Raw genomic sequence first — 288,358 nt, forward strand, 5'->3', positions numbered from 1 at the left:
ACACACCAGATACTTACGCTCTGCAAACGAACATCATCTTGTGGTGCCGTCCCAAAAAGGTAAACTATCTCTCTCACATACCTTCTGTGGATCGGTTCCAGATGTGAGGAATGATCTGCCCGCTGCTAAATAATCAGTAGATTCTGTAGCCATCTTTAAGAATCGTCTGAAAACACACCTCTTCTGTCAACACCTGAACGATCAGTTCTGACTTCCATCTCTTTTTATAAAAGAAAAAACAACCTTATCTCTGTATACTGTGGTAGGCTATATGAGACCAGTTGTATAGCATTTATGCGTTTTGTTGAGATTGTTGTTCCAATTGCTTCCATTGTTTACCTAATTTGTAAGTTGCTTTGGATAAAAGGGTCTGCAAAATGACTAAATGTAAATGTCATGTAGGAATGCCTTTGAATTTACAGGATATTATAATGTGCACAGTGTAACTTCTGCTAACAATAAACAAATCATTGCTTGCATTCTAAAGGAACGCCTTTTTCTTTTTGGAAATATAAAGTTACACAACATGGTCAGCAATTATAGCATTCCAATCGCATTGTATGTATCCATGCTTATTACATATATACCCCAGTTAATTGCTAACTTGAAAAGCAAAAAAGTAATTGGTCGAAATATCTTATTAGCTCATTTCCAACACCAGAAATCATTCCTGGTATACGGAAGGTCAACCAGAGTTAATGGTAAAAGTGTTTTTTTACAACCAGTGTAAACTGCATTCTCTATAACTTGTGCTCATGCGGTCATTGCTACAGGCAGTTGGTGTTAGCTTACTGGTTTGCTCTGTTGACTTGCAATCGCATGTTGGTTCATTTACTGGTTCAATCCCGCTTGGACCACTGGCTGATTTTTACAATTGTTGGTCTTATTATGTTTATCTGTATCCCAGGGTATTTTGTTAATGTAAACGGTGACAAATTTTCATTTAGGGTGAACTATCCCTTTAACTTTAAAACGTAACTTTTCCACCTGCAGAGCTTGTTGATAAGTTTGTAAAAAATATTATTTTAAACCAATTTCATTTATCTGTTTACAGTTTATTTACATATTTTAATGCAAATATACATAAAGGCATATAAAGTATATCATATACATACAGGAATATACAGAAACATTCATTTTCTTTTCTGTACTGTACAAAGACCATACATCTCTGTAATAATAAGTGAAACATTAAAAGAGTTTGCCCATTTTTCATTTCAATATAAAAGTTCAGCTATAAAAGTTGGGACAAGTCATTGAAATCTCACAAAGGCTGAGTATGCAGACACATGTTTCTATTTATTGAATCTCTTCAGCTACGTTTCTCAGCTACGATTTTTAAACAGCTACGTTTCTCATGAACTCTTAAAACTTTGTAATTATTACAAATGATTTGGCTTCATTGTAATAAGACATAAAGACAGATTCTGTATGAATACATAAATGCAACACCTCGACCTCAGGTGTGGTGTCTCTCACGCCTGTTCTCTTATGTTCTTTTACAGAGACCAAACTTCTATATTCATGTAGTAGATAATTTATAGGTGCGGTGCGTCATATATGTTTGTTATAAAAGGCAGGCGGCATGTCTCATTGACATCATCAGTTGCGTCTTGTGAAACTAAATTGGATCAATATTAGTTAGTTTCCATCAGATACTTTTTACTCAAACAATAACTGGTACTGCTTGAGAAATAATTTTTTTGAAATACTGGAATGTTTTCAGTTTTTGACACTTATTCTACCCGAAACAAACCAGACTGATGGGTTTTTATGTAGCCTACCATGCAACATTGCATGACTAAAGGTAGGCTACGCAGTATTTTATCAAAAAGGTGGGCATGACCAAATTCCATGTGAATCCATTGTTCAGAATAATAAAGGGCTATGAATAAAATATTTCCCTACCATTCATGTTCATGGTTTATTTCATCATCAAGTCTGCACCACACCCAAACCTTTGAAACAATGTACCCGTTTTCCGGCATGAAAAGATATAAAAGCTAACTAGTAGTCATGGTTTTTCATTTGGTTCTTACAAGAGAGGATAACATCTACAGAATATCTTGTATTTCAATGACAAGTATGTAAGTTTTATTGATTTTATCATTTTATAGCTCTACATTCAATAAAGTTGATATGTTTATTTCCATGCATTAATACAGTTCTGTCATATTTAATTTTATTAGAAATATTACAATAGCCTAAGAACATGAACATTTCTTTCTCCTTACAGAATGAGAAGATTGCGTCTTCAATGCATGCTGAAAAAGGTTATACGCTCCGTTTTTGCCCTGATGCTTTTTTTATTTGTCTTTACAATACTTTTTTCAAGAGTCAATAAAGGCAGTTTCTTTCCTAATACCTTGGGATCAAGTAGACAGCGACTGACAGTAAAATATGACATTAATTGCTCAGGAATATACGAAATGGAACCTGTTGAAGTCGGAAAATCATTAGTTGTTCGGAACAAAAAAGATGCAGGGCCTTCTGACATGAACATTGTGAACGCCGCCTCTGACTGTGATCGATTTGTTGTATCAGAGGGTTATGATTCGGTACAAGGCTCTGAGTTTGAGCGTGAGTTTCCTCTTGCTTACTCTTTGGTTGTTCACAAGAATGCTGATCTAGTGGAGAGGTTACTGAGGGCCATTTATATGCCACATAATGTTTATTGCATACATTATGACCTGAAGTCTTCAGATGACTTTAAATCAGCGATGCAAGGACTGGCCCGCTGCCTCCCTAACGTCTTCATCGCCTCAAAACTGGAGAGAGTGCAGTATGCAGGCATCTCACGCCTCAAAGCGGATCTCAATTGCCTGTCTGATCTCCTGGAGTCTGAGGTCAAGTGGAAGTATGTCATCAACCTGTGTGGTCAGGACTTTCCTCTGCGGACGAACGGTGAGCTGGTGTCAGATCTAAAGATGCTTAAAGGCAAGAACATGGTGGAGAGCAAAAGACCTGGAGGAAAGGAATGGCGCTGGAGTTATCACCACATCCTAAAAAATTCCTTGACTGAATATTATGAGTCACCTGTAACCAGCTTTGAGGAGAAACTTCCTCCACCTCATAACATAGAAATGTTTGTGGGCAGTGCGTACTTTACCATCTCACGAGAATTTGCACTTTTTGTTCAGCGGAGTTCTCTTGCCAGAGATTTCTTGGTTTGGTCTGAGGACACATACTCACCCGATGAACATTTTTGGGCAACTCTGGTTCGTGTGTCAGGAGTACCAGGAGAGGTGCGGAGACATAAACCTGACATCTCAGAACTAGAGAGTAAAACCCGTCTGGTGAAGTGGTGGTATTTGGAAGAAAACAACATTTACCCACCATGCACTGGTGAGCATGTACGAGCTGTGTGTGTGTATGGTGCTGCTGAGCTCAGATGGCTTCTAAACTATGGTCACTGGTTTGCTAATAAAGTGGACCCGAATGTAGATCCTATCATTATTGAATGTTTAGAGGAGACGCTTTTAGAAAGATACTATCAAATCGACAGTAAAATATTTTTTTAGTGACTGTAAAAGTTCCTTAAACTGCGAAACAAACTCTTGGACTTCATGATATCTCATCAAGGTCTCAGTTAAAATGTATCTTTTAATTTATGCATTCTCTTAACCTGGATGCTATTTTGAATTATTTAAATGGTCCATTGGTGTTCATTGTGTACATTTTGTGGTGTTTCTTTTCATTTAAAGAAAGTTAAATTAAAATGCATGCAGCAATATTATAGTCATTATTGGAATAAAATATTTTAGTAAGCCCAAGTAATAATTTTTTTTTGGGTTCAAGCCACAGGGGCCCAGCTGGCTTTTCATCTGCATGGGTGTATAGTTAAAAATCTATTTATAAATACGTATTTTTATTCATTTTTGTCATTGCTTTATGTACAATATTTTGATTATTTTTAGATGTGATAATGCATATTACCCTTCAATGATGACATTACTGTTTTAAGCTGTGAATTTTTGTTGAGAAAAGTTCTAGTAGCAGATATTTATAATGTTTAAATTATTCATTTGTGTCTTTTAAACAGTGTTGTTTAGATTACATGATAAAAGCACACACAAAAAAATTACATTTTATTCAGAAATTGTTTTATAGTTTTTGGAAACTAAATAAATTGTAAATACATTTATGCTTATCACACGATCAAGTAGTGGTCCTATAGATTTATTGTTAAAAACTGACTCCGTACAGTTACACTTTGCAAATTCATGATCAATTTCAATTGAAATTTAGCCTTTTACTCAGTTTGCTGCACTGCATTATGGGATTCTGTATTTATACAGGAATTTTCAGGAACAGCTATTTCACCTGCATTGCGCATTTGCACTGTAATGCATTGTGTTTTAGGGAATGTTTTGACCTGGCAGGACTTTTTTCTTTTTTTACAGTTCGTTAAAACGGTTGATTGATTGATTTTATTTGACCATTTTGTTTAAAATACGATACATCTTTGCATCATACATTAAAATAAACAAAACAAAGTAAGGATAACACAATAAAGCCTGTGTTTGCGTGTTGATTTAACGTTTTCCTTTTGGAGAAACAAATCAAAAGAAGATAAGTTGTTCTAAATAATGTATTATAAGAGACTTACTTGTCACTCTTTTCAAGCTTCTGCATGCATTGTGTCATGTAAATGTGATCTTATCTGGATTGGAGGACTATGAAGGTAAATCAGTAGCAAAACTTGAGAGCATGTAGATTTTAATTTGTGAACTTGTAAAGTAAGTATTTGTACCTGTACACTAAAATGTACACTCACAGCCCCATTGTGAACACTTGTAAAATAAAAAACTGAAATTCATTTTTGAGATTTGTACTTGTTGACAAAACAAGTACAAATAACTGCAGTTTCAAATCCTCCTGCCTTGGCTTTTGATACTACTTTCATGATAAACCTGATGTGAAATTAACTTGTGGACTTGAAGGCTCAGATGCGAGAGAAAGAATGCCATTTGATGACGTCATGCAGCTGAGCCACACCGCCCCCTAACTGCAGGAAAATCACAATGAAAGGATAATAGTTAAAAAAATGCTTAAATAATTTTGTTTTCAACTAAATGAAACCATCACACTTATGTATAGTATCATGTATAACTATTCCATGAATTATACTATCTTGTATAGATAACAATTCTTAATGTAATGACATCACAATACTATAGATATTCCCTGGTGTACATGATTTGTTTGAAAATATAATGCCAGGCTGACTACAATGCCACCATAAAAAAGTGTAACATGGAGTCGGAGACGTTCGGATCCATATGCAGTTTTTTCTTATAAAGAATGGTCAAACAAGCAGAGATCAGAGAACAGTGTCAGGTATGTCAGGCTATATCCAAAATCAGAAACAGTAACAAGCAGAGGTCGGGGCAGGCAGCAGAAAATCACAGTAAATATAAAATAAATCCAAGAAAATACACGGAAGGCACAAACACATGGAAACACATGGAAACACATGGAAACACATGGAAACACATGGAAACACATGGAAACACATGGAAACACATGGAAACACATGGAAACACATGGAAACACATGGAAACACATGGAAACATCAGACAGGCTAAACAAGACTTTCGCAATCATTGAGAGTCCAAACAGTATATAAAGGGGAGTGGTAATGGGAAACACCTGGTGGTGATTATCACCAAGCATGGGATTATGGGAAATGGAGTTGTAAATGGAATGATTACAAATGCCGGAGTCGTGAGTGGAGTGCCCTCTACTGGAGTTCATGGGGACAATTGTGACAAAAAGTATTGGGTTTTTTTTCTCATGGAAGGTTTGGATTTTTACAGATGAGCTTAAAAATATTGCGTCAATATTTAGTGTTCAATTATTTACTCATGTGGTAATACTAGCCACAGGATAATGCATCCAGTCGGTTGTTATCGCAGAATAAACCCTTTCATTGAGATACAAAAAGAACTGATCCTTCTGATATAGGAGAATTACAAACAATGACAGGCTGACTGTACGTTTTCTGTTATTTATTATAATCATTTTCATCAGCGAACTTGCTTCAGATAAATTAGATTGTTAATTAGGTTGCTTTCTCTCACGTATGAGCTTTCAAGTTAGTTTTGCAACGGGTTAATTGCGAAAGTAGTATAAAAAGTCAAGGTGGTAAGATTTGAAACTGCAGTGACAGGTTGAGAGGTTGTAGATGCCTTTTTGTGGTTGCAATTCAAATCTGAATCTAGGAAAGTATAAATGTGTGCAATGCATTTGTATCTGCCAATGTATTTTGTAATTGCTAGTTTACACATTTGTGACTATTATTCTGCAACTTCAAATTCAGAAGACCACGAGTGTAAATCTCAACATTCAACTTAAGTTTTTTTACAAGTGTTCACAATGGGGCTGTGAGTGTACATTTTAGTGTACAGTTACAAATACTTACTTTACAAGTTCACAATTTAAAATCTACATGCTCTCAAGTTTTGCTACTGATTTACATTCATAGAGGACTATTCACATGCATTAACACACGGCATTTGCCAGCACTTTTATGCAAAGCAAATGTTCACATTTGTTTATAAGTGTTTCCTGAGAACCAAACCACAGACAATTTTTTTTGCAATACACTATGACCTACAGAATAACAGTTATACTTTTTGTCTAATATCTGGGCATTAATCCTCTTACAAGCAAGCTTCTATTGTTAAGACTGCCCTGTCACAACGATGCATACTTTAGACACTTCTTTGAAGGGTGGGTGTGTTGCATTTTACTGTGAGGTAAGGTGAGCCAGACGTTGGTCAAAGACGTCAGTCGCTGAGCATTATTCTACAATGACAAATATGGGTGTGGTCACGTGGGTCACATTTTCTTGTTTGTTGTGTGATGTCAGCACGGCAGGTAAACTAAGAATGTGCATCGAAAAAACAGACTTGTGTTGTAGTGTGGGCTGTCAACTCTTTATGGAATGATCAAAATCTCTGTGCTCTTGCATGACAGCGATGTAAAACGTAAAGTAAGTAAAGTTCTAATGCTATGATACTATACTATTTTAATAAAATTAGAGTTTATACATTTGTTAATAGAATGTTAGGATTACCCAACATTATACAACATTAATGCAAATACAGTTTAAAAAGTCTTCCTGAAATGTAGATTTATTTGTTCAGAGGGATAAATCTCAATATGGCTTTTGATATATTGTTGAATTTGTGGAGCACATAGAACTGCTCACTTTAGATGTTAGGTTAAAACATATCTGAACAAGCTACAAAGAAACAATCTTTTTTTCTCAAATCTTCAATAGTCCAACATTCCATAACTTGTCAGGCAGGACATACAACACACCCTAAATCATCTTTTGAACACATTTTGAATACAAGAAGGAAGTGACATGAATTTTACTAGCTAACATGCGTTTCTATTTCTCATCACAGAATGAGAAGATTGCGGCTTCGAATCAACCTGCTAAAGGTCATATTCTTCTTTTTAGCACTGATACTATTTATTTTTGTCTTTGTGCCAGTAAAAGTCTCTGAGAGGCCTCGGTTCATAGTAGAATTTGGCATTAATTGCTCCGCAATATATGACATGGACCCTGTTGAAGTAGGAAAATGTTTGGTCACCCGAAAAAAACGCTACATAGGGCCAACTGACAAGAATGTTTTGAACGCAAATTTTGATTGCGATCGATTTGTCGCATTAAAGGGTTTTGATGCAGTACAAGGCTCTGAGTTTGAGCGTGAGTTTCCTCTTGCTTATTCTTTGGTTGTTCATAAGAATGCTGATCTAGTGGAGAGGTTACTGAGGGCCATTTATATGCCACACAATGTTTATTGCATACATTATGACCTGAAGTCTTCAGATGACTTTAAATCAGCAATGCAAGGACTGGCCCACTGCCTCCCTAACGTCTTCATCGCCTCAAAACTGGAGAGAGTGCAGTATGCAGGCATCTCACGCCTCAAAGCGGATCTCAATTGCCTGTCTGATCTCCTGGAGTCTGAGGTCAAGTGGAAATATGTCATCAACCTGTGTGGTCAGGACTTTCCTCTGCGGACGAACGCTGAGCTGGTGTCAGATCTAAAGATGCTTAAAGGCGGGAACATGGTGGAGAGCAAGAGACCTGGAGGAAAGGAATGGCGCTGGAGATTTCACCATGTCTTAAAAAATGAAATAACTGAATATTATGAGTCACCTGTGAGCACTTCTGAGGAGAAATCTCCACCACCTCACAGCATTGAAATGTTTGTTGGCAGTGCGTACTTTACAGTCTCACGAGAATTTGTACTTTTTGTTCAGTGGAGTTCTCTCGTCAGAGATTTCTTGGTTTGGTCTGAGGACACATACTCACCCGATGAACATTTTTGGGCAACTCTGGTTCGTGTGCCGGGAGTACCAGGGGAGGTGCCGAGATCTGACCCCGACATCACAGAACTGCATTGTAAAACTCGTCTGGTGAAGTGGTTGTATTTTGAAGAAAACAAACTTTACCCACCATGCACTGGGAAGCATGTACGGTCTGTGTGTGTTTATGGTGTTGGTGAGCTCAGATGGCTTCTAAACTATGGTCACTGGTTTGCTAATAAAGTGGATCCGAACGTTGATCCTATACTTATTGAATGTTTAGAGGAGAAGCTTTTTGGGAATAAGGTGGCTTCAAACAAAACAATACAGTGATCTTATTTTCTTTACTGTTTGTGACAAATCTTCCTCCATAAAAAAGGACTGAGTATATAATTATTTTATAATAAACAGGTTGCAAAAGACTGATGGGTCATATTCTTTTTGTGACAGGATCATGACAACCACACGTGTTTATTGTGGAGAGTTACATGGCATTGTTTGTTTTGGCGTGCCATGCGCTCTCTACGGTCTCATCTTGACCCCGCCCCCTCATTTCCTCGTTTAGCACTGAGACTTAGGAATCAAGCCTCAGTGTTTGATTCCTGTCACCTCCCCGTCACATGCCCCATGTAATCTCCTTGTTAGTGTTTCATCCCCCTCACCTGCTAAGTGTTATTTCCCCTCATTAGTCTCCCCATTTAAGGCCCTGGGGCCCGTTTCAATCGTGAGGTTCAACCAACACTGAGTTGATTTACTCAGAGAATCGCTACGCTGAGTTTTCTGTTTCAGAATAGCAGATTTCAATTAGTTCAATCCACTCTGAGTAAATTCCCACTAGGTTACGCGCGTGCACCGCGGCTTTAAAAATGTCAATGCGAAAGTTAAATTGTCAATCACTTTTATATTCATTTTGTTGATACCGTCAAAATGTGAATATCTCTCTATATATATATTTATACTCTATATATAAAATCCACATTAATGCTGTGGATGGACTTCTTATTGACTTAATCGGCCTCATTTTGGGATGGAGCGATGATGGGAATATGGGTGCCATCAATGCACTTAATAAACCATGTACACCATTCTCCTGCAATCCTGTGAAACTCCTTTTTTGATGGCTCTCACAGGTTTGTGGCCAGTAAATTTAACAAATATTTACAAAAAGTGCTTGAGAGCGAGGCACACTTTTCTTACCGCTCAGTTAAGCGTTGCCTTGTTAAAGTGTTCTGCATCCCAGGTGTTATATAGAAAGCTACCATTAGCAAAGAAACATAAGGCCAAACAAAGAATCTGCTCAGATTTTAGAAATCTCAGGATTATATAACATTTGAGTGGAAAAAAGCTCTTGGAAAAATATCCGATTTGTATCAAGTCAGTACTAATATTGCATTTTCAGTGTGGTTTGCAATTCACCCAAATCTTTGTTAGGTATCTATGTTTGTTCTCTATGTTTTTTTTGCTGTATGTTTGCAATACGAAAAGTTCATGAATAAATAATGAACAAAACAGGTAAGCATTTAATACTGAAGTCTGTCTGTGTTTTCTTTATCGCCCCCTGCTGTGAACCGGGACCCGTTTCAGAAAGCAGGGTAAGTGCAAACTCAGTGTAAGTTAACCCCAGAAAACAGGATACTCTTGGTTTAGAGTTTCAGAACGCGAGGTATATCAAACCCGTGACCGCGGGGTAAGTCAAGCCCGTTTCAGAAATCAAGGTATATTATACTTAGAGTGAGTAACCATAGTAACCTACTCTGTGAACCTAACCTGGTCGGCAGCAGGTTTTATTCCACTAACCCGAGGTTTGTTACAATCTCCGCCCCTTTTAAAAAGCGCGAGCGGTGTTGAAATTGCCTTCGCCGTTTGTTTTTTCATTCGTTTTCCTTAATCGCACAAGTTCGTAACACAGACATTTAAATGGCATGTCCGTTTATTCAGGAACCCGTAGATGAGGAAGCTGCATTCATTCGGAGAGAGTTAAATTTACGTCGGGAGAGAATATGGTGAAGCCCCATTTGGCTGTTTTTTCATATCCGGAGGATTCTTTATTTGAGCGTTACCGTTTTTCTTTACAGTCCATTAAATATATTCACAATCTGCTTCATCCTTACATCACAAACCTCACTCGTCGAGGTCGCGCTCTTACATCTGAGCAGATTCTTTGTATGGCCTCACGTTTCTTTGCTAATGGAAGCTTTCTATATAACACCGGGGATGCAGAACACGTTAGCAAGGCAACTGTGTGAAGAGTAAGTTAACTCTTGCATCGCTCTCAAGCACTTTTATCGCTCTCAAGCACTTTTATCGCTCTCAAGCACTTTTTATACATTTTTGTTAAGTTTCCTGTGAGAGCCATCAAAGAGGAGTTTCATAGGACTGCAGGTGAATGGTGAACGTCTTTCTGAATTAGGCTGATCAAATATATGTGGTCTTGCTGCCACCTCTAATAATTCAAATACCCTTTAGGATTTCCCATTCTGATTGGGTGCACATTTAAAAGGTCCAACTCGCCCCGTTCTGCGCGGGCTTCGAACTGCCGTCGGTCCGAAGGAGAGACGGGCACTCTAACGAGGAGGCTAAAGACCGCAGTCTCTATAGCTTCTGTCGCTAGTGCGTCTCTGTTGGTCGGGGAGTGAGGCTTACACACTGCACAGCTCTTCACTAGCTGGCCTCCGTTACACATAACTGGAGCAGGGGCAAGCATGGCCAGTTTTCTGTCTTCTACAGCCACAGTGCTCGGTTCTCATGTCCTCACAACTTTCAAGGCCAGTTTATTAAATATATCAAACATTTCCCATCCTATTAGCAAGAGCATTTAAACTCACCGGACTGAAGGATGTTTTTATATTTCATTTTCAGCTGCTGCCATGTTCTTTTTATTGCAGAAGGATTGCACCTACATGACAAAAAATCGTAGGTATATATGTGTATATATACATATATATATATAGTGCCTCCAATTCGACTGGCGAGAAATAAACGGAGCGCTTTTTGTCACGTGGCGTTGCCATGGTGAATCGTGTTATCTTCGCTCAATTGATGATGGCTTTTTAAAGCCGCGGTGATCACGCGTAACCTAGAGTGAAGTTACTCAGAGTGGATTGAACTCATTGAAACCAGCTGTTCTGAAACAGAAAACTCAGAGTAGCGATTATCTGAGTAAATCAACTCAGAGTTCATATTTTAACTCAGTGTTGCTTGAACCTCCTTATTGAAACGGGTCCCCGATCTTCTGAAAAGTCTGAAGATCTTTAAATGTAATTTCTAAAAGAAACTTCAAATGTACGTTTATAATATAGCCCATATTTATATTTTTTCAACACACATTTTATATTTTTGGTTTACAATTTATAACACAGAATAGCTTTACATTGGAATAGCCTATACAGCAGCGATTCTCATACATTAAGCACATTTTTTTTATGAGGGACCTGGAAAATGGATAGAGGGCGCTGGCCCAAAAAAGGTTGAGAACCACTAGCTTACAGTATACAAACTATAACTGCATTTCTTAACCCCACTTGTATAAACATGTGAGATGGAAAAACACCATATGTTACATATTTAACCTTTTATTTATACAGCGAGGGAAAAATTATTTGATCCCATGCTGATTTTGTAAGTCTCCTGCTTACAGAGAAACTAAGTTTCTATTATTTTTATGTTAGGTTTATTTTAACTGATAGAAACCGAATATCAACCCAAAATTCTGGGTAAAAATGTATATAAAAGGTTATAAATTGATTTGCATTTCAGTCAGTGAAATACGTATATGATACCCTACCAATCAGCTTGTTATGTATATTAAAGATGCCTGCCAACAGACTCCGTATGGTCAAGACCAAATAGGTTTCAAAGGATGTCAGGAAGAAGATTGTAGACCTGCACAAACCTCGAATAGGCTAGAAGCTTGGACTACCCAGAACTACACAGAAAGAAGCTTGTTAATGATTTCAAGTTGGGACCACAGTTAGCAAGCCAACCATTGGTAACACGCTATGCCACAATAGATTGAAATCTGACTGAAACACCCTCAAGGTCCTCCTGCCCAAGAAGGCCCGCCTGAAGTTTGACAATTAACATCAAAAAGATTCAGAAACGGCTTTGGAGAAAGTGCTGTGAGACCAAAATTGACTCCTGTTTTTGGATTGAGAGAAATTCTGACTATGACCCTAGAACACCATCCCTACTGACAAGCACAGTGTTGGAAACATTAGGCTTTAGGGCTTTTTCTGTGCTACGGGTACAGGATGAGTTTACTGCATTGAGGGGCTGAGGGACAGGTCCATGTACCGTAAAATCTTGAACGAGAACCTCCTCCCCTTATCTAGATGACTGAAGATGGGTCGTGGATGTGCCTTTAAGATAACAAAGAATTTTGATATTCTGTCTCTATAATTAACCTACCATAAACATTATAGACCCTTCATTTCTTTGTAAGCAGGCAAACTTACAAAATCAGCAGGGAATCAAATCATTATTTCCCTCACTGTATAAAAGCTATGTTTATCTACAGTTTTTTTTTACATTACTGTACATTGACTTTGGGCGAAGATCCTCTCACTTGTTATAAGCCATTTCTTAATCCCTTTGTTAACACTAACATCATATTGTATCTTGACTACACAAATATAATACAATCAACAAACTAAACAAGCAAAATCGGATCCTGTCAGCATCCTAATTTTTATAAGATTTTCATCTTTGAATGTTAACACTTTACCTTTAAGGTTTCAACTCCTCCACGGACAAAACATAAACTCTGCTCATAATGCAAACGCTGTGGCTGTCAGACTGTGGCTACAACTGAATAAAATTTTCATCTCAAGAGTACTGAGTTTAAGCGTGAGATGGATACTGTATGTGTTAAATATGTTTAATGGTTGGCACATCCTATCAGGAAATGTCTTGCAATCATGGATTTGTTTTATGGACTTGTTGCCTACAAGGGGGCCTCAGAATGTCTAATTATTTACATTTAGTCATTTAGCAGACGCTTTTATCCAAAGCGACTTACACAATTCAGGGAGCAATAAGCGATATGTCATAAAAGAGCAATAGTACGATAGGTGCTAATACAAAGTTACTGGTTTTAACAAAAGCTAGACCACTACATGTTGAGAGAAGAGAGAGGGTTAGTGTGTTTTTTTTTCATGTGTCTGTCAAGTATTCACAGAACAGATGGGTTTTAAGTAGTGTTTTGAAGGTTTATTTAAAATTGAGCATTAAACACAATGAAATAAAATAACTAAAAACCAAGATTTATCTTGTTATCCGTCCATTTTTCTATTGCATAAGCACTTTTCCAGCTAATAAGAAGCTCTGAATTGTATTTTTCTGAGTGGGAGGGGGCCTTTGAATATTGTTGATTACAGTGGGGGTCCTTGGAGTCAAAACTTGGAATACATGTAGCACTCTGTACATCTATAATGGGCTCTGGATTCTTCTTCTCTTCACTTTTTTATTTTAGTTAACGTTCTTTCATTATCGGGACAAAACAAAGCCCATATTTCTTTCACTTTCCCTCTTGAACTGCTGAACCTCAAGCTCCGCCCTGGAGCACATTCAGCCAATCCCGACTTTCAGCGTGAGGTAAGCATAAAGATTTGCATTGTCGTTTACCGTATAATAAACTTACATAGTACATAATATATACAATACAGGAAAAGAACAATACAAATGCAAAATAAATTACAAATAAATAAATCAATATATTTCACACAGGGCTACATACAGACATGTGACATGTGTATCCGGGGATTTTTTCCCACAAAATGAGAAGATTGTGGCTTCATCACAAACCAAAAAAATCAGATTTTTCTTTATAAAACTAATTGCCCATATATATATGATTCGGGAATCATATTTTCAAGAGTATAACATGGAACCTGTCGAATTGGAAAAAACTAAAATTTTCTGTAAAAATAAAAGCTACGTTGCTTTTTGACATGAATTTTGTGAATGGCACTGCTGACTGTGTTCGGTATCGGTATTCGTTGTATCAGAAGCTTTTGATCTGCTGAGCTCAGATGGCTTTTTAACTAGGTCACTGGTTTGCTAATAAAGTGGACTCAAACACATATGCTATTCTAACTGAATGTTATAGAAGAAAGGCTTTAAGGAAAACGGTGAAGGTTGAAATGACATTAAAAAAAAATTTTTATTGTGTCCTTTGGAAATGCATTTGCACAGTTGTTAATTCAAGTGTTAGTTCTGTTACTGTAATATTTAAATTATAACATAAACAGTGGTGTAATGTGTAAACATGCTTAACATTGCATGTAAACATTGTATCCAAACATTGTATCCCACACATAACATGTTACAAATGTTTCTGTATGTGTCGAGTCAAGCAGACTTTTATTTGTATGTTTTTTTTCTGAAGTACAAACATTTTAACAACTTGAAGTTCTTTTTTCAGTGAATGTTGTGTTCAACATTATAAAATAATAACATTTAATGTAACGCTGAATGTTTGGTGCCAAAAAGGTGTAAAGTGTAAAAAATGGTGTAGTTTGGGACTATTTAATAATATGGGGTGCCAACTTCACGGTGGATATATGCGCCTCTAAAATAAACATTCTCAATCCCCATGGCCAGAGGGAAAAGCTGAATCCTATTTTACCCCTCCCCCAGCAAACTTATCATCTTCTTATGTCACAAGCCACACATGATAGGAGGCAAGCCAATGTTTCCAAAAATACAATTATTATTACTTTTGCGCTGCTGCCATACCCCATTTTAACTTTATTCTTTTCAATTGGATTTTTTGGATATGATGAAAGTTATATGAATAGGCTAATAGTATTTTTCCTATCATGGTGTAAAAAATAATAATACTAATTCTAATGGCTTCTATTACAAATACATATGATGAACATCAGCTGTTTACCATGAAAATGCGCATTTTTGGTCCTAACTCCAGTAAGGTTTTAATGGTGTTTTATTGGGTTCATCCACCCTGATAACATCCCCAGTTAGAGACATTTTATAGGTACTATTTAAACAATCCAATTCTCATTCGACGTATTAAATAATACAATTTCTGTGATGGTCTCTAAAAAAATAATTGTATTCTTATATTTCAGCAGGGATTTAACTTGTAAACATATAACTTAAACACAGGACAACAATGTCACAGGAGAATAATTATTTTAAATACTTCACGTGGACACGTTTGAGACCTCTCACATTCCGTAGATCCGGCAGCTCCGCGGTGCGTGCGTAGCGTTGAGCGCGTCCCCGAGACCCCGACCTGACGCTATTAACAACAAGCAAGGGTTCCGCTCTTACGGGGGATTTTGCTTAAACAAACCACGCAAAAGAAAATACAAAGCACACAAAATCATTTCGAAAGCAGGGAGAAGGTAAGTCCGCTGTTTACTTCCAATGACACGCATGCGCGATGGTTTATTCTCGCTTGTAAGTGTTGTGAAAGCGAATCGGACTGGCACGGCCCAGCGCATTTATATCTGTTTCGATATCAGATATTAAATAACGATAAAGATGTTACCGCGTTCGTCTGCTGTTAGGAGCGGTGGCATGTGCAGAAATATTGCATTATGGAGACAATTTGTTAAATCTAGAAGCAGTTAAAATGTGCACAAAGATTGGGTGAGTGAGCGTGCGCACTCAGTAATGCAGCTTCACGAAACTTTCTTATTTCTGGACCTTACGTTTCTGTAAGAGACCCGGTGCTCATGGACGTGAACGTTACTTATTTACACTGGTTATACTTTGAATTTGATCCATTAGTAGGTGTCTTTCAATACTGTGTACTTGCATACGGATAAAGCATGATACATTGTACTTCTGTGCACATAGTTCCTCGAGGGTAGAATCGGTTTGGAATAGCAGACCAATATGTTCAAACCCCCCATGTAAATGAAAACGTTTGCCCTCTATTTTTACAAGATTATTATATAATAGTGCAGTTTATTATAGTGATAGCAGGGGAATGTTCACGTTTTCTGACACACCCCCTCGGTCTGAAACTCCCTGCACTCTTTAACCTTAAGAAACAACGCGTATTGTTTTTGACATTGCTCCTTTTCTACTTAGAAACCTCTGGGTTTAATAACTTTTCATTAAAAGTAACACAGTCAGTGTAGTTTGTGAGTTTAGAGCCTACGGTGATCAGAATACCTCCCCCATACAAGGAGAACATGTTGTTCCCATGAACAAAATGTGAATGAGAACAAAGAGAGGGAGAGGACTGGAGTCCCATAAAAGTTTGAGACTTTAGAGTTGTCAAATTCAGACTTTGAACTTTATATGAAATGGCATGTTGAGATGGAAATTCATAGCTTTTGTTGTCAAGTCAAACTTGGGAATACCAGCCACAGCATAGTTTATCGAAGGAGAAACTTAGCTGGTGGTAGTCAGGTATGTTTAGATTCTCTGTACATAAAGATTTGTGACCCATGTGCAATTTTTCACAATTCATTGAAATACGGGTTAGTTCAAATAAAAAAGATGAGCTAAATATTTTAATAAAGTTGAATTCTCAAATAACATTATGATTGCATTCAGGTTGTGTATCGTTGTCCAAACCAGTTCAATCCAGCACTAAAATAAAAACCCACCTCCTTTCCAGAACATAATTCTTTAAACACGGCCCTTTAAATTGTTTAGTGAATGAGTGTCTCTGCATTGCCTGCCATATAGTAGCCCTAAGAGCGACAACTTATACTCTCCTTTGAATTGCTAAATTTCACCTTACATTTTATTTTGTAATTTAAATGAAATTAAAGATTTGGAAGCTAATACTGTTTTAATGCAGATCTGAGAATTTAGATATGATCTAATGCATCCTATACCCCTTGTGAAAACAACCTTAAGAGAAATTTGGCTATATAAGTCAAATTGCATGCAAGTACTTGTGAAATATATGTTACATTGATTGCCTTTGTTTAGTGTAGATCATCCTTAACAGAAGTTCAACTGTCATGTTTCAGGATGGTCATTTTTTGCTTGACTGATAATTCTAGTGGACATCTAGCACGGCATTGAATTGACTCGCTGTTATATAAGGAGAGTTGTGTATGTGGTCCAAACCTGTATGACTTTCTTCTGTAGAGCACAAAAGGGTTTTGAATAACATTGGTAACACCAAATAACATTGACTTCTATTGTACAGACACAAAACCACTGAGACATTTCTCAAAATATATTTTGTGTTCCACAGAAGAAAGAGTCATAAACAGGTTTTGAACAACACGAGGGTGAATAAATCATGAGAGGATTTTATATTTTGATCTCTTTAAGGGAATAGTAAATAGAGCATAGGAATTGGTTACGTACTATAGATCTGAGTTGTATAGCAGAATCATTTTAACAGAATCTTTGAATGAATCTTTTTTATTTGTTTTGCATATACAATTTATCTGAGACTCCGGTCAACCTGACTTCACATTCACGTGCACTAAGAACATTGCCTCCAGATGCATGAGGATAATTGGCTTTCTTATCTACTTTGCTTGTGTGGTTTTACACCGGTGACAGGAATAGATTCAAATGACCCCCGTGAACCATGACTGCCTGGAGAACCAGGATAGTAGTTAATCTTGGAGGGCTGGTTTCACATTAAATGGGGTTGCATTTATTTTGAACATGAGGAGAACACTGGTGTTTTGGAATGCTGGGCTCCATGTGTTCATTCTTAGATTTAAAAATGTCCTGCGTATGCATGTGTTCATGCATTTGTGTCTAACGGACAAAGACCTCTCTGTGTTTGCCTGATAGTATTTCCTCATTTGCTGAGCATGTTCTATACGTTCTATATGACATGACAGTAAAGAGTATGTGCTCTGTGTCCAGGGCCATTTAGCTTTTCCTGTTGACAGATGTTATGCAACATTCTGTGTAATGCTTTTCTTGCCTATTGCTAATTGCTAAGAACAAAGTTTCTTGTTCTCGTAGCATTAGATGTGCTGTGTGTAATATTTTGGACATAAACGCATAGTTATGTATAATATACATAACTATGTTTTCAGAGGTGTATTAAGATCTTACATAATGAGGCGTTACGTGTTTTTTACCTTAGATAGCCCCTTGCTATTCGCCATGTTGTTTCTACAGTAGCCCTAAATGGACAAACTGCTCTACAGAGCACGTTTCGTAAATCTCCTTTGGCATAGCAGCGAAAACGCAAAGACATAATTGAATTGCGCTACCTCACTCCTAGATTGCGCTAACAACTCACATTGTACCTTTAAAGGGGTAAATTGTGTGGAATTTTGAGTTCATATGAGAGGTGTTTTTCTCAGTAGATTGTCAACGTCAAACATTTTAATGCCAGTTGATATCGCTATATTTTATTCAGTGGACCTTTAAATCAAAGAAGTAAAGGCATTTCATATTGTTGGACCTTGTTATAAACCTACACTACTCCCTTACTGTTAGGAAAACACATAGTATAGCATCAAAATCACATCATGGTTATCCCAGAAGTTGACGTGTCATACCCGGTCGGAGTGAACGAACAATCACGGCAATGTTTGGAAAACCACTACCCCATCAGGCACGGCTGGGGGCCCTTCTGGATACCTGCATTCCACTGAAGGAATGCCAAATGTGATGGGGGGGATGGTTGGATTTTTGAGGACCAAGACTCTTCTGTGTGACTGTGAATTCTGTTTTTATGGAAAAACTAACAATATATAAAATAATTGTGTAAGTCTAAGTTTCATGATAGTTTTTTACTTTTTTGTTTCTTTAAATCATATAATTTGTGTTTTTATCTGACTTGTGTGCCTTTTAAGACTGAACAGACCAAATTGTTTTTATTAACAGTGTGCAGCGTGTATGTGTATGTGCACGCTACTGTTCGGTCTGATTGTGAGCATGACACTGATAGGGGTTGACTGTAGTGGATTCATTGAGGCCAGCTAAAGTTGGACAGCAGCCCGATGTCTCCGACAGCAGAATAGTGTTCGCACTGTTGAACAGTGAATGTGAATATATACGTCACGGTTGTTTTGTTTTAATAAAATGTATCTGTATATTGTTCTATTTCTTTAATTCATTCTTTAAAAGTCAGAAATGCAATATAATATAAACAACTGTAGAGTCTTCAGAGGTGTTTAAAGACCTTACATAGTTATTATGTTTTTATAACCTTATGATCTATTTCTGTCTACATACATACACCATGGGTCCCCTTGCATGGAATTCACCATGTTGTTTCTACAGTAGCCCTAAATGGACAAACTGCTCTACAGAGCGAGTTTTGTAAATATATTAGCTAGTTTGGCAAAGCAGCGAAAACGTGACGGAGTTCTTAGTTCTGTTTTTAGTCCTGTGTCAACCAACGTAGTGCGTCAAAAGTGAAGGGGTGGAGTGAGCTGGCAATTCACAACCTCACCGCTAGATGTCGCCAATGTCTCCACACTGCACCTTTAAAGGGTAGAATTTGCATGTGTAAAGGGAATTTGGAGTTCACGTGAGAGGTGTTTTAATTAAACAAAACCTTGACTTCAATATTCCACTTTGTAGAAACATAAAGCCATGAACACATACAGACCCACGTAAACAGCTCATAACCTGTTGACTTTTGCTATACACAGACTAAACGTCGTTTTTCATTTAAACCAAACAAAGCTTAATTATCTGGAATTATACCTCTGTGAAGTGTTACCACATTGTGCTGTTTCCTTCTTTTGTCCAATGTTACAATGTTAATTTTTCTAACCTTGAGGGCACTGATATGGGTTGACTTTGTAATCGGGCACTATGGAAGGTCATGTGTGACCGAAATGTTGCTAATCGACAGTAACCCTCACAACTGTATTTATTTTGTAAAACAGCATTCTGTAAATACTGATAATGACATGTGACATTTTTGTAACCTCTGACCCCTGTAGGGATGGAGTTCCCTGTAGATGTGTTGGTGTCCGGGAGACATGAGGACTTGGAAAGTTCAGCCCAGAGCTACATGAACAAACTGCTCTACAGCAACCCAGATCACACACAATACCTTACCCTGCCCAGCGCAAGACAGGTAAAGACAATAGATAAGACTGACTATATTGCAGCAAGACAACTTTGTCACTCAAACAATACAAAGTAATTCATATTAGTAGAGATCACTGACACACACACACACACACACACACACACACACACACACACACACACACAACAAGCCTGTTGAATTCCCTACGTGTTGTAAAAAGAAACAAGTTTGCAAAGGGTGCACATTAACTGGTGATGTAAGTCTGTAACTCTATAAAAATCTTTTTTGTTCTGGGTCTTGTAGATCCAGATCAGCCCTGCCAATGTTGGCTTTGTTCCTCTCTATGGAGCAAACCTCAAACACAAGGTCCTGGCACTGTTTGCTCCCGAGGAACAGTTCACAGGTAACTCTTTCTCTTTCCTCTGTCTAAAACTACAGCTCAAATATCATTTTATTTCACTGTTCTGATTGATTTACTGGCCCGTTTATTTTTGTTCACTCTTTCATAGCTGTGGCGTTCTTTTTGGCTGATCAGTGGTACACGGTGGAAGATGTTCTCAGAACTTCGGATCCCGCAAGAGAAGGCCTTATAAAGGTGATTTAAGCATTTTTTATATATCAGAGGTTTACATATTTTTGCATTTGGCAGATGGTTTATCTGAAGTGATTCACAGTGCATGGATTGATCAGATTGCTCTTCCGGTTGAGCTGGTCAAATTCTTAAAAAAAGTAGAGTTTTGACATTTTCTTATAGTCTGTGCAAGCACACTGACAAAATTACAATTTTGTAAATGCAATATTGTTGTGAAAGAGTTTTATGAGGAGCTTTGGCTAAAGAAAGAGCAGAAGTTTTGTGTTTTATCAGCAGCGTCTTTGTCTCGAGCTCCCTGATTTGAACACATACTGCTTTCATAATGCACCAGAACAAGGTCATGACATTTTCATAGCATAGCAAACATGTCTGTTTTTCCTCTTCTTTTCATGCTTAAGAACACGCAATGCTGTTTTTTGATCTTTGTGAAAACTGCAAAGGCAGATCTGGTTTATTCTGCTGCAGGCTGCATGTGTTGTAATATCCTGTGGAACGGACTGGATTTTCTCTACAGGAATGTTATTTTTCTATAATGCTGGATTGCAATGCACATTGGGGCACTCCTAGAAATGAATGAAGACCACTATAATACAGTTTATAAGTGTGTTTTGAGCTACACACAAATGACAAAACATTGCCAAGACAGCCGGCAAGCGAACCTAACATCGCCAATACAGATTTGACAACATCGATTTTCTTTTGTGGACCATTTTATACATGTGCTGTTGTTTGGGCAGGTGAGATCTGTGGGTGAGAGGATTGTGTTATATGTCCTGAACCGCATCATTTACCGGACAGGGGAGATGGCTTTAAACGAGGTGCCGTTCCTGTGCCATGCAGAAGACGACTATGCCAAAATCCTCTGGAAGAATGGAGAGGCGGTGGGCTTCCACTCGGTCAAATCTAAAGGTATGTCATCCTTTAAGGGAAATGGACAGATATCTCAGATTATGATACAGTTACGCAGAATGTTCATTTCTGCTGTGTTTGTCTTCATCTGCAGGTAGTTTGTGCAATAGCTTTGTGAGCCAGTGCTACCTACTTCCTGTCATGGATTCAATATTTGTGCGGAAGGATCATCGTGGTAACGGTCATGGATTGCAGATGCTGGAAGATTTTGTGGACTCTTTTAAAGATGATGAACTTGGCTTGAAATACCCCCTGACACAGCCCATGCAAAGAAGTGAGAAACCTGCTTCACCTCATGCATTAAAGTGAAAAATTATTTCTAATTTCTTGGTTGCTGTGATGTGCTGTAGCATGTTACGTAGGAACTGCCGTTTCCCCTGCAGTGTTTTGGCTCTGTCTTCCTTCAGCCCCATTTAAAGGGATAGTTTTAGAGTATTTCCTCATTTGCTGAGCATGTTCTATATGACAGTAAAGAGTATGTGCTCTGTGTCCAGGGGCATTTAGCTTTTCCTGTTGACAGATGTTATGCAACATGTGGAACATTCTGTTTAATGCTTTTCTTGCCTATTGGTAATTGCTAAGAACAAAGTTTCTTGTTCTCATAGCATTAGATGTGCTGTGTGTAATATTTTGGAGGATCTGTGACAGAAATGCAATATAATATACATTACTATGTTTTCAGAGGTGTATTAAGATCTTACATAATGAGGCGTTATGTGTTTTTTACCTTAGAATGAGCCCCTTGCTATTCGCCATGTAGTTTCTACGGTAGCCCTAAATGGACAAACTGCTCTACAGAGCACGTTTCGTTAATACCTTATCTCCTTTGGCATAGCAGCGAAAACGCAACGACATCTTCGTTCTGTGTCTGCCACTGTAGTGTTTCGAAAGGGAGTGAGAGAGGTGGAGTGAGCCGTTGGTTGCATTTCGCTATCTCACCCCTAGATTGCGCTAACAACTCCACGTTTTACCTTTAAAGGGTTCGATTGTGGGGAATTTTGAGTTCATGTGAGAGGTGTTTTTCTCAGTAGATTGTCAAAGTCGAACATTTTAATGCCACTAGATATCGCTATATTTTATTAAGTGGACCTTTAAATCAAAGTAGTAACCATTTAAAGGGATAGTTCAAACCAAAATAAAAATTCTGTCATCATTTTCTCACCTTCGAGTTGTTCCAAATCTCTAGTGGTGACCCAGAATAGTCGAAGATTTGATGCTTTGATAGGAGGAGCCTGATTTGACTAAGGATCTCGCAGTCGAATATTTGCAGAGGTGTTATGCAATGGGGATCATGCCATTTTGGTTATATGGGCAGTGGTGTAGCAGACAGGCACTCACTGTGCCGCTACAAATATTATTTAAAGAAGTAAGATGTAAAGAAGTGGGACGTTTTTTGGGTTGGGTTCCGAAACCCCCGGCCCACATGAGTGCGAGGTCTGGCTATAACCCCACGCTCGATCGCGCCTCTCTGTGTCTTCTGTGCTGTGAGTCTGGTAAAGAGAAGCAGCACGTTTCGCAGGCATCCGCAAATGAATGTGTACACCGTTTTTCAAACATTTGTCACTTACGGAATGTTTGGGAATAGGCCTAGAAATATGAATTAACACTCTGTTTGTAAATGCACGTAGTTCGTTTCGTAGACTGAACTTTGCATGGCATTATGAAAAAAAAAGTAATTACACAAATAACTTGTCATTCTCTGCACTGAAAGCAAGCTTGCGGAGGACGGAAAAAGAGTGTGCAGGAAAAAACGGCGAAAGGGACTTTTTGACTGTTTAAATGGTATTGCTTTCCTCCTTTCCTATTGTACACACGGTAAATAAAGTACCTTTATTGGTAGTTCATTGGTGATGAACGTGCTGTATTCCCAGTTGTAAAAAATAAATCATTATTACCAAGTAGTTTTAAAATAGTTTTGAGTTGAGATCTGGTCTGGGATTGTATGGCACAGCATTGTTACATGATGTTTAAGGAAAATGTCCATTACTTTTACTATTTGTGGCTTGTGTTTTTAATATATGTTCCCCTGCATTTCAGACATTTTACCTAAACACGATTATTTTGCACATTGAGAATTGGATCTGGCTTATTTTTATTCATTATAAAGGTATATTCTGTTCTAAACAAATATTCAGGGGCACAACTGCACATTTTCTGAGGGGTATGCGAGATTAGTTTAGATAAATAACACATCTGAAAACAAATAAAAAAAGTAAAAAGTAGTTACAGTACATAAAGTTTATGCTCAGACATACACAATAAATTACGTGCAACCAACTATTCTTTTGATAATCGAATAATCTGACGATTGTTTTTTTTTCAATTTATCTGATAAACGCCTAAACAATTTTTAATTTGATATTTTGCTACCCACATAAGGGTTTTTATTGTATTCTTTTAAATGATGACTGAATTTTTACTTTTAGGTGAACTATCACTTTAATACAGAGACATTCATCTATCCAAATAATGTTCAGGATCACTATATGTGCATCATATATGTAACGCTTCTGTCCTCAGTATGTAGTCGTTATCTGAGCACATACCCGGCCGACGTGGATCTACTGTGGGAGGTGGAAGGAGTCGGAGGGCCCTACCAGAAAGCCAAAGTGGCGAACAGACTTGCCTCTCTTGCACTAAGACGTAAGCATTTGCACTTCTGCAAACAAACAATGACGCTCTTGGGTTAATGCAAAACCTTCTCTGCTGGGAAGTAAAACACTGTACGATTTATTGTTTGTGTCTCCATAAAGCCAACCACAGCTCATGGGTGGCAGACGACAACAAAAGTGGAGAACTTGTCGTGAATGAGATGGAGATGAATGAGGAGAGCTGCCTAGACATCACGGTACATTTAAAGATAATGGTGTTTTGAAGGAATGCAACTTGGAAAGGGTTTTAGTATCTTTGTCAAATGTGTACCATCTTCATTGTTGCATGTGTACAACTTGTTGAACTTGGCTAGTTAAAATGGATCGTTTTCTTTTTTTCTCAGGAAGATGTGGTCGCAGTCAACAAACATCTCAAAGTAGCAGAAGGTTTGAATTTTGTGTTCTAAAAGCATATGTTTAGAAATTGTAAAATTGGACATTCGGGTCTATTTTCGGTCTTTCTCCCTGTAGAAATAGTCGACTTGCCCGTATCCACACGCACCCGTAGCAGCGGTTGCAAACAGAAGAAACGAGTGCGGGAGGAACCAGACGAGACCACCGGCGAGAACCCACCTGATAAAATCAACAGGTCTTTAAAACTGCTTATATGTGTACAGCAATCAAACAAGTTAATTTTCACTTTTGTGCGTCAATATAAAAATGTACTTCTCAAACCTGTATTTTGGCATCAGATTAGCCAAAGACGAATCTGAGGTGCAACCTGATTCTGTGGAACCTGATTCTATTGTACCTGAAGCTAAAGACGCTGCAGATGGAGAAACTGAAGGAGAACGAGAGGAAGAAACAAGCTCTGTTCAAGCTGATCAGATTATGGCAGAACCTGAAAATCCGGTTAGAGATGGGGTGCTGTTTGATCCCTACTAGACCCTAATTTTTGTTCATTAGACCGTTGCGAAACTGTGAAACAAAAGGGCCCATTAGCAATTTTTTTGTTTTGTTGACACATGCAAATACACATGCACTAACAAATGCAAATATTTATAGCTTTTTCCTTGTAAATGTGTCAAAGGTAAATGGAGAACTGAGTGACAGCCTGGCAGAGAAGGAGGAGGGTTCAACAGACACTGCGGAGGATCTCCAGAGCAGTCCGGTGTTCTCTCTAGAGGCCGAACCTGTCAACCAAAATGGAACTGCTGAGGAAGAAATGATGGAGCAACAGGGAAAGAGGGAATCACAGGAGGCTCCTGTTGAAAAGGTTTGCTGTTTTGTTACAAATTTGTTACAATATAAAATGCATTTTTGCAGTTGCATGTTTGCTCGTTTCATCCATGCTCTCAATGAGAGATCTCATTAATTTGTGATGCAGCACCTTTCAATAAAATTAGTGTACGGTCTAGCCTAGTTCACCCCCATGTTGACTTTTGTTTTTATGCGGAGCACTAAGGAAGATATTTTAATGAGCTTTTATTTTTATATTTAGGTTTTTATGTTAATTTGTACGTTTTAGCAATTTCAGTACATGCTTTTGTCATTCTATAATTTATTTTTTATGTTGCTTTATAATATTATTTCATTTTTATTTTTGTGTTTATCATTATAATTTTAGTGTTTTAAACTTGTTTCATCTTATTGAAGTTTTTCCAATTATTTTATGTGTTTTCAATGAACAGGAATGTTGTGAAAGAATACATTTTTGTAAACTAAAATAACCTTGCAAATACCACTAGAGCATGTTTCAAAATATCTTCTTTTGTGTTTCACAGAAAAAAGAAGAATACCGATAACAGAATTTATTTATTTTTCGATGAAATATATCTTTTATTTGGCTTTTGCAGGAGGCTGTTAGCAATAATCCAGAACAATCTGAGGAGCCAACTGCAGAGGTGGAGCTTGTTTTTGAGGGAAAACAGAAAGCAGATGAGGAGGAACAAGAAGAAGAGGAAGCTTCTTCTGCAGTTGAGGAGAAACCAGAAGAGGATGAAGAACAGCAAAAAGATGTACCTTCTGCAGTTGAAGAGGAACCAGAGGAAGTACCTCACGCACTTGAAGAAGAACCGGAACAAGATGTATCTTCTGCAGTTGAAGAGGAACCAGAGGAAGTACCTCACGCACTTGAAGAAGAACCGGAACAAGATGTATCTTCTGCAGTTGAAGAGGAACCAGAGGAAGTACCTCACGCACTAGAAGAAGAACAGGAACGAGATTTACCTTCTGCAGTTGAAGAGGAACCAGAAGACAAGGTAGCTCCTGCGGTTGAAGAAGCGCAGAAAAAAGTAGTAGCCAAGGATGTAGTTCAGCCCCAGAAGGTTTTTGAGGAGGACATGGAGGAAGGTGAATGTGTGTGTTCTGTGCAAGACAGCGAGACAGAGGATCCATTATCCTCTCAACTAGACAATTCAGTGGAAGAGGCTTCTGCTCCTCCAATTGAAGCAGAGCAGGAAGAGAACGCCATCCTGGAGACGGAGGAGCCAACTGTGAGCCAAAACGAGATGGCCAACTGCGAACTACTTGTGGAAAGCCAGTCTGAGGACACCACAAAAGAAAAGATGAACGACAAAGATGAACAGAACGAAGAGGAGAACACTACCGCCACCACTACAGAAGATGAGAAGGAAGAAGAAAAAAGCTCAGAAGAAACTTCAGATTCTCCTGATGTTCGAGTTCTCAGAGGAGGCAGGAGCAAGCCTGTACCTCCAACTCCAAAACGCACATCCAGCAGACTCAGCAAAGCTGTGGTCATAGAGGAGGTAGAAGAAGAGCTGGAGGAGGAAGAGGAGGAGAAGCTCACTAGTGCAGAAGAGGAGAAGGGCAGCACAGAGGAAGACGAGGCTCCCGAACACAACTCTGAAGAAGAGGAGGAGCCACCGGTGATTGACATGAGGGTGTTGAGGAGGAAAACCAAAGTGATACAGTCCATGCCCAGACCAAAGGCAAAGAGACGCAGCAAAAACTGAGTACACGCATTCTGTTACTCTTCATGGCACTTGATTATACTTCTCTAACTCTCTAAGAGTCTCGATACAAAACGCACCTGTGTTAAGCACTACAAAGTTGGGGATCCAGAGAGGTTTTTATATTTGGGTTAAGGTTTAGAACGGGCAGGGTGAGGATAATGTTGGTTGTCATTTCAATTAGATTTTGTGAGAATAATTTTACTAGTAAAATTTCTGAAAATAAAAAAGTGCAGTATTTTGTATTAATGTGTTGTAAACACCGAGTTTAACTTGCATTAGGGCAATGCTGGCAGATTTCTAAATGTGAATTTTGAATCATTCTTTCTTCTTTTTGAATTACATCTGCGTTTGATACTTCTTGACCGGCTGCATTCACCTAACAGTGAATGTTCTGTCACGCTTTATGTTCTGTCATGTTTTCTGTTTCACAAAAAGGTATTTTAAATATGTATGTATCAGTAATATGGGATCACATCTCCAATAGTTTAAGAAACTACTTTTTTATTCAAAAATTATAATTGGTTATTGGAAGTTATGGGGCACTTTGTTTTTGTCATTTGTATTGGCTACGTGCTTGATTATTATGAACAATTGTTTTTGTTCCACAGAATAAAGTCGAAAGGGCTAAGAATTGTATAAAAGAAGGAAAACAATGACTTAATTTTCATTTTGTTTGGTCAATTACTCTTTTAACACTGCTGTTGAGAAGCTGCTTAGCTTGCAATTTTTACAGCCTGAGTTACAATGTGAAGCTTTTATATTGGATGGGATGTGGATTGAGTTTGACTCAATTTTTTGTGGGACATATTTCACCTCACACAATGTTTTAAAGAAAACATTCCACAAATCACAAAACTACCTTTAATCTTTGAACTGAATCACGTGATGTTGCATCTAAGGAATTATTTTGTTGTGTTAGACCTGTTCTTAAAGTTATTTATTTTCCAATTTCTTACCTTTTTTCATTATACTGTGAATACATATGTATGCAAAAAACACACATACATATGAGTCCTTAAAATGCAGATTTAAAGTTTGCAAATAGCTTTATTACTTCAATATGTTATTACACTAAAATGACCAATTATACTGACAATAAAAAATATTTCATCGAAATGTATGTCTTATTTTAAATTGCTCCAATTCTTTATGGCTGGAGGTTATTTGATGATAGAAAGATGGCTTTAATTGTCTGGTTGGGTTTCTCATCATGTGATTTTATCAACGTTGCCATGAGCGTTGTACTTTTACAAATAACCTCACCCTGCAATGACACATGACTTGTTTTAGGCTATACTTTTCCTTTTGCTAAAACCCTGTACCCATACGGGCTATAATATTACTCATAATGTTACATTCATATTTTTGAATTGTTTTGTTTTAAGCTGTCTCAGTTTGCTGCAATTGTCCGAATGACCACATGAGGGCGTTGTAGGATCTTACAAAATCCATCGCAGATTTTTGAAAAGCGCTGTGTTTGTTTCCTGATTTAGTCACGTTTATTTGGTTTGGGAAGAGTAATGAACGCTTAAAAGTCCTGTGCTTTAAACGTTGTTTAGGCAATAGTTTTTTAAAATAGTTTTCGCAAACTGTGATTTTGTTTGTGAAGTTAATAAATATCGTTATTGCATTTCTTGTGTTGTGTTCAATTTATTTTACAAAGACTTTGCAAACAGAATTATTTAGCATGAAGGTAAAACTAAATATAAAATAAGTATTAATACCAAAGTAATTTCGCCTTTAGAGTTATTTGTCTTACAAACCTTTTTTCTCCCAATTACAATTTGTACCGTTTTTAGCTACATGTAATTATCGTAGTTAAACTATGGTTTATAGCGGCTAATGAGAAAATGGTAAATTTGTGGTTGTGGTTTTAATAAAAGAGCCATTTGTAAACTGTAGAAGCTTTGATTGCACTAAATGGATATTAAGCCATACAGCATTCAAAATATTTTTCTATACTGTTTAGCAATGTAGGTAAAATTACAGAAACTGATCTATCTTGAACATTTCTCTTGACAGACCTGTTTAAACTTTGAAACTATATTTGAGCTGCCAGAACATATACACACATGACAGAAGTATTTTGTAGGGTCAGGGAGGGTTGAACGAATTTTATGGTGCTAATCATTTGATAAGCAAGGTGTGTGAGAGTGTCTGTGCCTCTATTCTTTTGTGTTTTCCAACAAAAGCTGTCTTCCTCCTCTGCCTTCGACCATATGCTTTTATCTATTTTAGCAAATTTCATGTCATTTCCACATCTTTTGAATGAATGGCTATTTCATTAACTATTTTTTATAATCTTCACACTCTTATTAAATTGGTTAAGGGATATTTGAGAGTAACACCGCACCACAGATTTCTGAGAAGTAGCAAATATTTTGAAACAATGAATATATACCGAACAAAATGAAATCCACATCTTTATTTGTATTTCTAAATGCCTATGATTCTAGCTCTCAGGAAAGGAGTGCATTTATGTGTTAGTGTGCATAACCACCTTCTCTGTTTGTGGTGTGTGTGTGTTTTACGGTCCTGGCTGATTAAGCTTGGCACTGTCAGGAGTGGGTTTGTGTGTGTAATTAATGATGTGTCTCCTGCTCTCTCCCATGGTAAAGGCTAATAGGATTTCCCAGCCCCGGGCTACAGTCAGGAGAGGCTAGGCATGTGGAAGTGTGCGAGAGGAGGCAGATTGCAGGTGATAGGAGAGGTGACAACGCAGGAGGTTTGAGCAGGTGGAGGTGAGAGGTTATAGAGGATTCTGGATGGTCTGGCTGGACTTGAGAGAAGAATATGGACATTATAAGGCAACTGTGTAAAAATGGTGAAACCTATAGGGAAAGGAAGAGTTCAACGTTTTTCATGTTTTGTTGAGGCTAACGGGATAGTTCACCCCAAAAAAAGACATTTCTAGCATCATTTACTAACCCCTATGTAATTTAAAACCTGTATAGCTTTCTTTCTTCTGCAGAACACAAAAGAAAATATTTGGAAGAATGCTGGTGAGGAAACTGTTGGTCCCCATTGGTTTTGTGTTCATACAATAAAAGTAATGGGACCCAACTGTTTTTGTTTACCAACAAATCAAAATATCCTCTTTTGGGTTTTCTAGAAAGAAAGAAAAGTCATACAGTAGGGCCTATAGTGGTTTTGTAAATGACCACTTTCTTCAAAACCCTTTCTTTGACGTAACTGATATTATTAAAGAGTTCACTTGTCACCAAGTTGATGTGCTCCTTTCAGAGATGTGTCTCATTACATTGTGCATGTCTGAAGTTATAAAAAATATTTTATATAAAAATAGTTTCCTTGTGCTTGCATGAATTCAGACTTTAAAATCCAATTAGCGTTCTAAACCATTTTGTAAAACAGTAGCACGTATACCACACACTAATACAAAACTATTTAAACCAAATGGAAATCACATAGTAAGCTGAAGTGAAAACCCAATTTTATGACGCCTGCAGGAAAAACCAACAACACATCAATCAATAAAGCAATCCTAGATTGATAGACATTCATTTTCAATCCAAAAACAGACATTCTTGATTGTTCAATTTCGCACGCTGTGCTCAAGTTTCCGCAAACGTTTGAATAAAACCAGACACCATTATGCCGGAACATGTTTGAACATGACCTTTGACTAATCAGCAATCAAAAGAATAAATGGAAATATTGCTGTAATCTCTGCTGTAGAGAAGTTATGTAGAGAAGCAGACAAAGATAATGAAAGACTGATGGAGAAAAGTAGAGTGTCGGAAAGACAGACTTGCTGGGGGGCTTCTGTGCTGCGGAGTTGATTGTGTACTGGGTGGAGAGGTGCATTGTGGGATAGCATGGGACGGAGAATGAGGTGCGAGAATGAGCAGGTGATTTATAACAACAACAGAAGGCATCTCTCCCCTCCGCCTTCTCTTCTCCCCTCTCACTGAAGCAAAACAAGGAAATCCATTACAGAAAAGGCCTGTATGATAATGGACTTTGCTGTGTGTGTGTGCAGAAGCAAGTCAACGGATATATTTGGGTAATAAAACCGTAAAGATTTTTCGAGATATACAAGTGTGCCCGTGAAGCTCTGGTGAAAACGTAAGCGTATGTGTATATAGACACATTTTTAGTCCCAGAGCACCTCACCGCTGTGCCGTTAATGTGGTCTCCTTTCCTTCCGCACCTTCCTGAGATAAAGACCTCAGATCCACCTCGGAGAAAGAAAGATGGTGCTGGCAGGCTCCTGGGAGCAAACAGATACGAGAAAGAGAAGTAAATAATAGAGGGATATGGCAGGCAGTAATGGTATGGTGGTGGTGAGGACCACGTTCTACACCACAGGAGGGGCTGCACACAACATCCAGCCCAGCTCAGAGTCTCCCTCTGGGGGAGGAGATGGGTTGGAGGTACCCGTCCCTGTTCCTCTCACATTACCCTTTATGTTAAAACCAGTCAGGGGGAAAATTGGAGCCTGCGTGGTCCTCCACAGGCCCACCTGAGCCCACAGAGACAAGGAGTGGGAGCGGGGTTGTCTAATATGAGCCATAACCTTGAGAACATGTTAAAGCATATGTATGTAAAATGTTGTTGTGTGACGGTGCGTCTGCGCGGGGGTGAAGTGTTGATGTTGTGGATAATTTTATCAGTTCGTGCACACTTTTGTGATACTATTTTCCAAGAGATATTTATAATTTTGTGTCTTAAAATTATTCACAAAGCAAGCTAGGAATGTATACAAAGTATTTGAATATGTTGTTAAAGATGTATTTAAAAAGTTGTATGCATTTTGGTGTGTAAACTAAAGCTTTGCAGAGGCTTGGCAAAAAGAATACAACACATTCACAAAACTTACTGCAGAGTCAAGGCTCGGGAGAAGTACTGCTATTGTAAAAAACAACAAGGTGCCACAAAAAGCTTTTCACACCATATAACAGCCATTTTTGGTTACTTGAACCATTCACTCAAAGGTTCTTGAACTTTTATAATCTAAATATCTTTTTTTCACTAAAAACATTTTGTGCAACAGAAATAGATTGTTTGGATGGAAAGGTTCTTTATGGAACCATTCAGCCCAAAATGGTTCTATGTCATCGTGAAGCACTTTTTTTAAAAGGTGGATGAACAAAATATTGATACAACAATGTAGGCAAACTCAGTGTTTGTTATTGTGTAGTGGGGTTTTTATCTATTTTGTACATCTGCTATTTTTAAGATAAATACAAAGCAATATATTGTAAAAAAATGCTTTTTGTTTTGCAACGTTGCTCTAAACACAAAATCTTTTTTTCAGAGCTAAATGAAAAGATTTTCTTGTTTAAAAATCAAACATTTGTACTTTATACAATAAAAAGTGCTTAAAGTTTCAAATACTTTATTCATTTCGCAAACTCTCTACACAAAAACTGCCTGCCATGATTCATTTCTACCTCAACGCCGATTTCCTTCAGTCAAAATGTAGTTTGTAATTCCTACAAAATTATGATGCCGCTATTTCCTACGTTAGATTTGCCCTCGCAATTGTCTTTCTTCTTTAGCCCATCAGATGGCGCCTGTTTTCATTCTGGGAGCTGTTCGAGGTGAAGCTGTAAATCACAGATGTTGCCTGTCCGTCCCTTTGTTTCCCCCCATTGAGAAAAGAGACCTCAGCTGTTAAAGGAGAGTCTTCATTATGGCGTCAATGTTCTTTTGAAAATAATTTCCATTAACATTTTTTTCAAAGGAGGGAACTAAAGCGAAGGTTAAATGAAGTTGAACAACGCACAGGCTCGTCTGTGAAGTTCTCAATTGACAGATCACAAGCGCAGGCCTCTCACCAGAAGACTGCATCAGGCTCGAGCTGTGACGGGGGGCGGGGAGGTGCTTTAAGGAGGGCAGATGTCTCAGTGCGTTGAAGGTGTGTGTTTTTGTTTGAAGAAAATATTAAAGAAATGCAATTTTAAGTTAGGAAAATATAAACAGCTGCTGTCAATTTTGTTCTCCAGTATAGAGCATTTCAGTGGCAACGACATGAATGTTATGTGGCCCAAACGTAACTTCCGGCAGACCGCCGCAAAAAATCAATAACTGTCGAGTAGTTTTACATTAATTTAATACAAAAAATATACAATACAATATTAATAGGCTATTAATTCATATTAATTAAATATAAAATAAATTATTCCAAACCAGACCTTCTCTTAGGGCCAGCGCTGTTGCGTGATGATAGGCATAACACGTATTGAACTGATATCATAAATTAGGTCAAAGTAGCCTACAATCTATCTTCACCATTTTACGATTTTATCCTTGGTGCCATATAATAATGAATAATGTATTCCAGCGCGAATAATGTAGCCACATGTAAAAAAAAGATAAAAAATAATTTAGATGTTTACCATGACAAGTCATTGCAATAATTAGTGTTTTAAGTTGGGCCAACATTTAGGCATAATAGACAATCAAATAATATTCTTAAAAAATGAACCTTATTTTAACCTGATTAGTCCTGTCAACTAACAAGTGACTGAAAGGGTTCATTCATTATTCAGTGAACCCATTGTTCACATACTGATTCGACTACGAATGTGACAATGCAATGGGTTTCTAAAAGACAAAGATTTATCCGAACACAGGTATACTTAGTGTTCATCGAAATGTTTAATGAACCAATTCATCAATTAATGAATTAACAAAATATGTTACAAACGGACCAGTTGTAAGACAGAAAGAAACTAAAACAATAAATCTGAACAAACTGAGCATATTGGAAAAGAAAGTAACAAAAGCCAACAATGAAGATGCATTAACTGTAACTTTAAGTATTTGTTCACTTGTGAAAGTAAACTTCACCATCAAACGCATTTAGAATCAAATGCATCAAGAGCATTTATCAACAGTGCAACCATCCAGCGTACTTCTGTTTGGAAGCGGTGCGACAACTTTACTATTCAGTAAGTCAACAGCAGTAGAAAACCCTTGGACGAACATTTGAGCTATTGTTGGTTATGGCACAATCATAATATCAAACTTGGAAACCATAGCAACGGAATCAAACCATTGTGATTGGTCAGGTGACGATACATATCCTTTGACGGTAGAAACTAATTTGAGATAGAGGGTGGCCACTTGTACTTAATGTCTCTTCTTTGTAACGTCCAAATATTGGGTGAACATGTTTTGTTCTGGTCAGAGAGCCATGACCAGCCGAGAAGCCCTCCTTCAGTAAGGTGATGGGAAGAGAGGTTTGGATAGGCTGGAAGGGTGTCCATAGTTCAAAGCCTTATTCCAAACCTCCTCTCTGTCCATAATTCCCAACCCTACCAAACTGTATTCTCCCCCATCTCTTGACCAGGATGAGACATGGGGCCATTGTAACTCGTGTTGTTGGTGAGTGGGAAGGGTGGACTTGGACCTCCTGCGAACCCGCCTTCACCCTGTGGATTGGGATGGAGAGGGCCAGTCATGCCTGGCTCTGGGCTGGGGGTGTCTGCGTGGGAGATCATGTCCGTGAACCTTTGGTCGTCTGAGGGGTGATGAGCAGAGAGCGGGCCGCCCTCCAGGGCCCCAGAACCCACGCTTAAGAGGTAAGGGGACTCGGCTGGAGACTGTGCTTGTGAGGACGGGGGTCCATGTGGGAAGAAATCGTAGTTGACCACTGGACCGTAGTAATCACCCTGGTATTCTGCTGAGAAGAGATGACCAAAATAAAGCCCAGTTAGTAAACTCTTCTTTGAATGTTTTGTTTAACAGACACTGCCCTATAAATAGTTGATCAGTGAACTATAACTATAAATGTAAGGAATGTTACATTTATTTGACAGACAGTTTCAGTGATTTTTAAACTATGTGTTTGGCTAAGATGTAACGAAGATAAAATAGAAAAAGATTGATTTCAGCTCATTTACGAGAAGCTTAACACAAAGCTCTAATGAAAGGGAAGCGAGGACCTAAACAGAAATTGTTGGAAAGCATTTTAACACATGTTTACTCTCATGTCTGGCTTCTCTCGCATACCTACACGAGTTGGCCTATATAATTAGTGCTACAGAAAGTCATTACCAGTCCCCCCTAATTCCATTATTTTTTTCCTGCAATTGTGATACTTTAATGTGGTAATCAATCATCAAACGACATTTTACTATAAAGAAATGCCACTCGCCCACCGAGTGATAGATCGTCAAATCATCAATGCCAGGTTGATCAGTATGTCCATCTTTGTGCGCCTGAATCTTTTTTAAAAGGCACTGCAAATGTCAAATCTTTAATTAATTGATTAATTTCAACAAGGGTTGGTGTCCTTATGATTGTATTGTCTATTCATTGCAAAAATGAAACGATAGCGATTTCTCTACCAAACACCTGTCAGCCCAAGCAAAGAGACCAAGCTGAAATGTAGCACAACAGGTAACATACACACAATTGCAACGTTTATGTTTAACCAATTTCAGCACATTTACGAAAGCGACCCAAGGCACAATTCACAGCTGATCTCAGTGGGATATTGTGTTGTACCGTGCTATATTTATATTTTTTTCTTGTTTTGGTTTTAACACAACAGAAATGCAACAGCATACACAAATATAGTTATTCTTTTAACCTCTGAGGTGGTTGATAAACCGTCTTGATACGAGTGCGAACGTCTTTGTGTGTTCAAGGTAAAATAAAATCCCTGAGGTTCGAGTGTAGGTGTGTGGGGACCGAAGATATTATTGTGTGTAAATAAGTCTTTTGTGAGAAAGAACATTCTTTGTGTTTGCATGTATGGGGGGAGATAGAGAAAGAGGAAGAACGTGTTTCCATACCTCCATAGTAACTGTATCCTCCAGGGCCCAGGATGTCAGGGTCCTCTAGTCTTCCTCCTAGCGGCCTCATTCTGCGTGGTCCCCGGAAGAAGGCATGCCGCCGGGCTCCAAGAGCGCTGAGCTGTTTCATTCTGCGTTCTTTGGACCGTCGGTTCTGAAACCACACCTGCGAGGCAAAGCCACAATTATAAACCTATTTTCACATATTTGTCAACATCACATTTACAAATATTGTAAAAACGATTTTCCATTGTCGTTGAGATGACCTGATATAGGCATTTCATAGAGTATTTACACCAAGAACAATGATTTTACCAGAGCTTTATCATGGCGCCTGTTGGATTTATATCACACAACACTGCAATTCAAAGATTGTAAGAAGACAGACAAGGGTAAACTGTTAATTTAATGATATTTGCAACATCTTCTGAAATTAAATAAAGGGATCACACAAACAACTTAATGAGGTAAATGAACAAAGCAAATGTTACTGGTCAGTGCTCGTCTAAACATCCTTGCTATGTTTTTTAAAGTTAACGAATAACCGTGTCCAAATTAACAATTGCAACAGACCAACGCACTACACCATGATGAATTTTCATTAAAACTACAGACTGTTCAAAACATCTAAACAACGGGCTAGACACAAACAGCATTAGGATAAACATGACAACAACAGAATCACTATTAATGAAGAGAAGCAGCACACAATAATCAGTCTCACATATAAATGTGTACCAAACCAAGTCCAGTGCTCAAAAGCCACTCAACTATAACACAATGTATTCCTGGGATTTATATTCCTGCAGAAATAAATATGCTGTTATGAATTCAGAGTGCACGCATGCACGCACATAATATCTGACATGCTGCAGGGATGACAAGTATCGCTTGATTATGACACAGCCAACTCATTACAAATAGTCTATAGTAGTGTGACTGATGCAATATTACACTCATCATTGTCAAACATGGTTTAAGACCAAAGCAATCTGAAATACCGCGGTGCCAGCCAAACTCAAATACAACCTTTTAGTTAAAAGAATCACACCTGTGTGCTTTAACAAACAGCATGGCACTCTAGTCATAAACTGCTTACACAGGAACAAAGAGCAATTTTTTTTAAATGTCTAACATAAGGTGACATTGTTATGCATGATGCTACAATGTAACACATTCATGCCTGAATCTGCATTGCCACTGCATAATATATGCTAACAACAGTCAGTCTGCTCTGGAGGCAGAATCCTAGCAAGAGAGAGACTATATTGAGTGAGTGTTAGTGAGACAAAACATGTTCTCTACCTAAAACCACTTAAGCATTCCTCTCCATGCACGGCAAAGGCGACACCTGCTTATTGAGAACAATCGGCTAACTGTTTGGTACATTTTTATGGAAATCTTTTGCCTCCTCCTGAGTGAGCGTTGCTTAGGGATTACACACACATGCTGCTGAACCGGCATGGCTCCGGAGGGCTCCCCGCGCAGAGCACAATCCGCATTTAACACATAACAAATGAATGGGGATGCATGGCAAAGGCCGTCTCCATTTTGGCTCAGAGACAAAGCCTTGGTGGCTTCGAGAGAGAGTTGTGATTTCTTGATGATGATTGTGACACATGAAAATGACAAGTGTAATGTGTGTTCACAGACAGACACCTAAGGTACTGTTGGTAATAAGTCATCTAGAAACAAGTTCTATTTTAGATCAGTTTGTTGTCAATATGCTGGTATAGACGGCCGACCAATTTATGTATGTATAAATGGACTACAATGATTTGCCAATGTGGAAATAACAATTTGCATTTGCTGAAACTGATCATTTCTCCAGTCCCCTAGGATTTTCATAAAAATGTTAAATAAATAAACATAAAACATTTGTCAATACTATACTAACTAAATACTTGTTGCTATAGTTAAACTTTTACTCTCACATATTGTGAGAGACCAACTGCCAAACCATATAGTTGACAAACCATGTATTTGCATATGCAAATTGTTCTATAAATAAAATAATGCATAAATACATCTTCTCATGTATTGTGTAGGCCATCTTGACAATATGTCAAAATCAAAGGTAAAAAAAGGTTTTAATGAATATTCTTACCTGTATAACTCGCATATTGAGGCCTGTCTCCTGCGCGAGCTGTTCGCGGATGTGTCGCGTGGGCTTCGGCGTAGCCACGAACGCCGCTTTCAACGTCTCGAGCTGTTTAGCCTTGATGGTTGTGCGCGGTCCCCTTCGTTTCGTGGACGAGTTTTGCTCCTCGTTTTCGTTGTTGTTAGTGTCCTTATCTGAGGATGTGGAATTGTCCGTCTCCTTCGTGTCGTCCTGTGTCGGGTCCGGGAGATCAGGCGATAAACTTCGGTCCGTACATGACGACACTGAAAGAATAAATGAGAGGTCATCAGGCCAGAAAAAATCTTAGGATTTTAATAAGCATTTTCTGCATTTAATCTGTTCTGCAACTAACTGCAAATGTATTTATTTTTTATCCCATACAACATATGCCTCCTTACTATGCACATGCTAATAAATTCCTTATCTATGGTAAACTCAAGACGCCCAAATGCTTGGGCCTTGTTTGGCTCCACAAGGACGGACTTAAACTGGTTCGAATATGAAACAAAAGAGAAAACAAGCTGAGATCTAAACGTGAATCATACCCTCACTTCGGCAAAATATCGGAGGAATTAGGTCTGGATGTCTCTTGGGACAGGCTGCTGTGCTTGATAACAGCTTGTCATTGTCTGAGGAACGGGGATATACGACTAGACGTTTATCTGACAAGAACGCATGGGCTGAGCAAAATGAGTTATGGAGACTTTTTCTTAGGTGGACACAAGATTGCTTAGCTGCAATGCAAGAAAATATGAACTAAATCAAAATAATTTTGAGGCCTATTCAGTTAATTTGACATTAAAACACTCGCAATTTAAGTAATGTTCAGCCAAATGTTTTATAGTAAATTATAAACCTACAATTCATATAATTATAATAATATATTTACATTTATTTATTTTATTTAATCGATATAAAAACGTTATCAAAACACGTATAGTCAAATAAATGTAAAATATTTTTAATAATACACACATGGGGCTTTTGAAATGGACCTCTTTTGAAAAGTTCTTCAAAGGTGGTGTAAAAGAATCTCGCCACCTTAAAAGGGTCGTTTGTTGCATTAATGAATCTAAGTGTTGTCTGTCCCTTCTGAACAAACTGGACGATGGTTTCTATTTAAATTCGTTAATTGAACTAGTTCTGACCCACAAATAGAGGCGATAATGATGTCATCGGTGTGTTGGAAAACAAACGCGCTAAACACACTTGGGTATATAGGACACGAATAAATGGTGAACCAACACACCTCAAAAACAATTTACTCCCCTACATGTAGGCCTTTGTGTCAAACTTGGCATTTACACGGAGTATTTTTCTATTTAGACAAACAGTTTACATTATACAAAGAAGATGACCAACAAACACAATAAATAAACATGTTAATAATGTAAACATTATGCATCATTTTACGTGATTTTAGAGAATGAAAAAATGCTTTTCTAATTCGAAGTTTATTTTATTTCATTTTTAAGCTTCAGGTAATGTTAGCAAAATAATTGGCATAAATAAAAGTAATCGTTATAAGTAATTATTATTTAAAAAGAAAATAATAATTTAAAAATATGTATATAATATATTTATTTACATTTATATTTCTAGTTTTTCCCGGTCACACACGGGAACACGCCTCTCCTAAAACCACACAATGCATTCATGGATTCGGCTCTTACCTGAGTTTAAATTGACCTCTTTGATAGCGCTTGCGCTCATGTAGTCCTCTTTGCACACAAATTTGTTTTCGTCGATGACGTAGAGCTCCTCGCCCGTGGACAGCTGTTTGTTGCACACCATGCACGTGAAGCACTTTAAGTGAAACACCTTGCTGCGCGCTCTTCGCACGAGGTCGTTGGGCGAAATGCCCTGTGAGCATCCCGCACATTTCGTACCAAAACGCCTGCAGGAGACATAAAGATAACATAAATAAATAAATACAAGAATAAAACAATAAGCACAAAAAGCATTGGATTATCTAAATGTAGAAAACACATAGGCTTATAAAAACAATGAAGCAACGATTACGTTCAACGCATCTCAGCAAAATAATAAACCAAGCTTTCAACTCTACATAATTCTGAGGGAATTTGGCAATATGCACATGATAAAGTGAGACACGCTTCCATTTGACTGACATTATAGGATTAGGCAGGACACCAAAGTTAAGACGTTCAAAGCCTAATTCGAGGTGTTTAAACAGATGATCACAATTGACACCCGAATACACAAGTCAGCTCACGTAAATAACAATGTTATTTACCTAAAACGACCATATAAGCTGTCGTTCGTTTTATTGTTCGTTGTAACAAAATGTTTGCGTTCATTCCTTTTCCAACATTTCTAGAATTGTACCCTGGTTTTAGTGTGTTATGCTTTTTTATTCTGTCAATAAAACAAGAGGAAAGCCGCCCATTATTATTTGTTAGTCCGTTTATCTTAATTTGATAAAAAAATTAAGCAGAAGTGACAATAATAAACAGAGTACATACAGTTAACTAAATTCATATTTCAATGGCAATGAGACGAGAAAGACAAAGTGCACAGGCCGGTCGTGACTTTCAGCTCGAAATGTGAGTGAGGCACGTCAACCGCACTCCCTTCTGTTTCTCCCCTCGGGTTTATTTTAACACTAATGTACTAAATCTTCCCCCATTTGTTATGGTATCGAGTCGCTCTCGCGCTTTTCAAATGCATCTCTCCCAGTGAAAGGCCATAACACTACTTACACAACAAATGGACGCATTACGGATGATTACTGTTTCGCCCCACTAATGGCTCCACATTCAAGCACAGAGCTGCATGGGCCCCATAGAACGCGATGGTCAAGGCCGTTTGGGATAACAATGGCACATACGAAAGCTTAAACACTGTATGAAGTTAAATAGCTCAGTAAAATGTAAACTAAAAGAAAACCCGAAAGAACGAATTTACCGATTTAACGATTGATAGAGTAAAACAGACTGTTTGGGCCATTGATGGATATCATAACAGGTATGCAATTTAGGTGTTTTGTTGTTTATTTAATTTTTTTCTTAATACCTAATAAAACAATTTTAAAAGTTATGCGATGTAACTAGCCTTGTGGTTAAATACCTGACTGTGGAGTGGTGTATTCAATATTTTAAAAGAGTAATGATAGTATATTTTATAACATCTTAACATTTTTAGCTTTTACCAATTTTCGTGCGTTTTAAAAGTGCATGAATGTATAGGCATATATATATATATATATATATATATATATATATATATATATATATATATATACTAATACTAAATACTACTTAGCCTACTACTAAATAAATATAAAAAACAAACAGCAAACAAACAGTTTACCCCCGTGGATAATCCAATAACATTTCACGGTTCAAATAACACCTAATAACAATAACTTTATAAACAGATAATTGTCTATTTATTATTTAAATGTTAATGTTTCACAATTTAGAAACAGACACATTTTCCCACGATCAAAAGTAAGAGATCTCAACTGCTTCAAATAGGAATTCTGAAACCGAAATGTGTGAATACAGTAAACGATGAATGGTCATCAATCAAAAGCTATTAATGAATGACGCGACGTTAGGGAGGATCAAAGGTTTTAAAGCACATTACACATTTTAGGCAGGTTAATCCACAAATTGAGACTTATCCACATCGAGGAAAACAAGGTAAATCCTACATGACATTCTTCACATGAGGATTAGTCCAGAAGTTTGACGAGATGAGGCAGCCCAAATGCGAGCCGATTCAGATCTTACCTGAAAAAGTCAATTTTGCAATAGAGCTTTCCGTCCCTGGAGAAGCATTTTTCAGTCAGGTTGCAGTTACACTCGCAGCATTGGACACACTTCGTGTGCCATGCACGGTCGAGAACATTTAAGAGGAACCGATCCAGAATGGGCCTCTCGCACCCCGCGCAGTGCACCATCATTCCGCCCTGAAGGAGACCGAGAGCCGACCTTCCCGAACGGGCACCGCTCCTCGGATTGGGGCCACACGAATCTGTGCGGAGCAACGTCTTGGCTTCTTGGAGAGGGGGGCAACAGCAGAACAAATGCTCCGTCTTGAGGATGAGTTTCCACCACACCTAGAGGTAAACACTCCGGACGTGATTGTTATGCATTATACCTGTCGGCATCCAGAAATCCAGTTTGCTAAAAAAAACTCTGGAAAAACAAATTCGTTGCAAAGCTTTTCTATAGCTATTCCAGGACTCTTTTAACGTCAGTACATTCCAGCTTTCCTCTTATTTTCTACTGTGTGTACGGATTGAGATTTCTATCCACCTGCTTATGTCCACTCACCTCACACCGACACTTTTTGCATCACTGTGTTTCAGTTCGCGGGAGCCTCGAGCATCCGTATTCAGATTTGGTGACGTTTTTTCTTATACTTTCGCTGCGGTGGCCAATCACGGACACGTTGCCATGGTAACGTGTTTAAATATTGGTGCTCTCGGATTCCCTTCAAGGTTTCACAGTGGATTTGGTAAAACGTCTATAAATGTTGATGGAACTAAAGCCGTATTACTATAGTAGCCTAATATTTTTGGCCAAATTTGCGACATCGATTCGATAGAAATATACAAAATGTATTTAGTTATATGTTAAGTATAACGCTCTGCATCATCGGTAAAAACATCTCAGACCAGAAGATGCAGTTTTAATTTCTTTTAAGACTTTTGAGAATGGTTTTCTTAAAATATGACAACAATCCATCGGTCTATTTTTGTGCATGTATTGCAGGAAAAAATGCAGCAGGTAAAACTTGTAGTTGTTGTTAGAACAAAATGCAAACATAATAAAACGCGTAATTTGTATAATATATAGATAAACACTAAAAGGTCACTCTAAAAAATCCTAACAGCCAAGAGTGTATCTTAATTCTGGAGTGATTTGTGTATGCGCGGTGGGGGACTCCGTTCTTTTCTCATGCATAAAGCTATTTACAGGGAAATGCACTGGATTAAGATACTGGCTCGCATCAATAGCTAGTACCGGATCGCCCAGTGGTGTGACAAAGTAGCCACAAATCGAAGGGATTTCAAATATTTACCCAGGTAATCATTTTGTTGGCTGTGGAAAAGCAAACAATATATACCTCTAATTTATTCTAGCGAACATAGGGACTAAATAAAAAAAAAAAATGCACTTAAATGTTTTTTATGTAGAAAAAAATTATACAATGCTTTAAATGCTTTTAATTTTAATTTTATACAGTTCTTCCTGACAGCTTGTTGCTTAGTCAATATGAAGTACACGATTTGTTTACTATTAAAAAAAAGATATACAATTTGGAAAAACTAATTTAATTGTGGATTGTTTGTTTATCCGAATTTCTGCATTATCATAATCTGTGGCGATATTATACCAGCATTTTGTCGGAGTGCTGTATTTTCACGTCTCTGAAAGCCAGAGGCATGTCTGATCACTAGAATAAATCCGGATCAGACCACCCGTGGACTGCCTACCTACTTCTCTCTCTCACTCACTCTCTCTCTCTCTCCCTCTCTCTCTCTCTCTCTCTCTCTCTCTCTCTCTCTCTCTCTATCTCTCTCTCTCTCCCCCTCTATCTCTCTCCATGTAAACAATAGCACATCTATTTATCTATCTATCTATCTATCTATCTATCTATCTATCTATCTATCTATCTATCTATCTATCTATCTATCTATCTATCTATCTATCTATCTATCTATCTATCTATCTATCTATCTATCTATCTATCTATCTATCTATCTATCTATCTATCTATCTATCTATCTATCTATCTATCTATCTATCTATCTATCTATCTATCTATCTATCTATCTATCTATCTATCTATCTATCTATCTATCTATCTATCTATCTATCTATCTATCTATCTATCTATCTATCTATCTATCTATCTATCTATCTATCTATCTATCTATCACTACAGGGTTTAGTGACTATATAATAGCGTTTAGTAATCTTTGGAGTCAGAGCATGCCGGTGGGCTGCGTTGAGAAAAGGAGAGCCGACGGCGAGTTTCGGGACCCCCGCTGCTCTTGGCAGGCAACAACGGCGGCGAGTTTGGCTTCACTTACATTTCTAATCCCTTCGCGATCCACGCTATTTATTTTCACACTAAGTATTGTTTTCTTGACTTCCCATTTAAGAAATCCTCAGTTTCCCCCCTGACGTTATCCTCAGCGAATAAGCAAATGTGAGTGAAATGTACGCCTGGGCTACTTCCAGTCATTTGCATATTTTTAAATAGCTAAATGCTAAAATTAAAGGTGCCATCTGTTTACAATCGCCCTGACAGAAGAGCCATTAACAGGCTGGCCTAACCTTGTCGAGTCTTTTTGGTTAAATAGCGAATCAGTCCACAGCTTGCGCATATGCGCCACGCATAGAACTCGGTATACACTTTCACCGTGAATGTGTAAGTATAGAGAAGCAACAACTCATTAAAGGCCGATTTTTTGACACGTGCATTGAACCTCCCTATTGTCATTTCGCTTTCTAGGATAACCAATACCTTATCATTTCAGTCATGGGAAAGGTAACATTTGGGATGCGAAACTCTCAAGCACGGCTTGTTTGAGAGTCTATTATTCTGTGTCGTGCAATCAATAGTCTACAGTTCTATGAAGTACTAGAAAAATAGGCTGCGGTCTACAATACAAACAAACGGTATAGACGAACACCAAGAGGCACCTGTACAGACTCAGGGAACTGTCCAAGGTGCTGAAGACAGCGGGAGGGATTTGTGGTCCGAGTACCTTTACTTTTACATTTATACATTTGTCATAAGCTTCTCTCCAGAGCGACAAACAGTGCATTTAAGGATTACATTAAATATCATCATGTGTGTTCAATCGGATTCGAACCCCCAACCTTTGCGCTGATAACGCAAAACTCTATCAACTAAGTTTTAGTCATTTGTATTGAATTTAATTAAGAAAATATATAAAATTGTAACATAGGCCTACATCATTTTATTATATTACATAAGTTAACCATAATATCGATTAAATATAACAAATAATCATTTAAAAAAACGCATTTGCTCTCCACTAACCAGCTCTCTTTATGGAATCTGAATCCCGCTTGTTTTCTGTGTTTAAATATACCTCGCTTATTATTTGCACGAAAGAATAGGTAGCCTAATGGACTACTTATTGGGTAATTCACTGATTGGATGGTGGCTATTATACGTACTACTGCCTCTCTTTTTTTTACCATTTTCACCTATATTTTCGCCAAATTGCAATGCAAATTAAAATGACAGTTTCTTAAAATTTTTGCATGTCTTTGCAAATGCATTCGGTATTTCGTTTGACATGCAATTTTGAAAAGCAATTTTATCACAATGTACAAGAAAAACACAATTACAATGAATAAAGCGGTTACATATGCATTTCGCTGGTGAAACACATGAAAAACACCGCAGTGCATTATTATGTCAATACATTTAAATGGTTCTGTTTCTATACACTCCTATACAGTTCGCATACAGGTTAATTCTGAAACCTTTTATAAATTGAGATGAATTATATAGACAGATAAACCACCCGAAGCACTGTGGCAAATGTCCCTACAATAGGCCTGAAAGGCTAGCTTGTCTATTAAAGAAATCATGCAAGTGCGATTTAGTTTTGCCATATTTGCATAAATAACACATGACTACACGCATAAAAGATAAAACAGCTCAGTTCTCCTTGCGTAATTTACCGACAAACTACTGTTTACAAGTGTGGCCCAGTTTGAGTGAGCTTTTTTTAGTGGACATATTCACATATACTCACAAACCATTAGCATTAGCTATTAAAATCACACAAACACGCACACATTAAAAAAAGAGGGGGAGAGATACATACATACATACAAACGCACACACAATGCATTCTATGAGTGTTTTATATCAAGATATGATTGTATTGGTTTTTTATACATTATGAAAATATTTAAGGAAAGGAATCTTTCTATAAACTCACACAGAATGAAATATGTAATGCAAATGGACACAAGAAACATGAACATTAACACTTTGAAATGAGCTCCACTCAAATCATGTTACCCTGGAGACAATACAGTGAGTGGCACACCTCCACTTCTCCTCCACAGACCTCCATTCTCACTGCCAGAATCACCCTGGAGGGGCCAAGCTATCTCAGCATGTTTTCTACCCCATACAACAATCCACCAAGTCTGCCACACACACATACGCACTCACTCCTATAGTCAACAGTGCCATTAGTCTTGAAAGGTAGGAGTGAAGGTAGAAGAGGTGAACAGGCATCTCAAGCATTCCGATTTCTGACCCCCCTCCCTCTAACCACCTTCCATCTCCATCCACCAAAGGGGTACATGACTCCCCAGGGCTGAGGCAGCAGGCTGGGGTAGGCCTGGAGGGGGCCACGAGCCAGGATGCTGTTGTGGGGGTCGGTCAGTGTGATGGATGGTTGATTGGTAGCTGTCCCAGGGGCCTCCCTCTCTCTCACCTCTGGCGCTGGGAATTAAAAGGCAGTTTGTCTCCAGCGAGTCCTCAGCTGCTGAAAGCAGCCCGGCAATTTCACAGAGATCAGAGAGGGCATTACTGCTGCCCGTCAGGGGAGCCGTCACACAGCCGGACATCACGGGGTGGGGCGGTGATAGGGGGCTGCGGTACTTACATGCATGCGTGTGCGTGTTAATTCTCGCACATACAAAAACACGCGAACAACTATGAATAAAGGAAAGCTTGTGTTTATGTGAGTGTAATGTGAGAGACGTCGCTGAAGAGTTGCTCTGTAGTTGCACACTCACACATTCTCACAGGATCTTTTATTGACAGCCCTGTCCATCTCACTTATCTGTTCTAATCAAAGCTCTCTCCATTAACACCCAAACTACCCTCAGAGCACCAATGTGTGACCCTGTCTCGGTGTAAAAATACACGCACACACTCACACTTATAACACTCACCAAAACACCAAGAAACTTATTAGCAGCCAAACAGTTAGACAGGTTGACATCATCTTATCAAAACTCTCAACCTTCAAATAGTTGTCAGTACAGCAGAAATCATTAATTCCCAAATAAACAATAGCTCAAAAATATATTTAATTTGTATTGAAAAGACTGCATAAGATATCATTTTTGGAATATACATTATGGCAGAATTTTAAATTTTGAGTGAACTATCCCTTTAAATCCGGCAGTCACTTGCCACAAAACACAATTCCTACTCAAAGACATATTGTAAAGCTTGGCATAACTAAAAAGATGTACATTCATTACATAACCAAACTAAGAAATATGACTAAATGTAAATATCTTGATTGTTTTTTAAAGCTTATTTTAATGCTCGTTTTGTCTTATTTTAAATGATTTAATCATTTTGAGGCCCCCTTCGAAGCTTGACGTGCCTTCTAGTGGGTCCTGATTTCCTAGTTGAAAAATCATATTACATACTGAAGATAGTATAAAGGAGTGTTGCCTTCCGATGTCTATATGCCACAGTTTTATGCTAACCGTTGAATATGAGCATGCATAAATAAAAATTAATGCAAATTGTATTACTAAAGATTGTTAGTCAATTGATGTACACAAAGCACATCCATATCTAAGCACATTTTAATACTTTTTATTGGTAATATAACTGCAAAGTCCAGTGACAAACATAAAGGACTTGTAAAAATCACGAAATATGTAGATACAAGGTTTCAGAAGGAACAGCGATATACATATTGTGCATCACCCAATTGAAAAGTGGATACACTGTGTGTTAACTGCATGCCTGCAGGATATGTTTGTGTGTGTAGGGTACAGGCCCTGTCACTGAAGCATGATGAGAGAGATTACCTGAAACCCTTGGCCCATCTTAATGAGATAATGAGTGGAGAGGAGGGGGAGCGCTGCCTCTGCCCTCATATACTCCATTAATCAGAGCAGGCTGGGGGGGTCAGAAACCACGGCCAGGGTCTCAACCTTCCCCACCCCCCATAACACACTAATGGACTGGCTGAAGGTGCATTTAGTTAAATGGCCCTGACTGCTTAGCATGATGGAGAGAAACACTGTTGGAAAGAGGAAGATGACAGATGATGAGTGTGGTGATGTGAAAATGAACAAGCAAAAGTCTAACAGCTAACTCTCTAAAAACTAGAGAGTTTACCTTATGATCATGATAGCCTGAAAATATTCTAGAGAGAGATAAGACACACAAAGTAAAAATAAAGCAGTAGGAATGGAAATGTAAACCAGTATTCTTTTATTAAAGGGGTCATATACGTGTTTTTCTATGTCTTTGGTGTGTCGGAAAAACAGATGGATTCTATCTAAACACAAATGCTCACCCAGACCTGCCTGAAACCGCTCGTGTAACCACACCCCCACAAATCTACGTCAGTTCGTAGAATGATTTGACTAAGCCCACACAAATGTATATGCAAGTAAAGTGTGCGTACCTGCCTGTACAATTGCTTTGGAACCTGATGTTCCAAATATGGTGAGAAGCGTTACATTTCCGTCACACGCTTGCAGTATTCAACCAATCACTACGCACTGGTTGACTGGCCAATCATAGGACACCTCGCTTTACAGGTTGATGAGCTTTGTACAAAATCTGTGCGTTTCAGAGAGGGAAGAGGAAACACAAACATGCACGGTGTGTGGAAAATACAGTGTTTTTTAACCTTAAATCGTGTATACACATTGCATTACATCTAACGATAATATTCGTGTCATGTGACCCCTTTAAAACACTTTACACGAAAACATCTGAATATAGATCTTTAACAGTCTGTAGCTAAAGCTTTTTAATTGACATGAAGCGCATCTTCTTGTGGGCGTGAGATCACATGATTAGCAAACTAACCACTTTTTCTAGGTTTCCTTTTTTAACTTTCTGTCATTAAAGAGTATATACCACGAGAGCATGTTAATTACTTTTCATGCAGTATGTAATGTTGCCGTGTGGATGTAAGCAGTCTGCCAAGTTGTAAAGCCGAAGGTGAATGAGTAACAAAGTTATTGTCTTGGAAAAAAGGAAGTCGACTCTGAATCACGTAAGCAAATCGTGCCTTAGTCTGATTGGCGAACCACCGCAGATTTACGTCACTACATAATGTATAAACGAATGTGCGTGTTTGTTCTGGTTGACAGTTTTTTATACTTTTTGAGAATTAATTTATTCAATTAATGTTATATATAGCAGTGTTTTATTATAAAAATATTAAGTACTTTTATTAAAAGTAATGAATGTAATAGTAAATACACATGGTAAACATTTGTTTTGTTCTCTTTATTACGTAAAAACGAATACAAGGTCGATACGAGGTCTTCAGGGAGGACCTGACTCAGCACCTGTACGGGTTTTATATGGTCAACCAGGTGGGGTCCCCAATGTATTATTCTTGGTCCCGGGTACGTACATTGTGTGTACTACCCAAGTCGATCGAAAAACACTGCCGTGATCAGTGTCGGTCAGCACTGTGCATGTGTTTACTAACGTGCATCTCGTAAAATTAGGGCTAGAAAAGTATGAGTCTGGAAATAAGGGAAAAAACACAAGCATCCTCCGTCCTCAGCAGCAAAACTCTGCCACAGAATTACTGCACGCAATGAACTGATGCCTTCATATGAGTGATGTGGGGAAAGTATTGCACTTTTTCCTCATGTTTATAATACATTTTTTCTCCATTGGTTTGGCTCATTTCTCGAAACAGAAATTACATTCTCAAAATTCTAAGATAATTTGGCAAAACAGTCTTACAGTTCAGCACAACACTATAGCTCACTTGCAAAAGCTAACATCTCTCCCAAAACTGTTCATTCATGCTTCAAAACTAAATTCCTTTCTCATTTAAACAGTCAGTGCCACAAATGACAACGAAAATGACAAAGATCCTTCTCAATTGCTTTGGCTCATTTCTTGAAACAGACCAGACGTTCTCAAAACTCAATGCGTTTGCCAAAATAGTGTGGATGGTTCAGCACAACACCATGGTTTACCTGCAAAAGCTCATATCTCTCCCAAAACAGTTCACTCATGTGTCAAAACTAAATTTCTTTCTCATTCAAACAGTCAGTGCCCCCAAAATGCTTCGTCCCTTTGGCATTGTGTAAGCACTGCAAGTCAGAATGTTTAGATGTTTTGTCACTATGGCAGAGGACCATTGAAACATCCCTCATGTCCACCTTTCAGTCTTAGCCCCGTCCTTCATTGACAATGGTTACTGTACTCATATTGTAGGTGAGGCCCTACAAGACCTCTCTCATTTTCAGGGATCAAATCAAAATGAAGGCGGTCCAAGAAAAGAAGGAGCTTCTGTGTATTGTATGGGCCAGGTCTGGGGATGTGAGTGGCCACACCATTCTCAGATATGGCAGCACACATAGTTGTATTGCCCCACTCGCTAGCCTGGGACATCCACCGTGGCCCGGTGGCCAATAATATTACGGCCAAGTCCTCGGCCCTTGGCACTGAGATTCGAACCGGCAACCTTCTGATCACAAGCCCAACACTCTGACCACCAGTCTGACCTTCGAATCTCAGTGCCAGCAGGTCATGACTGAAGTGCCCTTGAGCAAGGCACCTTACCCCTGATTGCTCTGCAGTAATGTGCCACTGTAGAAAAAAAAACTACTTGTAAGTCGCTTTGGATAAAAGCGTCAGACAAGTGAGTAAATGTAATTATTCTCTACAATAGGGGAAAAAAAGAAAACATCAAATCAGTCATACACTACAGTTACAGACAATTACATAGGAATGTTCTATGTTCTCCACTAGATCAATTTTTCTACTGGCCACTACTCCTGTGGTTCCAAACCTGGGGTACATGTACCCCTATGCAGAGGTACTACAGGGGGTATTTGACAGAAAGGGGAGGGGGAAATCATCAATGACTAGGCTTACTGAAATGTAAATCAAATATTTTCATACCTGGATACACAAATCACGTAATACTAAAGCGAAAAAAGTTTGGGAACCACTGCTTTGGATCACCAGTAACTGACTTACATGTACATACTGGTACAGCAGCTCTTTCACTCTATCAGAGTTCCTCTCAAATGGTACCCTGTAAATTTGCTTCATTGTCATCTGATGCTTCTTCAATATACGGTCTATTGTGGAGATGCTTATAAAGTTGACATTTTGGAATATGGCATTGTCTTGTAGGATTGCAGTGTCTCATTGTGATGGCATTATTTGCCATCACCATGTTACAGATCTCTTGTTCATTGAGAAGTTTTTCTCTGCCACCTGTGCAAGGTTGTCGTGGAAAACTGTGTTTTTCCAATGTTTTTCTTGTCATTTTTAGTATCATAACATACCATTGAGGTAAGATATTACTGTAGGCCTATCACACACAAACACACACACACACACACACTGTAGAGCGAGGCACATTAGGCTGAACTCAGCGACCTGCCTCCACCATTGTGAGGCCATGGTTGATGACATGGTCTATAATTGTGGCCCGAATTTCATCCGGGACAGCATGGTTTCTTCGTGCTCCTCTGCCTCTTCCCCCTATTCCATCACCACGCACCCTTACTACTCCTCTTCTTCCTCTTCTTCCTCCACTTCCTCCTCTTCCTCGAGCAGGCAGTTGCCCTTGTTCATTTACTTGGCCAGGTGCCTACATGTTCAGAAATTGTACTGGTCCTGCAAGGTCAAGCTCTTTACATACATGTTTGGCAGCATTTACAGTCATGGACAGCACCTGTCAGGTAACTAAGCATACTGTTTAATTGGTCATCTGAGATGTGTGAAACTCCTCCTTCGTTAGTCAAGTTCTAGTTTCACCTGACTGTCAATTGCTGTAATACATTTATAAAATGTTCCAAGGGATTCATATATGGTATTCATGGTATTATGTTCTTGACTAATTTTGACAATTGAACAGACTATTGTGCATGTGATGACTTATACAATGAAATGACGCTGAAACGTTTTGGAGCGAACAACCATTAGACTGAGAATCGACAATCAGTTTAGATCAACAAGATCAATTCAATTGAAAATTGTGCTAAATGTAGGCTACCTGTACTTAATCATTTGAAAATATGTAGTGAGACATTGAGACATGTACTTAGACATTTGCAATTTGATCAAATGAATGAGAAATTCAATTCTGTTGTAAACAATTGCCAAGTTGTTTGGAGGTTTGTCCATGTTGTATTGAGAATGTAATATCTGTTTCAAGAAATGAGCCAAACCAATGGAGAAAAAATGTAATATGAATTTACCTTCTTGTTATATCTAAAAAGTTTGGTTGGACTGGGCTCAATGAGCACAGAGATGACAGCAAACAAGTCCTCAAGCAGTCATGGATGGCACTAAAAGAGTCATCATTATTTTAGTTCAAACAGTCAAAGTTTTATTTTTCTTGACTAGAGAGAGAAATATAACACAAAAGTACAAAGTCGCTGTCATTCGTTACAGTGACGGCAAGCAGACGTTTGAAGCTGGAATAATGCATGGAATCAAACCTGTTCGTTCAATTGGCGAGAGAAGAATGAAACAAATGAGGATTGCATCACAGAGGGCTTTTCCACCATTGCGCCGAATCGTTCTCGTTGCTGAATCGTACCGTTCCATGCCAGCTGATGGTTTCAGGGTTGATAACAGAAATTTTACGAATGTAAACACAAACACGTCATGCGCTGCCTTGGTAACACAAGAGACTGAGCTATAACGCCTCTGTGCGCATTCATTAGCACGATTCAGCAATTTTCGATTTCAGGTTAGACAACCGTGCTGAAAATTCTGAGCCTAGAACGGTTTGTAATCGTGCCGTGTCGATGCTCAGGCTCATGTGAAAACAACTGTGACCATTTCAGACTGTGCTCAGAACGGTTCGGCGCCATGGTGGAAAAGCGCTCTGTCAGTCAGGGAGGCATAATGCCACTTACAAATAAGTGTTTGCGGACTGAATTTGCTGTACAATTTGTGCCGACCGGGTCGAGTCAGGGCCAGCCGGGATCAGGTCCAGTTTTCCAAAAATATTCGGATCTGCGTCTGGTTCGGGCAGTAAATTTATGATTTTTCTCGATTCTGCACGGGTCCGGGTCGAACTTTAAAAATATTAGACGGGTCCGGGTTGGGTCTCTCCGGTTTTGGACCCGTGAAGACCTCTAAAATAATGTAAAAATGTACTTTACCATTGTACAAAACATCCATAAAGCCACACAGGTGTAAAATAAGCGTTATGACGAATGTCCACGACAGTACTGTCAGACGCAGGATATATTAGGTCAGTGTCAGAAAATATTCACTCATTTTCATTCACTTCTTCACCATATCGACATCATAATCCCTAAACATGACTTGCAAATGCTGTGAAGAGGGTGAATAGTTAAAAATAATAACACATATTTTCCATTGTAGGTCTATTTAAATTTTTTATTTCATCCAACCGTTCTGCTTATATGCCTCAGTATAGAATATCATCACATTTAGAATAGTAAATCCAATAGTTTCCAGTAAAGTAAAAAAAACATCAACTAAACCTTTGGATTTACTTTCCAGCATTACTGTACACACTCAAACTAAGAATCATGTCTTATACTACAATGAAAACAAAAATACCAGACATTCTGAAAATAAGGTAATGGGTAAAGTCTACAAAGATAAGAAGGCACAATGAAAGGACGCATTGCGGATTGATGGGCAGAAGGATGAAAAGTAACAAAACAAAAATTAAAACATTTCATTATATTTAAGTGTGAAAAGGATTCTCCGAGTGTCAAAGAAAGAGAGAGATTCTTCCTTGTGAGGGGAGGAATAATCTGAGCTCTGTATGTGTGGTTGTGCCCTGTTTTCCCCTGGCTAGTCGCCCCAGCAGCCACTTGAATTAGCAGCCGAGGATTATGGGGGAGAGGCTCATTAATGGGGCAGACAAACAGCAGCCAGTGTGAATATTTGCACCCAGAAATTGAAAAGATTAAGTCCTATTTGACAATGACTGGCAGGCTCAGCGCTCGGAGAGAAGCTACTGTTAAATATTCATATGCTGGCCGCGAGCGTAAGTGTATGTCCTTCTCAATACATTCATCGATGTGTGTGTGTGTGTGTGTGTGTGTGTGTGTATAGATATATACATTATATACCCCCCACTGTAATTTTTTTTCGTGAATGTACATCCTTGAAAATTCTGGCGTCAGAAAGGTCAGGGAAATACTCAAGGTCAGCCATTTTCTAGCCTGTGTTATTATGCACCATCATATAAAAACAAGCACCTGTTATTTTCTTTCGTATGCCCTGGGGTTAGTTAACAAGGACAACATTAGACAACACCAACAGGATTCATTCACCATCTTTGGGTACATTAAACATTTCGTGTATTGAACAAAAAAAAGTGGGCTTTATGTACTGCATGTCCTTAGTTCACCTGTTCTTTCCAAACTTTTTAATTCACTTCTGACATGCTTGCTGAAAACAAATTTTTGCCACTGTTACCAAGCTCTGTATTGTTTGCAAAAATGTTGCAAAAATGTGATGCCGTGTAAAAAAGGTTTCTCATACAAAGCGCATTATTCATAATGAACCTACGACAGGACAAAAGTGTCACCTGTGAGACTGGACTATTCCTATGCTTAAAGAATGGGAAATATTTCACCGGAATTAATCAGAATTGTTAGTTTTTAACCAACAACTGGTGGAGAATGCATCAACACTATTAACCCATCCTGGGGTAGTTTCAGATCTATATTCAGACTTTACTTCAAAGAATTCATGCAGACCTTTGAAGGCTTTTGGATTTAGATTTAAAAATGACACAAAAGGGGCACAGCGTCTCAATAACAGTCCAACCAGTTCAGATTATTCCTTTGATATATTATATTTGCAAACTTTCTATATTACATGTGGATTCAGTGACCGGTCTGTGTGCCCACCTACACAGGATTGTGATTAATGACATGCCCTTTAGATTTCTGGTTAATGCCAACCCCCCACTGGCACTTCCCTTTAAATGGCTAACTCCTGACATAAAGAGAGAGCTGATCCGACAACTTAAATTAATCTACTGACTCTTTTTTAAGCCACATTTGACCCAAAAATTCTGTATGTAGTAAATTAAAGGTCCAGTGTATGCAATTTAGCGAGTTTGCGAATTGCAACCAACAGCTCACTCCAACCATCTCTTTGAAGCACTACGGTGGCTGACACAGCACAGCATGTCGTTGTGTTTTCGCTTTTTTGTCGAAAGAAATAACGTATTTACAAAACACTCTCTGTAGAGCAGCTTGTTCGTTTATTGCTACCGTAGAAACTTGGCGAATTCCATGTAAGGGGACCCGCGGTGTATGTAGATAGAAATAGCTCATTCTAAGGTCATACAAACATAACACTTCATTATGTAAGGCCTTTATACACTTCTGAAGATATGGTTTCTGTATAATATTGCTTTTCTGTCAATAGTTCCTTCACAAAATGACACACAGTCCCTTTTAGACAGCAATATTCAGACTTCTTCTGTGAACACTTAAAGAGCATACCAACTGCAAAAAAGCAGAAGGAAAACGCTTTGAGGAACATCAATAACAAAGTTAATTTGTAAATGGAACTGAGAAAGAAAGTACAAACCAAGTTTTGAGCAATAGCCTTATGGTTTGGTAGATGTTGGGTTACCAGCTTTTGATACTTTACTGGTGCTAATGCTAAAGATGATCTGCACAAAAACGGCAAAAAAGCATTTAAGAAAGATGCACAAATCACGTTCCTAAATATATATGGTCAAGCACCCACACAGAAGACGCAGAATTCTGCAATGGACTACAATCTAAGCATTGTGTCAATGCTGTGAGCACACCCGAGCACAGCGTGAGCTCCACTGACACACCCCGTCGATCAGCCTGCTGTGTGACTGCCGAGCTGGAGATCACCTCCAGCAAATGTTCGGCAAATACAGCGGCAATTCATTTCCTTGACGGGACCGGATTCTTCAGAGCTGACAAAGCTATTTACCTAGCGCGCCCCGGTGCTAGCCCGTGCTAGAGCTAATGTTTTCCCTTCCACAGAGGATCAATATCTTTGGAAGTGTACAAACAGCAGTCCCTCGGTGAAACGGACACTGATGTGAGCATCTTACAGACTGGAGGAGATGTCTGACAGCAGCCTGGCACTGAAGAACCAACAGCAGAGTGAAATCAAATCAACAGCACATGCTAATAAGGCCTCAGACTGAATAAACATCGGCGGGCTGTCAGAAACGCTCGGTTCCGCACGTTAATCGAGGCCAAATTAGACAAAATCAACACCGTCCAAGATAACACCAGACTATATCAACATGTTGTGTAAATCCACATGTATGGAGATACAGTCAAATGGGCACCCCAATTTAAAAGCGACTTAATTTACATAAAAAAACAGACTGTAGTGAAATTGCGAAAGAACACCAACAATGGCAAGTAAAATTCATATGAACACAACGTTTGCAAAAAAAAAAACATTGTGTTTGTAAAAGACAAATTAATAAATCTAAAATCCATGCTTCGACTGCTCAGAGGTTGCTCGAGAGATTTGATGGAGTTCTCAGTTGAGTATGAACTTAGTCTCAGATGTTTGTCCAGAAATTGCTAGGAGAAATAAACATAGAAACAAATGAAAGTGTAGAGCTATAAAACGAATGCAGGTTGTATATGTAAAATAATCTGGATCTGCGTACATTTAATGAGAAGTTCATATTGAAATCCTCAATAAAATTAATTGACATTTTATTTTAGAGCTCGATTTGTGACATTGTTAAGACGTTTTTGGAAAATCTAATGGAGACATTTAAGAATCTTTTGTATTTTTCTCGGGAGAAATATCTGAGACTGAGCAAGTGTCAACATGTTACGAATCGGGAGTGAGAATGTGTTGCAAACGGCGCATGTTTGATTAATTTCCATATTTCAAAGCATCTTATTGTCAGTCACCATCATATAGCCAGATGTTAAGTCTATATATCTTTTCTGTATACATAGCCTACAACACATCATGCTACAGCATTTGAGTATGTGACCTGAAGGTCAATGACAACACAACTCCCATTGGACCTTGTGTTAAGAATCACTCTAGTTTGGTAGGATCTTCACTACATCTGTGCTCAAGGATGCTTCGCGGGTATATGACATATCTCTGGGGAAGGTTCAAACTCTAGGTTTGTATATGTCCCTGTAGAAATGAGAAATAACATGAGTTGTCTTCAATATCGCAAATTTTTCCCAGACAGAAATAAGATAGAGAGCAAACAGAGACAAACGGATGATTTATATATTCAGATTCTCAGTTCAATAACTTTTCAGAAATATCGGCTGCTTGTTTTAAAGACTGTAGAAATTAACATGCTTTATTTGAAAAATCCAGTGGTTAGGAAAATCCCAAATGGCATCTCTTTAGTATATCAACTGTTTCTATAGACAGAAATGGGATGAAAGAGTAAATGGAGACTTTGTCAGAGGAAATCTCAGCACACTGTGCTTAGATTTGCTGTTCAGATTTGAAGAAACCAAAACCTACACCCAAACTTCAGTGATTTTAACATACACGAAAATATAAGAATATAAATATCATTAAGATACTTTAAAACTTAATTATTTATTCTTAACAAATAAACTTTGTATCTCTGTACGTTACTAAGTGATTCCTTTGTGTCTGTTTTTAATAATTTTAAGTCATTTTAAACATGTGCAATAAAGTTCAAAATTCTTCAACAAAACATTAATTAAGAACTCCATTAGGTCTCCTCAGCAATGAAAAAGCAACCTAGAGAAAATAAAAATTTCCTCAGAATGATTGCGTGTCTCATTTTATTATATGCAACTAATTGTGCTTGATTGTACTTAAATTTGTTAGGTATTTTTGCATAAATGTGCATGTCGGTATATAAGTATGCGTGCAATAACAAGGCAAGGTGAGCATGTGTGTGTGTGTGTGTGTGTGTGTTTAATCGCCTGTTCTGCTGTGATAATGCTGAAGCCCCTTATCAGGTCCATCTCTGCCTGAGGACCGGCGGATGAAAGCGCACACACACACATGCTCCATTCTGCATATCTCTAGCTTACACAACCCTCTCATGGTGCGGAGAGACCAGGGGGGCCAAGACGACTGCTGTTACCCATAAACCTCTGACACTCGTCCTGTGTCTGTCAGTTTTAGCATTGTGCTCACCTTAGAAAACCAAGAACATTATCAAACCGGCCTTTACTAACATTGTCTTTCTGCATGAAAGGAAAATGATCAGAATCTATTGTACACAACACTCACTTTTAGAAAACATGCTCCCCTTTTGACCAGACGCAACATATGGGCCGTGTTCTGCCTTTTCACACACATTTTCCTGACATTAACATTTATGCATTTAGCAGATGATTTTATCCATTGACATACATACATTTCAATGTGTGTTCCATGGGAATCAAACCCATGACCTTTGCGATGCTTAAACAAGGCTTTACCAATTCAACACACAGTTGGTCATTCCAGTCTTCGTCCCACCCAAAAACATAACAGCATTTGGTTTTGAAATGACAAGAGGGTGAAATATTCATAAAATATTCATTTTAGGTGAACTATACCTTTAAAGCAACGTCTATCTTAAATACATGCCAATGATGAGACGTATTCCACCTTAAGGCTCTTAATAGACAGAACAATAGTCTCAGATCAAATATTCCTGGAATCCACATCTTAAAGCAGGTAGATTTGATTGGTGGCAAGACCGTAGCTAGCATGGGGGTCCAATCTCTCTATTCAACTAATAACCCCCCCCCCACACACACACACACACCAAACGTGTACCCAAACCCCCATTCGGCTAATTATTCGTTTTTTCAAATGCAAAACGGTTGGAGAAAGTGAGATGATTTCTCCTCAGCTGCTTAGTAGGCTAAAGAGTGAAGGAAAGAAAGCCACCCGCAAAAAAAGGAGGAACGAATGAAAGAAATGACTTTCTTCTCCGTACGGCAGAGGTCTTTGATGTCGGACGCGACGGAGGGGCCATCCTGGAGAGGGAGAGCAAAAAAAGGGAAAGATCGTGTTAACGAGATGGCCTCTAAACATGAATTAAATGGTGGGAGAAAAGCAACACGATCAAACCTCTCCTACTTAGGCAGCTTACAAACCCCTTTTCAGTACCCATGAGGTGTTTCAAAGCCTGGATTCCTGGCCATGGCTTCTTAAAGGAACATGGTGTTGAAGAGCCCGTAGGAGAGGGCGAGTTTTAGGGAGGGCGGGTGATAGACTATAGACATACATCATAGGCCCTGAATGGAGAGGTCAGGGACTTAGACGTTGACACCGGGTCAGAAGTGCTAAAGGATTACAAGCACGCTAAGCCCTCAGGATCCCTTGTTTTCACTTCTTCTCACTGTTTGTTGTTTTGTCGCTAAGCAGACGCGGGGAAGAAAGAAAAGAGTGGACCGACGGACGGGAATTAGTGTAAAGGCCTGCGGAGGTGAATAGCATCTCATTCACACCTCTTGTTGGCTGTTTTCGAGGCCCCCCAAAACAGCCCTCCTATCCCTTGTTGCTGTGAAAGCACGTTAGGTTGGCTTTGTGCAGACAAAAGGAGATACCCCTCCCTGCTCTCCGGACCCCGCAGGAGCAACAAGAGGATTTGGCATGCCGTGCTAAACCCCGAGCCGCTCTCACTTTGATTGGCTTCAGTAGGAGAGCTCGTTCTCTCTTTGTTGATTAATCAAGAGATATTTCTCTCTCTCTCTCTCTCTCTCTCTCTCTCTCTCTCTTTTATTTGCTTCCATCAGCTTTCAAGGCATTTGTGTTATGACATCACGTTTAAGGGAATACAAGTTTTAAGAAGTTACACTGCACGTTAGTGGCCATTTTGCGTGTGCGTGAGTGTTTTCATTACGTATAGAATTATTATTGAGGTTTTCGAAATTGCTTTATAAATTATGATTGTTGGAACGACTCCATTTGTGGCGGTTTGGTTTATAAGTCCTGTGGGAAATGGAGGACAGTAGAACGCTAACACATTTAGTGAAGACATTTATCAATTTCCATATTTATTCAAACATAATATGGTAAAGAGATATCTGACTTAACGTATAATGTACAGAGCAGAATTTCATGGTGCATTAAAACTTAATTTCATAAAGAGATACAAACAAAGTCATACATGGGAGTGTGTGTCATTAAAAAGTGCATTATATGCATGTAAATAATTATACGTTAATGAAAACACTGTTTATTTGCTTGTGTAAATCTACAGTATTGTGCCGGAAGCAGTCTTAAATGATCCATAAATGAAAAAAATTAAGAGACAAGCAAAAGTGCAAACTAAAGATTTGAAACTAATGAAGGATCTACGATTAAATTGGTGTAAAAGTATGTCAACTGTGTGCAGAACTTGCTGAGTTTATTAGACATCACAGCATGATCTCAAAGATTGCGTGGTGAAAAGAAGGGTACGAAAAACCATATTAAAGCTATGTTGTCCCTACTTTTTTAATCTACAAAAAACATAGAGAGAGCAGACTCACGCTTTTGAAGAAGAAAGTCAAAGAGGTTTGTTACAAAATAAAAGTCATTAGATAATAACGGAAAACACACTTTTGTGAGCGAACTATACTTTTAATCTGTAGATATCGCACTACATTTGCGTGTGGCTTGCTCTCTGAGCATTTCTCTGGCCATGTGGGTGTTCGAGATGGAAAAAGACAAGAGAGAATCTGCGAGAGAAACGAAGAGATTGAGCGAGAGAGATAAACAGAAAAAAAGGGGCGTGGCCTTCAACAATAAATCAAGTTCCAGACTAATCTATTTAGCATGCTTTCACCATTATCCTGTCAGTGAAACAGCTAATTAATTAACTGATTCTACAATGAAGAGCTTTTGAATGAGCCCATTTAGGCAATTACTACCAAGAGCTGTTTGGGTGCGTCATTTACTGCAGTCGCACGAGCCCGCTGGCAGCTGCAATAAAGTCCCAATTTCGTACAATTAGAAATGTTTAAGATAATATAAGTTATGGATGTGTAGGTGTGAATGTTTGTATTTGGCCAGTGTGAGAGAGTGAGAGACAGAGAAGTTTGAAACGATGAGCTCTAATAAAAGCACTACACCACGTGTCTAATGCAAAGTACCATAGATATACAGATAAAGATACATATACCCACACAGATATATGGTTCACTATACACATACTGTATATGTAGGAAACAATATCTATTGTTACTCATTAAAATGAAACATAAAATTAAATTAAACAATCTCCAAGAAAGAAAAACTACTGATCAAAAACGACACAATATTGGGGTGGTTTCCCGGATCATGCAAGTTCCACATTCTGGCGGATCGAATCATCTTCCACAAGTTGGAGCACCTGCTAACATTTGTGTACAAGTCTCTCTGCGTCAACCTATAATGTTGACTAGATAACTTAAAATATATATATTCAATTTACCCTGAAAATCATATATATTTGACCCAAAAATGAGTAACAATAACCCAGCTTTTGGGGTCGAAAGAAGCCAGCATAGGTTAATTTACAACCCCAAAATGATTGGGTTTGTTCCTTTTTTACCCTTTTGGGTTGAAAATAACAATATGCCTATTCACAATATTCTGATAAATTTGGACGTATTGGGCAGCTCTACTCAAAACTACAATTCCAATATCAACACATAGTTATTGTGAAACTAAAATCTTATGCATTAAGGCAATTCTCAACAGCTGAACTGTTACAAAACCTATTGGAAATAATTCTACACGTCACAAAAGGAATTTCAATGTATCATTTTAAATTATTCCGTCCAAATCCTTAAAATCTATAAACATTTAGTACACAAAGGAATTCTATTCACAGCAGACCCAACAAAAGGTTTCACTATCATGCTATGGGTTCATTACAACACAGAACAGGATCAAGAACATAGACAGGAGGGGTGAGATCAGTGCAGAAGTGCTCAAAGTGTGGGAAAGAACATCATCCAGCGCTGACAATAGTGGCATCAATAAAGGAGAACAACGTGTTGAACAAAAGACCTTAACGAAGATCTTTGCACCTGGCCCGGTGTCCATGGTCAGAGGTTCATCACCTCTGGATTGAAAGAAAAGGCAGAACAAGCCCAACTCATCAGATCAGCCCCTCTTCATCAGTGCGCCTCAATGCAGCATCAATGAAAGGTTACCCGCTATTAATGCCCTTCATTCAGAATGGGCGTCTCTTGGTTGTGCCCGTGGCTTGTCTGTTTGTTTGAGCTCTGGATGTTGCGCTGAAAGGGGACAAGCAAATTAAAGGACGACCAGGAAACCAAGAAGTAGATAAAAAATGAATAATAAGGGAATCAGAGGTCTGTGATTTGAGCTGTGTGGGTTTTTTAATAGTTGCCAGGCATGTGTGATGTGGGTTTATTATTTATTATAGTATCACCATAACCATATCGTGACTATCTGTGAAAACCTTTTTTATGGCAGCATAAAGCCTATATGTTGTAGAATGTGCACTACGTTAAGGAGATGAAAGAAAAACTCACTTTTAATTGAAAGTAATGTGTTTTTAATGAGTAATGCACTACTGGAATGGCCTACATTAAAAAAGCGACATTTCCCAAGCCAGTTGGGTTGTAAAGTCTGAGTGAAAAACTAAAGGAAACGCCACCCTGATTCTATGAATGTCAGTTTTACTAACCGCACCTTCACCTCCCGCTTTGTCTATCCGTTTTACAATACGGGCCACGCTCAATTCCTCTTCAACTCGAACTTCACCGAGAACAGAAGCCCTGCCTCTCATGAATGACCCATTGTCAGGGCCTTTTCTATACCTGCCTTCATTTATTACATTAAAGATTCGGATGGAGAGTACAAAGCAGACAGCTGGAGAGAGAAAGAGATAAAGAAAAAGTATAGTGATCTAAAAACCACATTTAACATTTGATGTATTCAACTGCTACATGTCACATGAACATACGTTGTCAAACATCAGCACATGATCATGCTAAGCCACACAATCACGCTTTCACACACTTTCTTTTCTTCACTATCACCCCACCCCACACATACTGTACTTATTGCACCTTGTGAAGGACACAGGGAGCCATTAATTACCAGAATGGGCAGTTTTAAATCTGGCAGAAGGACGCAGTGTTGTTCCTGCAGAATGGAACGTAATTAAGGGGAAAGGCCACACGTCAGCGCCGAGCAGCCCACGGACAACGCTGATGGGGATTTATTGCTTTAGCTCATAGTGAAGAAAAGAGAGAGAGAAAGCGCACCGGGCAGCAGGCAGGCAGAGCTTTAGATACTCTTGCATGATTGGGTAAAAACACATGTCCAGTCATATACATACTGTACAGTGGGGTCGAAAAATATGACAATACTAATGAAAACATTTATTTTGTATTCTTGACTAACTTAATTGAAAAATATTATAAACTCCACAAGTCTGCTCATTCTATGTTGTGTCACGCAGCTGGATTTGAGAAAGTCTGAAGGACCATCTTGTGGGTTTTAGGAGAAGCAAGGATGTTTTTAGTTAACATGGTCAATGTGACAAATGATTACCAAGAAATGGTGTAGAATGTAAATTTCTCTTTATTTGCTTAACAAAGTAAAGGCGTTGGTTTAATCATTGGTCGGAAATATGGTATTTATATTTAGACATATTTGCCTTCCACCGTTCAAGGTGATAGGATTGTTGGACAAGGAGATCGCTTGCCAGAGACGTTGCAAACATGGCCACCGAGTGGCACAACATCTGTAAACCGACATTTATATGACGTATATGAAATAAACAATGTTACATGTACCTAAACTTTAACATTCACCTCTTTTCAGCGTAATGTCCATTTTCTATTGTCAACAGTTATTTGGTTAGACAACCCCATGCAGACTTTTAACGAAAGTTGAAAAGATCTTCCTTAAATTCCAAAGAGCGCTTGTTGGGCAGGTTTGATGCTTACATCCCAAAGGAAAGCCAGAAAACCGCCTCCTATGTCAACCACCAATAAACCTAAATTAGCAATATTGTTTTGCCCAAAAAGCAGGTCACTTTTTTTCATGTTGCTGCAAAAAAAGATCTACAAACACAGTGGAGGAACTCGAGACAGATATAACCCCACTTTTCTTCCTCTGGTGTTCTTTATATACTGTTAGTTCCCCTGTGAACAAACTCCAGAAGTGAAAGTCATGAATTGGTAAAACAGGCCCACTCGTATGCTTTTTAATTCCCTTTCCTTGCCACCTTCTCCAGTAAAGCGTGTGGAAAGGCAGATGACTCAAATTACACCTAGACTCCACCTGGGCAGGTTTTGTTATATTATACAAGCTAACCAATCATCTATATCAGTGGAAAAGAGAATTCAGAGTAATAGAAGCGCTTATGGATGGAGAGAGGATTTTCACCACCGTCATAATCTCACGTGCACAGACTGATTGTTCGTCTGCACTGAAGCGGAACACCTGAGCGCTCGTGCGAGCCGCAAGACTTTCCAAAGACTTTGTACAGGGTGGAGAGGGACCAGGTGTCCTGAACACAACACATTTAGCAAGAGTGATGATTGTGTCTGAGCTTTGACTGTGCAAAAGCGACGAATTCTACAGACGCAGGCAGTTCTCCCCCATCTGAATATGGACTTTCATTGACAAGAGCTTGTGAGCGCCTCTGCCAATACACCACTGTAAAATGAAGTCCCCGCCATTCTCTCGTTCCCTCCCTCTCGTTCGCCCTCTGAATGGCTTTACCCCTCTACGCTCTGTGTTCCGCCTCCTTCATCGCTCTCCAGCCATTCCTCTCTTTCTGCTATCGCCCCATAAAACACCCTCCCTCCGTCTTCCGCTCTCGCTCGTGAGATTTGCTTAACAATGGGTGGCTCTGCCCAAGGTCAGATAAGAAGCCACAGTCCAAGAAGCCACAGTCACTGTTTCTTTCATCTGTCTTTTCCCCCCTCTCTCTCTCTTCCCTCACAGCTTTCAAATTATCTCCGCAGCACATAATAATAATTACTGAGGACGGCGAGGAGGAGATAAGGGAGAAGCGGTGGACGAGGGAGAGGAGGGGAGGGTGCGTGCGGAGAGAGAGTGTGAAAAATAATGCTGCCACTGAAAGAGAGCTAGAGAGAAAGAGAGAGAGGTTGAAGAATTATTATTGCTAGTATACTGGTGATTGAATTGGGTGGGTGGGGGTGCTCGAAGAGCACAACAGTGCTAATGTGTTTGTAACATGCAGATTTGTATTTTTCTTCGTACAAAAAGTAGTTTTTTCATGTATCAATGCCACAGAAATCAATTATAATATTACATTCATGTAAAATTATATTTTTATTTCCACTAGTTCAGTGACTTCCACCGGTTGAGTTAGTTTTTCATAAAGTTTGTTACAATTGTATACGTTTCCAGGTATCAAACCTCAAGGTGGTTTCATAAAAAAGGTTTAAAAATACTGTTAAAACAAGTATATCTAGAATAAACCACGCATCACTACAGTCACCCTTTATATGAAAAAAACACACAAAACAAATCTAGATCTCTTAATTTCCCAAAAAACTTTGAGTTGAATTCATAAAGTCCTTCATATAAAGAGTTATTAAGATATCAATTATGACAAATTTCAATTGAATCAAAATTTGTCTATAGAAGGTTTACACGCAACAATAATCTCCATTCTGTTGCATTACTAAAATGCAAATCCCTTCCTGTGCACCTTCAACCTCCTTTCTAAATCACAGCCTTTGCACCCCTAACCTCTCTGACCCCCATAATGTTATCGGAAAGCTGGGTAATCCTCCTAATCCCGGTTCTTGTGGTGCCCTCACCCCCCAGAGAAGCTGCTATCTGCCCAGCTGTGGTGCTCTGTGCTGATACTTACGGGATGAGGGGGGGTTTGAAGATGCCTATCAGCCGCTGTACAGCCCCCCCCCACACACACACATCACCCCTGACATGTAGATCGCTGGCTGTCGTAACTATTCTGAGGAAGGACCTTATCTCTAAACTCAGTTTCATTGTCTGGATGACCCATAGTGGACCGATGACAAGGTGGGGTGAGGGAGGGGGTGTCTGTACCCAGACCACTTGCTTCTCATTGGGTCAAGCTTTGTCACCAATCTGTCCCTGCTTTACTGGTGTTTACTGTGATCATGCTGGCCATTAAATGGATCTTGATTTGAAAACTGGGTTGCAACCAAAATGGGTACCATGAACAAAAGAATATAACAATAAAGTAAGTGTGCAGTTTATCAATGCATTTTTATAAACTCTTAAAGGTCCAGTGAATTATATTTAGTGGCATCTAGTGGAGAGGTTGCGAACTGCAACCAATGTCTCAGTCCACCCTTTCTTTCGAAGCATTATGGAGGCTGACACAGGACTAAGATGTCGTCACGTTTACACTTCTTTGCTGAAGAACGTAAAGTATTTACGAAAACGCGCTCTATAGAGAAGGTTGTCCGTTAAGGGTGACTGTAGAAACAACATGGCGAATTCCAAGCAAGGAGACCCACGGTGTAGATAGAAATAGCTCATTCTAAGGTAAAAGCATAACGCTTCATTATGTAAGGTCTTTAAACACCTCTGAAGACATAGTTACGTATTATATTGCATTTCTATCAATAGATGCTAGAAAATATTACACACAGCACCTTTAAGTATTTGATTTTCAACATTAAATACCTGTTGGAAACTGTTGACGAATAATCATTAAGTTATAGATACAAAAATTACTAGTTACCTTCACCAAACTTTCTGGAAGTCATATTGTGCCAATCCCAAAATTCACTGTATTGAATTCCTCCACTGCTTGCCTTAAGCGTGAGGAAAATCTATACAAGTCATAGAAAGATTTCATGTCAAATACTGAAGACAAACATCTACATTCTTTGCCTATTCAGACTTCTTATTAATTTTTCAAAAGGATAGTATTCCACATTATAAAATCTGAGATGCTTGGCCAGTAAGACATTATGAACGCAATGTTCATATTTAAGTTTAAGCTATATATCATCTGTGGCATGCTGTTGATTGTCTTTCATGCCTCAATTTCTAAAAAGCAAAAAGTGTGTAAACTATTGCAAAAGCTTGTTCATCTTTAAAAGCAAAAGATTTGAAGTTTGTTATTAAAGCACGTACAGTATAAAGAAAAAATTTAGATATTTGAGCCAAGAAATTCTTCTTCTTCTTTTGAATGGACTAAATGAATGCTCCTCTTGATAGGTTTAATACATGAAAATATATTAAAAAATCACATGTTGTTGAATATATTAGGTGTGCGGCCACAAGACACAAACCTCCATGACCCCTTGACCAGGGGTTCCCAAAGGAGTGGCAAGGCCGCTAGATGTTCAGAAATATTTTGTTTATTATTAGAAAAAGCGTATATAATCAAGTATAACAAAATATACAAATATTAGTTAAGTTAAAAATAAAACCAGGCTTATAAAAAGCCTTCAGCCTTAGGAATTTCCTCCCCCTCGATTGTGACCCCTGAGGTGATTACGTCACATTAACAAAAGTGGCAACTGCATCAGGGCAAGTCCATTTACAGCACCACGTTAAACAGTCCCGTGTGCACGCAGATTCTTTTTCAGGCGTTAAGTTTAGGATACCTTATTTGTCTAAATGAAACGTTGATTAATATTGACCTAAGACAATGCAGAGAGGCCAGCGGAGGAGGGCGGAGAAGCACCGCAGTCAGAGGGGCCATCGTCCTGAACTACGAAAAAAGGCACATCCATCAGCCCTCAAATCAGTTCGATGAAATTCGACCATCTGTAGTCATTTCTTGTCATTTGTAGACCATTTGCGTGCAGCGTTTGTATACTTTAACCATCTCCGAGGATAGGGGTCTCAAGTCACTGGCACTGAAAAGTTTGGGAACCCCTGAGCTAGAATATCTGAACTTTACTGATGAATATGGAAATATTAACTGTTAATGTTCAATTGTAAATAGAAACACAGCTGAAGTGTCAAAGACTCCAAACCGCTTATAAAACGGACTAAAATATATACACATACTAAATTAAACAGTCCCATTTAAAATTTTGACTCTTGCACATGTATTTCTACATCTGTGCTTATCGCATGATTGTTAAACATTCCTCATTGCCCTGTATTAATTAAAAAAGGAGTGTTTGTTTAATATGCATGAAAGCTTCCAACAGGCCTCTGGAAAAGAGAGATAAAGTGGTCATATCTCTGAGAGTTATGATAAGTGTGTGTATTTGTTTGCACGTGTGTGTGAGCATGTGTGTGTGCCGAGACATATCTCTAAGCAGTATGATAAGACACATCAGCACGTAACAACACGGCAAGGGTGGGGTGTATGGATGGGGACAGAGATTGGAAAAAATGAATGACATAAGGGGGCGTTTTTGTTTCTCTCTCTCCCACACGTCTGTGTTCTGTTGCCTGTCTCGCTCTCTCTCAGTGTGGCTCCTCTGGGAAAGGTCGTGTAGCACAATGCAAACACGTCTGTATGAATGGCTGGATGGGAAGTGGACAGCTGTTTGAGATGACAACGATTGCTGCTAATGCTCAATCTGTCTCCTTCCCCACAGACCTATTCATACACACACACGCTCGCACAATGACCACAATGAGCTGGCCACAAAGCACGGACGTGCTACCACCACGTATACTGTATACACTTACCACTTGTACATGTCAGGCCGTGCTCCTGTGTTTTGCTTTAATGTTCATCGTCACATAAGAGACAGCAAATGCAAATAGTTGGCTATCACATTGAGAGCTTTTTGAGTGTTTAATAGCTGGTTTCATCTGACGTACGTGCCTGGCCTGAAGTTAACTTCAGTCTGTTTGGTCATCGGTCTGGCCAGTGGCTAGTAATATAACAATTTATGATATTTAATTTATACAAACATGAATTTATATTCATATTTTTTATATTAATTTTATCAATATTAAGCTGTTATTGATTCTTTGTGGATTTGTTTGTTGTTGCCGCTAAAACCTTCTATAAACATTACTTAAAATGAAATGGAATATTTATATATATTTCAAAGATTTGATGCCCATTATTTCATGATCATTTCATTCAAAATGTATTGTATAAACGTTCCTGGTACTCTGTAAGCATGTCAAAAAGACGTTTCCAAATCAAAACGCTGTGTGCAACATGCATCAAATGGTTAGTAAAGGACGACTGCCCCACCAGAAGCAAATCAGTGGTTCAGCTTTTTCAAAATAGAATGAACATTGATATTTACCCAGATAAGTAAAAGTGAAGCATATGGCTGTAACAATACTAAACACCCCCACATCAATCATGAGGGGGAGGAGAAGTGAGGAGACCCAATCAAAAGAATAGCAGGAAAATATTTAGGGGTAAAGTTCACCCAAATATTTAAATATAAGATAAATAATTTGCCCACCCCATTGTCATTTAAAGAAATTGCAAAACACACAATAAAAGTATCAAGTCGTCAATACAACTTGTTCTTTGTTCGAAACGCCAACAATTTAGGTTTTGCATAGTCATATGGACCATTCTTTAAATTCTAGTATGGTGGTTTTTCATTCTTGAAGCTGGACAGGTGCAGATCTATTTACTTTTAATGTATGGAAAATGAATTCTGCATAAGGTAAATACACTAAGTCTTATTTCTGGGTCCTATTAACAACCTTTAAGATGATACTAAAGCAAGGAGTAAGAAAACTGCTATGAAGATGGTGCAAGGAAGAAAGTAAAAAATAGAAATGAGAACGAGAAAGAAGGTTGGAAAGAAAGAAGTGCCAAACTAATTAAAGAAAGCCTACAGGCAAAGCTAGGGGGCTGGGAAGAACGTTGAGGAAAGGTGTCACCACACACACACACACACACACACACACACACACACACACACACACACACACACACACACACACACACACACACACACACACATACGTTCCTCTTCTACACTTCAGTATTCTGTAATCCTTCCTTCTCAGGCCTTTGATAAGACAGAGGTGCTAGACTGGGCCTCACCAGCACAGTATATAATCACGGCCGAGCGAGAATGTGTGTGTGTGTTAGGAGAGAGAGAGAGAATGGTTTGTTTGGCTGTTTAAGAAAGTGCTGCTCTTGCTCTTGGCCTTGTTAGTGCTCATTAATAGTCAGTCAGTCTGTGTTTGAGTTGGCTGTATATCTGTTCGCTGACCTGTATTTATGTTTTACTCAGTGTGCGTATCTGTTTAGTAATGTGTGGTGCATTATGGTACATGTCAGTAGGTATGCGCTTTTATTGCAGTTATATTGCGGTCATATGTGCGTGTATAAACTGTACGTGTTAGAGAAATCCTAAGAGAGAGTCCTTTGCTTTTTACCCGTTACATGGTTCTGTGTTTTCCTACTCTTGTTTCCTCGAAACGCGGTCAAATGACTCTGTGGAGCGATGTGCTAACAATGTTCACAGCTGAGAGATAACGGTTGAGCTCTCTACAACCCTCAAATATGCAAGGAATTACATCACAAGTATTTCATTAAAGGGACAGTTCACCCAAAAGTAAACATTCTGTTGTCATTTACTCACTCTTGGTAGAAAAAATACAATGGTAGTCAAAAACTGCCCCGGAACTGTTTGCATTATCTTGTTCAACAAACAAAGCATTTTTTCCTACTGTGGTAGTCAATGTTGGCCAAGAACTGTTTGGTTACTAGTAATGTCTGTGTTCATCAGAACAAAGACATTTATACAGATTTGAAACAACTTGAGGGTGAGTAAATGATGAAGGAATTTACATATGTGGGGGAAATGTTCTTTTAATTGTCTCCTTCATATCTTGGTAATAATTTTATTCCCAATTGTATTTTAACAAAGAAAATTACTAATATAGTGGCTTGATAGAAAAATAACATCTTAAATGGTTAAATGGCTTTGAAAGATTTGTATACTATTGTGGACAATGTGCATAGAATCATAGAATAGAAATACTAGTCAACTTACTGTTCATCAAGTATATTTGGGAATAAAAATATTTGGCTGGCATGCCAAGTTTTGTTTGTTTAATTGCAATTACATTTAATATTACAATTGCAAATCCGACTCGCATCAGAGGACCTACTGTCAGGCTGGAGCTCACACCTCCGCACTCATCTCATTCTCTTGTTTCACATCCTTCACCCCTTCGCTTCTTTAATAAGGAGAAAAAGAGGTTGTGTCATTTCAGAGGGCTGCACAAACAGAGATGATGAATAAGAAGTGAAGCACAGCTTTCTAGAGAAACAGTTATAGACATGATTATTTTGCATTTTGCAGATATTTATATCAATGTGTATGTTCCTATAAGAATTAAACCTCATGTTGCTCAAAACCTGTAAATGACCCTGTCTTCCATGGAACACAAAAAATATATTTTGAGAAATTTGGCTTTGCGTCCATACAATGGAAGTCAATGGGATCTGAAGTTGTTTGGTTATTAACGTTCTTCGAAACATCTTTTGTGTTCTACAGAAGAAAGTCATAAAGGTTTGTAATGACATGAGGGTGAATAAATAATGAACAATAATCATTTCTTTTAAGAGAGAAATATAACAGACAAATATAATGGCATTCCAAAGTTTACAAATATCATCCCTTCCCACATCATATTCACGCCTCTCCATCTTTATCCAACTAAAAGACATGCAAACAGAATCTCTGTGTTAATTTTAAAATCTTCGGACAATGTTATTGTGGTGAGCAGGGCGGGATGAGAGCCGTGAGGGAGAGAGAGGAGCCACAACAGGGAAGGGAGAGAGAAGTCCAGGCCTGGTCCTATCTTGCCCTTCCCAGTTGTCGCTCCTCTTTTTTGCCTCCGGAGCTCCTCCATGAGAGATGCGAGACCGGTGCACGCACAGCTGACGCTCATTATCACTCACATCACTGCTCTCGCGTCGTTCCCTCACGGCTCTCGTCCCGCCCTGCTCACCACAGTTATATTCACCATCCAAACCTCCCTTCTTCTGCGAGGATGTCTAGATAATGGAAAAGAGTGAAATGGAATTTAAATAGTTTCATCCATCGTAGAAAGCAGAGGCCTTTGTACCAGTGTTTATCTGCAACAGTGTGTGCGGGCAAGTATTGATCACAGAGGGTTATTCTCCAGCCAGGGTTTATTAACCTCTGTGATAATGACAGAGCAATTTTGTGCAGAGAGTCCCAAGGGAATTGCGGGATTGTAGAAAACAGAGACCCTTTGGGTACGTTTGGAAGGTCACACTACCAAAGTAATTGTACCTGCTGAATACTTTGCACAGCAAGCAAATATTCAGCATTTGAATAACCAGGGATATTAGGATACATATGTATCCCACAACTCAACATGCCTCTTTCACAGGAAAGAAAAGGCAAGTTGAACACTCTGCGGGATACAGTATTCCACACATTTCATTCTGGAAGCTAATGCAGTAGGTTATCAAAGTAGTCACATGTATAAAGATATTTCACACACTGTGTGTACAATAATAAACTGCATACTCCATATCACCAAAAACAATAGGAAGTAGGCAACATTACCCTATAGTTATGACGCTTTGACTGAAATAGATTTATTCTCCTTATAGCCCCCATTCTCTCCTCCTCCCAAGCTACCCTGAACCAGCTTCCTCTATAATTACCAGTTATTAATTTTAAATGAGTCTGTTAAAGCGTTGCATGGTTTTAATACTGCCTGTTAATATCAGATCAGATGAGATTGGGGGAATGAGAGTGAAATGATGGAACGGATGTCTTCTCTCTGCCTTCATTAGAGAGGGATGACATCCGTCCATCAGTGTACCATTACTCAACACATCATTTAGATTGAAAAAGATGGAACATTCCACCAAAATAAAAATGCGTAAAGTATAGGTTTTTTTCTTAAATCTATTTTTTTCTTAAGATAAGAATAGAAAGACAGCAATAAAGTGGATCAGAGACATGGCCTAGCAGGTTCTGCACAGCACATGCTCAGATAGGTGACCTGAGTTTAAGGGGCTTGGGTCAATTGATGATGTCATTTCACTTCCTCACTACACCGCTTCCTGTATCTTCTCTAATTATCCAATGAATAAAGGAATAAAAGCGTATTAATTAAATAATTTAAACGAGCACCACCGCTCCATGCATCTGTGTCACTATGTTAGGAGTGGGGAGTATGACCCAAATCTTGTATCACGAAATTGTAGTGTATACGTGAAAATACATCATGAATGATCATGTCGTAATGCATGTTTTTGATAATCCAATAAGTCATGTTCTTTACAAATGAAAGGTACCACATTTAATTTCATTACTTTTATAAATATAAACAATACACAACTAGACCTACACAAAATTCTGATGATTCACGCTTTGTTACTTTGTTTCTTTTTGTATAAAATTTAGAGCTGTCAAATGATTAATCGCAATAAAAGTATAAAAGTTTGTGTTAACATAATATATGTCTGTGTACATATTAATTTGTACTTATAAAAACATACACATACGTGCATATACATAAGCAAGAAATATAAAAATGAATAATTATTTAAATATTATAGGTAAACATTAATAAATACATGTAAATATTTCTTATGTATACATGTATGCATTTGTGTTTTTTGCATACAAAATTAATATGCACAGTACACAGACATATATTATGTAAACACAAACCTTTATTCTGGATGCGATTAATCGCAATTAATCATTTGACAGCCCTAATAAAATTGTCTGCCATCTGTAAATAATCAGGTACATTTGTAAAATAACCACCTGTACCACACATGAGTTTTTAGAAACAGAAATAAACATTTTTCTTGTTGATCTGTCATACTGCCCATCCTCACATGGCATCAATGAAAGACACTGTGTGTCACAATATGCAAACTAACCAAAAACAAATAAAACAACAACAGGTTGACAGACGAGATACAACCAATGATCTATATGAAACCCATGTGGTATAAGAGATAAAACCTGGGGAGGGTTGAAGAATGAATGCGTACAACCAGTCCTCATACAGAGAAACTCTCTCGCTTCTCTCACGTCTCTTTTCTTTCGCTGCGTCCCCCTCCCTCACCCTCTCTCTTTGTGTTTTGTATTCCAGGGTCCTTTCAATGCCTAAAGTGGCGCTTGCTGTAGCTGAAGTGTCTGTGCATGTGTGCCCGAGCCTGCAATTCACCAATTTCACTGCTAATTAGCCTACAAAGCCAGCGCCTCACGAGGGGAGGAGTGGAGGGGGTTGGCGCACGCGGGGGGTCCGGGGCCCGGGGCTGAGAGGAGAAGGAGGGGGTGCTGGCACAGCTGACATATACGGCTGGGTACCACAAACCGGGTGAAAGGGGTGAAGGAGACGAGAGAAAAAAGAGAGAAGAGGATGGAAGTGGGTACAGGTTTGAGGTGTTCTTGTAATAGCACATGATACGGAGCGAGAAGCAGGGAGAGACATTACAGAAGGAGGAGAGGAGCAGATGAGGAGAAGGGCCTGGAGCCAGACAGCCTGGCTGAAGAGCGATATTGTAAAGGCTCTTTCACGTGACTTGCATCACGGTTTGATGTGAGCGTCCTGGAAGGGTGATTTTTATGAGATTCTCATAAGAAAGTGGGCAAAGAGATGTTGAGGTCTTTGTGGCTTTCTACAGAAAAAAAAATCTAACTGTTAAATGTGGGAAGTTTTTCTGTCACTTCAATTCTCAGTTCAATTTTAATTTAGGCTCAAAGGCAAAACGAAACAGGCATTTACGATCTCTTAAAGTATGAACTTGGGCTGGTGACCTGGGTTTCAAGTATGTTCTGACAGTGTCAGAAACAGCAGGAAACAACAATGCTGAATAAAATATAATTTCATATACAGTAGCTAGAACAGAAAAATGAACAAGATTATAAACTTCAATGACACAAAAATGTTGACCTGCAGACAGATGTGGTGTGTTTGACACAGGGGTGCCACAAGGGGCGTTGTTGCACAAAGTGGTTGTAGGTAGAGTGTCAGGGGAAAGCTGAGTGGGGATGCCCGGGCTGGTAAGCCTACAACGGGCACAGCTGCACCACAACCAACCCTGGCACCATCCGCATGCCCTGGCAGACATAGTGAGTCCTAGAGCCTAACTAAAACACAGACACACACACACCAGTCTAAAGGCTGCCAACAGCCCTAACACCATCTCTGCCATGCTGGCATCCTACCACCTATCGCTGACGGCGACCGTTTCCACAGAGACCAGAGTCTGGCATAACGCCCAGCAGAGCACTGGAGTATGCCATTGGCAACGTTTGTTTATGCTTAGGATTGTCTGTCTGCCTCTCTCTCACTCTTGCTCTCCTCTCATTCTCTCTCTTTCCGATTTGCTCTTTGTTTGTTGTTTGTCTCCTGACGCTTGTATATTTAAGGCTGTGGATGCGGAGGTGGGGAAAAGGATTATTACAGAGGCACACAGGGGTCACACGCCTCTGGGGTAAAACGACCACCTTGAGCGAGCCGGATCTCCACGGAGTGCGTTGCACTTAAACACTATTACGATGGAATTTACACCCTAACAGCTCCTGTGGCAACATATGCGAGAACATATGGATGTTTACATTATCCCTATAGAATATCATATACGCCAAGCACACTCCATGTAAGTTCACCGAGACTTATCGCACTGCTTAATGCAACAATTACGAAAATCATTTGAGATATTTAAAAGTTAGCTAAAGGGGAAAATACCAACTCAACAGCTGTAAGTAAATGTTCACGCCAAGACATGACAGCCTTGGTCTTAATACCCAGTGGACAAATGACAAATCCCTCTTTAAACATTTTCTTTTTACATTTTGTCAACCAACAATGCCGGCAACCCCATACAGAAGACTTATATGGAAAACTATACTGTGCACCTATACTGCGCAAAACTGACAATTCAAACTGGGTAAAACTGACTTCAATAAAAATTCACTTACAGTACAGATGTCAATTTTATATCACAGAAAATATGTAATGCAATGTGTGTGCAACCATATACAACTTTGTGACAGTTCTTTGAATGTTTGTGCATTGAATTGCAATTTTAACAAATGTTTTATTTTGTAATTATTCTGATCTCTGCATTAATTACATTTTAATTTCTTCCTGTTCTGTTATTTGTTTTGATAAAAGTAGTTTTTTAATGCACCTTTTATTTCAATCCTAATATTAAAAACTATTAAATGCACAAGCATGACAACATTTCAAACAATCATGAATCAAGGTCACAGCCCAAGCATCCACCTCACTCTACCAGCATAACACCGCCCCTCTCTCTCTTTTAGAACACTTACAGATTTCCAAAAATCATGTCAATCCCTTTCTTCTGCCTTCAGACAGGTTCCAAAATGAATGAAACAGCAGATCTATCTGAAACACTCCTCATTTAAATATGCATCCCTCTGACTGCCCCCCCCTCTCTCTCTCTCTCTCTCTCTCTCTCTCTCTCTCTCTCTCTCTGGTCCGCCTTATTTTATTCCTGGGTGCAAGCTGAATTTAATAAATATATGCAAATGTGTGCGGCGGAACATGACGAGTTTAAATCAGTCGGCGCTGCTCTTTGAGCGCTGGTGAGATTGAAGCTGAGAGCTGACCCCAGGTTAATCATTTTTCACTTTCCTATCGCATTCAATTCGGCTGCTGCCGCCGAGCGTACGTGCGCGTGTGCTTTCCGGTGTACGCATGCGTCAGTATAAATGCGCGAGATTGTGTGTATTTGTTTACATATTATTTCACGTTCATGTCATGAAATCTCAAACGGAAAAATTAAGATAAATCTTTTAATTTGTCATATCACCTATTGACAAACAGGTAAAAAAATGTGAAATACCAACTTCTGACCAGTTCTTTTCCTTCAGCTTTTTTCTTCACTTTTCTCCTCATTCAGAAAGCATAAGAAATGTAAAGCCAGTCAGCCTTTTTACGTCTTCTATTTTATTCTGCACTTTGCTCTCTCCATGTTTTTAATTTTCTCATTCCAATGTTTTTATTTTATTTTTATTCATTAGCTGCTGAAGAGAAAAGTCGACCTTTGGCCATTATAGTATAATCATGTATTTGAACATCCTTTTGGTTTGTCTGCTGTTGGTGGGATCGAAGAGCACATTTAAAATCAAAATCTAATTGAAAACTACAAATTATTGAAATTTTAAAAAGTATCCAAGAAACATCATGATGTACAGTGGTAAAGAATCCTTGGATTCTACAGTATTTCTAGATCACTAAGCAAATCTGTGATATTGACCATGTTGTCTGCTTCATTTAAAAAGTCTGATTTCCATTTTCGATTAAAGCACACATTTTCAAATTCTGGGAGAACTTGGTTTACGCCAGATTTACACCAGGTTAACATCAACTTGTGGGGTTTTTAGAACAAAAATAGTAATACATCTATCCAGTGCTAGCATGTTTTATTCGACTTCTTACTCAAAATGTTGGTGAAAATGCCAAATAAAAGGATTTTCATAATCTTGATTGAAACTGTAAACGTAACTGATTCAAACACATTTTACCCAACCTGCTCACCTCAAACATTATTTAACTAAATTATTATACAAAAATAAAAGAACAATTTGTAACATTACATTCTTTAACGCTATAGGTTAGAAAGCTAAAACTCAGCATGACTGTGAAAAGACAAAACAGATCCCTTGGGAAGCATACCTCTCCTTCAGGGAATCTCATGGAAGATTGTTCATTCTAGTGTAACAATGAACCATAAGATATAAAAGAACTGAACCTTGAAAATTCATTTGCATATTCCCCGTCTTTCTACGTTTTACACACTCGCACATTCATTCAGGCCTGTGCACACACGCACACACACACACCTCAGTGAAACCTGGATAGCGCACCCCCCGCCCCATCCTGTCGTCAGGCATGTCTGTACTCGTCTAACTGATCAAAGTTCTAATCAAACATCATTTAGACTGCATCTCACCCCGGTCTCGCGGGAACAACCACCCCAGCGACTGTCGCCAGGCAACCACCCTCTCATTTCTGAAGTGTCAGTTTGCATTATTGTCTTAACGCTCTCTAGTGATACCCTGAGTCTTGCATACTCGCACACACTTTTACGGAACCACATGTGCACCCACCAACATACACGCAAATGTGTTTCATATGCTGCCCAAAATTGTGCTTGAATGAAACATTCTCATTTATATTGATTTGATTCATAAATAACTTACTAGTTTGTATATCTAACTCGTGAGTTGAGATTTTTACACACACGTCCTATAAACTGCTGCCAAAATTGTGGCACATATCTTCTAAAACCAAACAAACCCTCTAAAACCGTGTTCAACGGGCAAAGTAAATATTTAGCAGTAATTTGCTATGTACACTGCATGCTGTCAAAACCAAGTACAAGGCTGAGGGGTTCACAAACGTTAAAGTAACAAAGATAGTGCATAGCTTATGTGACAAATTCAGTACTGCTTGGAAAAGCTAAATAACAAACTTACACTAGCTGGTGGTGGAAATAAAAGTATCATGGATGGGGTGGAAGTTATGAGATGTGTGAATATGAAGACAGAGATGTGTGTCGCACAAAAGAAATAGCTCACTTTTAGCACTTGTATTTAAAACTTATGATATCAACTTCCTCTCACTGTCTCAGCTCTTCTCCGTACATGAAATATTGGTCAATATATTGCTTTAAGTGCATGATTCTTCCTGGATTCTGAGTTTAGCTGTGCCTGTAAGTGTCTTTCTCCACCCATTCCATATTTATTTTCTTCAGCAGCGTGTTAACCAATACCAGACTGCAGCGAGTTTGTCCTTGTAAGATCAACAATACCAGTTTATGCATAAAGACACAGAAATGAACTAAGAATTACATCTCTAAAGTCTTGTGTAGTCAGAATTAAATTTGCCAAAAATATAAAACAACCACGCCACTGTGACTGTTTTTATGTGCCTTTCAAGGGAGGGCTGCTCTCAAGACACCACAAAACCCAAAGTAATCTCTGGAATTACTCATATTAAGGCATGGTTTCACAGACAAGGCTTAGCTTAAGCTAGGATATTTAACAATTTAAGTTGCTTATATACTAATAATAAATCAAATATAAAAAAATATTTAAAAAAGCATTTGAAAACAATATTACTGATGTGCACCTTAAGACCAAACAATGGCACTGATATATTTTAAGATATGTCAGGAAAATATATATTTAGTCAAGACAAATTCATTTTAGTCTGGGACTTGTCTATGAAACCGAGCCTAAAAATATTAAGTAATATTAAAATGTAATAACAATGAAATTTATGAATGATGTATGAAGTAATGAAGTATTTATTAACATTAAAAGAACGCCGTTCCACAATATACAGCTGCTGAAAACATGTTATGTCATTTTAAGTTTTTCTGATTTTACTATTTATAAGTGTGTTTAGGTAAAATTATAATTTTGGTTCAATTGTGTGAACTACTAACACTATTTCTGACAAATAGAAAAATATATATTGTTTCTACTTGCAGAAAATTAAAACTAGAGAAACAGGTGAAAAAAACAGAAAGATGCTCTGCATTTTTTCAGACCTCAAATACAAAGAAAGCAAGTTCATTTTCACTTTTAAGCAATACAACTGAAATATGTCCACATGTATTTAGAAGAAGTTCGAAAATTATTTTATTATGTAATAACCTTGATTTTCTCAAAGCTTCATGCATTTTGTCATGCTGTCGGTCCTTCACGTTGCTTTTGGATGTCTTTATGTCACTCCAGAGGTTTGCATTTTGTTGAAATTGGCCACAATACATCTAGAAATGCGGATTAAATGAAAACTTGGAATGGTTTCTTATTTCTTTCTGCGTTAAGGTGGGAAATATAGTCAATCTGAGCTTTTTCCTGAATGCAGCATAAAAATTACTGCAATATCACTTAAGAAGGAGTGTGATAGTGCTCATATATCAGGATGGCTGTGATTAGGCCAAAGGCATGAGGCCGTAGACAATCACAGCCCCTGATTTTATATTATAAGATACACCAAACCACAAAAGCCTAAACGTCGATTTTTTTTCCGAACGATTGTACAGATAAAAGCAAAATACACAGCCTATCAGAACTGAGCTTATTATATGTGCAACATGCATGAGACCATTAGCGATCAGACTGTTGGTGTGCAGCCTGAGGTTCAGACTACAAACAACCTGAAACTGTATACCACACAGAACGTTAGAAGAAATGAAAACGACCCAATATAACACCCATCTTCTTGAAAATCAACCGTTTCTAGGTGTGATCTTAGAAGGCTAAAGACATACAAGATAAATCCATAATGACACATCGTCTCTGCTTGATTTAACAGTCTAGAGAGCAACCATCTCATAACATCAATATCACATGTGAGGAGACTCGGCGACTGCAGGGGTGACGAAATTCACTCTGAATTGTTCACTAGATTACAAGAGAACATTGCCACTTTGCAACTCGCGGCCTTCGCGCACCTCTAAAGTGTTGACAGATGATACAATCTGTTTTGTCTGTACACATTTCTAGCTATACATTTGTGTACACTTTTATGTTCACGTAATGTCTTTGAGTGTGTGTGTGTGTGTGTGTGTGAATCTGGTGCCAGCTAGGAGAGAGAAGTGAGCTGAATGCATTAGCACCAAGCGAGTAGGGCTGCGAATATTGTCATAGTAAATATGATTCATAAAAAACGTGGTAGCTTAGCAGCCCGCGCTAGGTGGGAACACGTCGAAGCGGCTCGTCCAATTACCACACTCTTAGAGTGAGGCAGCTGTTCATTTTTAGGCCTCTGGAAATGTGTTAGATGTACCACTTAATTTCCTGGCTGTCGATTCCAACCGTGGGATATCGTGTCCCTTTTTTTGCTTGTTTGTTTTATAATTTTCTTTTCTCTCGGCTAGTCAAATATTCAGATGCGCAAGCAAAAAATGACCTTGTTTGGCAAGCAGAGATAATTTAAAGACCAGTCAGTGCGAAGGATCAAAACGGTTAACAGAGAAAAGAAAAACAAATGAATAAAGAACAGCATTTTATTAAGTGCTGAAGATTGTATTGTATTAGACACAAAGGGGCTGCTTTGCTATTTAAACGAATTAAAGCATTTGTGGTAAAGCCATATAAAAACCGCAATACAAAATGCATATAATTAAAGCATTTCTTTACAACAGCAAAATAACTAAAGCATTAAATAAAGCAAAAGCCCAATGGCACTGCAAAAACATGATAGAATTGTAATATTGTCATGATTCTGCCTGCTCTTGTCTTGATTTTCTGGTCTAGGGGCAGAATCATGACAGACCCACGTGTTTTATGTGGAGAGGCACATATTATGGTCAATCAGGACATAATATGCGTTCTCTCCTGTCTCGTCATTTGGCCCTGCCCCTCTCGTTTCTAGTATAACTCTCCTCCTGTGTCGCATTACCCACACCTGCCCTTCGCTAGCTCCTTTGTTAGTCTCCCTATATAATACCCTCTTGTCTATTGTCTTGTGCTTGTTGGTTGTACGTGTTCATGTTTCCTGACAATCCTATTGAGTGTTTGCTAGTCTTGTTGAGTGTTTAGTTTTCAGTTGGTATCTTGTTTAGTAGTGTTTTCCCCATCGAGGGTGTTTGTTTTGTTCCTGTTTTATTAGTTATTAAAGTATTTCGTTAACCCCTTCATCCCTGCTGCCTGCGCTTGGGTTCTTCCTTACCAAACCCTGACAAATATTGTGTTTGTTTATCACATACATACCAAATGTATTTAAACATGCGTGCTTATTGCTTTATGCATATTTTTAACATAGTTTCTTCTATATAATCAGAAAGGAATGAAACTCAATTGAATTAAGCAACATCTACAGGAATGTATTATTTTGCTTGTAGTTCAAAGCTGAAACAATTACAGATTGAACAGCGACAGAGAATTTGTAAGTTCTTGGCCTGTGGTACCCAGAGTTGCTTATTTTAGAAATGAAAAAGATGCTGTGCTTATCCATAAATACTGCACTTTTACTGTCTTCACACTTCTGTTTACCTGTATAGAAAACCGTTCATGCAGAGTTGTGCTGAGATTTAAGTTGTAAACAAACACACACACAAAGACTTACACACAGGGACAAGTGTACAGATGGCAGACAGGGTGAATTGAGAGGGTACAGAAGGTGCAAGCATATGGTGTGTGACAAGAGAGCAAAGTCACCAAAACCTCCAGCGTTAAAAGAGGTTTAAAACCAGTTCTGCGTTTTGATGGCAGGTGAAGATGCTCTGTTCCATCGGGCCAAGTTTCTATAGTTGTTAACGAGTGAATGTGCAATTGGTACGTTATCAAATGTGTACGTTATTGCTTATATAGTTACCGACCAATAGAGGTTTTACAATAAGTGCCAATATGAACAGAACAGGTCGCCAGATGGCCGATGATATATTGTATGACTGTATGCACTTGAGCTGGCCCGAACTCCTAAAGTTTGAGCAAAACTCTGAACACAAATGAATGAATGTTCAGTTTAAACAAAAAAATTTGACTTTTGAGCTGACAAGGTTGGCTCGGTTGGTCGGATGGACCACAGTTATAGGCTCATTTCAAAACTGGTAAATAGCTGCCCAAATCACTTCAATGACATTTGGTATTCAAGAAATATATTTGTTGGGAGGGTGATCTATCAGAATACATCTTATTAAAAATGGTTAAAATAAACTAGGGATGCACGGTATACCGGTGATCCCGCTCAATTTTTTAAAGGTACATCGTAGGTACAGTACCGTAAGTAGCTTTCCATATGCTCATTTACATTCAGTTGAACGCTTACATCTGCCTTTTTGCAGTGTTTTCGCTCCTAAATAAATCTATGTTTTGAACGACTCAGACGAGAATGATTCAGTGAGTCATTCATCAGGACAATTGCTTCTTTCTTTAAAAAATCTGTTATTTTGAATCTTTACTGAAAAAAGTAAGACCAACATTTCCCTTATAAACATTGCTGTATAAATTAAATTTGTCCCAGATTTGAATTGGTCCTCATGTGAAAAATGTTCTACTGTATTTTATTATTTACTACTGTCAACTTTAAAAAAAATTCCTAGACACTAGTGTTTTTGGTCTGTTACCATGGTAAGCATTAAAGTATACTGCAGTATTCAGAATTTGCTACAACTTATCCAATTACGATACTACTAACAAATACCATGGTAAATGTTTCATTTAAATATGTATTGAGGAAATTTGGTTTATTTCGTAGATTTAAATTATGAACGTGGGACAGCATCGTGATACTACTTGGTATCATTATGCTTCCGCTGGTATAGTATACTATATACCGTGACAACCCTAAAATAAACTCCCACAAACATAAATAAACAAAAGCAACATAAAATTCATTGCAATACAGCCATCCCCAAAGGCCCTTCACAGACATCTCAACACCCAGTTACACACTTCTTTTTACTGATGCTGACAAAACATCCACATCTATTGGGAAAAGGCAGTTAAAGATCCCCTCCACAAATCCCCTTGCACTCGACAGGGCTGTCCCAGCCCAAAAGGTTAATATTTGAAGGCGGATGGCCATAAATATGGAGAGAAGGACTTTTAATTAAATAAGCACTTCTTAAATGCTCTCTGGGGCAGCACTGCTTTTGTTTAAAGATGATTGATTGACTGCTATCTCTCTGGGCTATGTCATTTGTTTCCCCACTCTTTCCCTCCTCCCTCCTTCCCTTTTTTCTCTCTCTATCGCTCCATGTCCCATACCTCTCCATCCTACTCTCTCGCTCATTCAGTCATTTACGAGGCCAATATTTCTCCTCACCCGTGACACTGTAATGAGCTCGCTGTGCGCCCAGCAGCCACGCCCCATCCCTTTTCCCAGGGGGCCGCGGGGCAGGGTGCCCCGTTAAACGTGAACTCAATCTAACACCCCTGGCAGTACGGAGTTATTTATTTTTTCGGGAGGCCATAGAGCGGTCAAACGAAGCATTATGATGTTATTGCCCACCACAGACCTGATAAACAGGGTAAACAGACTCCAACCCACGGTCACTTTCTCTCGCCTATCTCTCAAACGCACATTGAACATTATGTCAGAAGTGGTTTATATATATCAATTTCATAAAAAAAAAATTTGGCCACCTAATGGGAGACCTGCAAGAATCATCACTGCCATTTTCCCCTCTTTGTCCTTTCATCCATTCATCTATTTATTAGAATTCTCGTTTCTTTTGTTTGATTTTTGGGGGTTTTCTATAGTCCGACAATCACTGTTGCTCAGAATTACAGGTTTAAATATATATTCAAATATAAAAAAATTGTATGCGCAAGCAATGAATATAATAGCAGTCCCAACCTCAGATGCACTTTAGAATATTTGATGGTTGATTTTATGCCTCATGGCAAGGGTAAATTGTTTATCAGTGGACAGATTCAAAATAAAAAAGCAAAAGTTATGTTTAGAAAGGCATCAAACAAATACAACTTAAGTACTAAAATAATCACTGAATTTGCCAGTTAAGTGGTTTGGTTTGATGCATTTCACAGAAAATGAACTAGCTAATCTAAGCAATACAATTAAAAACTACACAAAATACCCAAAAAGTGTCATCTTAAAAGCATGAAAAACATTTTCTTAAAAATCTAGTTTCGTTTATATTTCCAGAAACAACATAGCTGATATTATTATGTTCAAATGGTCTAAAATGAAAGAGAAGTTTATTTATTTATCAAAAGTTCTTTGCTTGTTGAAATATGCTGCTTAAAAAACAGAGAAAATCATAGTTTAAGGAGTATTTTGGTAACAGTGTTGTAAAAGCAGAAGAAAATTACAACAGCTTTTTAGGTTAGATTAACAGTTAGGTTAGATTAACAGCTTCTTTTCCCGATGCCCTATCCCTCTCTTCCCTCCATCCCTCCAACATTAATCCTTCATCCTGTGCAGTCGCTCGATTCCTTTTCCTCTCCCTCTGCTCATGGTCTTTCTGCTTTGCTCTGTTTTCTCCACCCTCTGTCTCTTTCTCTCTCTCTCTAGTTTCAGGCCGATAAGGTCTGATGATTTCTAGCTACTTTAGTGCCAGCGACAGGGGACTTCCTGCCGGCTAAGGTCTAGGCGCCCAGTGACACCCTGCTGGGGATTGTGGGAGCTCTGATTTTTTCGTGTTTTTTTCTTTCTGTTGGCTTTTCACTATGGGTCTCACTCTTTCTGTGCCGTGTGCGGGTATCTCTAGTAGGAAAAATGGGATTTCATCATAAGTCCTGGGCCCGAATCACACCTCGCTTCATCTTCATCTCCCATCTCTGCTACAGAACTATAGTCAGTCTGGGGCTGTATATCACAGACAAGCTGCCTGCTGCTCCAGTAAGATACAGCTTACTGTTTCAGATCAAATTTATTACTCCTGTCCGATGTTACCACCTCTCTGATCCGATGTAATAGTATGCGATAGGATGGATAGATAGATAGATAGATAGATCGTTGACTTCAAAATGAAGTTTATTCTGGTTTGTCAGGTGGGCAGCTCAGTCAAACTGTGATGGTCACCAGTGCCGAGAGGACACACCTTGATAAAATAGAGAGAGACTGATAGTGGAGACTGAATGAGGACACACACAAACACAAGTTAAGAGAGAGAGCGCAGGCAGGAGAGAGAAGGCACAGGGCTGTCAGGTGGGGAGAGAGGGGGTGTTTGAGTTTGGGGAGAGGACAACCCGGCTGGCAGGCAGGCAGGCCCATTAAAAATTCAGCAGCGGGGAACAGGCCGGGGATTCACAGTAATTAGATGACAAAACGGCAGGCTCGCTGGAGATGAGAGGGAGAAGGGTCACACACAATGCCTCCACCGCGGGGTAATTTGTAAGTGTCAATCACTACCTAGCTATGGAACGAGAGAGAGAGAGAGAGAGAGAGAGGAAGAGCGAGGCAAGAAAAGGGAGGGGAACAGATGCGGCGGAGGGAGAAAAGAGTAAGAGGATGGAGAGCGGGAAAAGACGACAGAAAGGAGGAAACAGGAAGTGGAAAACAGGCAGTATCTATCAGGGCTTGAGTCACCAAGACAATAAAATTGGGGTGATGGTAATGAGAGCAGTTTTCACAGACTGCATTTGCAAATCCCTAAGAGGCGGTCATCGTACTGTGACCAGCAGAAATCCCAAGGCCACCACAAGTGCATGCCATGATTCAGGTTTGGCCTTCAGAATATAGTTTGCTGTGCTGATTTCCTCTCTGTATAGAGATCACAGATGGATGTTCCTCAAGCAAAACACTGCATGCTAAAGCAACCCTTTAATCTCTGATAGCACCAGAGCTTTGTAGAGTCTGTCAGCGCTTCCTTATTAACTGGCTCTGTATGTATGAGAATGTGGAGAACTGCGAGGTGTTTCGGTGAAGGACGGTATAGGTCACAGAGACATGGCTGACTGGCATGTTTCTCACTGCAAAGACAGGAGCTCTATTCATTCATGTTCAAAGAACAGCAACACAAGCACAATGAAACAGACATGTTAGCATATCTCGACTGACAAAGCACCTCGCCATGATAAAGGTGCAGGCATACTATAGGGTTCTGCTTTTTGCATATATCCACAGGGACCGAGACTGAGTCTTGATGCATTATACCTATAAAGCTAAAATACAGACCAAAACAATGAGCTGTTTGATCGACTACAGGTGAGGGCGAGATTTGTTGTCACAGAGAGATTTTATTTTACAGTAAGAATTGCTTTGTTGAATTATACAAATGTGTGTATCTGATTCCATTAGTTAAATATTAATTGCAAAATGTCATATTTCAAAAGAGATTTGCCGTTCATATTTTGATAAAAAGGCCAGGTTCTATTGATAAAATCTACCTCAAATATTGTGACAACATGCCCCAATATCCCCTGCTTAAAAGAATGATTCCATTTTTTATTTTCAGCCACATAACACTTCTAGATCTGCACCTTGGGTTACACAGACAGGACTATGTGTGTAATCTGTATTCAGTAAGTAATGAGTAAAAATGCTTAATTGGATAAATTCAAACTGACAGAGTGCAAATCAGAAACATGGCATAGAAATGTTAAAATATAATCAGGACAAAGACTTGCAATTTCACTCTCAGTATTATAATGCACAGTCTCCAAACACCTTTCATTTATCTTGAATTGCTAAGTGATTGAATTCCCCCGAAAATTAGCAGCCCATGAACTCTCACATTTAACTATTTCGTTATTTTCTTCAACTCTAGGACTTTCTTACGAAATACGAAGTAACTGTACTTACTCATTCTTCTTTACTACAAAAGTAATAGATGCAGACAGACAGCATTACACAGGAACCATTAATAAATATTTGAAGAGTTTTGGTTCCAAAATGAAATAACTCTTTCCTCTTTTTTATTGTGCAGTCCAAGTAATATCAATCAAACTGCAGTTGGTTTGTTTTGATTTGAGCCTTAATAACTCAAACAATACAGCTAACAAACACAATAAAACATGTTAACATTGTTTAAAAAAAATCTAAAATCGTGTTTTTTACTGAGTTATCTCCTTTTGGAACCAAACACTTCATTTAGAGCTGCACAAAACAAAATCCTATCATATATTTCAAATATTATTTTATTGCTGGTCACACTAAGAGTAAACAAAGGGGCAATCTTAAATTCCAGTACATACTAAATTGATATACTCTTAAACAAAAATACAAAACATTTTTACAACACTACAAAATAAAGGTGCTTAAAAGGTTCTTCACAGCTATGCCATAAAAGGCATTTTGATTCCATTCAGTCAAAGTAAGAACCATTTTTTTCTTACCTTTTAATAATTTGATAATCTTTTGTGAAACAGAAAGGTTCTTCATGGAACCATTTAGAAGGAAGAGTTTGGTTCCAAAATGAGATAAATCAAAAATCATATTTTGTATTATGTTATCATGTTTCTATTGTGTTTTATTGTGTTAGTTAGCTGTATTTTTTCAGTTATTATGGCTCAAATCAAAACAAACCCACTGCAGTCTGATCGATATTTATCGGAATGCACAATAAAAAAAACATGAATTTAGATTTTTTTTGTGGTTATTTCATTTTGGAACCAAACTCTTTAAATGTTTAAATGGCACCTTTATTTTTGACCGTTTTATAAAGTCATTTTTTCGCTATCTCTCCAGAATTGAATTGCTTAAATCACTGTTTACTTAAAACAGTGTTGTGGTCTTAATGTAACAATATTTTATCAGACATATCTCTAAAGAGATTCTGAAACCATTTAATCTTCAATTTCTTCCCTTCATTTTTCATTGATTCTAATGCTGGGACTCTTGTGTGAAAGAGAGTGCTGTTAATTGCATGTAATTGCGTAATCTCAATGGATGTAATATCGTGCCTGTCTGTTCATTGACTTTGACATGCAAGAGGACTAGAATTGGAGACGTATTGGATTTCACTAAGTGTGAAGTGATCTGCTAACCTCTGGATCTGCTTTACAGGCAGACGATAGAAACGCTGATTTACGCACTTCTCACATCCCTGCCTCCAAGCTCTCTGACGTCACTCAGCAAATATCATTTAAAGTGAGACTAATTGAAAATCTAAATGTATTGTTTTCTGTGATGGATACTTCGTACGTGTGTCCTGAACACTGTCAGTTGTTTGACACCGCAAAATCAGTTTTCCACTCAGTATGCAAAAAAAAACAGGTAAGATATACTGTATAAAAGTAAATATCTTGAAGATAACATATTTTGAATGAAGTTGTTTATTTGTCTAATAGGCATAATTTACCCTCATGTTGCTTCATAACCATATGACTGAAAGGAGATGTTAAGGAGAATAATAGTGATTGACAGTTGCCAGTCCCTATCTTTATGTTTCTTCAGAAAAAAAGAAAAGCATAAGCTACAGGTTTGGGGTAAACAAAGCCTTTATACAATAACAATTTAATCTAACGTAAGGAATTATTCAATTTTATTACATAAAGCGTAAAACACGCAGTATACGGCAATATCATTATAATCTTGAGTACCTATAGTATTGCATACTTTGTATCTTCGAAGAGTATTTAGTTTGATCACATTTATAAAAGACAGATACAGCTTTGCGATTATTTCCGAAAACAGGCGAGCCCTGAACGCTTTGCGGGGGTCTGAACACGAGCACACAATATACATCATCGCATTATCCCTGCACAACTGTTGGTACAGTGTTATTTCCACCGTTTATATAACATTCCTCACCGAAATGCAGTAAACAATGAAACACAGCTGGACTCACAGCTCTCGCTCTCTTGCTCCAGCATGTTGACGTGTGTGCATGCTCCTTCTCCCGCTCTCCATGGTTGACTATACGTATGCTGGGCGAGTGTATCGAGCACAAAAATACTACGTCATACGTTCAACTAATTATTTTACAGGTTGACCATGTCAAGCATGAGAAGCCAGCACGTTTAACATTGTAGAGAAGTCAGAATGCACAAACAATGTGGCACCACCCCTTTAACAAAATGTAGTAAGATTTGTGGTAAATGTATGAAAGGTTTACCAATAGGGAAAATAACATTTAAATTAATTCAGCTTGTTGAAAGATATTTTTACATTTAAAAAAGACAAAATAATAATTAAGAGAATGATTTGCAGTTTAGAAAAACAAATTAACAACTTACAACAAGTAATTGCTGGTGTGAAATTTAGAAAAAAAGGGAAGCTGATCGAAGGGGGAAGGAAATGATGGAAGGGAAGTAGAGAAGGAAAAAGAGGACAAAATAATAGAATGAGCGAAAGAAGAGCAGGAGAGATGGAGGCGGACTGGCTACACAGTCGAGGCAGTTAATATAAGGTTTTGGAGATAAGGCCTCACAGACAACATTGACAAAATCAGGCATTCCGCCGCAAAGCCGGAGCTGTCAGTCAAACTGAGAGACAGGCCAACAATCAGCACTCGTATTCCGATAAGCACGGCAGAGAGCGCGTGCAGAAACTGCATTTACAGGCGTAGGGTAAGGGAGGGGGTTGCTGAGGGGGCATGGATGGAGAGAGACAGAGACAAAGCTAGTGTACTAAAGTCTACACTGCGCAAGGTAGTAGAAACTGGGAAAAGGGGGGGAATTATTAACTGAGTGTACTTATCAGAGGAAAAAAGAGATTTCCTTCTACCTGAAGAGTTGATGAAAGATGTTCCACTAGAGGTTAAAAATAACTTAATACCTTCGCAAGTTTGTATCAAAGACTGGCAGAAAAAATGTGGGTCTCTCATCAGACCAACTCATACCACATATGCCATGAAGAGAGGGAGGGAGAAAGGTGTGAGATCAAACTAGTAAAAATAGCACTTCCTCTTTTGGCCTCAACACCTGGGGAAATGCCAGGTGGAAAAGGGGGAGAGGGACAGAGAAGAAAAACACAAGGAGATTGAAAAAAAAATACAGACAAAACGGAGAGCATTAAGATTTAAAGGGGTGCAATTTTTTTGCAGGATCTATTGACAGAAATACAATATATGACACATAACTAAAGGTATGTGTTCAGATAAAGACCTTACATACTGAAGCGTTATGTTTTAATCACCTTAGCATGAGCTATTTCTATCTACATACACCACGGCTCCCCTTGCATGAAATTTGGCATGTTGTTTCTATAGCAGCCCTAAACGGACAAATTGCAAAGCACGTTTCATAAATATCTCCTTTAGCAAAAATAGAAGCAAAAACGTGACCACATCTTAGTTCTGTCTCAGCCACCGTAGTGCTCTAAAAGGGAGGGGTGATGGAGCAAGCCGTTGGTTGCCTGGTTGGTTGCCCTGGACCTTTATCCAGGAGCCATCAATAGAGGTGCTGATCTGAGAATCAAGCCATTGGTTTCCCTTTGAATTGTTTGATTTTTAAATGTTTTGCTAATTTAACTGTATCACAAGAGATTCTAATGGAAGTGTGTGATGTTATGGCTAGCTACTCTGATTTGCAAGCATTGTGTTTTTTTACATTCAGTTTTGATCATTAGGATGAGATCAGATCTGTGCTATATATGAATACACTGTTTTAAAAAAAGTGAATTCATTGCAAAAGTGATAAACACAAATCTGAGTGAATTATGAGATATCTATTACCTGTAATCATATTGTAGGGAATACAAGGAGTACTTATGTGTGCTTGTTTGCTCTGAGATACAGCAAGCACCATATTATTTGGACTATTCTGACTGTGAGTGGAGACCAAATGCATTTGTTTAGTAAGGATGGCAGCTAGATAGTGAAGTTTAAAGGGATAGTTCAGGCAAAAATTCTGTCATCATTTACTCACCCTCAAGTTGTTCCAAACCTGTATGCATTTCTTTGTTCTGCTGAACACATAGGAAGATATTGAAGATATTTTTTGCAATTTTCAGCTCTGGGGCTTCATTGACTACAAAGGTGGCCCAGAACTGTTTGCTTTTTAAATTCTTCAAAATGCCTAATTTTGTGTTCAACAGAATAATACTATAAAATATTTTTCCTACTATGATAGTGAATGATGTCACAGAACTGAAAACTGCTAACATTCTTCCAAATATCTTTGTGTTCAACAGGGGAAAAAATTATACAGGTTTGTAGGTGAGTAAATGGTGACAACATTTTCATTTTGAGGTGAACTATTCCTTTAAGTTAGTTTAACTTCTCTGTGTACAGACATACGTTCCTTTGTATCTGGGTAACACTTTGAACACTTGATTTGTTTTGTAAACAGCTTCATTGTGGTTGTTTAACACTTCAATGTAAATCTCGTATAACCAATGTTATAAGTTTAGAATCATGCTGACTTTCTATCTGATATATTCTATGAGACCTCAGACACCAAAAACTCCACAATATACGGCATCTCTGAATAAATTAACACCATCACCAATGGAAGCATACAGCACCATGAATAAACATGTGAATAAACAATGGAAATTACCATAAATCTGCCCTGCTAATGACTAAGGTTAAGTCAAACTCTCAAAAATAGAAACAAACAGTCAAGCAAACAAATATGTTCGCAGCAGTAGGAGCGTGCTGGCTGACGGGTCCTTCCCACCACACGCTGCCAAAGATATTCACACATAGATGCAGGATGCCACAGGCAGGGCATATGTGGAGATGGAAAATGAGGTTCAGCAGCCAACATGGGACGCCGCAGTGGATACACACTGCCCCCTATTGGCTGGGTTGGGAAGCATAGGACTCACTAGTCAAAATGCACCTTTGTTTGGTCAATTTGGAGAGTTGTGGAAAGATTTTAAAGATTTGAAAAGCCAGTAAAACCCAATTTAAGCCAAAAGCACAATGGTTTGAATCTGTCTTAAGTTAACCATGTTATGTTTGTTTTTATAAACTGATGTACGAGTCAAACCTTTAAACAACATCATTCCACAGATTAGTCAATAAATGCACTTTTTATTCATCTTTGTGCAAAACCATAATATCAAAGTTATATCATCTGCACAAATTTACAGGAAGAAAGGTTGATCTACCTGTAGTAAAAGTAAGCTACCCCTCTGCTTCTCCAACAGGGACACACACACACATTTAGGGGTGCGAGTGTGTGAGAGTGTAAAGGGTTAAAGAGGTTTCCTGCTGTGCTCTCTGCTTCTATGTCTCGGCCCATTACACTTGCCGGAGTACAGCAATATGGCGCCATCAATTACAGCCTGGCTGCACTGCCATCAATACAGGGAGCAGGAGAGAGCAGCGCAACAGCCACATAAACACGACAAACGGCCACATTAAAACCTCCAGCTCACCTCTTTCACTTTCTCTCTCTCTCGAGATTTCAACCTCTCTCACACTTGCACACACACCTATTTTCTTTTGCTAGAGCTCCACAAGCACTTCTTTTTTCTTTCCTCCCGAAGTATGTCTTTATCCTCATACCTCTCAGTCTAGCAAACAAAAGCCTTCCTTTCTCTTCCCCTCATGAGCACTCTTCTTTCCTGTACTTATGTCACATCGCCTAAAAGATCCAGGGATCCCATCCTTCAATTGGTATACCTCTCTTTTTGAATAAAATCAACAAATTTGTTCCTACCATGGTATAGCATAAAATATCATGTGCATGTGAAAATGCAGAAATCAATACACAGAATTTGAATGAATTAATATTTGTTCACATCCATAATCTGTGCACGCACAATAGAGCTCTCTAATATGCATTCTACACGCAAAGGTTTGGCATTCAAAACAGGAACATACATAACATAACCTTACATATTGCCTACTATAAGTGAATGCACATATAGACCTCTTCGAAGGACGTAAACAATGCTGGTTCACAAGAACTTCCTGTTCAGTTCTTTAACAATACACAAACGTTTGAACAACCAACAGAATCTTTATAACCGATTTAAAATGTTAAACAAATATCTTTAAGATTAAATTATATATGTGTAAGATTAAAAAATACTAATAATAAATAAATAAAAACTGAAACCAGAGGTGTTTCTAGATCATCTTTAAAGTGGTCTATATGAATCAAAATAATCGAAGAAAAAGAAAATTTGTTTCATTATATTTAGATTTCTGTTTTGGTTTTGCTTTTAAATGCCACTGGGTGTACTGAAAGCGGGCTTTTCGTGACAATTTAGTTTCACAGATGTCCCACATACACTTAAACCACTTACCAGAATAAACCAGAATCATCCACACAAACCCTACAAAAGAAGGTAAGTAAACATGAGTGAAACCTCAATTACTTGAACTTCGTGTAAGTGCCCCTTCAGAGTGACCCATTTCCTAAAACACTAGCTGTATCTCGTTTCGGAAGGCTGCATACTCCAGAGGTCTCATTTGAAGCCTGCCACGTTATGGAGACTGCCTCGTTTCATAAAAGCAGGTAGGACACACCTTATGCACCCTTCTAATGCGACCTACTTTCACGAGAATTCAGAGGACACATGAGGTGTATCCTTCGTTGCACAATTATTTCTTGAGAATCCTCCGTTTACCGCATCCTTTAGAGGATGATACCTCTGGAGGAAACAAGGAAAAAGCCTTACAAAACAAGACACGGCTATGGAAGGCCGTTTTGGCAAATATCTCTTTAACGTGTACGGATAATATAATGCATGGACACGTAATTGCTTGTAGATGCGTAAACCCAAGACTTCCGTTGTCATTTTAATTTTAACAAGGCTTGCCTTGTTTACTCATGATTCACAAGTTCGCCTCGCAGATACGTACGGATGAGGGTGTTTTAGGCCTCGTCTCAAATGGCACACTTCTTGTGGACTTGCGGTCTTGTGGATTTAAATTGCACATGCTCACCAAATCTATGAGTCCGTAGATTGTCTCATTTGTCTGTTTAACAAGTGTGCTTGCGAGCGCCGCCTTTGTGCCCTCTATGCAGTCTTTGGCGAAGCCGGCATTGAAACAGACACCACTGAAGTTACCTACCCAGAAATCCTTGCGAACGACTAATCAGAGAACGGATGGGAGGAATGTCGTGGATGTCAGATATACATAAACATGACAAAGAATTTTTGTTTGGATAGAAACTATTTTAATTATGAGTTCTTTTTCACACTATTGCTTATTTCTTATGAAGCCATCTAAAAACTTTTAATGCAATGGATTTTAATAAGCTTCTGATGGTTTGTTGTAGATTTATATTTAATGGTCTCTGTAAAGCAGAACAAAACAGCTTCTGTATTATATAGAAATGTTAAGTAGCAACATATGTGAATATTAAGAACACATCAAGGTAAATAAATGAATATAGCCACATAAGCAGTTGCATTACAAACATCTACAGATTAATGCTCAGGTGACATGATCACCATATGAAATACAGAACTATGAAAACGGGAATGTCCTCTCCCAGATAACAACAACAGCGTGGGCAACTTCATGCAGCGCTACGCAGACTGATCAGCGAATGACACCCAAGCATTATGCAGTAGAAACTTAAATTTGTAATACAACTGCTTATGCATAGATATTTATTTGTAACCAATACCTAAAGACCATAATGTGTTCTTAATATGCATATATATTATTAGACATTTCTCTATAATACAGCTGTGTTGTTCAGCTTTACAGAGACAACTATAGGCTAAATATAAATCTATATGGCCTGCGATAGTTTATCCATCTTAATGTCCGGAGAAATCTGTAGTTGGTACATTCGTAGGTTAATTTCTCCCCTAAAGATGGCTGTTTTTCATTTATTATTTAAACGACCTTAGCACCGAGCACTAAAATTAGCATGAAGAGCCACTCCCACTCGCAAACAATTTCAGGCGGGTCGATAAATTTGACCAATCAATGTGGAAATGGGAAAGTGGGTGAGTCTGGAAACCTGTTCGGAGATGATCTTTATGTTTGTTACTGCTGCTGTTTGCATAGCTGCATTTTTTTAGCTAGCTGACTTGTGTTTATATTGTAACGAGGAAACATCTCTAATGTATCCTATATAAATACATTTCACCGACCTTGAAAGTCAAAAGACTATCTGCCTTTAACACAGCAGCAATGTACATTACGGAATAAACCGATATGAACTTTTTGTCATGCCTCGTTACATTCAACTGCCATGGAGTAGGGACAGTTGAGGCTTTTATAGTGGGCTGCCGATGTTTTCGAACATCTGAGGTCTTTTAGATATTCCGAACACAATGCGTATCTCTAGTAAAAAAATTGTAGAAGGAATGCTAATACTTTCACTTTGAAACTGAAGTTATTTCTTCAGAAACTGCTTTCATATGCCAGCAGTGCATTACTGACGTTCTTTAACTATTGTACGCGTCTCAAAAGCAAAGAGGATGACCTTGGCCTCGCTCGTTTACCAACGGTAAGGAAAAAGCAGTGTACGAAAACATAAGCACTATCATTGAACTCCATCCCTCTCTCTTTTATATAAAGTACAGATGTTGTGGTTTTTATAGAAGGAAGATCACCTTCTATAAGTGCATATGAAATATGAAGAATTTTAATCAATAGTTCCTTTTGGTCAAAATGAATCAAGTGAGCAGTCATAGTTCTTACAGTGGTTGTAACTTAAGTAGGCTACTTATGTATCATTTTTCAATAAGAAAATCCAACTGGCCAGAGAAACTTGAAAATGGACTGAAAGAAAATATTTTTCCAGGTGAGGAATGCTTTGAGGAAGTATTCCTCACCTGGAAAAATATTGTTTTTATTGAAATATTCTTACAAAAAAATGTAGCACTAGCCATCTTGCCTTCTAATGTCAAAAATTTTATAATTACACAAGAACAGTTTTTGAGTTTCTTTAAAAAAACAAAGTATGCACATAAACATAGAATTAGAAAGTTTGGCATTCTACATACCATTGTTTTGGGGTGAATCGAGGTAACCTTAGTTCTGATCTCACGGGCTCTAGCAACAACACTACTTAAAAGTATGGCATACAAAATTCAAAACATTGCCTTCAGCTATAATCTCTCCAGATGCAAATCTGAAACAAAATAAGTGTTCTTCGAGCAAAAACGAAGGCATACCAAATGGGAACACCTAAAATAATATGTTTTTATTTACAGTGAAATTGTTGGTCCAAAGTCTAAAAGATTACTCATTAACACAACAAAGGAGTATGCATGTGAACATTTATGAACAGAACTTCAGTTGGAGGTGAGCTGAGAAGATGAGCTGCTACTGCCAGAGCTCTTGGCGCTCTTCTGCCCCCTGGTGGCACTAACCTGGCGTGGCACCCGTTGACTAGAACCATCTCTTGCCGTTTTCTCTCCTTGCCCTGAACTTGTTTTACTGCGTACTGAATCACAAATAGACACAAGAAAAAAAAAACAAAGAAGAAGAAATACATTTATATGCTGTGACATGAAAGGTATGTAATATTAAAAACCTTTTATAAAATGCAACAAACAGCAAACCAGTTGCATACCGTGTACATATTAAGTGATGGAATGGCAAAAAGTGAAGGCACAGATGTTCCATGTTCAAGATTTTGACACAGTTAACATGCATGGTTTTTAATGTTGGTGGCAGGCAGTTTTGCAGGATGCTGGTTTAGAAGCGCAATGCATTGGTCACAACTGACGGACAAGCATCTATTGGTGAATGAGGCTCAAAAAGTCCACGAGACACAACAAGTCATGAAACCGCAGCAGGAATTAGTTAGAAAACAGTTGGCACATGTGGAAGGAGACATGTGCTGAAAAGGTTGAACATGAGGGTGAAGAGACAACTTGGGTGAAAAAAGAGAGGAAGAATGCAGGAAAACCTTGAGAGACAGGAGCATTTGTGTCACCAGCACTGTAGACCACAATCTTAGCCCCTCCCCTTGGTGGGCGGGGCGCAGAAGAGGGAGGGGCTGCAGGTTTAGCACTCTTCACAGAGACCACACACTCCTCTTCTACAGGAAGTCATACATCGATTACAATAACAGTTATAAAAATAACTCCACAAAGCACCAGATGAAACAGCAGAAGATGAAGAGAATCAGAAAACTGTAGTATAAAGTTTAAGATCACAATCAGGGTTCCCACACTTTTTGACAAATATAATTCCATGAGTTGCTTCGTGAACATTATATAGATTTAGAATGTTTCACTAATACATGACCAATTAACTAAACGAAACACACCAAAATAAATTAGCTCAAGACATTAAAACTTATGAACAAGACTGATCGAACAAAAATGAAACATTTTTGAGGGATAAATTTACCTCATAAAGACAAAATGTATTATTCTTGCCAATGGAGATGAAAATACATTCTTCTAACACACTTGACAATGCCACCAATTTCCTAATACAAAAAGCTGTGTTGCATACCATGGCTGGGTCTAACTAAAACTCCATGGAACTCACCTCTAGATTCTGAAGGTGCAGTGGTGGTCTGAGATGCTATTGATGCCTCACCAGCAGATGTTTCAGAGACCTTCTGTCCTGCACACATCGACTTAAGGGTCTGATAGACTGCCAGGGGAGCCACGTTCATCTTTAACAAGTCGACTATAATCCTACATAAAACACACATTTTTGAAATCTCCCTCTTTCAATTATCTAGACATTTTCATTCGATTAAACGTGACCTTTAAATGTTTATTTTTAGCGTTATTTGCCACCTTCGTGCACAGCCAAAAGCAAACAAAAAGTGGTTGTGTCACCATCACAGCCGAAACGTACATTAACACTATTCTTTGCAAACACTAAATGCAAAAACATTTGGTGACATGTAGTACTCACTTGAAAACTTCTTGATCGATAACTATGCCCGCGGCCTGTGTGAGCTCAAACAGCTCAGTCTCCTCCGCATTTAAAACCTTTTTCTTCTTGATGCTGTATTTCTGCACATTGCCGCTGACGGTCACGCTGAGTGACGGGGAGTCCGGAGCGGACGGCATCGCGCCTGGCTGCGCTGACTGTGACATGTGTCACCTATCATCCAGAACAAAACACAATCCATCCTTGCGACGTGAACTACTGTACTTTTCTAAGGCAACAGTATATAATTGCATATAACCGTAATACATATGGAATCTTAGTTGGTAAATCATCTATGACTAGAATGTAAACAGACGAGCCATTCAACTGCACATGCGAGTCAGTTCGCAAACCTAGCAACAATACAAATTACTCATATAGAACTTGATAATGCTATTTACACGTTCTCCCAGGGTTTACTTACATTCACTGATATGTTGATCGAGCTCTAAATCAAACAATGAAGTTTAATTTGATACAACAGTTGACTGAAGAAGAAGCTGCCTGCGTCTTCTTCTTCTAGGGTTTAATGGTTGCTGGCTAACCAACTTGAAACGTGCAGTCCCGCCACCTACCGGAAAGGAGTGTGGATCGCTTTATGGAAAGGAAATTCAGAAACTAAAGAAAAGATAGGAAATAACTAGATATTCTAAATCCTGTTTATCAATCAATTTTCCTTTGAATAAATAAATTATTCTCGCTTGATTAGTCGCCTTACAGAATCTGGAGTGATAATTCGTTTATCGTTTTAATGCTTTATGTAACTGAACCTTGCTATTTTAAAAGCTTCACATTTTAAAAGCACAATCCACATTTATCACAATTTCCATGTTTGTATATAAACACTAATTAAAACATCCCCTCTCTTCTCTGAACCAACGTTTTCTTGTATGCATAAAAAGCGCATTTGTTCCTTCGTGTCATTCCTTCTGCCATAATTTATTTATTGCATTCACTATTAACGCCTTTACTTATGATTTACTTAATATAGCACTCAATGCCTGTACTCTCTTATTATAAAGATACTTTCTTATTACTTCGTATAGCATATCTTGTCTTGCTAAAGATGTTGCAGTTGACAAACGGTTTAGTGCTGACAGGGAATCTGTAGACTACATCTGCTGACTGTGTCGGTTGGTTTTCATCTATCCATTGAAGCGCTAGAAGTATTGCTATTGATTCTGCAGTAACTACAGAAATATGATCTGCTGTTCTTCCGATTTTTTTATTTGGAAAAGGGGTAACTTATACTGTTATCGCAGCCTATTGGAGTATCTTCTCCTCCTCCCTCTCCGTTCGGTTTTAATTGAGGACGTCAAGCAGGATCTCTACTGCCGCCACGCGGACGAGAGTGAGAAATGTACGCTGCTGCTGGTAAATGTCTTGACTGGTTCATGGGAATTTTAGCAAACAACTAAAGAATGTTTATTATTGTCTATCAAAATAATATTTTTTGTATGCTTACATAAATTAAAAAATCTCTACCCATCCTCCACAAAAATAACTAACAAATGATTTACTGATCCAGAAAACAATTTAAAATTAAATGATAGAAATGCTAGAAATCACTATACAACAATTCATTTTTGTTCCATTTTGCTTATTACTTTGTGACCATTAACATCTCTGTTAATGTTTATATAACTCATTCTTCACATCCAACATAGATATCAATGAGATGAGTATAATACAGTGTAAATGTGAGATCTCAGATCACATCTGCATGTAACAACAATAACATAAAATAGGCATGGATAAGATCGTTTTTAAAAATATTGGATTCTATAAATGTAAAAATTCAAGCACACCTATATGTTCTTCTGCCCACCCCTGGTAAGGCCAAATCAAGTACTGTATCTAAAAATGTATTTATGACCAAAACATGATTATGAAAAGATCATATATGATCTGCAGATGCATGGCAAGTGTAACATTAATTCATAACAGCACTATGAAAAAAGGAATGAAGGCAGCCAATCTCAGCAGACTCTCTGTACTTTTGTTTCTACAGTCCCTTCTGTGTCACCCACCAAACTGCGTTTCTTAGACAACACAGGAGACAATGACACTTCTTGTTTTGAGCAGCACTCCATGCTGTTCAGTGCAGTGTTTGGCAAATCCATGTCCAAGCTGGGGCTCTCCAAACAAGGCATTGTTTCTGCAGGCAAAAGTTCCAGCTCTGAGGATTTCAATTCCTCTTGTTGCACGGTTTGTAGTTGTAAATCCTCTAGTTCCGTTTCAGAGCCACTGATTGCTTTTGCCTGTTGCTCCTCTGCATCCACACTGAGCTCCAGCGCCACCTTGTGGCCATTGATTGGCATGTGATCTGTCCCCAACAAGATCTCTCTCCTGAGTGAGGCAAGCTGTGCCTGCAGTAGTTCCTTGTGCTGAGCTTCAAGGCTTTCCATCTAATGCAAAATAAAAACAGAACAAAATAACCCAAGCTCACTGCATTTAATGTATTTTTTTCATAAAGCCAACCCTGAGTTACCAAACGTACGTTGAGATCTTTTTGACGATATAACTTTCCTTATTATTATGCTGGGCATATAATAATACTGTTCAGAGAGAGGAATAATAATTAGCAAATATTCAGCAATCTAATTACAGTGGTACGGAGGCACATTGTAAATTAGTGGTTGGTGTGTTGCAAAGGCTTTTCATCCACATAGACTAATAATTACATTCATTACTAAAGCAGCCATCTTCTGGAACCATGTGGAGTTAAGTGCGTCGTTAAACAGCACAATGAGTTAAACAATACATTTCCTTTGCAAAGAACACATATGACATATACATCCAGAATACTTACAAGCTTTGCTATTTTTTGCTGGCTGTGGTCCGGACATTGATATGCTTGCAGTTCCTCAAACATCCTTACATTAGACTGCACAAGGCTTGCAATCTAATAAGATATAAATCAAACAGAGAATTGTACAAAGAGAACTAGTGGACATATATTCTTCTTAAGGCTCGTGCCAAATTAACTCTTGTGTCTAATGTCATTTTATGTTCCTGTCAAAGAGCATACCTGTTCTTTAAGCTGCTTGATCTCACCGCGTAATGTCTTCTCCGTACTCTCCTTTTCCTGACGTATTGCGTCTATCTGCTGGTGAAGATCGAGGAGTCGTTTTTGTAGCAGGCTCTGCTCCAAACCCTCTACCTCCTAAAATCACAATGACAAAGATATAAGACATACCGTCCAGGAGAACTGCATAACTTGAATGTTATCACATAAAACAACTAGCCAGTATTTTAGAAATAGTAATGCTACACGTTGTGGAGTTCATACTTGGTACCTGTTCCGTAAGTATTCCAGTAGCTGTGTCAAAGATCACACTGCTTCCCTGTCCATCAGCATCCATTAGAACAAGGGTCTGTGTCCCATCAGAATTGTGGGAAGAGCCAACCTCCTCCTCAGCCCCCAATGGGATTCCAGTTCTCTCACAGTCTTCCTTCAAACGTAAAGGAGCAGTCAAGAATTAGTTCAAAGTTAAAACGTAAAGCTCAGCAGAAACTCATGCTTGCTAACGTATAACGTAAAAGCTTTGTTCACCTTTGGCTCCACAGTCAAAAGGGTTTCAGTGCCAGTGTTAAGGATGGGCTGGGTTAAGATGGATCCAATGCTAGCACCATCTGGTCCAAGACTCACTGCTAACCCTTCATATGCTTTAGCACGAGCCTCTGAACTTTCACCATAATACTGTCGGCAGTTCACGTTCTGGGTGAACAAACATGCAAAAAATGAGAGAATTTACAACATATTGATGAGGATAAGTATTTGAGAAAAAAAACCAAATGTAATTAAAAAAACGAATGCAGTGTTATCAACCTGTGTGACTTGGATCTGGAACGTGGTGTGAGGATTTCGGAAATGTGTCTTAAAGTGTTTGATGGCCTCATCCCTTCTGTTGAAACCATTTCTACAGCGATAGCAGTGCCAGTGGGCACCCTTGAACCTCTTTTCTCCTTTAATTGTGCCTACAATCTCACAGTGATTACAGCAGCGTAGCACCATCAATCCTACTCATAAAAAGATGTTTTGTTAGAAGCATTAAAAATAACTATACACATCATCTATATGAGTCTACATCCTCAATATGCATCACCTGCAAAGTCAATGCCTTTGTCCACATGTTTAATGCGAAAGTGAGCTCGAAGGATTACAGGATCTTGGTAAGACTCCGTCACAGAGCACAGTGGGCAGTGCATGTGCACTCCTTTCTCTTGCTCTGAACACTTCTCATCCTGACACAATACAGGTGCGTATGTGAGCTCCGTTTCCCTAACACGGACTGAAGGATGGGCCTTGAAAATAAGTGCATAAAAGACATGAATGAATATGCAACCAAACTACAAACGTGAAAAAACACATATTCCTTATTTAAATATTACAGGAACTCTATAAATTGCCTTGGTTTTGGCACAATATGTTAGCTCAAGTAAACCTCAGATATTTTACCCTTTCAGATTGTTTTAATACGTAAGTTCTCTTTAAGAGCCCCTTGTGGTAAATAGCAGTATTGCCACATAAAACCAACGAAACTTGGCCCATGGGCGGCGAGTTTGTCAACAATAAAAAACAGATTAAAAATGTAATAAACCATTCTACCAACCCATTTCATATAGTCAAATAAGATAAAGTTATAGTCATGAATGCAACTGAATTACGTATATTTAGATGAGCATAGGACATCTGACACACCACTAACAAAGTATATACATTTCAACCACAACCTTATAAAATAGGTCATTATGACATAATGTTTGGTTTATAACGAACATCTTGAATATGAATCGCAATAAATCACATTGATCTAAAAAGTTATAAAGGCTTTGTACCTAAGCAAGCTAACAACTTTAGCAAGCTAACACAACACTCATAGCATTGCACGTTTCAACTGTCGCTTACCACAAAGGCTGACATGTTTTTAAACGATATAGAAATATGCTAAAAATCGCCTTTTCTCGTAGTCTTCGGTTTATTAAACATCCCATATCCGCGCGGTTGTGTGTGGTTCGTCATCTGTGTGTACACACACATCCACATGCAACAAGATTTCTGACATAGGACGCAATGTTGATTTGTTCTTGTTGGAAATCACCGTAAAGGAATCTCATTGGCCACTGTCATATACGGTGGAATTGTAAACCAATCAGCGTCGTAATCGATTAACAGCGTAATCGGCTGGTGGCGCTACAACGCCACTGGAGCTATGTTTTATGTTATATGCGCAGACTAAACATGTATAGCCTACATATAGAAGGTCGGCTATAACGTTTTGGTATGGTTTAGATTATGAACGCGCAATTTTTACAACGGAAATATTGTATAAACACATCCGTACACCCTTTTATAATAAAGCCAGTTAAAATCACGTATTTGTTTACAAGGGGATGTAGCTCAGTGGTAGAGCGCATGCTTTGCATGTATGAGGCCCCGGGTTCAATCCCCGGCATCTCCACTTTTCTTTTTAGCAGTTCGGCGTCTTTCTCAACAAAATGATACTTCAAACAATGGTAAATAAATACATAACAACAATGACGTTAAAAACAAATTACCTAAAGGTATAGTTTTATTTAGTGCGATTCTCTTTCTAACCACAAGAGGTTCGAACATTGATAGGATTTGAAGATGAAATAAAGAAGAAAATAGCTGAATAGACACTAGTGATACCAACCAAAGCCTTCTTTAAAACTTCCACAGTCATTTAAAAGTGTTTTGCATGTTAACTGTAATATTCTGTAAATGTATTCTTTTCTCTTGTTTGCTTCAGTCTTCATCTTGCATCTGCCAACAAAGGCTACGGATACAGAAGAAAAAAACGTTTCAACCATTTCTCTGCTCAGTATTTTATACACCGACCCCACACAAAATTCAACTTTATAAAGAGCTACAATATAAATGTAGTTCTTCTTATTATTATTTTTTTAAATTGTGGTATTTTAACACTGGATCATACTCACCCTATTACTTTCTTGCTCAAATTCTGGATTCTTCCATTCCTGATTGAGAATTATTTTTAGCACCACGAACCCAAAAATAAGAACCAAAACACCTAATGAGTTTGCAAACACAGCTTCAGTGGGCAACGCAGTGTATGGTTCTGTATTGCTTCCATTTCTCCCATTTCTGCGGAGACACAATATATTAGAAAGAGTAGTGTCTGGAACAGCTGAACAAATCTGCCATCAATATTAAAAAAAGAGAGTGAATATATTCTCTAATGCAGTGAATATATTAGGGCCAACGTGCATGAACAAATAGAATTGCAATGTCACTCACAATGTAAGAAGTAGTTTCTGATTGATCCCTGACAGGCTGGAGATTAGACTCAAGACAAATATGGCCATGCCCATCCAGGCGTGAATAGGTTTCAGAAAGGCTCTAAATGTCATAGGGCTCCAGGGCAATAAAAAGGCACCCAGACCAACACACCACTATCCATTCAGACAACAAAGGTACAGTAAAAAGAACATCAGCACATTTGTATTTGATGGAGTAGCACTACAGTACTACAGATCTTTACCAATACGAAAAGTTATTGGTTAGCATTATGTGTTGCACCTGGAAAATGAATAGGGTCACAGTTGAGATCCCAGTCCAACTGTGTAGGGAATACAGGTGAGGGATGTTGTTGGCACTGTGAAAATCAAAAGCAGCACTCAGGCCTACCAAAGAGAGCATAATTGCCACCAACAGTAATCCTGCATGGGCCACCTTGCACCACCATCTGCTCCAGGTGAAAGGAACCCGGTACAGTAGTACAGCTAAAAGACAGAAACAAGACAGGATAGTAATTGAAGTAAAGGGTTAATCGTGTTTTTTCTTGTAACGTGATAACACATTAGTATACTAGTGGTTCATTGCACTATTCAAAATAAGAGATTAAGATTAGGATTTTGAATGTTACACAGACGACACACACAGTACAGTCATTATATCGTAATTGTGTTGGCTGTCTCATGAATCAGGGATCGGAATAACCCATGCTTGTCTAATGTTGCGCTCAGCATGAACACTGGTAGGGAGATGCTTTCTATAACGGATTTACTAGGGAAACGTAAATGCTTGGATGTTTATTGTACATAGCCCAGTTAATGTAATACAGTTCTCATTTATGTTTAATTTAAGTTAACTTTACAGGAAGAGACCTCACCGTTTCCGTACAGCACCACCAGACTCGTTACCATCAGCACAGGGTGCCAGTTAAACTGCAAAAAAGAGCCATCCCAGGCAAAACCTCCTCTCCAGGTCCCACTCCAGAGGCACACAAACACCACACACAAAAACCCTAGACACATACTAAGTATGTAGAGCGCATAGAAGGACACCGGCAAAAGCATCTGTATGTGTGTAACAGAGAGGAATTTTTTTTTTAAACAGTGAACGCCTTTAATACAGTATAATATATTTAAGTTATTAAAAACTTATGTAAAAATAACTTAAATGTAAATGTTTGACTACACAATCATACATATAAACATGTTTTCTAGTCTTACCTTGTTTTCTGTTGCAGTCATTCAATGGTGTCTTATCTGTATCTCTCCGCCTCGCTCTTTGATTCTCTTTTAATGTGTGTGACCCTGAAATTCTGAGAGATGTCGTGCAAGTCATGGTCATGCTGTGATCTCAGTCTTCCTGAAATCTTAAAAAAAGAGACATATTTGTTGTCTGACGTCAAGAATTTTCAGCTTCTCTTATGTGTCTGGCAGAGCTTTTGAAATGTGCATTCATATTATTAAAGTAAATATATCATATGAATTATATTACAAATCATTTACACTCTTTCTGAGTAGTTAAACCGCCCATCTGTTGTCTTGGACTAAAGAATCTTTTCGACCAAACAAAGTTTGTCAATAAAACATAAAATTCACTCTAAGTACTGTTTTTCTGCTGTCATGCAAAGACCTTAGTATTTGCTTTGTGAAGCAACTCAGATAGATTTAGGGCTACAATCTCACGCATATGGAGAAGTTTTTATGAAAGTAGATGATATTCAAATACATGATAATGCCAATTCTTAGTGGCTTATTTTAAATTGCCACTAAGAGAAAGTCTTATTAACTAAGCCTTTATCTGAATGGCATGTTTTATCTACGTCGTACAGGAGACGTAGACTAAATGACACAGGTCTCCAGTGAATTCGGATGAAGACTACTGTAATTTAGGTCATCATAAAAGTAGGTGGTTTATTGGACAGTAGTTCACTTTTGCATAGAAGCGACTTGACGAATGAAAATTGGCCATTTACTCCCTTAGCTGTGCAGCTGTGCTGCAGTTAATGTTATTTAATAGAAATACAAGATTTGAAGGGACAGACCCAAAAATAAAAAAGTTCTGTCATCATTTACTGATCCTTGAGGTTGTTTCAAATCTCTTTGTTCTGATGAACACAGGCAAAGATATTTGGAAGAATACTTGTAACCAAACAGTTCTTGGCCGCCATTGACTACCATTTAATGCCCCAGAATGGTTTTCTTTCCATTCTACATTTTCTTTTGTGTTAAACAGAACAAACTAATTTATAAAGCAAATTTTCCTACTATGGCTGTTAAAGGTGGCCAATAACTGTTTGGTTACAGGCATTCTTCCAAATATATTTCTCTGTGTTCATCAGAACAAAGAAATGTATACAGGTTTGGAACAACTTGAGGGTGATAAGGTAAATTAAGATAGAATTAAAATTTTGGGGTGAACTGTCCCTTTAAGACAGTACAACTTAATCTATCAGGAGTCAAGTCACACTGTGTATTTTCATGGTCACGTAATGTTCTGGCTGCTTTTATAGTGTTTATTTGAAGATGAAATACAAAGATCCTCATTGTTAAGATGTTGTTTACTCATTTAAAAGATAAACTGATACAGATACAGTATATTATGTATTATTAGAACACAAACGCTCAGATATGTGATAAGACTCTACTTTCAATTATTACTGAGTTTCAAAATACAGTATATGCAGTCAAACTGATCAAACATCATATATGATAATAGATGTCGCAGAGAATAAAGGCATACACAGATGGACATGCTTTATACACACTTCTCGGTTTTCTTCATCCTCAACGAAGAGTGAAATGTACTGGCCTTCCTTGCAAAGAAGCTCAGTGTTTTCAGAGATCAAGATACGGTGGCTTGGCACATCAGGCCGGAAGCAGAACATTTTTACCGAATGTGGCAGCAGCATGTCCGTCATATATTTCCCGGGGTATTTTGCTATAAAGGCTTCCACATCCAGCTTCTCTTTGCTGATGAAGGCTCGCATATTCCTGCTGCTCCGGTTCAGTATGTTAGTTTTTATGTTGGTGTTACCCATTGCTTTGTGAGTATGCCTGCTGATGAGTATAGAACACTAAATTGTGATTTGCATGGATGTGCAGGTGGTGCAGCATTAGAGAAACGGACATATGCTTAGTGCAAGAGGAGTCATCAGTAATTTTGGTACGTTTTTCCTGAAAGAGAAAGAATTTATTAGCTGATAAAAGTGAATATGATCATGTGCACAAATTCATTGAAGTTTGTGAATCATTTCAAGACTGAAGGGGAAGTTCATCTCAACATCTTAAGTTTAAGGTCAATGCTGAATCATCATTGGTCCAAAAATATTTTCAAGCACCATAGTAGGAAGTGAAGACAAGTATGTCAAATGAAGGGACCCCATCAGTGATGGTGTGACCTCCATCTGTGACATAGATTGCCTTCCATTCTTTGACCTCCTCCTGGCTATTACTGAGTGTATGCTTTGATTATTTCCATGGGTTTCTCTTTGTTATTTGTCCTCACACTGCCCACGATTCTCTCTGTTCTTCTTCAAGTGTTATTTGATTTTGATCGCAAATCAAAGGGTACCTTTAAAATGAAAGGTCGTTCTTTCTTTTGTGCCTTAATCACCATCGGTCTCAGTCTGGAAGGCAACAAAACCCCATTTGATTGAACCTTGTAAAAAGAATTTTAAACGGTCTATTAAAGCCTAGGCCCTTAAATGCAGTTGAATTTCAATCTTACACAATATTAGTTCTTTTTAGGATCACCAACATTTCAAATGCAATTGTTGCAATTTTGCAACATTTTATCATTGTATCAATAAAAGTGAAGAAGACAAGCAAGACTGTGTGAAAATCAATTTAGTCTATTTCTGTGCAGTCCAACTCGAGAAACATTCTTACCTCTGTGCATGCGGGGTTTCGTGTGAGATTTCCATGCTCGGCTCAGGTAAGACGCCAATTTGGTCAGAGCTTTTGAGACTTGAGATAATCTGCACACAAGAATGTATTATGAGATGCAAATGACGATGAACACATTCTGTCACATGGTCTGCAAGTCCTTTCAGTCCAAAAAAAGAGATAGCAGAGAATACCAATAACAAAATATTCAAAGAAGCAGATCATAGCAGATGTTCAATGCTCCAGCATTTATATAATTTGCTATCAAAACATTGTTTTATAAATGTGCAAAAATTGTTAGATTAAATTGTTTGACTGGTTTGCAAATATTAACAATATTTACTTGCAAGAGTTATGATTTAATATTAAATGGGCAATAACTTTGAAACACATTAAAGATGGATAAAAAAAGGATTAAAGCCAAAGTTCTTATACTAGCACAAATACTAGCACAGAGCCATTTAGTGTGTACAACAAAAACAGACGAGAAAAGCTTTTCACAAACCAAAGCTTATGTAGCTTGAATGAGAAAAAGAGCCTATAAGTGGCTACCACCGGCAAGCCAAGTGCAAATGGCAAAAGTCAAGTGACAAGAATCATATGAAGACAAGTGCATGACACATAAGCTCAACAGCTTCCTCTGTAAAGTAGGTAGACTGATACTATACTGGCTCAGCCATATTTCAATGTGCAATTTGTTGGGTGCCATATGGCAACCCAATCATGCTGACGAAAAGCAGAACAGGTGTGAAGGACTATTTCAAAAGGGATAGATTTTGGATTACTGCTGTAGATGCAATGAAGACAAATTTATTTATATCGCTTTTGTGTCAACACACATAGTTTTCTGGGCATATCAAGAACTAAGATCACTAATGTGAACTGGATCTCTTGAAGACTGTAAAGACATGGTATATATCTCCATCAGTAAGATCTTGTTTTGAACTTCTGGAAATATTTCATTAATAAAAGAAACATAGTGCTGCTGTCCTTCTGAAACCATAAATCATTATTATTAGTCACCCATTAAGTTTGTCACTGGGATTAGGAAATATATTACCAATAAATAGTAATTAAAGAGCTTGTCAACTATAAATAGCATAAAGTGTGTTCTCGATTTTCTCGAGTCTCGAAATAGCACAATTTATGCTATAACACATAAAACAATGTATATCTGTGTATCTTAAAGTTAAATAAAGTATGCAAAATCATTTTTATGAAATCAACAAGAATGTTGATGCCATGAAAGTGAAATGGAGATGAGGTTGTCAGTATCTAGATTCTGCCTTTGACAACATCTCATTTTCATCTCCTTTTGTGTTTAACACATTAAAATCATGAAGGCACAACTTATGAGAGTGCATGATGAGTAAATAGGGATGACATTCTTATTTCTGAATGAACTGTACAGTTAACAGTTTGTACTGTAGTCAACCACATAATTACTCTGAAATTTCCATAGTAAAAGTTAAATTCAAAGCAGACTTGGAGCATTAAAAAAATTAAAAGAAAGCTTTGGTATCCCTATTAATTTAATATATTTTAAAATAAATTATTTTCTATTTTACCATATGTCTGCAAATACTCTAACTGAACAATAAAACTGGCTCCGCATAAATGAGAGAGATCCTAAAACAGGTGTTCTTTGACAGCTGCAGTGACATGTGAAGTCGCCTACATTTTTTTATTCACACTTATTGGTTCTGCTGTTGCTGTTTTTTTCATCCTGACAGGTTGTTAAATATCTACTGATGCCCTCACCCCCATGTCAAGTCAACTCAAGACTCTCCCCAACAACCATATATATTTTAAGTGGTGTGTTTCACCTTAAGGTGAAATAGATACATGGGCAACTGGCACGATACAGGCTACATCCATTGGATCGCGTGCCACCATGTAAACGTGAATGGGTTTATCTTTGAAGGCGCAGTTGTGAAAAACCGTCAAGAGAAATGTAAGTGGAAAAGGTTGACATTGAAGCAACTGGTCAAGGTACTTTCTGGAGTTGCTTTGTTCACCAAACCTCTCAGAGTCCACTTAAATCCATCGTACCAGCAGCTGTTTAAAGAAATGTTAACATTGTTAACAGTTTTTAAGAAGAGAAGTGGCACAAACAAAACAGACATAAAATTATAATTAAACGGAGATGAAATGTAACTATATAAAATAAAACTTTCACTGAAATGGTTATGTTATGAATTGGTTTCCCATCTTTCTCTTTTCATGTTGAATGTCTGAATTTAAAGGATCCTGGAAATACATTATTTATGTCCAATATAAATAACAAACAAAAAGTGATAGAAATTAGGGCATTTTACAGGATGTAGTTACAATTAATGTGTTCCTCTGTAGTGCTGTAGGCTCTGTAGTGCTCAACATTTGCAGTGTTATTGTCTGGCCTTTGATAACTTCCCACATTAAAATACTGTATGCAAGTCAGGTGATGGACACTATTATAGTCACCAGCTGTTAATGTCTTATCTTATGTACATAGCAAAACTTAAAGACCAAAAAATAGCAAAGATAAAAGTGTAACTGTCCTTCTGTCTGAAGAACGAAAACTGTAAATGAAATGTTGTTTGAGCATATGGCGTGATGAGGTTATGGTGGCTGCCACTGTCTCTGCTTACCGTAGCTCCTATGTCTTTACACCTGAAGAAAACCTTTCAGATTTCTGATCTTGATGAAACGCCATGTCAAGAAATACTGTGCGGGGACTGGACTCGATTTCAGTCAAGTCTCAGAAAACATGGCAGATGCTATTTTACAAAGTGCATGTGTGTTGCAGTAGTGCATTGGATTAAATATATGCCATGCTTGTGGGTTCACAGGGGGCATTATAAAGAACAAATATTTCTTGGAATTGTACCATCAAAGGTAAGCACATATTTTTTTCAGCTTTTAAAATATGAAAAGAAACAATTTTTCAATATATGTCTTAGAGTACAAGAACATGAATAAGAAACTCATATATATGGAATATATAATAAGTGTTCATATACATTATATTTTCAAATATTTTATCCAAAGAAATGTAATGCAGAATTACTATTTGTTAAGTATGAACGTCTGTGTGTGCATGCGTTTGTGTGTGTGAGCATACCATAAAAACTAAATCTTACTGTATATCTATCTCTATATTCATCTTTCTTATAGATTATAAGAACCTTGCTAAAACGGAAAATGCATTCAACTGAACAAGGCACAACGTTTTTGAAACATCACTGTCTTAACACTGGCAAAAGAACAAGCATGACAAAATTGGACAAGTGGTTAAAGAAAAAACACATTAAATGTAAGACTGACTATCATGCAGGTCAATCCACAGATGTGCTGCCAGTGGATGCTTTTAAAGATTCCTGTGAGAGCTGTTTGTGGAAACAGGTGTCAACGTTAGGCAAGATGTTAAGGACTACTCTCCCATCTGCCGCATGGATGAGGATATTTTCTTATCAAAAGATGAACAGACAAGGTTCAGCCATCAGTCCCATTCACAAGGCTACAAGATATTCTCAACAGCACAAAAGAGCAGAAGTGAATGAGTTACTGGAGAGTACTTTGGAAAATGGATCCAATTTCAGTAATGATGTTGTTACCCATAGAGAAATTTTATTGCATTTACTAAGAAAGGGACTTTCTCAAGAAAAACATATCTTTAGATCCAACCCGCAAGAAAACACAGCCGCATTACAAGATAATTCAGATGGTGAGGACACAGGTGAGATCTTAAGTATCGCCCCAAGTGACGACACACACTCTCAACCTGACTCAACACATAGAAACAAAGTATTAGTAAAAAGAAGAAACATATGGAAAACAAACACACAAATTGACAAAAAGTATTTCACTGTAAGCTGGAGATCACAGCCTGGAACCAATGCGGCACTAAATACTGAAATCCAGACTACACGTGCAAAGCTGTTGACGGCAGGCGAGATCAAAGCACACAATTCAGTAAAATATCTCAGCAACGAAACCTCACCAGATGCTTACAACAGCAAAATGAGCCCATCATTGGTCGTCATGGTTGACAAACTCAAACCAGGTATTGACAAGTTCACTTCAGTGTCTGACATCACAGATAACAAGAAACAAAACAAGCCAAAAGTGGGAGCGATCCATGAAATCATGAGAGATGGTGAAAAACAGAGGATTAGTAAAAAACTAAGAAGGGAAATAAGAGCTTCAGAAAATCCTGAACAAGAAAACACCAATGAATCATTAAAAGATATGTCTAATAAACAATATGAACATGATGACACAATGAGAGGACATGGGATAGAGATCTCAACACAGCCTACTGAAACTGTATGCACAACAGAAATAGTGATATCAACAGAAACATACAAAGAGAGGAAGTCAGAAGCTGCTGATTTAACTTCAGCACACATTGGACATACAGACATAAGTGAAGCAATAACAAGAAGAGAAGATGAACCTACAGTCCTTGATCATGTCATAGGGATAACTACAGAACTTGCTGAAACTAAATGTACAACAGAAATTGAGATATCAACACTAGAAGATATTAAATCTGTAAAGAGAGAAACTACCACAAACAAAGACATCCAGACAGAACCTGTTGATTTAACTTTAGAACATATTGAACACAAAGACATAAATAAACTAGTAACACCAACATCTTCAGGAGAACATGAACCTGCAGCTATCGATCATGTGATAGGAACAACAACAGGATTCGCTGAAACTGAATGTACAACAGAAATTGAGACATCAACACCAGAAAATATAAGACCTGTGGAGAGAGAATCTACCACACACAAACACAATGTTAAATTTACTTCAGAAAATATTGAACATAAAGACATACATAAACTATTAATACCAACATCTTCAGAAAAACGTGAACCTACAGCTATCGATCATGTTACAGGAACAACAACAGGATTCGATGAAACTGATTGCACAACAGAAATTGAGACATCAACACAAGAGGATATAAGACCTGTGGAGAGAGAAACTACGACACACAAAGACATCAAGTCAAAACCTGTTCATTTAACTTTAGAACATATCGAACATAAAGACATAAATAAACTAGTAACACCAACATCTTCAGAAGAACAAGAACATATCGAACATAAAGACATAAATAAACTAGTAACACCAACATCTTCAGAAGAACAAGAACATATCGAACATAAAGACATAAATAAACTAGTAACACCAACATCTTCAGAAGAACAAGAACATATCGAACATAAAGACATAAATAAACTAGTAACACCAACATCTTCAGAAGAACAAGAACCTACGGCTATCGATCATGTGATAGGAACAACAACAGGTTTCGATGAAACTGAATGTACAACAGAAATTGAGACATCAACACAAGATGATATAAGACCTGTGGAGAGAGAAACTACCACACACAAAGAGAATGTTCAATTTACTTCAGAAAATATTAAACAGAAAAACAAGAATGACCCAGTAACACCAACATCTTTAAGAGAACATGAACCTATGGTCATCGATCATGTTACAGGAACAACAACAGAATTAGCTGAAACTGAATGTACAACAGAAATTGAGATTTCCACACCAGAATATATAAGACCTGTGGAGAAAGAAACTAAAGAGAGCAAGACAGAATCTGTTGATTTAACATCAGAACATAGCGAACCAAAACGTACAGATAAATCAGTAACATCATCGACCCTAAGACAATACGAACATATTGTCACATTGCCAGATCATGGGATAGAAATAACAACAGAGCCTTCTGAAACTGAATGTACAACAGAAATCTTCATATCAACGCCAGAACCTCCAAATAACCCAGTGACAACTTCAAGTGAATACATCAACAGAATCACACTGGCAGGACCAGAAATGACACTTGACCTTCCTGAAACAGAACGGACAAATGATTCAGAGAGCTCACAAGTAAAAAAGGATAACATTCCAGAATGGACATCAATAAATATGACAGAAATTATGCCAACAGTGACAGACACCAGAAATAAAACAGAGTGCACTGAAGTGACAGAAATCCTTCAATCACCAGAAGCAGATGAGATGCTGTTTACAGATGAAGATGGTTGCTTTGGACTAATTCATCGCACCACATCAGGGTTGAAAAGATGCCGGGAGAAGATGGCACAAATGATCTCATATAAGACCACTCCACGATCATTTTTCCCAACAACTTTGCAACCAATAACAACCCCAAAAATGCAGAGATCACTGCAGGCATCCTATCTGATTAAATTTCAGAGTTTTACACAAGTTATTCAAAAGAATATAGAAAAAGAGGATCAAACTTCAGATGCCAATAGCCACTTCTACTTTTTTAATGGCAAATTGAAAAGAGTTGAAAATCACGCAGCAAGGCATGAGAACAATAGCAACACTTTGAGTCAATAAACCAAAGACAGTTCGGAGGTTTATTTGATAAAACTAAATTGCTCACTGGTGAAACACATGATCATCGACCATCCAACGCAGCAGTATCACCATTTCCGAACATCTGCAGAGAGAACCAATGTGGTGGCAGACCGTTGATTACTTTCCATGAATATCAATTTAAAGTCTGCAATCTTACAACAACAAAACAGCAGTACATAAAAGTTTTAGACTGTCTCCTTACCCCAGTTCACAATGGTAAGACATTTTGTAGTGAAATATGTAAATAAAAGGATATTTAGTATGTAAAGTAACCTGTAATCTTATGTTTCAAATATTAATGATAATACAGAGAAACAGTTTGCAGATATGGTTATGAACTTGTAACTATGTAAATGTTTTTAGAATTGATTTCAGAATTATTTAACAATTAAATTTTTCAACCAAGTTTTACCAAGTCTTTAAGTGAAACAACTTTTTGATGTGACACACTTTGTATTTTTAAACTTGCATGTAGGTTTCATACAGTATCATTGCAATATGTACATTATTCTTCTAACCAATATTACATATTTTAGGCTGTAAATCTCATTCCTGTTAGATGAAAATCTATGAAATCCCTTATTGCATGAACTTATATAAAATCCGTCAATTACAATATATGATTTGCTCATTTATAATAAAATAATTTCTATAATGGACTGCTCACAGTTGTGATGTCATATAATCTTAATAAATATTTTGCTGAGGTGCCACACAGGCCAGGGCAGTTTCTTATTCACACATTAATGCTCTGCATGTCACTTATTATGGATCGTAGATTGGGCTGACGTCGACGGTATTGATGCTCTGTCATTGGAGACAATGCAAACCAATTAACTTCGAATCAAACGAGATGCCTAATCGGTCAGTCAATGTCTTTGACAAATCCGGCTGCCTAAAGGGAATGTCTGCTTAATGTACAGTAACAAACAAATGGGAGTGTCCAAGTGAGACTCCAGGTAAGGAAAGAAAGCTGTGAGTGGATTCTTGTCTTGGGAGCAGCTGTCCTATGTCTCGGATTCGGAGCTGAGATGCGCGCCGGATAAACTTTGATGAAATAGCAGAACTAGATCATACAGCAGTGAGTAAATTGTTTCATATTGGCGCTACTGTATTTTTGTCTATAACTACAAATATTTGCAAGAGAAGAAAAGACTTGCATGACCTGTGGAAGTGTTATTTCTTTGCGCGTTTAAAATATTGTTTCGGCCGTTTATAACCTTTGATGTGTTGTGTTCAAATCTCTTTTCCACTGCACTGCTTAAAAAACAGCTGCATTCAATAGCAAAATAACGATACAAAACAGGTTAATAGGCTTAATAGTTGTTTTATTTTTAACTAACGTCTATCTTTGATAGTTACGTCGCGTATTTTAAATATGCATGTATGTGAGGCTTTTCGTTTACAAATGTTCAAGTGTCTTATGCAATTCAAGGTAGTGTGCTAGATATTATATTAATGTTGCATCTCGCCATTAATTTGAAAACATATCCTAATGTTTGTCAGCATATTTCAAGATCACAAGACTATTTACAGCACTCCCAATATTGAGCAAGCAAGACGAATATGTTCTTTGACTCCATGACAAAGTGAGCATAGAAAATGGAGTCAAAATGTGATTTGAGACCAGCTGTGTTAGGGTATGAAGGATATTTTTATGATATACAAAGAGTGACCAGTGGGGCATCATTACAACAAAGGTATCTCACAACTTGCTGGAGGAGGTGTTTGTTACTCAAGCAGCAGCCTGTGAATAAATAAAAGGTTTGGTCCCCACATGCTCTATGAGCACTTTCATGATAGGATTAGATTTGAAGGCTTAGCAAGAAAAAACTAACTAGTCATTAACTAGACGTAACTAGTCATTAATGTAGACTTAGAAAAACACATTTTGAGTTGTTGTTAGACAGTTTACTCAACAAGCAAGAAGATGACTAACTCTAATGCAATCTTGAACAAATACTGGAGTTCAAGCATCCTGAGATCTTGACGTTTGTAAACCGTCACAATGAACCTGACCTCCCAGCTCCTGGATCTTATGCTGGAATCCTCCAACCTCTCCCGCTGGAAGTTCATACAGGAATATTCCATTCCTCCTTTGGTGGCAGTGCCCAGACTCCCAAGTGCCCTTCTTCCCATCTTTGCTCTTCTCTATGTGCTCATCTTTGGGCTTGCGGTTATGGGCAACGGATCTGTGCTGGTTCTTCTATGTCGCAGGAAGGCTCTGCAGTCTCCCAGCACTTTCTTCATTTGCTCTCTGGCGCTCAGTGACCTTCTCATCTCCATTGTATGTGTCCCTGCAACACTATTACAGCACTTCTTCAGCAACTGGTTAGCAGGTAGGTAGCTTTTCATTTGTACATGGGATAATATTTTAGGTTGATATTATGTCACAATGTAAAGCATCACATACAAGCAGTCGTAACTACTTTAATCTGCCTGTATACTTTCAGAAATTCAAGGTCCTGATGCACTTAATAGATGCCAAGTGGAGACGTTTATAATGGGAAAGCATTGAAAATGCAAAGCAAAGCTTTAAAGCATCATTGCAGAAACAGACAATGTCAAAAATAAGAGCACTCGATATCGTTGAATCTTAACTGAAGGCAAATGTATGATTGAGGATGAGGAAGTACATATTCGAAATGAAAAGGTTTAAAGAAGGTTTAAAGAACTAACAATTTTCATAAGGCCAAACATGAATGAAGGAGTTCAAATACAGTATCTTTCCACTATTGATTATTCATTAACAGAATGAAAGCATTTAGAAAATGCTTCTAATACTGTAGAAAAACAGCTTTCGAGTAGCCCAGTGGTTATGGCGCAAGCAACGCCAAGGTTGTGGGCTCGATGGATTGCACATACTAAGAAACAAAAATGTATAGTATAATGCAATGCAAGTCGCTTTGGATAAAAGGATCTGCCAAGTGCGTAAATGTAAATATAGAAAAGATAAGACCTTATGTGAAAGGAAAAATATCTCATATTTGTATATTCTAAGTGCCTAAGCTGTTAGACATCTGAATACCTTTTTTTAATCATTAACCACCATTAACAAAGAAGAAGACTTACTGAAAAACGATATTGCTCATTGCTGGCTCATATTAGTTCATGCATTTACTAATGCAAACAAATACAACCTTATTGTAAAGTGTTACCAAGTTCTCCTACAGTACTTAGCATTTTTCGTGTTTTAGCCTTTTATAAGAGCCATTGCATAATGGAATTAGTGGCTGACTGAAGGACTCTTCAGGAGTGCTAAGCAGATTGCTAGCAACAAAACAGTATCAAAGCATTTTGAGTATGCAAGATATGTGGAGGAAATTGAGTCCTTGATGGTTTTCCATGTCCATGAGCTTATCTTGACGGACCACTCTGGTGCTCTTTTGTCCATTTACACCACAATATATTTACTATCCATACAGAATGTGGAAATTACTTCATATATTGTTAAATGTATTTTATATATTCAAATTCGAAGATATAAAGAATCACTCCATGACATGGCCTCCAAATTGGGCACTATTTTCTTTAATATATTAGAAGCTGTCGCACTTTTGAAGTCAAAAAAAGATTGCAACATGGTACAATAGCATCACTCACGCCCTTAAAAGAGAAACACGTAAACTAGAGCGCAAATGGAAAAAAAGGTTTTTATTTAGCACAGTTGCTAAATTAACAAATAAACAGACATCAACTGACCTGGCTATTCCGCCGCACCTTTGTAGCAATGAATTCATGACATTTTGAATTCATGATTCCTCCCAGCTATCCAAATTGTAGTGCATTGAAGATATAAAACATTGGATGACCTGTAATTCCCTTCTTTTAAATTCTAATAATACAGAAATATTTCTTATCGGACAAAAGACACGCAAACCAAATATTTCTGATTATAAACTGCAAGTTGAAGGATGTACTGTTACTCCAACAAATACAGTAAAAGATCTAGCCGTTATATTAGACAGCAACCTGTCATTTTGAAATCACATCTCAAATGTCACAAAAACAGCCTTTTTCCACCTTAGAAATGTTGCCAAATTACGAAATATTCTATGTGTTGCTTATTCATGCATTTGTGACCTCAAGACTTGACTACTGTAATGCGCTACTTAGTGGTTGTCCTGCATCATCAATAATCAAACTACAGTTAGTTCAGAACGCAGCTGCCAGAGTTCTTACCAGGTCCAGAAAATACGATCATATAACCCCAATTTTATCAACCCTTCACTGGCTACCCATTAAGTATCGTATTGACTTTAAAGTTCTTTTAATCACTTATAAAGCCTTAAAGGGTTTAGCCCCTACCTACCTAACAGAGCTTCTATCAAACTACAACCCATCACGCTCTCTAAGATCTCAAAACTCAGGACTTTTGATAACACCTAGAATAACTAAATCCATAAATAAAATTGAATTGAATTGAATATATTCATAATAATTAAGCACTTTTTGAAGCACTAAATCCCTCACTGTGAGCCGCACTGCCAATTATAAAAATAACATTCATTCACTTACATTGTTTCCTTTACTCATTCAGGATTTTTTATCTGCAGGGGATTTTCTGTGCAAGCTAATACCATTCCTCCAAGTGACAGCTATTGCGACCAGCATGCTCACCATGACATGCATTGCTGTAGAGCGTTTCCAGGGAATCCTTTATCCCCTGCACGTCCGCAACAGTTACTTCCTTTGCCATGCCTTCAAGATGCTGGGTGAGTAACAAAGAAAGGGAGAGAAACAGACGGACAAATAGTTTAGATGAGTGGTTATGAGAGGTATTAAGATATAAAATCTGACCAATATTGGAGCTTTTGCAGGTCAAGAACAGGAACTTAGACTAAGGGATGGAAAATCAGACTTAAGTTTTTTTTATTTAGGCTACAATACCACACTGTAGGGTGGATTTATCTGAAATATATACCAGATAAGATGAGCATATAGAAAACACTGAAAAACAATGAAAATGTGGAATATACAGACAATTTCTTTTCAGACAGACTGGTAGAAACCTCCAGAAGTTATCTAAAGCCAATCAATGGAACTGTCGACCAACAGAAGTATTTATAAGCGTTGCCTTCTAAATATTGTGAAAAGTCAAAGAATGAAAATGTTTATATTTCTCTATAAAAAACGTGAAAAACTTGTCTTCGCTTTACAGTCGCCGTGTGGCTGGCTGCCCTGATAATTGCGGCTCCCATGTGGTTTGTCCAGAAAGTGGAGGTAAATGTGTAATATTTAAAAATATCGCAATACTTACATCTTGCGTCATGACTGGCCACTTTAGAACAAACATTTATTCAAAGATTACCTACCCTCTTTCCCCTAATGGACATGTTATACATTATACAACAGTCATTACCAATCACGGTAAATGGGTCATAAACATTTGTGTATGACAGCATTAAATAGTAGTCATGTTAAAGTTAGTTATATAAGTTTTAGTTACAATATAAATATTGTAGTTATAAAATAAATAATAATACCTAAACATATAACATGGGATAAAGCTCCTAATACTTATAAAACTTATATTTAACTCGCACACAAAATTACTGCCAACAACAAAGACACTAATTCAAAAGAAATAGATGCAAAAGGGAACAATTCTAATAAGGCTCAGGTTTTCATTATATAATAAGTTAATATTATCATGTCCCATCATGTTTCTGTTTTCTGTTTATAGTCTTTCTGCATGCAGCATTCAATCTGTCAGTGAATGCTCAGCATCTTGCAAAATATCACCTGCATTCAATCATTCTTTATCCAGTCCCAAATTCTCATTGATATCAAATGCTGTTCTTAACTAGTCACAAATACCATTCAGCGATGAGTCAGAATTATTCAGGTGAGCTACACAAAATAAATAAAACATTGACACAATTATCAACTTTATTACATAAATTGCCTAATGTTAGTTTTATTAGTTCGGACATATACATAAAACATATAAAAACACTGAAATGAACATCTTTATTGTGTTCTTCATCTGTATTGCCACGAAAAAATATTTCTATAGCGCTTTCTGTATATGAAAGTGAAGGAGAACTGAAGCTGTCAAACTTGCATCATAAACGTGTTTATAATGTGAGCCAAGACTTGAATTTTGTGTGGGGAAACAGATCAACTAATCTTTAAACATTTTACCATCCAGGTGAAATATGACTTCCTGTTTGATGTCTACCACACCTGTTGTTTGGAAGTCTGGCCAAGCCAGCAGCAGAGAAAAGCTTACACTACTTGCCTATCCGTTCTGGTTTTCCTGGCTCCATTGGCGACCATGGCCATCCTGTACTGGAAGATTATGAAAGAGCTTTGGGGCAAGCACAAAGTACATGACGTCATGTTCCAAACACTCCCGGGATCTGAAATCAACAAGATTACAAGGTCATTTGACCGCTGATCACGTAATAATTTATGACAACTTTTGATTTAGGATCATTGTCTGTGATTTTTGGCTTCAAATTGGAAATAGTTTGTATGACTTAACATGCTATATGATGAAAACTTTCTTTCTTGTAGCTCATTGGTTAGAGCAGGGGTTCCCAAACTTTTCAAAATAACACTACCAGTGACTCGAGACCCACTCTATCCTCAGATGTGGTTAAAGTATACAAACGTTGTGCGCAAATGCACCAATTCTACCCAAATGCACATAATGATAACACAAAAGAGCTCAGTCTAACATAATATTATTTTATAGTTATTTACTCATTATTTAACTTGTTGTTATACATAAACTATGAACTTTTACTACTGATGGTCATATGTCATTAAACTGATTTGAGTGCTGACGGAGATGTGCCTCCTAGTATCATCCAATTGACATTTTGATTTACTACATTAGATTATTGTTTTTTTATACATTAATTATTTGTATCAATTGCGACATGGGTTGTATCAATAGAAACCAGCAGAATGACAATATGATTGTGCTTGGCCATATGATTCAAGCAATCGTGCATTCTATTGGCAGCATGCTTTTATATGTAGGTAGGATGATTTGACCCCATTTAATTTACACTCCTGTGTTGTGGAACTGTTATTATTGACATGCATGTAACTGGGGGAATGGCTTTTGTTCTCAGGAGAAAGAAACGTGCTATAAGAATGATGGCCACCGTGGTGCTGCTCTTTGCTGCCTGCTGGGCACCTTTCCATCTGGTTTCCCTGCTGCTCGACTATGGTAACATAAAACATGTGCTGTCCTGTCTTCCTTACTATTGTACTCCAAATTATCCCTCTTTTTCTGATCCTCTCAAAGTCTCGACCACAAACAATGTGCACATTTAGCGCGTCTTCCAAATTGTAAATACTACATGCTTGTCCTGTCTGTGAGGACATTTTCTTCTAAACCTTATATATGCTATATTATAAAGCATATTAGTATATTAGTTGTCCTTTCTTGTGAACTTTGCAATACAAGCATAAAACTGATTATAGTATGAAAGCTGTTTTTTGGTGCATCTTACATTCTACCTTTTCAGTGATGCTTTAGGCTTATTTAATAGCACCTCTGCCTATTTTTGACAATATCAACAACATTTCGAAAAATAACAAACTAAGACAACCATGTTAAAATGTTGTAAATCTTTTTTCTTCTTTACAGCTGCGAGGTGGCAAAACATTGCTATAGTTATTACTAAGTGAACCGTACATTAAAGTCCCCGTGAACCAGAAGTTGGGATCGTTTTTACTTCCGTATTCTGATGTATTTGCTAGTGAATTTGAATTTCGAATGAGGAATATAGTGGGCGTGGCTTAACATCTTAACATTCTTGCCTGTATCGTCTATGCAACACTCTTTGGCTGTTTGCAACCAAAATAGAAAACACGGGCTGTGCTTCTCGGCTAAAACAAAAACAGTTCAAAAAAATGATATTACCAACTCCCTAACATTCAAAAACATTGGCCCGAAAACACATTGTGCGGAGTATGTGAATAAGGCTTTAAAAATGGTGCTGAAGGGGATGCTAAGCATCATCATAAATGGATCATTTACCCAAAAATAAAAACATTCTGTAATCATTTATTCACCCTCATGACATTCAAACCTCTATATGACTGCTGTGGAAAACAAAAGAACAGAAATTAAGAAATTTCTCAGTGCTTTTGTGTCCATACAGCATGTTGTTTAGTTACCAAAGTTCTTCAAAATATCTTCTTTTGTTTTCTGCAGAAGAAAGATAGTCATTCAGATTTTGAAAGATATCAGGGTAAATGAATAGGGTATTAGAGTAAATACTAAAATAATTCGAGTTTAGGTAGAACTAGACTATACCGTTATATTAATTTGAGATGTGACAATGTTGTTACAGCCGTACCTTACACGTTTGTTCTCTGAACACAGGTCAGCTAGACCTTGATCTTGACTCTGAGTTTCTCCTGGTCAGTGTGGTTCAGATCCTTGGATTCAGTAACTCTGTGTGCAACCCGCTGGTTTACGTCGCCCTCAACACGACCTTCAAAAGGGACCTGCTGGCTCTGCTCACCCGCGGACGGAAACCCGGTAGAGGTTGTTGCTTCAGCAGCCCAGGCTCCTGCTGGTTCCGTAGGAGCCACAAACGAGTGGGTGTCTCTGCAGTTGAGTCGGTAGAACCCAGACGGGGTCTGGAAAGAACATGTAGACAAGGAGGCATCAGATCATGGAGTAAACTGGCATGGGAACCTGAAGAAGGGAAACCAACATCCAACTCGTTCCACCCTGTGAACCTGCTTACTGCCATCAGGTCAAAAAAGAGCACCAGTACCATGATTTTAAGCGTCATTGACCCACCTCACGTAGACAGCACATCTGGATCTGACCAGGCTGGATCAGGAATAGTGGATGAGTGAATGCATGAGATGGAAACCTGGATGGAACAAGATAAATTTACAATTATTTGAGATAACAATCCCTGTTTACTTGTAATTTTGTAGTTTTTGTTGTAATTTTAAGCAACCAGCACACCATACTAAGTTCCGTATATGAGTAAAAAAAGTGAGAAAATAGTTTAAAGTAGTATTTTGCTGTAGGGCAAAAAGTTGGTGTGTCTGCAAACCTAGGAAAATCCAGGCGATGGAATTCCCACATGAAACAAACAGCACAACCCTGGCAGCAGAAATCTATTGCCCCGTCCCACAACCACAATCCCCCCCGAGAGGCTAATGGTAGGGACGTTCAAATGGGAAACGTCTTTGAAGAATGTATGGCTCAGTTCTGCTTTCAGAGCAGAGGTTGTATAAATAGTATTTTTACGTTTGAAAAAATAAACTGCATTTGTCACGATTTCATCCTCCGAGGTTGTAAAGACCTCCTTTGGATGAGACAAAAGCAACTGCATGATTAGCAATGACTTGGAACTGAGCTTGGAAGTTCAAAATACTGTATATTTTACAGAGCAAGACTATGTTGATAAATCTATATGGTGCAAGGCACAGGACTGACTCAGACGTCAAAACTTTCAGAGAGGACTCCACTGGGTCTTGCTTACCAAAAATATCTTAATATTTGTGTGTAAAAGCAGTGGGCAAGATGTTTTCACACATACTTCATGATTATTTCAATACATTTTTTATTTAATTATTGTGAATAAAGCTTATTGTGGCCTTATAAACATTGAATAAAAAAGAGAAAGAATAAATGTGTCCCTGTCTGTGAAATCCAGGCTCAAAATCGAATCATGAGATTAGAAGCATCAAAGTTGTCATGCCATATAATGAAAAAAGGTCAAATTTGTTTATTGTTGTAAATGATAGATTGAGTGTTAGATTTAGAGAGATAGTACTTCATTTTTTTACAGAGTAACATTTTATTTATAATACATGGGGGCGGTTTCCCGGAAAGGGATTATCTTAAACCAGGACTAGGCCTTAGTTAAAGTTGTCTTTAAAAACGTACTTTACAAAAAAACTTAACAATACTTATGTGCATCTTGCGACAAAACAATCCCACTGATCTATTTTAAGATATGTCAGAGTAAGTCGTTTTCCATCATGACACCTCTCACATTTAAATTAGTCTGGGACTAAAGCCCTGTTTGGGAAACCGCCCCTGAAAGTAATTGCTTTAAACACTCAAATTAATCATTTTATTGATAGTACATTTTATAAAAAATACCAAAGGTTGGCTTCAACACAGCCTTTTTAATTTACATGGCAATATTAAAAATGATCCAATTAATACACTTGCAAATATGTTTCTGTTATTCGTATTTTCAGGGTTATGTACAGCCTTCTGCCTTTGGGAATGTGATCACCATGGATGGGCCCAAGGCTGCTAGAAGTTATTGGAGTTTAAAGCTTATTCAGCCATCTGCATATTACTTAAAAGACAATCACATGAGTGTGCATGAGAACTGTGGGCACCACACCCATCATAAAGCACATTTATAACAAAGCAGTTTAAAGCACGCCACAAAGCAATTTTTAGTTTTTTCTAGACGGTTTTGTTATTCATAGGTGGCTATAGCTGTCTGATAAGTTGACTTGATGTGACCATTGGTTTTAGATTTGATATTCAAAGTCTTTCAGTAACTTTAACCTTTGGATAAAGTTCTTTCTTCTATGAATGACTGATTAACGCTTTTCTTTGACACAGCGTGAGGCACTCAACATTTCAGTCATTAGAATATATTACCAGGAAAGTTGTATCACGTTGCGCTAGCAACGCCAAGGTCATGGGTTCGATACCAGGGAATAGCAGAGTCAGAAACAAATGTATAGTACAATGCAATGTAAGCTGCTTTGGATAAGAGCGTCTTCCAAGTGCATAAATGTAAATGTAAAGTTTGAAGAGGAAGTACATTACAAATAACACTTTTTTGAAATTACTATTCATTTTTATACACTTTGGAACCTGATGATGAAATGGTCTTGTTGCCATGGTGACTTCTTTAATTGCCATAGAATAGGAATTTTGCCTGATGTCAATCTAGATTGTTATATTATGGCAAACAATAGTTAATGACATTCCATCTTGCAGACAAAAAGCTAAATTAATTCAAACATGTCTTAATATGAAATGTGATGGGTTGGCCCTAGAGAGGGTGTTTTGTGCATGCAAGTACTAAAAATTGGGGTCTTAGGTTTTCAGTATTGCTGGCTTGAAGGGTTCATAGGCCATGATGGAAGGGACTTTAGGAGGTTCCTGTGTCCTTAAATCATAAATCTGTTTTTGGAATCATGTAAAACTCACCAACGCAAATGTGTTCTGAGTGGATTTTTGGTTGCTTAAATGGCGAAAAGGTCCCACTTCGTGATATTTTGTTTAGCACTTTTTATAAATGGAATGAAGCACCAACACAAATACTTACATATGCCGTCAGAAACATTAAAGGGATACTCCTTGTAATAAAAAAGTTGTACTATAACTATATTTAAAAATAATAAAATCTAAGGAATAAAAAACGATCAATCGTTTTTACATTTAAATAGATTGTTTTGCAAGTAAAACTAAATGACTCTAATAAATTTAAGATGTCACAGCGTGTAATACAATTTTCACTTTGTTTTTATTTTAAAACGACATTCTACAAATAACTTTGCAACAGCAAACATTTTACATTCATAAACGAGCAAACAATTGTCTAAGGGGAAAAACATACAAACAACAGACTTCTACTCACAGAGAGATAAAGAATAGTGAAAAATAAAGCGCAGAAGGAGCAAGCCGAGGCGCTCCGTGTTAGAGGCATTATTGAAAAACAATGTGCATTAATAAAAGTACAAAACTAAACATTCTCTTAAAAAGACAAGGGTAAAATCTCCTGCACCCACATTTAAAGGACGACTCTGTGTTAAATTCAGTGCAAAGGGATTAAAGATGGGAAAAGAACATAATTGCCAGAATAGAAAGGTCCCTTGAAATTGTTTTATCTCTTGCTATTTCACACTACATCAATAGGTGGCAGTGCCTGCACTGTACGAAAGCTGTACAATTTCATTATTAAACGGGGGATATATCTTGTGCCAAATCCTTATTCAGCTTCATGTTCAAAGTTAAAATGTAAAGCTGATCTGAGATCTGTGTTGCTAAACACAGTAAATAATCTAAAAGGTCATATTTCATACACATAGCTTTGCAGCCGAGTCAGACGATTGAATTCAACAGAAATGAATTTAGGGGCCCTGTGTATTCAGATATCATTTTATACTTTGACTATTCTATTTGTTTATTTAAATGTTATTTTGTTCCTTCGGTTTAGACGGTCTCTACTTCATTAAATTGTGCTAGGGCTTCTATAAATATATATCTATTACTTTCCTTTATTAGACTTCTTGACAAAACTATATACATCCTCAGCAAATCAATGCTATTAAACTGTAGTTTTTGGATGAGAATACACTTCCTTCAACTTTTCACTATTAACACGTACCTGTGCACTATTGCACATTCATCGACGAGAGCAGGCAGAACTTTGAAATGCCTCCTTTGACAAACTCAACAAGGACCCGCTGAGGCACAAGTGCCCAAGGAGATACTGACCGTGGTACAAGTTTTTTTTGTCAGGTTATCAACGGCAACACCATCATGCATGTCCACGGGGAAGGACATAGATAGTAAGAAAGTAACATGTAGAAATGTCTTAGCTACAGACAAACTCTGAGTGAATGTGCTCCACACTTGGGAGGACATAGTTAACAGGTATAAATAATACGCAATTACACAATACAAATAAATATGACTTATTTAAAATATAAATAAAAAATGCCATTGTTGCCTCAGAGCAAACAGATTAGAAATAGGTGGAAACTCGGGTGATAAACTTGAATTCACCTTTCACAGACTGACAACTTTTTGTAACAACCAGGACACTAAAATCTGGAAATAACTAAATACAATCTGGAACTGCAGACACATTATGACAAATAATGCGTACGTTTGTATGGCGGATTCCGTTAAGGATTAAACAACTGGTTTGAACAAACTTCATCAAAGGCATTTTTGTTCGCTTACGACCTAGAATAAATTGATAAGACTGGCTAATAACCGAAGTGATTTATGAGCATAAAGTGTAGAGCTAGGCCTTCTCAAAATCAATACAAATGTGCATTGCGCCTGTCATTATGTGGTCAAAATAAACACAAAGCTTTAGGACTATTTACAATTCTATAAGCTTCAAACCAAGGGCTAATGACATCTAAACGCAGGCTTCGGACAACCCTGCAGTTTCAAAAGCCGAATGGCAGTGCACCAAATACTTCTAGTAAGCACTGTTGAGAGGCACCACAGCGCCCTCTTCTGTCAGCCAGTGTAATTCCTCAAATGGGTCCAGTGTTTGGCTTCTAAACCCACAGTGGGTGCTACAGAGAAACAAATCTCCAAGGATGGCACCGGAGCTCCATAACAGGACGTTCATGCCGTGAGATCGAGAGGTTCTTTTGTTCTTTAGCAATCTTCACTCATATCTGTAGAAGCGTTTTTCAACAGCTTTGGAGCTGATTTGTTCTGCTGAATATCTCTGATCCAGGTCCAGCAGAGATTGAAGTAAGGTGTTGATGTCCGCTCGAAGCCCCTCCTTCTGCATCCAAACCCTCAGCAGATTGTAGACTTTGTCATCGGGACTCTGCGTCTCTGCTATCTTGATGGCGTTGTCGTTTACGCCGATGCTACGGAAGAACTTGTTGTGGATCCGCACGTCCAGGGTATCGAAGAGGTCGAAGCTCTTGCTCAGAGACTCTTCATCACCTAGTAAAGCCAAAGCGACCACACTTTACAATGAAGCAGTTTTTTTTTTTAAAGTAAACATCTATAAATTGAAGATGCAGAAATGAAGCGAGAAATATCTCACCAAGTACAGGAACAAGCTTTCTGAGCGGACCATCATCCTTAAGAAAAGCAAAACATCAGAAAACTACATTAATAAAGTCAATGTTTCTCTTCAAAGTCTCTGTCTGCAAACAAGGATTCTTCCACACAATCGAAGGCATTATCTTTTTTGTTTTTCTGCATATTGTTGTTTAACTGTATGAAAGGACTTCATTCTTACTAACCTGTGACCAGTGCTCTGTATCTCCCTCTGTTTGTCTGTGGACCGGAGGGCTTGACCGTGGTGAGTCCTCAATACCTAAAGCAGGGGGGAGGGCAGACAGGCTTGTTTGGGAAGAGCTGGTTGTGTTAGGCAAGCTGTCACCCAGCCCCCGGTCCTCATCTTCCACAGGTATACTTTTGACCGTTTCCTGCGTTTCTTGCGTCAACAAGGGGCGGGACTCTGGACGTTCCTCCTCCGTCCTCTCTAGTCCAGCATTGCGGTTGTTCTCCTGCTCCTCTTCTGATTTTGGGCACACATCCTAAACGATGTAAAAAGGAACACATTAAAATCACACATTACAGTTTAAAGGTGGACAATCTTTGTTGAAACATTGAAATCGACAGAATAAGCTATAGACACTTACATTTGGAACCTTCACCTCCTTCAAACTTTCATCAATTCCTAAAACAGGGATGAGAAATATATTTTTTAAGCTTTTCTTCACATTTAAACCATTAAACAATAATTTTTTGTATCAATTTTATTTCTTCTGCAGAACAAAAAATACCACCAAAAAACCAAACAACACTGGACCCCATCAACTTCCATTGTAGACACAAAACCTTTGTCAAAATATTTTATTTTGTGTTGTGCAGAAGAAAGTGTCATATACAGGTTTTTAATGACAAATTATAATATGTTTATTTTTGGGTGAACTATCCTTTTATCTCAAATATAAGAAACATTTTGTGACGTACCACTTTGTCGCTTCTGGCACCGCTTTCGTTTAACTCCTAGTACAATGACACCAACCAAAAGCAGCACAAACAGCGATACAACAACTGTAGAAAACCAGAAGAACAAATTCAATTCTTTTGCTCTTGTCAAATGGAAGCGTAATTCATATCTAAGGTCACAAGGTACTTATTTATAAATATTATGTTTTTTTTGTACAGTGTATATGCATACTTAAACACAAGCGCTTGCCTGCAACTACAGTCCTGTTGTGACCAGACGGTGTTGTCTGGTCTGTTGGACCTTCTGTTGGAATCGAAGTGAGTTTCCTGCACTTTGTGTTGGATGTCGCGGTGCATCTGCTCTCTACTTCTTCGTCAAATTTGCACCTGCAAAACCGAAAAATGTGTGAAAAAGGGTGTGAACCCAAAGGCATTAAATGGGAGTCCTTAAATGATTCTCATTATTAATAGCACAGCAAAACCCTGAGGGGTTCAAGGTGGAGAGGATGAATCACTGGAAAGAGAAACTGAGTCATTGGATGTTTGGATGATCTAAGGCGGGGCCTCAAAGGTTAAGAGAAGAGCGGCTGGGAGTGTCCCGTGTGTCAGCGCTTAACAGGGAGCCGTGCGGCACAACAGAGGGATGATGGGAGGGACTCACCGAATGCATTTTTTGCACACTTCGCATGGCTCGTCTGGCAGGCAGTAGGAACCGGCCTTGCATTCACATTTGGTGTTGCTCAAGCTGGTGCATGCTGCTACAACATTCTGATCTGTATGAGAAGAGGAAAAGGGTGAGGAAGGTATAGATAAAAAAAAAGTGGATGAGAAATTACATGATCTGGAGAAACAACATGTTTGGATGAACCAATCATTGTTCTGAACATCAGCCTCAGTTGAAATGCATCTTTGAAGGACAGCAAACAGATTTTATTCAGATCAATCCCAGAGAGAATATTGATCTAATGTGAATTTTCAAATGTATAACTAATATAAACCTTATTTAAGAGTCTTACTATCACACTTCTGTGACTCAGCAAGCAGAAGGGCAATCCGGTGAGTGATTAATTGACCCTCTATATCATAAATGACAGATACTAAACAAGACACCACATGATATAGACACACCCGAAGCTATCATAAAACCTAACAACACACACAACTGCAAAAGCGCACCCACAGAAAGCAAAATACACACACACACACTAACACACACACGGCTCGAGAAAGAACACAGAAGCGGGCCACACCCAGGCCGAGTAACGTTAGGAGATCAGATTCCCAGGAGTGATGTGTCCGGCACGGGAAACATTAGACTCGGCTCTATTCAGGGGCCCTGCTTATGTCCCCCATCCACATGAGAATCCTATGGGAGCCTTATTGTCTAAACGGGTGGGCGCAATTTTGTTTATACGAGTTTGTGGTGTTTACAACAGAGTTTGGATCCGAACAAGCAGCCGGTCTTGTGGGAGAGAGGCTAAGTGTTTAGGTAAATCAAGTAGTTTAATAAACGGTGAACTGGGCCGTCCAATCAAAATAAACAGAAACAAAATGAATGGCTTTGATTTCATAGTAACCGGAGACAGACTAAATAGCTTCGCAGAAGAGCGGGACTGTCAAGAAGAAGCACTCCGTGATGAGTTCAATGTGCTTTAGATGTTCCGGCCCGCTTGCGGATCACAGCTTGCCAAATGTTTTCCATATTTCATAAAGGAGAGTCTGAATTTTCAAAAGCATGGGATTCTGAAGGCAGCGTCGTCAGTTTATATGATTCATGGAAGTTTTGTCTTTTCTAATTTCTCGTAGAGATTCAGAAGTTAATTGTTTGTCCAGTAGTCACTGTGATGTCTTACTGCCTTCCCAGCATGTCTAAGGACATGTGTGCTCTATTATTCATTTGTATAAATGTTACATTCCTGAGTGCTCTGCTTCTCCGGAGAGTCAGTGCAGACTGCAGATGGCTGTCTACTGGAAAACTTAACAATCAATTACAAAAGCAGAAGTTTGGGATTCCTGTTTCTCGGAGTGCCAGTCACAGTCTAGGCATGGCCTTAGGACCCGTTCTGTCACTATTTACTCATTTATGTATACACAAAAGAAGTTCACATTTAGTGTATAACACAGCTTGGACATAAAAATACAGTTGCTAAATATCTTCCTTTGTGTTTGAGAGAAGTTAGCTTGAGTCTTTTACACAAGCAGCGGCAGGAATAAATGGCTGGTTTTGGAGAGCATTACCTATGTGGCAATGGCTGCACTGCAGACACTGGTCCATGCCTGTGGGGTGCTCGGCGTACGTGCCCGCTTTACACGATGAGCATGTGCCTTTCTCCTGGTCCTTATTACACTTCTCACTCACATAAGTGCCTGTTAAAAAAATGGGACATTATTTTAAACAACCTCTAGATTAATGAAGACGGCAATGGTGGATTCACACGGTACGTGGCAGTTGTGATTGTCTGGTTCGTTTTCAAAGGGAAAATCTTTTTGTAAAAGCCAGCAGCAGGAGCCTCATCGGCTTAAGGGTAGCTGCCGCACGGCGATTCCACCGCTCACCATGTACCGTGTGAATCCATCATAAGACATTCATCTTCTGCAATTTTGACAGAATAGTATATTATTTTAGAATATGATTTAATATACTATAAAATAATTTACATTTGAATCTTGTAAGTAATTATTAATTACCAAGTTATTATTATTATTCGATATTCTATTATTTTTTTGCTATGTAAATACAATAACAAAACTGTGGGAACTATGGTAAAGAAGTTCTTTCCATATCAACACCATATAAGCCCTAAAAGCTATTCATGGCAAACTCATGGTCGTGTTATCACAACTTTACACCAAAAACCTACTAAAACTTCACAAAAAAAGATCATTATACACAATAACTCACCTGGAAGTAATGTCTGGAAGCACTTATGGATGAAGCTTGTATAACAATCAATATTGTGTTTACAGAACTGGCCCTGGCAATAGAAGTTCTCAAGGTCTAATACGAAGAATCTTCACTGCTACTTACCAGCATCGCAGTTCTTGCAACAGAAGCCATTATGATAATACTCTTGGTTCTCCACACAGTTCATCTGTCTCGCTGTGCGGTTCTGCTCTCCTAAACTTCCGAGTTCAGCTGCCCCTCGACCCAGATACAAAGCAGCGAAGACAAGGATCTATAGGAAGAACAAAAGAGATCAGAGATCTTCCACTATGAATAACTTCAACATAGAATGTGAAATCGTTTTTTAGGGGCAAAACACATCTTGCGTCTTTTGCACGAGCAAATTCGTTATTTAAATGTAAACGCACGACAGCCGCGCTCAAATAGGGAGCGCCGCGCTCATTTTTCTAGGCGCCGTGTCACAATAAAATATTTCTACTTTTTAGAATGCTGCAGGTCATGTGATAAGAACCGACCAATTAGCTTCACCTTTTGTGGAACAATATAGGAAAGCCTAGCGAAGACAGACACATGATCGCAGCGTAAATAAATCAGAGTAGCACAATTATTAAAAGATATTTTCAGAGCATATAATCCATGTATCCTTTCTTGATATCTTTTTGTCTTAATGGCAAGCGTGGCCCAGGCTGCTTAGCAACAGGAGAAGGCAGGAGAGTGTGAGCTCTCAAACGCTTTGGAAAAAAGGAGAAAGCGGCGCAGCTCGCGTTTTAACAAGCAAAATGTCCCCACAGTCAAGTTATGTAATTTTCTCAATTAAAGGTTAGTAAAATGATCCTCTTTTTAATAAAAAGCCTGTTCAAAGCCAAAAAGTTAAATCCTAATAAAAATTTTAAACACTGGTTTGACTTTCTTCTAGCATGAGATGACCTATCCAACACATTTCAACTACACCGGAATGGGTCATTTTCAGTCTAAATTAAGCTATGCTCAGAAGTTCCCAACCTACAATTTAAGACAGATTTGCATTTGTGCCATTAATGTTTAAAAGTAACAAGACACCAAAGTATTCACAGAGATTCTGCTAATCGGGGGAATGAAATACACCATAACGCTAAGAGATAAGATGCTTCTGCAGGAGAAATATTAGTTTTGTACTTTCACATGACTGTTATGGTCTCTCTCCACTCTCTCTCAAATACAGAGATAATAAGAGAGGAATTCTGAGTTCTCATGGCTGACCTTGTGTGAGAAATCTAGTATTTAATTCAGACCATATGATGTGCACATCTGCAGAGCAAAGCAAATTAACAGAGTAGGAGAGTCTCTTATTCTCAACCTGAACAAAACAGCCTACACACACACACACAAGGTACTCAACGTGCTCCCTATTAAACATTTTTAACATTAAGCGTTGGACATGTAACAATAAAAACGGTATATTTCTAAATAAATATTAACAATTAACCAAGGTTAATAAATGTAATTAAACATGATGCGTTACAATTACAGCGACCGACAAGCGAAGTGTAGTAACGTTTTACCATTTGTTTTCAAATAAACAAAATCTTTAAAATAGCTAAACCATATGCATTGCAAACTAATGCTGGGGGGTTCAATAAACTCCAAAGTGTTTGAATAAAAAGGCATGTGGGAATGCATGTACATCAGACCAGATCCATATGGGGAACAAGCCTCTAATAAATGTTCAAAGAAAACAAATGTGCATAGGAGATTGAGAGGGAAAAACTAGAGACACACCGCGTGTGTCTATGCGTGTCAAAACGAGAGGGGAGGAAAGATATTCGGGGTCGCTGTGAGCAGATAGAGGGAGGTTTATACAAGCTGTGTGTCTGTTTGTAAGAGAGGGAGTCAACAGCAGCCCTCTGTAAGGGCTGAGCGGGGGTCTTCAACTTCAGACGAGCACTTTACTCGGTCCCTGAGGCCCCCCTTCTTTCTTCTCCCTCTTTTCAGGGTTTCACAATGAGAAGGCCTCATTTACCGCTAAACAACACACTTTAGAAGCACCACTTCAAATGATCCACATTCTCACAGACACACAACACCGCCACCATACACCTCTACTGGAACTCGACACCGCTGGCTCCATCTCACGGCCCACATTTCTCATTATCATCGGAGACAGAAAGACAAAAGATAGTGAACAGACCGGCCAATGACCAGCACTGGGAACATCCTTTATAGTACCGCACTATACGTTAAAGACGTTAAAAGAAACAACAGAACACTTTTGTTGTATTTGAAATGTTAGTCGTATGTTCTTGAACACAAAACAGTTCAGTTAATGAGCATTTTCCAGATAGATTTTGTAGTGTAGTCGTAATAATTGGCTAACGACCGCTCACAATTTTTAATTAAATTATAAACTTTAGGCAACAAAAAATTTGCAGAGAATGAAAAAAAATGTGTTAATTTCAGGTTTTATTATTTTAATAAAATTAAAACTTTTGCCAGGAAAATGTATGTAATGTAAATGTAATGTTATGTAACATAACATAAATGTAGCACATAAAAAATTACATACATTTTAATAATTTTAGGTTTATCAATTAAAAAAAACATTTGGCAATACAAAAACATATTAGTAGAGAAAGAAAATTGCAGTTGAAATTACTTTAAGCTTAATCAATAAAAAAATTAATAAAAAGAAAATAACTTTTGGCAATTAAAACCATACAAGTACAGAAAAAATATATTTTAAATAGAGATTTTTTTTAGTGTAGTCCTTATAATTGACTAACGACCGCTCAAAACTTTTTATTAAGTTATGATCTTTAGCCAACAAAAGATTTGCAGAGAATAAAAAAATTGATGTAAATTTCAGGTAATTTTCAGCAGCGGCAGGAATAAACAAATAGCAGCTGATATGAATTTCAGGTTTTTCAATTAACATACATTTAAAATAACTTTGGCGGGTAACATTAAATAAGTAATGAAAAATCTAAAATCGCATTCTAGATTTATCAAAAATTCCAATTGAGCACATTGCATTGTGGGATGGACTATCCCATGCAGTCTGCTCTTGGCATATATTGCACATTTCGGCATTTAGGCACACATTACACCCCTAATGTATTCTGCAGAAAGTCCAATTCCGAAAACAATCTTACTTTCCACATCCATCAATGTTTATTCAACAAGTTGCTGCATCACTGGTGATAAATTGCTACATGAAAACTTTTGGTTGTTATGACAAAATATAAAAGACCACTCCAAATAGAATAGCAACAGTGTTGCCAAAACAGACGAGCAATCAGAGAAAAAAAACACTGCAGAGTGTTACTTGTAAACTAGTATCAAATAGTGCTGAACAGCTGCGTTTAGTCGCTGCAGAGCGCCGGGGTATTCGAGAATATGCTGAAACGCAATACAGTGGCAACAGCCATAAGAATGTAATTGGACATCTTATGCATTGTCAGACTGCAGATTTGCAGACTAACCCATCTTTAAAAGCTGAAAAAACATCTCAAAGCCCGCAGTAAAGAAACTCATCAAGAGCGCACACTCATTTTTGAGGCTTGAGATGCGATGTTTGGAACTATTTGGAAGTGTTCAATGGTCTTCTTGTTGAAAGACAGATCGAGTCAATCAGCCTTGAGCATAACCAAAGTCAGCGAGTGTCTAAACAGACAGTAAAACTGTCCGAGACAATAAAACTGCAAGAATGGAGTTGTGAGGCAAACCCGATGTATATGAGACCAGAAGTGTGTTTGAGGGAAGTCTGAGGCAAACTTTGGCTCCAGTGTGAGTCTCTGGATATCAGCCATGCCTTGTTGTTCTAAGGGAGTTTCCTGGACTGAGCAGCGCTGTCGAGCCGCACTCTCTCCTTGCTCGCGTCAGACTTTCCACAGACGTCCGCGTGCAAACGCACGCACAATCGCACCATTTAGACACGACCACCGGGAGGCGGGGTCAGAGAGCGACGGCTAAGAAGCTGTGGAGGAATTCGAAGAGAAACAGTGAAGCAGGGGAGATACAATAGATGGAGTGTGGAGATAAAGAGAGAGGGAAGACGCATAGGAGTTTGGGAAGGCACAGAAAAGAGAAATGGAGAGTGAACGAAGGGGGGGAGAGATTCCGACTTCATACAGACACACTGAAGCCATTCAGGCGGGCAGGACATTAAAAGTCAGACTAATGAGCTACAGTACAACACACTCTCGCTCTTTCACACCCAAACACACACACGCATTCCTGAAAGACTACAACTTTCCCAGACAGGCGAAAGAGTTCATAGTGGATGTATTAGTTTTGCGGCTGCCTGAAAAGTTAGGAGCCACATTAATGTCCGACACCTGTTCCCTGACCCCCTCCGACACATCCACGACACCATGCAAGCCCATCTAGGTCAAAGTTCACAACTCTGTCAATGACATCATATTCCAGATGAAGGATAAACCAATGAGAGTGGTGCCCGTCTGAAAGCATCTATGCCAAGAGCTCATTAAAAACCAGCCAAAGCAACTTTTCCCAACTGCACGTTAGACGTGTTTGCTGTGGAAACTTCATGGTCGAAGTCTCCATGGCGACAAGTCTTTTCCCAAACAGGTGGCATCTCTTCTTTGCAGAGGCATGGATAGATAGACTCGGATGACATCACTTCCTGTGTCTGCACATTCCAGACCTGTGAATCACTGGATTGCGATTGGCAGTTTATACTAGAACTAACTTGCCAGCCTACTGCTTTGTGCTGACAGCTCATAGTTAAACTATGAACAAACAAAACAATATCAGATCAGCCGAAATGATTGGCTGCCTGCTGAATAGGAAAAAGATCTTCTGACGCACATAGGTTGTAGGTGATATTCCAGGTTTGTTGGCTTTGATAAAAAACATGGTGACTTCCTGGTTGTTCAGTCAATCTTATGTTTAACTAATATGACCTCTTTAAACATCATTTTTCCTAGTATACCTTTTTTACAACTTTATTGTTCATATTTAACATACAATTATGTCAAATATCGGATCACAGGCAGTGAAACCTCCTAGCACATGGTTTTTGTTTTTGTCTATGAATCAAAGGGTTAGTGTACTTTTTTTTCTCATTTGTCTGTCAAGTTTTCACAGAAGAGATGTGTTTTAAGTAGTTTTTTGAAGGTTGTTATGCAATGATATGCATAACATATCACAAACATTACTTTCATTCAAATTAGAATATAAATGACAGTCATCAAACCTCTAGGACAATGATACCAATGTGCCGATTTTGTATAAATTTGGACAATTCAAATCGTACAGAGATATATGATTATTAGAAAAAAGAAAGCATGGTCCACCCCATCCCCACCCATAAACACTACCATCACGTAGACCATACGATAAAATACAACTTTACAAATTACACAAACGTATACAAAATTCATACAAAAAAGTACAAATTGCCATGAAACTGTCTTAAAACATCCTGTTATGAGGAAATAAGGTGGACTTGCTTTTGTTACACAGCCCTGCAAAATCCAAACTATTGTCTTATTATCAGTTCTTTAAGACTATCCCGATAAACCATGACGAAAGCGCCTCAGTTGAGGAGGAACGCGGGTCAGCCAATAGGCCCGAGCGCTTGGAAAGATAAGACAGGAACAAACTCAATGCAAACCGGCTTCCTGCTTTCCCATGGCAATCCATTTATACAGGAGGAAATGGCAGTGATATCTGGTTTGGAGGCCAAGGTCTAAAATCAGAGCAATACGGCTATCTTAAAGAACATCCTTCAAATCAGAGTATAAAATGACAAGAGGAAATGCACACAGACTCGCACACACTCATTCACAGTGTCCAGTGTGTCTGTGGTAAGGTTAGGTGGTGAGGAGGCAGACCAGCGCGGTAACCTTAACTTCCACGATGAGAGATCTCCAAACCCACAATCACAGCACACTGGCAGCTCACCAGTGTGGCGTGTTCGGGGACACCCTTTTCCATTTGAGCGAGAAATTGATGGAGTGACTGCCGAACACCATCCGAAATCTGCCCTTCTTAAATCACAGCAGTTAAACAAACAAACAAGGAACAGCTGGATCTGCCACATTGAAAAGGAGACTGCCAATACGTCTGAGAAAAACCCTTTTTTTAAAGCCTCAGCCATAATTAAAAGAAAAACAAGAGACGGCTGACCCCGAAACATGACTGTTGCCCGAAAGCACAATCCGGATGAATGGTGCAAAATGAATGAATGAGTCTTGTCTAACTGGCTGACCACCAAAATAAATGTAAACTGGGAGCACCGCACACACAAGCATTCATGAATGAACTGGTTAATGCCAACGGAGTTATTTGACAAACAACAACAGCGCACATAGTTCAAAGCAACCTGAATGAATGTGCCAAGCACGCTTGCTTCCTTTGCTACTATAAAACAATCGGGTTTACACAAGCACACTGCCGTATCTCAAACAAGAAGACCCAGCCCACATGTGGACGGACAACTTTCATACGCGCACACGCTCTTGGCACAATGTCCCGCAGGGGAAGAATGGGGTTACACAGGTTGTACTGTTTGGAATTACAGTACGACAAGCCTGTCAGTCTTTCTGGTTTGCAGAGTGTGCATGCATGACCAATTAGAACTACATCCGTACTACATGTGTCGTACAGTGAGTTTCTTTATGTAAGGCTATTGGAAGTGGCGGACAGACAGGCCTTCTTTTTCCGTACGTAACAGATGATTTCTATCAGAGCTGTCGGTTAAAGGAAGACACACCGCTCTTCATTACTTCCAGCGCTATGGAACTTTAAGGAATCATGTGCCTCCAATTATTTGCCGATCCCATGTCTTTAATGCATCATAAAAACAGGATGTACTGCACAAGGATACAGCTGAAAGGCAAGAGACGGAATTTTAAAAAAAAGTTAGCCTTAGATTTATAGCCTAAAAGAGAAAATAGAGAATAGAAAGCAAATGTTGCACGCATGATTTGAACCAGGGAGGTGCAAAAATCTAAATTAAAATAAAATGTCAAAATCCATTACAATTCAATAGGCTTGTAATTACAAACCAATGTGATTCTTTGTATATATATATATATATATATATATATATATATATATATATATATATAAATATATATATATATATATATATATATGGGCCTTAACCCTATTGGTACAGTCATATATTCATGCATGTTTTTGACTACCTTAAATAAAACACAGTGCTTACTCCAGAACGGTTGTTGAAAAAGTTGTCGTCCATCGTGACCCATCCCCAGACAGAACACTTGCGGGGCAGTAGGCCACAGCTTTAGCTAGGGGGAGGTTTATAAGACTTTTACAGCAAGCAGATCAAACACATACCACTTTTCAAAAACGACTCGAACTGTAGGGAAGTCACAGCTGTTCTTTTTGATGTACTCTGATACAGTCACACGCACAACGAAACTCGTGAACTCTACCTAAACCACAGATCATGTGTAAGCGCACTAAGAAAGGCACGAATACACACACGCGCACACCCGTGCGCACATCTTGGGTATGAGCGTGTGAAAATCTGTGAATGGCTCCTCTCGGGGAACACAGGAAATAGTCAGACAATGTAGAGGCTTCATCTGGAGTTGCTGGGCCACTGAAACACACACACGCGCACAATCCAACAGAAAAGTCAAACTACATGTCCACTCACCTTAAAAAATTGTGACAGCAATCAAGTATTACTGTCCCTTTAAAATATTACATATTTTAAAGGGACAGTTCAACCAAAAATGAAAAATCTAGTTGTTCCAAATATGTATAACTTTCTTTCTTCTGATGAACAGAGAAAAATATTTGGAAGAATGCTTTCAACCAAACAGTTTTTTGGCCACCGGTGATGGTAGTCAAATGTGTCCCAGAACTGTTATCATCTTTTGTGTTTAACAGAACAAAGCTATTTTTACAGCCCTGTATCCTACTATAGTAGTCAAAGGTGGCCAAGACCTGTTTGGTTAAAAGCATTCTTCCAAATATATTTGTCCATCAAAACAATGGAATTTATACAGATGAATGTTTAGTAATGTACTAAACGGGTATGCGGGCGTTTTAGCTATTAAATGACTTTCACGGTAAACCATCATCTCCAAATTTATCCACACTAAATAAAAATCATGGTACCGCTACCCAGTACACACATTCCTTGGCTGTTGCATTGCTTGTTTTTGAGCGTCCCCCATGAACTGCATGTTTTTAGGATGGGCGTCAAGTTAAAAATAGTCCAATTTGTAAAAACAGATCTTAAGACCCCTGTCGTTCCATCACATCGAAAATATGTTTTGCACATCCCTAGTTTGGCCTGCAGGTTATGAAACCTCCGGTCCGGGAAGTGTGCTTTTTCAGTCCCACCGAGGTGACGGAGGGTTTCAAAGCCCACAACAGAGAGATGGCTGCCTGGCAGGTCAGGCGGCCTGCTGTCCTCAGTGTGCGTTGGAGGATATTAAAAGCACAAGAAACCCACGTCGGTGCAGCCTTCCTGTGGCTTTTCTGCTTTCTGTTAATGTGGGGCACAATGAATAGAGACGAGACGGGACTGTTCGAATCACTTCCCTTTAAAAAGAGGAAAAAGGGTCAGAAAGACAAAGACAACAGAGAGAAGAAAGAGGGATAACAGGAGATCACAGTGTCGCTTCATGTGCGCAATGTTATTTGTGGTTCTGCACAGTATATTACACAATAAAATTGTGTTGATGAGATAATAGATGCATACTCGGACTAAAAGGTTGATTCGAAAATGTACAAAAAGTTATTACTGAAATCTGAGTTACCCTAGACTGGATAACCAACATCTTTAAAATTCGATTTAAATGTCTTTACTTCCTTGTTGAAGGCAGAACTTCTGCGACATGTCCCCCTTATGACAATATTTTTTGACACTGACTTTTAAATTCTGACATAATCATTCAGGTGTCACTGATTCATACCCTTAATGAAATGCCAATTGTTAACACAAAAAAGTACATAAAATAACCTGCAACATTCTGTTTCCAACAAAAATGGTAACAGAGCCCAAACCTGCAGATTGCAGGTTTAAAAATTAGACAAACTCATAAACTTTGCTTTGTATACTACAGGGAAAAACTAAAAATTCTCCCTCATTCGTAAGTAGCTTTGGTCTCTGCTCAATGAATAAACATCAAAATAACGCCTTGCTTAGGTTGGACAAGTGTTAAAATATCACAGAGCGGGTCAGAAGAACTGAATCCTGACAATAGCAGCTGTAGATGAAGTGAAAACAAGCATCACCCTTTCATCCCAAATTTAATTACAGCTAAACATTTCCATTTCTTCACAGCGCCTACCATGGAAACTTCTGAGAGGTGAATAGTCCATCTATGCGTCAGAGATCAAAGTCTTGCCCAATCAAAGCTTAAAGGCCAGGATGACTCAGTTGCTCATCTCTTTGTACTACGGCCCCATTGGTTGTCAAGAACAGGTTGAACGAGTTTCAAAAGATTTGATTTGGAAGGCTACGAGCTGCACCATTCTTCTCTGTTAATCTTTTAACTACTCGTATTGTCATCGAAGGTAAACATGCGTCAATATTGCCCGTTTACGACAACACAAACATGTTTATTAAGCTTGTAGTGCAATCCACTGAACGTATAATACAAAAACATACACCCATGACATTAGGACAATGTCACGCTGAGTTGCCTCCCTCATTAACTCTTCTCATCTCACCAAGCTCACATCAGACGGAGACTTTATGCCGAATGCCTTTCTCATCACTCACAGGGGCAGGAGATTGAGTGAGGGTCACTGTATGCTTTTTTTGACCCGCTCTGGGTGAAGAATGAACATTAATTCAGACGTCTGCAAATGTCTGAATAAAGTCATTTTTAGAGGTGTAAACTATGTTGGGCTACAATTACACATTAGAATTTGTGACTTATTTGTATGTTTCAATGTTTTCAAACGTAAGCCATTTGAGTTTGTTAGCTTTTTAAAGGGGAAATTGTTTTTGGGAAAAACACCCATTTTATCATTGACTACTAATGTAGGATTGTTTTGTTCTGTTGAACACAAAAGAAGATATTTTGAAGAATGTATAGGAAAGCAAAGAATTCTGGGTAATTTTTACTCAATTTGAATGTTTCCTCCTACTATGGTATAGTCAAGAACTGTTTGGTTGCAACTTACAAGCATTCTTCCACATATCTTTCTCTTTGTTCATGAGAACAAACATTTTACATAAATTTGGAACAACTCGAGGGGGAGCAATTTTGGGAAAACTGTCTCTTTAAAGCTTACATTTAGAAATAAAGTTAAGTGAAACAAGTTGTCTAGACACCAAAGTAAGTTTCATAAGATTTACTGACAATCAGAGCAAATTTAACTTGAGGCTGTTTGATTTGTGGGATGCCGAATCAGGTTTCGAGAGCAGGCAGAACAAAACGAGGAGAGACCACTTACACGTCTGCCCAAATACTGTAATGTCTTAAATTATCTTCATTTGAGTACTTTTTGCAATTATTGATATTCACAATTAGCTTCAATTAATGTCATTGATCTCATGTAATTATATTTTGATTTAAAACTATTATCGATTCCGAGGCCAAAAACAGCTCCAACTTTTTTTTAACATAGAAATGTCATTTAGCATCTATCCCACGTCTTCTATTCATAGAGTCTAAAGTTGCTATTTCCACCTTGACATGATTAGACAGTATTACAGGAATACACCCAACCACAAAGCTAACCAACACCATTATCCATCGCCTTACACGAGACACAACACCCTCATCTAATTTCCTATATTTAGGCACACACCCTAATTCCTGTTTGCTACTGTGTCACGTTATTCAATCTGCCGTTCACCTGTGGAATCATGGGACAACAAGACATAAGAATAAAGGACAGAGTGGGTGTTGTTTTCAAGGAAGCGGAGGAACTGTTCAATTTTAAGTCAAACTGGCAGGTAATTATTGTTTGAAGACACTGGATAGGGGGTAAGTATGAACACACACACACACAGACGCAGGAAGAAACACACGCGGTAAAGCACACTATCAGCATTTTAACCAGTCAATAGACACTGAATAGAAGGGTAGCTGAATAGCAGGCACATTGTAATATATGTAACAAATCTCTCGTTCAGTCACTCAATATCGGAGCAGTGACCTCTAAGGTGTGGCCACTTTTTTAAGAAAAACCATGAAGTACAGACAGGTGCCTCTGCTCACCCTGGAAGAGCTAAAAGACAAAAGCGAGATAGATGCTTCACCACAAACCCACATGCCATCAACCTGCTGTCGCGTTTCAGAAAACCTTTCGTTGCATCTCTCCCACTACTTGAAGTTTTTAAAGCCGTGATACATCAATATATGACACAACAACAAAGAATACTTTGCAGAAAGGATTTTTCTCTCCTCATTTAAAAGGTACCAGAGAGGATGATTTTCTGTGTGCCTAGACAACAGTTATAAGTAAGAATTGACAATGTATAGTAAAAACGGTTCTTCATTGCTCCTGTAACCATTTGCCATTTCTTGTCTGTTGTTCACCATCTTATTCTGCCCCTTTACTTGCTCATCTGAAACGCTCATGCAATGTTAAACAAATGTATCATGTAGGTTTTCAACAAATATGAGTTTATAAAAAGCCAAACACAGAATAATTATAAAATAGCAGTGTTTAAACCATTTAAGAGCATTGAATCCGACCGCACAAGATGTCATCTATCCATCAGCATAACTCAAGGAACAGCCCCAAAACTTTTGAAGACATGATAAATGTGCCTCATGTCTGGGTATAAACAACTGTAATGGGCCTAAATAACCAGGCTTGTTTATTGTGGGCTGTCTACAGAAGAGAACCAGAAACACATTTGGCAAGGTTTTAAACACACAGACTCCCACACATGCACACCATTCTGATTACTCTGATAATGAGTGTTGCGTTTAATTGCATCAAGCAATCGTCTCTCTTCCTGTCTCCTAAATGTGGATTCTATAAACATCTGATGGTGGAAAGTGGCTTTAAAAGGCTCCTAACAAGCGGCGGGATGTAGCCCCGGCTCTGGACTCTTTCTTGTGGATCCCGAGGTATGCGCCACATGTCCTGTTTGGATTTGAGGGCCGCTCTGAGAGATACCGTGCACGTTTCCTGTCCATGCCCACACCCTAGAGAGCACGCTGTGATAAGATCTAAAGAGTGCGAGTGGGTAAAAGCGTCAAGAGGGGATGGGAAATATAGGGAGAGACAAAATCTCAGAGAAAAAGTCTTGCATACAATATCCAAAGAACAGAAAAAAAGGGGACAAGTGAGAAAGTGGGACAGAGAACTTACTCTGATTGTGTGCAAAATGTTTATGAGTGTGGGTGGAACAGTTTACAAAGATCTGATTCCTGTCACTGCCATCTGTGTTGACAGGAAGTTTACAGTGGGAGCTGAACGCCTCCGTCCACCTCCCCCCTCCAACTCACCCCCATCCGCTCTCACTGGCCCAGGAATGTGTGAGCTATGCACACTGGCAAGGATGAACTATCTTCATCCAGTAACCAGCCAACAAGAGCAGACGCATAACTTCGCAAAGTTTACACCATGCATAAACAGCCACATTGCAAACTACCTCTGCCCTTTCATCGTAATGAACAAATACGGAATAACTGCTGGCCTTCAGATTGCGAAGGGTTCACCTGAGGCTATTGAGAAAATCTAGTTGCCTTCAAAGGTAACAACAGTTAGAATAACCATCACTCATCATCTTAAGCTTGGTCGAAGGGCCAAAATGCTTGCAGTCAAAGTATGTATCTACAGCTATGTGTTTTATCGCATTATATACATGCATTAACACAGAACCTTCCTCTGTATTTTTTATTCAATTCTTGGTTATCTTTAGGGTCTCTTGAATAGAGAACTGTATAACAGTTACGGACAGCATGAGAGTAAACTCAAGGGAAAGTCTTAAAGGTGAGTCTCTCGACATTCAGTTTTTATAGTGGCACTTTTGGCAGAGCGGAGCTGGAAAAACCAACAAAGGGGCAGTGAATGGCTCTTTCAACGTGGAATAAACTTAACACTGGCACCACACAGAGAAACTTCTCCCAAGATGAGGTTCATTTGAAAGGAGAAGATGGTCAAACAGCTCAGTATATCACGAAAACCATAACCAAAACCAAAAGACCGTGCCTCAAAATCAAGCGAGCTGCCTAACGTTACCTAGAAAGCACATTTACGCATTACAGGTGCGCGGAATTCTGCTGTCATCGGAAGCTGGTTTTGAGACTGTTACTTTGTATACTTCTTTAAAATGTACAGACATCACTTGCTCGTAATAAAGCTGTTAAAACAATGTCAAATATTACGAAAACCAACCAGCAAGGTAGATGTGGTAGTACGCGCAATTTTACTATAGTCTCGCTACAAAAACCATTATAATTAAAGTAAAACTATGGAAATACAAATGGTATCAATCCGACCGAGACGCGTGTCTTTAAAATTAAGTTACAACAGACCAACCCAGTTAAAGTGATTTTTAATGGTTTAAAGAAAACCAAGAAGGGTCCATACCCATCGTTTGAATATATCGCACAGAAATCACTGCACGTAAACTTCACAAAGCACATAGACATCGACTTTGTAACATTATATTATTCAAAACGGAATAAGGTGAAAGTGACATGAACAAATAATGAAACTACACAAAACAAAATCACTCGGCGACGAAGAAGCGCCAGACGTCTTACCGCGAGTTTCATCGTTGTGGATGAGTCCATCCCTTACGGATGGCTTGTTTTCCGAAGTTTCCAACTACTTGGTTGATTGCTCTTACACCTCAAAAACAATGTTTTTAACCCGAGTTATGAGGAAAAAGTAACTAGAAAAATCAAAGTATATCCAATGAATGGCGGCCTTTCACTACCGGCTCATTTTTGCAAGCGTACTCAAAGGAACGCACTTGGCGTAATGCGAAACTTCTGAGTGTAGAGATGAAAAGCGAGCGTCCTGACGCAATTCGCGTGACGCATTTCACGCGCCCAATCAGAGAGGCGGACTTTGGTTTATCGAGAGCGCTGTGATTTGGTGGATCTGTGAACTCATTCGGCGCTGCGTAGAGCCTCTGGTTTATGACGTCTAGGTACCGCGAGAGCGGATCAAGATAAACCTGTTTCGAACCGCTCGACTCTCTCTCGCGGTACTCTGATGTCATCGGTTTGCGCAGCATCATATAAAGTCGAACACACCTAGTTGTTGTTGAGTTTGCGTTCTCTCTTGTGCTTTTTAGGCGAGGCGCATCACTCAAAAAAAGCCTATTATTGCAATGTTGTTTTGCTAAAGTCGTGTAATTTCGTATGTCAGTCCTTTATTCTGTTATATCTTCTTTTCTATTTTATATGTATGAAAATTCATAACTATTTTATAAATCTGTACTTTGGAAATTATACAAATGTAATCTCATTTTGTTTCTAAAAAGCTCTAGTTAAATGAAGGTGTGTAGGCTAACAGTGTTGTGTTTGGGGAGGGCTGTTGTCATCATTACCTGAACATCATAACACATTAACTATTTCTCTTAAAAGGTCTTTGATGGGGTTTTAGAAGGGAAATTTCAACAAAGACAATAATACTTAGTGCCATACCTCTGACGCAATCTGCAAATATTGCGAAATCAGGTCCGCGTGACTATAGTGATCTGCAAATATGTTTTCAGCTTTAAAGGTGTGTGCATCACAATGCTCACACAATACTGCATCTTAAACAAATTATGATTGGAAGATAAAAATTTTTTTCGAACTTTTATGCTGAGTTTGCTACCAAAGACCTACAATACTTGTTAGCTCATGAAGGAATTTTCATTATATTGATGATAACAAATATAACATTTTCCAAAATGTCCCAGGCTACTTTGGTTAACAACCTGTGAAATGTTTCATATCCACTGATGATAAAGAAAAAAGCAAGACGTACTGTAAATGTGATGTTGCAATTTTTCCAGAGGGCTGAACAGATCCAAATTTTTGCTGTCATTGATTAAAAAACCCCAACAACAGGTGTATTTATATGTTGAGGACATTCATTAGGATAAACATACAGATTTGCAAGGTAAGTTTGAACTTGCATTCTTTGGATTTGAGTTAAGATAAACCTTATATTGTCATTCTTATATTAAAAAAACACACCAAACCATGTTCAATGCATTTTATGTAATCTGCTTGAGAATGACAATGCAGGATTTTGCGCATGCCAGGTACTGGTTAAATATTAATTTTTCGTAGTTATTGATGTTAGTTAGGTTGAGTTTATTGTACTGTAACCCTACTTTGTCTTTAAACAACTTACTCAATGACCCAGATTTGTGATCAAATATTTTATAGTTTTACCTAAAAATACTGAAAATAAAACAGTTTATAAAATAAAACTCCGTGACACGATGCAAATGCTTTAAACACACATATACTGTACAAAATCACCTTTTATAAAGATTTGAAAAATGAGAGATTCAATTAATATAACATGCTGCCCTTTTTAAGACATATGGCTCTGTTTATACAAGTCACCTTGCTTGAGTGGACTTACTAAACACTGGCACAAAGGTGGCTGAGGATGCATTGACAACCTGGTATGTAAGCTATGCTGGAGAGCTTATAGCCTAACGAGGTCTGGAAAATATATCAGGTCAGGAAACAAAAAGAAATGGAGAGACAGCATTTTGCAGTGCAGTATGGATGACATGTGATTACATTTATTTATACACCAATGTTATTATCTCAGTGTAATGCAAAAATCCAAACACAAAATTGCAGTAAATTAAAACTAAATTTTAAAAAGCATTATAATTTAAGTTATATGTTTCAATTTATTTCTGTATCTTCTGTAAGAAACTATTTAGAAAATATATTGTTACAAAACTATAATTAATAAAACAAAATGACCAAAAAAAACTGCAACTGTTAAAATGATTTCACATTACTAATGTAACATGGGAGTCGTGGTGCAATTTTGTAAGGTTTAAATTGAATTTTAAATACATTTTGTATTTAAAATATTTTTCCAAAATAAACTGTTTCACATAATAATAAATCAATGACAATATGCCCTATCCTAAACCCATGGGCGAGGACCCATTGGTGGGCAAGTCTGGTGCCAGCAGCCGCGGTAATTCCAGCTCCAATAGCGTATATTAAAGTTGCTGCAGTTAAAAAGCTCGTAGTTGGACCTCGGGCGCGGGCCGGCGGACCGGCGCATATTGACAAGCTCTGTTTTTCCAATAAGTCAAAAAAGTGCATGTAATGAGTAACGTGGTAAGTCTGTGATGACATGCTGGATATGTCTTCTGTAGTTTTGAGTGGAAATCTATTGTAAAACACCACATCGGTATTATTGTTCTAACTGTATATCCTGCACTTGCTAACTGCACTTCTGGTTAGACCTAAACTACATTTCGTTACACTGTACTTGTATATGTGTAATGACAATAAAGTTGAATCTAATATAATCTATTGTTCTCGTCGTGGAGGGATCTTCGTCAGAAAAGACGTATGAGTAATGCTTGTGGCAGGCCACAGAGAATTGCTCACAAACATCTTAATGCAACTTTTCACAATTGCAGCCTAAAATTGACAAGTCTGGCAACTGGGTGAAACACCCTACAACAAACTCTCTCTGTCACTCTCACACACAAGAATTCGGCATTGTTTACAGTTCAAAGAGGACATGAGGGTCCAGCAGAGAAAAACTCAGCATGGATTTGGAGGACAGGCCTAATTATCACATATTTGTACCATAACTGTTTGAGTTGCACAGAGATTCTTTCCATGCCTCTTTTATTTCTTTTGAAGGGGAGGATTTTGTTGACACTTTTCGGAATGCTGGGAGATTTTTTGTTTTTGGTGAAGAGAGAGCAGAAGTATGAAATCAGTGAGGAACACAAAGTTTATGTTTGACAGAGTACAGGATGGTGGTGGTTGACACCAGGATACCCTTGTCTGGGCTGCAGGATGCGTCTCATAATTCAGAGCAAAGATCGACCTCACGCTTTGGTCTACTGTAAATCTGATGACAAGAGAATCAACAATAGAGTGCATGTGTGTATTTTTTGTGTTGTATAAATCATATCTTTGTGTAGGTCTTCCAGAACACTTGAACAGGATGTTAAGCACATGAATTTCGCAAATACTTGGAAAGACAGATCCGACTTAATAAAGATCAAGGTTATAAGCATGACTCAACGGAAGAGCATTTGTTAATGCCCTGAGAAAAATTTCTATAATTTATGTCGTCAGGCATTTGCACACAAATTTACTGCAAGTTTTCTTAGATAAAACCTTTACCTCGGCATAGACTGGATATTCTACCTGTTGACGTATAGTAAAGCTCCTTTCTTTATTCTTTATTTTCCACACTATAGGAAAAGAGATCTGTTTGTTTACTGACATTCTTTCAGCAAAACAAATACATTAATAAAGGTTTGGTACTCACTTGGAGTGAGTAAATGATGACACAATTTCATTTATGGGTAAGCTGTCTCATTAAGGCAATGTTTGAATAACATGCTATGATGTTGTGAAGAGTCTGGTCATTGTTTGTCTCTTGCTCAAAGAAAATGAGTGTTTGTCTGCTTTCACATCCCTTCCTGTGTTTAATTTCACGTGTGTGCGTGCGAGTTGGTTGCTGGGGTCCTCTCAAAAGCAGGAAATTACTTCATTTGGAACTTGCCTGACAATACCAAAACTGTGCCCAACCCACAAACACCTGTGCACACCTTTGCTTGTACTAAACCGGGTACGCCCACACAGTTAAAACAAAGTTTATTGCAGTTCATGCGCAGTACCATATCTGTGCTAAACTTGAAGTACAAACAGTGAGGACCATTTACGCCAGTGTGAGTGAAATAAAACAACATGAAAGAGAACTAACTCATAATGTTATACATTTGCCAACTTTAGCCACAACAAATACTATCCCTTTCTCTGAGTCTCTTGCTGCTATATTCATTTTAGTTGGATGATGTTTTATGACCTTCAGATAAACTACAAGCCTGTGTTTTCTCCCATAGCGTATGGGAAATGAAGTGGGGATGGGGAGAGGAAAGTAATGATGGGGGACGCTCCAAAAAAGAAAAAGGAGCGAAGAAACGGGAAGGAAATATCCCGAGCGTCAAAGTCTGATCTAGTGACGCCTTCTCATTGTTTTTCAAGTGTTTTAAACAGAAGAGGACAGACTTGAACTTATCTGTGAACTTGCCCTGTTTTCCCAGAAAGTGGTCTGTTTAGAAGTTATTTTTTTTGCTTGTGCATGTATGCGAACCCGCCGTCGGATTAAACCAATTCCTGTTGCAACATTTAGCCATGTGACAGACGTAACATGTGACCGTGTTACTTCACAAGTGTGACACTGCGAAGCGTATGAGTTAAGAACCCTATGCGCTTTCCTGGTCATCAGTGGTAAGAGCATGGTGCTAACAATGCCAAGGTCATGGGTTCAATCACAGGGGATTGCATATACTTAGAAACAAATGTATAAAATGCAATTTAAGTCGCTTTGGATAAAAGCGTCTGCAAAATGCGTAAATGTAAATGAATGGGCTTAAGGTCATTGTCTCCTGTCAAACAAGTGTGATGCAGCTCTGTTTGTCTCCATTTTGTTATGGAATGTTCTAGCAAAACTTCACGTCCACACATCCCCTCATTTAGCCCCTTACAATCATCAACACCGACAATTTACTGAGAAACAGGCCGGACACGGCCACATGCTTAAAAATAAACTTCAACGGGTCCCAAAGGATATCACTGAGTCATCTGCATTATACAAGCTCCAAGTGCCGGTTTTTATGTGCTCTCAAAACAAAATAAATTTACAAGAAAATAAGTCTGAGAAGGATTTTATTTCTGAATAATTTACTTAAATCTTTTGACTTTCTTTATGAAAATGGACATTTTTCATTTCTGACTTTCTGAGCTCTGTGGATGCAACAAGTGGAAATTAAAACTGAGGGAATACAAACAAACAAAAACTTAAAATCACTAATGAAGACTTAAAGTGAAAGTTCACCCAAACATGAGTATTCTGTCATCATTTACTCACCCAATGGTCATTTCAAACCAGCACGACAAGAACACAAAAGAAGATCATTTGAGGAATGTTGGCCATCGAACCACACACTGATATTTGTTTTGTGTCCATACAATAGAAGCGGATGGTTACGACCGATGAGAGTGAGTAAATGCTGTGAGAATTTCATTTAATCACTTTAAGTTTAAAGAGTAACGTTTGAGTTTAGAACATGGGGTTAATATCTCAAGCTATCTACAGTAACATTTACTTCTGGTGAAAATCAGGGAATATTTCACAATATGTTTATGATATTCAGGCCTACATGATGTTATTGGGTCATACTAACTCTTCAAGGCTTTTCCTTGAATCACATAAAACATCTAAATGTTTTCTTAATAACAACAACAGTTCTGTTGTAGCTCTTCGTTTTCCAAGCAAAGAAGACTCGAGACATCAAGTCCATGTAAATCCACAAGGTAAGAATGATCTAAGAGCTTATCCGGTAATTCTGCATGGTTAAAGCTGATAAGGATGTGTATTTTCCTGTGTCACGTTGTCTTTTCAAATCACCGGAGGATATAAAGGTCTCCCGATCTCAGCATTGCACTCTGCACCATGTCACACTTTCTCCCTGTCCTTTTACTTTATGATCTGTTTTTAATGTGTCATGTAAGTGACTTGTAATGCCAATTTTATTTAGCTCATGTACAAAAGTTTTTTAAAACTAGCTACATTATTGGCTATACATAACTATGTCTTCATAGGTACACAATGAAGTGTGATATTTTTATTACCTCACATACAGTACAGTAGCCCTAAATGGATAAACTGCTCTACAGAGCGCATTTCTTAAATACATCATCTCCTTTCTTGAAGCGAAAACATGACGACTTCTTAGTCCTGTGTCATTCACTTTAGTTCTTCAAAATGGGGGAATGCAGTGAGCTATTGGTTGCAATTCGCAATCTCAATGCTAGATGCCGCTAAATTTCATACACTGGCCCATTTATTTGTAGTTATGCAATTACAATGGCCCCCCAAAAGTACAGTATTGACATTATTAAGCCCCATTTTACAATACATATTTTCATTGAATTAGATAACAAAATATCCAATAATATACCATCTGCAGACAATGTTCCGTGTCGTCCGTGATAAGAATCGCTGTTCATTCAATAGAAACAGACTAGTATTTTTAGATATGCCAGGAACCTTTAGCAGATCCTATATCTTTCAGCGACTAAATCATAGCTTGTCAGAGGTTTACCTCACTGTGCATGATAAAATGCTTTTAAATAAAACTACGCAATTGACTGATGTCACTTTTAATATTACTATTTATTCTCATCTTGCTTTCCTCTGTATTCTACAGTCACAGACGTTGTTGTGTAAGACTCGAGCAGGTGGTATCTGTAAAGGGTGACTCACAGGCCTCAACATAGAGAACAGACTCATAAACATTGCAGAAACTCTCCGTAGTGGCCTTGACCATGCACCCCCCTTCTCGTCTCTCTATCTTTTGTGTGTGTGTTTGTGTGCTAGTGAATGTCTGCTTTCCCTGGGGGCTCAAGACTGAGTCCTGGTCTTTAATGAGACATGGGTCACTATGCCCAGTCGTACTCATATTACACACACAGTAGGCCTGAAGATTAGGAGACACTTGGGTATGCTTGTGTGGGTGGGAGAAACTGATAGGGAAGAACAGGGGTGGAAGACGAGAGTTGAAAGAGAGATAATCTTACAAAAAATACTGCAGTGGTACCGTGGTATTGTGATTGGGATCAGATGCTATTTCTGTCATTATCTCCAAAGAAAGCTTGACCAGATGATAACTGCTGGAGATATAGCATTAAAAGATAACACTTAATTGTGATAGTCAACTTTAGATAATGTACTTTGCATTTTGTTAACTACTAGTCGTGGAGTATTAGTAGTCTTTCTCTAAAGTTAAGTTTGGGCCACACAACGTTTGTTAATGTTGTTGCCACTGACACAGTCTATAACAACGTGTAAACTACATGTTAACTTATTCACCAAACTCAATACTTAGTCTCCTAACACTCTAATGTGAGTTAGTTGACATGTAGATGCAAATCATTGAGGTTAGTTGACATGTAATTGCAAAGTTTCATTCCAAAGTGGACTATCAAAATAAAGTCTAACCATTAGAATACATGGCATCCATATGCATATGCATTTTTCATACATATTGTGTAAAAACACAAAAACAAAACAATCTACAAAACAAATAATGAACCATGCAATACTTTGACATACCTTATATATGATAAAACTATGTGCTAGACATTTTTCGTGTTTTGATAATATTTTGCTTTAAAAAATATCTGTAGTTAAATATCAATTTAAGATACTAAGAAATAATAAAAAATGGGTTTGACTAAATAATCTGTTGAGCGCTGTTTCATTTCTTGAATCCCAACTCCTCACCCTGTTATAATTGAATATCCTGTGGCATGTGATATATTCAATACAAATGACAACTTATGAATCGAAAACACACCTATCATTACATTCTTAATTTCTAAAACAAACGCAGTAGTAGAGATGTTTATGACATCATTGGGTTGGCTGTTAGTTTGGGCACCACAAGACACGAATTAAGGGTGTAGACAAAGATATGTGGCATGATCAGTCACATGACGCTGACAACCCACACACGGTTCTTAAAGACTAACCTCTCGCTCACATGGAGAAAGATATTTAAAAGGAGCCGGTTAACACACTAGATAAAATATTCAGACAAAGAGAAGATCAATGAGGTTAGACACAGATGACTTGTTGAAATAGACATAGAGAAAATAAAAGAAGGAAAAAGTTCAGAACAGACAAAAATAAAGAAAAAAACGGACAGGACTAAATGCCAATGTAAAGAGTGAACAGGCCTGACGAGTCGAAGGAAAAGAGAACTAAATAAATGAGGGAAAGACAGACCGAGACAGTGAACAAATAAAGATGAAAAAAGGTCTGACAGACACGCAGAAGAAATAATAAAAGAGACAGTTGATTCAGACTGCTGTCTGATCCGGTCTTAGTTCGCTCTTGGCTTCTCACCAGGCGTAAGTGTAAAGTAATTCAAAGCATGCGCCTTGACTCAGGTTAGGGGGGGAGTGCGTGTGTGTGTGCTGTAGTAAAAGAAAATTAAACAAACATACAAAAAGAGTATGGATACTGTAGGTTTATCAAGAAATACACCAGCAGTCATAAGCATACGTGATGAAATTATTTACACTTAGCGGACATGTTATTGCCAAATCTAATCTAATTGCGATAGTTTGTGCACCACCCCTATGAGACCGCGCTCCACCTCTCCTCCAAAAGCATCATCCTCAAAAGCACTTCTGCCCATCTAATGATGCTTGTCTTCACATTTAATTACGGTAATCCACGGAAAAACAATAAGGACATTTATGACTTAAAATGTTCTCAGGCTGAAATCTTATTGGAATCAAAGCCAAGTCTTTAGCACCTACAGCTGGGCTGATGTCATTTGAACCCATTTGAATCCAAAATCAAAACAAAACGTGAATTTTTATTTTGCATTAAAGACAATTTAGCTGGAATTGAGTATTAGGAACTGCCTGTGACCCTGCATAAGACAATATAGAAAAAAATCTACATAGAACAATAAGACGGCATAGAAAATGGATGGAAGTTTGATTTAAAGGGATAGTTCAACCAAAAACGATAATTCTGTCATCATTTACTCACCGTCGTGTTATTTTAAACCCATTTGACTTTCTTTTTTATGCAGAACACAAAAGAAGATTATTTGAAGAATGTTGGTAACCAAACAATGGCGGTACTCATTCACTTTTGTTGTACAGACACAAAACCAATGCAAGTCAATGGGGACTACCTGTGCTGGGTGACCAACATTCTACGAAATATCTTCTTTTGTGTTCTGCAGAAGAAAGAAAGTCATACAAGTTTGAAACGACAAGAGGATGAGTGAATGATAACAGAATTTTCATTTCCGGGTGAACTATAAAAGACTTAATTTTATTCTAGGACAGACGATCTTGTGCATTTTCATTTTCTTTTCATTCTAAATTATTTGTTTGTAAAATGTTTTGTACATCACATCTGAATGCATTTTTTATATAGTGAAAGTGCAGTAACCATTTTATCCCCAGATTGAATACCACCACAGTTTTACTACAAATATGTGGTTATACAAATGATATTCAATCTGGGGAAGAATGGTTACTACACTTGCACTTAAACTTCACTTAAACTATGGTTACTGTAGTTAAGCCATATGATTTGTGGATACCGTGTTTAGCTATACTACCCATGTTTTTTGTTTGTTGTAAAACCATGGTTCATTTTCTTAAGGGATACATTTACATGGCACTCTAAACAAAGAAAAACATAAGACATAAGAAACATTCGAAAAACAGTTGGGAAAAGCTACAGTTGGATGATTCCAGCTTCCATTATATCATTGTTCCAAGTTCACACATCTTCACAACCATCACTCTGATGGAGTAGGATTCATAAAGACATTCCTCCGGGTTACATTACAGTATGAAGTGTGCTGCAGACAATATTCCACATCTTCAGCAGTGAACTCATGGAAGAGTGCACAGAGCGGAGCAGAAATGGAAAAGCCAGCCATGAGAAAAAGCAAGCAAGACTGGCGGGGGGGTTGGGGGTAGGAAATGAAGTTGTCGATCTAGATATCACGAACGCACACAGTAAACGCTTCCTGAGCAATTACATACTGTATTTTACTGCATCTTTACAGCAGGGACGACAAAATGAGTGATTCAGAATCGTCAACGAAAGCAAAAGTGATAAAACAGTAAGAGAGAGTGAGTGTACGCTTGTTTCCAGGCTACAAAGGAAGTAAACTGCAAAACAAGGCGGTGAGCAACATTCAGACCTTTCTGAAAGGTCCGTCCTCATGAGCTTCACATGACTCCACTTTACCCTGCACTTCTCTTTGTCTCGCTCTCTCGCTTTCTTTTGCTACACAAAGCATATACTTCAGCGTTATCTAGTTATCTCGCTTACCCCAAATTGCTGTACAGTTATACAGTTAGCTGTGACCTTTCAGTGCATTTCTCTCTCTCACTCACTCTTCTTCTATCTTTTTTCCGCTCCCTTCTTTTCTACGGCACACAGGCTCCCTGTGTGTTCTGGACTCAATGGCATGCAAATGGAGTGGGTGTTTGGGAGGCCTTTCATCCGGCCCGGAGAAAGAACGGGAGAGAGAGTTAGTGAGCGAGAGAGACAGTCATCTTTTATCCATTTGAGTGAGAACAGTTGTCCCAGCAGTTTGGCGGTGAGAAAGAGCAGGGTGGAGGTTGCCCCGTACAGTTTGACATCTGGCGGACATGCTGTGTTCATTCAAGTCACAGGCTTATTTGCCCCTGTGAACAGCGGGGACAATGCGGCCCACTCACACAGCAGTATGAATCCACAAAACTTTTGTTTAAAGGGATAGTTCAATCCGAAATGAATGTTCTGTGATTTACTCACCAACCTGCATGACTTTCTTTCTTCTATGGAATTCTCAACATATTCTCTCAGGCATTCTATAAAACCTTTTGAAAGAACGCCTGCATTTGTATATTCCATACAATGGAAGCGGATGGGACTGGGTTGGTCAAGCTAAAAAGAAATATATATATATATAAATATTTGCATTTACATACGCTTTTATCCAAACACTATAAAATTGTATTTGAGTGTGTGAAATCCCTGGATCGAACCCATGACCTTGGCGTTGCTAGTGCCATCTAACCACTGAGCTACAAGAAAGCCTATATATACAGTATATATTTATATATATGTATGTATATGTATATATATTTTTTTATATATACAGTATAAGCAAGCCACAGTCACATTGAATGCATAGAGCTATTTGAAAAATTCCTAAAACAGCCCCTTTAGTTATAGACGAATAAATTGTGAGAGAATTTTTGGTAAAAGTATTTCTTCAATTGAATAAAACAGCAGTATTTTAATAAACTGAATAAAAGAATTAAAACTGACCCTCAACTTTTGCAATTACTGAGTTGGAGCTGTCTGGCGGATATGTTAGCGGTCAACCAAACTTAAACCTCCTGAAAGTGCCGGAGGCCTTGAGTAAATTATTCCCCCGATGTGTCTTGTGACTTGATCCATATCTGATTTGGGTCCCTTGGAGCACAAAGCAAAAGGACAGTCCGTCAGAAAATATTAAGTTCCCTCTACCGGGGAATTGTAAACTTCACAGGCAGCCGTCACCAATAATACACTAATACTTCTAACTAATATAATAATATGCTTAAACAAGAAGTGTAAAGACTCGAAGGGATTGGCAGAGGTGCCGGAGTTATAAGAGACGTGTGGCTGAGATGTTTGTGCAAAGCAGTCATCTCCACACACACCCTGTGTTATCGAGAGACCTGGATTGTTTAGGTTAAGGCTTTGAGTGGGAGTGTTAAACTCTCGGGGCTTTGTTCCAGCATGGACTGTGAACTGCGGTATACAATCTGTGTGTGTGTGGAGGCCTGTTTTAAATCTGGGAAGTGTGTATGCATGGTGAGTGTCAATGGCCCAGGTTGGAGATGTCGGTACTTGGTGAGATCTGTGCTAAGTGTGGCATCTGGTATGGGTTTTTGATCCACTAGTGTCCTTTTAAAGTTACAGAATTTAGTTAAACAGTGAACTGTTAACTTACATTACATTAATAATATTGAGATTACAGGAATTTATTGTAGGCCTAGACATTTTATATAAATACTAAATTAATTAGCAAATAGAAATATCAATAGTAGGCCTACTCGTTTTTTATTAAAACAGATGTAGGTTCTAAATAGGAAACTTACATTTTACTCGCTTTTAAATCTGCAAAACATAAAGAATTATGCTTGAATCTTATGTTTGTTTGTGCAGAGATAAATATTAAGACAGTCATCTGCTGCCCTCTGCTGGTCATATGCCCCTCTAGCTGTTGTTCAGAAAACGAGCACAAATTGTTGAATGGCCAGTAGACTGTATACTGTTTGCTGTACTTATAAATTACTGTAGTAGATGAAATCAAATAATAATATTTACATAAATAAAAAATGCATGTATTACTCATAAATTAAAATAGTCGAAAGATGTAAAAAAGGCAGATATTCATATTCATTTGCCTGCAGAAGAGGGCCAACAACTAGTAACAATTTACTAATATTTGTAATTTTGTAACATTACATTATTAACTGGTTTAATTCAAACACTCAAAATATGAATGTGGAACTTTTCCGGGTCTGTTTTCGATCATTGCAATGCAAACACAGGAAAAAAGAAATGAAACATTTTTTTCACTGCTAATAAAATTATAATCATTTATTCATACGTACTCACTACCTCTTCTTCCAAAAGAACACGTAATTGATCCTTTTGTCTTCACTGATAGCCTTTTAGAAGATAACACACTATCCATCACGTACATAATATCTGAATAAAATAAACATATATTAGTCTCTCTCTCATTTTCTCACGCACACTTCAAAATTTATAACAATGTGTTCCTGTTCCCATTAAACCATTTTGGGATTTCTACTTCACTTTTTCAAGTGCCCTTGCAGATACTGTCTCTAAATCTGTCTTGGACCAGTGTCCTGTCAGTCAAATCACCCTTAATTTACACTCTGCTGGCATACTTTAGACTCGACACACATAAGGTTTTGTTAATAATTTAGCATATCAAAAAGCACAATCTGTCTTCCTTCATACCCTGATGCAACAGACTATTTCATCACATATTCACACAATTATATAGTAATAAAGCATTTGCATCACACTTATCCCGGCAGATCATCTTTCACACTCAGATAAAGTGACGTGGATGATATTCATACCTGGGATGAGACGTGCTTGCAGATACATTATGATATGTATGTCTGCGAGTGAACCTATTCGAATATCTGGGAGGGCCATGTGTTTTAAAATGTTTCAGATTTTCATCCCATCTAGACAACATGAAGACAAAATCTGATTCTGGATGTATTTCGATGAAACAAAAAAGGATGAAAATAACATATTACAGGTGATGTCACTCCTCTTGCTTGAGCGGGTATAATCTCTACAATTTTGCAGAGTTATGAAATAAAGAATTGGATTTTAATGGGTGTTGGAAATCTCTGACACACAGTTGTCCATCATTTGTAATTGTGAGAGATAGATGATAGAATGCATTAGGTGCAAGAAAACTATTCTGACCAATCAGCTTTCAGAATGAACCGACTTGAACTTGAACATTACTTTCTTTTGTCTCGTTCTTTGTAGTTCTTTCCTCAAAACAACATACAGTAATTGCATATTTTTATAGGCTGCAACATTTTTATCATGTTTCAGTATACCCTTCAGCTTCAACTGGTTTTTATCCAACAAGCTTTAATCGTTTTCAATAATACAGGTGATTTTTCTTTTTTAATCGATTTGCAATCAGAAAAGTACTCAGAAATGCAGACAACCATTTTGATTTTAAACATAAATACGCAAAAAAAGTGTCCCACAAAAACGACGACACACTCTGAAGCATTGAGGCAGCCCCGGTCTAGTCACACAGTCCAAGTTGCACAAGCCTGTGGTTGCAAGTCAACATTTAGGCCTTTAAGCCTCATTCATTTCGTCTCTACCGAAACAATAATGTTGCGAAAGCACACCCACAATCTTTAGTTGCAAAATTTCGTCAGGCAGGCTCAGTGTACTTTTCAGTTTGTTATGATGCGTGAATGAGAAATTTATAAGAATACCACATGTCTGTGTTAGAGTTCCTGTGCATCACTGTAGATGACTCTATTTGGTCACATCCCATTTATAACACCCTGTTTGTGTCAATCGAGAAGGGGGAGGAGCAACCGTTTGAAAGGGTGGGGCAAGCTCTTAAAGCGCCACCTCCCCTCTGCTTATGTTCTCCTCAGAACTGTATTTTACTCCATATTCCCAAAAAATTGTTCTTAGGTGTGGTCCGTGTCTAGTTCCTCACTGCTTCGGGTTATGGTTGAGTCGATGGAAGGGTGAGTTTTGCTGATGCGGTCCAGAGTGTCCACACTGGTTGAGTGTTTAGAGTGAACTTTGCCAATTTCCTCTAAAGCGCTGGCCAAAGAGTCCAGGTCGCCTCCGTCCTGATGTTCGGCTTCCCATAAACTCAGAATAACAGCGGATGGGCTCGCCTGGCGTGCAAAATAACCAAGGTTCCTGAATAATGGAGATAAGATAAACATAGTTCAACATCAAAAGTTGTGAATACTGTATAAAGCAATTTGGGTAAAAAGCACTTTCGGAGAGAACTCACTGTGAATAACACTTCTAGTTAAAGTGGGTTTGTTAAGAAGTTGTGTCTTCAGATCCTATCATTCGAACAGCTATTTCCCATTTGAAGCATTTTACAGAATTTAATTGGTTCAGGAAATCCTTTCACATGTGTGAATGTAAAACTTAATTAAGCAAACCGTATATTTTTTACATTCGTGTCTATGCGCACTGGAGTATATTCTTATATTAAATCCTTATCGACCTAACCTACATTTTTGTTATATAAATTCTAATTATACCATTGAGACACTAAATTATTGCACTCCATTGCGAGGAGCCTCGATGTGCCTAACTTTTTATTTAATAACGTCAGCCTGTGATGCCAGAATGCCTCCACAACATACAAAAATTGTTAAATTAGTTTAGAACAGGGAGAAGGATATTACTGGAATTTTGCTGGAAGAAAATCAACCCATCTTTGTGAGACGTAATCTAATTGAAGAGGAAACCAGAGATGCGCTTCTGCAGGTGTGTCTTAAAAAAACAGACCTGGCTTTCTTTGAAAAAAAAACAACTGTGCCTTAATATTCAATGCAGATGAGTTTAAAATGTTTTATTTGAAGATGACCTGTTGACCTCAGACTGACCTCCCATTATTAATACAACACTTACATCAACTAAACAGTTGAAATATAAAAACCGAAGCATCCGTCTGGTCTGAAAAGTCAAGCTTACACCAGCATTAATTCCAATGCAGGATATGTAACATCATCATCAACCAGACAACAATAAACCGCAGTGCTGCTGGGGCCACGTTAACATTGTGTATACTCAAATTTTATGACAGGTGTTTGGAGTCCAGCAGGGGGCAGCGTTGAGCTACATTAACTCCCGCCCTGCAGCCCTCTAGGTAATTGCGCTCTGAGCTGTTAAGGCCAACATGCACATCCTCAGAAGGTAATTGCAGAAATCCGCTTAACAAGGAGGAGACATTCTCATTTCACACTGCCCGGGGCTCCGACCAGCTAGAAAATTCCCCTAAATCCTTCTGACCGACTCTCCCAGTCTCATTTAAAAAACAACTCTTTCTTTCATCACCTGGGAAGAAAGAAGAACAATTTTTTTGCTCGTTCTCCGCTCTGAATGAAACAAACACGCGACCGAGTTTAAAACTGATCTGAAACTTAGACACCTCTGACATTTTGGTTTGTTTGTGTGACATTTGCAATAAACGTTTTTTTAAATCATGGTGGGGAAGAAAAAAAGCCAGCGAGCCAAACCGCTGTTAAAACAGAAAAAATAAAGCCGGTCAGAAGAACAAGGATATGTTTGAAAGGAACAAGAATAGAAAGAACAGAAAAAGAAAATATCTGAATGGGTGTTCAGACACTGACTGTCAGGCCAGCAGATTCAAAAAACGCACAAAACTCACATAAATGCACATAAAAATTGAAAAATGAAAATCGTTTATCATTACTCATACTCATGTTATTCAAAACGACGTTCTTTCGTCTTCAGAACACAAGAGAAGATATCTGGAAGTTAGTAACCAACCAACAACATTGGACCCCATTGACTTCTATTGTAAAGACCCAAAACCACTGAGACATTTGTCAAAATATCTCCCTTTTGTTGTTCATGGGAAAAATACACAGGTTTATAATAAAAAAACGTTTATAAATACAAAAATGGTTTGAACAAGATGAGGGCAAATAAATGAAGACCGGATTTTTAGGGGATCTATCCCTTTAAGAAACGTTCTACATCCACAATTTAATCCATGCAATGGTGTTTAGGGCTCGAGGTGTGCAGGGTCCATGATGTGGAGATCAGTGCTTCTCATTACAGCACAACCTTTAACGCCTGTGGCTCTGCCCGTGGTTAATGTAACCTTCTGGCTGTTACAGGACAGCCATGTGCCGAACGAATACAAAGCTAATTAGATGTGGAGACATCCATATGTCGAAGTCCAGTAATGTTTACACATCCGTATGTTGACTGTGTTTAGCCGTATGTTTGTTTGTGGGCAAAGCGTGTCCATGTTTATATGCATTAATTGCTCACCTGTCTATGTGGAGTTTCTGTGCTAAAAGCTGCCAGTCTTTGCCCTTGGCGTTGGCCGTGTCAAAGGTCGCACAGATCCGCTGCCGTATGGAAAGGGGGATTTTAAAGGCCCTGGACCCTGTCTGGGAGGTGACGGTACAGTCTGATTGTGTGAAGAATGGCACTGTGTCTTTTTCGCTCTGGAGAAACAAAGCATTAGAGTGACAGATTAGGGGTAACTATTACAAATGGACAGTCAATATTGTGTGCGTTTCAATTGGAGCTGTCAAAGTTAATCCGTTAACACGTGTGATTAACTAAATATATTTAATTTAGTTTAAGGCCATTAACTTTAATGTTGATTTATACAAATCAACATTAAAGTGGTTTCATTTCGTTCTGCGTGAAACGGATCGAACCTCCGGAGCTGATTGAAACCGGTCTGAGCGGAGCCACATTTAACGGTAAATGATGGGAAAAGATTGTCCTTCCGGGTAATTTAACAGACGAAACGTTTAAATAGTCATTTGCACTCTTTGTATGGTGGAATTTAAGGTCAGTCTGCAAAATATCACCCATGAGAGAAACAACCATCATTCATGGAAACTTTAATGTGAATGCTGCATGCAGGCGACAATAACTTTGCGAACGTAATTTACAGTAAAGTCCACAAAGTGTAGCGGAAAGTTGTTTTGTTATTGAATTACTTCACATTTGCATAGAATTCAATGATGCAATTTGAAAAATACAGAATTTGTTTATCGTGCAAGCGAGGGGAATACTAAGTGCAGTTGCATACATTTATGGTATCAGTGTCATCCAGACAAATTTGCAAAACGAATGTTTCTTTTTCTTGGAACCAAGTTTGCAAAATGAAATGAATCAAAAGTAGAGATAATCGAATGACAGCTCTAGTTGCAAAACATGAAAAGTTTTCCACCGCACCTCTGCAATGGTGGTGTAGACTTGAAGGATCTGCTCATGACCTTTGACCTGCCGAACACTGATCTTACAAGAAAGCTGATTGGCTGCTGGACTGTAGCGCTCCAGAGAAAAGGCACACTGCAGAGGAGTCTGGTTGCTGCACCACACCTGAGAGAAGGTGAATTCCTGTCCAATGCACAGGAGCAACACACAGAGAAACATTTTAGTATTACAAACAAGAAGAAATGTTCTCCTATCATGTCCTCTCCTCTCCTCTCCATTGTTCTTCTTCTTGTTCTATTTACTTAGTGTCATATCACTGATGGCCTTGCCAGAGCACAGCCTAGTGTGAAAAACATAGCTTGCTATGGGTTTGATAGGGTTAAGGATGTGTCACTTCTTATAAAGCTTTTCGGAGAAAAGGAACTGTGGGTAAATAATATATTCAGCATTCTGATAAAAAAACTGTATTCTAAAAACTGCTAAAAATACAAAAGCGTCTTGGAGCACTAAGACATAAAACTAGATTGCTTCATTTCTAAAGAAAATGTAAGCAGGGCATGGCAGTGCCTTTGCTGCCACAATGCAAAAATTCTCTGGGTGGGTGCCAATGTATTCAGAACGGTTGTAAATGTGTTTCTATCAGCTTGTAATAGTGTTCTGGGGATTTTCGATGTAGTTTCATATTGAATTTGCATGTTTTATCAATCACAGGTCTGTTCCCATACAAAAGCAAAAGATAAACTGGGTATTAAAAACAGAAATAGTTTTTGTTGTGTTAACAACACTTTGTGCTCTTTGTGCATTAAAAACCTTTTGAATTTAACTTTTTTGTAGACCAATTAAAAGCATACGCAGTGGATTGTAAAACCTCTATCTACAGACAAATAGACAGCAGACTCTAACCATGGCCTCTGGCTAAACTACCTTAAACAGTACCGTATTAATATTCATACAACCAGTCAAATGAACACTTGAATTTGACATCTCATTAATATTCAACCTTATATGCATATTAACAAAACCATGCATATTCAAACGGACAAGGTATCCATATTTATGAGGACGACACCTGGCAGGTGGTAAAAGGTTTGATGCTCCAGAGGAACTGGGGGATGTCTTGGATGGAGACCTGCAGACTAAAAGAGTTCGCTCGGAAGAGAAGGGTCTTGGGTTCCTCCAGTAGGCGGCCACCTCGACCTCGCTCCAGTGATACCACCTCCTGCAAGAAATACAATAGGACAAAAACAGTAGCGTAAATACACTAAAAAATAAATCAAACCAAAATCTGTTAAAGAAATCACAAATAAAAAGTACACAAATAAGACTGAAATGTACATAAAAGTGACAAACAAATAATGAATAATATAAACACATGGTTATTAGGTGAAAATTATGAATAAACATTTTAATCAATTTAATATCTTTTCCCCCAAATAGTATTTTTTCCAGAAATACTTACCTGTATGACGTTCTTTCTCCTGCATAACACAAAAGATATTCTGAAGACAGTTGGTTCCCATTGACTTTTATTTCATGGACACAAAGCCAATGCAAGTCAAACTGCACCAACATTCTTCCAAATATCTTCTTTTGTATTGTGCAGAAAAAAACAATAAAGGTTTGAAATGACAAGCTTAAAGGATGACATAATTTTAGAAATGTTTATGCAATTTATGCTGTATGTCCATTCTTGAAAATAGTTCGGAGTCAAATGAAATAAACTAGCAAGCTGACAAAAGTGCCCTTAGTCGAAGAAACAACCACATATGCTAATACGGCTACCAAAACACATCCGACACATAAAACTATTCAGCTTTGAGAACACAACTCAACTGATTGCTCATGTTTAAATTATTCAGCTGGAAAGAAAAAGTCTTCCCACACTACAGAACAGCTATTTCCTGGGTCTGAAGGAACCTTTAATCTTCGTAACCTGAGAAGATGAAGCATAAAGTGATTAAAAATTTCAACCCTCGGTCCAAAAACAGGTAGAAGAAACGCCTGCGTTGCATTTTTCATCTACAGGAATGGAATTACAATAACACTCCGGGCCAAAAAAGAAAAACAAAACCAAATCCGGCAACAAAACAACTAATAAATCACGAGGCACAATGCCATCAATTACCATCACAGTCGAACACAATGAAAGTCGCCTACCTTTCCCACGTGTGCGAACACGACACACACGCACGCACAATAGTGTGGAAAAAAAGACATTGCATGGCATTGAATCTGCTCAGATGAAAGGTACTGGTGATTTTGTGCACTTTGCATCTATTCGGTGGGAATTGTTGACAACGGCAAGGTAGCATTAAGAGCATTAGGTCTCTCTCTCTCTCTCTCTCTCTCTCTCTCTCTCACTGCCTCGGTCACAAAAGACATCTCTCGCTGTGATGGCTGCTGATCGATCCTGGCCTGAATTTGTTCAGTTTCCAGGGAGGAATTCATTTGCTGTTTTTTGAAATGCAAACAACGCTGACAACAAAGGGTACAAAGGAAGAAAAAACGTGATCGTGTGGACAAACAAAGCGAGATAGAAAGATCGCTGTGGTGTGGAGAAATGCAATCTTTGACCGTTAAGTGTTGAGTGCGTCTTCTTTGAGGAGCCGACTTCACAGAGCCGCCACAAACACACATGCACGCACACACACAGAGGATTATTTTTATGACTCCAACATTTCTTTTCTAATGATATTTTTATCTTCTAAAAGGCGCTCGGCTCGACTAATGTCCGTCCTGTGTACTGTGCACCTTACTGCTGATTGGCTACAAGGTTGATTTGGTACTCGCCCCGACTTTGTCTAAACAAGCGGTCTTTAACATTTTTACAATTTTTGATTTCCAACACGGGAACTATTTAATAACTGTTTAAAACCCATTTTCCTTGGAAACTAACAATTTTGGTTGGACCTCACAATGTGATATCAGTCATGCTTACAGTGTTTAGCTAATATGCATAAAATAAAAAAATATATAAACACAGCTACACATACACAACGTTGACTGATTTTCTCTGTGTGGGAGAGAGAGAAACAGGGCCACTATAATCAAAATCATAATCATGTTTGTGTACATCTTGGTGCTTCAATACAACACAAAAACATCTTTATTGCTCCATAACCACGACGAGAAAAGCTCCACGCGAAACAATAAACATAAATGACATCAATACAGAAATGATGTTTTGTTTTTTAACAAAAGGCCAGCGCTGGCGATAACTCAGTGTGACAGAAAGTGTGCGAGCGCGCTGGAGAAATGAACAAAGAATTTCCTCAAGCTGCGTCCGCACAGCTAGACCATTACGCCTAACAGAATGTAAATCACTTTTAATTAGCACTCGGAAAGCATTCGGTCACGCACTGAACGCTGGGAAGGACACGTGCGACACAGGAAGCGTGAAGCGGCTGACCGTATAGTAATTTAAGAACTCATTCTATCAGCCAATAGATGTGTGCATTTAAGAAAGCGCAGAGAGAGATAGAGTCCAGTTGATTTTCGGTGGAGCGTAAAACCAGAGTACCCACAAAGCATGACTGCCAGCCATAACATGCCACCGCATGAATTCAAATATCCCATAAGCCGTGGATTTTTATCAAATGGCACAAGCAATGTTTAGGGGGAAATATATCATGACATTCAAGAAAACTCCATCTGAGGTGAAAATTTAGTCTGTGGAAAAGATTACAGGTGGGAGGCGCTGGTTTGATGGTGTCTGGCTGGTTTACCAGTATACCAATGCTGTTCAACAGTACAACTTGAGCTTGTGATGCTGAACAAATGTTTTTTGGTCTTAAGGGTTAAGCTAGTATAGCCTCTGGATAAAAGGTTGGTGGATGCATGTAAACACGTGATGCTGGTCGTACCTGAAAGGTATGGGGTGTATCATCCACGCAGTACACTCGAATGCTATAGTTGAGAAAGTTTGGTTCCATGTTTCCAAACGCAGCCAGTCGGATTCTCTTCCCGGCTGCCTGAGTGAGGGCCTCTCCCACTAAAGCGTAACACCCTGGTGTCTCGACCAACAGGTGGCAGCACTGAGTGTCCAACAGGCAGTAACAACAGGTGCTCTCCGCTTCCACAGCCATTATCTCCTATCAAACACACAGAAACATGAGACGCATTTGAAATAGTGTAAATCATTGTGTTTATACAGTAAACAAAAGCAAAATAGCAAATGCATATGTAATAAGAGACAACTTTGACATAATAAAATCAGTGGCTATAATATAAAATATTATAGGGAAAGGTCACACAAAAATAAAAAAAAATTCTCATAGTTTATTCACCCATTTAAAACCCCGTCTGAATTTATTGATTCTGTGTAACACAAAAGAAGATCTTTGAGAAATGTCTCAAAAAATAGTTTTGTTTTCATACAATGTTTTAACTATCCCTTTAAGGGACGCACAATATTTTTGCTTTAAGGTAAAGGACGTGTGGAACTATCCATATAAGCAAAATTTCTGTAAAAAAGTTGTTTGCAATATCTTTATTTTAAAAATGAAGGTAGTAAAGATGTTTGTGTGTTAAATGTATGTAAATTATATGATTCACATAGTAAACATGCGATATTATGATAGCAAGGGACCCATAAACAAAGGATCGGCTGACTGTTTTCGAACCAAACATACTGAGAAAATGTAGTAAATTAATCTTTTCTACGATCCATCTCCCTAAAGCCTCTTTCAGACAGCCATTGCCTTTTTAACTGTGTGTCTCTTGCCATGAGATCATTTGAAGCTGTTTCTAGCTTTGGTTGTAACAGTTTGAACAAACCCTCCAGGAACTGATGAGATGGATAACGTAAGCTCCACTGCTTTACTGCTATTGGTAGTCGCTTGCGAATGTCACTCATTTGTGTAAAGTTAAACAATTCTCAGATTTTGTCGCTTGACTCTCCTCGCTGGACACACCCATGTCCTGTTGCCAACGGTCACTGTCGCTAATGTCTCCTGAAGTCGCCGCTCTCCATTAAAATGAAAGAGATCGCTACTCACTGGCAGTCTGATGGGGGGTTACAGTCCAAATAACAATTTCTAACTTGGCAACCCAGAGCTTTTCACACTCCGCCTTACAATCAAACTCCATGGTCAGCAGAAAAGTCAAACTGCACACTGTAAAAAGGTGAAGATCTTTAGCTGAAATTATGCTTCCCGTTTCTTTATAGTGCTACAGATGGAAGCACAGCTTGAATATTATTATATGCATCTGGTATTTGAATGTCAGGAACAGTGGGTGTGTAGCGGCCGGCAGGTATTCAGAGTCCACGGTCTCTATTTCTCTGGCTCAATATAGCAGAAGCGAAGCATAACTTTGCCCCCTGGAGCGACCCACAGTATCCGCAATACTAGACCGCTTGATATTTCAGAAAGAACCGGGCCATCACATGGGAAGCATTGTCTATTACCAACAAATCAGTTGGTGCACATTAAAATACTCTTTCTGTATCTCTCTCACACACACACAATTGCACGAAAACAGTTTTATCCCAATTCCTTTTGGGACATCACTTGTTGCCTGTCTCGCACTTGCTCTCGCATTACGCCTGCGAGGAAAAAAGCTCATTATGTCGAACGCAACCGTCAGAGGTCTGTAGGTCTTTAACACGGTCTCAAAATGACTCACTTTCACAGGAAGACAAATATTTGATGGGTATTGCAATGTGTCTTTGAATTAGAGCGTCTGCGTTTGATTATAGTCTGCAGAAATGTCAGGTCGCACACATGCGTATGTACGCGCACTCAGCTACACCAATACAAACAGAGATTTGCCCTAGGGTCAGGACAATAAGCTCCAACGCAACCTTGATGACGTTATGACCCTTGAAGAGAATCTAACTCTTATAAAGGAAATCAAAATATAAAGACGTGAAAGAAAGGACAGTGTTTATAGAAAAAGAACAAAGCGTTCTGAGGAAAGTGCATCTACAGAAGTAGACGTGTGGGAAGTTCAGTCTACAATGAGAGAACATGCGTATGCGGATTTATATATAGAGTTCAGGTAACCTTCAACATCTATATTCAATATGAAACCTATGTTCTTTATAGTCACAAGTGTCCTTTGTCTTCGATTTTTATTCCGATTCAGCTTGTGAAGAACTTACACTCATTAAAGACGCTTTTCCAGTTTGAAGTTTGATTCTGAAGAATCAGTTTTCAGCTCTTGCTATAAAACCACAACGTATTGATGAACGCCATTGGCCTGAAGTTAACTTTCGGTCTGTTTTTGGATGTAATGTAACAATTTATTCTGTGTTGAATTTATATTAATATTCATGTATATTGATTCTATATTGCAGTGGTTTGCAACAGGGGGGGCCCAGCTGACATTCAAGGGGGCCTCAAGACGATCTTATTCGGCCATTTTAATAGTTAATAAACGTTTTTCCAGTTAATATTAAGCTCTAAAATATTTTATTGGGTAGGAAATTTGAGGTTTTGTGAGTGGGAGGGGGGCTTTTGAATATTGTTTAATGCAATGGGGGGCCTTGGAGTCAAAAAGATTGAGAAACCCTTGCTTTATATTCATTGTATTAAATTCATTAATTCAGCTAGCTGAATTTGGGTTTGGAACATAATTATCATTTATGGCTGAACTTCTTTACAGATATGATGTGGTGAACAAAAGCTTCCAGGTTCGAGATGTGTAAGGGGTTGTCCTGAAGCTTTTAGCATTGGGCTGCGCTCCAGGGGGGCGTCCTTGTTACCTACAGTACATGGTTAAATAAACAATACTCTAAGGTCATGCGTATGAAAAGCGCCGTTCGGTCACAATGATCTATGTGTACTCTGTGCTCTCTTACCTCCCAGCTGTTGTCCTGGGTTTGTCTCTTGAGCTTAATACTCCAGTCTTCAGAACTCACATCTGCACAGTGGGCTATCGTCAAGGCAACAGGGCAGGAAAGAGTCAGGCCAGGTGGGCCGTATGTTACCTCTGGACTCAGAAGAATCTCCTGACCTTCATCAGACAAAGAACTGAAGAGAAAGACAGTGAATAATTTAATAGGGCTTAAAAAAAGAAGGCTATTTGCTTTGTAATTTGTATTGTGACACCGCTAATACTGGTGGCTCATGATGATTAATCGCTTGTTTTTCCTTATTTCTAAGTGGATAAAAGGGTCGGTTAAATAAATAAATGTAAAAATGTAATGCTTCCGATTCACTTAACCAGCACAAGAGGTAAAAGACGGAAAGATATTAACGCACACGTACACAAACACGCACAGCAAACAGCATAAAACACTCTTGAGGGGGGAATTCAGTCAGAATGAATAATTGTGTCAATTATGTTGTTGTCTGCATTGTTGTAGCACTTGATTTACTTAAGAAATTATACAAATCCGATGCAACACACAGGACTGCAAAATGAATGCAGGTCCCACGTTTTATCACAAAGTTGATCCTGAACCACACCCTACTGAAACATTTTTTAGCTGGTCAACCAGGCTGGTTTTAGAGAAGTTTGGGAAATTTTGCTGGTTTTAGTTGGACAGACGGGAACCCACCAGGTTAACCAGACTGGAAGACCAGCTTGTCCGGCCTGACCAGCTTTGCCAGGCTTAGTGGACCAGCTACTTCCGTCTTAAACCAGCTAAGACCAGCATGTTTCCAGTAAAATGTCAATGTAAAGGTGTCACCCCTGAATGTTATCTGAAGTGATTACATTTTTTTTAAACATTGCCCACTATGAACAAAAACAGACTAAGTAACCTTGCGTGCAGCGCTCAAGGGAAATCTTTGCTCAATATGTGCCTCAGTGTCAAAACAAGAGCATCGATTTGTGCCCGAAGATGCTAATGTTGAAATTAGTTGAGTTAATAAAGATGGCAGCCAGCCACTGAGATAGCTGAACAGACAGGTTGATCTGTCAATGAAAACATGCCGAGTAGCCGCACAGCGGTCCCGAGAAACTCAAACGCAACAGATAAGCCTGCAGACTCAGCGCTAATACAGATATATTGTACTTTGTGATAGAAGAGGTGATTCCAGGGGGCAGCTGAACTTGATTGGGTGTGTGTGTGTGTGTGTGTGTGAGTTCAATGGGTCGATGGTGTTGTTTGAAGTGCTTTCTGAGGAGCCTGGTGACATATTGAGACAGTTTGGATGTGTTAGCGTCGATCGATATGACTGCTGTGGATCCTCAACAAGGATTAGTCATCTGCAGCAGGAAGAGATCAGACTGGGCTAGGCAGAACCGGCGAGAACTAACACATTGACACAGCAGATTACATGAACCAGACACCTGCTGTCAAAAAAACATGATGATTTACAATTTATGCTCGATGCACTGGGCACAGATTTAAACTAGATTTTCGTTTTAAGCTTTCTGAGGAAAATGTGGTATAGTGATGCACTGCAATGCGTTGGGGCATTGCCATGCATTTTGCTTTGTAGTTTTCTGAGCAGTTTTTATTTACAGTGTTTGCTTTTTAGGGGGTTATGGGTGTTTGGTATGTGTCTGCTAGTCAATACAGTCTATAATAGTTAAAGACAGTTTAATCCAGGTGTTCTCAACCTTTTTGACTGAATAATATTCAAAGGTCCCCTCCTACTCACAAAAACTCAAAATAAAAATATTTTAGAGCTTGACGTTTAAATTTTATCAATAATAAAAATGGTCAAATAATAAGACATATCTTGGTTTTAAATTTTTTTATTTCGGTGCTCATTTTGTCTTCATTTTAAAATGAAAGTGAATACTTGACAGACAAATGAAAAAAAGTACACTAACCCTCTCTCTTCTCTCAACAGGTAGTGGTCTGGCTTTTGTTGAAACTAGTAACTTTGTATTAGCACCTATTGTACTATTGCTCTTGTATGACATATCGCTTATTGCTCCCCGAACTCTTTGTAAGTCGCTTTGGGTAAAAGCGGCTGCTAAATGGCTAAATGTAAATGTTAAAATATTGGTTGACCTTGTGGGCCAAGGCTCCCCTGTTAACCACTGCTTTAATCCATTCATGTAATTTTCATCAATTCTTTAGAAAAATTATAGTGAAACTGTTCATACAACACTTACATACAGTACATACATTTTGAACAAAAAACTAAGGAAATAGCGTTCAAAAAAGACTTTGTCCGAATGCTGCGCCCACTACTTTAAAACAGTTAAAACATGGAAAGTCATAAAAACTCATCAACGGCATTGAAGAGTAGTTTAAAAAATGACTGAAAATCTATACAATGGCAGGGAAAGAGTTAAGTATGGGCAACAAAAAATGGCACTCGCCATAGCAAGCACCACAAATAACGATGGCTCTACACACAAACACAAGCATGATGTTAAGTGCAATGTCGTAATTTTTCTTTTGCTTTTTACATTCATTCTAGGCAAGTGCATACTGATGCTGCGTCAGCCGTCCAATTACAGCAGCCGACACTGTACAGTGTCAACAGGACAGTCACTTAACACGCTTCTGAACAACTCTCTCACTTCGTTTGCAATCATTGTTTACATGTTGATTTATTTATATTGAGTAATTACCTGCTCCCTCCTCACACTCTCCACCTATTGGCTTTGCATCCCAACTCTTTTGTGTCTGAAAAAGCCAATTAACGCTGATGAAGCGACTAAGCGTCATTTTGGAGAGGAGACAGAATAAGTTTTCAGACATTTTACAGTCTAATGAAACGTTCACACACCCAAAACACATTAATGCTCACGCAGGTACATAAAATGCACATCAAAATAAACAAAATGTTGCTGAAACATCTGAAACGGCGACATACTGATGAAAAGTGATTAAAGGAACATCAATATTGATTTGTCTGTGGGAATATAAGTAACCGCACTATGCTTTTCATTTAAAGAGGCTTTTTTGATTACAGTGTTTTGGAGAGCTAATCATGATTCCGGTTCTTTGGTTCCCATCCACTTTCTTCCCTTTACAGGCTTAATATAAACCAAAACGGGTCCCCTGGGAAGCATCACAAGTGTCTTTATTGCATTCCGAGCCGCAGAGATTATGGCCTGATCAATATCAACAATAATCCCTCATAGATAAGACTTGTGGCCGGGAGACTTGGTTTAGGCGTTTGTCAGTAAAGCCCTGTATGTTGCATTGGAGAGACGTCAGCCTAATGTAAATGGTCATAGTAGGAGTTTCTGTATTTGATGCAATGTGGTCCACACCACAATAAACATCCGCAGAGAAAACGAAGAGACCATTGCAATATTACTTCCAGTTTTTCAAAATTTACTATTTATAGGAACAGTGTGTGTTTAAGTTAAATGATGAACAATATTTTCCCCCAAATTTAAAATAATTGTTTTTCTATTTACATTTATTTGTAGACAATAAAAAACTGGAGAAACAGGTCAAAATAACAGAAGAGATGCTCTTCAAATACTCCAAAGAAAACAAGTTCATATTCACTTTTAAGCAATACAACAGTAATATGTGTACATGTATTTAGGAAAATATCAAATATTATATTTCATGTGATAACCTTGATTCTTATGAGGTTTGATTTTGTTGAAATTCAACATACACTGTACTCGAATGGCCACAATACATCTAGAAATGCTGATTTGGAATGGTCTCTTAATTTTTCCCACAGCTGTAAGTGTATTACTGATACTGTCACTGTTTTTTTTAAAGGAATCAGCTTTTTTAATACTCTACATTAATATTCTGGAATGGAAATGATTTGTTGATGAACTGCAGCAGAGCATCGTATTATAAATGAGATGAATGATAATTTATCCATGAATTGATCTCACTTGGAATGCTAACCATTTTAAAAGTATCTCAACACATCCTTCTTTAAAAATGATATCCTTGTATGTGGTCAGGAATATTGAAATTGCTCACAGTTTGTATTATCTTCTTCATATTCCTAATTTACATCATCTACTTCACATATGCACTGTTGTGTGTAAACCATTGGCATTCACACAACATTCATAAATGCAACTGCAGCTTTGTCACTGCACACGCCCACATGATATCGCCAATGGGCATTGTCACTCACGTTGCCTAAAATCTCCGATCAATGTCAACAACGTGGACGTAAATGGTGCAGTGGTGCCCCGTTTAAATTGTCAGCTAGCTAGCAAGCATGAGTCCGCCCATTATTTATTTTCCCATGATTCATCAAATGTAAATAGGCACCTTTGATGCTGTGCTAATAACAACAGAAACACTTTGACGGTTGATTTATTGAAACTACAGTCTGCCGTGGTAACCAGAGAAACTGCAGCGTTCATTAATCAGATTGTACTTTCATTAACACATCCTGAATTATTTCCCAGCAATACAAATGGTCTGTGTGACATCCCAGTAAATCTGTGGGGAAACGTACAGAGGAGCTTTAAGTTCTGTAAACTCAGAGGTCTGAGCTTACTCAACCCTATCACGGCGAACAAATAAAAAGTCTCTGATTGATCTTTTTTCATGACTCTTCTCTCTATAGCCGCTATTATGAAGGCTCTGGAGATCATGAGGCTAAATTTAGGAGCTCCTGCGGATTGATTTCTGTCTCTCCTTCGCTTGCCCCCTCCACCTACTGTAGATGCTTTGTGGTCCGAATTCAGTGTTGTGGATTGAATTTCTTCCTGCCAGTCTCAACCAATGTCAAAAGATAGGCTTTGACTGACAGCTGGGCTTCGCATAGTTTGACTGACAGGTGGCTGCTCAGTGGCATGTTGGCCAGGAGATGGGGGAAGCAAACAGCTTTCGGCTTATCGTACGCTAGCAGGAAATTTCGTCTGTGGCTTGTTGAGATTGAAGTTTTCATCAAGCACCGGCGAAAGGACGCTGAGGAGTCTCGGTACACTCGTGACTCTTGATCTCCATCAGTCCCAGGAAGTCTAAAACAGCGGATGAGGATTGAGAAAGTGGAGAAGGTGTCTCTTTATAATTTTGGGTGATTTCTTTCATTTTCAACTTTAGTGTTTAAATACTGCAGTCGCTAAAGTTTGTAAGCACATTCTGATGGAATTATCTGAAGGGTTAATCCCAAAGTTAAGCAGCTCACAGAAACAAAGTAAATAACATTCTGTGAGATTATTTAATCCTTAAAGGTATAGTTTACCCAAAAATGGAAATTCTTTCAGTGTTTATTCCGCCTCGTGCAATCCAAACCTGTGTGATTTTCTTTCTTCTCCAAAACACAAAAGAAGATATTTGGAAGAATGTTGGTGCCCCAAAACATAGCATTTGCTCCATTGACATCCATTGTATGGACACAAAACCAAGAAGACATTTCTCAAAATATCTTCTTTTATGTTCTACAGCAGAGTCATATACAGTACAATAAATTATGATGACATTTAGTTTTTGGGTGAACTATCCCTTTAAGGACATTTAAATATTACAGCACTATTTTACTTTTACAAGACCATTATCAAGGGTACCTCTTTCTTTAAAATACTTGCTTATTTTCTGTTCCATTTGATAAAATAACAATAATAACGCAGTGTAACAAATATGTGTTTCCCCTAACCTTTTTTGTAGTTCTTTTACAATTCTGTTGTGCTAATTATTCTGGTAATCTTTATTTTCATGTAGCATCAATGTTTAAGTTTATATTTAGCTCAAGTAAATTGTGAGCTTATATCATTAATTACGATATATAGGTCTCTTGCAAATAAACAAAAACTGTACAAATTTTCACATATTTTAAATTTTACAATTTTTTCAATTGTCACTGTCAGAAAATTCAAGACATTTCTGTAGCACAGTGAAGGTGGGATGAAGTGATGATGGGTGACTGCGCCTGCAACTTTGTTCGTGTGGACAGGATAAGTCATAAAAGACAAAAACTATGTACACTTCTGAAGTTTTGGTGTATTTTTAGTAACTGTTATGTTAAACTGTTGTTTTGAGCTCAGCGTTATGCCAGTAACATGTCATTTCTGCGTACGAGTAACAATACCGAAATGTATAAATGTGTGAAAATAATTTTAGTTTTTTTGTTAGTACCGTCGATGGTAAGAAATGTAATATCCATATTCAGCATGTTAAACTTAATAAAAAAACATTAAAATTACATTGTGTAACACAATTACATTTTCCCATAAGTACGCAGAGCTATAAAATATGTTGAGAGTTGAAAAATGGTACTGGAGAAAACATACAAAATGGAATTGACTGACAAACAAAATGACAATGAATTGAAGGGGGGTGAAATCCCATTCCGGCTCAATCGAACACCTGCTTTGTTGTTCTGCCGCTTTACAGGCACCATCTTTTTTCCTCTTTGCGACAGGCTGGCACAGCTGGCTGATAACCTACTGGACTCAGCTGTGTTTAACCACTCACCCCGGCGTCGAGCAGCGCCGCTCTTGCACCAGGCCCGGAATACTAACGCTATGAAGGCATGCACCATTTTAAATGAGCCCCAGGGGATCCAGTCGCACCTAGCTGCCTTCAATATACAGAGCTGCCGCTGAAACTGCAAGCCTGCTCTGAAACATAATGCCCTCTCTCAGAGCGGAGAGCCGGAGACTGCGGGTAAGATTGAAGGTAAGGAAAGTGAAATGAGGTTAAGAAATAAATGTGTATGGAGAGAATATACCAGCGTGTGCTGTAAAAGTGTAGTTTACCCAAAAACGAAAACTCTAACATCATTTACACACCATGATGTTGTTCTTGAACTGTATTGCTTTTCTGTCCGTGGAACACAGAATGGGATTGTTTTTTTAGGATGCAATTATACTGAATGAGGTTTGAAGCTGTAAATGAAAAATGACACAGAAAGCAGCATAAAAGTGTCGTAAAAAAGTCAATCTCACGAATGTGGCAAGCAGGGCTAAAATGGAGAACACCTCCAAAAAATCTCATTTATACTCACTCGTGTTTTTATAAACCTACAGTAGGTTTCTTTTTTCTGTGGAACACAAAAGAAGATATTTTGACAAATTCTTCAGTGGTTTTGTGTCCATACAATCGAAGTCAATGGGTGTCAATGTTGTTTGGTTATCAATGTTCTTCGAAATACCTTATTTTGTGTTCTGCAGAAGACAAAAAGCCATTTAGTTTTGGAATGCCATTTGGTTTAGTTTAGTACCCATTTTTGGGTGAACTATCCTTAAAATGTTTCCCATACATTAAGCCACCATATGACTTCAGAAGACTTCATCTAGTTCACAGACAACTTGTATGACACTTCTATGGTGTGTTTGTGTCTTTTATAAATATGAAAACGCCAGTTGTCATTCATCGTGAGCAAATGGTGACCGATATTTTTTCGAAGTTGATAAATCCTAAAAGGTCAAGTGTAACCAATTTAGCGGCGTCTACTGGTGAGGTTGTACATTGCAACCAACAGCTCACTCCACACCTCCCTACACACCTCGCTTCCTTGCTGAAGGAGATAACGTATTTACGAAACGTGCTCTGTGGAGCAGTTTGTCCGTTTCGGGATACTGTAGCAACAACATGACGAATTCCATGCAAAGGAACCTGCGGTGTATGTACAAAGAAATAGCTTATCCTAAGGTAATAAAAACACAACGCTTCATTATGTAAGGTCTTTATACACCTCTGAAGACATTGTTATGTATATTATATTGCACCAACAGATCCTCAAAAAAAATACACATTGGACCTTTACCTAACTAAGCAAGACATGTTGTTCTGTTTGTGCCTGACAGAGAAAGAGTTGAATACGGCTTTTGTGTGTCAGTGTCTTGGACATATTACCTGGAGGCCTGCTGGGTAATGCTTATGTACAGTTCCCAGGTTGTGTCCTCTTCGATTGCGCCTTGTGGCACCAGCAAACTCACACCTGGCCAAAGATACGAGTCATAACACACAGATACACACACTCAAAACAAAACAATTTATATGATCCTACAACATGACTGAATGCGTCTTAGATGCTCAACTGAAACAAACAAAAGTTCCGTTTGGAAGCCTTAATTTCCCAGAAGCCCTTTCAGCTGAATGAATCCTTCGGTTCTGTCCTGGAATCATGAAACGACTGAGCGTTTTTCTTGAGGGATTCCTACATGACAGCATGTGCTCTTAAACCTCAATGTAAAACCTCCCTCATGAAAGATCGCGCACACACGGGCACCGGCTTAGTAAGGCGTGATAAGGTGCCGGCAGAACTGTTAGAGTCAGTATTCGGCTGTAAAGATCTTAAAAAGGGCTCAGCAAAAACTCCAGTATGCTTCAACGGATGCGCTAGCCTCTAACCTTTCTCACACTTTCACACGCTTCGGCCCGCTGTCAAGACTCTTTACTGCATGTGACATGATCAGAGGTGAGGAAAGAGCGAGAGTGTGTAAAGCCATGTTCATATTTGACAATGGCGCTTTTTTAGTAAAAAAAATGCTTGCAGAGTTGTGGTTGCAAATAGCAGCCCGTAATGTTCAAAGATAGCATTTGTGCACAAAGGCAGCTTAGAGAGACTTCATAGGCAGCGTAACGGAATTCTATTTGAGTTATAAACAGAGAGCTTATATAACCAATCACATATTTAAGAACTACAATACAAATTTCTCGCTAGAAATGCAATCAAAAGTTATTGAAAGTTAAAATTAAACTTCCAACAGGGGTTTCCACCGCCATTACATTTTTTGGAGTTTGATCCTTCTCTGCCAATCACGTTTCACGCATCTTGTTATGGAAACGACAGGTCTCTTTCATTAGTTAGCTGTGAAAAATATGCTTGACGTAGGGCTTTCTTATCAAAAAGTTTAACTTTTTTCAACCTCAGGGTCGAACGAGTGCTCAGGGCTTTTTTGAAAACATGGTTTCCTTCAAGTCAAGTGTGAACCTGGCCTAAAAGAGAGAGAGGGAGGGATAGACCCTGGAGATTTCTGAATCTATGCTGCTGGTCTATCTGCCTCTGTCAGCTGCTTGTACTCTCAGCTGCTGGGTGCTGTGCCCACAACCTCTTTAACACACAACACTGGAGATGGTACGTGCAAATCAGAAAGAGAAGCCAAGGGGATGTGGGGACAGAATAAAGGGAGATTTCATGTCTGTGGCATGCATGAGATCTCGGCCTCAGCTTCAAAACCTCAGATGCTGCAGCAAGGTTTGTTGTCACTTCTCATTTTGTGTCCTATCTGACTTCCTGTGTGATATCACAATATTTTTATTCGTCACATAGTTATAAAGAGAATTCATACCGCTGAATTCATAAGCTTATCATTGATCTTTGTACAGCATGTATAAAAATGTAGTCAGTCACCTGTATTAGGGACCACCAGTCGCCCACCACTGTGCCCGAACACCCCATTGGTCTTAAGCGGTCGTTTACACGTAGAGGACACCAGGGTTGGCTGGGCGGGGGTCAGCTGACTCCTCCCACCCAGCGTGCCCCCTCCCACTTCCTGCACCACGCCACGAGGAAAGGTTTGGGAAGGGGCTTTTGCGTGGTACTCCGCCCTCTCTGACACACCCAGGGACACCATGAACGAACTGTGAACTTTGACCTTGAGGTCAGGGAGGGGGTCAAACAGCGCAGGTTCAGGGATTAGCTCTTTCTCCATGGAGTCGGGAAAGCAGATGGGGCCGGTGTAAGTCCGTGACACGGTCAGATCGGGCTGCATGGAGGAGTTCATTAACAGAGGGTTACCTGGAAGACAAAGTGGGGAACAGCTTGAAACTTCATACTACGTACATGTACATGTACAACATAATCTAGAACAGTCTAGACACACGAACAACTGTAAGCCCATTGGTTATCGTTTCTGTAGGCCTATTATACACATAACATTTTGTCCAGGTAAGCAGATCTTAACGTAATATAAGCCTCCAAAATTCTGCTGAAAGCTTTCAGATTTCTGCTGAATTCATAAGATTATCATTGTTGTACACATCCTCCGCCCATTGCTTGTTTGTTTATTAAATAATTTAATATTTAGAGGACATTAAATATTGATCAAATATTCAATAATTCAATAATGCTTTCAGTTACCAATATTAGTGCAGCACTCTCAGCAACGTTTAACACATTTAAATTTCATTTCACAAATTGAGGGAGAAAATGTTCTAAAACAAGACTATGCAAGACCAACTGCTCTGTTTATTTCAGATTATCCAAACCATGGGGAAAGTATTGACTGGTTTGGCTTTGCAGTTAAAGTGTGCTGGTATGCTGTGAAAACACCAATAGGCGGTTTCATTGGATGCACACGCCTGGCCTGAAGTTGACATCTGGTGTGTGGAATTACAATAACAATTTATTTGATATTTACTTTATTCTAACATTAATGTATATTCATATTTTATTGTATAGTATTTGTATTAAATTAATTTTTTTGCGCAAGTCTACTGGAAGTTACAGTAAGTTTTGGCCACATAACGTTTATGTTGTTGCCGCTGAAACAATATGTGGACAAAAATAATATTTTATATAATATTTTTTGTATAAGTACTTCATTTTTAATGCAACCGACCTGAAAATCAAAAAAGTGTGATTAAATGTGATTAAATGTACATTTACGCATTTGGCATATGCTTCTATTTAACTGTACATTTCAATCACTTTAATTTGAATCAGTACATGTTGCTTGGGAATCAAGGCAAGTCCAAGCAAGTTTATTTACATAGCACATTTCATACACAAAGGTAATTTATTGTGCTCTTGATCTTTAAAACGTAAATGATTTAATATCACCCAAAAAAATAAAAAGCAACGTTTTTTTCATAAGTATAAGATGTTCTATCGGTAACAAAATTTACATGGTGTTGTTGTGTTATTCAAAACTTTGTCCAGGTATTTAAGATATACTGTATCTGATTCAGACATTAAGAAAACTTTAATCATATTTATGACTCATCAACTAAAAAGGCTTATGTTGTGTGCAGTCCTTATAAAATTGTCAGAATAATAAAAAAAGATTCATGTCTCTATCAAATGAACAATAAAGACAACACAGCAACATTATTTATGCTATCAAGATACAGTATAAGGATAACAACCAGCAGCTATTTCTGGAGTGTTAAATGATTCAACTACGCTTTTACCATGAGCTGTTGTGAGAGCTGTCACAGATCACAAAAATGTACCACATTCACAGACACGCAGAATCTTCAATCTGTTTTATTCATCAGAAAGCAATGGATGAACGAGCGCTCTTCCCTAAGAGAGGTGCCGCAAAAGGTGCGAAAGGGAGTCATTTTCTCCTTCTCAGATTGGACTGATGCCCCCATGGACAGACTGCAGAACGCACTCGAGGCCTTTCCCTCTGCACATCTATTCCAAATCCAAATGTGTGAAATCTGTCACGCAGGGCTAAAGGTTCCGATCTCCATGACAACAGTTGTGTTGCTTGAGTGTCTATCAAGGTCCTTCACTGCTGCGTGCGAATTGACAGCGCTGTCAAAAATCTGTCGCCGAGGCAAAGTGGCTATTGCAACCATATTTCAACGGTTTGCCGTGTTTTAAACACAGTGACAAATGAGACATTGTTTATTTTCAAATTCCATCTGTTCATCTATACGTCCATTTATTTTGAGGGTATATCTATTCTATCCATGATTATGTTTCATTGTTTTATTTAAAGCATTTGATGGATAAACTGAGCAATCCATCAACACTTAGGGTATAGTTCAGTGCTTTGAAACTTCACATAGACATCTGGTGATAGGTGTGTGTGTGTCTGTTGTGATGGTGGCGTTTAGTGGGCCGGGAAGAGTGATAGTACTGTGAACGGGCCCCATTACTGAAGCGACAAGCAAGAGAGAACTAGTGCTCTGCTCTCTCTGCACCCCTCAATCAACATCAATCTCTTTTTCTAGGGGCGTCAGATGGACCAAAGGAGAGGAGAAAGAGATGTGGAAAGTAAATCAACTGACGCCCTTTAGCTCAGGTTTAGAAGCGCAGAGAGACAAGAAAACATAGTTGAGTGTAGAATGTTCTACAGGAAGTTGAAGAATCTTATATGAGATCATTGTCGTGCCACCTGATGCTATTTTTCACAAATGTTTGTTTAATCACATTTACTTATCATACACAATCATATACAGCCATTCACTCATGCTTTTGTCATTTTAAACTGGTATGACTTACTTTTTTGCGCAGAACCCAAGGAGATATTTTGAAGAATGTTGGTAACCGAACAATGACGGCCACCATTCACTTCAATTATACGGACACAAACCTTTGGAAGTCAATGGGTACCACCATTGTTCGGTTACTGGCATTCTTCAAAATATCTTTGAAGGCTATAGGTTTATGGAGCTGCGGGAGAATGAGCATGGGCACAAGTCACTTTCACTTGTGTGCAGGAGAGAGAGAGCACTATGTCTGCGAAGTTGAGCTGTATTTGTTTGTTCGCTGCATTTGGGTGATGACTGTTATATAAATCGTGGATATAACGCTGGATTGGGAGATTGTTTAAAACTGATAGATGGAGCGGCAGTCCCAGCGCTAAAAGATGCCCGACACGGACACGCCCGCGATGAGTGAAACTGATGTCTATGTTTTCTTGGCAATGTGTGCACACATGCTTCAGTTCCGCCACCTCCCCCCACACATGTCGCATGTTTTTAGAAATAATACGGCTGTATCTGTCTTCTATAAATGTGATCAAACTAAAGACTCTGCGGATATTTGAAGGGTGCGATACTATTGTGTAAGTACTCAAGATTAACATGAGATATACAGAAACTGTGTAAGTCAGGGCCACTTTAATATTGGATCAATAAAGGGTTGTTTTCTCTCACCTTGCCTTGCACTTTTAAAGCTGAAAGATTGAAATCCTCCAGTCAGCGCAGATGAGTCGATGACATCAACGCCATACTCGCTTTGGTTCCGCCTGTAAAGTGTTACCGCAACGACCAGCATGACCACGGTAACCACACCCGCAGCCAGACCAGAGTAAAGGGCGACATCATTATTTGTCTCCATTTCAGCTATGAAAGAAAAGAAAATCATTTAATGTGAAAAACACTGGCAAAAATCTCCAGCAAAAAACATTTAGAAAAAACTCAAGCAAAATGACTCCAGGAAAATTGTTACATAAGGGCATTTGTTTCATTTTTCCAAATGGATCATATACTGTAGCTAAGGGATCTCATTTCGACGTACAGATGCAGTCGTAAAACAAAGCAATGAAATTACATAATAATAAAATACGTTCATCACAGATCTCCCTCTCTTTATCGCGTCCACATTCCCAGATACCTCCAACACTAATGAAAGTCCTCCAGTGATGGGCAATTACAATCCGCAATTATCCGAGCACCTGATTTCCAACACGAACACACACGCTGTAAAATCTGGTGTACCGCAAACCACGCGCCTTCCTCTGGGACTCACGACAACAAAGCTCATTATATTATCTCATCTGCAGTGATTAAGCCCTATCTGACGACTCCTTCCCGCAAACAATTCAACCAGGACACAGTGAACAATAGAAGGCACAAAGAAAAGTAAGAGTCTCGTTCCTGAGCGTCCAGACGGGTTCTGAACGTCATGCCTGCAGCTACGAAAACACCAGACACAAACATGTGGAGCGGTACTGAGAGCAAAACCGAGAGCGGGTTAATTGGGAGCTCTAAAGTTTGGCAGGCTATTGAATCGCTTCTGCACTTCTGTTCTTGCATTTGGCTCTTTGTCTTTGTAACTCTCTCTTCAGATAAGCTTTTAAAGTTCAGATAAACTTAATTGACTTCGTTTACTCTTTCTTTGTGCATGAAATTGCTGTTTGAAAGCAAATGTCTGGTATTATAATCAACATTAAGGTCATTTCCACTGCTATTTCATATTTTCTTTTGAAACTCTAGAATAGACAGATGCAGGTTACTAGAGTTTATTTCACTTTAAAAAAAGATCACAGCAGCAGACTCTTACCATTTACCAAGCAACTAACCATTGACATTGAAGATATACATTTTTCTGTCAAACCTTGACCTTTGTATCGCTCGTTCCTGCACTGTAAAAAATGATTCTGAGTTTTAGTCTAGTGGACAAATAAAATAATTTCCTGTCAAATTGCATTGTGTCACTACATAATAAAATGAGTCGTAACAACCTCAACTTGAAGGAAAAAGGAAAACTTGAAATTGTTAGTTTTTATCATAGAAACACCGAATGACCAGTAATTTCCGAAGCATAGGCCTATTTGCACTTTTATTTATACGTGGTTGCAACAACATTAAGTTCTAATTTATTATATTATACAAATGTTTGAGGGACTTAATGCTTTTTAAATGCTCAGTTGTTAGTCTTTTAAATTAACGCATAAAGCTAACAGATGTATGCTAACGTTAGGGGTGTTTTGAGCACGTGCAAATGGTGGTCTTGTATTGCTAACTTGCGCGCTGATCTTGTAATGTCAGAACATTCTGTAGATTAATAATCACATGGTTAAACTTTTTTGCATTTGTGTAGGATGTTAAGTGAATATTTCTGTATGTAACATGTGAATGTGTACTTGGCTGGAGGTTGACCTTTTTTGTTTTTTTAGTTGCAGGATCAGTACATTGCAAGCTGAGTTGAAGCACAACTCCATGGCAATGAGGTGGTGTTGCAAGATTTGCTGATTGTCTTCACCCAACCAGCGTGTCCTAATCACACACTACAAGCTAAACAATGCCATCAGGCAAGTCACTGTCCACTCCCATGCATCTATATAGACTGTGTATGCACATTTAGGAGTGAACTGTCTCTGAAGAAGCATTTAACTCGTGACCATAGTCAGTGTGTTGAAGCCTTCAAATTGCTTAAAGCAAAATCAAATGTGAACTGTGACCTGTGTAAGTTTTCTGAGGTTTGCAGTGTTTCACAATATCTTGCACATCTGAAAACACACATTATAAAAAAAGAGTCAGTGAGGTGCCCCTTTCAAGACTGTAGTTTCCAGACCAATGTGTCCAGCACTTTCCGTGCTCATAAAAGTAGGAGTCATCGCCACAGCACTTTAGAAGATCTCCGAACAGACTTGTATCAAACTTGCAATCCTGGTTATTCAAACCCTGAAAATGCAGACTCTGAAGCAGATTCATTCAGCCTGGATTGCTCAACAGTAGATATTGACATAGATGTTCAGGACCTACAGGATTTGATTAAACACAAAGTAGCATCACTATTACTTCGCATGCAAACAACTCTACATGTCTCAAAGGCCACCACACAGGAAATTGTAAATGAGCTTTGCAGTGTTTTTTCTGTTGTGCAAGAGTTCACTCCAAGAATAATTGAAAGTGTATTGGTTAAGCACAATTGTGTGTTAACCAACGAATTGACTGGTGCCTTAGCTGAGATAGTTGAAAAAACAAATCCCCTAACATCCCTTTCAAAGAGTGGCCCTTTTGCAACCGAATACAAAATATCAACTTATTACAAGGACAAGTTCAAAGTAATTGAGCCAGTTGAATATTTTTTGGAACCGTGCTCCCCAAACAAATTTGTTTATATTCCAATTTTGGAAGTTTTGACAGAGTTGTTGAACCGAGATGCCATTTTGGATAAAATCCTGCAAGAAACTGCTAATCACTCTGGTCACATTAAAACATACAGAGATGGACTGTACTGCAAAGAGAATATTTTGCTTTCCTCAGAGAGTTTAAGCATTGCACTTGTGATGTATATTGATGACTATGAGGTATGTAACCCACTGGGAACATCTAGAAAAAAGCACAAGGTCTGTGCAGTGTACTGGGTACTATCAAACTTGACTATCAGGTTTAATATACGTGACTTTGCCTCTTCTTGGATCATGACAGACAGTCAGGTTGACGTGCTCTGATAGGCCGCCCGACGTCGGTTCGGTTCAATTGCAGACGGGCTCTGGGCTCAACTGTTTTTCCTATCCTGGGTAGCCCGGATGTTACCGTGTGAATATTTAACTTGAATTTTTCGATCTGAATTTGAGCAGTCGAATTAGACATATGTTTTCTTTGAAAAATATTAACTTGAAATTTTAGATCGAATAAGAGCAATCGAATTTGATCAACCTGAATGTATTTTATCTGAAATTCGGTAAGTTGATTTTGTTTTGTATCTGAATTTGTGAGTATTAAATTCAAGTTTTTAAAATGGAAATCAAGAATTTTCATATTTAAATTTCATAGAGGTAAATTCGAAACAAATAAATTCAGATACAAGGTTTCCAAAGTAAAATAATTCAAACTCAAGTATTCATTGGCTATTAAATTTCAAAACATTATGTCTCTTTTTTGCTTCCATATTCTGCCATTGATGATGGGTCACAGAGTTCCAGAAGGAGACAAAACATGGCAAATCTTACTAGATCTGAAAGATATAATTGAGCTCCTAGCTACTGGACAATTTTCTGATGAGACATTGTGTTACTTGGAGTGCAAAATATCAGAACACAGGTGCTTGATGAAAGAGTGTTTCCCAGATTTCCAAATTCTCCCCAAGCATCACTTCTTGGAACACTATCCAGAAATGATTCGTAGATTTGGGCCTCTGACTGATTTTTGGACTATTCGCTTTGAGGCAAAGCACAACTTCTTTAAGAGAGTTGTACATGACTGTAAAAACTTCAAGAATGTTTTGCTCACTCAGGCCAAAAAGCATCAGCTTGCTTTGGCTTCCTTCCTTGACTTGCCAAGTGTTTTCAAACCTGATCTAGAAGTAGGAGGCGCTGCTGTCGTGTCACCTGACACACTTGAATGTTCTGTGAGGCAGGCCATTGAGCATAAGTATGGAAACATAAACACTGTTTTTCTTTCAACCCATGCATGCATCTTTGGTACAAGTACTCAGAGGGAATGTTTTTGTCTGTAGGGCACACCGGTGGACTGCCCGACTTTGGCGAGATTGTTAAAATGTTAATTGTGAACAATAAAGTGTCATTCATCTTGAAACCTTTCAAAGCCTGGTACATAGAGCATTTGCGAAGTTATGAGCTGACGAGTAATTGCACTTCTGAACTGCAGGTTGTGGAACCCCAGGAACTCAATGGATACCATCCACTTTATCCATATGTAAGAGCTGGCAGGCTATACATCACGCCGAAAACCTTCTTGCTTCACTAAGGTACATTTGTTGAAATGCACATTATTTTTTTAGGTGTTCACATTATGATGTAATTGTCAATCAATGTTCTCTTTTTACTTTATCACCAGTTGCAGATAAACCCTTGAATTTTGAATTCCCACAACAAAATGCTGTTTCGTGTAATCATCTCCTCACACGACATTAAAAAAGTTAGACTTGATCCTTTCCAGATTCTATTGATGGCCTCAAGTTGGAACTTAAAAGCAGGCTCCAGCTGAAAGACCCTTTTGATCTTCAATATGAATATGAAGACTTCAAGGATTTCTGTAATCTTACATGTGTAGCTGATCTGCCGAAAGACAAGGTGACACTGAAGGTTCTTTCCACCCCCTGTCCAGATACACTGTCAGACTCCAGTTTAGACACTGCAATTTTAAGTGAATCATCATCTCCATCAACTTCTTCAGCCAGCATCCATTCAGAGCCATATGAAGCCCGTTCACAGCCATGGCCAACCACATTTCCCATTCCACTTTTTGCGTATAATGTTGAGCTGAGGCTAAGAAAAGGAAATGAGGCATTTCAAAAGGATGGAACACTTCTGTCAATTCCCAAAGACACGAAGATTGAAATTCTTGAGAAACTTGCAGAAACTATATACTCATTCAAAGCCTATCCTGGCAATGGAGAGATTGAAAGTGTAGCATCTGCCTTAATTGAAAAACACCCCTGTCTCAAAGAGCCAAGCTCTACATCTGGATGGTATGGGTGGAAAATAAGTATAAAGTTCAAAATGGGCAACTACAGACAAAAGCTGAGAGATGCAGGTTGTCAGGAACTAAAAGTAAATTCTGAAAAGAGAGGTCTTGGGGAGACAAGAGGAAAGCGGAACAAAGTTAAGAAACCTAGACGGTGTGAAACCAATTTTCTGCCAAATCTACCTTAGGGCAAAGACCGGGAAAGTCTAGACAAGGAAAGAGAGCAAATAGCTGTGGAGATGACGAAGAGGACACCAGACATCAACTTTGTTGATGCTCCTATGAGCAGCACCTATTCTTTGAGAAGACAAGAAGTCATTGAGGACGAGCCACCGGTGTCACAAATGAAAGTCCGATGGCCAGCACTTTTCAAAGAGAGACAGGTAAGTTGTGTTGATTCATTGTGTTTGAATTTATCAGATAATCCAGGGCTATGAAAGTTGTACTGCTCTATTACAAAATATGGGCAGATTTAATGTCCTTAGATTATATAACCGGTTCTGTCATGTTGAATGTTCAAGGAAATGACTTCCTGCACAATATTTTAATTTAGTACTGTTAAAGAATGTCATTGAGACCCTGGCTCTTTGTTAATTTTGTAAATGTATTTATGTTTTTATAGATCAGCAAAGAATTCACCAGGCTTGTGTCAAAGGACCTGAGCAAGTCCTTTTTTAAAGGCCTAGATGGTCATCTCTCCAAGCTGATACAGTTATTCAGGTCAAAGCGTTATGAGGACATTCCAGAAATTACTTCAATACTGGAGAGCCTTGATAAGGATGTGAGTAAATCTATTTTATGTAGTCTTTCTCCCCTCAAAATGACCATTCTGTGATCATTTACTCACTTTCATGTTTGTCCAAACCTCTATGACCTTTTGTATTCTATAGATCATAAAACTAGTGATAGTGAAATATTTTCTTACAAAAACAGATCCAAGATCCTTATTTAGGTGGCATAAGAATGTTAGATCCACTTTTAAATCTTATTTTGATGCTGAACAAAAAAGGTAACAAACAACTGTTGTTGCATCACATCACTGGTTATTTATGTACAACAGAAGTATACAAGTGTAAATGTGCAAATTTGAAATTTATGCTTTTTGGAAAAAAATAAACGAATAAATATCAGGATTGAAGGAACCATTCTATATTTTACAGAATACAAACCAAAGGATGAGGACTGCAGCATTGCTGGGCCTGCCGTGGTACATGCAAGAAACTCCTTCAAAATTCATGAAGAGTTGTGAGGTAAGATGAAACATATAAGGGACATTAGATCTCTTAACTTTTAGAGGTCTGAGAACATTATTTGTGTAATTGCTTGTAAGTAATTGTAACATCTTTTTTTTTCATTCTATAAAGCCCAGTGACCGTGAAGAGGATGTGATCAAGGGTGTGGTGATTGGAATTCTAGTAGTTGTGGAAAATGTGATGGAACCTCTCCCTTCGTTCTACAATGACGTTGCCCTGGTGATTGAGGAACAAGTGATAATGCGTCACCTGAGTGATATACCCAATGCTTTTCTGAACCTGATGGGCCTGGTGTATGCATTAAACCTTAACTACCCAAAGGAGCTAAAATTCACTTTTGAAGTGATACAGAACCTGTTTATCGGACTTGGGTCAGACTCATGCACCGCAGGAGTTCATTCTTTGAAGAACAAGTTGCTGCGATAAGGCAGAAAATTTAATCTTTGGTTGTACTGTTTTAAGATCATTTTCGTTTAAAGATCTCATTGTGAATAGTTCACCTTTAAAAATAAATTTCTGTCATTGTTGTCTCACCCTCTTGTCATTTTAAACCTATATAACTTCTTCCGCAGAACACAAAAAAAATATTTTTACGACTGTTGTTGACAGCCCTTCTATTCTCTTGCATTGGTTACAATAGAAGTGAAAAGAGTGCTGTCCCTTCTATTGTGGTTCACTTCTATTGTAACCAATGCAAGAGAATAGGAGGGCTGTCATCAACATTCTTTACCAAAGTTTTTCAAAATAAATGTTGTGTTCTGCAGAAGTTATACAGATTTGTAATGACAAAGAGGGCATGTAAATAATAACAGAGAAATTATTTTCAGTATAAAGGTGAACTACTGAATTTTTTTGTTACATTTTCCTGCTTCATCTTTCCTTGTCATGTTTCCACGACTCGGAATTAAAGACACAGTTAACTGTCCAGTTTTAACAGCTAATTGTGAGTTCTGCATGTACTCAAAATGTGGTTCCAGATAAATAGCCTGAACTTCTCATCAAAGCAATTAATTCCAGTAAACTAAAATAGTTAAGTTATGGTGTTGAAGACAAATTACTATTTTATGTCAATAAGACTTGGTTTGTGGTTGTGTGAACCTGAAAAATTGATACAGTATGTTGGCTCAATTAACTGCAAGTTATTTAAACTACTACATATAAGTCAAGAGAACTTAACAACTAATGTTTGCCAAAAGTTAATGCAACAAGATGACTTGACTAAGTCAAGTTGGGTCAACAAATCATTTTTTTACAGTATGTGTTCTTATTAATTTACCATTTATAGGTACAAGTTTAAGTAAAATTATAATTTTAGTTTCATTCTGTGAACAGCATTTCTCCCAAATTCCAAATGAAAATATAGTTTTTTATTTGCATTATTTGCAATAAATTGAAACATACAAAAAAGATGTATTTCTTTCAGATCTTCCTGCAATAAAACAAATTCATATTCTTGTTTAAATTACGCGATACAGATTTTTTACATGTATTTTAGGATCAGTAAAAACAATAATGGAATACGCCTAATTTTCATCCGTCTGACACATTTCTGTTTGGTGACTTTTTGCCATTCTTGAGGTTTGTTTCTGTCGAAATTCAACAGACACTGGACTGGAATTGCCACAATACATGCAGAAATCGGATTAAAACCTAAAGTGGAGTGGCCTGTATATGGGTAGATGACAAAAAAACAAACACAATTGTGTCATGGTGTGACAACAAAACATTTGGAAAAAGAACTTAGAAAGAAGATATATCTCTCTTATGCTATCTGATGTTATAAGTATACGTATTAATAATAGAAATTTATATATTATCATAATGTTGTTTACATTTTTTTTTGCTATGTCACACCATAGGACACCTGTAGGGCCAACAACTACCCATATATACAGTATTTACCCTGTTAAACATGATTTCAGTCCAGAAGCAACAATTTCATGTACAATGTGTTCTGTAAATGTCCTTTCGCTGTGACAGGTTGTGTATTGTGTTTTGTTTGGTAACATTATATTCCAGATGACGTTCCTCAGTGAAACATGTTTAATCGCTGTAATGCGTCACCGTTGAGCTAATGTGGCACTCGTTCAGATGTCGAGTCAGCCCCTGAACGCTGTCTTTAAAATGTCATGGACTTAATTGCTTTTCCAGGTTCTTTCAAACAGCAAACCAGATGATGATTCACCGAAAACACAATTGTCAGGTCATCAACCCGATGTTGAAGAATGCCAGCCGAGATCTGAGCTTACATAAAGGTTGCAATAAGGTTGTTTGTGCGGCATGACTCAAGCTGATAATAACAGTAAAAGGGGTTAATTGCACAGACACTGTGAGAACTGAGATTTTAAGAGGCATGGTGGTGATGAAATGTGGCTGTATTACATCATGCTTCATATGCCTGCGAGCATTTTTAATAGTTGCTTCTCAAACAATGCAGACGTTGAGTATAATGTATGACAGCGATGGTAATAATAGCGGTTATGATGACAAGGACGGTGATTGCAGCAGTGATTATGACAACCATGGTGACTACATTAGCAGTAATGGAAAACTGGATAATGATTCACCGAAAACCCACTGTAATTGTACTCGGGCAGTTGCAACAAACCTCTTATGTCAAAAGTAAATAAAAACCTTTAGTTATTATGATGCCCCTAGAATTATAAATATTTTGTATAACAGTGCTCCGGTCATCAACCCTATGGTGAACAAGTAAGTGTAGAACTGAGGTTACGTGAAGGTTGCGAAAAGGTTGTCTGCCAGCATGACTCAAACTGATGATAACAGTAAAAGGAGTTAATTGGACAGACTCGTCGAGAACGGCGATATTAAGACGGATGACTGTGATGCAATATGCCACTATGACACCATGCGTCATATGCCTGCGAGCATTTTTAATAGTCGCCTCTCAAGTAACGCAACCTAATGCATGTAAATGACTTGATGAAACTGAGGTTCAAAAACTCACATAAGAAACATTAAGAAAAGTAACTCACCTTGAGGCACCTTCACGTCGTGCAGCAGCTTCCTGTCTGCAAGAGACAGACACACATCTTTGACACCTGTCAAATTCTTACACATAAACAACACATTGACGATGTATAGAAAATGCAGGGATCAGAAATGCCCATGCGGTGTGAAACACGAGTTGACTGGACTGCATCGCTGAGGGGAAGCATGAACTTCCGTCTCCTCCACGAATTACGTAGGAGGTTAATAACCAGCAAACTGTCCAAACACTACATATGTATGATGCTCAATGACAGGCATGTAAAGTGAAATCACTGTCCAATCTTTTACACAAAATTACCACGAAGGCCCATGGTACAGATCAGCGTGTGTGTATTAGATGGAGGAAATTGGTCTCTGATAGGAATGTCTATCACCGTCGGCCTTTAGACTCATCTGCAGAGGATGGCGAGGTGTGTGCCCTCCTCCCTCGGGGGATGGAGGCAGGAAAGATTGATTAAAGAACTGTCAGGATGATGAGCGAGGAGGATTAAAACAGAAGATTTCTGCCTCTCCTAAGGAATTACAAAACAGGCTGTCAAGAGCTGCTCGTCTCACGGTTTGACTGACTGGTTTCATTCAGCTGGTGACAGCCTTGCACAGCGCACTTTTCTCCACTGATCTAAAGAAAAGTGGAATGATTTTTTACTGCTCTGTGTCTGTGTTGCACTAGGGAAGTTGAAAGAGTCGTATAACAGAGCGTCACAAACCCCTGACATATTACCCTTACACAGCGTTATTGACTGATAGTGCTATCAGTACAAATATCTAACTACATTGGGTCCCCATTGACTTCCATTGCATAGACACAAAACCACCAAGACATTTCTCAAAATATCTTCTTTTGGTTTTCACAGGAAAAAAAGTCATAAATAGATTTGGAACGACATATGAATGAATGAATACAGTAAATAATGACATCATTTACATTTTTAGTTGAATTATCATTGAAAATCTAACATTTCTTGATTTAAGAATGTTAAGATATTGTTGAAAACAAAACAAAAGGTCATGATGGTGACAATGAAATATAGAGATTGTGGTAATGATGGTGTTGAGAGTTCATGAAGATAGTGGTAATAGTAATGTTGTGATGACAGTGATAGTGGCAGTAAACATTTGCACGGTGATGATGACCCACCCTGTATACAGAGGTCTCCGGTGCAGTTATCGGTATCTAGGGCGGCTCCATCACACAATCTGCCTCCATGTTTGGGCTCCGGGTCCGTACACTCTCTTGTACGCTGCCTCTCACATTCCGAACTACAAACAGACCACATGGTCCACTCCGCCCAGCCACCGTCCACTGTTTCACAAACAGACGGTACAATTAAAACAGAACAATCTGATGCAGACTTCACAATACTTCCCAGATCTCTAAGAACAGTTACTGATTTCCTTCTTTTTCTCTGTGTGGTGTTCTATAATTCCAGGTTTTCCCTTTCAAGGTTCGTCTCTGACAAAAGCGAAAGACAATTTACTTTTTTGACTTATTCCATCAGGCTTTCCCAGTTCCCTTAACTACTCCACGGGCTGCTGATGTTTCCTCTGCGGCTAATCTAAATGCAAATGTCATGTTTGTGTGTCTCTGTTGAGTGGGGAAGCGGGATCGAGTGGGGCTGGAGAGCAAGATTAGGTTTTCTCGACCGGTGCCCTCTTCAGATAACTTTTCCCCAACATGACTAGTGGTTCCCATGCAATCAGTGCTTCCAATGAAACCATAAATTTAGCCGGTGTAAGTGCGCACGGAGACTGAGGCAATTACGTGGGGTGGTTGATAACTCAGATTTGCATCTGTCTTTATAAGGCTCATCCTGCTTGATTTTCTAAACTTTCTTTCATATTTTTCCCTGCTGTCTTTCTGAGTTCCTTTCATCTGCATTTATTGCACAGGCTCTGAGGAGCATTGTTTAACGCTTCAAACATTAAACTGCATGTCTCGGTGTATGACAGTAGGCGCCACATTAATTGAAAGCGGACACATATCAACTGTAAATCTCGAGAGGCCTCTGCCACCGAGATCAATTCAAATTCAGCACGTACTGTCAAAGTGCTGTTTGAAATGCAGGCTCCCAGACAGATGGATTAGCCATCAATGTGTTCAGAAGGCATGTTTAATTAACAAGGCACAGCGGTGAGACAGTCACACTGCCTGACTGACTGACCAGCCTTGAATCTGCTGGCAAAATGCACTACTGGGCTCTTCTGGAGACAACATTGTTCTGGAGAGACAAGAGATAAATTCTGTATTTAATGCAGGCAGAGCTCCAAAAGTGCAAAATGATGATCGTATGTTTATTTAGTTATTCAATAATTATAAACTGTAAATTCTCTTTTGGGAAAAATAACACGCTGAGGAGGTTTACTATGATTTACTGTACATTTACTTGAGAATTGCAGGCTTGCAAATGAAAGTGCTCAATGGGAAACAACAGAAATTGGATCCTTGTCACGTTGTACAGTCTTGTTACGGCATGCAACCAGCAAGTAAAGATGTCTACAATTCTGAGAAACACAAAAATTCTCTCTTATAAGGTTCAGTTTAAACTGTATCCTCTCATCTCATTGCTATTGGCCAACGGCTCTGTGTTCTCTGACCTGGGCAGGGCGAGGTACAGCTGCTCTTCTGAACGGACATGCCCTCACAGAAAGCCCCTCCGTTCAGCGGGGCAGGGTTAGTGCAGGTCCGCGTTCGCTTCTGAACTCCTCTCCCACAGTGAACGTTACATTCTGACCAGTCCGTCCAGGATGACCACCCTCCGTTCACTGCAGTCAACAGAGAAAAGAGAGGCATGGTTCAGCATTAGCCCGCTGTTTTAACCACAACAAAACAAGACACTCGGTGTGTGTATTCTGTATGGAAGATGTGCTTCAGTAGGAAACAAACTGTGCAATGCTTCTGGAAATGACACTTGTTGGTTGTATGATGACATGTTTATGTAATTTGCATTAAAAATGAAACACACACTTAACGCGTGCATATGACTTTTGATAGAATTTTCTTTTTTCTTTTTTTAAAGCTCAACCACAATTCTTCATCCCATTTATGACCTCAATTCAAATTCAACTGAAATTCAGAAACTTTAAATGTCAATCTCAATTCAATCTGAATAATGCACAACCTTGTTACTTGGGTGCAGGGCTTAAAACACACACACACACACACACACACACAACTCTACGCAATAGTGCCTGTCATCTATTCAACCGAGAAATGACTGACTAGATCATCTAATTGGTACGTGGATGAGATTCAATTGGATTATACAGATATTACATTAGATGCCATTGAGTATTGACAGTGACTTCATAAACATGTCTCGGACACGCGCTGACAGCGCTACTGAGAACTTAATGAGAAAAACAAAAGCCTAAGATGATAGATTCATGAATACATGAAGCATACGCAGAAAAGGCAGATGAATTTCAACGATGTCAGATTTGATGCGCGCGCTAGCTTATGTCCTACCATGTGCATGCAGGGTAGGAAAATAAAGGAAAATAAAGACTTCATATGCCATTTGAGTTTAAAGACCCTATGTCTGTTATTTTGAAAGTTATTTTGGTTTGCTGTACTTTTTTACTTTCTGTAAAGCTACTTTGGAGACCTCGCCACGGTTTGCACACTGTTTGCCTGACCGGGGTGGCTGCTGACATCATCTTTAGAATTTAACGTTTCAACTTTAAGTGTAACATTCTGCATAATTTATTTATAAATATAGGAATTTGTAGTACGTATAATATTTGACCGCTGTTTCGCTCTCCTTTATCTTAAGTGATAATCACGCTGTGTGTGTCAGTGTGTGTGTATTTTGTATTCTGTGCATGTGTGTCTGTGTTTTGTATACATGTGGTTGTGTATGAAACTGTGTGTGCGTGTCTGTTTTCTGTGTGTGTTCACTTTGTTGTTTTTACTTGAATAACTTCAATGTTTTGCTTATAGTCAATATGTTTCATGTACAGTTGCCTTGTAGCAATGAAAATTGTAAAAAGCGCTGTATAAATTAAGTTGAGACATTGCATATTGAAAAGGGCATTGAAAACATGATATAGACTAAAATGTACGGATTGTTACAACAAAACACAAATAATTAAATAAAATCTATGATGAACAGTACAACCCACAGAGCACAAAACCAAAAGATAAAAGCTAGTAGCATCTAACCTCCCTTGATATTTTTTAATACTACCATTGATGTCAAGTGTAGTGGCTGTGTAACATAGCAACAGCAAACATTCAGGCTCTTACACAAAATTTCTGTTTTTCAAATCCATCTTCTTTGATTTATTACCAGTTCTACTTTGTTTTACATGAATGACTTTAGCAAGCTGTTTAAAATGAAATACTGAAGCAGTTTGGGTGGAAAACTCCGGGACGTTTATGCACTACATGGGATGGGTGCAACCCAAAGTGCATCGTATTGTTAGCGCATCTTAAAAGAAAAATAAATCCAACAAAAAACGTTTGTTTGCTCAAAAAAAAGCATACTGTATGGGCCAATTCCCTTGTGTACGCTAATCCTTGGGGACCGCTGGGAGACATGTAAAACTTTGGATGCTACGCTAGCTGCTAAACGTTAATTGCGGATCAGTCAGCTAGAGCTCAATCAGCCCTGCCTGCATCTGACAGCTTATGTCAAAGCTTTCAGTGTGTTTAATCAGCCTCCAACACCAGCAGCCTTAGCCTTCATCTGTGAGTGAATCTTAGAAGGCACCCACAGGAAGCCAGTGCGCCGCATTACGTTTCCATCAAAATATTGAGGAATAAACACTAGAAGACCGCGTCAATTAGGCTAATGGACCCTGAACCGTGGCGCTCATGACCACACATGGAGCGTCAGAATCATTAACTTATTATATCTGTTGACAAAAATAGATAATCGACCCATGCCAGTTGTCTAAGTGATGGCCTCATGAAGGAACAGATCTAGGAAAAAAGGTATTTATACATTATGTCTTGAGCAATGAATTATTAGGGATTTGAAAAACGACAGCCCCATGTCATGTCACGAGAACACAGTCTCACGGGAATTTGTGACATTGTCCTGAACTATAATCTATTAATTCAGTTTAATAACACAATTCCCCCCTTATTTCATGTCACCCAGCACGACTTTCAATCGACTGAATTTTTGTAATATGTATAAATATATATCAACGCAAAATGATGGGAATTCATACCTATTTTACAAGGTGGCTCATTCATGTGAATTCCTATTTCCTACGATCTCATTGGTATGTTTTGTTTTGATTTGACTTCTCTGTGACATTAGGTTTAGGGGCGGAGTTTTATCATTTCAGCCATTTATCATTGTCTTGCCACCTTGTGAAATTCGCGTTTTTAGCTAAATTAACCTTTGCGGCATGTGATTTTGGTTAGCCACATGCTAAAATATGTACGATTTATTTTGCTTTCAGGCTATAAATATATAAATGTAAATATACACGCAGTCTGTGTATTAAAAGTCGTGCTGAGTGACTTTAAAAACAAAGATTGTGTTCAGGAAATAATGGGGATATTCGTGTCCATGAACACAAAATAATAGATTCAAAATTTCGTGTCAATGCCACGAACTTATGTAAGACTGGGTTGGTCATGAAGAAGCGTCGATTTATAGATGATATTTACAATCTGTTTAACTAAAGGTTGGTGCAGTTGACTAAATGCTAAATGGATCGGTGGTTCTACGTTGCAGCATGTCAAACTTTGACACGTTGTGATAAACACTTTCAAACGTTAATTGAGTTTAATAAGTGTGAATGAAACATTTATAGTGATCAAAACGACAAGATAAAGCTAGAAATCTTCAAAAGTTTTCATAATGTTTGTTATCGTTTTCCGTGCCCTAGTACATTGCTGTAATAAAAACTTGCATTACTAAAAACAACACTCAAAAAAGATGTGTTAAATAATAAAAATAAATTGGGTGTTATGGAATTTCAACACATTATGATCCAAATTTATCCAACATACCAAACACGATGACGGTCGCTGTACCGCTACGTCTCCTAGCAACAACGTTACTCGCCAGACATGTGTAGTTTCCCGAGTCGGACAGTCTTGCTTCATTGATGATCAAATTCTGGTCGGCACGGGTGTCAATGTTGACGTCGTCAAGATAACTCACTGGTTCTTCATTCTTCAACCACTGCACCTGAAAAAGAAGTGGAAGATTTGACAGGTTAAAACCTGCATTTTTTAAAACCCTTAAATAAAAATTTACCGTCAATCCATCCCGAGGGAACCCATACAAATTCAAGACCCTGTGTAGAATGTACCCCCACTTTACACAGCGAGAGGAAATTTTACCACAGAGGTCGCAGAGGCTTAGTTACTTTTCTGGAGGGAAACCTTTTCTCAAACCAGCATGGTTGACAGCATGCGTGAAGGAGACATCACCTCCAGCCAATTAAAGAGCAGAAACATCAAAACCGTCTTAAGCCCTATCAATGAAACAGCGAGCATTTCAATGACCCCTACGTGAGCTATGACAGACTGACAGGTTGAAACTCAGCATGTGCTGTGGTGTTACAGTAGATGCGCCGGCAGTTGTGTAGTGTATTTAAGATCTAAGTTTGGCTTTGCTGCGTAGTTATGCTGAAACTTGATGACTAGGTCACACTTTATAGATCAATTGTCAACTTGTACAGTACATTTTCAGCTATCGGTAAGGTCAAGCCTGATGTTCTTTCAAGCGACTTAGAGGAAGGTCACGCCCGATCTGGAGTTATTTATTCAGCTTTGACATTTGCCGGCCAGATTCATTAGGATTTACAAATGTAGCGACGCTGTGACGACGCTCCCTGCTCGCATGGTTGGTCGTGTAAATTGCAATCGTTTGCCGCCAGCCGCCACTTCTTAGTTGGTCCATAGGGGCGGCAGTCATCGGGCCATGGGGACACGGGTTGATTTATGTCACGGCATGTTCGCAGATAAAAAACACAGCACACCCCTTGGGAAGCTCAGTGTATGTGTAAGTTCACGCCCTCTGCGGAAAAAACCACAGCGGCAAACACGCACATGGGGTGGATAAAATTGCTCAACTCTCTCTCTCTCTCTCTCTAAGGCCCGAAAGAATAATGGAGGTATTTAAAAATCAATATATCAACCATCAGATTGTCATGTGTGAGATTTCTCTTTCTCTCTCTCTCTCTCTCTCTCTCTCTCTCTCTCTCTCTCGCTCTCTCATCTATGTGATGGCCGGAGAGAACCCTTTACATCATATGCTTTTAATTTCACTCTTTTCTCCGTTCCAGACCAAAGCTCCAAGATTGACAGAGGTTCTCTCACTACCCCTTCCTAGTGTGTTCAGCTGGCTGTCAATACTGAGTTGGTGCCAGTTTGAACTACTAAAAGGCGCTTTAAGCAATATTTTTATGGAACCGCAAACACAAACGTCCTCATTACCTGATGGATATCACTGTAATAAGTGTCCAAGTATCAATAGTTGGTAATGCGCTAATTTGTAATCTGAAAACACAAATATTTTTTTTGTTTAGCCAATCAGAACGGTTTGAGGCGTTTTATGCTTGTCAATCATTTCGAATTTGCAGAGAGCATATCTGTGGTTTCACCGGACGCACGTGTTTGGCCCAAAGTAAATTTCCAGTCTGCTTTTGCTGATCAGACTGGCTAGTTGCAAAAATCAGTACTATTTTTAATTAATTTACATTCATATTTTATTTTATAATAATTGTATTAAATAAACAGTTTGTTGAAGTGGTCGTGTTGCTTTGTCTCAAGTAACGGTTCTTCTCCAGGTAACCCAGAAGAATACTGGCTAGATATAATTTTAATTTGCTAGCTAATGTCATTCATTGGTTATTTCTTTTGCTTGTTATCAGATATAATCAGCAGGGACTCTGTTCTTTGGGGATGTGTACCGGAAGTTAAGTTTGGGCAGCAAGAGCATGCATGCACAGTAACATCTATATTGTTGGTTTGATAACGTCTATATAAAATTTGCGTTTCTATCTGTCTCTTTGCCAGTTGAACAAAATTTGTGTTACATGGCTTTGATAAACACGCACATGCAGGACCCTAACAACACAGTTAACATTCAAAATAAATAAAGTCAAACTGGTTGCCTCTAAAAACCAAACTTATTAAAGAAAGTATATAAAATATGCATGTTTTATATGTGATTTTATCTCTGAGTTAATGTATGTGACTAGAACTGTAAGGCAACATTGTCATCCCCTCACCGCTGCTGGATTTTGGCAGGCAGAATAAGAGACTTTTTCATCCTTATCCTATTACTATGGGTGCAGACAGACAGCAGCTGAAGAGAGGGAGGGTAGCAGAATAAAACACAGGGAGGGGTCTGAAAAAACTGCTTCATTTTCACAGTCCTGTGAAACTCTGAATATGGGGGAGCACGTCTCACAGCTCTCTCTGTGCCATGTGTTATCCCAGAGAACGGCATCGCCCCGGGCCACTGTCTACATCGCCAATGCCAAGGTCCACCACTGCTCAAAACAAACAAACAATTCATGTTCAACTTACTGATTCAGTCATTTCAAATGCATCCACGCACTGTGGCAGGTAAACACATGGGAAAGATATCATATTTTGGTTGAATATATCAATTTAGTCCTTTTCTCTACAGCCAATCCAATTAAGTTTCACTTGTTCTATTTTATTGAAAACAATAATTGGCTATCATTCCAGACCTTGCAAATGCATCGAGCACAAAAAATAAAGCCAGACTTCACCTCAAAACACCTTCCCACAAACTCCCGCACTGTTTGTTTTCTAAATACTTTCATTTTCTTTCTACTAATTATATCTGTTATCTGAGACTTAATCTAAAGCTTTCGCTTTATCAGTGCCTCTAACTCTTTCTTAAAGAGCCTGCTGGATATAAAGTGTCTTGTTATGTGAACGTTTCTGTTTTGTATTCTAATTGCAGACTGTTTCTGGGTCTGCATGAGTCCTCTGGTTGTTGCTGGGAGATACACAGAGTCACGAATTCCAACGAGTGCGATACGCCTCAAGACGGAAAACAGGAGAAATGAATTTGCTTAATAATCACATTTGTTCCTATTAAACCACTGTGAAAGTGGACTGCCGCATGGCCCACCATCTAAGCCTCTCGGAGCACATCACAGATAACCTCTGATGTCAAAATAACCAACCTGTTTCTAGACAAGCTTTAAAGGGACTGTGGCGAGACACTTACCCCACAAGATGAGAAATGAAGTTGCATTTTGAAATAAGCTTGTAATTATTGTAATGATATTTCAATGAATTATAATATGATTTCAAAGTGGCAGGTGCATCTTCAATACTAATTTCACCATCAAATTGTATCATGCTGATATCACAAGACAGCTTTCTTCCTCTATGACAAACCTTGTCACGTTTGAATCACACGAGAGATCTTGTGGCTTAAGATCTTGTCACACCCTTAGCAGCTAAGACAGGCATGCAGAGGATCTCAAGGACACAAACTGCTTTGGGAGCAAATCTAGAAATGTTCTTGAAATGACACAATCTGAGATCAAAAGCTGGACGCACACTCTACAGAATGAATAACATCGGTGTTCCTCACACACATGAACACATTAGTTTATCCTGCATGACATTATATCGACACATTCTAGCACATGTCCAAAGTCCACGAAATAAAACTGTCTCGATGTGAATGAATTAGGCATTAGGCACATACCTAACCGGTCAATTCAATTAAACCTGTAACAGATAAAACACCTCATAACATCGTCATTCTGTGCAAAAATCACCCTGCAGATTTACATTCATTTAGACGGAAAGTGAAAGTGACAAGAAGGCAATTACAGACGGAGGTCTCGTTCGGTTTTGTTCTATCCCACTCAATTAAGTTCCAGTTTCATTAATGTCCCCTTGCATCACTTTGCTTCAATCAGGACAGCGGGCCCTCACGAGCGCCACCATGACTTTCACTGAATCACATTAAAGAAATGAACTTTACCAATCCAATGGAGATCTTTCAGATGCAAGGCTTAGACCGGACCGGACGTGTCCTTCCTCTTCATTCTCCTCCTGACAGCGCGGGCCACGCTGTGTTTATTGCTGAATAATTACATTTTAAGCACTTTAAATGACTTAGCTTCATCAGACTGAATGATTAATTGCATTGCAGGACAAAGATTGTGAAGCTAATATGGGCTTAATGATCGGTCTGGTCTATCCAAGTTATTGAGAGTCTTTTTTCTTCGCATCCTTGCCTTGAGTAATCTGTATGAACTTTACTTTGACAGCTAATATCACACTTTCATTTCCTTGTTGGTGTAATTGTTTTAATTATGTTACATTCATTATTCAACAGGGATGATCTTATAGCTCCAGGGAAATGATATTTTCTAAACAGCTTTCAACCAAGGAACAAACAAAGGACAGCAATGACACGTGCCAGAATAAACAACAGCAAAATTGTTTTGAGCCCGTGACCTTTAGGAAATGTCTTTGGTAAAAATGAAATGCATGGGATTTAATCAAGTTTTCACGTTTCGCTGCCAAAATGAAGAGCAAAATAATTAACCCGTGAAAAGCGGAGAGGTGTGTCTTGACTACAGCAACTTGGCAAACCTCTCCAAGCCCTTGATCAATTTCCAGTGTCAGCCAGACTTGCGCTCCGTCCAAAGATGGTATCAGCCAGTCAACAGGGGAGCCATTTTGGCTCAAATGTCTACCCAGTGGCGAAGTTCTCCGGCTTGACCTTTAGACTTAGAGCGGCAATGATTACAGAGGGAGAATTCAGCTGCCAACCTGTAATCTCCAGCGACAAACCCTTCTGGCACCGTGCTCTTTGGACACAGATCTTGGCTCGCTCTCAAACATCGCCTCGGCCTGGCTAGCGGTGCTTCAACACAATGACTATCCGTTTCGACAGAAGCGCCATGTTGGCTCTAGTTACTATTGATTAGCTGTAGCGGTGGTGGTGCATGGCTTCTTCCCATCCAAATTAGGGACAGCAGCTCGCTGTATACAGCCATTCTGGCTCGATTTCCAACATGACAGATGGCACGAAATGATTTTTTTAACTGATGTTGAAATGTGCTCATGGTGGCCTAGTTTACGCGTCGCTCTTTCTGAAACAACTTCAAAGAATTGGGAGCGTATGAAACAACAAAACAAAAAGACAAGGAATCTGTCGGTGGCGCTTCCATCTTTCCTCTGAGAGGCACACACAGCGGTATCACTTATCATCTCTGTAGAAAGTGGAGGATGATAATAATATGACACTGGATTTATGAGAAGCAATTGCCAGTTTGATTTCCTCTAAGCACATGAAAATCCTCCTAAGCTTGTCAAAAAACTCTGTAGGAGGCTTGATATTGCACTCTTGTCACTGAGGTGAACCTGAGCAGAGCATCAAACCAGAGTTTTGAGCCGTTCAGAATGAATTGGAAATGCTTTTTAAACACCGAATTTGAACTGAGGGAACAAACGGCAATCCAAGTTAAATACGAATTTAAGGAAACGGAAGTACAACTAAATAAACTAATATAAGGTGTATTTTCATTTTCCAATATTCATTACTGAAATGTTTTTTATAAAGTTATTGAGAATATTGCTGTGCAAATTTGTATGACAAATTTAAGATAAGTTGTTCCAAATCAGCATAAATGTTTTTTTTTCTGAATGATATGTGGAACCTGTAACCAAACAACTATTGAATTCCTGTAACCATCGACTACCATAGTAGGAAAAATTGCTTTATATGCTTTCGATCTGTTGAACACAAAAGAAGATATTTCGAAGAATGTAGGATAGCCAACAGTTCTGAGGAACTTTTGACTACCATTGTAATTTTTACTGCTTTGCCAGTCAATGGTGGCCAAGAACTGTTTGGTTAAAAGCATTATTACAAATATCTTTCTCTGTGTTCATCAGAACAAATACATTAATACAGATTTGGAACAACCCGAGGGTGAGTAAATGATGACAGAAATTACATTTTTGGGTAAACTATCCCTTTAATTTCTACTTATCTAAGAATACATTTATCAAATAAATGTAAAAAAGCATTAAGTCAAAATTATTTGTAATTCCTATTTTTTTTGCAAAACTTGTTATGTTTACAATTTCATTCTGAAAAAAATCTTGTTTAACACTATGTTGGAAATGGCATAGCTGAAAAGTTCATACTGAAGCTTCATTCCCACTCGAGCGAGCTTCTATGGAACAAAAACCTTTAAACTCACCCTAAAAGCTTAAAAAGCCCTAAACAGACACACTGTAGGCTATGCTGGGAGCAACTGCTATGATGTAATGCAATACTTTTAAAGTAACAATGCTCTGGTTGTACACAATGTGAAGATTGCGCAGAAGATTCAAAACAGCAAAGACAATATAGGTAAGTGCGGTAAACTTCTCTTTCTCTGTAGGCCAACTAGATGCAGACACAAACTTCCTTTCAATATTATTCAGGGAGAACTGAGATGGACCTTTGACTGAAACATCCAAACATGCTTTTAGCGAATGAAACCGATAACGTATTTGCTAAAAAGCTTCTCAAAGACGGACACAAATGTACATACAGACGAGATCCTGAAGCAAGTATACAAAGGCAGTTGACATGACAAACAAGAAACTCTTATAAATGCAAACTAAATCCTCCATACCATGTTGGCTAAATGTGCTCATCTGCTTATAAAGCAAACTAGGTTTGACGTTTAAAAACAAACAGACAGATTTATTTCCCATAAACGGTTCAGCATCCAGGCCAGTAGAGGGCGCTGTGAATGCACTCACCTCAGCTGCAGGCACACCCTCTGGTGGGCGGCAGTGGAGAACGATCATGCCGTTGATTGGTACCTCCAACCCCTGCGGCTCCTGTTCAAAATTCTTCCTCAGGTCTATATGGAAATTAAAAGAATATTGGCAGCAGCTAGCTACTGTTTTAATAGTTAAAAAAGCTAAGAATCTAGAAAAAAGCAAAGGCTGTTAGAAAATCGAAAGGAGGATTTTTACAAGCAGTTATCCACACTGATGAGCGATGTGCGATCACAACCGATCAGAAGATAGTTTTGACAGGTGGTTTTGAGTGGAGATCAACAAATATTGTCAATTTATTTCTACGGAAGGTTGTGGGAGTGACAGCATACTCATAAGACTTATTTGGGAAGTGGATTGTAGGAGTGACGAGGGGCATGAAAAATGTAAATTGCCATTTTCCAGTGTGCTCTTATCCTTTTTTATTGCGGTTTTATAAGGTTTGCTTTTTTATTTTCAAGTGGAAGTTAAAGTAGCAGGTAAAAATATTCATATTTCACTTAAACCATTTGATGCCTGTAGTGGCACAGAAATTACACACATAACCTTTAAACAGGCTATCCAATATGGTTTGTTATACTTACATGCGATGCTGACAGTGGCTTTGCGACTCTTAGAGGTACCCAAATGACTCCATGCCACACATAGACACCAGTAGTCCTCTGGCCCATGGAAGTCCTCCACCTGCTGTCTGGAAACATTTATCATCACTTCACGGATCTTCAGCCCTGCACAAAGACAAAAGGAAGAACCGTCAATGACAAAGGGACTTTAGATTAATCCAAAGAGCTTTAGTTTATAATGACAAAAGTAAATAAAGTTAGACACACAGCAGCAGACGCTAAAATTAAAATCCAGTTAAGCTGTACTTCCTCAGAGAGTTAGTGCTCCAAATAATCGTCCCTGTTTTTTACCACACATTTATTGAGAAAGTACAAAATAGTCTCTTTAATATCTGTTTTTAAATATCAACTGCGCTTACAAATATATATGGACTCAAATGTTTTTATTACAGTATGTAATTGTATAGCTATACACACTTACTCTATGTCAGCAAAGTCTAATTTGTCTGTTTTAAGATTTCTCCCGAGAAGATGTTGACACTTAAATGAACTTAAAGAATATGTCTCCGTAACAATAAAAGAGAAACCTCTAAGCAAAAGTAGTTCGGTCATTTCCATAAGAGATGTTTTGAGTATTTATCAACAAGGTTTATTGAACTAAAAGCTTCCGGTTCTTATATACACTTGCATGAGATGAGACCAGGTAAGAATAGAAGAATAGATTAAAGAGACTAGATGATGTGAGTCAGAGTGTGGGAATTTGAAAAAAAAATACTTCTTCCGATAGAGAGAGTTTTTAAAAGCAATCCCCGGGCTCTCTTCCAAAACCGCTCTATAATGTATTCTTCCTGTCATAGGCCTAATTTTAGCGCTGTTGTCGTGCCGACCAAACATTAAATTATGCAGGCGTTGTTTGAGGTGGTGGATTACACTCTCGCAGGCAATGCCCAGAATGCTCTTCAAAACACAACAAAAAGATATGAGCCAGGCCAATACTGGGGAAACATTTCCTTAAGATTCAAAATATGCACCACAGAGAGAAGCCCACTAGAGAGACTTAATGGCTAAAGTAGTAAAAACATTTTTTAAATGAAACCGCACTGTGAATTAGCGCCACAATTAAGTTAAGGGTGAGCGGAGGCAGAATCATGACTATGAAACTCTTTCACAGACGGCAGAATTAATGCAAACCCCCGTGTGGGTCTCTGTGGGTGTATTTGCAGTGCCGAGAGAAAATGAGACTCATCTTTAATGATATTAAGGTGAGCAAAAGAAAATCTATTTGAAATTGCTCAGTCCGAGAAGGGTGCGCTATTCTGAGATAAGAGAAGAGAGTCTCAGTCACTCAGAGAGGAGAGAGCGAGGGAGAAGATTTGAAATGAAAAGGGAATTGCTAAATAAAGGGAAACCGAGTCAGGTCAGGACTCTAAGCATCTATAATCCCTTAAATCTGAATGATTATCTTTCAAACCGGCCTGTGGGGATCGGAACAGAAGTGACAGAAGAGAAACTAAGCTTTCTGTGCCGAAAGGAGAAGAGAAAGATAGCAACCGACACCTTCAGTATAGGGCACCAGCTCCAAATACCTGCCGAATATAACTAATAAAAAATTCCCCGCTGACTGTTTAGACGGAGAATGTGACTTTGCCAAATATATCGTCTGTGATGCCTACGGAAAGCTCCTGTGGATAATACAAAATGAATTCACTTGTAAGATTGTATTGAAGGGTATACGAGACGTAAATACTCAGTAGATTAGACCTCTAAATAACTGCAAAATAACCTGTTGAAATAAGCTACAAAGCATGCTGGGAAACTCTTGCAATAAAAGCATATAGAATATGGAATATTTTAAATGCTTTTGCTCTGCTTCATTACCTGAACAATCATCTTGGTATATTAAGGAAATTATATCAACCGTGGTGTTTTCTTTAAAGAAGTGAGAGACACTGGACCAGTAATTCTCAAACACTTCAGGCCAAACGCGATCTTTTTCAAGAAACTGAACATTAGGGTTAATGCCACAAACATCATGTTTAAAATCAACTAGGGGTGTCACAATATAACTGCATTGTCAATAAGGTTATCACTATTGTGGTAATTCACACATATTGTAATATCGTAACCTACTCATCCCCTGTTTAAAATTGTACAATTGCCTTCCTGCAAATGTATTTAGAGTGTAATTCATTGACCAAATGGCAGATAAAACACAAAAAGATCACTTTGACTGGGGAAAAATGTGTTATCAGATACCTATGTAAAATGTATAGGATAATGTATAGGATAATGCAAAGTCGCTTTGGATAAAAGCGTCTGCCAAATGCCTAAATGTAAATGTAAATGTTATCATGATAATATCATTAGGCCTACAGATAATTCATTTGGTCCCAATAGCCGTGTAGTGAAAATATGATACCGTGACATCCTATAAGTGTTTTCCAATAGTTAAAATAAAATGCTGCAAAACCATTCCAAGACCCTCAAGTGGAATGTTGTTAATGTACGAATAAATATTGTTATGCTTAAAAAAGGATTACAATGCATTTGCACTTTTCTATACAAACACGCATAATCACATTCTGGACCTTGATCTTAAATCTGCCTTGAAAGGCTTGGAAATGCTCTCTGTCTGGTTACCTTATAGATATAATAGTGAAAACTGAATATTTATTTCTGAGTTAAAATAAGCTCACTGCTGCTCGCCTTCATGATATCCAGCATCTATATACTGCTCACAGACTTTAAGTGCAAACCGTTTAACACAACATAACTTCTTTTTCAAACTCATCAGTTCTCTTTTTTGCTTCCTGTGAAAGCTCAAAAACATATGTATTATGCATTGAAAAGAACAATCATACAATGTTGGGAAATAAATGTAAACCAGATGTATAATTTCTGTATTTTATATCACATTGACAAACTCAATGAATAATGGTGAAGGAAATGAAAACATTCTGCTGGGTTGACTAAGTACACAGGGAGTCTGTAACAAGCATGGTTTAACAGAGTAATCCAAGTAAGGATTGCGGATCCATTTGCAGCTTTAAGTTTATTAAATGATAACAAAATAAACACACATGGCAAACTGAGAACTAGAAACATAACAAACGCTCTAACAGCCCAAGAACCAGATAAACCCAATACATCGACTGACACAGGACAAATTAAACACTAGGGATATGTATACATGGGATAACAAGTGGGCAAACAAGGAACACCTGACAATAATTAACACTGAACCAATAATCAAATAAACTACAAAGAACTACAAAATGACACAGGGAAACAGGAACTCAAGGAAAATTACCATAAAAATCATAATAGAGTCTGGCAAGAAAACAGAACCTCCCAGTGATCTAGAATCCTCCAGGGGTACCCAGAGGAGCCGAGATGCCTGAGCCAAGTCTGGAACAAAGCGTCAAACAAGCTTACCACCATGGAAACCGTTTCGCTGGAGGCACCGTTGACTTTAAATAAACCATATAAATCATGATTTCAGGGCCAGGACAGAGACAGAGTGAGTTTACAGACAACAGAAAGTAGAAAGACTAAAGCATGACTAATGATTATGAATGTGTGACATATAAAGCGTTGAGTTTGCATGTTGAGTTTTGCATGCCTTAAAGTAACCAATGGCATCTGTGACCGCAAACTCATCGTTTTTAATGCATCCATTAGAATAGAAGAAAGGAAATCCTCCACAAACCCAGAGAATGTGACATGGCTCATGGCTGCCAAGGACCTTGAAGCAACGGATAAAGTCTGAAGCCCAGATACGCATCTATAGCTCTTCCAAAGTCTTTTGTATTCCAGTCTGCTGTGGCTTTGATACACACTTGGCTTCCTTGGACAGTTTGGGTTATTCTTTCCATGTTGCTTTAGTTAACACATAAAAACACAGACACACATATGCAAACCTTGTGTTCCTGAACTTCTGCCAAGCCCTGGGCCAAATATGAGTTACTAAAACGTCTAAGCATCCATCATGAAGAGTACTTTCTCATCGCCAGGCAGTTCTGAGCAGAAATTTACGTGATTACACGCATGGCTGAGAACGTCTTATTTGATTTGTTCATGCAATATTAAAAACATTATGTTTGACATGCAGTCAGGCTTATGCAATGTCAACGCTCCGATGTGGAAATAATTTTTTGCTGGAGGATTTTTATTGTATTTTGATCTAAATGAACTCAGATTGCTCTATGTTTATTACACTTTATTAGTGTTCGTACAGACAGACAGATATATGATGCTGTTTATTTAAATACTGCATTCTTATCCAAGCTTACAACCAAAAAATTTGAGAAATATTTTTTCTTCAGCCGCTGATAATCTCCATCCCAGCACAGCCTCATATTTATGTTGTCTTTGATTTTTCCTCCCTACTATTTTCAGATCTCCATCCCTGGCCGCACTTTTCACGCCAGATTCAGAGTTGGAGAGACAACGGTCTCTAAGAGAGTCAGTGGTGGCTTTGTAGGTCTTTGCTAGCCTATTACCCTTATCCCCATTTCCTTCCCGTCCTGTTCCAACATTTGAAGAGAGAGCAGTGTCTGTGTGTCTGAGTAGCAGTGCAGAATTCTGGGAGAGATTTGGGGAACTTAATCTTTGTCTTACAATAGTAACACTGTCGCACTGCCAAGTCCAAAGTGTCCTGACTGTTTCTAACTCTCCTCTCTGTCCTATTCTCTCAGGGCTTGGCATAGCCAACTGAATCTGATTCCTAGCCACATATTGGCGACCGTCGGGTTGCAGCTGTGCGATTGTGGGGATACTGTCCGACTGTTGGCTTAAGGCTCTATCTCAAGCAGTCAGAGGTCTGTACCAACTCTGTGAGCCTTCTGATCCAGTTGGCACGTACCGCGGTTGTGTTTGTGTGTATGGGTCCATCTGAGCATTTAGGGCCACTTCAGGGATTAACAACATCGGGTGAATGTGTGCACAGGCGACGCCTGTCAGCTCCTCAGTCTGGAAGTGTTTCATGCTGCATAAAAGCCGCATTTATGTGATAAGGCAGACAGTTTGGAACTGCCATGAATTTAAAGTCCTTTAGATTGGCAGAATGTGGCACTTGTGTCTTAAATGACAGTGTAACGGCTAATCCTGCGTCAAAACCCCTTGTTAACAATGTTCTGTACTTTTTGGAAAGTCTGTCTTTTCTCGGGGTTTTCAATTTTTAGCCTTTCATTCATTCACAACAACCTTTGCTCGGAATTAGCAAAAAAAAATTATATTACACATTATGTTAAATGAAATCATAATAATGTTGACATATTAACTAATTGCCTCTTTTTCTTTCAATTTCGAAATATTTTTTTAATTCCACAAAGAATCATTCATAATTCCAGAATTTAATAATATTGCATTCTATTATTGTTAAATATTAAATCCACAATGCCTTATTTAATATGCATCTGCCCTTGAGATGTATCACTTATTTGGTTTCTACATGTTTTCTTTCAAAGTCTTTCTCTTCATTGTCCTTGTCCTTCCCGAATCTCAATGCATTTTGTCTTGGGTCTCTCTTTCTCTGTTGGAGGTAGATGATACAGCCCAGTGGGCTAGCTGTGATCCTAATGCAGAATGTTGGACGTCGATCCCTCTTGCAGTCGGTGAGCAGCAGGCAAAGACCATCTCCTGCTCCATCTTTTTCCGTGTCCCTCTTTGTGTCTCCCAAGTGTCGTCTCATCTCCTGCACACTCATAAGTCCACCGTAATAACTTAATACAAGAAATAACCATTTGACCTGGATGAAGTAAATTAACCTTTGACAGAGAATTAAAATGTCTTATCAGTTTCACACCGCCATGCTGTTCTAAATCTGGTTTAAGTGAAAGCATGTGGCCTGATAAACACAATGTTGAAACATGGTTCTTATTTAGTATCTCTGTAATGATTTAGTCCAAGCATGAAACAGAGAGTCTGGATCTAAGTGCAGCTTAGTGTGATTTAATACATCCAAACATTGCATGATCAAGCTCAGCAATGGAAAGGCAGACCCAAACACATCTTAAATGTCTTACCGAGACCTGGCTTAAACCAAATGATTATTTTGGTCTAAATGAGTGTACCCCACCAAGCTACTGTTATATGCATGAGCCACGTCCGGTTGGTCGGGGTGGCGGCGTCGCTACAATATTTAAAAACTTTCTTACTGTAACTAAGTGAAAAGAGCATAAATTTAAATCATTCGAAGTGCTTGCGTTGAACATAAGTATTCCTACCAAAAGTAAAAAAACATTGCTTTCTTTTACATTGGCTATGGTGTATAGACCCCCTGGTCCCTATACTAATTTTCTGAAAGAGTTTGCGGACTTCCTATCGGACCTATTGGTTAACGTTGATAAAATACTAATTGTCGGAGATTTTAATATCCACGTAGAGAGCGCTAACGAAGCATTAGCACTGGCGTTCACAGAACTACTACAATCTTTTGGGGTAATACAACACATTAAAGGACCCACTCATCGATTTAATCATACACTAGACCTAATTATATCTCACGGAGCCGATCTAACCAATATAGATATTATGCCTCAAAGCGACGATGTCACCGATCACTATCTTATAGCGGGTACTTTGCGCACGGCAGGAATAAGCCCTTTTACTCGTTATCGACAGGGTAGAACAATCACCTCCGTTACTAAAGATAGTTACGCAAAGAGCTTGCCAGATCTGACTCCTTTAATAACCATACCAATAAATAAAGAATCGCTCAATGACATGACCAGCAAATTGGGCACTATTTTCTTTAATACATTAGAAGCTGTCGCACCTACGAAGTCAAAAAAAATTAATGAGAAAAATATTGCACCATGTTACAATAGCACCACCCGCGCCTTTAAAAGAGAAACTCGCAAACTATAGCGCAAATGGATAAAATAGCAATTAGAGGTCTTTAAAATGGCGTGGAAAGAGAGTGCAAATTGTTATAAAAAGGCACTAAAAGCAGCAAAGGCTGAGCACCTCCGTAACCTCATAGAAACCAACAAAAACAACCCAAGGTTTTTATTTAGCACAGTCGCTAAATTAACAAATTAAAAGACTCCACCTGACCTGCCTATAATAACATTATCAACTCGTCAATTAATCAAGCCCATGTCCCAGGACCCTTTAAGATGGCCGTCATGAAGGCTCTAATCAAGAAACCAAACTTAGATCCAAATGAACTAGGAAACTATAGACTGATTTCAAATCTCCCATACCTGTCTAAAATACTAGAAAAAGTAGTGTGCACTCAGTTGTGCTCTTTCTTACAAAATAACGACATACACGAAACATTTCAGCCAGGCTTTAGACCACATCATAGCACTGAAACTGTGCTCGTTAAAACTACAAACGACCTGCTTATAGCATCAGATAAAGGTAACATCTCACTCCTAGTCCTGCTTGTCCTTAGTGCTGCGTTCGATACCGTAGACCATAACATGCTTCTTGATCGTTTATACAATTATACCTGTATTGAGGGACAGGCACTACAATGGTTTAGATCTTACTTGTCAGACAGACATCAATTTGTCCATTTAAATGGGGAATCATCAAATCTAACGCAGGTAAATTATGGATTACCTCAGGGATCGGTTCTAGGACCCGTGCTGTTCTCCATATACAGGCTGCCCCTCGGAAACATTATAAAAAAACATGGAATTAGCTTCCATTGCTATGCAGATGATACTCAGCTATATATCTCATCAAGACCAGATGATTCCTCCCAGCTATCCAAATTGGCAGAGTGCATTGAAGATATAAAACATTGGATGACCTGTAATTTCCTTCTTTTAAATTCTAATAAAACAGAAATATTACTTATCGGACCAAAGACACGTAAACCGAATATTTCTGATTATAAACTGAAAGTTGAAGGATGTACTGTTACTCCAACTAATACTGTAAAAGATCTAGGCGTTATATTAGACAGCAACCTGTCATTTCGAAATCACATCTCAAATGTCACAAAAACAGCCTTTTTCCACCTTAGAAATGTCGCCAAGTTACGAAATATTCTGTGTGTTGCTGACGCGGAGAAGCTTATTCATGCATTTATGACCTCAAGACTTGACTACTGTAATGCGCTACTTAGTGGTTGTCCTGCGTCATCAATAAACAAACTACAGCTAGTTCAGAATGCAGCTGCCAGAGTTCAAACCAGGTCCAGAAAATACGATCACATAACCCCAATTTTATCAACCCTTCACTGGCTACCCATTAAGTATCGTATTGACTTTAAAGTTCTTTTAATCACTTATAAAGCCATAAAGGGTTTAGCCCCTACCTACCTAACAGAGCTTCTATCAAACTACAACCCATCACGCTCTCTAAGATCTCAAAAAGCAGGACTTTTGATAACACCTAGAATAACTAAATCCACCAAAAGGGGTCGAGCCTTCTCATACGTAGCACCTAAACTCTGGAATAGCCTTCCTGATATTATTTGAGGATCAGAAACACTCGCCCAATTTAAATCTAGACTAAAGACGCATCTTTTCAGCCAAGCATTCACTTAATGCAACATATGCTAAATAAACCACCAGGAGATGCTGACATTAGATATTATTTACTAGAATAATTTAATTTACTATATAAAACACCATGTAGCGTGTTTTACCCTTTTTTGGGGTTTTATTTTTGTATCTTTCCCCTGTAAAGCTGCTTTGGAACAATGCAAATTTTGAAACGTGCTATATAAATAAAGTTGAATTGAATTGAATTGAAATGTATTCAACAACAGACAAAATACAATGGCAAAACACAGGGGTATATATATACACAGGGAAAGTGGCAATGAATCAATGAATAACTACGGCAACAGATGAGATGGGTGTGGTCTGTGATTTAAGTCCATGGTAACTAACAAGGTGGCGGAGCTAGACATAAACAACAGAATGACACGACAAACTACAACAAAGGAAACAGACAGGACCATAACAATAAAAACATTTTAATTTATAAAAGATATTTAAAATAAATGTTAAATATTTTTTTGGTGACTGTTTTTCTAAATCTATTGGTCTATTTTCTCCCCCTTCCTGTTTCCTCTCTCCCTCTTGACTCTTAAATCTTTACTTTCACCATGTTTTCCCTTTATTTCTCTTACACCCTCCATCTGTTTCCAACCACCTCTCAATTCCTCTCCTTTTTACTTCCTGAATCTCTCCTTCAACATATCTGTATTGTCACTCTTCTATAATAAATCTCTCCTGCTCTCCTTTCTTTTTTGTCTTTCTCTCCCTATCTCTATCTGTCTCTTTCTCTATGGTCGCTCTTTCTCAAGCGGCTTTGGCCGTGTGAGCTATATCGATCAACGAGCAGTGGGGTTACGTGCTCCTGTGGACCATTGTTCCGCCCTGCCCTTCTGCTCTTTTACAGCCTATACCAGTCATCATGACAACAGGTTGGGCATTATTTTATGAGCTCCTTCCTGTAGTGACCAATGAGTATTTAACATTTCATTCAGGTTACTGGATACCCGTACGCACACTCCGCGTTTTCAGCTATACTATTGGGGAGGCTTATAAGCACATTGTTTACTGTGGCTAGGCTACATGGAGGGCTGCAGTCATTCGCTATCAACTGCAGCCATTACGAATATCACTCTCAGCAACAGGGGCGTGTGACACGTTGCAGTACACAAAGACCTTTCGAAAATATTTTCGAATATATAAGTGCCAGAACAAAAGCCACAGCAGTCCTTGAAATTATTAAACAAACCAGCACATTCTGTCACACAAAGGTGAGTGCAGCAATGTTTTTTTTTGTGATAATGCACTGAATGCACACTCCCAGCGAACTCATCATGACTGAATTATGAATCGTGACCGTACAATGAACCGTCATAACCAGAGGTGTGCTTTTGGGGTCGTGCACCTGAGGCTCCCTGCAGGGTGCACATTTTGCTTGTTTTTTGGCCAAAAAATAGATGGTTTTATTACAATTCCTATAGTTGGTATATGTAGTAAAACCACAGTAAGCATACATTTACCATTGTCTCACTACAGTAAACACAGTTTAACTATGATATTTCAATTAAATCTATATAAAACATAAAAGGTAGTAAATTTGCCAAAATAGCCTTGTTAATTGTCCCTTAAATGTAACGTCTTGGAATGAAATAGATGAGAATTGAAAGAGAGGATTCAATTCTGATATTCTTACATTCTATTCTAGAATATAGAATGCTCATGACTTCAAACTATTTAAAAAATATGATGCATTAGTGGCAAACAGAGCCATGAATGATGTGTGAGGTTATGATTGTTTTCATGAAAGCGTGTTCTTCGTGGTTCAGCTATTTGCCAGTGAATGTTGGTGGTGTCCAGCGCTGTTAGTCAGCTCTGTTGTGACTGTGTGTTTGGCAACAGGGATAAAATAGAGCTGGCTAATTCTGAAACACACCCGCAAGCTGGCCACTTTTCCTGACAGTATAAATCAAACACGAAGCAGCAAAGCCTGAAATGTCCTTTTATATCTCTATTAATGCCTGTGATTCCTTGTTCTAGTATCACAACCAGTTACAACCAAGGACAATGAATGATAATGGGTCAGGATTGATGTTTCCTATTTATATACACTAAACATTATACATATATCGCTGCTGTTGGATCTAACGTCATTATATTTCATAATTTTTCCGTAATAATTGTTAATATTGGTCACCCTTAATGCTTTTCTATGGGAATGGCAAAAAGAGCTTGTTAACTTTAAAAACTCCTGTTAGCATTGTCTGTTTAAAAAAAGAATGTTTCACATGCATTTACACTCTAATGTATTTTCATTTTGACAACATCAACTAGTGTCACCATTAGTGTGGTTTTACAGCCTTAACCAGTTTCCACAAAATGGCACCATTTCAAAAGCACTGACAGATTTACCAACCATCCATCCATGGACAATTCCATTCTGCACAGCAGGACAAATAATCCGAGCAGGCACGCAGGCAGTCCAAGGACACCTCTGCTCCCACTCGCTGAATTTGATTTATCGGTTTTGCCGCCGGAGATGCGATCGGAGTGTCTGTTCTGGACTGAGGGAGCCTGGTCTTAATCAACAGAGCTTCACAGATGTACAGACATGATTAGGCAGTCCAACAACCCGCTGGGACTCAATGCTATGCACAGACAGAACATCCTTGTAAGTGTGGTGTGGAAAACCTGAAGTCATCTGGGTGTTTGCATCTTTGAATTTTTAGTTCGGTCTTATTTTAAGTACATGATCTAAGCTTAGCCAAGGGCTTTTCAGCCTGTGACTTGAGTTGGTTAAGGTAAACAGACCTGAGCTCAATAGCTTATATTTTATAATGGGAAGATGTGGCCTAGTGGTTTAATATTTGGGCTGATAATCAAAATGTGATTTAGTTTAAAGCCATTCAACTTATTAGTTAATATAACTGATTTGACCTACTGTAAATACATTAGGTTACACCAGCAAAAGCTATTTTTAAAGGTTGAGTAAGGTAGAAATCGCTCCTTGAGGTAAACTGAAATATTTTCACTCGTTTAGGCTGGTTTTCATGGAACTGGTTTTATTGAAATAAAAAATAGTTCACTAAATCTGGATAAGCTAAACAAACAATGATCAGTTAAATATTTACATTGATGCATTTGTCAGATGCTTTTATCCAAAGTGAAGAATAACATTTAGTGCGCCTGTTCTCCGGAGATCAAACTCATAACCTTAAAGTAAAATTGCTAGTGGCAATTTAAATCAGCTGAACAAATGTTGTGCACATTCATATTGAAACTTGCTACGAATAAAAGCATCTACTAAATGCTCAGGTTGAAGTTACTGACCTGAGATTATATTCATGTGTAAGATTTCAGTCCTATTTCAGTCCTTTACAACGGATAATATCTTTTAAAAGCTTTTAATTCTGAAAGCATTCAAATCTGTTAATTGTCCTAACCGCAGTCTCTATTATCAAAAACAGGTAAAGATGAAAGAAATAAGCGCAAATGGTAAAAACCTGCCTGAAATGAGCCATAAAGCTTTCAAACGTTTTTGAATACAAAGCAGCCATTCATGCCTGGGTCAAGTTCTGATCTGACAGTGGGGAATAAAGCGATATTTCACTCTGTTGCATCACTGGATCAGTTCTTTTTGCTGTCAAAAATCTGCAGCACCAAACACTAAATGCAACAATCAATCTCTTTCAAGCTCTTCCAGATAGCACACTACGTTTGATGGAGAGGGAACTGAAAGATGAAACACAGAAAGAAGTTGAGCCGAACAAACACTGGTGTTGGATTTGACATTCTCGACACTGTTCATCCACCAGGCACTGCTGGGTGCTTGTGTTTGAAATAGACAGAAAGAGACAGAAGATGCTTTAAAGAGAAGGACAATTGCTCCCAAACCCATTGGGCTGCCTTGCTGTTTGCCACCTACATAGGCAGCTTCCTTCTTGGACAGCATCTTAACCATCGTAAGTGACCGCCTCTGCAACACGTAAACAGTGCTTTGCGCAAAATGCTCACTACATTTCAAAAGGGTTTACACATCTTAAAAACATCTTGTGTGGGCTGCTGGATTTTGAATGTCTGTAAATGTCATGATCACACTGTCCTAACAAATAGCAACAGGGTTAACACAATTATCTAGAAACACAACAGTCTGTATTGTGTCTTACCTGTTCCCAATTCAGTATGCTCCAATGCTGTGTGTTGGTTTTGATGCACCCATTCCCCGTTGCATTTAAAGAAGATCTGGAGAGCCGGTCGTGCACGGCAACGTAGCTTGATGGGGTTGCTCTTCACGATGTAAGCATCATCAGGCTCTTGGAGGAAGTGAGGCAATGTTCCAGACATCGCAGAGAGACCGTCACGTGACCCTGTAAACAAACAAGCATGTTGATGTCAATCATCAGCTCACCAGGAAACCCCCTGTTTGGTTTAAATCAAAGGAAGAATATCTAACTGAGCAAATCCTCTTCACCGGCAGCTACGTACCTTCCAGCTCCTATAATCAGACCCATCAGCTGGGGCTCTCTGACAGCGAGCTTACTCACTAGCTTAACTGGCCTGTCAATCACTTTCAAAAGCACCCACAGTTTGGGTGATGTCTTCAAACGAACACCATAAGGTATGGTGTTACCAAGGAACAGTATAAACTGCCCTAAAGATGCCAGTGCAGGATTTCAGGACCATGGACACAGATAGAAAAGCCAGAGCAGGTTTAGCACCATGGACAGCTCATCTGAAGTTTCATCATGTCATTAATGTATATTTTTAAAGCCAGTTTATGGTTGTTATAATTAAGGTGATCGTTAAAAGTCTGACAACGTAACTGTGTTCTGTGAACATATGGAGAAAAATAATCTGCTAAATGCTTGCATGCAAATATAAATTTGGGTCACAACAAGAGATGGACAAGGCTGATCTTCTTCTCTGGGTATTCAAAAGTTTGTTTAAAGAACTATATATATATATATATATATATATATCCAACAAAACGGTTAAGATTTATCTGATGTCTAAAGCTCCAATCAATTACTTATTTGGTAAAAATGAAACTAAAATAAATAATTGATTTGATAACAGTTTCTGCACTGTATCTAGTAACATAAAAGCATTGGCTCATGCAGGTTTGAGTCTAGCCTGCACCATGTCCTCTTGATCCCTTCCCGCAATTACTCTCCACACAATAAAACAGAATAAAAACATGCATCTATAATAAAATATAAAAAAGTGCTGCAAAATATATAATAAACTGTCCTTTGAAAAAATGAAAGCTATTTTGACTGCTCCATGACATCGGCCACGTATGAGTGTGAAATTCCATTTCACACAGTGATATTTGGAGAAAGATTTAAGGTCTAAAAGTGTTTCCTGGATAAAAGACCCACACAAGAGTGACAGGAGCTGAAATATCCACCGCGATTCAAAGCACTTCTATCTTTATCTCTCTCTTTCTGTACACGCATACACACTCGCCCTCTTAGACTCTCTCTCGCCGATTCACTGTCACAGACGTAATTGGATGGGATATTTTGGAAGCGATTTCCCTAAAATCTTAGGCATAATAGATATTTTAGTTGACTTTCAATCCTTGACTTTATGTATGTGTGTTCACAGGTGTGTAATCTTCTGGCAAACATACCTAACACATCCTGATTAGAACGTATGGAGACATACTTGCGTGTTCAGCTCACACTGAGAATGTCCAATACACCTATATAACCTTTTATTACTTAAAGGTTTTTTAACTTCACAAATGACCCCTTGGGTGGCAGTGAATGGGTATGTATATCCAGGAGCCAGGGACCTGGAGATGCTGTCTCAATCAAACTGACTTTTGCTGCACGATGTTTTTTTTTTGCATATGATCTCCGAGACAATTGAAAAATCTATAGATTCCTACAGATTTTTATCTTTTATCATCTCCCATCCCTCCTCGTGGCATCATTCCAGAAATGGCAACAGAATGAAACATGCAAACAGAACACAACATTTTTTATGCATTCTGGCACAATTTCATGTTAGTACCGTTCCAGTGCTTTTGTGCTTACGGACACGATATGCTTCTTTTCAATATAAACCCTCCCACACACAAACCGCCAGGTAGGAGTGCAAACACATTCATACTCACAAAGACGGATAAACATATTGGGCTATGCCATTCTATACTGTAACGTGCCAACGCTATTTTCGCACACCCACAAACAAATGCATTCACATTAAGAAGCAAATATACAATAGCAGCATGCTCGCGCACGGCCCCATACACAATCGCACTTTTTGACTTGTACATCAGAAGCTTTTATCCAGGTACCATCGCAGATGTTCCGGGGTGCTTGACATGATAGCAGTCGGATGAAAGGGGAAAATAGTAATAATCCGACCGAACCACAGATGAAAGGAAAGCGGGGAAAGAGAGTGAGTGAGTAAGCGAGCAAGAAAAAGTGAGAAAAAAAATTGAAAGGGCTATTTCAGAGTGACGGATGATGTGCAAGTCACATCTGTATGCAGAGTGATACATATAATACAATAACAGCAAGCGAGTAGGGGACAGTTTGTTTGTTCCCAATGGAAAGCAAAATCCATCTGTTTCTTTTTACTAAGCAGCAAAATAATACATTTTAAACTTCAGTTGGCAAGCGCATTGCCGGCAATGCATCATATATTGTGAACGTGGTTCGGCGTGGGGGAGAGCACATTCTGGTTACCACAGTTACCCATTTATTCCGACGAAAAAATGGGAGGTAACACCAAACCACTTTCATGTCAGACTTTGTCTAAAGCATCTTAGAACAACATTTCAGATGGTGTACAATGATGTAAAAATTTTGTATGCCGTCAAGGAATTTATTCGGTAAATGGGTTTCTATCGTATTTAATTGCACACATAAAAATGTAACCGACTCAATTCAGCGCATACGTTTTTTATGTGCTTTTTAAGAATTGACGTGCATCTTTGCGTTTGATATGTCTGCGCACAAGCACGCACATCTTTTTAAGCTCACAGGGATCAAATTAAGTTCTCTTTTACATATTTTTTCACTTGAATATATCGGCAAAACATTATAAACATGTGCAAACGATAAACTATCATGACGATGCGGCACTCGCCGGATCGGTATAGTCCAGGGCGTCATTCATGTGCAGCTTTTATTGTTGAGCCCTGTGCATGGCGGGCATTTCAAAAAGTTAATGCAAGCTACCAGGTGCCCGCAGGCACAACATTGGAAACCACTGCCGTAAAGGAATAGTACACCCCAAAATGAAAATTCTGTCATCATTTACTTCCTCTTTTGACGTTTCAAACCTGTATGACTTCCTTTCTCCAACAGAACACATAGTTCCCCATTGACTTGCATTGGTTTTCAGTCTATACAATAGAAGTCAATGGGAACCAACAGTTTTTGGTTACTAACATTCTTCAAAATATCTTCTTTTGTGTTCTCCAGAATAAAGAAAGCCACACAGGTTTGAAATGACAAGAGGCTGAGTAAATGATGAAAGATTTTTCATTTTGGGGTGAACTATCCCTTTGAAATAAATAAAAAAGAATTATGGGATTGTACTTATTTTTGTCAAATATGAAATAACATAATATTAAATAAAATGTAACTGTTTTCTTACCATTATAACGATAAATAGTTCTAGGGAGAGGAAAAGGTTCTATAAACGTGTATGTGTGTGTTTTTGTGAGGTGCTAATAGTGGTGAAAGGAGAAGGAGAGTGAGAGATGATTTGTAATGCCTCTCACTTACTTTATGTTTAAGCATACATGTGTTTGTTTTTTCCAAACCTCCCTCGGCACAGTGTTCTGACAGCTATTTAATGTGTCTCATTTGCATGAGTTGATAAAGCACCGAACTGTTCTCTTCCAAATAGTGACGTGCTAAAACAGCAAAATGGCCGTCCTCACCTCCTCAATCCCCTGCTGTCAGGGCCGAGACGGTTGCCACGGCAATGATATACGAGCGACGGGCCACCCCGGCAATAACGGCGGACACTAGATACATCTCACGCCACGGGACCAAAACAAGATGTCAGTGCCAACAGCGTTGAGCAATGAGTTTATCACACACACCTGTCTGTCACACTGAGAGGTCTCCATCGCAGAACACACACACGCTAACAGTGCTGCCATGACTTAGTAATGATAAAAGAATGCCTCGCTGATGTTAGATTGCATCTAGTGTTTCTGTCAAAGCGCATACATATTTTTTTGTGGCCAGACGGGAGCAGAACAAAGGGGGTTAAGGGGTCAATGAATATCCCAGGTTTGGCTCAGACCTCTGTGAATTTATCAATGTGTTATTTGGTGAAATAAGAATATGATACAGTTGTTATATTGCAGCAAGTAATTTATCATGTCAATGGAGATAAAAACGGAAATAATAAACACTACTTTTACAAGACCACAATAGATAATTTTTTACTACATATATTGTCCACTGCCCAGCACAAAATCAACGGATTTAATGTGTGACATAACACTGAAAAAAGAAAAAGATGGTGAAAGGAAAGAGGGTGTGTGTATTATCGTAATGTGTTGATGTAAGATTACCAAATTAAATGAGTTAATGTGATTGGACTCATCAAATAAAGACGTCCCCTAATACATCATTTCAATAGAAGCCTGTCAGGGGCCAATAATTTAGTGTTTACTGATTGTCAAAGAAGCAAAGACAAAAGACAGACTGAATGAATGAATGAATGAGAGTTGTGTGTGTAAGAGAGAGAGAGAAAGAGCGAGAGAGAATTCTACTACATTAACAGTTTCTATAAGTAACATAGCCATATCAAATTTAGTTGGTTAAGGTGTCCTTACATATTGGAAGATCATGAAAATTTTGGGACTGTCGAGAGGCCAATTTTAGCTGAGAAAAGGGGATAAATAAAGTCAAGATAACATGAGCTCACAAAAGACACCTCAAACATTTCAGATGAAAGAACTCTTGCATGTGTGGAAGAGATTTTACGGACGACAGCATGGGTCCTTCCAGATTGAAGACTTTCTCTTTCTTCATCCATCTCCAAAGAGCTTCACACTAAATGATATTACTGAGAGTTGTTTATTTTTCTCATTGCTGTCCAATGGGATCAAAGTTCCTTGGAACCCCTGAAGCGCTCTTCATATGCTTCTTTTTTCCTTTGATACAGTAAATGAATCATCGAATAAGTTGATGTTATACATATTCCAGACATGCACCACTTAAAGTATGTACTGTAAAAGCAAGAATATAAAGTACGGATACAGGCAAATTATTCACAGTAAGGATTACTCACTGGTAGGGAGTAAAAAACGGTAAAAATAGTACAGAGAGTAATTCACATGCAAATAAATAATCTTTACCCACTTCGACATAATGTATGAGAATTTTTACATTTTCTGCCAAACTGTGAAACACTGAAAAGCCACCAAAATCAAAACAGTGTTCGCTTCACACTTCTCTTAAGGCATTGCAATTACAACACTAAAATGTGTTATGTCAAATGTCTGCGTTTAGAAATAACAACTTTTCAACAGGTCAAAATAAATTTTATTTTTGAGCAACATATAGAACATGTCGTAAAAAAGGCTTTAAATTACAATATTCTTTAAAAAAGTATTTTTGTAATATATATTAAACGTTAACATCAAATCAATTAGACGACTCAATGGTGTTATTCATGCTCATACCTTAGAAACCGTATCAAAGAAAAAATTTGTGGTTTTGAAACCTTGACTCTTTAAAACCTCTGTAAACCATGAAACCGGCCCATGCCTAATAACAACTAGACCACGGACCCACTTTTAACTCTTATGCAAAGGAATTCTGAATTCTCACAGCTGTAATTTAAAATGCCTTTGAGCGTTAAACTTCAGACATCGTGGATCCCCTGCAGACTACAGCATCCTCTCCCACATGTTTTCTCTCTAGGTATCCCATCAAAGGTTTTTGTAGACTAGTCCATCAGCTTTGATGGTGAGTTAGGTAAGACTGCTGCAGTCTTTAATGTCCCATTGCGTCCACTGTGAATTCCTGCCTGTTTATGCAGCATCTGCTTAAAACCCACAACAGTATCCAAACCTCTTTTTTTGGAGAAATGCAAAGAAGAGACAGAGTGAAAGCAATGCAACATGGTAAGACAAGAGAGGAGAGAAAAGAAAACATAATATGAGTGGAGACAAGAATATAAAAGATGAGAATAGAGAAGACAAGAAGAGTAAACTATAAGATACCATAAAGAGGAGATGTGGGAAAAGACACAGTGTACAATCTTAAAGGTAAGGTGCTTAGTGATGCCTAGATGGTTCCATAAAGAACTCTTAACATCTAAAGAAGCTATCTGTCTCACAAAAGGTTCTCTGTGGTTAAAAAGGTTCTTCTGAATGGTTCTTTGTGGAACCAAAAATGGTTTGCTGTGAATACCTGTTAGACACCTTTATTTTTAATAGTGTAAAAGAGACACTAAGAAGAGAAGAGGAGATAAGAGAAAGGAGACTGAGAGAAGACACAGAAAAGAGACATAAAGAGAAGGGACAAAAAGAGATGGAAAAAACACACAGAGAAGATGAAGAAACAGAAATTATAAAAAAACAACAACATGAAGAGCAAACTATAAGGGAACATAAAGAGAAAAGAAGAGAAGACAAGACAAGATAAAAGACTATACTGTACAAGATCGGTAAAGACTAGAGATTAGACAAGAATAATTTTCTTTTTAAAAGACCAAAAAGAGAGAAAAGGTTAATAAAAGAGTAAAGGTTAATAAAAGAGAATAGAAAAAAGTAGAAAAAAAGAAGAGAAGATAGAAAAGAGACTCAAAGAAAGAAAGGAGAATGAGGGCTGAAAGGCTTTGGAAGCTCCTGATGAACATGGCAGACACATTAATCATGAATCACACTGAGCCGTGAGACACTAGAGAAATGGAGGGAAGTGAAAGAGAAAAGACGTCTGCTTTCCACACACCAAGTCCAAACCTACAGCTCTGAAAGTATTTCAGAGAAACGCTTTCAAGGGTTTACAGAGAGTTCAGACAACACCATGGCCAGTGTTCTATGGAAATGAAACAGCTGGAAATAGATTTAAAGAAACCACTTTTACCGAAAAGCCCACCACCACGGCTTTCAAAATATGCATATGGCTCCTGGTAATAGTAGATTCTTCCAAAAAATAAAAAATAAAAATCTCAGGAGTTGCTGCAATGACCTCAATCATTCTAATCAAGTTTGTTCATCCCAAAATAACCACCTGGTCACCATCTACCAAACAACCAAGCGACCCTCTATATGTTCGCTTCACATCCACACGACTCTGTAACCCTGCCGTGCTGGTTTTATAAAGTGCCAGAGAGGCTCATTCTGTCAGTCAGTGTAATTAGCCTCTCCTCTCTCATTCAGCCACTGATCAGAGCTGAGCGTGGAGACAGGTGAAGGAAACCCAGCAGGAGAGAGGAAGAAGAAGGGAGGGCGAGAGAAGAAGAGAGATTAAAGAGAGAGAGATTGATCTAAAGCCCTACAGTGAGCATCAGCAGGAGGCATCACGGCTCAAGAGGAGAGCGTCGGCGTACCGCACACATACAGATTTACCGTCGATGTCTGCACACCATCTGTTCACATACGTGATATGATCCAATATCAAACGTGTGCTGCAAGAATCATTACCAGGGGTACTGTCAAGGAATCTCAGAAGGAACCTAAGGAGATAACTAGTGACTGAACGCTGTTTTTGCTAAATGAAGGTCGGATTTCAAACTCTTCATCTCTCTAGGGACGGCGTTCTGAGAACTTCCTATGGTGAACATCTGTGTAAATCGTGCAGATACAGCTTTGAACGTCTTAGTTGCTCGGCCAACATCTTTCCTTCTGTTTCTCACCAAAAAATTCTAATTATTGGATGGATTTTCCAGTAGTAACATTACTATTAAGAGGGTGTTGATCAACTTAAAAAGCTTTAAAATATGACGCATGTCTTAAAAAACAATCTGCAGGTATATTCTTGTGATAATACATCCACGATGACTGTTATTTCGAGAACAGTGTAAAAAGCCAACTCCAGTCTCTCTGCCCTTTCAATATCTCCTTTCATTCATTACCGCAAGTCTTTTCATTCATAAGAGAAAAAGGGTTGTAATTACAGCCTTTAAGTGAGAGAACGATTCAGCACTATCTCTCTCTCTTTCTCTCCATCTCCTGTTAACTCTCCACCCGCTCCTCTCTTCTCCATACCATTATTAAATGAAACTCAGAATATATTACAATCTCTCTTTCAAGTACTCCGACAGCTTTAGGAGCGGAACAGATAAAATATACCTTAAATGTTGTCATTTTGTCATTTCATTAAAAACCTGGCAGCTGAGAAGAACTGAATTCCATAAAAAAGTTAATATCCTTCAATGAGAACGAAAGCGGATCGTTCTGGTGAATTTATATTATCATTATTCTGCTGTCACCGTGCATACGTGGCATATGGAAAAATGTCACTCATAAAACTTGCACCTTGTACCTTTTTTTACACGGAATCCATCACAAATTGAGATTATCATTGCGGCAAGGTGGGACAGGATCACAGGCAGACTGTTACAAAATAGAGAAATCACCGTATGACACCCGACTGTCCTCTATGATGGAACATTATCTTCTAAGCACACTTGAGGAAGTTCTGGAAAAACGGTGACAGCAAAACTCAGATGGGTTCTGGCAAACGGTGACAGCAATGCGGAAGACTGAAAGCATGACAAGACATAAAAAAGATGAAAAATTAAGATTACATAAAACTACTGAACTTTTCATAGGTACATATACAAATATTACTGTTATAAATGCCTGACCAAATATATCCCAACTGAATAAAACAGCACTGCAGTGGAACTTCTGTTAAGCATTATTGTTTATATGTAGAAAGATATTTCCAGTGACTAAAGCACCTGTGAATTCTAAATGTCAGACTCACGGATGAGGATCAGAGGGATTTTAAAGCCACAGCTCAGTTTAATGGTACCTTATGAGGGCTTGAGGTTTTCATTTGACAAACCTTTGCAATCATAAACACCTGCATTTGTCAGCGATGGCCATGTTTAAGCGGCAGAATTGCACCCTACTGACCCTGCCAGGAAGTTTTCTTTTATATGGTCAATGTATAGAAAAATATATCAATCATCAAAAATTCATTTGTATTGAGATGCAACGGTCATCTTATATTCGCCTCACTGGTCACAAGATTATGTTTACAACGCAAAGGAAATTTATTGCAGACATGTTGGTCATAAATAAGCATTCTAATGATGCATAATATTAATAATAATGTTATTAATTAGAGCACTTCTTGTGAAGGATGGAAAGAATAGGACAACCTTTGGAAGTCAGAAACGCTTTCCCCACAGAATATAATTCAGTGATGAAAGCTGTCTGTAGTTAATAAAAGAATATCGACAACACTTTTAAACGAAACACACAAATGCGCAAACCATTGCTCAATGCAAGTGAAGCATTCTTTCACAATCAACAAACCTCTAACGTCTGACTTAAGTCAACCCACTTTCATCAAAAAGCTGCTCACTGCTACAGTTCTCAACCAGCTTTGATTTTGCTTGTTCCACCAGCCAGACCAGCATAAACCAGCATAAACTAGCCTAGAAGTACACATTCCTCCAAACTGGACTTCTCAACAAACAATCATTCAAATTTCTAGGAAATGCTTTGATTTTTTTCTTTGTTGCATTGTTTGGCCATCTGTGCTGCACTGTAGATATCTTACGGTCCATCAGCCAATCGCAGTGCTTCGTTTTGACCTCCTCTTCAAGGTCTCCTGCCTATTATTTCTACCTGATTTCCACTGAAACGACAGCAAATCGGAGGATTTCAGGCTTCGTTTCACCGATTCTTCCCTTTGTAATGGAGCCCAACGCTCTCTTATTACGCTTTTGTGCCAGTTTCCAAAAATTCCAAACAAATATATAACCACACAAATGAGCAAAAGACATCGACGACAACCATTGTTTCCACAGTCACATGTTGTAGTTCTCAGCCATCGCTGTAAGCCTCACCTCTCTTCATTAGCTTTTAAAGCTCACTAATCAGAGGTTATAACCAGTCTCACCCCTAAGTTCTACTCAGCATCAGGTCCAATAAAGTGCACATTAACACGGTTCACCCTCTTCTGAATTCCTCACTGCCTGCAAACTGCTGTCGCTCTTTAAAAGTATCACACATGATGTTGGAAATAACATGCTTTTGTATATTCACAGGTTTATTGTGTGAAAAATAGACTGCAAATGAAGACATTGACAATTTCTTTTCATTTGTAGTAAAGTCTCCTTAGGTTATGGCGTATAAGGAGCCTATAGTAAATCATTTTAATGAGGGTGTACGTGCTTTGTGTAAAAATGTAAGAATTATAGCTACAGGCCTTAAGAGGAGAGTTTAAAAATATTCATCGAGCAAAAACTTTATGTGGTACATTGAAACGGAATCTAAAACGAGGTGATTTGCATTTGCATAGATGACACAAAGCTCCTTGATATGAATCTAATTCAATTATGCTAAAACAGAAATGATTATAAACCTACGGGTGATAAAATTCAAATATAGATTCAGTGCTGCAATATAAGTCATCATTTCAAAAGGCGTTTTAGATTTAATGACCGACATGAGAGAGGAACTGCCGCAATACGATGATGAACACGTCAGTTCAAGGTGAGGTCACAAACTCAAACGAAAAACAAGAGAGGTCTATAGTAACCTAGAATAAGCTTTATGTTTATTGATCCCGTGTTTGGGAAGAACCAGAGACGGATGTGTGATCGTGAATGTGCAAGTTTATTATTGCCGTCTGGCTTTTGGCCTCCGAGAGAGAAAGAGAGCAAGCGTATGTATGCGTGCGCTACGATTAACGCTAACCTTCCCCAAATACCCAGGCTTACTCACTAATCTCCATACACTGATACACTTTAGGATGTAATAGGGCCCGCTGACAGGCAGAAACCCTCCCTTTAATTGATCTGTTTCGGTTCAAACTCACGGCCGAGCTCGCCTCATTCTCTCTTTTCTTAAAGGGACGACTTTTCTTTTTTATGCATAAACATCGGGTTCCTTTTATCCTGTTAATCCTATGGATTTACCATAATCAATCAACCACAATCCCGTGCAAACAAATTATGCCTAATCAAACGCTAAGTCTCAACACAATCGATGACCAGAAAAGCTCGGTTGCTTTGGTTTACATATTTGCGATGAGCAAAAGTACACATTCGTAATACATCAATGTTGAATTTGCTGTAAACTGTATCAAGCTGAACAGGGATATAGAAAAACACCGGGCAAACAAAACGTAGCTAGACATCATGCATGGAAAAACATTTTTCACTGGTAATTCCACGCTACAGTCTCGCTTTGTTACCGGCACATCACATACGGCGCTCAGCTGACTGAGCGTACCCCCTAGTTTTTCAATCCCAGGCTCAAGTAATCAAATCAGGAGGCACAGGGAGATTAAATCTGGGTTCGGCTGGTCAGCTGCCTGACCAAGCATTCTCTTCCACCCCATTTCCTGTGCCAATCTTTGCTATTATTTACACCCACTCATTTCATTCCTCATTCCTCCTCTTTATCTCCCTTGGACACCACCTTTCTTTACTCCCTCTCTCCATTCATCCTACTGCCCCTCTTTCCAAGAGGAAATAAAGCCAATTATCTGATACATCACTTCCTGTTTCTTCCACGAAAGCTTTTTTTGGCATTAAAGTAGAGCATTCTTTTTAACTAAAAGAGTAGTGTACCCCAAATGTTTTGTATAAAATTTTAATTTAAGTTTTTGGTTTGTTTTGACTTTCTTCCTGTTAATCTGCTTTGAAACAATGCAACAACGTAAAAAGCGCTATATAAATAACAGTAATATAAAATGATTAGCTAATTTATTTAAAAAAACTAACATTTAATAAACAAAGTATAAGTGTTTTCCACATATTAGGGTTTTAAACTGTAGCGGGCACCACGTTTTGGTACCAAGATTTCAAAATATAAAATAAAGAGAAAATAAAGTGCATAATGCATATAATATTTACTTGTAAAATTGCACTTGAAAAATTCAAGCCCTGGTACCCCTTGCAAAGAAAAAGCTCAGAGTCCATGTCTGCTGTAAGGTGCACATAATCACAGGTTTTATGTTTTAACAGGTGGAATACTAACCAGAATCACACAATTTGTCTCTAATCCCATATATCATCTCACACAGCATGCTGACAGGCTTGTGTGGGCCGTCTTTGAATCTGGAAATGAGACGTGACTACTAAATAGAAGAGTGGAGAGCGGAGGACGCAGTCATGATGTGATAGTCAAGTAACCGTTGAGTAGATGTGAAAGGTGATTTCATTATATCCACTTGCATTTGCCATTAGCACACTCAGAACGTCTCTTTTTCTGTCAGCTGCTATCCTATGACCCCCAAGCGTCCACTCTTTGTGCTGCACAATGAAGTTAAACCTTCTATATGGCAAAACCATTTTGACCCCTTCACAGTAATGAAGGGAGAGATGACCCCTATGAATACACCACATCATTACATCATAATGTCCCATATACCCCACGCCATTAAATTTAACGCTACGGAAAAAAGAGCACTGTTATTCCTTTAGTAGGACAGAATTTCAGCAAACGAAGACCTCCTCTTTAAACATGATCATTAGGAAGAACTTGGAGGAAGAGCCGTGTGAGGTCACAGGGACACTTCTCCTTGGTGCTGTGCAGCTCCGCAATTAGTGTTATTGAACGGAGCGATTCGTTGCAGTTAACTGACCCTCGTAGGATGTCATCTGCAGTTCTGACACCCTGCTTCATTAGCGCACGACTACAATAGGTTACTCAGGTCATGCACACCATTAAGTGCACATATATATACATATAAAATGTCTTTATTCTCTCTAAGTACTACACTCAGAGATACACTAACCGTATACATGAGTGCACATCTTCACATAACAGCATAATACTGTGTTTCTGTTCTAAGAACAAAATAATTGACGTGGCTGGAAAATGGACAAAAATTGTCTTATTTCTTTATTTAAATAAACTATTACAAATGTGTTAACAATGACAATGTGTTTTTTTGTTAATGTTACCTGACAAACTCAATGTATCTGCAAGCTTGCAGATGTGAGAGACCGGGCTCTAAATTGCCATAAATTCACAGTCCAGTTAATCTTCATCTCATTAAGATTAAAATGGCTGTTTTGTCCACGAATTAACCAATTGTTCTCATGTTGATTTAACATTTTCTAAAGCACATCCACTACCAGGACACGCTTTCCAGGTCATCACTGAGAACCACTCCACACCCTCTTAAACAGCCAGACCAGACAAACATCTCTGCCCATCACTCCTCTTATCTATAACTCCCTCATTCACCTTCTCTAATCACTCATTCATTCTTTCACCCCCAGCTTTCCGGTTCAGGTGGATAGGTGATGTCACGATATCTCCAATTCCGCCTACCACTTTGCACATTTTTTAAACGTGATAAAGTAGTGCCTATTGAACCGAATTTTTGAAGCAAATGAATGTGGGTGAAATCTGATGGCTGGGGAGGGTGGACGTAATGCATTTAAGTAACTGAAAAGCCATGAAATTTCAGAAATTAAAATGTCCTACTTAGTTGTCATAGTGCCTCAAAAGCAGAAAACTACAATGAAGCTACTTAAGGGGGCTAAGCTTTTAAGCATATACTGTAACTGTATAACCATATCTGATCATATAACGTATAATTTGTTCAGAGCTGTATTTTCTGATACAAAGACTACTCTTTGTGGATGTTTGGAGGAGGGTTCAACTTAAAAGCATACATTTACACTAAATACAACTGGAAAAGCTTTATTATAGACACTTCAATCTCCTTGACTGACATTTCGAGGTGGATACAATCTGAGGTAGGATGGATGTAATGTAATTCTAGCGTCTGAGTACCCAGAAGACAACTGTCATTAAGATGTTCAAGATCACCACTTGTAATAAGTCGCTAAACAATAAAGCATTTAAGAAAAAAATAACATATTTTCTGTGATTATGTGACTGTGATTTTCTGTCCTACCTGTCAACAGTTTTCATCCATAGTTTCCATTTCACAGGTCGCTTGTTTTTTTAACTCCTCCCAGTGTGTAGTTTCACTCTCAGCGGGTCTGAAAATCTGCACCACATATTAAACTTCAAACACGCTCTGATTGACTTGGATTTCGTTGCCGTGTGTAACATTTCGCTATCAGCGAGGGCAGAAATAAATTACTTGAAACTCGACATCTCACGTCTAATTAGGATGAAATGAAAGCGCGCCCAACGTGGCCAATGTAAGTGGTTTACAAATCATCACATTTACGCAGACTGCCAAAATGCGGTGCGATATGCATTATGATGGAAAAAATGAAAGCCGTTCTCTGAAACTACGGGGAGTTCTCGGGAGGATTGAATTTAATTAAGTGTATCTGGATATAGGTTCTGCCAGCCTTGACTATCTACTCTTGATCAGAAACATTCCTGACACCTTCAAAACCCTGATTACAGTCCAATGAACTAGAGATGATGGATTCAGCAAAATATTAACATTCAGAGACAGAAGAATGTACATAAATACGCCAGATTTCCAACATTTAATAAACAGCAATAACCTTTATAGAGCCATCTGTTCAAACAGTGCTGGAGCCACAAACGACAGGCAGCGTTATGAGGATAATAAAGTAGGTGCATGTGTACATGCAGAAAGCAGCCTGCTTGTTTTTTTTCTAGTTTGCAAAAAGACAAACAACCATTCTTAACGTTCTTAAAGGAAAAGTGGAACAGCAATGTCTAATTTATGATATTGAATCAGATTTTGTCAATAAATAATGATCCCTATGATTCGGTCCAATGTGTATTTTTTGGACGATCTATTTAAAGAAATGCTTGACTATTTCTTTACAGGTGTATAAAGACGTCACATAATGAAGCGGTATGTTTGTTATGTATTACCTTAGAATGTGCTATTTCCATGTACACGGCGGGTCCTCTTGCATGGAATTCCCCATGTTGTTACTACAGAAGCCCTAAACGGACGAAAAGCTCTACATTGCTCATTTCGTAAATAGGTTATCTCCTTCGGCAAAGAAGCGGAAACGTGATGACATTTTAGTCCTGTGTAAGCCACTGAAGTGCTTGGAAAGGAAGGGTTGGAGTGAGCCATTGGTTGCAATTCGCAACTTCACCGCTAGATGTCACTTAGTTTCATACACTGGACCTTTAAAGAATCATCCTGATCTAGATCTCAACTGACTTACTGACTAAAAGAGTTATAAACAATATAAAAGAAGATTTTTTTATAAATAATCATTAAAATGCCATACACTACGTACCCATCATCCCATTTGGGACAGAGGACCTGTGGTTTATTTGCTTTAAACAGCAACTATTTTCTATGGATTGATACTTCAGTACACATACAAAAAGCTTTTAGCATATTACAAAAAAATAAACCAAAAACAGTAATTTAGTTTAACATGACCATTCTGCACCCTCTTTCTGACCCTTACGCTGGATTCACACACTGCATGAGCGTATTATCTTACACTTCATCAGGACGAGACAGACTGCTGAATACTGAATAGGTATACGTAGAGCGCTCAAGCAATGAAGACCTTTCATCATTCCTAAATCCCAATATTTGTGCCGCATCAGTGCTTCAGCATTGACCTTCTAACCGTGGTTCAGTCTTTTCTCTACTCTATGCAGTTTGACGGCGGTCAACATACTTCTCTCTTCCAATACGCTGACTTTGAAGTTTTTTGATGGCTTCGTTTTAGCCTTCTCTTTTCCTCTCTCTTTTCTTGCTGTCGAACTCTGACAGACCCAACAGACTGAGAGTGTTAGCCTGCTGAGTTTCACAGAGCTGAGGTTCTGCACTAAATAGCTAAAGAATTCTGAAAAAAACAATAAATATGTGTATTGCTCCTGTAGCTCACTTGGTAGAGCATTGTGTTAATTGTTTTATTTATTGTACATATATGTAAATTTGTACTTTGAAATGGTAAATTTCCATAAATCGGCGTAATGTGTTTCCGAGAATGATTTCCTTAGTTTGTTCATCTCTAGAGAAAGCGAAAATGCTTCTTCTTGTCAGCTAGCATTAGATACAGTTGAGGCGTTAGTGTATTATGAATAAGCCCAACTTAAAATACCTCTTTTCAAGTCCTGCTTGTGTCCAAAGCTCTCATATATGAGTGTTTGTGGTACTCTTCGCATGAATACGTAAGGCCCCTTTGAAGGTGTATGTTCTTGACACCTTTCATTGTAGCGGTGACCAGCCGGTTGGCAACTTTTTGCCCATAGTTGTAGCATGCACGTCAGGAGGCCCTAAAGAAACAGAGCCGGCGTGATGTTCAGCCTTTGATCACAGCAGCCATTATAGCTCTCATGGGGCTAATTGATGAACAGGACTAGTACTGATTTCCGAGAGCCGCTTCCACAACTGGAATAGGTCCTTTGGGATGTAATCATGAGCTGTGTCAGCAACCTTCCATCAGCTTGAAAGGAAAGGCAAACGTGCACCTTGAAATTAATAGGGAGAGAAACATGGGCATATAGACGATCAAAAACACATGGACATACTCATAAATCTGAAAGGGACAACTGAAGCGTCACTTATATGATTCCATCACTTAATTGTTTCCCTCATCTTTGTAAGTCACTAAATGTCTAAATGAACAGTTTGGTTCCAAAATGAGATAACTCACTTATGTGTCAGGGATTAAGACGAATCACAGTTATTTCTCCTAGACATACAGTTAGTGAGATAAAAAGGAGAGCAAACTGGGGTTTTTGTTTTCAGACAGAGCAATTTCCCAAATGTCTCTATTAGACTTTCAGAAGAGATCTCAAATTTACTAACAGAGCTCAGATTTGCCAAGTCAATATGAACTCAAACATTTCCCATGTTCCCTAAATCCACATTATTTTACCCATACAATCTACACACATTTTACAATAATAAGTGTAATATAAATCAATGTATTTTATTAATTTCCTCATTTCTTTCTACTTCTCCCAAGCAAATTTAGGAGAAACATCAGAGACTTTAATGCGAGGCTGATACATTAATGATCTCTTCAAAGCAACATCTGAGCAATAAAGATATCCTCTGACGTGTGATGTCATTTCTAAAAGTGGGATTTATAACGTTCTCCCCTCAATTATAATGTTTAGATTCAAAATGAATCTAAGTGGGCATATACGTCTGGAAACACTCTTTTATGTCCAGTATATATAAAAGCAAAAAGAGGTAGATTTTTTATACTGAAAAGCCAACAGCATGTATGAAAGAATAATACAGAAAAGCAACATGTTTCTTTGTATTGCATTTGATTATAGTGTTGCATCTAAGTTAAATTGACATTACGATAAGATCCTTTATTTGGTCTGTGAAACACTATCAGGCAATGAACCCCTCAGCAAACGTAACATAATGCACTGTGACAAATGGACAAAATGAGCAACACAGGAAACTAGACCACTGTTGGATATAAAAAAACTTCATATCTAGAGACAGCATTATATAAAGAAATGTTAAAGGGTCTAGACAGATGGTGTAGCATTACAATTTGCCATTTGTTAGTTAATGGTGTTGCTTGATGCTAGCTACTAAAGTTATAAAGCAAGTCAATAAAAGTAGCAATGCTAATTAACTCAACTATAGTTTAGTACAGTTACAAAAGTTCAAGCTAAAGGGTCGTTCACACAAAGATAATACTGGTTACTGTCATTATTGGGTTTTAAAGACAGTTTGCTGTATTTAAGGGAACAGCAGAGTCCTCACAACGACTACAAGAACACAGAGGAAAGATATTTTTGGATAAATCTTAAGCATGCTTTCCAACTGATGAATGAAAAACATTGACAGCTTGAAAATATGAAACTGCAGCATGTGAGATTAAAATAAACGTATGTTTTCAACCACTGATGTGGATGCTAATGTGGATAACTCTACTAATATTTTGGAGAATGTTGGTAGCTAAACAACAACGGCACCCATTGAATTGCATTAGTTTTGCCTGGGTATGGGTCCCTGGGTACTGCCGGTACCAAGTGAACGGGTACCGCCGTTGCTCTGTGCAACAGAGTGTTAAGACATTGTCCAACATTCTTCAGAATTTGTTCTTTGGTGTCCTGCGGAAGAAAGAAAATCTTACAGATTTGTAATGAGAAAAGGGTGAGTATAAATAATGACATATTTTAGTCCATAAAGTGTCCTGTTATCTGGAATGTTCTGTTTGTCCAACCAGTTGGATTTGGTTTGTAATGTTCGGGGAGACCGCTTTGAACTTCCTTATAGTAGAAGTGACTTGAGAAGCCACAGTTTTAAGTAACTTTTCCCAACATTGCTCGGATGAAGAAAACATTTAGTTCCACACACATGAGGCAGAAATAATGAGGCGCTGCCATGGTGACAGATAACTCAAACTCGGGGCAGAAGTTGTGTCTCATTTTTTTCTCCCTCTCTCTCTATCTCTCTTTCTCAAAGCATAACAACACAATCTGTCCATCTCTCTCCCTGAATATCTCTCCCATCTACAGCGGTTGAAAGTAGGCCATCAATCACACCAGGGAAGGTATTCACAGAACACTCTGCTATTTTCACAAACATTTATGCAAATTTATGTGTGCTTTATCACTATACTAAAAAGTAAATACTTAAATAACACAGATACATCCATCATTACCATTTATGCAGTGTAACAAGTGACAGTTTGATTGTGTGTAAATGTCAAAGTAAATCATGCTGAAATCGTAATGCGCTTCTGATCTGGAGGAAACAGAATTTTCAGTGGGGTTGTCAGGCCTCAATTACCATCACATTCAGTGTGATTACACAATTAGTGAGGTACATCAGAGCCGTCATGTTTAAATGGCTTTTCCAATATCTGAAAGTTTATCAGTGTGTTCAGAAAGCAATAAAACGTTAGGGCTTTTTCAAACCTGGAGAATTATAAGAGATTATAAGAGTCATGATTTATTTACAGTACCAGCATTGTCTCAGATATTCCTCCTTTGGACGAATTTTATGATAAATCTTAAATTTGTTGGGAAAATGTGACACTGTTGAGATCTCATCTTTAACTCTGGAAGAAACAGATATGAGATCAAAGGCTCAAGATAATTTAGTCTCACTGCTGAATTCAATTTTAAAAGTCTTTTCACCCGTGGGATTATATACAGATGTATTATAAAGCTGATAAACATGACTAAAAACACAAAGCATATTTCAACAGGTGCAGGAGTGCCAATTATAAGTCACGAGAAGTGAGAAGGTGTTAAGAAAATATGCCGTGGTTTGGCAGCAGTGCAGGTGGGCTCACCGGATGAAGAAGTGACATCTGGAGGGTGTCATAATTATAGAAGGGAGCCAGGCTGAGGGAAAAGGGACACTTCACAGTTGGCCCTGAAACAGAAGTCTCGCTGCATAAACACGGGTGCCGAATTAACTCAGATCCCTTCCATCAGGCCACCTGGGTTGTTTATCATTCACACCAAAACCATTTAGATCATTTCAGATTCTCATTCGCAGCTGACATATTTTTTCCAGTGTGTTTGCAGTTCGATATACCTTGCAAATGTTTAAATAACACTTAAGTTCCAATCTTGCAATTATGAGTGTACACATAATGTACAAAATGCATTGCAATTCAATTTTAAACACCCATGCACACTTGACACAAACCTTTCAACAAAAGTTTAGAGATCGACTACTACGGATGTCTATGGTGGCTATGAATTGAACAAGGCAAGTCACACATACAGCACAAAAAAGAAACGCGACCAAGGATAGATAAGAAAGCAAAGAGGAGCAGGAGGGCAAATGGACAGAATATGACAAAGGCAGTAGGTACAGTCAAAACATAAAGGACAAAGGGATATTAAAATAATGAATAAAATGCACTATTCCCAAATAAAACAATAGCTAGGATAGGAAACTCATATATTATGATTTCTCATAAGGATTAAGCAATCTGTAGTCCTAGTGGATGCGATTTTGAAATAAGTCACCGGAAAGTTTACCCCATGATTGGATTTACTGCATCTAAGATAGCTTTTGCTTGAATAAAAACAAAAGAAATGTAGACAGTAGACATCAAAACCATGTTATAATAACCCATAAAAGCAGTTCAAACAATTGAGGGTCACGGCAATCAGGGATAAAAGAGAAGCTGACTGCAGTGGGAGAGAGAACAGCCTAACATGCTTATAAGGAATCTGAGTGTGACATGAAAAAGCCAAGACAAAAGAGCCCATAATTCCCTACAGGGACCTATGAAAGACTAAACAACCCATGCAACTTGGAACTCGATCCTTTTGCTTTAATGGTCCCTTCTCACACTCAATTAGATGTTGTGCCGTAGACAAGATGTCCGTTTAGAATCAATAGCGGAAAGAAGGGAATGAGGAATTAATCTTTGCTTAGCCGAGCGCTAATAGCATGAATTAAGAGATAATTAGAGCGTCATCTATTCAACATAATGTGGCAAAACCTTTTCCTGAAAACGCACAGAGAATTAATTGCACACAAAATATTCATAAACGCCTGCCGTCCTTACAGCACAAATGCTAGAAAATGAATACACCAATACATCAACACCTTAATGATTAATTTAAGCCCCCGGCGGGTGAAATAAATAAAAACGTGTTCCCAACGTGAGAGAATTTATCCCAAGTGTGTATTCTCTTTAAACAAATAATGAGTCCTGTTACTAATGTGGCAGGAATACACGTGAATAAAATGTATCTATTAAGTAAAACCACCAAGCCGGGCATACTGTATTAAAAGCTATAAAGAATTGTAAACGCAAGGGATAGTTCACCCAAAATGAAAATTGTTTCATTATTTTCTAAACCTCATGTCATTCCAAACCTGACTTTCTTTATTAACACAAAAGATATTTTGAGGAATAGTTGTGGAAACCAAACACCACTGACCCCATTGACTTCCATTGTATGGAAAACCATTTAGACATTTCTCAAAATATCTTCATTAGAAGAAAGAGTCACATACAGGTTTTAAATGATATGAGTGTTTTTTTTGGATGAGCAATTCTTTAAAGGTAATGCATTAGCCGACACTGAATTCCAAGGATTAAATTAACATATTTTTTATTTTAGTGACTTACTAAGATTATGTGCATCGAGTACAAAGCTCACAAAGTTATTCTAAAACCTACAAACTTTGACCACCAGAATAGCCTTTAGCCACTAGGTGAAGAAGTGTTTTTTTCCTCTAATCCCACCATCGACATAATATACCCAACTGGCTCTTTTCCTGTATGGAGTGAGACAGAATATGGAAAGCTCTTCACAGCAGTGGAGAAGCACACTGGAGAGCATCCATTCAAAGCACTCCAACAGAGAGGAATCAGAAGAGTTATCATCCAGAATTATTTAATTAAACCCCACGAACACAGAACACCAACTGTGTTTTGTGGATCAAATACTGGCCGGTTATCAAAACCGCCATCACAATGTGCCTAGATGCACAAGACACTTTTCCACCGTTTCGCACCAGAACTGACAATCTGCAGCCTGGTGCGAAAAACATATTTTACTTCAACAAGACAGATATGAATTTGCAGTTCCACGTGGAATATGTCATTGCAATACGTATGCAGAAACTGCAATCTAGATTTTTTGCATTTTTAACAACAGGAGTTGATCATATCGGTCCTATTCATAAAACACTGGATACATTCTATTACAAGGGAATTGTGCTTGTAATTATTAACCTGTCGAGTCCCTCAGCGTTAGACGCCAGCGGGGATTTCAATGGCTTACGCACTATAGAATAAAAGCTCATTGGCTGTCATTTCTGATTCTTCCTTGTCATCCACCGTGAACGTAAAAGGCAATTATGGTGTCATTGTCTGTCTTTGAAACAATTGGGTTCCCGTCTTGCTTTCTTTTCACTAAAGTTGGGACATTATTACTAGAGTGGTATTGTAGTGTATCTTGACATGTCAGAAGACATCTCCACAAAGGGAAATTAATGTGTTTTCCTCATTTTCTCTGCCTGTTTCTTCGTCGTACTATCCCTTAAATCACTTTGTTCTGTGGGACAAGTACTTTGAAAACATCATAAAAGAGCTTCCCTGTTGATCGGCTCGTAAAGACTACAGCCCAACAGAGAATCTAATGCACACAAACACATGCCTTAATGGAGGGCCCATTAGACAGAGCCATCAGAGCGACCCACTGCTGAGATTCTCCATTTTGCCATAATTCACAGTAATGACTATTTCTCAAACTTCACAGTGCTCACACTTTCATCAAAAGAGTGCTATTCGGTCGTGAGGACACACTTGCAGGCGGCTGAGATGTATGAAAATCACTAGAGAGCAACTATACGTGAAATTGTCCAGAGACAATCATATAGTCAGAGAACACACGCATGTGGAATTCACACTTTCTCTCAGGGCTAATTCAGTCACAGCCTATTGCTGACGACTTGGTAAAAAAATCAACGCCGCTTCTGAATCTCAGTAATTTCAGAGTGTGCTAAAGAATGCTATAAAATGATTCATGACTCATCACTGGTGATTCTGATTCAACGTTTGCTTTGATTGTAAATCAGAGTGTGCTACAGCAGGTTTAAAATGAATCATGACTCATCATTTGTGATACTGATTCAGAATAAAGTAGCATGCAAAATGATTCAATGATTCAAATGATTCAACTATTGTGATTCTTATTCAGAATGTGCCAGTGCTACAGTAGGTTCAAATGAATCATGATTCACCGTTGTTGTTACAGTAGGTTAAATTAATAATTTGGGTGTGTTGGGTTAAAAAATGAATCATGACTCATCACTGGTGATTCTGATTTAGAATAAAGTAGGATACAAAATGATGCAATGATTCAAATGATTCAACATTGGTGATTCTTATTCAGAATGTGCAAGTGCTACCGTAGGTTCAAATGAATAATGACACACCGTTGTTGATTTTGAATCAGAATTTGTTACAGTAGGTTAAATTAATAATTTGGGTGTGTTGGGTTAAAAGATGAATCATGACTCATCACTGGTGATTCTGATTCAATGTGTGTTGGGCTTTAAGATGACATCATTGTTGGTGACTGATCATATCTGTGCTGCTAGGTCAAGAGATAGAAAATCTCCCTGCTTCCATCCCTCTGTGAGAATATTGTCTCATCTAGCTTCTTCAGCCGAAAACCATTTGGAATTTGAATACTCTTCTCATTTTAAGCCTTTATGCTTTTAATTTTTCAAGCCCTCCTCTCAGAGCTACAAAGTCCACTGAATAATTTACGATGAAGTCTTTATCAAAGGGATAAAAACATTGAGGAGGGCACATTCCGCGAAAATATTCAGATTTAAATAATACAAATGAATTTATGAAACACCAGACTTCAAGTGCAAATGTTATCATAGTAAGCGAACAGGCACTCTAAAAAAGAGAATAACATAGATTAATTGTGATTAAAGTACAAATGGGAGTCTGTCCTAAAATCCCTGTCTAAACTTCAGTCAAACGGCCCTACAGAATATACAATTACCAATATGACAAGAGAGGAAAGATCTGGCAACCCTGTTCATGGGTTTGGTCTGTAGTGCATGTAAGACAATAGGTACAGGACAGTCAGACACTTCCTCCATCTCTCTGAGTGTGGCTTCTCTGTTTTCAGTATGAACTACATTAGTCATCACTGAACAGGATCTGGGTGTCAGACCCATTTGATAAGTGGCGGCCTGGATTAACTTTAGCAGAACGTACCTGCCTCCGGGTGGGTTTGATTCAAGCTGTGTGTGGGTCTGCGTGGGTTTATATGAGGGAACATTTTAGTTTTTATTTTATACATTTCCTGAGATATTCTAACTTACAATATTACAAATTCCTACTATTGACATATTGAAGGACTGACCCCCATATTCAAGATTTGCAATAACACAAACCCGCTCCCTGAAAAACACAGTTTGGTGAATTTCATCATACTGCGCCATCAAACCTTGATAAGTTCATTGAAAACCTTGTCCGGCATCATGCTGAGACTTTCACAACTTCATAAAGAGAAAATTCAATACAAATACAAAACTACTGAATTCAATACTGACCACTGGCAGGGATAAAAGTTTGCTCTGAACTTTTTTACAGTTCAAGCATGTGTGTGTGTTCATTGATTGGATGACCATCTCAATGAAACATAGCATGTCCTTCGCCCAATGCAACTACACCAAAGAGCCTAGACAGGGTGGTTCTACTTCAACATGCGTGTGGATCCACACATAAACATGCACATGCACAGTCGCACACACATACATTTAATCTTACCTGTACATGAATGTCCATAGAGGTGAATTGCAAAATAGAAAAGAGAGAAAATAAATGTATTATCATAATAATAAACATAGATCATAGAGAACTCCAACAACCTGTAGTTGTGAGTATTTTGCATTACCCAAAACCAGTGTTCTATTCATAAACAGAGGATTTTACAGATTTGAATAAGAAAAACAATCATCCTATTCTTCACTATAATCATCTGTTCTTAATATTTACCATTGCTTTAATTTTGCGTTCATGCAGTTTTATTAGAGACCCTGCAGTCTCCAATATTTTTTATCCTTTCGAAATCATATTTCTCTTTATTTAGCTTTTCTTTGGCTCTCTCTCATATGCTTTAATTTACTCTTGCCCCAAGAACAACGTGCTTAGCCTGACACATATGATACAGTTTTACATATGAACATATGCTGCTTGTTCATGGCCAGTTAATTAATTGTTAGATGTGAAAAATGAGTGGACTCTTCGGAACTGACAAACGCCTCATTGTCCAACCGTATCCCACATGCTATTGACATTAGTCACTGTGAGAGTGCTGTATGTTTTGACAAAGTTGATTTCTAGAAAGAGGCGGAAAAATATGTTTATTATGGAAAAATACATAGTGCATTAGGTGGCAGAAATAAACTAGATTTTTACACCTTCTCAGGATGTAGGTGGCTGCTTACTTGCCCAAGTGGGAACCCACGTCTCTATCATATTCTGGTTCCTACTGTAGATATGACTCAGGTTTTTGAACGCCCTAAAGTTTAAGCCTTAGCAACTGTTGAATGCATTTTATATGCGATTTTTGAATAATATATCCAACCAAAGCATTTAAGGAGGTACTGAAGAACTGCATTGTTGTTACGTTCAAGAATGGCACAATTTAAAAAGAACTTCTAAAAAACACAAAATGGTTCCCGAGCTAAAAGCAGAGACACAATGTATTCTACGCTCTTTGACAGAGGACTGTCTGAACATTGACACAATTTGATGGAGAGGAAATTTCACCAAGTTTGTGTTAAAAGTGAAACCAGACACTTTGAGATATTGTAAAGTAACACAGAAAGGTCAAATCAAAGTCTACAGCAAGCGAATGTGACACATGGAATGGTTGCTATTAGAGGAACTTGTGTCATGAAGTATGCACTCAGCAGGTGGCCCCGGTGAAACAGGGTGTGACAGAAGTATGCACTCAGCAGGTCTCTATGAAGGGCATACATTAGCATAGGAACAGCAGTACGTACTTTGCAGATGGTTATACGGTGTAGGAAAGTGAATACTCGAGACATCTTTTTTAGTGGTATGCTCGCCACGGATTGATGCCTGTACGGCTCTCCATCTGGTTGTCACCTCTGAGTCGACCCTTGCAACTACCCCGCTGCAATTTAGACCCTACGGTCATCACATACGCACAAAATCAGCGTTAATGTGTGCTTATACGCATTTGCATGCTTGTGATGCCAGGATTGGGCTTAATCCAGTAAACAGTTCTGTTTAGCCCGCTGTGCTTTTCTTCATTGTCTATTCATAGATCTAATTAAGACTTTTTTGGTCCCGCTTTTATGTTAGCGGCGCGCTTGCAAGAGTGGAAAGTAGGCCTTGCTAAATTAATATCATAAGTGCTCAAGCAGCAATGATCTAGCAGCCTATTAGAGCGACTTAATAAGATATATGCGAATGTTTCTCTTATAGTCGATTCACTTTAAATGGGTGATTGTTTTATTTCGCATTTCACCCCATTGACAAATAGCGCATTCCGCCCCTTGCTTAATTCACTGTTAAATTCAGAAAGTATCCTCTCTTTCTTTTTTGTCATGTGTTTAGTCAGCAGTTAAACATCTAGTTAGTTATGAAAAAGCCATGAGTACACATCCATATAGTCAACATTCAGTACTGATGCCAACAACTACTATTAGTCGAGAAGTTTCTAGACTAAGAAATGCTAAAAAACAGGTGACGCAGAGAGGATCAGACACTTTCAAACAATCCCACGAGGGCTAAAAGCAAGTATTATAAATGAATAAATACGAAAACATATGAATGCTTCTTCCTTGTGCTAAAATTGCCATTACAGTGTTAAGGTGTTGCAATGTTGCTTAAAGTCAGGAGGCTGCAATCTTTTTAACTTCCATGTTGGCTAGTTGCACAAGATGGCGCCGGTGAGATTTTGGGACGCCAGAGTCCCAATTTTCGGTCGTATAACACTGTATGGGGAAAAAGGCAAATATGGGTGTTTTATAGATAAAAAAGAAGAAAGTAATAGGCTGAGCACTTCAATAAGCCAAAACATCTCGATAGTGTTAACCGACCGGAAACCGACTTGTGCATCTTATGCATCTTATGCTGGCTCTCTGTTAAAACACTTTGTGAGACTTATCGCTCAAAATATAAACATGACCTATGTGATTTTCGTGAATGTTCTATATTGTCGTGCTATTTTATTTTAGCCGATCGTGTTGCCACAGAAATCTCTGTATCTGTTTTCTGTAAGTTCTGTAAGTTATTGTTATAGGGACCGATTAATCGGCAAAAACTATGAATCGGTTGACCTCTAGCTTTTGTCTTTCTCTGCGATTTGATTGGACGCATAAAAACAGCCAAACTGACAGTTGAAGGGGAGGACTTAATGGACACCCCCCCAAGCCGTCTAACATTTAAATGGATACACCAGTCAACTTTCTTAGTGGTAGAATGGTAGTGAATGGGGGGACAATTTTTGAAGCTCCAAAAAGATCATCCATCGATCAAAGAACTGCTCGACAAAGCTCTGTGGTCTTAACAAAGGTCTTCTGTAGCAAATCGATGCGTTTGCTTCAGAGAAATATCCATATCGACAACGCTATTAACGATAATGTCTAACTTTCGATATCCCTTCGCTGCGCTGAACCAGAGGCTTGTTTTTCCGGCAAATGACACAGGCATGTCAAGTTGTCAAATGTGCTAAGCTACAGGAAAAATATGATATTCATACTATAATTCCCTATCATGCTTCATAAATATTTAAACAAATTACTTAAACTAAAAAAGAAGATTTGTTGAAAAAAGTTGAGAAATAACAGATCTATTAAATTTAAACAAACGTAGCAATCTGTTCTCTCATACTGAGCACACGACAGCTCATCCAGGAGCAGAGGATCGTAGGATGGCGTGGAGGAGGAGAAAATAAATAATCTACTGCCAGAATGAGGATTTTTTTTAGTAGTGACTTTCTCCAAGCAAGACTGTTGTGTGAGCGTGTGTCTGTGGAAAAAAAACTTTACTCTCTTTCAAACCAAAGAGAGTCAATTTCCTGTCCCAGAAGGAAGTGACCATTCCTCTATAACTAATAGCTACAACCAGGGTGCACAAGGTCCTATGACTCATCAAAATGACTCATGAAAGATAAAGAGAGTAAAACAGAATGAAATGAATAGTTTAATTTAAAATGTTATTTTTGTTTAGTCACTGTAATTATTGTTTGAAATTCCAAATAGGTATGATTTCAACTAAACATATATTTTTCCAAATCGGTTAAAATGAACTAAGAGTCATTATGAGTAAATGACAGATTACATCATCTAAAATAAGGAAAAATCTCTAAGAAAGCATGTAGAGGAGGTAGCATACCCCCCAGCCTCAAACGGCAGATACATTTGTGCACTAGCTGCCTGCTACGCTTCACTGGAGAATGGGTATCGGTTCAGCTTGGCTGCCTCAGACTGCCCAATCACCTCACTCCTTCTCTCAGGGTCCTCTGGGGCCTATGCGGGGCCCCAGCTTTGTGTCTGAGATAAATTGCAGCTTTGATTGACCACTGACGGGAGGCTTTTGCTAAGTCTGATTTGCTATTCATCAAAGTCTCTCACAATCCTTCACCATCCTCTTGGTTTCTTTTCTGCTCTCTGTTCTTTGTAATTATCAGTGGTGATGTAGCTCAATTGGTACAGCATGGCACTAGCAAATCCAAAGTGACATTTAACTGATCTTAACGTGATAGTTCACACAAAAATTAACTCGCCCTCCTGTCATTTTAAACCTGTATGATTTTCTTTCTTCTGCAGAACACAAAAGAAGATATTTTGAAGAATTTTGGTAACCCAACAATGGCGGAACCCATTGACTGGTATTAGACACAAAGGCAATGCAAGTCAGTGGGCAGTTGTACGGTTACCAACATTGTGACTTTCTTCAGTATAGTACAATGTTATTTTTTCATGGCACACAAAATATCATGGCATGAAATGCCAATTGAGTGTCCACATCAGTCAAGCTTCAAAACAAACAAAAAAGCACCATTTAAACAGCTCACACAACTTATATCTAACCATTATACTCCATCTTTATCATCGAAAACTTAGTTGAGTCGGTTCTTTTCTGTGGAATCTCATTGATCCAGTTGTTGACTTCAACTCAATATGACTCAACGGCTCTGGAGCTGACAGTTCCCTAAAGGAGAACTTTAGCAGTGAATAATGACTTGAAGTGTCTGATCCTTTCAGTTTTCTTCTCGTAATGCTATTGAGTGATTGCAGAAGGCTTTAAACATTATACTTTTATGATGGAAGTGTAGTTTTACTATAAGTGTAAAGGGTTGTTTCTATGGTCTATTTCAGAGCATAGAAATGTGGTCAATATAACTGAAGTTATATAAAAAACAGAACTGTGACGGTTTAAAAAAACTGGACTGTAAAACTGACAGCATAGAGGTTTAGAGCGACCTGATGGAAGAGAAAAGGATGACATCATTTCCGCATAGGTTGCTTCGGTTCTATTTCTCTCTAAGCTTCTTTTTTATTTTTGTCTAAAGTGCCTCTCCACTACTGGCAAGGCAAACATACAAGAACAAACAAACTAATTAACTGTCTCTCGTCCTTTCCTGCAGTAAATAAGCACTGATGATGGAGACTTTTCTTTGTTTGCCAAAGACCGGCTTGAATCACAGCTAGTCAGGAATGCCGATACTGCAAACTCTCTAATGACCATCGTTTGGAAAAGGATTACAGGGCACCTGCTTGAAATGGCCAGAAAAAGCCCACCCCCATAGGGAACCCTGCCGTTAAGCCGAATCATCACTTACATGGCAAGCTGTGTTCCCTAAGATTATTGAATACACAAAAAGAAAATATAAACACAGAATACATACATTAATAAGAATAATTCGTTCTACACAGCTGGACGCCATGTTTAATGTAACAATTTCAACCTGGAACTTTCCATAGAGCGTTTGGTACGATATAGAGTTGAGAGATTAAAGAAAAAGTTCACCCAAAAATGTAAAATCTGTTGTTGTTTACTATACTCTACATCATGTTGTTCCAAATTTAAATTATGTGTTTTCCTCTGGGGAAAAGTAAAAGCAAATTTATGAAAACTGTCAAAACCAGATTTTTAACAGGATTAAAGTCAATGGGGACCCGGGGCCCGTTCTTCGTACCTCGCTTACTCAGTTAGCTGGATTTGATTGTTGACGATTTCGCATGATCTTGGATGTTTTGCTTTTAGAAAATCTTTTTAAAAATATAAATATAATATATTTAGAAACATTTTATTTTTATTTACTGTGAAAAGTCTTCGGTGAGGACCAGAATAAATGAATGAATAAATAAATGTAGTTCTTTTCTTGTGAAGGAGATATTTGCCATTAATTAGTTGGACCTTCATATAAAATATATATAAAAGCCCAGACAATATATATATATATATATATATATATATATATATATATATATATATATATATATATATATACATATAGATATACATATACACAGTATATACTGTATTTGTCTTTATCCTTACAGAAAAAAAATGATAAAATAACAGCCTCATGCAAAGCATTCTGGGAACCAGAGTTTTTTTTCTGTAAGGATAAAGACTTGTTAATGTTTAATGATAATTTATCTTTGAACAAACTGTTGCCAGTAAATTACATAAATGTAAATCTACAGTAAGTTACTGGCAAACTGCTGCCATTAATACTGTAATTTCTACAGAATGGTTTCACAGTGTACTCTATTCCTCAATGGATGGCACGGAAAGCAATGCCTAGTAAACAGTTATAATGGCAATATACTATCTCACAGCAAGGCGAAAAAGAGCCAAATTGAGGCGTTAATGAGCACACAATGTAGACTGACGCTGATGCTCTCTTACAACAGCTGAGAAAGCAGTCAAAACACTTCTGATTTGGCTCCCACTACTGTCGTAATGGAGTGCTTTCTGTCATTTCATGTTAAGCATGATAGTATATCAGCTGTGTCTGTTATGACCTAGTTGTCAGTTACGTAACAGAACCAGTGATATATTGCTGCTGTGAGTTTCAAGATGTTCATATGTTTCCCATCCTAACAATAATCTCAGGATCTATAAAATTACGGGACACACTGTCAGACCAATTTTACACTCTGTACATTCTGAACGCTTGAGACAATAGCCAGTCAGCGTGTCATATCTCTTCCTTTTCTGCTTGTGTTGACACGTTATGCAAATTCACAAAGCGGAGAGATCTCTGGACCTGCTAGAAGAAACAGGGAGATTCAAAGAGTGCTGTCAGCGCTGAAGACAGAATTGTGCTGGGCAGTCTGATGCCTTGTGGTTGGCTCGCCTCAGGGAGTGAAACGGTCACGGGTGAGAAGAGCAAGCCACAGCAAAACAGCAGATTATTAGGCATAGAGAATAAAGAGCTGTAGGGGTTCAGAGGAGAAGACCAAAGGCCGCAGACCAGAGAGGACAGAAATACACACAAAACTACTGCAGTTCTGTTTGGAACGGAGAGAGACAGAAGAGTGACAGGAATAATGAGCATGAGGATGATGGACACAGATATTTCAACAACGATAAATAGGATGGGGATGATGAAGAGGAAGACTAGGGTAAAGATGTGTACGATATTTTAGTTATAATGGTGATGAGATCAGAATCAAGATATTTTAACAGCGATGATATGGAAGATGAGAACGATGATGAAGGTGATGGTGAACATTGAAATTCCGATTATGATACTATGATGCTTAAAGATTTTAACATAAAACTGCTGTCCTTCTGAAATCTTGTTTCTCCATATTTCTTGATTTTTATTTAATGCCATAAATCGCTATTGTAAGTTATTATTGTTTTTTCCATTTCCTGAAAAACTGCGAATTTTCACATCCGAGGTTTCAGAAGGACAGTGACGTTATTATATATATATTTAAAGATTATAACATTATTAATTTGATTGGTAATGATGTTAAGAATGAAAAAACGTACATAATGAAATAAAACTGATGAAGGCAACAATGATCAGAACAAACATGAAAGAGTTTCAAAGATTTTACAATGGTGGACGAGTGACGGTGGATGACAACGTATCAACAAAGACACCATATTTTAGCAATAATCATCGTCGTGGCAACAATGAAGAAGCCAGCAAAGACAATGACGATGATATCAACAAAGACATTACGACAAAAGAAATTCAGAATCTGAATTTTTCACAACACAGCCAAACTCTCAAATCAGATATAAACAAGATGGTACAGTATAAGATGAAATGAGAAGGTTGTGTTTTGATTATCAACAATCACAAGAGTAACTGAAACATCTAGGCAGCATACATCACTGTCTCAGAGAAGACTAAACCACTGTCACAGGCTTTCTAATACAATGACAGGACATCATTAATTATGGTAGATGTTTTTGTTTAGACAAATTAGTTACAACTAAACTGTATGGAGCAAAATTACCATTTAACTTTTGGTGTATATTGTACGCTAAGCACCGGGGAGTAAGCTAATTTCAACAGAATTGTGTCTGATAACCATGAAATACTTGATGGGGAAGTTGTGCATCTAAATATTCAGTATTTCATAGCTTGATGGGAAATTGGACCGTACTCTGGGATGTGGGTTACTCACAAATTAAATTTTCTGGTCGTTAAAAAGCAATTGCAAAAAAAGAGGGTGACAGTCATTAAAAACTCCAGGATAATTGTTATTCACTGAAGCTTTGAGAACGCGATTGAACATTTAACCGACGAGTTATTGCCACGGTGCCATTCGCAGTCAGAGTGAAACAATCCTTTGGCTCTTTGCGGAATGAGGCTTTGACAGTGAGTGGTGACAGAGGCATGGCGTGGGAATCGATTTATTGCCATTTAGGTTGACATTATTTACACTGGTCCAAGCTGCCGATGGCCATAGTTCACATCCAAAACAGATCGGCTCTATAGAATAGGCACCACTGTACTATATGGCCAAGGGACAAGATGGTGTTGTCAAATGAAAAATGCATTTTATGTGGTACAGAACTATCACAGAGCCTTTATTGTAAATGACGTGCTGTAAAGTTTTGTGCCAGGGAGGTTATGACTGGCATGCAATGCATAATGTTTTCAAACATGACGAACACGATATATGCTGTCAATCAAGTCTGAACCAAATACAAGACCGATGACTATACATTGCACAAACTGTAAAATTAAATGATGTGTTCTTGCTTGAAACAACTACGGAATTGATAAAATAGCGTGCCATCACTCAAACACATTTATCTAGCCAACTTTGTAGAAAAAAGTGATTTAAAAGTGAAATTTGGATTCAGCCATCATTGGTTAAGTCGTGACAGATATCAAGTTATAGGAAAAAAGAAAAAACATTGATGGATTTGGAAGCTGAAAAAGAGAACTGCTGACTGATCTTAATGTGAGACTTAATCAGTAGAGATTATATCAATGTACCCATAAATCTTATAGCAATTGTCCCAAACTTGACACATGTTGAGATGGCTATAAAGCGTTAATCTTGGTTCTGTAGTAAATTAATTCAATTTTTTTTCTCCTTATGTTTCTAAATGTATTACAAAGGTTAAACTCTGATTGCAAAAGTCAATTTAATGGTTTAATTAGCTACGTAGAGTGTTCTAAATTCATTTCATGATTTTAAGTGCTAAGCTATTTTTTAAAATCAATACTAGGTCAAGTCTAAAAACATCCTACAGCTTATGTTCTGAGGAAGAAGTCTTATTAAATTTATACATGACCTGTAAATTAAACATTGTGTTGTTATGACCCGGATTAATTTAGACTAAAAAGAGCTTTGCGGTATTTATAAAAATTATTGTTTTCCTATTTATAATGATCTAAAAAATTAAAACAGCCCTAAGGATCAGCTTCGAGAAGCATGATGCATGATGGTGGCATTAATATGCAAGTGAGCACCTGGTCTAAGCCAATGTACGGGGTCAATGAACTGTGACATCATAATCCAACAAAATCCTCATCCGACGAAAGACGGCAATGTACCCTGGAGGATGTTTTAAACCAATCAGAGTTATTGAATATTCCAAACACTGACAGTAGCATTCAGTCACTTTTGATGAAATCAGTTTGCTAAAACATATATTGCAAGGTCACGCCTTTGCAATCTTAGAATATTAACCGAGGTCTCAAGGAGCCAAAGCTTACGTAAAGTTAATTAAACTTTCGTAGCAATCATTTATATTTTACAGAGCTGGTTTTAAGATCCGGGCTGGGATGGATGATACATCTGAATGACAAGAGGTTTAAATATTTTACTCTAAAATCATTCTGACACCAAATCTGAGGGACAGCTGGTGGCCGCACAAGATCTCCAGCATGCAACGTGCATGCATGCCTCATAGTTGTTAGCCAGGGATTTGGCCAAATGAATAGTGCGGTTCACTTGCGCGTACTGTTGCCGTTGTTTTTGCGACTGATTCTGTCATTTAATTGTGCAAATCTAAAACCTTACACCTGGATGAGAGACATCAAAAATGTGCGTGAGAACTGATTTAAGCACAAAACTCAAGGGTTAAAAGGATATAGACTTTCTTTAAAAATGGCAAAACTGCACATATTGGTCAAAAGTGTCCCAGAACTGTTAGCTTTCCTACATTCTTCAAAAAATCGTCTCTTGCGTTCAGGAGAACATATATATGTATAAATGTTTTTCCTACAATGGAAATCAATGGGGTCCAATATCTCTTTGGTTACAATCATTCTTCCTAATCAGATCAAAGAAATGTATACAGATTCAGAATTTTTGGGTGAACTGTTCCTTTGAGCTGCCATCTAAGCTTTGTAATGTGCAATCCATAAAAAAAGCCTATTTTTCTTTTTGAAAGTCAATGCAGCCCCATATCTGCATATTTACTCCCATATTAAGCTGCCAGTGGTTAGAACAGAAGGGAGGTTTGTGCACAAAAATACATCGCGCAACAGTTTACTCAGCCCTGTGATTTCTCCCAGACCCTTAAAACTCTGGCTCTATGCGGTCTAATCAGTGTTTATTGGGCACACAGCACGGAGAGTGAGTTTTATTCACGGACCTCATTATACAGCGAGCCCGTTTTCCCCGCCTGCTGCATCACCATTAGTGTAATTAATGGTGTAGCAGATTTCTCTGTCACCCATCTCCCCTGCTCTAGTCTGAGCCTGGTGTCTCTTAAGAGCCCATGCTGCTGATTCATCTGCTCTGCCATCAGCACCGGGTTGGAGGGTGGCTGCGAAAAAAACAGCTCAGACCTGCAGCTAATTTCAATAGGGTTGATTTATTTCTACAACTCACTGGCTGGCACTTTAATAAGGAATGGCTATAATCAAAAGACGGGTGGGAAAGGAAGAAAGTGGCAGGAAAAGGAAATTTTCCCCTCGCACTTCCTCTTTTCTGAATCGCTCCCTGTCGGTGTAACTTTGGAATGGCCGGCGGCCATCATTTTGAGCGCAATTACAAAGAATGTATGGCAACGCCATCCCGCTACAGCGACGCGCGGGTGATAAAAAGGCTGTTTACAGACGCTAGGGTCATTTTCTGCAAGGTAAACATGATTTCGCGGGGCCGTCTCGGACTGGACGAGCATACAATAGGAGCTTGATATAGTGCCCACCTTCACGGGAAGAGGTGATGAAGCCGGGCTCCATTTCTCAAGCGCTAATATCCTTTCCTTTGCTTTTGTAAAAAAAACGATTGCGAGAACGTCGTCTGCACGGGCAATTTTGTTGCGCAATCCCTTCTTTTTATTTAACCATGTTCCTTCTCTTCTCCGTCACACCTTCTTTTTCTGTCTTTTATGGTTTATTGACAGTACTCCTGCCCTGAAACAATAAACACATCAACGTTAGGGAAAATCGATGCAGCGCCCAACAGAGAGAAAGAACTATATAACCGAGAAGAATGGAATGAAGGACAGTTCTGTGACACACATCTCTTACACATGGATGACTGGTTTTAGGGGTTGGGAAATTTCAGCTAGGCGTCAAAGTCATGGTTTATTTATTTTTCTCTCTCTCTCTTTCTCTCTACTTTTCCTTCCTCAACTTTATTTTCATTTTATCCCTCTAACTCCCCTCTCTTTAGGATTGACAAATTACTCCGAGAAGCGTTTCCTCAGAATGGCTTTTAGTGACAGTCACATGCACCCAACACCTTTAAGACATTTCCAAGTGATCGTGCAACCTATCAAATCTGACAGCATTTGACAGACACTATGAGGCTTGTGTGAAGTTGCCAGGCTTCATTGTGATTTGCTGAGAACATATTCTGGTTTGTCTGAGGTCATGTGTCCACCCAACAGCTTTAAGCGTAATATACAGTATATCATGCCAATTTATGCAATATAACAAACAAAGGGTAAGAATACTGTTTACTGAAGAGTGAAGCACTCAAGTGCAAGCCGTCAAAACTAAAAGAGCAAAAGCACACTGAGGTCAAGGAAGATAATTTATTTGCTCTACAGCAGTGTTTTCCATCCTCAGTCCATCAAGTATTCATTTGAACTCATATTATACAGCAGTTTTTTTTTTTGTTCTCAAATTGTATTGGACGATATATATGTTTATATATAGGTATATATATATATATATAAAACAAAATAATCAGTGTATAAACACACACTATTTGACCAAAGGTATTGGACCACCACTTCTAATAAACATGTTATCTATCTATTCCAGTAACTCCAATAAAAACACACGTCAAAATTCTATAGCATACAATACCTATATTATAGAATTTTGATTCCAGAGTATTGGTATGGTATTTTTCTGTTCTGAAATGACTGTACCCTGGTACATGTCATTGCTGGGTTTTGGAAATGAGTGTTCAGCTGGGTTCAGGTTTGGGCTTTATGCAGACAAGGCAAGTTCTTCCACACTAGACCGTATCAATAATTTCTTTCTGAACCTTGCTTTGTGCACATGGGCATTGCCATGTTCGAATAGAAAAGGGCCCTGCCCAAACTCTTGCAATACATTTAGAATCACACAATTTTCAAGAATATCATCATACACTGTAGTATTAAGATTTGTCCTCGCAGAAATGAACGAAGTGTTCAATCCAACAGTGCCATGCCAACTTAAGAGAAATTACTCATTTTACAATTGTTTCCTTTGGCACTGGCAATTCGCTGACACAGAATACAGTACAAAAAATGCACAGCTTCCAGCCCCCAGAACTCCTCTTAACCACTAAAGCGTTTTGCCTGCAAGCCTTGACTAAAACAGGCATTGTGGGTATACGGCCACCGGTGTTATTATAACCGTAAACAAACATGTATCGATCTCATCTGGAGGATAGGCAGAAGTCAGCAACTTTATCAACACCGCAGAGAGCAGATGAGAGGGAGGGAGTTACTGCGCACTAGAAAAATTAAATTGCATCTTGATGATGGATGCACCTGCCTTTGAATAACAAACACCAACAATACCTTGCCAGCAAGGGAGCAGAGAAAAAAGTGCCTAAGTGGAGCGATGGTAAAATAATGCTAATATCACAAAGGCCGGATTTCTCTTGGAAAAGAAAAGTCCTACTTAACGAGTTGGTGTGATGCTTTTTTCATATTCGACTTTTTTATATATCTAGCCTGTGACTTTGGGTTTTCTACAGTACGTGAGGTTTAAGACACTTATTAAAAACTCCACGATTTGGTCGGATTGAGACAGCATAGAGAACTACAGGTCTGACTGACGGTACCCGAATGCAGAGCTTTAATGAGCTCCCAGAGAGCAGATTCATAATGGAAAATCTGGGAGGCCAATAGACCATCACTTATAATCATATGGTAATGACCAGCTCGCAATCAGGGGCGCCAACAGAGAGAAGCTGTTCATTTCTATCCTTCAAAGGTCTCTCTTCTCTATTCTTACAGAAAGGAGAGAAAAGTGTTAAAAGAGAGAAAAAACAAGAGCTTAACACAACCATGCACCGCTCACAAACTGTTCATTCGCAATCTTTATTTTGGATTATTCTGATTATTCTCTTTTAAACTATATTTACTTATAATATATTATTGTACATATTAAATTCTGATAACAAAGCATTCAATGCATCATTAGCCACGCCATTAATTAAAACTGCAAGCTGTAATTTGTTGTTTGTTAAAAATGAAGAAATTCAGTTATTAAGCAAATACATAAAATGTCTCCAAGACGGTTTCCTTATCTTACCCACATAAAATGAGCTATCAGATACGATTATGCAGTTGGACATCATTTCACTTCAACCCATGTAAAGGTTGAAGTTTGTAAAGTAACCTGCAATTATATGCTTACAGAGATGGCAATATACAGGCAAAGGTTTATACCGGCAATTTATTTCACACCTATCTGATAGTACAGTATATTTCAGATAAACCCATCCCAAAATCACAACAAACTGTGATTGGTTGCCTCCCATGCCTGTGATTGGTCGTCTCTTCCTATCTACGTGGGTGATTTTATGTCAGATCAAGGTGCAATGTAGACCGGACAAGCTGTTTAGTCAAAGGTCTGACTATGCGAGACTACAATGAAATGTTGGGAATTTATAATAAAAACAAGGTCTCAAAATAAGGCGCAGAACAAATACATGAGGACGGAAGGCAGTTAGCTTCCGCTGCGTCCTGGGGTTTGGGTGGAATGATATCTAATGCCGCTTTAATGTAGCTGCCATCAAAGGGATCATTCATCATAATGTTCTCACTTCATTTGCAAAGGCTTCCGAGTACAACAAGAGTGAATAGGCACCAGCTCTGGGCCCCCTACTTTTTGGGGCCGAGGGAATACCAAATTGGATCCAAATTGATCTGATCCTAAACCAGACAGGCTAAATGAATGACTTTGCACTGAGGAAAACCCACCCTCTCAGTATCATATGAAGTGAGTTCCTTAGGGAGAATATAACGACCAATAACTAAGGTCACTTCGAAGTAAACCATTGAAAACGTGAAGTGAAAACAGCCGACTGGAAAGTGCTCTTTGAGAAGATTCTTGACCAGGAGTGAAGCGGACCGCCGTTGTCTCATGAAAGTGGAAACATATTCCATCCATTTCTTCATAGCACACAAGGACAGATTCTGAAATCGTGGGTACATTTAAAGGGACAGTTCACCCACAAATAAAAATTCTGTCATCATTTACTCACCCTCGAGTTGTTCCAAATCTGTCTATATCATGGAAGAATGTTTGAAACCAAACAGTTCTTGACCACCATTGACAAGTAGGAAAAATGTCAATGGTAGTCAAAAGTGGCCCAGAACAGTTTGTTTTCAAACTTCAAAATATCTTTGTTTGTGGTCAACAGAACAAAGTAATTCATAAAGCAATCTTTCCTAGTCTAGTAGACAATGGTGGCCAAAACAGTTTGTAAATGAAGACAGAATTTTCATTTTGGATGAACTGTTCCTTTAGAGCTCATGTCCGAGTAGGATCAGAGGCTAAATAAAAAGATCCATGCACAGTAATAAACACACTGACCTTCAAACAACTAAGTAAAGCCATCAAACACACCCACACACGCCGACAGGAACACACTTCACAATTTACAAACAGAGACACAATACGTCCAGCCAGGCGTGACTGAGCACCATTCAAGCAGGTAATGACCGCAAATAAGAGATCAACTTACAGTCCATCAAGCGACAAGTCCAGACACTAACACACACAAAGCATCCATAAAATGCATCCCATAGATTCTCAATAAGCAATCTGGCAATAATGGACAGCAAGATATATTTTTTCATAAACATCTCCATGTTGACATCTTACGCCCCATCACGCGCCCGAGCCTGCGGTTTCCATTAATACAAATTCACCTCCGCCGCTCAGCGTACACACGCGGGCCTCTTTACCGCAGACCTCGAAATGAACAAACAAGCATACACAATTTAGCAGCTCGTTACTTTACGAGCTTATTAGGCATGGCCCATCACCCTCAGGAGTGTTAATGAGGTGGTATTTGGCAGACTTGTTAGGCCAGGAACCTATCAGAGCCCTGGGAAATATCATCCGACGACGTTCCTGCAATTGCTCACGAGAGTGACATGCAACGTTAGATGCAACACAAAGAACAGCAGCACGGAGAGCGATTTTTTGAAACGGTGATGCAGAACAGCCTGTCATAAAGATTAACCTTTCGTGTGAGTGAATTGATTTCAAAATGTATATTTTTGCAATTGGCAAAAAGTCCAAGAAGTTGATGAGTTGGCATTACTTTGGGTGGACATATATATATATATTATATATTAACATATTATATATATACTTATATTAACCTATATATTAATATTAACAAATTGTCATGTTATAAACATTTTTGATTTATTATTTTGTCTAGTGAAAAATATGTTAACTTAATATAAATAAAAATAAATAAATAAAATAGACACTTGGTTATTTACCGATCCTTTCTCTCTCCTTCTTTACTTCATGTCCTCTTTCCCATTGTACTTTCGAAATAAAGGCAAGAAATGCCAAAAATAAATCTAAGAAAATTACAATAATACAATACAAAAAAAATCTATATTTCACATTTTATGTCAACATATGAGCACAACTGTTGCTTTATATCACACAGTGAAAATATTCTCATTGATGTTTTATCACTTCACATAACATCTCTGCTCGCAGCGATCACTGAAAAATTACTTCCCTGCCTAAGACATCAGACCTGTAGTTCTGCTAGAGGTGTAAAACCAGTTTGTGTGCAAAAAACTATCTACCAATTTCACCCGAGAGCTGACGTTTGACGGTTAACCTGAGCGAGCACAGCCATCCAGCACCCCGGAGCACCACTCGCAACTCTAAATGAGATCGCAACCTGGATATCTCTGTTACCGTGGGGAGGTTACGATAACATTACACCCAGGGACACCAAATGGTTAGGGGCGATCTGAATCTGGTAGCTCATAATCTTTCACCAAACATCTAACAGAGGCAGAATGAGAGAGAGAGAGAGAGAGAGAGAGGTGGGGGGAGTTTGGTGCACATCATAAACCTGAGTTAGGTTAAAAAAAGAAATCCCTGACAGGGTATATCTGCCACTGTTAGCGGCATGTTGCAAAGGTGTGAGCGTATCCTGTAAATACATGTGTACCAGCATATGCTCTGGAAGACAGTCTAGCTTGCAGACGGGCCTCGAATCTCAATAAAGCACGCGCTCACGCCCACCACACGTAGGCACGCACAAACAGTCGTGCCTAAAGGCTGGGAGACATCTGACATGTTTCATCTAGCGGCCTGTCACCTTCGCTTGTACCAACTCACGGCTGGAGAATAAAAATCACACCGTAGAGAGAAAGAGAGAGCTGCAGTTTTTGTGGTATGTTGGAATATGGATGAGAACATAAGGGTGTGTATGGCCAAATGTCCTCACTAAAGATAGTTTACATTTTTTGGGGCCCACGAGGAAGACTTGTAAATGAAAATATTGGATGTTTACTTGAAAAAAAAGGAGTAGAAAGGTTTGTGTTATAGTTTAGTGGTAGGGTGAGGGAACAGAATATACAGTTTGTACAGTATAAAGATCATTACATCTATGGAAAGTCCCCATAAAACATGAAAACCCAATATCCGCAGTTATCAGTATCTTATAGGTCCAATGTGTCATTTTTTGGAGGATCTTATGACAGAAATGCAATATAGTATGCATAACTGTCTTCAGAGGTGTATGAAGACCTTACATAATGAAGCGTTATGTTTTTTATTACCTCCGAATTAGCTGTTGTGTACATAAACTGCGGGTCCCCTTGCATCGAATTCGCCCAATGTTGTTTCTACTGTATCGCTAAACATTACATTACATTTACATTTAGTCATTTAGCAGACGCTTTTATCCAAAGCGACTTACAGATGAGGAAACATTGGAAGCAATTATAACAACATAGGCAACGAAAAATACATAAGTGCATCAAACTAGTCCATTAAAGCCTAGCACAGTATAAAAGCTAAGAATAGCGAGGTTAGTAATTTTTTTTTTTTTTTTTTTTTTTTTTTTTTTTTTTTTTTTTTTTTTTAAAGAAGGAAAGGGAAGAGAATTAGGAAAAACTCAATCAGCAACGTGTTGACGGAAGAGATGCGTTTTTAGGTGTTTTTTAAAGATGGCAACCGAGTCTGCTGATCTTGTAGCAGCTGGTAGATCATTCCACCAATGTGGAACAGATCCAGTGAAGGTACGGGAGAGTGACTTTTTTCCTTTTTGGGATGGTACCACTAGTCGTTGTTCCTTTGCAGACCGCAGTGATCTGGCAGGAACATAGATCTGCATTAGCGAGTGGAGATACGATGGTGCAGATCCGGTGTTGGTCTTGTAGGCCAGGAGCAAAGCCTTGAACTTTATGCGGGCGGCAACAGGGAGCCAGTGTAACCTGATGAAGAGCGGAGTTACATGCGCTCTCTTCGGTTCATTGAAGACCACTCTTGCCGCCGCATTCTGGATCATCTGGAGAGGTTTGATTGTGCAAGCAGGAAGTCCAGCCAGAAGCGCATTGCAATAATCCAGTTTGGACAGGACAAGAGCCTGGACTAGGACTTGCGTAGAGTGCTCCGATAGGAATGGTCTAATTTTCCTAATGTTGTAGAGGATGAATCTACAGGACCGGGTGGTGCTGGCAACATGACTTGTGAGGTTAAGCCGATCATCGATTACCACTCCCAGGTTTCTGGCTGTGCTGGACGGTGTAATCGTTGATGAGCCTAGTTGAATGGCAAGGTTGTGGTTAATCTTTGGGTTGCCCGGGATCACAAGCAGTTCCGTTTTTGCAAGGTTTAGCTGCAGGTGATGATCCTTCATCCAAAGCGAGATGTCACTAAGGCATGCCGCGATGCGAGCAGCGACCGTCGGATCGTCCGGTTGAAATGACAAGTAGAGTTGTGTGTCGTCCGCATAGCAGTGATAGGAGAAGCCATGCTTCTGAATGACCGAGCCGAGGGATGTCATGTAAATGGAGAAGAGTAGCGGTCCAAGCACTGAGCCCTGTGGCACCCCTGTGTTGAGCTGTTGGGACGCGGAGACCTCATCTCTCCAGGATACTCTGAATGACCTACCCGAGAGGTAGGACTCAAGCCATTGCAACGCCATTCCAGAGACACCCATAGCACTGAGAGAAGCCAGGAGGATGTGATGATTGACAGTGTCAAAGGCAGCAGACAGATCCAGTAGGATGAGCACAGAAGACATGGATGATGCTTTTGCCAGTCTCAGGGCTTCGATGACTGAGAGCAGTGCAGTCTCTGTGGAATGACCGGTCTTGAACCCAGACTGATTGCTGTCCAGGAGGTTGTTTTGCATGAGAAAGGAGGAGAGCTGATTGAACACAACTCGCTCCAGGGCTTTGGCGATGAAGGGAAGAAGGGAGACAGGCCTGTAGTTTTCTAGCAGTGTAGGGTCCAGGGTGGGTTTCTTTAGAAGCGGTGTGATGCGGGCCTCTTTGAAAGCTGTGGGAAATGTCCCAGTGGTGAGCGAAGAGTTGATGATGTGGGTCAGAGCAGGCACAACCGTTGGAGAGATGGCCTGGAGGAGATGGGTAGGGATGGGATCCAGTGGGCAGGTGGTAGGGTGGTTGGAGCCAATGATCTTTGAGACATCAGCCTCAGACAGAGGAGAAAAGGCAGGGAGCACACACGTGTCAGGGATGTGGGCGGGTTCGACAGATGGTGGCGTAGAGAACTGGCTGCTGATGGCAGTAGTTTTCTTTACGAAGAACGATGCAAAATCAGCAGCTGTTAACTCCGATGAAGGTGCGGGAGCAGGCGGACAGAGGAGAGCAGAGAAGGTTTTGAAGAGCGTTCGAGAGTCCGGAGAGTTGCAGATCCTAGAGTGGTAGTAATCTGTTTTTGCAGAGGTGACATCTACAGAGAAAGAAGAGAGAAGAGATTGGTAGAGAGAGAGGTCTGCAGGGTCTTTTGACTTGCGCCATTTTCTCTCAGCTGACCGGAGGGTGGCGCGATGCTCACGCAGTACATCCGATAACCAGGGAGCCGACGGGGATGGACGGGCTGGTCCAGATGCAAGAGGGCATAGGTTGTCCAAGCAGGATGAAAGCGTGGAACACAGAGTGGTTGTGGCATTGTCTGTATTCAAAAGAGAGAGCTCATCAGAGGGGGGGAGTGCAGAGAGGACAGCAGAGGAAAAACAAGAGGGAGGGAGAGACCGCAGGTTGCGCCGGAAGGTGACCATCGGTGAGACATCTGCGATATCCGGAGCAGTGAGGTCGAGGTCAAGGGAGACGAAGAAGTGATCAGACGTGTGCAGCGGGGTGACCTGAGGGTGATGAGTGGAGCAGTACCTTGTGAAGATCAAATCTAGATGGTTTCCAGACTTGTGGGTTGCTGATGTGGAAACCTGCTCGAGGAGAAATGATGCGGTCAGGTTGACGAAGTCAGCAGCCTGTGGCTTTCCAATGTGGATGTTGAAGTCGCCTAGTACCACCAGGGGAGTACCATCCTCAGGGAAGGATGAAAGAAGCACATCCAACTCCTCCAAGAAATGTCCAAGCTGACCTGGGGGACGATATATAACTACAAAATGACTTTTAACAGGGTGGGTGATAGTAACAGCATGAAACTCGAAGGAGCTGTTGTCACACAAGGGTGTTAGCTGATTGAATTTCCAGTCTTTGGGGATGAGTAGACCGGTGCCTCCACCCCTTCCTGTGATGCGAGGGCTGTGGGAGAAAGTGTGGTTATGGGAGAGGGCAGCGGGAGTGGCAGAGTCCTCTGGTTTGATCCATGTTTCTGTAAGTGCTACAATGGAAAGACCAGAATGTTTAACGAAAGCTGTAATGAAATCAGCTTTGTTCACAGCAGATTGGCAGTTCCACAATCCTATTGGGAAAGTAGAAGGGGCAGTTGCTAGCAGTGATACATTGTGAAGGTTATTAGCATTGCGTCGCCTTCGGCATACGGCAGATGATTTACGTGTTGTGATAACAGAAAGGATTTTAAAACACATATTTAAGAGAAGCAGAAAGAAAATAGGGAGAAACATTAAAGATAACAATAAAGGAATAAGTGTTAGTGCAAACAGTAAGACAAAAAGTGCAGGGGTTGATACAAAACAGCAAAATTATAATACAAAAGAAGTGCAATACTCAAGTGCCGTGTCGGTGTCCCGGGCTCGGTGGAGTCGCGCGCAGGTAGAGTCGATGTCTTTACCCTCTTCGGTCTGCACGCGATGAGGGCTGCACGCGACCGCTGCCGCGGTGGGTAGACGCTTTTAAAATACGCGTCTACTTACGTAAATTCAACAGGCCCCGCCCTCAGATAACACGCGCACACAAAGCAAACAAATGAAACTAGCCCAATAACGAACGAAGGACCGATACTACCCGCGGTTTCACCACGTGACAGAGCGGAAGTAAATACAAAGCGATTTCTCAGTTTAACACAGTACTAAAACTCAACAAGACACAATTTAAATACACTTACACAGTTCTGTACGCTTCTGCTGCTAAATTGCTTCTCCTACAGATTGAACACTACTCTCCGTTTATATAACGGTGCTGCCGTTTGGCCCCGCCCTCAGATAACACGCGCACACAAAGCAAACAAATGAAACTAGCCCAATAACGAACGAAGGACCGATACTACCCGCGGTTTCACCACGTGACAGAGCGGAAGTAAATACAAAGCGATTTCTCAGTTTAACACAGTACTAAAACTCAACAAGACACAATTTAAATACACTTACACAGTTCTGTACGCTTCTGCTGCTAAATTGCTTCTCCTACAGATTGAACACTACTCTCCGTTTATATAACGGTGCTGCCGTTTGGCCCCGCCCTCAGATAACACGCGCACACAAAGCAAACAAATGAAACTAGCCCAATAACGAACGAAGGACCGATACTACCCGCGGTTTCACCACGTGACAGAGCGGAAGTAAATACAAAGCGATTTCTCAGTTTAACACAGTACTAAAACTCAACAAGACACAATTTAAATACACTTACACAGTTCTGTACGCTTCTGCTGCTAAACAGACAAACTGCACTACAGAGAGCGTTTTATAAATACATTATCTCCTTCGGGAAAGAAGCAAAAACATGATGACATCTTAGACTTGTGTCAGCCTCTGTAGTGCTTCAAAAGGAAGGGTGGAGTGAGCCGTTGGCTGCAATTTGCAACCTCACCGCTTGATGCAGCAAAATTTCATACACTGGACCATTAAGTTCCCTCCCAAGAAGTATACAATGACATTTGACCAAATTACAAATAAGAATATGCCATAATTTACTCACGCTCTTAAAATTCTTGTTCATCCTATTTGCCATTGAAAGCAACATCAATTATTACATCCAATATTACCAAGAAAAAATGTATGTGTCTGCCTGTGATCTCCTCGTCTTAGAAGGATTTATAGTATGGAATGGATCATATAGAGAAGACCGAAAAATTTGTACTGTGGGTCCCCGGATCCCCAGATGGTTGAGTCAAACAATAAGTCTGATTAATTTATCTACACAAATGTTTGTAATATATTTCAAGACTCCATGATCTTAATATTTGTCTTTTAGATTTAACGCAATCTTGATTTGTTTAAGCAGATATAGAAAGAAAGCAGGCATTTCTACTGATACTGAAATTGACTACTGATTTCAGAAGTTCGTTTCAATCAAACACGCTCTAGACTAAGAATGTATAATTGTGACTATAATTCTTGAATGAACCAGAAGTCTAGGATTAAATATTTCCATATTTAATGTTCCATACATCGGACAAAATTAGTGATGCTACAGCGGTAGGAAATCCATTACAACCCAATTACACAAGTCTGTGTTAAACTGGGCCCGGGCCGCTCTTTCTGAAAGGGCTCTGTTTAATCCACAAAAAGAGGCTAATGGAAAATGTGGAAATAGAATCCACACTTCAGTAAGTTTGTGGGGGATTTGGCAGGATTAATGAACTGCCAGGTTTACTGTCAACATTCGGGGGAAAGCAATCGTTTACACGGCACGAGAACACTGCATCAGTCCATCAGCCCACACGCAGTCACGCGTCCAACATACGAACGGAGGGATAGTAACAATGACGCTCAGCATCCTACATCATTCAATACACATTGAATTTAAGCTTGAGATAGGTTTATATATTCAGCTGGGGAAACAGAAATTCCTCTTTCCCTTTGTGTGCCTGACTCGCTCTCTCATGCTCAAAAGATTAAAAAGAGATCCCGGTGCTGAAGACAGCCAATGTTACCACACAAAATGTTCAATACATGTTCTTGATTTGAATGCAGCCAGCTCAGATCTGTGCAGCTATGATATGCTAACTTTGGCACGTCGTGATTTTTATACATCGGCTCGCAAATGAGCAAAGAAAAAGTTCACCGCTCTATTTAAAGGCCCTGCTAAAGCCTTAAAATAAAATGCAAAAAGCAGAAATATCTGCTTGAAAATTACACAGCTAGCATTTGAATGCTTTAACATGGTTTCTAGCTGGTCAAGATGGTTGCTCAGTGGGACCTTTTGATCTTGTAGACCAACTCGGACTAACAACAAATCACTACTATGGCTTTGTTCAGAAAAGGAAAAAGAAAACTGTTGGATTAAATTAACAGAGAAAATATATTTTCCCCAACAATGGGTTACAATAACCCAGCCTTTTAGGTTGAAACCACCCATTATTGGTTAATTTATAACTATGTAACACTGACAATGTATTATATACATTGGAAAATAAAATCACAAAATCTACCGTTTCAATTTCTGATAAACACACAAACTAACGTGACAGTGTTCTGTGAAAATTAAATCACATGGCTGCCTTCAACTGATTTGCCATGTTTTTTTCCAGAAAGCTTAATACTTCAAAATCATTATTGATATTTTACTCTTTTTTCTTTCGTGCCTCACGTCTAGCAGTCACCATACGACAGTTGGAGCCAAAATGGATGTTGCATTTCTCTCTCCACATAGATCCCAACTGCCCAGCACTGTGGTAATCTAGAGAAAGATGGATTAGCTCAACAGATGAAAACGATGGATGGATGGAGTCTAGTGGGCGGATACAGTAGATGAATGAGCTGGGGAGTGGAAGAAATATCATTTTTTCTGCTCTCCTTCAATCAGAATCCCGCTGACCTGACATTCTTTGACCTTCTCATTTTGTAATCATTTTAGGAATCTCAACCATAAGTTTCACACTCAAGAAATCCATGAATGAGGTTTAATTGTGTTCCTTGCGGCTCGAGTACAATTTAAGATACTTGGAGCCGAATACTTGCCTTGTAAATTCACAAAAAGCAGCTGAGATGTCTGGAACAACATTTACTCCTTATATTTCTACTGAAATACATGAAACACAATAAGTCAGACTAAATTTTAAATACAGCCACTTATCCATGGCAACAGAATAATAGCCAAGAGTGTTTAATAACAGCGTGGACAAAAAAGATATCTGAATGGTTATTGGAATTTGGCAAAGGCTCAGTCAGGCAATGTTCCTGTAGACACAGACGCTTCTAAATACAGACTGAATGCAGCCTTAGAGCACGGGCTAATTTCAGAAGCTTCCCACTGCTAGCTCAAAGCAAAAATGCCACAAAATGTGACAAACAAACCAGATATTCACATTATGAGGCCCAAATCCTATTTTTTAAATGTGATATGCAACAAATTGTATATTTTATAATATTGTAATATCTAGTGATATCTTTTTACATATTACCCTGTAGCTCTTCAGTGTAGTATTTCCTGTCTTAACGGATAGAGATGTTAAATTTAAAGCGCTCGTTTTTATTAAAACACCTTTCAACTTACAAAATGTGAAACAGTGAGTGTGTTAAAATCTAACCAAATGGTAGAATATAAAACTATATGCTTAAATTATATTGTTCAAATACTGTAAATCTGACTGAAAATGTATGCTAGCAAATTATTTCTTTGCATGGTTATATCTTATGCATAATTTTTAAAGTAATAACCAGAACTTATAAAATTTTAGGTGGAGAAATCGATATCTGAGAACCACTGTTAAACCTTTAAGTCAATACCTAAATGATTTTGGGAATACTTGCTAGATGTCTGTTCTTTGTCCAAAAAACTTTGTTTGCACAAGGAGGTAAACTAAGTGGATTGAACCGATCTATACAACATCGTAACACTCATGTAACCAGCAATAGGGTGTATACGAGAGCAAGAGTTTGTTGTTTTGAGGACGGAGCAATGAATGCATGAGTATGGTTTGTAGTTTGATTTGGGGATGTCATTTTCAAATATCAACAGTGTTTCTCAAAAATCGCTTACCGCAATTTTAAGCTAATTTATGAACCTGAACCTGAACCACAAAACCAATCATAAGTAGCACGGGTATATTTGTAGCAATAGCCCACAAAAAATTGTTCTATTTTTCTTTATGCCAAAAAATCATAAGGACATTAAGTAAATATCATGTTTCATTGAGATATTTTGTAAATTTACTACCGTAAATATATAAAAACTTTATTTTTGTAAGTGGATGTAGCAAACTTGTGAACAAAAATGGCCAGTAACAAGCCTACAAACTTCGCTCACTGCTGCCCGCGCTTTGAGAATTACCCACTCAAGTTTGTTATCTATGTAAAGCTTAGAATTTTCATCTACTATCCACAATGTCAGCAATAAGCCAATAGAGAGCGTTAAAACCTGTATCTTCTTAGCAACGGCCTGCTACAGTGCCTCTGATGGACAACTTTAAAGGCGTTTTTTGCATCCTAAGATTCCAGATCTTCAAACAGTTGTATCTCTGCCATATTGTCATATCCTAACAAACCATACAGAAATGGAAAGCTTATTTGTTCAGCATTCAGAAGTATAAATCCCAATAAAAAAAGACCCCGACTAGTCTTGTGGTCCAGGGTCCAGGATACACCGTGCTTTTACATTGTGAGGAAATATGCATCTGACAGGATGTCAACACCACTGGTAAAAAGTTTGATGTGATTGGGTGCTTGTAAAACCAATGAGGATATTGTTTTAGCAAATCAGACAAAGGTATCGATTGTGCAAACTGTAAGGATAATCACTGTAAATCTGAATTTTGTGCAAAGGCATAAACACCGAGCAGGTATCTGCTTGAAAGTAATTTGCTGCTATTTTCATCCTAGCTATACATAAAAATAAAGCAGAATAAGGATGTATTTCATTTTTCGTGCGCTACAATGATCTAAACTATAAAGAAATTGTTGCCCTTATAACTCACAAAACTAAATTTTTATACATTTATATTAGCGACGATATGAGAGAAAACGATCTGCCCCGAGCTGAGAAAACAAAGCTCGCAGAGGTCTGGTTTATTGATTTTCCCACAATGCCGACCGTCATATTTTTCTCTTATTGTCAGATTTTATGTTTGAAACCACAACAGAGGCCTAATAGCACAGTGACTACACGCCAAGATGTGGGGGCGTTACTCCCCCCTGTCTTTTCAATGGTGCAGAAAAGCAGCCTTTGGGCTTGGCTGAGAAAGAATGGCCAGCTTCTCTCTCTCTCTGGTCTTAGAAGGGTCAGTCCTGTCTCAGCTTGCCCAGGAAAATTGAGTTTGATGCTGATTGGGCCATGCTGAGAGGCTCTGTCTGTACTCTTGCTACAAGGCAAGATGGAAAACACGAGATCTCCACAGCCCGAGCCCAGAGCGCTGAACTAAATCAAAGAACTCAGCAGTCAATAACACTGCTTAAAGCATAACCAATGACCGGGCGTGAAGAACAAACAGAGAGATGAATTGAGAGGGAAATGACAAAAGAAGACACGCGGGGTATGCAGACTGCATGTTGATTTCAATGAATCACAGAAATGGGCACTTTAACAATGGCACAAGGCTAAATCACAAAATTGATCATTTGTTCACTTCAATGTAACTATGTTTTAGATCAGATTTTTTAGATCAGACACAAAATTGATCATTTGTTCAGTTCCGTGTAACTACGTTTAAGATCAGATTTTTAGAAGCTATGGCCATTTTCCCAAGCCACTGATAATGGATAGTTCACCCAAAAATGAACATTTTTGTAAACAATTTACTCGTCATGATATTAGCGACCAACAGAACAGTGACCTAGAGCAATAACATCATTGCCATAGTAAAGAAGGCATGAGTTAGATTGATGCAGTCATTACAGGAGCAAACCGAGTTTGTCTCCAAAACATGAGTGTGTGGGGTCGGCGATGAAGAAATTGAGTATTTTAATCTTGGTAAAAGTTAATAAATTCAAGATGAAGGGAAAAGAAAGCTTTCAATCTGCATGACGATGCTTGTGAGTGACGTGTGGGCATGTAGGGCAGATCAATACAAATATCATGTTGCAGCATGAGGCATGAGACAGGAAACTGGTTTCAACGGCGACTGCTTCAATGCTTAATGGAACAGTTCTCTCTTAAAAAAGACAATCTGTCATGACTCAGTCTTGTGTGATTGAACACAAAAAGAGACCTTTTGAAGAATTTCACTATTTTCACAAATAAGAAAGAGGGCTGGAGCTTTCAATCCGTTAATAGAAAACAAAGGCATCATAAAAAGTTTAATAAAAGTGTCACATGCATCATTTTTTAATACATTGGTTTATCCGGTTGACTAAATCAATCTGAATGATTCATTCACAAGTCGTACTTATCCTTTTCGAGAGATGTACTCATGCGTCAATCATCTGGAAGGAAAATCTCTCCTTTTGTGTTCTACAGAATATTTTCCTTAAATCTAGCAGGACGTGATGTCACAGTCTTGATGTCTGGATGCCCTTACCTGCGGTATGCAGGGTCTCTGAAGGACAACCGCTCGCTCGTACCGGCTAAGATTGCTCCCTGACACTTCACCCCCTCCCAAAAAATGAACGAGGGGGAAGAAAGAACGAAGCAGATGAAATATGAGCTCTTTCACCATCGCTTAGGCTTACAGAAAAAGTCAATTAGTCATGGCAGGCAACAGTCAGGCAAATATTCTACATGACAGCCCTAACTAGGACCTCAAAGAACCGGCATTCGACAGCTCCCTAAATTAATCCACCGGGTGTGGAGGAGAGAGAGAAAGACGGATACATAAGAATGCAGAAAACATTTAACCTGTGATATATTAAACGCTGTCAGAAGTATTTTGGTACGCATTGGTTCAAAATGGACGAGGCTAACAGGAAGTTGGAACGACAGGCAAGGAGTTAAGCTGATAAATTATTAATGATCCGTCAATGATATGAACCTTGGCATCAGGGTATCAGACTTAACTGTGATGTTAAACCCCCCCTGAGCTGAACCTCGGAGGAAACACACACACACAGAGGAATGACCTTAGAGAGGATGATGTTGGACAGCTTTGTTTTGACAGGCGGATTTGAGCTGCACCGCTTCGGGCTGAGAGTGTGTGTGGGCTCAAATATGTGCGTGTGCAGATGCGCCAGACCCTCTGTATCCGCCTGACCTTCACGTGGCTGAGGCTCAATGCTGATGCCCTTTGGGGCTGTTTGATGAGGGGAGGAGAAAAAAACAAGGGATGAAATGAACGACAGAAGACCTTTCCGTCAGTCTCCCTCCAGAGCGGTGCTCTTCAGCTGGTCCCGGTCTATCTTTCCTGGCCCAGACTGCCCTGCCTGGCGACCCTTAAATCCCTCCCTCTGCCTCAGACCATCCATGTTTTATCATGCCCACAGGCACAGAACAGCAGCCACACACACTCCTCTCACATCTTTCCATCCACCCCTCTGCTTTCATCTACTCTTGCCAGCCCTGTGCGCAGCTACACGCCAAATTCTCCTCTCCCTCCACAAAGACCCACATGCCACACATGCAGGAACACAACTTTCAAATTTTACACCACACAGCTACAACAGGTACCGCGAAAGATTTCTTCACTCACTATAAAAACAACAAATTGGCCACACGGCTGGCTAGTGGGAGGGCTGTATACTCATGCATACATGCACGCCCTTGATATCGACCTCTAACGACCAGCGGGTCAGCTGGTCTGTAATACCTAAAAAGAGTTGCACGACTGGCACATGGCTCTTTTGGCACAATCTCTACGCCGCATGGGAGAGATGCGACAGCTTCACTGATTGTGATGATGATTGGGCTTCTATGAGAGTCCAGAACTCTGCATGCGGACGGTCTATAGGATCTGGGATCACAATTATACTCGAAAATTGTGCACTCAGTTTATAAACAAAACTACAACAGAGGATCAAAAGCAGCACATTCCACAGACAAAAGCATTATCTGAAAAACAATAGAATGATTTCACACCGCCACCATGTTGAAATCGAGGCAGAGGTGGGAAGAAAACTGTAAGGACATAAAGACTTCAATGGTTTGTAAAATCAATCTGGAGTTATTAAAGCGATTTATGATTATAATGTGAAAATATAACCATAGGATGTTTTAATTGATGTTGTAATTGACCACTTTAGAGGTACCATCACATATTAGTGACTGTGAAAGCTGCTTTAGGCCCAATTCACATTTCGTGGAAAACACGAGCCACACCTCTTTCTCTCTTCAAATGACCCGTGGTGCGCTTTCAATTTGCGCATTTTGAAGGGATGCAAAACAGGTATTTTGTGTTTGTTCCTATGGAGAACTTGCTATCCTTCATTGGCACTTCGCGCAGCGCCTTGACGTCATGTACAAACAACCTATTGGGCAAATAGGGAAAACAACTGTTTATACATTTTTAAGGGGTTGAAAGATCCATAAAGGGATAACCTAAACCATAGATTTACTCTGATAGCAGTGTTCATTTGGGCATGAATTGATGATTTAAATTAATTTATTCAGTAATGAGTAATGAGGCAAATTATAGCTGACACATACTAAACTGGCACACAATAATTTACAATAACAACAATGTTTAGTACATTATATATTTCATTATATATTATTATAATAGTTTTGATCATTATAAAATCAACAAAGCAAATGGATGTAAAAACACAGTTCAAGCAACATACGGAAATGTAATAGTGCAAAGAAGAGCAGCTCCTAAAGATCAGCTAATGGAGACCACTTACAAAACAGCAACAGACAGACAACAAGCGGCACGGTGAGAAAATTTCAATGACAAGAGAAACTCCATTTATTTACCAAACAGCAAGATGTTAACACGCTTGACATCTCCACTGTATTTCCAACTTTTGAATAGGTTCTTTTATATTTACACAAAAAAGACATCAATACGTCTGGGACGGCAAATATCTCGGGACTCGTTCATAAAGGAGTTCTCAAAGGAAAAATGAATCTTTCACCGCACAGCAACTACAGACCGGATTAAATAATATACATCGACCAGCTCTTTGATTTGTTTAAAAAAGAGCGAAAAGAATGTACTCTGCTGGCAGTGGCAAAGTATACTTTTTAAGTATCAAGTATTTTTACGTATACATTTGAGGGATTTAGCATAGGCTTTTAAAGATGCTCCTTTACTTATAGAAACCAGTGGCCCAGTACACCAGAATAAGGATATGTTACTACATCATAAAATGACATCTCGATGCAATATCAGAGAACCTCTTCAAGCTAATACTTATATGAAGTGTTGTGGGAGGTTTCAGCCCAAAAACCATGGACAGATGCAAAAATACTGGAAACAAGCCATTCGGGTAGCTTTAACATACTTTGCAAATAAAAGTATATACTATGATTTGGAGCACGTTTATTTTATGGTGGAAAGTATGCAAACTTGGGAATTCTGGGAAGTTTACAAATACTACGTTTTATAGAATTATATTTATGATGTGCCTTTAAGTCATTCTAAGTGGAACAAATATTTCCTTTTTTTATTTTGAGTGAGTTTAACTGAGTTAAGGGAATTGCATATGCTTCTTTCTTTTGTTTTTCAAAGCATATCATTTTGGCTCTAGTACAAACACAGCAAACAGCAAAGGACAGTGCCTAATTGATGCATTATATTTCATCATTTTCCTGTTGCCACAGAGAATTGCAGTGAAGAAATATAGCAAGCTTACATACTGTAAATGACTAACATTTTCTGGCAAACTTTATTTGTGGCTCTTTATGAACGGTACATAAAATATATGTAAACTAAAGGACAAACCTTCATCATGACCGACAGCAATTTACTTTCACCATGGCAGGCACACACCCGACTTGAAAAGTCAGGCTCAAAGAAAATCCATAGTTTCCTACGGGTAATTACAACATGTTGTGCCATTCATGTGTGTTCATCTTGTAAATACCATCACTCCAACATGACTTTAAGAAAGCATAATAGCAGGGGAGCTCGGTTCTATTTTTCGTGATCTTCCCGCCAGCAGAGTTTAGCTTCAACTCTAATCAAACAGTCCTGAACCAGCTAAACAACGTCTTTGAGTTCACTAGAAAATTAAAGTCAGGTGTGTTGAGCAGATATGAAGCTCTGCGAGAAAGAAGATACTCAGAGAGAGAGACAATTGATGAGAGAGAGGCAGCGTGTCTTGCTGGCTTCATGGGGAGCGTTTTGCGTACATACCTGCTGATGAAAACATATTTCAGACAATTGTCTAGAGCTTTAGACATAACTTACCACATATTTCATAATAAGTCACCTTTTCTGTGAATCTTCCTGTTCAACTGCTGCATTGCATTATGGGTCGTATGCAGGGGAACACACAAACACACATCTCAAAGCTGTGTGATGAAGATGCGACAGGAGCACTGCGGTACATGTATCTAATTTATTTATGGGGCTGTTATTGTCTTGGGATTTTGGCTTGAAGGTATAAAGGGCAAAAGTCATGAACGACAGGTATTGGTTGAAATATCGAGAGAAACAAGAAAAGGAGGAACAATAAATGGGGGAAATTAGAAAAAATAAATAAGACAAGGGAAAAAAGATATAAACACCTGCTTATGAATGTCGCACCACACTTCTTACATATACATACAAAAATACATATTTCTCAACAAGTATTCACACACTTTGCAAAGCTCCAGAAAAAACGTTAAAGGTTATACCCCCCAATAAGATTCCAGGACAGAAGGTCAGTCATAAAATGTATTTTCCTGACAGGTTAGGTAGTGTGTCCTAAACCCCCTGGCAAAGGTTTGGTGAAGCTTCATAAAACACTGGATTAAAAGACAAATAAAAAATGGACTGTAATATAATGTTTTAAAAAAATTATAAATCTCATCTCTATTAAGAAAGTAGTGGTCATATACAGTAATAGTGTCTGATCATATTTTCTGTTTGTAAATTTGGAAATTTTCTGCACTTTGTGAAAAACCCTCCATAATTGTCTCTTTAGAAGAAATCTGGAGATATTAAAGCTTTCATAAAGCTCATAAATATGTTAACACAATATTTTTTACTGTTTTATGTTTCCAGAACAATTTCTGTAGAAACATCTGAGCCAAAATAAACATTTAAATAATGCACACCTCAATTTAGTCATCACAAACTGTTAAACACTAAGCTCTTATAAATTAAATGTTCTATCAGCTGTGACATGGAGCATATAAAGCACTATCCTCCAGCGTGAGTTCACATTAGAATAGCCTCACTTTGTGAAGTGGAGGCCTAAAGGTCAGGCCAACCAAAACGTAACCCAGGGTTTTATGAGTACGCACTCAATAGCGAGACCTCATAAACGTTCCCGCTTCTCCACAAAGAGTGTAAGTAAGAGAAGGTAATAAAGAGTAATGCAAACAGTCAGACTGCCACACACCTGGATAAAAACTGGTTTGTGTGGGGAGGAGGCTAATAAATGTTGAATGTGACTTGGGGACAGAACATACCAGGTTAACCCATCAATGAAAAATATGATAAGATCTCTGTCAATATAATTGTTTCTCCGAAATAGGCATTGGATTAAAACGAAAGCAAATTGAAAGTTTTGCTGAAGTCTCCCGTGCAATTTTAATCTCAGAAAAAAGTTAACGCTTAAATAAAACACAACTGAGCCAACTGTCAAATTTCCTGAGCTATGAAAGAGCAACCACTGAGCAATAACTTTCCTTTGGGAAGCATCCAAAACACAATCTATGCTTTTAAAAAGCTATGCAATATATGCATGACATTTGTCTACCAATAAAAGTAAATTAACAAAATAAATACATTAGTAAACAATAGCCTAAAAGTATATAGTTGGTACGGTTTATGATCTTAAAACGGGGTCAGATTAGTTTAGTATGCCTACAGAAAAATTATAAAAAATGTACAGTCCAAATCTCTAAAGCTAAATATGACTTTCAGGCTGTAATGAAATGGCCGTAAGCAGTATTCCCTGCCATGGGCTTTAGATCCACTCCATGCAAAGCAGCCTTGGCCGATTTATAAGAAAAGCAATACTCTGCAAATGCTCTAGCCAGCAAAATAATATCAGTCTCTCAGCTGAAACGGTCCACATGGGAGGTTTTCTAAAGCCCGTGGAACAGGCAGCACATCCTGGCCCAAACCCACATATTTCACACCCCGATTTTGTGAAATGGAAAGGGAGAGGGGGAAAAATAGCATAAATATGAAAGTTTAGCATGCACCCAGCGACGCAGTGTTTATCTTCACAAACCAGACGTGGGAGCAGCCATTCACGCTTTTGTGCCACTCCGCTCATGAATGCGCCATTCTGAATCAACTCATAAATGAAGAGAAGAGAGCGGGAGAGAAGAGTTGAGACTATTTGTGAAAATGCAGAGAGAACACTTATTGCTCAAAGGTTTTAAGTTCACAGTTATGTGTAATTTCTCAGACGTTTCTTCTGAAATCTCTTAGAAATTTCGAAAATACACATTTCTAAATGGTTGCTATAGAGAAAGAGTGCAAAAGTATAAAACCAATTATATAAATTACAAACATTACCAGTCAACACAATAAAAATAAGTAAAAAACTAGACTATCAGCCGATTATTAGAGCCGATATTCCCTGTCATTCAAAAGTGGTGTATAGAAAATGTTAAGAAACATCCCCAGTTTGATGCTTAATATTAATAGTCATTTTGTTGATGCGAGTTAATCTAACCACCATATTATTTGTTTGACATCGGCAGATATGACTCGGTATCAGTGAAAAAATTAGAGCAAAACCTTCTTTTTTTTGCCAACATCATTGTGTGCTGTTTATTTCACTGCTGTCTGGCAGAAACAACTGAAATATTAAAATGATCTCACTGCTCATTTTCGTTTCCTACGAGGAGATGAGAAACTTGGATAGAGTTGTATAGATTACTCACTCACATTTCGCTCAGACGTATCCGATTTCCCTAAACTGCCGAATAAAAGCTCATTAGCAGCGCAGTAAATCAGCCGAAAAATCAAAGTTAGGATGAAGCCTTTATGTTACAGGGTGGGTAAATGTGTGGTTTTTAGAGCGAGCAGAAACCTGTTCCAAAGCACATCTCATTAAGCAGTGCCAGGGGAGAACATCATTCATAAAACATTAAGCAACAGCGTTTATTTCATTCATTATTAAAGCACAATCTCCTCAAACCACAAGCTCGGGGCTTGCAGGCACGGCGAGGCGACAGGACTGAGACAAAGGAAAAGAGAGAAGAATGGTGAGGCTCCCACAGGGATGAGAGAGAAAGAGGTCCATCAAGTTTTATCTGAGAGTCTGGATGAAATGGCCTTAGTTTGTCCCATTCATCCACTCATCCCTCCATCCCTTTATCCATCAATAGATCCCATCCGTTTGTGATGATGAGTATTATACTGTATATGAGATTTCCTGTATGAGACGCAGCAAGCACTGGTCTTTGTTAGACAAGCTACTTGAAAATATAGTAGTTCAAGTCAAGCTTCTCTTAGAAAAGATTGTGTTTGGCAGTACATTATAGTACCATTAGTGCTAACTGAACTACATTCAGGCTAGAAAAAGGAGTTCGTTCCACACTCCAGTATGACACAAACCAATACTGATCTAACTAAAACGTGACTAAACGTATCACGATATCATAATACTGAAAATGTAGTTAAAGCCACCGACTGTAACTTTATTTTGCCAACCGTAAATTTTACGCCATTGCACAACATTAATCTTATAATAATAATCTATAAATTGAGCAGTGGTTGATTTGATCCGACTTTTGTATTATTTTAAAGAAATATGTAAAGTTTTGCAGCTTTAAAGGGATGATTTACCCAAATATTCTGTCACTATTTACTTACCCTTTTGTCTTTTCAAATCTATTGCAGAACACAAAAGAAGAAATTTTGAAGAATGACAGGAAACAAAAACCATTGGTCCCCAATGACTTGCATTGGTTTTGTGCCCATACAATAGAAGTGAATGGGGACCAACGGTTTTTGGTTGCCAACATTCTTCAAATTATCTTCTTTTTGCAGAAGAGTTCTGCAGAAGAAAGAAAGTCATACAGGTTTAAAATGTCAAGAGAGTGAGTAAACGATGACAGAATTGTTGTTTATGGGTAAACTACCCCTTTAAGTAGGATCCCGACGGGAGCATTTTGAAGCCCCATCCCTGGTGCATTAAACATTAGTGAAGATCCCACAGAGGATAAATTTGATTTAAGAGATTAGCCACAGCCTGTGTGTGTTCTTGACCACGCGGGCCGACTCACAGTGGCCTATTTTATCTACATAATAGAGAGTCAAAAATAGTCTCTGATTATTGCTGGCACACTTGCAGACAAGACCACAGGGGCCGGCACTGAAGGTCACTCCTTCGTCCTCGATTGCTCCCCGACTGGACACAAATTATGATCTAGTTCTCCATTACAAGCAAAGGCCAGGACGGAGCGATCCTTAAGAGAACTACCCTTGACCTTGACAGGAAAACAAAGGGGTTGTCTAGCATAAAGCTGTAAACCGATATCAGTCACCGTAGGGGCGATATAACTGAACTGTGAGTAACCTCGTGGTAGACCTTTGTCTGATGTGATAATTCAACTCAGCTGAGTCTTCGCTGACTCAAATTCAGTTGTTTTTTTTCAAAGAAGAAATAGCTTGAATGAAATATAACACTTATAAATAACTGATTTGCAATCTTATGATTTAATGCCATTCATTTTTCAAAATCACTGCTTTGTCATCACTAGATTTTCATTACTACACATAGGGAGACCGAAAATTCATTAAGATGGAATAAGAATATACAACTTTTATAGTATCGTACCTTAGAATGTTCAAAGGCCCATCGCACATACCCACACATCCGTAGTATAGGTGAAATGTAATTACACTTCGGAGCTCCATGTCTGTTCTGCTCTACAGACAGACATGCAGTCACTCAGCCAGGAGGAGCATTTGATGTACTTGACTTCAGTGCTGACAAGTCCCGCAAACATACACCCGCACATGCTACGCGCAGACGTTTCACTGTGAGGGGCATTTGATGTGCTCGGCTTCAGAGCTGACACTTCAATTTCAGAGGGCATTTAAGGAGACCTGGAGATTCACACTAATAAATTCCCCTATTAGGGAGTGTAGACATTTTCTGCACTTCTTTCTCGCACACATCTACCGAACAAACCGTCCACGGTCTTTGCGTAAAAACACCACACTCCTGAAGCAATTGGGTACTAGAAGCAACAGGAATGAGAGTTTGGATACATTCCAGTAAAAAACACTCTCGATGCTAATAAAGTGCAGCAAGTGAATATCCACCTCGGGAGGATGAGACTTCTTACATTTACGATACTTAAAAACCCAAACCTAGTGCCAAGAATAATACAAGGGATCCTAAAGAAACATGGATTTTTACTAAATGTTTGTGAATTACTGTACATACTACAGTACATGACTTGTCAGACTTTGTTTTTTAGTACAAAACTACAATTTTATCAACTATGAGCATAGAAAAAGAATCCAAAAATGTAAATAATCAAGTTTTTTGTAGTACCCCTGGCACAAACATATACTGTAAATTCTGTAAAAAATATTTACACGTGAGAGATTTAAAGCTGTAATAAAATCATATATGTGGACAGTATTTATGTTACATTGATGTTCTGCATTGTCTCATATTGTTCCTATAAAAGCATTAAGCAGTATGTTGCTATGGTTACCTTCTCATTCAAATGCAATATAATTTGCAACTTTTTGTCACATTTCATTTCTACAGTATGAAAAAATTTCTGCTAAAAGAGGAAGTACATGCACAAAATATGAAACCTAGTTCCCATTAAGATTTGATGAATGACAAAATAACCGTGTTTGTTTCATCGCTGTGATTATATATCACGTCATGCTTCTTTCCAGACATTACTTAGTACCCATTCATTGTCTTAATAGAGCCCTTTCGCATTTCCGTATAGAGAGCAGAGACTAAACAATAGCCGGGTAAATATCGTTGCTTGCACGTGAAGGTAGAATGTGAGAGCATTGCAAATGTTATAACAGCGTTGCATTTTGCTCCAGCAGCACAAGAAAAAATACACTATTAAGTTTCATTGACTTTCTAAAAGAGGACAAATTAAGAGACAGATTGCTTTCTCAGCAACTGTCTGTAACTGTGTGCAACCATTTATACAATCAATTCTTAACAATGTAAAACAGTTTTCATAATATGCAACATAAAACTTAAAATAATAAGGCAACTGATCACAAGCAAATATGAGTTTTCTCAACCAATTTAGTATGAAGTCCACACAACTTAAAATATTTTGTTAATAAAACAATATGTTAAAACCTAAATATTCAAGTTTACTTAGTGAACAACAGAACCAAATATGTTTGGTTGGGAATATATTGATTATTTAAAAATAAACAAATGGCTTTGTCTTTTACTACAATTACACATTATTTCTGTCTCAAACAGGCCAAAACATTGATCAAGTACCTGTGTAACAGTTTGTGTCGAGTGTATTCATACCAGTTTTGCTGTTGTGTAATGCACTTACAACTCAACATTGAACAAACAAACCTCAACCATGGTAACAATCAAAAACCAGCATTCATTGAAAATACTCTAAACACAATAGATAACTAAAAGTAACAATAATATTTAAGCATAAATTAAGCCAGCAAGAACTAAAACACTTAGCTTTAAAAGAAAAACAAACAAGAAACACAGACTTGAACATGCTGCAATGCATCTTGGGAACTTTCAAACTCTTGCAATATTGTCTGTTCAGAATACTCCGTTTTGTAGGTTGGGCAAGGTTTCTGGTGCATTTCGCCCAAAAACTTGAGAATCTCCAGTCAACAAAATAATCTTTGTTAGAAATTCGGTTAGGTTAATTTTGTTCAGTATATGCAAATCAATAATTTGACTCTAACTAAAAATGATATATTCAAGTTACTTATTTATCTTTGTAGAGAAAACACTTTGCAAGTTGGCTTAAAAAAAGCTAATTGCATTTTTATTTTTGGGAAACTAAACCTTAAAAAACAAGTTTACAGCACATGGCCTCATCTCTTATACAAAACAAGCAGAATATATCTACTATATGCTGCCGAAGGGCTAAATGAAAAGTTTGAAACCGAAGTTTGTTTCTACTTGCCTTCTACACTGTCACAGAGAGCGAGTGGGCGTCCGATCTGGTCTTTAACCTTAGCGCCTTCTGGAGTTATTATCATCCCTATTTCGTTATCACCACAGCGCTGTCGGTGTCCATGACAACCGGGAGCATAACCTGCCTACAAGGGTCATGCTAAAATAGTCATCAAGCCAATAAACCGAGAACAGCCACCAGAGACAAGACGCAGCTAAATATAAACATAATTGCATTATATTGCATAAGGCTGCATAACAGTTCCCAGTCCTGCACTTACTACTGACAGCATTTCACAAGTAAAGAGAAGAAATGAGAGTGGACTTATCTAACGAAAAAGCCAGGATCAGTTTGAGTTTATGCAGTAACCATTTCAGTAAAAAGTCCAAAAAAACTTTTGGGAATAAACCTACGAAATGGAGAAAAACGCAACGGGGGTTGGCGACAAGATGTAGAAACTAGATGTGGAAAACATCATCTACTCTCAAAATGGTGCAAATTACAACATTAATGTCTTTCTATGGCTTCAAAAGCACATGTAATGTGCAATTTGCCAACTCTACTGGAAAAGTTTTCTGGTTTATTCTGATGTGAATTTTACATTTCTAGAAACGCTAAAATGTGTCTTCATAAAATTAAAGCTGCAAAATGTTAAATTGCTGTCTGTCACTCGGCTGCTAACAGCTGCACTCTGAAGAGAACATTTACCGAAGTGTGAAAGAGAGATGATAAGTAACTCTTTGTGTTCACACATGTGAATGTTATGGTTTATTATCTATTTGCTTTGATTTTAAGCCTCACGCTGCCAACTAGAGGAATCGCCGATGACGCCAACCGAAACTCCAAAACATCACTGTCAATCTGTTTCATTACTTTTCTAGAACTGTAATAAAAAACAATAAATGAATTGAATTTAAAAAATGAAAGGTGTCTGTGCCACAGCTATTAGTGGGACAATAAGGTAGCTCCGCCCATAACTCACTGCATTAAAACAACGGACAAAACAGTTTTCTATGCAACATTTGAACAAGGAGAAAACAAAACACTTCATCTTTAAATGTAACTCTAATGAAAAGACGACCCAAGGGCATTATTTCTCTGTACTGTATCACCAAACAACAACTCAAATCATGATTCAAACCCTGTTCCTTAAGTGAGAGCATGAAACCTCTTGTGTGTCTATGAGTGGTGTAAAGTAATGAGACAGATGCTGAACTCAAAGCGGATATTATAAACTGTACATAGAGAAAGAGGAGATGAAAAGAGAAAAGAAGCATGTTTCACTAAAGACCAATAATGAGATTAACGTTGTTTTAATCATGGCTGACAGTAAATGATTTATAAAGGCAGAGATGTTTGGATGAACAGAGGACCAGACACTTAATGAAATCCAGCATTAAATTGTGTCCAGAAATTCAGTACAAGCATGCTAAAATTGATAAAACCATACAGATTTAATCTTAAGGCTTGAACTTGATCTGGATATAAAAGCCATCATGCAACCCGCTGTTTTTAAAATGATTGTGATTTGACTCCTGACAAGAGCCGCCGGTCAGACTTAAGCAAAATCGTTGTCCTTATATAATGATAATGTATTCCATAAAATGAGAAAAACAATATAAACGTATTACAAACAAGTCGCGTTGCACACCTTCTGAACTGAAGCCTTGGGGCGATTGGGGCGAATAGCAAGTCCGCTATTTTCAGGTGCGCACAAATAGGGAGATGGAAAAAGTTCAACTTTCTAGAATGGGGTCATTTGACTAGAGACAGCGCTGCAAGCTTGCGTTTTCCGCTCGGTTTTAGAGGCGAAATGTGAATCGCCCACTATGACTTTATATACAAGGGACTCCAGGGAACGGACATCATCACATCATTAAACAAACTGGAACATTAGAATGATGGTCGTAACGTGAGCAAATAGCATTCCGCACTCAACGCCGACACAATGACTTTGTCTGTCACGAGACAGACGAAAGCCAATGATATTTCACTATTTTAAATAAGTCAGGAAACAGCAGAAACAAGAAGAGAGCAGATGGTGATCGCTTTCTCGTCTGTTTTCCTCATATACATCGATCATTTGACCTCGGTACACTTGAAATATTTGTACTTTAAAAACATTTTAACCGTTTTGTAGCTGTATCATATGTTTTTTGCTATTTCATAAATAAATGTGTTATGCTACTTGCACCTGAATATGTGTGTTTGTGTAATGTTAATACAGGTATCACAACATTTTGAAATGAAAATCAGACCACAACACATCCTATTATTGCAAAATAATAGCCCAAAATGGTCATTGACGGCGATAGTTTAGTAAACGCTCATGTTTGTCGTATTTGAGGAAGGGACAAACAACATACGTTTTCGTATGGGTTAGATTTTCAAACTGTGGGCAAAACCCACAAAATGAGCAAACAACCATTAAGAGACGATTTTATTTTTCAAATGATTCATTTAACTTAAAACACATTCACACACACACAGGACTCATTTATTGACTCAATGAATTCATTATCTGATTCATTTGTGTTGAGAGTGTTCGCGTCAGTAACGTACGCGCTACAGCATTCAGGCAGTGCCAAACAAAACATTCTGCTTACGCCTACAAAGGGGGATCTTATTTTCTTTAAAAAAAGAAGAAGAGTATCTTCGTCCGCAAAGACGATCAAAGGCACTACCAGCATCCAAGGAAAAGCACGGTGAGCACGGTGCATATCGAATCGCAAAATCCAATAGGACACACTCCTTTGGAGAGGAGATTCTTCTGTCGGTGTCCCGGAATTTCAACCTACCCGTCAGATTATCCTACCAGGAATGCGCACATCAATGTTACGTCATTTTTTTGCGCTATAAAATCGTCCTATCTGTTTATTTTATACTGCTACGCGAAACTGATTGTATATTTTCATTGTTAAATCATTCTACGCTTTATTTAATAGTGGTAGTACAATTTGATAGGGTATCCTACATGTTTCTTTTATGCTGGTAGGCTAATCTGACAAGAGTATTTACAGTGTACATTTATTTTATGTGTTTATTTTAAGATAGTGGGACTTTCTGACGGGGTATTTTGCATTACAAAATCATCCTACCTGTTTATTTTGTCAATGTGGTTAAGATTATATTAAGTTTTGCTTACATTTTTGACTACTTGAATGGATACATAACGGCCAAGGGCTTATAGTGGGAAAAGTGTATGGGTATATTTCATTCATATGAAAAAGAAAATAAAAACGTCTCTCTTGTAAATCTGGATGCATTTTTTTCCATTTATAAATATTATGGCGATCTTGAGATTGATTGTACTTGTATAGGGGTCCCTGAATGAAAAAGTTTGGGAACCCCTGGGTTAGGGGATATGTTGCAAATAGAACTGGTCCACAAGAATGTTTCAGTTTTTTAACACTTCATAAGCATTGGCACAAAATACAACAAAGAGAACATTTAAAACTGAATTGAAATGTTAAATAAAAATACTTTATATGAGACTCAACTATGTGAAATGCCAAAAAATTGAACGTGACAAATGAACAAAATTTGCTCAATTGATCAGTGAGCTACTTCAGAAATACTGCGGTTGTTTATGCCTTCATGTCTCAGACTTCTGGATGCCACTATATTTTCTACATCATGTTTTAATACATTTATTAACTAACATTAATCATCCCTACCAGAATCTCTGAAGCTGTAATTCACATTCAGTCACTGATTCTGTGAGGAATTTGTTTTATGCTCTAGGCTTTAGATTTTAGCTAGGCCAGAAACTAAAATATCCATTTGTATTCAGAGCAGTTAAAAAACGCACCTGTGTTATCTGAAATGCAGGTGGCTGAATGTAAGAATAGTAGACAAAAATAGGCGAGTAAGCAAGTATCATGCATACAAGATGCTCATGAGCCGGTTCTACATTCTCCCATTGCTGAATCAGAAGCTAGATATGAAAATCAGTATATGCGACGTCATGGAAAATGCAAGAAAATATGCAATTAAATCTATAGTGCACAGTTAAAACTAAACATGGTTGTTAAATCTAGAAACGATAATTAGAGGTGTTTTTACTTTTTTCACACAGCACACCATAACAGAAGCCACCAGTTTGGAACAGCAAGTACACAGATGTTTGTTTTACGGTTTTGTCCCTGGTGACATCACTAGTGTCAAGATGTGCAAACGATAGTATTCAAAACACACATGGGCCTATGAATGACTGACAGTGGAACGACAAAAACACCAGGATGAATAAGGCATGAGCCTTCTAAAAAGCTGAGTTTGTCCCTTGTCAGTTACTATAGAAAAACCTTGTTTGGTGGCTTCTCCCAAAATAGCAAACAAAAACATGAATACTTCATCTCTTACATCTCTCTCTCTTGTGATATGAGCCCCCTGAAGGAGATGAAACCCAAAATAAAGGCGAGTATAAAGCGTGGTGTGCTTCCAGATCACATGTAAAAAAAATGACACTGGACAGAATGTTACTACTTTCTCCATTTTTTGTATGACCTTAATGTAAAAAACAAACATTATTTTAGTGACACTAAAGGGCTATTCACACTCATTCCGACAAACATCCCTAAACATAAGAGAATAGTGGAGTCCACATCACAGTTGTATTGATAACAATACAGATGAATGGTATTGTTGTTATCTACACACATATAAAATGTCAAACTGCAGCATGGAAGACTAAAATAATCACAACGTTTTTGTCAGTTGATGTGAATGATACGTGTTATAGTTTTAGTTATCTTTATATTTATATATAATTTTAAGTGTGAACGGGCCTTTATTCTGTGCCACCTAAATCACTGCAGCTTGTTTTCAAAGAATCCTTTGGTTTACACAAAGCTAAACTTTTAGGGTTAGAATAAAATTGACATAATTACTCATCCGAAACATCCAGAAATTGCAGAGGCTTTGACAGAATCCTCCAACACGGGTGAGAATAACACCTGCAGCAATTGCCAAGCTTTTATGCATTAAGTGTGAAGAGATATTATACTTGTCACTAGCTATAGTCAGGCAAGCCTAATTTAAAGATAATGACATAGTATAATGACATAGTATAGATAATAAGTTACCTATGAAAATAAAATAATTTGACAAAAAATAAATACATAAGATGCGGATGAAAACTGTAGTCAGAAATTGTGACAGGGGGCTGAGGGCCGTACGCCAGAGATGAGTTTATGACCTTCAAAGTACTTTTGTCAGGGAATAAATCAAAAATAGCTAAGAGTCTCTCTCTCTCCCTCTCTCTGCCTTTCACTTTTACTCTTCAAGACTGTCCTTCTATTCACACTCCTGTCCTATCTGCGTTTTCCCTTACATTTTGCCACTCTTTCCCGCATAAGATGGAAGACAGGTAGGATCAATCCTCGGGCGCCTCCTGTTTCTAAGCAGGGCTCTCTCCCTCTGCCCTGATCTATGACTGTGTCGGCCAAGTCTGAAGGTGTAAAAGGCAACAGAGCAGCACTAATGAATTGAACTAGAGCGCGGCTGCTTTTAAGCAGACAGAAGAGCACTTCTGATTTACACAGAGGTGCGGGAAGAGAGGACATAAAGACCAGCACTCTTCAGTAGAGTCCGAAGGTTTTACTGCAGTTAACAGTACGTTCTGCCACAGAGAGGTTTATTGATCTTTTAGGGCCCAGAAAGACCCACCTGACTACTAATGATAAATGGCAAGGAAGAATGCAACTTGTATTCATGGTAAGTTTTTATATCGAGTTTTGGGCATAAATACATGCACAACAAAATTTAACAAGACTGATCTGTACGTCATTGCTGGATGTTTTGAAACCATAAAAGATCAAAACAGATACAATATTAATGCCGTTTTTTTGCATCATAGCTGTTACTGCGGTACATACATGGCTATATCAAAGTACCACATATCACGAAACGACAAAATACTATATATTTTTTACGTATCTTATAATGTTTTAATGTGCTCTCATTTCAATTTTTCATTGACAGATCTATTCAATTGAATCTATTCAATTACCATAAAGAAGGTTCAATTAAACCCTGTATGTTTTAAATTGAGTTTTTTACATTTTGTTGTAATATCATCAAATCATTGGTATTCCTACACCCCTAGTTTTAAAATATGCCTGATAAAAAAGTTACAGAACACAAAATAGGCAAAATGTCTAGTTCAAAATTCCACACCTACAACTACATAGAAAAATCATTGACATTTATGTGACCATATCTTACTCAATAGACTTTGCTTCGAGTGCTTCTAGCAATACTAATAACATTAAGACTATCAGCTGCCCGACTTATCTTAAAACCATCTTTAATTTCCTCTTTGCTTGTATTCAGAGCAGACAAGCAGCCAAAGTCACCCATGCCTGCAGAGAAAGAAAATGACAACTTGTGATTTTCCGACATTTCTACATCGCGACTGGAAGAGCCCTCGTGGTCGCGGCTTCTTTCATGTGCCGTCTTCAAAGCCCAGCGAGGGGAGTGTTTATTTAAATCTTTACCAGCATACTTTCGAAACGCATCTCTGTGAAGGTCACGATACAAGATGGACAACTATTATTTTCTTTTTTTCTCGTCTGTGGTAGAGCGTTGAATGATTTGCATTGTTTGTTGGTAATCCCTGAAGCAAGTCACATTGATATATTTGCGCAACACTTTGCAGACTCTATTAATCATTTGTGAATAATTGATAAAGCATATTGGGGAAACAATGACACTTCCTCTTTAGAGTAAACTAATGATCCTTATTGTAGGGGTTGCTGGTTTCAGAGAGAGAGAGAGAGAGAGGATGGAGATTTATATTAGGGCAAATTGAGAATAGTATTAAGGTTAATTTGGGACAGAAAGTAAGGTGGATATTGAATGTGTGGAGTAAAACAGAAAAAAAGGGTTTTATGCCATATGTTCCTGACACTCTTGCAGAGAACATGGTCTCATATGGTGCTCAAGGTTTGCAAGGTTCGCCAATGCACAAAGCTTGGGAAACAATGGCAACAGCCAGACATTAGGGTGAAGTTTAATAGCCCTTTCTGACAGTTGTACTAGGAAAAAAGGCTGGTTGAAGACAACCGTCCTACTACAGTAAATATGCCATATTCAGAAAACAACGCGCAATAGGCAAGAATAAATTAAATGGACCCTTTGTGAAAACATGGGCATTATACAAAAGACAGTTTAGAAAAATATTTTTGCCCTTGTGATATGTTTGTGTCTTCAGTGAAGTGTAGAGAAATAAAAAGAGCATTGTCAACCTAACTGTGATTCTCTGCTCCTGAAACAAGAATGAAAGTAGAAAGTAAGACAAATGAAATGAAAAGGTTTTGGAAAAAAGAACAACAACACTAAACGAAAAAATACAAAATGGTTCAGAATCCTTTTCTGGCAGCTAAAGCAAAAGAAAAAAAGACAGGATAAGTGGAAGTGGGAGAAAAAGGACAAAATATTCATCAATAATTGAACAGCCAGTTCTCTTGAGTTTTGTGCTGTCATATGTAGACTTGTCATCTTAAGACAAGACTAAGCCCAGGAGATCCAGCGAGAGAGCACATACACCATCACACAAGCCTGCTAAACCTCATTTAGATACTGCAAACAATTAGATGGCTCAATCAATACACAATACTATCCTGTTCTGGTGCATTAACAGATGGCAAATATGAAACCTAGCCTCTGGAAGTCCTTTAAAGTAAAGCTTACCTTCAAAAGTACGGCCTCCCTGAGGGCCAGCAGCTTTCCTCGTAAAGCTGTGATACATACAGTTGACTTTCATATGTTTACGAGAAAGACCCAAAGGCACTTGACATACAATTAAAACCAAGCAGTGCCTGCCAGTTATTTCATTATGGTTTTGAAGATAAAAATGAACTCGGGAAAGATAATGATGTCATAATGATCCGGGGGGAGTGGATTATTGACTCTGGTTTAAAAACAAAGATGGAAAGGCGTGATCGATGGACAAAAATCTTTCATCTGTGTAAGTAAATGTATTGCCTTAAGTCGCTATAGATCTTCTAGAAATAAGCAAGGCTAAAATGTCTAGCTATCTACTTTTTTCTCTTGAAAGATATAAAACCGCCACTGATTTAATTAAAAACAACGGCGAATAAAATTCTACTTCATCAAGCCCGCCTATTTCAATCCAATATCCAAAAATCTGGAGGTTATTCAAATATTGATTACCCTAAGACAATAGAAATTGATTTCATGGAACCCCA

General features: G+C 38.5%; 10 protein-coding genes across 14 annotated transcripts in view; 4 read left to right on the forward strand and 6 right to left on the reverse strand.

The window, feature by feature from the left end:
- LOC306911562 (beta-1,3-galactosyl-O-glycosyl-glycoprotein beta-1,6-N-acetylglucosaminyltransferase 4-like) overlaps positions 1-3,521 on the forward strand; it is a gene marked incomplete at both ends in the record, with an annotated part of 4,305 nt that extends 784 nt beyond the window's left edge. Inside the window, one exon of the mRNA XM_079487031.1 lies at positions 2,336-3,521. Within this exon, the coding sequence (XP_079343157.1) occupies positions 2,336-3,521 (1,186 nt within the window). The remainder of the gene's footprint in view (positions 1-2,335) is intronic.
- Positions 3,522-7,394: 3,873 nt separating this feature from the next.
- Positions 7,395-8,738, forward strand: LOC306911563 (beta-1,3-galactosyl-O-glycosyl-glycoprotein beta-1,6-N-acetylglucosaminyltransferase 4-like; the record flags this gene model as incomplete). Its single annotated transcript, XM_079487032.1, has 2 exons — positions 7,395-7,455; positions 7,508-8,738. 2 exons carry the CDS (start codon positions 7,395-7,397, stop codon positions 8,659-8,661), a joined length of 1,215 nt encoding a protein of 404 aa, XP_079343158.1. The 3' UTR covers positions 8,662-8,738.
- A 6,773-nt stretch (positions 8,739-15,511) lies between these two features.
- On the forward strand, positions 15,512-28,980 carry fam169ab (family with sequence similarity 169 member Ab). Of its 2 annotated transcripts, none has more exons than XM_079486227.1 (13): positions 15,512-15,695; positions 20,193-20,329; positions 20,588-20,687; positions 20,794-20,879; positions 21,614-21,785; positions 21,880-22,059; positions 24,306-24,428; positions 24,539-24,633; positions 24,781-24,823; positions 24,908-25,025; positions 25,129-25,288; positions 25,467-25,652; positions 26,233-28,980. In XM_079486227.1, the coding sequence occupies exons 2-13, from the start codon at positions 20,195-20,197 to the stop codon at positions 27,349-27,351; spliced, it is 2,517 nt and encodes an 838-aa protein (XP_079342353.1). In that variant the 5' UTR covers positions 15,512-15,695; positions 20,193-20,194; the 3' UTR covers positions 27,352-28,980. The 2 variants fall into 2 exon arrangements, with proteins under 2 accessions (XP_079342353.1, XP_079342354.1); XM_079486228.1 differs by lacking the exon at positions 15,512-15,695 and adding an exon at positions 16,572-16,713.
- A 4,984-nt stretch (positions 28,981-33,964) lies between these two features.
- lhx5 (LIM homeobox 5) lies at positions 33,965-42,172 on the reverse strand (the record flags this gene model as incomplete). The annotated part of the gene is made up of 5 exons (XM_079485853.1): positions 33,965-34,999; positions 36,120-36,285; positions 38,227-38,504; positions 39,915-40,138; positions 42,000-42,172. The coding sequence occupies 5 exons, from the start codon at positions 42,170-42,172 to the stop codon at positions 34,635-34,637; spliced, it is 1,206 nt and encodes a 401-aa protein (XP_079341979.1). The 3' UTR covers positions 33,965-34,634.
- Positions 42,173-96,085: 53,913 nt separating this feature from the next.
- Positions 96,086-98,781, reverse strand: mzt2b (mitotic spindle organizing protein 2B). Of its 2 annotated transcripts, XM_079486776.1 has the most exons (5): positions 98,634-98,781; positions 98,192-98,383; positions 97,814-97,965; positions 97,224-97,355; positions 96,466-96,755 (listed from the first exon to the last, which is right to left on the reverse strand). In XM_079486776.1, exons 2-5 carry the CDS (start codon positions 98,374-98,376, stop codon positions 96,604-96,606), a joined length of 621 nt encoding a protein of 206 aa, XP_079342902.1. In that variant the 5' UTR covers positions 98,377-98,383; positions 98,634-98,781; the 3' UTR covers positions 96,466-96,603. The 2 variants fall into 2 exon arrangements, with proteins under 2 accessions (XP_079342903.1, XP_079342902.1); XM_079486777.1 differs by lacking the exon at positions 97,224-97,355 and having other exon boundaries at positions 96,086-96,755; positions 98,634-98,744.
- Positions 98,782-99,409: 628 nt separating this feature from the next.
- Positions 99,410-103,317, reverse strand: LOC306911695 (uncharacterized protein). 2 transcript variants are annotated; one of them, XM_079487236.1, is made up of 9 exons: positions 103,122-103,317; positions 102,319-102,517; positions 102,042-102,232; positions 101,766-101,930; positions 101,509-101,664; positions 101,241-101,375; positions 101,022-101,114; positions 100,710-100,767; positions 99,643-100,617 (listed from the first exon to the last, which is right to left on the reverse strand). In XM_079487236.1, the coding sequence occupies exons 1-9, from the start codon at positions 103,134-103,136 to the stop codon at positions 100,604-100,606; spliced, it is 1,026 nt and encodes a 341-aa protein (XP_079343362.1). In that variant the 5' UTR covers positions 103,137-103,317; the 3' UTR covers positions 99,643-100,603. The 2 variants fall into 2 exon arrangements, with proteins under 2 accessions (XP_079343361.1, XP_079343362.1); XM_079487235.1 differs by lacking the exon at positions 100,710-100,767 and having other exon boundaries at positions 99,410-100,617.
- A 435-nt stretch (positions 103,318-103,752) lies between these two features.
- LOC306911037 (lysosomal membrane ascorbate-dependent ferrireductase CYB561A3) lies at positions 103,753-105,788 on the reverse strand. The gene is made up of 6 exons (XM_079486057.1): positions 105,713-105,788; positions 105,370-105,556; positions 104,778-104,980; positions 104,496-104,650; positions 104,177-104,342; positions 103,753-104,013 (listed from the first exon to the last, which is right to left on the reverse strand). The coding sequence occupies exons 1-6, from the start codon at positions 105,731-105,733 to the stop codon at positions 103,990-103,992; spliced, it is 756 nt and encodes a 251-aa protein (XP_079342183.1). The 5' UTR covers positions 105,734-105,788; the 3' UTR covers positions 103,753-103,989.
- Positions 105,789-116,792: 11,004 nt separating this feature from the next.
- LOC306911564 (pyroglutamylated RF-amide peptide receptor) lies at positions 116,793-123,619 on the forward strand (the record flags this gene model as incomplete). Its single annotated transcript, XM_079487033.1, has 6 exons — positions 116,793-117,123; positions 119,341-119,499; positions 119,946-120,007; positions 120,939-121,171; positions 121,873-121,970; positions 123,135-123,619. The coding sequence occupies 6 exons, from the start codon at positions 116,793-116,795 to the stop codon at positions 123,617-123,619; spliced, it is 1,368 nt and encodes a 455-aa protein (XP_079343159.1).
- A 2,638-nt stretch (positions 123,620-126,257) lies between these two features.
- tnfrsfa (tumor necrosis factor receptor superfamily, member a) lies at positions 126,258-146,341 on the reverse strand. Of its 2 annotated transcripts, none has more exons than XM_079487456.1 (10): positions 146,049-146,341; positions 132,502-132,649; positions 131,712-131,840; positions 130,135-130,246; positions 129,724-129,860; positions 129,495-129,578; positions 129,161-129,198; positions 128,759-129,055; positions 128,557-128,593; positions 126,258-128,453 (listed from the first exon to the last, which is right to left on the reverse strand). In XM_079487456.1, exons 1-10 carry the CDS (start codon positions 146,076-146,078, stop codon positions 128,164-128,166), a joined length of 1,302 nt encoding a protein of 433 aa, XP_079343582.1. In that variant the 5' UTR covers positions 146,079-146,341; the 3' UTR covers positions 126,258-128,163. The 2 variants fall into 2 exon arrangements, with proteins under 2 accessions (XP_079343582.1, XP_079343581.1); XM_079487455.1 differs by having other exon boundaries at positions 129,706-129,860; positions 146,049-146,285.
- A 12,335-nt stretch (positions 146,342-158,676) lies between these two features.
- Positions 158,677-222,360, reverse strand: unc5da (unc-5 netrin receptor Da; the record flags this gene model as incomplete). Its single annotated transcript, XM_079487034.1, has 18 exons — positions 158,677-160,557; positions 162,679-162,857; positions 163,603-163,767; positions 164,654-164,803; positions 167,448-167,675; positions 170,387-170,558; positions 178,232-178,316; positions 179,733-180,119; positions 183,215-183,403; positions 192,468-192,503; positions 193,622-193,786; positions 195,079-195,246; positions 198,455-198,635; positions 205,220-205,323; positions 205,825-205,968; positions 218,429-218,629; positions 218,716-218,860; positions 222,334-222,360. The coding sequence occupies 18 exons, from the start codon at positions 222,358-222,360 to the stop codon at positions 160,317-160,319; spliced, it is 2,967 nt and encodes a 988-aa protein (XP_079343160.1). The 3' UTR covers positions 158,677-160,316.
- Positions 222,361-288,358: the final 65,998 nt, after the last annotated feature.

The sequence above is a fragment of the Barbatula barbatula genome, assembly GCF_947034865.1.
Source record: "Barbatula barbatula genome assembly, chromosome: 22".
Taxonomy (NCBI): Eukaryota; Metazoa; Chordata; class Actinopteri; order Cypriniformes; family Nemacheilidae; genus Barbatula; species Barbatula barbatula.

Excerpts from the sequence above, each read along its gene's own strand:
- mzt2b (XM_079486776.1), bottom strand. The coding sequence starts at position 98,376 with ATGTCACAGTCAGCGCAGCCAGGCGCGATGCCGTCCGCTCCGGACTCC. Across the intron at positions 97,966-98,191 it reads ATCGATCAAGAAGTTTTCAA|GATTATAGTCGACTTGTTAA; the intron begins GTGAGTACTACA and ends TGTTTTATGTAG. Across the intron at positions 97,356-97,813 it reads TGCACCTTCAGAATCTAGAG|AAGAGGAGTGTGTGGTCTCT; the intron begins GTGAGTTCCATG and ends GACTTCCTGTAG.
- fam169ab (XM_079486227.1), top strand. The coding sequence starts at position 20,195 with ATGGAGTTCCCTGTAGATGTGTTGGTGTCCGGGAGACATGAGGACTTG. Across the intron at positions 21,786-21,879 it reads CCACTCGGTCAAATCTAAAG|GTAGTTTGTGCAATAGCTTT; the intron begins GTATGTCATCCT and ends CTTCATCTGCAG. Across the intron at positions 25,026-25,128 it reads CCACCTGATAAAATCAACAG|ATTAGCCAAAGACGAATCTG; the intron begins GTCTTTAAAACT and ends TTTTGGCATCAG.
- tnfrsfa (XM_079487455.1), bottom strand. The coding sequence starts at position 146,078 with ATGGACTCATCCACAACGATGAAACTCGCG. Across the intron at positions 129,199-129,494 it reads GTGCCAGAAGCGACAAAGTG|GAATTGATGAAAGTTTGAAG; the intron begins GTACGTCACAAA and ends TCCCTGTTTTAG. Across the intron at positions 128,594-128,758 it reads ATACAGAGCACTGGTCACAG|GATGATGGTCCGCTCAGAAA; the intron begins GTTAGTAAGAAT and ends GCTTTTCTTAAG.
- LOC306911695 (XM_079487235.1), bottom strand. Across the intron at positions 101,376-101,508 it reads CTGGAATACTTACGGAACAG|GAGGTAGAGGGTTTGGAGCA; the intron begins GTACCAAGTATG and ends TTGTGATTTTAG. Across the intron at positions 100,618-101,021 it reads AGCAAAAAATAGCAAAGCTT|ATGGAAAGCCTTGAAGCTCA; the intron begins GTAAGTATTCTG and ends ATTTTGCATTAG.
- LOC306911037 (XM_079486057.1), bottom strand. The coding sequence starts at position 105,733 with ATGACTGCAACAGAAAACAAG. Across the intron at positions 105,557-105,712 it reads TGACTGCAACAGAAAACAAG|ATGCTTTTGCCGGTGTCCTT; the intron begins GTAAGACTAGAA and ends ACACACATACAG. Across the intron at positions 104,981-105,369 it reads GGTGGTGCTGTACGGAAACG|CTGTACTACTGTACCGGGTT; the intron begins GTGAGGTCTCTT and ends TCTGTCTTTTAG.